General features: G+C 39.9%; 1 protein-coding gene across 5 annotated transcripts; it reads left to right on the top strand.

Moving 5' to 3' along the window:
* Positions 1-54,119: 54,119 nt before the first annotated feature.
* Positions 54,120-274,107, top strand: cadm2a (cell adhesion molecule 2a). Of its 5 annotated transcripts, XM_061054919.1 has the most exons (11): positions 54,121-54,636; positions 207,688-207,714; positions 220,161-220,310; positions 233,741-233,893; positions 238,224-238,361; positions 250,075-250,236; positions 250,907-250,997; positions 251,117-251,295; positions 255,073-255,186; positions 268,648-268,770; positions 269,894-274,107. In XM_061054919.1, exons 1-11 carry the CDS (start codon positions 54,576-54,578, stop codon positions 270,010-270,012), a joined length of 1,317 nt encoding a protein of 438 aa, XP_060910902.1. In that variant the 5' UTR covers positions 54,121-54,575; the 3' UTR covers positions 270,013-274,107. The 5 variants fall into 5 exon arrangements, with proteins under 5 accessions (XP_060910904.1, XP_060910902.1, XP_060910905.1 ...); XM_061054921.1 differs by lacking the exon at positions 255,073-255,186 and having other exon boundaries at positions 54,120-54,636; XM_061054922.1 differs by lacking the exons at positions 268,648-268,770; positions 269,894-274,107 and adding an exon at positions 258,285-258,631.
* Positions 274,108-288,358: the final 14,251 nt, after the last annotated feature.

Below are 288,358 nucleotides of genomic sequence, written 5' to 3'. Positions count from 1 at the left end.
TGGACTATGCTCTATCCATAGAATAAGATCGCGGATACAAGCGGACGCCCCCCTATAGAGGTTTTCCGGGCACGTGCCATTAGCTGTTAGAAGGATCTTAATACCTATCTACTGGGCAATAGGGTAACTAGTTTTCAACCATCCAAAAGCAACAGGTCCACTGTTTCATGAAGCTCTCACTACCGTGTGAAAGCCTTTCCAAAATCTACTCTCATTCACTCTGTTCTTAGCGTTATCAGTCACTGTCCTCTTCCATCTCTTAGCTTCAGCCACTGCATCAAACAGTAACGAGACAGCCTAACTGGTTGATTTGTAGCTGAATGCTGCTCTGACAAGATGACCGTGTCCAGTGCAGTAATCTTGAGACCGGGGTACAGGATTGTACTTTTAGACCAACCTCTTGAAACTACTGTTTTAATGTGGAAAAGTTACATATTGTTGCTCTCATATGTTTCACAAATCTTGTCCCACTAGCAGATTTCCCAGTGAAAGCTGTTTAATCAACGTCGTCAAATAGTTGATAAAAAAAATGTTGGTTCAAAGGTGGCCAAAGACATTTTTTTAAATGTCTTTTCAACTGAAAAATGCTCACTGGTATTTGTGAAGCTATTAGACCAGATCGCAAGAATCTGCTCTTAGCAATTACATACCCTTTGCTGTCAATATCATAGAAAATTGAAAGCACTATACTAAAAATAGTAGAATAAAGCAGGAACAGTTCTGTGTAATTCTGTGTGGGATTTAGAAACACCGGCCACACTAATTAAGTCAGTGGTGTTTGTAGATATCTGGTGTCTGTATTGTCTCTCTCCAAGGTGCTGAAACATTCATATCCAGTCTCTCTGCCTGTTCCTCCATCAGAGTATTAACAGTATAAATATTCAGTGTTTCTCTCTGTCCGTCACTCTCTCTATGGTGCCAAAACAATCAAGCCCACTCTGTTTTGGCTCTCACACCAAGCTACACAAACATTCGCTGCTACTCCTCTGCAGTTCTGGTAACACATACTGTATAATACATGTAAGTTACCTGCAGTGATCATAGAAAACATCCCAGATATAATCAACAGCCTGGTGGCACCTTTTTAACCACAGAGAACACCAGCCACATGCCTTCTAAAGGTCATGTCTATTCTCGTATTAGTCAATTAAGATCCACTGCATGCTGAGAGGCTCAAGATAGATTGATGTTAAATGAGAAAACATGGGTTCTACAGCAAACTCATGAGCACGGTACTTAGTATTTTTATTCAATTGCATTCTTGTTGGTATCTGGAGTCATTAACACGGCACCGAAGATTATGGGTCTCCTCTGCCCTCACTGCACGACACCTTCAGAACAAGCTGTCTCCCCAGAGCCAGCTTCATCATGAAGGATGTAACTCACCCTTCCAACTACCTTCTTACTCTGCTGCCACCTAGAAGACGTTTTAGGGCCCTTAAGACCTGGACATCAAGGTTTAAAAAAAACAGTTTCTTCCCCAGAGCCATCACTGAATTGAACTCGACAGCAACACTGCCATAAACACCAACAGCCCCCACTTCCCACTTCCCACTTCCCACTCCCCCCTCCCACTTCCCCAACATCACTGAACACTGACAGGACTTGCATTTGACACTGAGTATGGTGCTTTGTGTGTGCCCTAACATTTATGTATAATATCATAATATTTATGGTGCATTAACATTTAATGTAAAATAATATTCAGCCTCTAACTGTCCAACAGTTTTTATAGTACAATAACAACGTATGAATAGCCATGTTGCATAATATTTAATGTACACAATGCAACAATGCTACTTTTGCAACATTGCTGGTTACATTTCATGTGCAATATGACCTAATATCTCGCAGACAAAACTTTTTTTATGCATATAATAATCATTATTATACAGATGGTAAATAACACTGTTAGACTTCACTGAATGCACTAGATTTTTTTTCTACTTCTGTTTCCAACTTATTGAAGCACAGCACATTGTGTTGTACTAAGTGCAATGACAATATTCTATATATTTTATTTTGAGTCTGACATGTTGCAATGTTTAATCTCTAGAGCAGCCATTGCCAAACTTAAAAAATGTTGGGTCTAAATGTTAAAATCTGAATACATTCTGGTGCCGAACAGTTTATCAAAGAAGTCTGCTTAAATCCAGTTACTAAGTCTCAGTATTTCCTTACATATTTTTATTTAGTTAATAAAACAAACAACATATATATATATATATATATTTATGAAGTGTATTTTTTTTTATAAATAAACATAACAGAAATCTTTATAAGTGTCAAAAAAAAAAAAGTTTTAAAGGTTTTTTGTGGACGACAGTTAATGCTGTGATAGAAATTTGCCTTTGACCTTTAAAAGTTCAATGATGTTTTCAGTGTTTGAGATTTAATATATTCACACATATTACTATAGTATAAAGACTTGGACCAAATTATTCAGCAAAAATGAGATGGATTTTTCCTATCATTTTCATTGATTTCATTTCCTAAATTAAGGTCAGGCAATAGATGTAGAATATAATTGATTAGAACAATAATACCCAAGTAAAGGTGTTAAAGCCTGACAACCAAGAAACTGAATTTTAACACAGCTTTAACACCACAGATTTAGCACTGACCATTCCACTTCTTCAATTTTGACACTTCTATAAATGACACTTTGCCATGATGTGCACACAATCTTAACTGATGATTTGACTGTGTGTGTTTGTGGACTTGTCGTGTTGGCAAAGTGATCTAAGATGCATACCAACAATGATGTCACCAATCAATATTCAACCAACATAAAGGTGTTACTGTATATGAACCTACAGTACATCGAGCGATATCTATGTAGCATTCAATAAGCTACGTCCAGAAATGTGTGCAGTACAATGTTGGACCATTCTCTGAAGACAGTTAGGTTCAATCATGGTTTGAAAAACTGGTCAAGATGACTTATTGGTGCCAAGGATATTTTAAGTTTCAAGTTTGGGAATTCTTGCACAAAGTTCTGCCTCTGGGATTTTCTATTGAATCCAGTTAGCTTCTGAACGATGCCTTGATCTGTGCATTCCACCTATCATAGCAAAACAGACATGGTGAGGTGTTTTTTGAAAGGTCACAAAATATGTTACATCAGAGTCCAAGTATTGTCATTGTTGTTTGATGGAGAATTTGGATTATTCTGCATACTGTATGTTTAAACCAATTGACTTACTTTAAATTTTTAGCATTAACACAATCTGTCTCTTTTCACTACGAAATGAACGTTTTGCTTACATTGTGATGAGGCTGCAGCAGAAAAAATGAATTCTCCCCCCCTTTGGTTTGTTCAAAAATTCTATTATCCAAGCTTTTGAGTGATTGCTGATAACTCTTATCAAAGTTGTTTGATGTTGACACATCTGATTAGAAATGTATCATGATTTTTCACAGTTTGTTTTTAGCTAGCATGGTCATATTAGTTGCAAGCTGATCAGAATGTTAGTCATCCTGGAAAGAGACAAGTGGAAGTAAAAAAACATTCTTCACCTGCATGACGGAAACTTTTTGATGTTCCAGCTAACTGTAGTTAAATGGGACTATTGTTGTCTTTAATGTCCTATTTTTTTTCTATTTTGCAATGGGCAGCGTCTTTTTTTCTGGCCATAGCAATCTCTTACACATAAATGAGTTAGGTAAAAACTCTTATAGGTATTGAAGATAACATTACCAGTTCCTGTAGAGTCAAAAAGTCTTCATAAGAAAGAGTTTTGATATATTATTGTAGCTTTACCTAAATTTTATGTAAAAAAAAAAAAAAAAAAGATTCCTTTTACTGAAGCAGTGCGAGACGTTATCAGTTCTTGTAAATCTGGGGTCATGGCCTACATATAGCACCTCTGTAAATACCTAAATGTTCATTCAATATACATATATTTATAATCTGGTGAAATCTGGCAAAGTCAATTAAAACAATAGTTCCCTCTTTACAAAGCTTAACAAGCCTTTCATGATTAATATACAACTGTATTTTACAACACTGTCAAGATGACTGACTGCTGAACCAGAGACACAGCAATTAAATGTGTCTGCTATCAGGGGACTGGAACACGTTCCTCTAACCTTTTATTATATCGCTTCTGTCAAAGTACATACATTAACATGAATGCCTCTGATGTAATTAACTTTTCTATTAGCACACTGGCCTCAGAGGCAGCCAATGCCACATTTTAAAAAGGAGTTGTTCATTCAGAGCGTGCGGTTTCAGATGACTCATTAATGATCCGGCCCTAATTAAAATGTAAAAAAGACTTTATAGGCATGCTGATCTTTCTAAAATTCTAATGCCTTTTTCACTGGTGCATTAGCCTTCCCCGGTTTTTGAGTTAAAGAGATGTAGCGGCTAGTTATAAGATAGTACGGCAAAATCAGGACAAATAAACAAGCTGCAGCTGAATTAATGCAACACTTCCCAGATATAGTGCTTGAAAATGTGCAGAGTTCCTGTGAATTTCTCCAAAGTCAGCACTCAAATATGAAGTTTCACCTAATTAATATGAATTAAAGTCAATAATTAAAGGCGGAGAGATGAGCCCATGTAAACACTTTGAGGCGGAACTTTCTGAAATGATTTTCAATGTTTTTAGATTTGTGTCATTAATTTTAATTAAGCATTGGTTTGCTTTGTGGGTTACTCACCAAACTAGGATAACATCCCCTCCAGACATATTGGTGTCAAGAAGACTGTGAAGCGCTTTTTAAACAATTTACTTTTGTTCTGTTTCTTTTTCCTGTCAGATGTTAAAACTGTCTGAGGTGAAATATAACAGAAATTCAGGTTGCAATTTTTTTTTATGAAGGAGTTGGTGGTGTCCTAAGGCTAAACCATTTCTGCAGAGAAATACTGGTTTAGATTAATGTTTGGGGTTACCCTTGTGGATGTGACATGAATATTTTTACCGTTATTTAACCAGGAAATAAACTCATAGAGATTAAAAATCTCTTTTACAAGAGTGTCCTGGTTAAGACAGGCAGCAGCACAATTAACATAGTTTCACATAAACAATGAGCAGCCAAACATACTAATACCAAAATACATCATTAGACATTAAAAGACACTAATAACAAATCTGACCAGCAAATGTTTACATGTGGTTTACATTTTGAGCCAAGTGGAGAAACAGAGGACATGCCTGAACACAAGTCAACACTTTGAGGGCTTACAAGTCGTTATGTAAATAAGGATGTGGAGTAGACACCCTGAGAACATAAAAACCCACACATATACAAAAGTGCAAGCACTGTTTCCCCTCCTGATATTCCCACATCTCAGCAGGAGAATCTCGGACTGGTTTTAGTGGCTGCAAACCTTTTAAGAGAGGTTGATCTATCCACATATCATCTTTAGGTGTCTGGCGAGATGCCTATTTATGGAGCGGGTCATCAGACATGACGTCAGCATCTTTCAGCTCCCCCACACCAAATAAAACCTCAACACAACCATTAGACAGGCCAAGCTGCATTCTTACAGTTTAGTCCAGGGTCAGCTTTAATTGCATCACTGAATGTCAAATGAAAAATCTATATTTTATTATTTCTTCTGCAATTTCTAAAGGGCATGGAGTATTAAATGAATTTGGGGGGGGGGGGATATTTTTGGAAATAACCCACTTTGATACTGCTTTGTACGGTGTTGTGTCCTTAAAAGAAAACATGAATGAAAAAGTTAAGGTGATGCAGAAAGTCAGAACAATGGTTTATTGTGTACACTGGTATTTTGTATCTGTGACTCTTATCAACACAGCTTTAAAAGTTTAATTTACCAAGGTTGATTTGTTGTTCATTTGGTGCCTGCTTTGACCAAGTGTTGATAAAGTGATGGGAAGTACCATCGGGAGTATGTATATTGTGTTTTATTTTAAAATTGACCGGATGCTCTGTGCTCTGGGAGAATTTGCCTTGCACCGAGAGCATAAAAACACAATACAAGTGACAAAAGATGTAGAAACCATATACAGGATAGCACATAAAAACGAAACCATTAAAAAAAAAAATGTTCAAATACATCATTTAAGCATCACTTGATGAGGGATTTCAATAGCAGGTTAAATAAAGTGCAGAGTACCAAGTTGATACTGTTTGATCAGAGCTTATTAAGCAGCTGAATACTGTGTGATCCAAAGGATGTAATGTCTCTTTGAGTTCTCATCCTGGGCATTCTGTACCTGCACCCTGAGGCCAAGAGATCATACTCAGACCAAAGGACAGGGGGGTGCAGAAGGTCTGCTGTAATACTGTTGGCTAAATTCAGGGTGTACTGGTCTGTAAGGATCTGTCTGTTATTTTCCTCGTATTCTACTCACATGAACTCAGTCATAAGCCTCTATCTCACTGATTGCCACTCAATAACACCACGACAAGAGGCTATATTTATTTCTATTTCATTCCTTCTTCTAAATAAAATCCATTTCTCTCACTATTGATACGATCATGTCTGCCACAGTCCAGGCTTTGGCACCATCTATCTTCCTTTGTCAATTTCTTCCTGATCACTGTCTTCCTCCTCTTTCTTTCCTCAAACTCCGTACGGTGTTGGTAATCCTGCCATTGTTGTTGCGATCATGTTTGTATTCCCAACATAATTGGATGAAGTGCCGCTGTCTAGACGGGATTGGCACATCAATTGTTTGCCATCAGTCTCCTTTACAGATGTCTCTACTGTTCCAGATGACTTTTTGTCTATTAAAAGAAGGAGGACAAAAAGCGAGTGGCTTTGGAGGAAGGGATGAATTCAATTCAAATTTAAAGCCATTCAATATATCTAAAAAAAGGAGGACTGGTGTTCTTGTTGGTGCATGTCAGTGTATTATGTTTGCATTCAACCAATTTCTGTTACGCATGTAGAAGTGCTCTAACTTGGGGACCCAGATGACATAACGGTTGGGTTGTGCACCATGTATGGAGGCTTTGGTCCTTTAGGCAGGCGGGTGTTAACAAGAGGCTTGATTGTCAAATGAATCTAGAGTTAAGATGATTTGGTCCCAGTATTTCTTTAGCTAACTGGACAAAAAGCAGTGATCACAGAGCAGAGGTGGATAGACTGCTTCATGCTGTAAACTCGGGGCCACTCTAAGCCACTGGGTGGTGCATTACTGATAAACAGCTCATTAGCTGCTGTATTGGTGACCCATTGTAAAAATGATCCAACAGATCCAGCAATTAAATAAATAATTCAGGATCAATATAAAACTGAGGTTGAGTGAAGTTCTGTTTATGATACTGTAAACAATGAACAGAGAAAAATACTAAAACCGTTCAAAAACCGACGTATCCATGCAGCACGGGTCGTTTCATCCCCTGAGCTGCACGATAGATGTGGAAGTAGGATGAGGGTTGTTGTTCAGTTAGCAGGATGGATCGCAAATGGTTGCCATGGGTGGGTCTTTTTCTTTCCGCTTTTTGGTGGATTTGCAAACCATCTATGTGCCTACTGCCACCTTCTGTTTGGACTGTGTACTCTGGTACGGGAGAATGTTACTAATGTGAACGCAAACCAATAGGGGAGAGGGGAGGGGGGAGCAATCGTGCTCGGGCATGGTATGAAAAAAAATCATCCCTAATGTGAAACCACCCTAAGAAAGGGAACAAGTAGCTTGGTTAGTTCCTTCTACACATTTCAAGGCTTTATACTGAATACTTCTGTTTGCTCCATTTAAAAATATACATTCCAGGCTTCTGTTAATATAATTGTTTTACTTGTTGCTGCAGTGGACCTGCTGTACTGAGAGGATCATTAAATTGTCATCTAATCTTTTTGAACCTGGAATAAGAACTCGGTTAAGGAATAGGTTAGACTTGAGGATTTATTAAATGGCATTTGAAATGTCATCTCGCAGCACATGAAGGGCTCTTCATCTTTAGTAATTAGATGAATATTTAACAAGGACATTATCTGTTCCCTGGCAGCAAAATCAGCCTAAAAAGATGAGCTCACAGTGTTTATCACGGACACAATGAGGCATTATGGGTATTGTTTCTCGCTCACTGGAAAGGTGACACTGCTTCTCTCTCTGTCACTTACACACTATTGATGGCACAATGTGGACATTTTGCTTTCCATTGTAACGGGATACAAACAACAGACAGAGTGATACATTTTAAATGCCATCTCTTCTTCTTCAGTACTTCTCATGTCTTTCTTTAGCAGGCGGCTTTAATGTCTTCAGATATATTTGGTCACCTGACCGTGTGAGTCTTAGTGCCATGGTAACATAAGGCATACTTTGATCACACCTGTGTGTAATATAATATAGTGTATGTTTAACACTGCACTCTGGCTTACAGGTTTGTAAGGTCTACTTAGTTAATACTTAATTGGATAGGACTACAACAGGCATTAAATAAATGTGGCCTTTCATGGAGCTCAGTGTTTCCCCTACCATTATATTAGGGGGGCGGCCCGCCCCCCTAATATAATGGTGGAACAAGGTCAAGTAAAAAAGATTTACTTTTGGGCTTTTTGTGCCTTTATTGTAGAGATATGATAGTGGATAGTCAGAAATCAGGGAAAGAAGTCATTTAAGGATACCTTTCCGATAGAAAAGGACAGCTGTCATTAAAAGTAACCCATGAACACCAAGATTCCTTCAAGTGTTTGTGTCGGCATGTCCGCATGTCAGCATGTCGGCCCCCCCCAACGCTGTAAACCTAGGGGAAACACTGGTTATGGTTTATAAGTGTCGGAGAAGTGTTGATTCCACTCTGTAAGCGGGGAAGCTATAGCTGTTTGTAGTGCTGCAAGAAACTACAACATCATACTGTATTAGATGACGTTAATAGCATTTTATCTTTTATTGCAGATATGCACCGATATAACTAGATTTATTCACCAATCAAAAAGCATTTCATTTCAATTTCATTGAATAACACGAACAGTTCTCTTTCACCAGCAGAGGGTGCTATATGGATAACAACAAGTAAACAAATAAATGGTCAAGCAAAGTCATAGGTCAGTAAGCTCTGGTTATTTAATTTCAGGATTCAAGATTCCTTGTGAATGTTTAGACCATTCTTGTTTAATTCTTATTGTTCACAAATTAGAAAGTGAGTCTGCTAGTTAAAGGCAATTTGATATAAATACTGTAAGAACAATGTTTTGTGTCTTTAAAGACATGAGCAAGTTACTGATTCTGTTTGGCTGATTAGACTATGATGACAAAGATAATGCTAAGTTTTACTTCAGGTGCGCAGGATGTTTCTACCTTGTGGGAGTGTTACAGCCTGCAGCAAATGACACAAAGGCTACGTTAACGCTGCAGGCCAAAGTGAACCAGATGTGTGGGTTTTTTCTAATTTGTGACTGAGGTCAGATTTTTTTTTTTTTTTTTTTTTTGTCACTCTAACACTGGTTTCAGTGGCATGGTGGTAGGACAAGCAAGAGCAGGGGCTTTTACTACAAACTGAGTTCAACATACCCAGCCTGTCACGATCATGGACAAGTCAAACTCAGAGCAAAATATGATATTGGAAAAATATGAAGAAGTTAAACACATAATAGTCATAATCACTTAAATCAACACATCTGCAGTGACAAGAACTACTGACAAAAATAAATCAATTATTGAATGTGCAAATTAAGGCTTATAATATAACTTAATCATGATTGTGCACTACAGATTTGAATATTGTTTCTGCCATTTCTTCCCTTGGATTAATCATTTACTAATGTCTGAAAGTTTTGGACGTAATATTTCAGCTGCAGCCTCGACATACGATGCGGTATGAAAATGTTGTTGAAAGCCATTTGTATGCTTAATTTGACATCTTATACATACAAAAAAATATTTATTTGTGATGTTTTATTGCATTGCATAATTATTTTAAAGGAACTGTCAATGCATGTGACTCTTCTCAAATAGGCAAAATAGCTGATGGTGTCAAAGCCGACAAGTCCTGAGCATTACTCATTCATCAGCTACACGTTTAATAACCAGAACTATTAACACCACATTCCATTAAGGAACAAATGAGTATGAGATATATGAGAATAACTTCATCAGAGTTTCTTTTCAAAGAAAATGAGCAGTGAATTATTTCTATTATGTGATGTTCTATCCCTGAGGCTCGCTCTTGCTGAGTCCAAGAGCGAGAATGAATGGTTGTTGTGAGCGTGGGTCAGTCACAACGTATTTCATGCCCCCGCGATGAGACACTGGCAGGAGGGTACAGTCATTTAGGTCCATGTGGCAGCTGCATTGGACGGCTATCATCTTTGCTTATTCACACATGGGATATGCAAAAAACACACACACACACACACACACACACACACACACACACACACACACACACACACACACACACACACACACTTATACACAGCAGGATAAGAAACATCCATGCATGTTTTTCATTCAGATCCCTCTCCTTTGAATGCTCCATCTGACACCATAAGGAGGGCTGTTTCAGTCATTGGCAGACAGCTCAGAAAATAGCCTCTTATTTTAGGAGTGGGGAGGTTATTTGTGTATACCCATGGAGGTGAATGAGCATTTAAGTTTGAGTTAATAAGCACAGCAGTATGTGTATTTTCATTTGAACCTTCCCCCTGAAAACACGTGTCGTTACAGGGAGCAGTGGAAACAGTATGAAAAGTGGGCAAAAACAAACCCTGCCACACCAACTAGGCATCTATGCTAATTAGCTTGATTGTGTTTAGCTCTCCTTCTTCCTGCTTTGTTTTCCTCTTTTTTTCCACTTCTAGTCAGCATGCCATGGCTCACACGACTCCTGGTTTCATGTCTCAAAGCGTTGAGTAAAGACAGTAAAAAAAAAAAAAGAAGCCTCCTGCTGTTAATTTCTTAGCGTGTGCATAACCCCCAGTCTCTGCCTCAGTCCCAAACCATTGCCCCTGGAATTGGCATTAATTGCTTGAGAGGGGAAAGTAATTATCTCAGGTAATTATTACTCTGGGTAGAGTGAGAAACCAGACAAGCCTTCTTCGTTGGTTCCCTGTGGAGAGGAGTTAAGAGAATTCTGCCTTTAACGTGATATAATTGTAGGGGCTGGGCCCTCAAAGCTATAAGCTCTCACGGCTCAAGGGTTTATAGCACACACACTCGCACACTTGCGCCCATTAGGACACACACACACACGCACCCAGCAACACTATCCACTTCACAGTCATACATTTAGCACTAAGACTTTTAGGCACTAGCAGATGTGAAATAAAGCAGTATAGAGAACACTGATGTCATCTTACTAGGAGTGAGCCAAAATATAGATAAAGCAATATATCGACATCTTCCTGACTCATGATAGAATTATGGATTCCCTCATTTCAAATATCCCATTCCAGTTTTTTTTTTTTAAATACCACACCCTCAATACGTTTCACTGACAATTTCACTCCCTAATTCATCACTTAATGACTCCTCACGGTGGCGCTAATGACATGAATGAATGTTGACATCAGTAAAAAAAGATAAGAAGGTAGTTGTATAATGTTGGACAGCAGTGAGATAGAAGTTAAGAGATGGAGCATGATAAGAAGTTGGGGTGCAACGTGTTACAAATCTCATGTTTTGGATCAGATTGCCAAGAAAGAACATTTTTATAACATAACTTTTCTAGTCGTCACTTTGCCATGACTAACAATGCATTTTAATAGTGCAATGAATCATCATGCAGTTCCACGCATCTCAATAATGTATTACAATAATTAGAACTAAAATACAAGCAGTCAGAGAAACTTGAAGTCCTCGTTGTTTAGAAAGTGCTTTAAAAAGAATGTTTTTACAGTACGACGGTCAGTAATAAGAAAAAAGTTGCATCATTTCAGAACCAGTATTTATTACCCCCTTACTAAGGACATTAACATAACAAACACTAAACACAAATCCTTCTGTGGATAACAAGTTTGCTGTCATGTACAGAAACATTTATTTCTCTCGCATGAACTCTTACAATGTTACAATTTACAGTATGAACATGTAACATATGCACACTGTTTGTTTAGTGTATGTTTGTGTGTTTGAGGTGTGTGAATTTGACTTAAACAACAGATGGAGAGTGACCATTTAGGGACTGTATGTTCAGGATTTGGATCAAACATGGCACCTTTTAATGATGTCTGTGTAACAGCAGGCTGTGGGATAACATTACTAATGATACATTTCTGATTGTTGTCACCTGTGACCACCTGTGGATGACGCATTTTTGATACACAGACGCTGTGAGAGTGAGAGGAGGAAGGTTGCAGCACTGTTTGATTCAAATATTAACATTTTACAACAGTTTTCTGTGAGAGTCATCACAACAAAACATGCATCAAAATCAAATAAAATGGTCTCTCTGTATTTCTGCAGTGGACCTCCGTGGTGACAACATGCATTTTACACCATTATAATAAATTTGACATCCATCCACAGATCACATGTGGCTCAAACTGTGGGGGATGATCGGAACAGATCACAGATCATCTGTAATAAGCAGTGAAACTGACACCAGATTGCAGTGCATAAAATCATTCATCCTGCACCTAACCTTTTTTTATGGGCATTTTGTAGTCCTCAGTTAATCAGACATCGAGATGTTTCATTATTTGATTATCTTGCAATGTATTAATTATCCCAGAATCGATGTTTTATGATAACATCATCATATTGGGCCATGCACATAAAAACAGCACAGGATGTAATTCACAATTACCACTCTGAATATCAGAATAATGAATCATGGGTAATTACACAGTTTTCTTTGAATGTTCTCTAAAGACTCTTGAGTGCATAATGCAACATAAATTCTGCAAGATAAAGTCCTTAGCTGTCAGAAACAAACAACACTTGAAGGTAGCCATGACACCTGAAAAAAGAAAACAAGGTTGTGTAATGATGCCTAGACAAACTCACACTACCTGCTGCGCAACAAACATGCCAGTCAAACAGCAGGTGGTCAGTGCCTGGCTTAGCCCTCACATCTACAGACACACATGAAGACACACACAGACACACACACACACAGACACACACACACAGACACACACACACACACACAGACACACGCACACAAGGCTGCAAGCAAGCACTCCAGACAGACAGAAATAAATGTACAAGTACAGAAGAAGGTCCAGGAATCCTTGATGTCCGTCCCATAGACTCCTGAACAGCTACTGAACACACACGTTATATCAAGTACTTAAGCAAGGCATGTCATACAGGAGATATGGACATAAGCAACTAATAAATGTTTTTATTTATTTAAACTGGAAAATCTTTGAGAACATAGCCCTCATTTACAATGACGTCGAGCAGGATAAACTGAAAAAAATTAACATACATATACATATACAGTATATGTACACATACACATATAAGTATATGCATATACTGTATACATACACATCATAGATAAACAAGATCAGTTCAAACCGACAAACAGATAATAAGAAGTATTAAAATCTAAATCAATTAAAACCGACAAACAGATGTAGGGAGGTTAATAATTAAAGATCTAAAAGTGTAAAAAATGATATAAATAGTAAAATAAATAATAATCATTTGAGCTTGATTGATTTAAAAAAAAAAAAAACACTTCATAGGACTATCAAGGTAGCTATCTGTCAAGAAAGAAAGACTATTTAAAAGTCTGATTGCAGAGGAGATGAACATTTTAACATTTTGGTTAGACTTACAATCCAAAATGTATCATAAACGTAACACTGATAGCAAATAAGGAAAAATGAAATGTAAGGATTCGCACTGTGTATGAATCTGAAGCCATAAAATCAAGCTGTTTAAAAAAAGTTATCTCTCACAATAGTTTATGTGCATTCCAATCTGTTCGTTGACCTTGAATGTGATTAAAAATTGCCTCTTAAATGCACTCGTCGTTCACACTTAAAACCTCTTCCAAGAGGTAAGGGAGAGTGTTCTCTGATTTGTTAATCATCCAACGAGTTCGCTGCATCTCTGTGGTTGAAAATATGTTGATCAGCGAAGCGCGGTTCCACTGGAAAGAAAACCAGCGGACTATTTGACCTCTGAGGGAGTTCTCTGCTCGAGCATGTGAAGATTGAATGAAGACATCAGTGTACCTGGCGCTAAAAATAAACCTCAGAGTGCATCACTGCCCGTGCATGATGAAATGAGTGAATATTTAAATCAGGTACACAACTCATCTTTCTGCCATGTTAGTAGCGTGTAAGCATCAGAAAGCTGATATATAAATGGCCAGGCTTTTGAATTTGAAAAATGGTTTTATAGAATCATTTCAGGAATGCTTTCAATATTTGACTTGAAAGTCAGAATCGTCTTCTCAGTTCATTTAAATGTCACAAAAAAACGTATTTGTGAGGCCGTGTTTATCACAGTGTAAACCACTGAAGTCAATCACTGCACACCATGCTCGCTGTCAGAAACACTCAAGTAATGCAAGTGAAAAAGAAATATTGATTTTAAAAGTAACACTTACCTGCTGGGGCCTGCAGTGTTTGTGCCTCTTGCGGAGCATTTATGATTTCTAAAGCTTTTGTGACAGATTGCAGTATGGATGAATTACAAAATCACAGCAGCATCAGTTGATTACTCGCTAAAGAAACCACTTAAGACTGCATTCAAGGTCTCTTTAAAAAGTGACATAAAACTATACTGTTGAGGCTCTTACCTTAAAAGTAAATGTTTTATGTGACACCACAGCATCATCCTTTACAAATTAGCAGTTATAAAACATTTCTGTAAATTGGAGTCCTAACTTAAAGGGCAAACTATACTCACTGGAGGGATGAGTTTTGACCAGATTGATAAATGGAGGGTTGCTTTAGAGAATGGATTGCAAACCTCCAGCAGCTGCAGAACATATTGTGCAATAGAAGAGGGATGCTGGATCATATTCTGGTGATGGCAGGAAATTGCTACCTTTGTATCATGTGGAGTAGAGTCTGGCATTGACCATTCTGAAAAAATAGATTGGAAGTTTGTAGGAGCAGTATATTTGTTCAAGTCAGTTGGTGCAGGTATGAAAAAATGTCTGACACATTTTGTTTAAAGAATTTTTTTTTTTTATATATATATAAATCATTTGACATTTTAAAAGAAACATTTAAGTGGTCAGTTCCTTTCAAAACAGGATGTTTTAGAGCAGTGTTGCCAATGATTTTTCAGCCTGATTGTCTGCCTTTATGAGAGAAAATTAGCAAAGAAATTTGAGGGCAAATTTTGCCAGCAGCTTAATAAAATGTGTATTCAAACCATGAACACTTTTGTGTAGTTCTAAGACCACATAAAGGCACATGGTGTTTTTGCTTTGATTCCAATGCCAAACAGAAAACGATGGTGGCATTTAAAAAGCCCTTTACCCTTACTCCAGAGTAGGTTCTCTCCAGTGGGGGGCAGCAGCTAAGTCCATAGGGACTTGGGAGAGGTTCCAGCTCACATCCCGAGCTGCCCTTTAGCAAGGCACTGAACCCCAGGGCGCGCTCGTGTGCAGTCCCTCACTCTGACAATTCTCCATTCATGCATGTACTAAGGTTCTTGTGTGTAATCCTGGCCTATGTGTGTCAGCATGTTTGAAAACAAGGTGTAAAAACTCAGTATACCCTCAGGTATTAATAAAGAATATCTTCCTAACACTATTAAAATGTAGTGTTGATCCCAGCATTAATGTTATTTTGTTGGTCTAACACAAGAGCTTAACACGCGGCAACCCCAGGTGTTGAAAAATAAAGCCAATGGGGAAAAAACTGCAGTTCCTCTATTGTCCACTTGAGGCTTGGGCCAATAACCAAGGAAAGCCCATTAGAGGCCACATTAAAGTTTACATTTTTACAGCAGATATAAACATGTTTACAGTCATCTCTTTTTTAAATTACTCATCCATTTTTTTTAAATTAAGGATAAGAGTTGTGCATAATTAAGCAAGTTAAGGGGCGTGACTGATTTGACTGGCATGTTGTAGCTGTTTGCCAGGAGGCTAGGCTTCACTTTAGCTAAATCCCACTATTGACCTTGAACTGTTTGCTGTATTTGTGATATTTAATAGTTTGGAATAGCTAGATGACAAGCTAGATGGCAGTGTTTCAGACTGATTACAGTCCACCTCTTTGCTTGTTTCTGGATTAGTGAGAAGGTAGTTGGAGTCAGCTTTTACACTCTCAATTGGCTTCATAATGCCTCTTCAGAAACCAATGAATGATGTCACTGAGACAATGTCCATGTTTTATACAGTCCTTGGTGCTAACATGTGTTTTTCAACCATGAAAAGGAACCAAATCACACTCAAATAGATCGTCTCATTTTCAACTTTGTTATTATAAAACCCTCATGATCACAAAGACAGTGTCCCCAGAACTGTTTTGTCCAGACAACCCTTTTATCCCGTAATAATGAATAAAATTACAACTTTAACTTTTTGTTTCTTTAGGAATCGATAATTATATTGTTTTATCTGTCCTGTTCTGTTAACATTTGCATATAGAACAAAGATGCTTTATTTTATCTGACAGCAGCTGTGCTTTTTGATCGCTTTGCATTCATCCTCTTTTTACCATCTGTCAGTGAGAATATTTAGTGCTGACTAAATATAACCTGTCAGTTGTTTTATCTGAGGTTTGTTGATGCTGAAACCTTTTCAGCACCAACAAGCTTGGATAGAGAATTATACGATTAGATTATTATCAGTGAGAAAGTATCGCTAATGAAAAGGCTCAATTTGTATTTGCCTACCAGATCCTAGTGCCGTAGTACTTGAAATCAGTCTTTGCCTCGAGATCGGTCTCTAGAACGCTTTTTGAAGGCATTTTTACTTTGTCTTGGCTTGGTCTCAGACTGGGCGGACTACTGATTTAAAATCAAGTTCGGTCAAGACCCCCCACTGAATTTTTATTTTTCCACGTTATTACTGTGATAAGAAGAAAAATGCACCCTTTGTAAAAGAACAAATCACTGTTTGATTTTTATCCCCCGGTTACGGCACAACCTTCCCGGTGTTACAGTCTAAGTGAGGGACACACCTGCTGCACACAAGATGATGATTATATTTCTGGTCTTGGGTATGTCTTGGTCTCGGTCACTGTGGTATTGACTCCAGCACGACCAGAATCTGTACTATAATACTCTTGCCCTTGCACCCCTTTTATTTTCCCACTTTATTCCGTCCCTTTTCTTTGTTGGTCATCCTTATTATACAGACAGAAAAGATAAATCAACAGCAGTATACATTATTATATGTGTTCAAAAACTATTACACAGTAAGGTAGTGTGATGCTCTGTTATTTACTTGTTTATTTGAACTATTTAGATTTCAGAAAGTGAGGCTGTGCTCTATCATGACGCATTTGAGAGAAAACTCAAGGAAAGAACATTTATTTAGTCTTAAATTCATTGATCAGAGCAATGGCTACAAACCTACATTTAAATTGAGGTGATTAATTCCTTTATTTAGAGAAACAGAAAGAGCAATTTGTTAAATTCATGCCTGCGGATGAGTAAGGTAAAAAACAAACCAATCTTTACTCTGGGCTGACAAGTGTTTCATTCAGCCTGCTTCTATATATGCACTACGCTAATGTAAAAAAAGCTCTTTTGTATGAATTCAACAGGAAGTCTCAGAGCAATACCTGGTCACTTATTCTTGAGAGGAGATACAAGCGGAAACCTTGAAATTTAGATATTTGTGCGTGCAACAAACATCTGCTCATCAATTTTTTTTCCCACGTGTGCTTTGATCCACCAGTATGTGCCAAATCGTACGGTGAATGTCTACACCACTTTCAAATGACTCTTCACGGAAGAATAAAAAGGCTGTATTTTAATATCTTCTACTCTTCCCGGATTCTCCATAACTCCACCTTTAGCTGCAGTGCATCAAATTCCAATCAGGTATCGGCATCTGCTTAGAATTCACTAAACAACCCTTCATATTTACACGGAGGGGGAAAAAAAATTAAGCTTTCCAGGATATTGCTCATTTTCTCCTTCTGCTGTTTGGGATAAGAGCTATGATTTATTCATTTCCAACCATTTTGAGCTTGAGATGGTATTCAGGGCCAGTTTTCCCTTTTAATCAATGTTGAGATAAGCAAGAGTTGCATTTTGTTATTTATAACACCAGTGCTGCCTGACTCTATCTAACGCACTGAGTGTGTGTGTGAGCATTTAGATATGATTGTTTTCTTCTTCAGATAGAAACAAAGACAAATGAAGAGGCAACATATTTGCGTTTTTTTCTTCGTATCTTTCTATGGATCTCAGGACTTGTTTACACGTGCATCAGCATGCATGCTCATGTGCACGCCTTTTATTATGTGTGTAAAATTTTGATGTATATCTGATATTGGCTGAGGCGCTGAAATTAATTTATATCCAGAACAGAATGTAGATGAGACATTGTAATGCATGCCTGAGGTTGTGAAGTAGATGGTGATTAAACTAATTTAAAAATAGCACCGCGCCTGTGAGCAGGAACCAATGCTCAAACACACACACACACACACACACACACACACACACACACACACACACACACACACACACACACACACACACACTTATTGATGTGTATAAATAAACCAACATGGTCTTTTACCTAGTTGGCATGATGTTACCTAACTCCCCACTGTGTATGGCATTCTTCTCATCATTCAACAGATATGGTGACTTATTATAGTTACAACTCTCGACCTCAGCGAAGAGTTTTATTTTGACATGCCCATTAAATCCTTCAAGTGTGTGTCGAAGTGCGTGATGTGCTTTTTACTCGGGCTTCTGGGCTCTGTTTTTCTGAGTGGATCTCTGTGACAGATGCTCCTAAATGTCCCCCAGCCCGCCTCCATTGGCCCTGATTGTATTATTCCACAACGAATATGGTGGAAGAATTAGGGGTTTATCTGCGTTCTCTGTTTGGGAAGCATGACTTGGGGTGGGAGTCACGTTGCGTAAAAAAAGGGATGGGAATTGGGAGCGTGGAGTTATTTTAGCAGTTGTGAATAGAATGTTAGATAAGAGCATTTGCAACAGGCTGGGGATGGTTTGTGTATCTGTGTGTTTGGAGGGGGATCATTGCATTACTAACTGATTATTTCTTGATTTGTCCTACATTCAGCTAAACCTGGACACATATTGAACAGCTGTCACAAAAACACTTTTTGGGTCTTCTAATACCAACACCACCAGATTGAAATCAAATTAAAATGACAGTGCATGTTAAACTAAATTTCCCCTCTGGGATTAATAAAGTATAAAGTATGTCCTAAAATACCTCTGATGCTGCTTAGAATAGAACAGCAGTATGTCCACCTTCCTAATCCAATACTGTTTTTTATAAACCTTTGAAAAAATATTTGTATTTTCTTATATTATTTTGTATAAAAAAGGATTATTTCCCCAGAAATAATTTGTTCTCTGCTGATACAAAACACAAACCTTCAAAGCAAGCAATGTTACCACGGAGCTATTGTTGCCAATGGTAACTGGACTTTGGTTACATCCTGTTAGCAAGGAGAGAGTGAGGATAGAATGTTCCATTGATTACATCTACTTTGAATAAAGCAGTGTCATGTTAAAAATCTGTTTCTCAAACGCTTAAGGGGACAGAGAGGGTCAGAAGGGATGTAAGCATAGCAGAACGCTAACATGAATGTACCTTGTTTGTCATCGTTCTGCTTGTTTTGTTGTATACATAGGGTTGGGTTCTAACCTGGAACCGGTTTTACATTTCTGAGATCTGTGAGGCACATTCATTCCCATTACTCCCTTCTGTTCCTTCCAGCAACAGTTATTGTTCAGGATAAACCTTCAGTGAGAATTTTGCAGTCCATAAAAGAAGCCTAGACGGGCTGTGCCGATGTAAGATTGCGTCATTTGCGAAACAGTATGTCAACAAAGTTGTGAGAAGAGGTCCGAATCATGTGATCAGAAGGTTGTTAAGCTATGCTAAAAAAAGATTATGATGTAGCAAAGTGCAACGCTTGCAACAAAGACATTTCATGCAAGGAAGGAAGCACACTCAGTATGATGAAGCATTTAATACAACACAGGGTGAATTTGAGGGAATGCATCATATTTGATGTGTTTAGGTCTCTAATCCACAATAACAGTAGGGGAAGCTAGCATTAGCAGCTGCAGCAACGTCTCGTCACATTGAGGTATGGCAGTAGTTCAGTCTTGGGCTGGGCACTGGAGGGTTGCTGGTTCAAATGGTGGTAGGGACCAAAGAATGAAAGTTGATCTGGAGAAGTGCCAGATCAACTTCCCGAGTACTGCAGAGGTGCCCTTGAGAACGGCACGGGACCCCCAACTGCTCTGGCATGCTCCCAGTGTAGCAGCCCCCTCTGACATCTATACATTACTGCATGCTCCTCCTCCCCTCTTCAACCCGCTGGTCTGTATTCACAGAAGTTACATAGTCCAATACAGCAGGTGGCAGTATGCACGGACTCGGTCTGCGAATCCACCAAAATGCAGCAAGAAGGAGAAGCAACAATGTCCATCCTTCTAACTGTGGATGTTTTTGTTATTTCTGAGACACCAACAACGACCATCTTCCTACTTCCACATCTGCCGTGCAGCTCAAAGGAAAAAAAGGGGCCCTTGCTGCGTGGATATGACGGTTTTTGAAGCAGCACGAGTACTCGAGTACACATGAGTAATGCTCGGGACCACCTCTTCAAGCAGGCTCAGGCACAGTACCCAAATATGGTATGTTTGTGTTCACACTGATCAAATGAACCCGACTTTGGGGTCAAGTGTAGTCAGATCTGGGCCAGGGTCTCTAATGTATAACCACCCATAGAGAATATGGGTGGAAAAGTAGCAAATTGCTGATATCGTACAAGTCTTGCTCTGGTGTGAGCTTGCTATCAGTCGCCTCAATTCTAAGAATTCAGCTATCAGGATCTTTATGGGAAAAAGGGTATCTGAACATCAGACATTATTTTCTTACAGGACGCAACATGTTAATTTAATCAGCACCTTGGGATTTGCATATGCTCAGTAGCCCATGGGGAGTTCCCTTCTGTGTCCTCAATAAATACCGAAGGGAGAATGTTGTTCTCTAGACCTGAAGAAGACGCACACTTATCATGAACAAAACGAAGGGAATGTGGTTCTCCAGCTTGCCTCTCTTTATACTTTACATTACAATAAACAACAAAAAGGACTTTTCCATCCCAGGACACATGACATGGTGGATAATTAAACTGATATTCTCTGATCAAACAAAGCTGGACTAATGCAACACACTCGCGCACGCGCACGCGCGCACACACACACACACACACACACACACACACACACACACACACACACACACACACACTAAGCCGTGCATTTCATCATGAATGCAAGGCTTCAGAATTTAATAAGCTGGGAAAATGGAATATGATCAAACTGCAAACACAGTGTTAGCTGATGATTATCTACAGTTTCCATATGTCAATATACATGAAGTTGTGGGTATTTTGGACGGGTAAAAGATAAAAAAAAAAACAGATCAAATTAAGATGGACTAATAATTTTATCTTTACATTTTGAAACATTTTCTCTTTTTCTCGTGTCTCTTTCCTTGAAAATGATTTTTCAGTCAGACTTTAAACCTTTCTTGAGTTAAACATTTTATTGTTACCATGTCTTGTATTTTTTTTTTCTGTTTTTAACATCATTTGCATGTGATGCTTCCTCGTATGATCCTCTTGAAATTTTCAACACCCAACAGTTGGTCTTTGCTCCTTTTTGGATGCGATAATCACTTTCCCCGTGGATAAGAAATCTTGATTTTTATCAGTAACAGGCCGAGTAAACCCACGTGGGTACCACCAGAGCTATTCAGGACCGTCTAGTGACTAAAAATGTGTAATTGAGTAGAGACAATCCAGTCTGGGCTGAATTAAATTTGAGCACAATGCCCTCTGCTTTGGCATCATTACAAACGTTTCACACTGAATAATGGAGCCGAGTGCAGTGCTAATTCAGGATGAGTGTCGGACCAACAATACTCATCCTAAGAGAAAATTTCCATGTTATCATTAATTATGAAACAAGAGCCCTCGGGTAGGATGAGGGGGTAAAAAGTCTGGGATCTGAGGGACGATGGCATATTGCACTCAGACAATTGAAAGCCAGCCTTGATTTTCTAACACTGTAAATGAAACTCAGACGCTTTGTATCCTGCTACTTACCGCTGACTCAATTTCTAGGACAATGTACCTCCACATAGCATCCACATCATGCTACACAAAGAGCTCAGAAAAGTGAAGACTGGTATTGATAAGTACATCACAAAATGCCATGTATGGTTGAATGGAAAACAGGAGAATACATCACTTTTATTGACTGTCATATTTGTATCACTAATGTGATCACAGATCTAACACCCACACTTTGTGTAATTAAAATCTGAAAAGTGCTATTAATAGATAGTGCAGGCAGAAAGTGCATTGTTAGGTTGAGCAGAGGAGTCAAGACGCAATGATGAGCCACAAGTGTGTGAGTGTGTGTGTGTGTGTGTGTGTGTGTGTGTGTGTGTGTGTGTGTGTGTACACACTAGGTATGAGTGTTTGGAGGTGTGATAGGTGTAATTTATTTGAAATAACTGATAAGTTATAAATAATTTCATGGAGAAATAAATATGATTTTAGTGACATAAAACAGCGAATTCTTGTAAAAAATGTCAGAAAACAATTGTAGAAGTTAATTTAAGTTTAATAATTTGTAAAAGATATCAGTGTTAAAACAGATTCAGTCTGAAGAATTTAAAACACTTTAAAAATTAGTTTTTTGTTAAAAACCTTTGAAATATACAGATATGTCTGCCAAGATTTATGAATCTGTCATCTACCTGTAATGTCTATCAAGAGATAATGCATGTGATTGATTAGTGATGCCTGCCGAGGCCGGAAGGGGGAGCTCTCAGCCGCGATGCCTCATTCTGCACGACGCTGACAGAGGAAGCATCGTGTCTTGAGTCCATTTATTCATTTTACCCTTTTTCAGGGCACAACAGAGGCATGTTTATCTGCGAACTGTACATTTGTTTAGTGTCGGATCTTTGAATCAACACTGAGCATGGATAATTCCCTTTTTCACACATGCATTACATTTCTGACAACTTCCCAAATTGCCAAAGTAGGCTGCATGTGTGAACACAGACTGATGAATGCGACCGAGTGGGCGTGCTAATGGCTTCACGTTGACATTGAGCATAATTTCACTGCTTTGTACGTTTAACTGCTCCCTTCAGGTGCCTTTATTCTGTTTCGCGCTGTTGTGTTTGTGGGGATATTAAATCAGAAACAGTCACCATTTCTGAATACTCATCCTTCTCCTTCCTCACTCCATACCCAGCTGCCCCTTTCACTATAACCACATTTATTTTGTTATTTAACCTTCATTCAACCAGATTGGTCCCATTGAGATGAATATGCCATGACTCTTTTCCAAGGGTTCTGCGGTGTGTAGCTCGTCAGTACTGTGTCTTTGTAGGACAGCAGTCTTCTGAATGAAATGACTAGTGACTAGTAATAATGTTAATAATACTGAAGCCGTGGCTGGAGTGGATATATCTCTTTGTAACATTTATTATTTTCTTATTAAGTGACATGTGTAACCCAGAAAGCTCGGTTACACATGTAACGCTAACTGAGCGGGACTATTGTAACCTGGAGCAGCTAATGGGGAGTCGAGTACACAGTTCTGAAAGTCAATTTTAAAAAAATAACTCCAACTCTGAGCCAAATAGGTATGACATCCTTTGCTGAGGAGCATTGGGCCAAGGTTTTAGCAATCTCTGCGCTGCTTGTTTTGCTGAATGTGCTGTCAGAATCCACAGGCTACGATTGAATAGAGCCTAATGATCTTCAGCAGTCCCACTTCATTTTGACTCATGTTTTGGTTTGAAGAGATACATGGAAATTATGGCACTGTTTACTTGTACAAATTTAGTAAACCTCTCTTCTGCTCTCCTATCAATTTACAGCAAGCCAGCTTAGCTCAGGCTACCTCGAGCATGGCCAGGAAAGTAGCACACAATGGAGTCAATCCTGCACAGAGAGACAGCTGTGAACGGCTGCACGCACACACAAACACACACACGCACACAAACACGCACACACATACACACACAGCACACTCAATATATAAGGCAGTGGCGGTGCTGTAAATTACAAAATGCAATTCATTCTGCTCCATTCACACACACCAACATGCACACACACACACACACACACACACACACAGTCACACACCCCTACAGTATTTTTTAAACCTATAGGTACAATATTGGCAAACATTTATTTTATGGGCACGTTGGTAATTATTGTGCCTCACCATTCCCTCCTTAATCTTAATCCCCACCTTATCATTCAGGTAAATCTAATTAAAACTTCCACCATTACCCTTAAGATGCCTTGAAAACAATCTGTGCAAGTGATTACTTTTTTTGAATGTATTTTCCTGTTTCACTCTAATCAAGTCTATTTAAGCAAGCCACAATATTTGATGCAAATTATGTGGATAAATGAAACACATATTGTAACTTGTATTTACAGCTTAGCTTTAGGGTAGTGTACGAGGGTAATAATAAATGAGTTGTCATTAAGTTCGAGATCCTTCTAAGAAAGCAGCGTTTTTATTCAAATGAGTATAGTTATTATTCAAGCACTGTGGTGTGGGGAAAACGAATGTCTGTTTGTTGCTACCCGGTGCTGAATGAAAGATTCTGGGCTGTGTGCTCTTGACTTAAAATCCATGTCATGTTTTAGTGCTGCTGGCGACATTAAAAAGAGCTCCATTACTTTAATATAAGCCTGTCTACAGCTCAACCATCTTATTCAGCAGGACTTTTTTTTTTTTTACCAGAGGGAAATGCATTGCCCAAGGGTTAATATCTAACTGTTATCAAAATAATAAATCAATCAAACTATATTTGTATACCACCTTTCAGAAAAATTCCACTTCAAAGTCCTTTACTAAGGAGCGGAAAAGTGAGTGACAGAAAGGTAGTTTGTAAAAAATCATATCAGCCGTTTTCACATATAAACTCCTGAAAATATTTAAATAATTTCAGGAGGATTGCACTCGATATTGAATGAACATTTCTAATGTCCTTACCTTTATATCACACTTAATTGTCTCAACATAAATGCTCTCTGTTTGATTACAGCAGTATCTAAAAACAAACAAAATGACTATCCATTTTTTGAGCTTCCTGCATAGCCTTCAATTATTGAAATAAACTAAACAAGAAGTCCAGGCAAAGACTTACTTTTTCAGTGCACTATTCATTGTTTACAGTCTGACTAGAAACTTCTGACGTGGTAATTTAGTTTGAGTAGAGAGAGGGCATCTTCAATGAGATTTCTTTTTACAGAGATTGATAAAATGTTCAAATGGAGTCAGAGGATAGCTAACTGCCTCTGTAATTACTTTACGGCAGGTATTGTAATTGTACCTCAATTGTTCTCCACATGGACTGTTTTACTTACCTGCAACCAAAGTTCGCTGAAAAGCCATTGGACAATACTACCTGATCTTTCAACAAAATGACCCACTCCCATCCCCAAAGATTCTGCATTCATATGCACTGGTTGAGAGATTGCACATCGCACCCCTCCAACATTTTGACTTTACCTGGAGAATGAAGCCTACTTTAAAGGCAGGGCAACTCATCTTGCAATTGTAAAAAACTAATGTACGTCATGGTTCTAAATGACAACAGTATAGTCACTATAAAAGATTGTGTTTGTTTATTCATTGTCATTTATAAAATCAGTCCATCATCTAAAAGGGTCCAGAAGTGTGCAGACTAAGGAAGGCTGATGAGTGGATGGAGGATAAAGAAAGAGCAGATTTTGCTCAGCTTCTGAAACAGGCAGTGTTACATTAGGGGGCGGAGGTCTGTCTCGGCTAGAATCTCCAGAGAACAGGGTGTAGAAGTCACTGGAGGACTGATTGTGTTACCTCGCTGCCTGTTCCTCGTAATTTCATTGTGGTGTGTCTTTGGTAGCGCCTCTAACAGGCTGGGACGGCGGCCAGATGTGTGAAGTGATGAGCAGCCAGCCAAACTCCTCCCTCCATTTATTGTGCCATTCTCCTTTCATTTTACACATATATTGTCCAAAAAGCTAAGAAGGTGGAGCCCAGGTATTTGTTTGTTTGGGTATTAAAGTATCCTGGATTAACCTCAGCATTGAACCCTCTGAGCAGATATTTAAACCTCTTTATAACCAACTCCACACTTACATGATCATTTGTTTGGTTTGCTATCAAGCACCCTCCGTTTTTTTTGGGACATAGTTTATGTAAAGAAACATTTGCAGTACTTGCAGTAACTAAATTAAAAAGTAAACTATTGTTCATTCAAGCCACACAGTGGATGTCTCATACAGACTTTTCCGCTGACAGATTGCTTGACCTGTGGGTGGCTCGCTCCAAGTGGGCTGGAAGACTCTGTTTATTGTTCTACCCTCTGCATTAGGGAGCTTCGATTAATGGGTATCAAGATCACCTGCGAGCTGCTTAGTTCCATAAAACCTCAGTCAGACTGTGGCTTGGATTATATGCAAATAAAGCCGCTGGCGCAAGAGATGGATGCTGTGAGCCTTCCCATTTCACATCAGGAAGAAAATACTAATGAAGTAGAATACATCTAATATTGACATCTTAATGTGCCATATACATGCATTTGTATCTAAATTTACAGGGCTTTAGTTGCACATAATAGTAAGGGAATTGGCATTTTATTCAGATTTGCTGCAGTTAATGACATGCTGTTTTTTTAGGTTAGATGCTAACCCACAGAAACCCACTATAAAGACTGATGCACCGTTAGAACAAATTGACATTCGATTGCTGACAGAATGGGCAAGCATGAGTCACAAAATTGGTATAATTTTCCCACTTGATTTTACACATGTCTGAAAGGTAAGGATGAGCTCTTGTTTATTTCAGTGACTATATGATAGCTAGTTACAGTTAGCAACTAGTGATGTAGATAGTGCTTTGAGCTCTTAAAAACCTTCTTGTACATTCTGCTCTCTTTATCTTTAGAGATACCTCAGAAAGAGTCAAGACTTATTACAATCATATCATTTAATGTCCCAAAGCTGACCACTCTGTGCAGCAGACAGAATATATTCCTAGACGTGGTGGAAAAAAATCGATTTATGTAAAAATTGGGTTAATCAGTGACTGCTTGCTTAGTGCTATGGCTAGCTCTTTAATTCAGTAGAATGCAAAATGGAGCAGCAATAAATTCATCCAGTCTCACAGATAACTATTAATTAATTATTAATTAACCGTTTATTTGAATCAGGGACAGTGTACAAAAAAAAACATTAGTCTCAGAAGATAAGAGATGCTTTGTACCAGATTTAGCTAGCTAGCTAATTTCCATCTGTTGTCCCTGTGCAGGTGATGGCAACAGCAAAACACAAATCAACCACACACACACACACACACACACACACACACACACACACACACACACACACACACACACACACACACACAAAGACATAGAACAATTTACAGATATTAAAACATTATGTACAAGACAAGTTTCCCTGAGAGATCTAAAAGGTTGTCGAGATGACACATTAATGCTGACAAGACTGGTTCCTTAAAATCCATTTTTTGACTTCCCGGGTGAAAGTGCAGAAGTTAGTGCAAAGTTTAAGACTAGTTGGAAGACTATTCCATTCTTTAACGGCTTTAAAAGAAAAAACAGATTGTGCTAAAGCGGAGCCACGTTTAGGAATACTGCAATCTCCGTTAGAGGCAGACCTTGAAGATCTGCTTATCAGCTCAGAGCGAAGTTTCACAAAGCTTTTCAATGGTGGGGGAGCAGTATCATGGATTATTTTGTACACTAAGCGGACATCGGTATAAAAAATGTAATTGTCAAAGCTCAGAATTTTATATTTATCAAGAATATCACAGTGATGATACTGTTGTGTTTTCCTGTCCAGAGTTTTAAGGGCTTGTTTATGAAGTGACCTCATGGGTTTTAAGACAGTCTTGTTTGCGTGAGACCAACATGATATACAGTAATGAAAGTAAGAAAAAATCATAGCATTCAAATACATTTTAGACGCTTCGACTGTAAGTGAGTTTCTGATATGTCTAAAGTTGGCTATGTTATATTTAACTTTATGGCACATCTTTTTAATATAACTTTTAAAAGTAAGGTTGTGATCTAGTGTAACACCCAAGTATTTAAACTCATCAACCTTTTTTATCATTTGCCCACCTACAATAATATTTGGAAAAACCATATTTTTGTGTTTATTCACAAAATACATGGAGTGGAGTATATCTTGAAGTATGCACCAATTCAAAAATAGACTTTGAATCATGAATCCAGAAATCGAATTTGAAACGCAAATAGATTCTTCATCAAATCGTGACCCCAAGAATCAAAATCGAATCGAATTGAGAGACAGAATTAGTAACATGCATTGACTAAACTTGAATGCTACAGATCAAAGTTTGCTGTGTCTTAATGTTGTGACTATATCAGTTGGGTTCATACAGTTTGTGTTAGCAGGAGTTGATTGCCATTCTTTGTCCTTTTCAGTCATGTTTGTTGTTTTTTTTGCTAACGTCAATTTTCAAAAAACATTGTTACAAATGAAGTCGTTTTTGCCAACACTACAGTTCAGATAAGGCTGCATGTAAAACTCCGAGCAAAACCAATTTATTCCAGAACTGCTTTCCCTCCATGCCCGCGCAATTCCCATCATAATAACTGTAAATGTTTATGAGGCACTTTCAGCATATGTGTGTCTGACCGTGTGTGTCTGCTCCCAGATGACCACTAAACTAAACATAGAGCTGCAAAAGTCAAAAGATTTACAGCTGAGGCATGGGCTTTCAGGAGACATGAGTCACACAGGAACATTAAATATTGCAGCATCTCTACCACGCGCGTGCCTCAGTCTCGGTTTGGAAGAGTTCCTCTTCCTTTACCCTTAATGGGCTTTTTGGCTTCTTCCGAGCATCTTGTCATTAGCAAGTGACCACAGCAACCACAATGTTGTTCTGATCTGTTCTGCTCAGAGACAGAGGATCTAAGCGGCATGTAGTGGAGAATGGATGATGAAGACTTAAAAGGATGGGAAGATAGAAAAGAGAGGGGGTGATGGATGAGAGAGGCGTGATTTAGGAGGGTTGGGAACAGGTGATCGCTGAGAGCCAACGAGTGAAATGGGGCGCAGAGGGTAAGAATAGGTGAGGGGAGATGAATGGGTGTCATATAGGAGGATATTGATAATAAACGGCATAAGATGAAAGTGTGCTAGTGGGGAAATGTGGATAACAAAGTGTGCTGAAGGCATATAAGGAAAGATCAAACCTCCTTCCAAAGGACAACAGTGATATATGAATACACCATTATATTATTAGACCCTCTTCATCGCTCTCCTCTGTCTCTGTCTCCTCTCCTTTGTCTCAATACTCATTTTAGAATATTTTATCTCCCGTTCCTTTTTCTTCTTTCCTATACCTGTTCTCTATCAGTCTACTTCCATCAGTCTAACAGTACATTGCAGAACAGTGTATTATTGCCTTTATCTGTGTAACAGTAACTGCCTGTCCAGAGATAACAGGTATCAATTACATCTCAGTTCAGTGTGCCATTAAGCACTGAAGCAGACATTAGGTTACAAAACACACTTCCCCAGTCTTTGCACTTTTCAACTTGACGTCTAAAAGTCCTCTTCAATCCGCTCCGACACCTTTTTGTCCTCTTTTGAATCTCATCCCTTTGTTTCTTTCATCCAGCCATGGGGTAAGGTTGGTCCTGTCTATTTTTGGATCCAATGCTCCAGAGCTTGACCATGCACCAAAGAGACAACACGTATACTGGGCGGTTTCCTGTTACTAGAAACAGACACTCCCTGGGATGTTACCAAGCAGAATCCATCTGGTATCTAATATTAAAATACACATGGCCACACACAAAAAAACATTTATATTTTTAGCTGAATCGGACACATTGTTTTTTTTCAACATTCTAGTTGCAGCATTTTTAGAAGTCTTTCACTAGGAAAAAATTACTGCAGGGAGCACGTCTATGTCTTTTTTCTAAACCAATCTCTACAAATAACAAGGCAAAGATTTTGTTTTAAAAGTGAAAGCAATGGTTCCTTATTCCTTATTCATTTTTTGTTGTGTTTATTTTATAGTATGTGCTGGGACAGTAGTATCTAAACTAAACTAAAATGTCCCTGTACTAAAGGAATAGTGCTGGAAGTCTTTGCTGGTGATCTAACAATGATTAAGCTTTAATTTGATTTCCAGATCCTTACCATTATTTATCCTTCATAACTACTATCTTCTCCTTAACCTAACCACATGACAGTTAGCATACGAGTACCATTGCCTTTGGTATACAAAACCTTATCAATTCTATGGGTTTTTGCAAAATCATGCAACATCTGGATTTCTGGCCAATCAATTGGTTCTTCCACAAATACAACTATCACTACAGTAATTGCACTAATTCCTCCTACCCCTTTCTTTCGGAGTAATTTGATTAGCTGAAAACGGTCTACCATAGCCTCTGCATCCCAAAAGAAAAATCACTTTAAGCCAAAAACATAATTAGTTTTGTATAATAGCTGCAGTGGCAGCGGAATCACAGATGAGCTCTTTACTTAAAGACACATAGTCTCTAGAGATTTAGTCGTAGCAAATGCCAAATTCTCCATCTTGCTCACTGTCGATGGTTTTGAAACTCAATTTCATTCACAGCTGAGTTCCAAAATGTCATCAGTGAGCTGATGTGCATGCTGTTGGATACCATGCTATAAGAAACTCATGATATGATTTTACAGGGCACAGGCTACTAGAAATGTAATTTTTCCCACTTCCTCAAACTCAAAAAAATCCCATACTCCAAAACGTCCTAATCCTCTAACTGTAGGTACTTGATCTCAAACAAACAACTCGTAACAAATAAGACAACACAGGCTTAGCTGCTTGACAACAGGTTAACAGTAATCAACAGAAAAGCAGTGACAGAGCTGAGCTGTGATGTCATTGGGTCATCATTTTCTTGTTTGTTTTTGTTAATTTAAAAACAATTTGGGGGGGCTTTTTATGCCTTCATTTAGAGAGAGGACAGTAGATAGAGTCAGAAATCAGGGACAGAGCGAGTGGGGAATGAGCCACAACTCAGATTTGAAACCCTGGCCGCCCGCTTGGAGGACTACAGCCTCCTTATATGGGTGGGCTCACTAACCACTATAGGCTACCGGCGCCACAGCATTTTCTTCCTTTTAATCAAATAAAACCTTTTTTTTTTCTTGAGCATGACATCAAAATAATAACAAAGCTTCACTGCGGCACTGCACAGTAGGAAATTCTTTGAAACAGACTTCATTTAAAACCGCTGTTAAAACCTGTTTGTGTCAATATGTTATTAACAAAATATATCCTGTTTTAAATGGACTATCAGAACTGTTTATCAAACGGTAGTTGACTTTTCTGTAGTCAAGACATCACACTGAAAGTCAATCAGCACTAAATGGTGTCTCATCCACATGCAGTATGCCGTGATATAAATGGGACCAATATTTCTAGAAATAGAGGTAAGTGAGCATAACAAGACATCATCTTTTTGTAAAATAAGAAAGCGTGTTTTTTTGAATCAGAGGCAAATGATACATTTCCCTGAGTAAAAAATAAGAGTAGAGGTAAGGCAAACTCTAATTTGATGCTGATTTCCAATGACCCATGGCTTCATTTCCCTTCTCCTGCTGGGTCAAACATGGATCACCTCACTAAGAACAACTCTCCAACAGAAGGCTAATGACCAAGCAATACTAAAGAAGGAGAGCAGGTGTGTGTTATTTATTAAATAACAAAGCATGTGGGTTACTCAAGAAAGGACAATTAAAATATTTGAGGCAGTAACCAAAATGACCCTGTGACATAAAACGATGCACGCCATTTCATACTGAGTTACATAACCTCGAAAATGATAATTTAATTACTTTCTTTTTTGACCTCTTATGGGAGTGTTATGGTTTCTTTTCATCTAAGCAGTGGATTTTGTGGTTTATAGTTAAATCTTTTTTAAAGCTTTTTTGTGTGCACTGCGGCAAAGCTATCAGAAAAAAAGGAGCTCTTTTTTTTTTTCATTCTCAATCTGCGTTAAAACAGCAGCTGGTGAAAAACTCACTAAACAAATTTTGCTGTTTTCCCCTCTCTGTGCCAGTGTGTGTGTGTGTGTGTGTGTGTGTGTGTGTGTGTGTGTGTGTGTGTGTGTGTGTGTGTGTGTGAGAGAGAGAGAGTGTGTGTGTGTGTTAATAGTTCAGCCAGGGCCTGTAAACTCAGTGAGCCTGGTGATCAGAAAGTTTGTCTGCACCCAGGAACCCTTCAAGCCCATCATCATCTGGCCCTCTGTCATAAACCTCAGGTTTTATTGTATATGTGGGTCCAGACATTCTCACTTACACCTCAGCCTTTACAGAAAGTAATAGAAGACATTTGATGTGACAGTAAAGTTGAAGGAACCGGAAACGAGAAAACTTGTATGTCAAAGGTTGCAGCTTAAGAACTGCAGTAATGGTGTATTTTCCCAGCATGTCCATGGAGTTTCTGTATCTGATTCCCTTGTAATCAGCGGTCATAGTGTATGATAATGCACCGTTGTAACAAAAAATGGATCGAAGGATCTGGAAGAATTAAAAAGAAAAAACAATGTGTTTTGCAAAACCAAGCACCAGTAACCATCTGCTTGTTCTTTTAAAAATTGATAGGAGGATTTAAAAACATAAAATTACAACCAAAAAAAATGTTTCTAATCAACTAAGAACAAATATGTATTTTTGGTTTTTAACCACATGCATCTCCTTTTTAATGTTTAGAGGAGAAGAAAATTGATGTGTGGTAGACTGTGTTTTCTTTTTTGTGTGTGCCACATGAGGACATCATAAAGTACGCTGCAGATAGAAATAAATGAATGCACCCTTTAGTTAGCATTGCCAGCACTGGTTGGAGGCAGAAAAAAGAGCTACAGAGAATGAGCCACTGCATGGAGGCTCCATATTTGTTCTGCTCATGAATTCGGTGCAAAATGCAAAGTGCATCGGCAATCACAGATAATGGTGTGTTGTTTTTGGACACAGTCTTTGTGTGCAAAAGAACCAGCACTTGTACCCGATACTAGTTGGATTAGATCAAATGATAAACAGATAACTGTCAGCTTCCTACGATTCTCATGCCTGGTCGTGTCTCTGGATTTTTTTTTATTGCCCTTTGGAAAGACATGTGTTTAGGTTGGTTGGAACATATGCGTCAAAATCCAGGATGTCATAGAAAAAAATGTTTTTTTTTTTTTTTTTAAAGCTGTTTTTAAAGACATTTGACATTATTCTCATTTTTCTTGGGACAATATCAGAACCAACCCAATAATACAAATGAGCACACTCTTTACTTTTGTTTAGACTTTTAACAGAAAGCCTCCTTGTGGATTAATACAATTTGTAGTAATAGTTTGATTCAGAAAAAATCTGTAGTATGGCAAACACAACACGGTATAAGCTGACCAAAACCATGCTTGTTTAAATATCATAACTAGATTCTTTGGTTGCTTAAACATAGCTGCTTATACAATTGTGTACATGGTTCCTGTGCAGAGACTCACTGTAAAAAATAGCAGTGCATGACTAAAAATACAGCGAGCATTTAAAGTTAAAGATTAGGACACAATTGAGGAAAATAGGCTGTACTTTTGGCTATAGACTCATAGTGCACGGATGTGTGGGCACACATAATAACAACTTTACAGTCAGCAAAGCAGCATCAACACACACACAAAAAGAGCCTAAACAGCTGATACTGTATACTCTGTTTATATTGTTGCATTACATTTTTCAAACACTTTAAACAACGATGAATGAAATCACAATGAATGAGTTCGAAGTTCTTAAAAATGAATTCATGTATTTTATCATCACAACAACTTTAAATGATCCAAGTGGAGCCTAAGGCAAGTAGTTGCCATGTTTAAACATTGGTAAGCACTGTCATAACGGCCCTGCAGCACCCCAAAAAAGTTCAAAGCTGTTGCTATTTTGATGAATGCAGCTCAGGAATTTGTATTTTCTGTGCTGGGTTTGTTGTGTTTAAGTTCTTGTGCCACATGGGACCCAGAGAAGCGAGGCTATCTATTGTGTAATGACCTGACATCTAAACTTTGTTGCAATGTGATGTGGCTGTATTGAGTGGTTAATGTGTCAAACCTGACCAGGTGATTACTTTGGATGACGGCTGATCTGTCTTAGACGTTAATGATTGGAAGGAGGGGCTGCAGCGCTTCAAACTCAGATTGACTTCAGCTCACTTGAATATCAAAATATATTGAACCATAAGGAAAGGAAGGTAAACAAGGAAATGGGTGATAAAAAAAACTGTTGAATGCATGAATCACAGAACTTTATGAACATGAAGTGTAGTTGGATAAAATAGCAGAATTTAGCAGAATTTAGGTTGTCTATCTGTATTTTTTCCCCTGGGAGTTTGCAACAGATTCTAACATGCATGTAATCACACCATGGTTAGATTGACTTTCATTTATGCCAAACGGTCACCCTACTTGTCCTTGCACAAGACAAGAACCGATAACCGTGGCTCACTAAGCATTTAAGTCTTCACATGGACAGATCTAGTCTTGAGAGTCCATTTTCCGCAACACAATATTATAATAATGTAGTGGGTCCTTGATGGTGAGAAGAAAGGGATGAGAACAACTTTAATATTCTAAAGTTTTCAAGTGGACATCTCCAATCATACATGTCTCAATCATTAGATGTAATTACACCTGAAGACGGTTAAACGTCATACTTAAGGGTCATCGTCCAACCCCCTCATATACCTGCCTAGAGGTACTGAATCCACATTAATCCACACTAGTCTGTCATCAGCTCAACACCCATCATCAGTATTACACATGCAGACATGAGCACACTTCTTTGTTAAGCGCACTCAAAGACTAAAGTGAAGTCTGCAATTGACCTCAACTTTGCATGTTATTTCTAAACCGAACAACCTTAAGATTCCATTTTGGATGAGTTTAGAGTGAAGGTTAGGAGAAGAAAGAAGTGACTTTAGGATTGACAACATAACGACTAAAGTGTGAATGTCTTTGTTTTATTTTTGTCCTTTTTTGTAGTGGCTGCGTTACCTGATGGCGCTGGATGAGTGGTCCTTTAGCTCTTGTTTCTAAAGCAACTTTGGACACTTTGGTATAAAAAAACAGATAGTGCTAGAGCCATGGCCAGCATTACAATTTGTTCCCAGTGTTTGAAGACGCACAATGACTATTAAAATGTTTTGCTTCTCTGTCCAATGGAACAGCAAAGCAAGAGTACTGAATACCAAACTCTGGCCTTGACGGATTTATGTGATCACAAAAGTATGAATCTTCTCCCTGTTTTATCTTTTGTAGGTTTTAAATTTTGGCCTTTCATATTAATATAGAAACACAAATATTCCTTATATCATATGCAAACTATGGTTATCTTTTGGTCTGAGATGGTTTATCAGCTCCAGCTTTCCCAAGCTGTCTCTTTGTTTTGTCAAAAGACTAGAAAAGCTTGGAAGTGGTTGAAAACACAACATTAGCTTTTGTCTCACAGTAGCTAATGAGTTATCAAAAATGTTGTTTAGTTTATATTTACTGCTTGATGTGTCCGCCTGGAATTAACTTTCCATTCTCTATTCAGATGCCGATTTATGGAAAAGCTGTAAATAAAAATGATTTGTCAGATTGCAGATTACAGTTTTAAGATGTGAAAAAACCCGCAACACAGCAGGAGCTAACATTATAAAAGAATATGACAGGAACCGGACATCAGAAAAATGACTGCCATGTTAATGTAGTAAGATGTTTTTATATCTTTAAAATGATTGGGCTTAAAACAAAGTGCATATCGTTCAAAATGTTAATAATGTGCAATGATACGCATATACATTTGGAATGAACTGGTTCATACTTTACTCATGTTACGTCCATAAATGTTTGTGTAATGCTTCAGTCATATACTGAATACTAGGCGAGGCCTTCTTACTGTAACAGACAGCAGAGGTTCAGTTATGACTCACACTTGCATAATGGTGCAGAGGCAGGATGTACTGAAAGGGCAAGGAAAATCCAGTGGACCATCTTTTTATGAATGAATGATTCAAGAGTCCAGTGGGCGATCCTGTATCACCATGAACTGTCATGTCACTGCAAAATAATAATAATAATAATAATAATAATAATAATAATAATAATAACAATAATAGGACCAGTAATATGTAATAGATAAATTAAATGTATTCTTTATTTTTTGTCTTGTTTTATATGATTAACTTTTGGGGTTATTTCATAAAGCAAACTTATAAAGATACAAATCAATGTTAAATAATTATATATATATGATATGAAGCTCTAGCGTAAGTTCAGTAAGGAAGACTATATAACTGCCTTCACGATCGGGTCTTTCTCATTCATCTTTCTTTTTTTGCGCGCTTACTCTCATTTCCGCTGTCATTCTTGAGCTGTCATCTTCTGGGGGCTGTCATTGGTTAATCAGCTGTCTCGTCAGCGGTACTCATCTAACCAATGGCATGGTGTTCCGCCCTTATTTTCAACCTATCGTCGTACTGCTCCCCTTTTAAATATGATTCTTTCTCTCCCTTAGTCCCTTCATGCTGATGTTTCGTGCGCCCCTCCACCTCCCCGACACCGCCATCTCGCAGAATCATCATCCATCATTTCTCATCCCATCTGGTCTCATCAAGTCATCAGCTTCACCACAACCAGTGTCTGGACTCTATGGGGGGGGATCTATTCTGACGTTGCTAAGAATTGTCAATCTACACATCGCCCACCCCATAGAGTCCAAGCGTCAAAATGATTTCTGTCAAGGAACACTTCCATATTTCATTGTAATAAATAATTGTCTTTATTCAATAGTCTCTCCTGATTGAAATAGTGTTAAAATCAAAGTTATTGGTATAAAATCCCAGCAAAGATCTGCTTTTTTTCCCCGGCGAAGCAGCCTTGAATAACCTGAATCCTGTCTTTGAGCTCTTATAGATCTCACTGAGTGTTTCAAAGCTAAGATAGTGCACTTAGCATGAGTTTGATCCTTTTGGAGCAGGTCAGGCGCTGTCTCTTTCCCACTTTCTTTTTTCCTGATCACAGACAATAAGAAAATGGTTCTCTGCCGAGGAGAGGCTTTTCCGGGATGTTTCGGGTCTGTGACACCTTCAGACACCTTAAAATCGCAGGTATCACTCTTATAAAGTGTGATGAGCTTGCTGTCAGTTTTCCCCCCAAGGAGCTAACTTTGGAACAATACCTGTGATTTAGGCTGGCCATCACTCTCTCTCACTTTCTTCTGCACGCTCTGTCTGTCTTTTTCTCTTTCACGCTCAACACAAACACACACACACACACACACACACACACACACTCACGCACACTCACACACACACTCACACACACACACACACACACACACATACATGCTGGAGCTGTTGCCCGTGGGGATATTTTTCTTTTGGCTGGGGGATCAGAAGGATGTGGAGCTGTGAATGCTTCAGCCCGGCTCTCCTCTTGTGTGCGCTCTCGCTCACACTGTGTTGGGAATTAATGACTTCTCTGTGGCCCATCAACAGCAGCGAACACGTGGGGAGAAAACAGAAGAGATGGAGTAGGGGGGGAGGGGGCAACAAGGGGAGTAGAAAATAACAGATAACCACGCAGGACCTATGCTTGGCCGTGCATAGTCTACTGCAGCACGCAGAGGAGGGAGAGGAGGATACTAAAAGGCGACTAGAGAGCAGTAGGAATGAAGGAAAAAAGAACAATAAGTTGGTGCTGAGTCAGATACGTGATATTGCAGGAAAGAGGTAATTTCATTTTGGCTTCCCACCGGAGACCCAAGAGAGGAGAGTAAGTTTTAACACTTCCTGCCCTTCACCTCCTCACATTCAAGTTGAGACATATTCCCACTCATTTCATTTTCTCCTCAGTTACACACACCTAGAGTTCATGTCAACACATGTATCCAGAGAAGAAGAAAAAAGGAAGCGCTTCTAAAGGGAATAAAAGACTTTAAGAAAAGGGGGATCAGGGGAGGAAAAGGTTGGGATTGAGAATTTTACTTTATTGATTCATCCATTGATAACAAAATAATCCAATGTCCTTAAACCTTATCGAGCAATAATGATGTTATATGCACAATCAAAATGATCTGCTAAAATTAATGGAATTGCATTGACAGGCTTATGAAGAAGAATGTGATGAACGTTTTTTTGCCCACAGCCCCAGTGAAGCCACTAACCCACTCGCTAATGCAAGTTCCTGCAAGGCAAAGCACGTCTATTTATAAAGCACCTTTCAACAACACAGCAATTCCTTAAGTGCTTTACATAAGACATTAAAGGCATTATGAGAGAAACACGAGGGAAAGTATAAAAGACGAGAAGAAGCATTTGAATAGGATTTAAACATGAGTTCTAAGAAGTTGAGGGACGAAAGAGATGACATTGTTTTAAGGTGATGTAGTCCAGAGGATCTCGAAGTCTTAGCAAAAAGATTTATGGGAGCTTTATGGGAGAAATCCAATTTTCTTGGGTCTTATATAGTGCAAACTCTCCTTGAGCTACCCTAATGTATAAATGGAACATCTCCAAATGAAGCAAGACATACAGATATGGTGGCTGTGGTTATGGGTGATGGGTTTTTTTTTTTTACAGGGGCATTCTGAGTTTAGAGTTTGGATGTATCTTGTCCTGTAGTAGTCTTTCTTCCCTCCTCCCCATGTCTTTGTGGCTCAAATTCCCAATTTAATATGGTGAGCTGACGGCACAGTGACTGAAAAAGGTGCTGACAGTGTGATGGGTCTCAGCAGGCAAGCCTGAGCACGGAGCCATCCCCTGAGTTCCCCTGCCTGCCTCTGCATTTTTGTCTCATTCAGGACTCTCTAGGCCTTCACTAGCCAGCCCACCTCTTCCAATGTTCAATCAACGATAACTGTCACTGCTGTCCCTTGTTCCAGCAGCTTATAAATTAGCTTTGGCTTCTTACTTACATCTTCTTTTGAGCTAAAATGCATCTGTGCATGAGTCAATCCCCTCATATTTAAGTGATATACTGTAAGATATTGTTCCTTATACATATTACTCAGCTTTCCATATGCTCTTTAACATCAACAAAAACAACAAATGTGTGCATGAAACTATGGCATACATGGTTTCAGAGAATACCCCTTTTTGGAAAATGTATCAAAATCTTCACAAGAGGTAAAGTACATCCAACAAGAGCACTAAATGCACATGTTTATTTTATTTATAAATAAGGACAATGATCAATAAAATGTTGTTAATGGGCCAGTATTTGCCAGCCGGCTCATTTTTTAACTGTCCTCTGTCCAGATGTTGAAAACCAATTAAGTGGACTTCTATGAAATGAAAGTAGGATTGATGGAAATTCTTGTATTTCTTGGCATAAAATAAACCTCATAAGCCAATAAATCAAGTGCTTTGAATATTAATTTTGTGCTGCAAGGAGAGAGATTTAAAGACGTGTTCAGATGCCGATTTTGCTGCAGAACAGAGCAAAAGTTTTCTGCTGCAAAAACTTGAACTAGAACACATTTGACAAAGGTCCAGAGGGACCAAAACTTAGTGATTTTTTCTAATAAATTGGTGATGCGGTAGTAGTAGTGTTGTGATTTTTTTCTCTGTTTCCAATATGACTGCTGCAAAAACTATAAATAAATCTCGGCAACGGGTTCACATGGGTCAGATGAGTGGTCTGCAGAGTCACAAAGGGTGGTGATCGGAAGGGGGGAGGGTTGTTAGGGTTAGCAGGACGAGATATCCTTAACTTAAATTGTCACAAATGAAATGAACTCAACATCATTGCCTGTGTGCGTGTTTATGTCAGAAGTAACTATTCTGTCACTGAAAGTCATCATTGTCTCTACCCTCCTTATTAACATGTAAAGTCCATTCTAAACACTTATAATATGGTCAATTAATAAGTGGCTTACTGAGGTTGAGTCCCTCCCCCTCCCCCACCTCAAACCAGTCTGTCCACTTTGATAAACAAAGAGCTCACGAGTGTGATGCTTCTATTAAAAAAATATTGACTCTATGGTGGTGAGGAGTGGCTGGTATGACTTGGAGTGTGTAAGCATGTATTTTCAGGATGTCAAAGTGGAAACATGGAAATCTTGAAGAAATACAGTTTTAAGTGTTGGGACGATTTTAATATGAGTGTGCTGTGAGAAATTGTATTTGTCCAGAAAACAAACTCTTACTAATGAACACAACTAAAAAATTCCCTTGAAGGATTCCAAAGTTTTTTTAAACATTCAAGGCTGATCGGCTGTATCAGAAGACAAGGACATGTGCACATTTGAAAGCATAATGAGAGAATTACAAACAAAATAACAAGAACAACAATACATCAAAGGCAGCAGTCGCATTAACTATGAGGCAGAACAAAGGAAAGCAAAGAGAAAAGGATTTAGAATATAAAGAATGTGTGTGTGGGTTGATAATGTTTCAGCAGGAATAATATGTTGAATGCATTACAATAGGTGCCATCTGGAAACCTCTCTGACCTCTGTTTTAGATGTATAATAAGAAGGTTTTACTTGTGTTGCTATCTTATTTTCAGCTCTCGGTGTTGAAGTGAAAGATCAAAGCTAGTAGGGTTGTTAAAAAAAACTGTCACTGACATTTTCTCACAATGTTTAATACTATGCTAAAACATGAAAAATTATACCTTTTTTAAAAATATATCAGCATTATAAGAATGGTCTGATGGTCCTTTTTAGGAAAATAACACAACCTGCAACTAATATAGTACATTCACTCATAAGATACTATACCATGTTAAACCTGTAAATCACAGGATCCAAACAATATGTGAATAGGGTGCATCAGCCATATATTGACTGAAAATAATAATTAGAGGTGGAGAAAATGTATTTATGTAAAAATCACAATTCTTACCTTCTGAGGTTTTAAATAGATTCATAGCTTCCAAGTTTTGATTTTTTTGGGCTATCAGTCACTCCCTGCTAAGTGTAAAGGCTAGCTCTTTAACTCAGTGGAAAGCCAAATAGACCAGCAAGAAATTCAGCCAGTCTCACAGATGACTGGAGTAGATCCTGAAGTATACTGATTCAAAAATAGACTTTGGATCCATTGATCCATGAATCCATGAATCCAGAATCGTTTTGAATCGAAAATAGATTCTGAATCAAATCGCGACCCAAAGAGAGACACCCAAAGATTCCCAGCCATTGAATAATACTTTGCATTTCAATCCGTGCAGAATCAGGATTCATTATTAATTCTCCAAGGTTTGTTAAGGAACAAATATTGATAGCACATTTTTTTTCACTCAAGAATAATAGTAAAGGATCAATTGTACAAGTATAGTTACAGTTAAAAGAGATCTACAGAAGGATCTATTACCCAGCTGTTTTACTGTATCTGAGAAGGAAGTGCTGATATTTTAAGTACAGTAGCCTGCAGAGAAAGAACATTTGACCTTAACAAAACTGACCAAAACAGCCTTGACTTCATACGCACCTCAGTGTAAGTGGAGTTGTAGAACTGTATAAAATGTTATCAGAAAAGTCCAAACTGAGCAACACTTTTCAGCTGAACTGACTTCTGACTCAAATAAAACATGTTGTAGATCCTCTGGGACACGAGTATTTTTTTTGTTGAAAATCCTTTGCTTCTTTTTGAGAGTTTAGCCCACAGACTTTAACCTCTTCTGTTTCTGTTCTCTGGATTCACAATCCTGAGTTGGATTGATTGCAGAATTGACTCGAGCTTGCCTTAAGTACTGGAATAACACCAGACTGCTGACTTTAGCTTGCTTAGTAAGAATTTATGGCCCCAGAACTCATGGCCGCCGAGGCCAACTTGCTTAGCTTAGCAAAGCTTAAGATTTCCATCTGTACCTTTCTCTACCTGCAGTGAGAATAAGTAGAAGAGAGGATTCTTCACTAGACTTGACTCACTGATCAATGATGTATTTTGAACAGACTGAAATGAGGAGCAATATGTAGCTCTGACATGTAGCGTTTAAAATGGCTACTGCAGTCCAAATTCAAACATTACAGAGAGCTGCCCCCTCCTCCATACGATTCTCACGCAAGTAGCCATGTTGCGGACACTGATGTTCAACCAGCTCCGCATCGGTCAAGAAACATATCTGCACTACCTGTCTCCAAATATCTTCTAGTTTTACCTGGCCGTGGAGCTTATCAGAAAAATGCAGAGGCTTAGGTCAGGTAGAATCAGTTATATCTGAACCAGTTCATTTCCCCCTCTTCCATCGTTGCAACACATGTTGGTTTGCTGTTTGCCTGACAAACAGAGGGGCGTCCAAAACAGAATAGTGGGGATGCCTAAAACTGCCTCCCTTCTCTGGTCAATACAAGAACAAACCATTCCGCATTCCTTAATGTCTGATGATATAGTAAGGTCAGTTTACAACTCAACTTGTTCCTGTGTAATAAATGTATAAAAAACTCCTCAGAAAGATCTCCCAATACTCCGTTATAGCTAAAGGTAAAATGTAATATAAATGAAAACCAATGCTCCGGCAATCTGCATGCTGTCAATGGCTTCTTGGCAGTCTGACCAGGTGACAACGGAGTCACGCATTAAAAATAATGATATACTGTAGATAAGATCAACATGAAAGCTGAGTGTTTGGTGTGTGTTTTGTGGTAATAATGAAGAATCTGTATTAAATTGATGCTATCTCATAACCAGTTGAATAATCCTACTAGGTTAATGGATGGTTCCTTATTGTGGAAAAGACAGACGGAACATCCTGACAAAAAGTGCACACAGGGGTGTTTAATTTAAATGGGATTATGTCCTGAATTTAATTAAACAGTTCATTCTGCTATTAATTATCTGTATAAACATGCACCAATACATTGAAAAACCGGAATAATAAAAGTTTCTGAACACTCAATAAGCAGCAATGAATTATTTAGTGTACTCGATAATGCTCCAAAACCACAATCTTCTGTAGTAATAATCAACCGAAAAAGCAGCCTAGCATCAAGGTTGTACTTGATTCTGAACTGCTGAGAGTCTGGAATTTATCTAAGCAATCACTTCACTGTCATCAAACAGTGTTATTAATGTTGCTTTTGTTGAAGACGGTGAGCTCCACAGCACAGCAGGGCATAGATCAGCAGTGTGTTCACTCTAATGGGGTGAAGACGCCCACGCAGAAAAACACAGGCATCTTTAAAGGAACACTCATGCTGTCTGTTTTAACGCTTTCTGGTCTGAAGAAAGGTCACTGGATCGGTTTTGGGTAGACCTGGCTCCTTCAGCAGTCTGTGTAGGCGGCAGGATTGGTGTGGACCAATTGGCTGGAGTTCACACGTATGTAGTGAGACTGGTTCCCTTTTAAATCCACAACAAGAGATGGCTGAATTAAAAATAGTGGCTAGCAATGACAGGTATTTTGGCATAACCAGGTGTATCGCGTGGTATAAACAAACCAGGGAGGAAGAATAACTGTGAGGAAATCTGGCAGCCTTTAGAAGTCTAAATCCTGATTGATCCAGAGATGAATGAACCATAATTCTGTCACAGCAAATGATCGCTGTCCAACTGATGACAGCTATGCCCTTGAATCTAGAACAAAATGGGATAAAAGGCCATATAAATATAGACAATGAGCTGCTTTTTTCACATAACGCCAACCAATCAGATATCTTCATGACATACAATAGTGCATTTCAAACTGTGTCTTAAAGTTAGTTTTTAGAATTCTGACTGTGTCCACTGCAATGTCATTGTCTTTTCAATTTAAACTCTATACAGGAGATCCCTACAATTTAAAGTATTAGCTTTGTATAAAACGTGCGGCAAGTGTTAATGTTCCATACTTTATCTCGGTCTATATGTTAAGAATGCTCACATGTTCATGATCTATTTTATAACTCAGCCCCCCATTCTTCAGCTAACTGTCAATCTCCCAGGACCAAGCCCGTCTCTTATCAGAGACAGAAACCGAGCTATTTCTAGACATGTGGATGTCCATGTGAGTACTCTACAGTTGATGGACAATCTGAAACATATGCTTTATCTGAAGACTGCACCATATTGAGTTGCTATTGCTAATTCAACAAATTTCCTAAACATCATTAGTCTTGCTACAGCTGCTGTATTGAGGTCCTAATAGGCCTTCACACACACACACACACACACACACACACACACACACACACACACACACACACACACACACACACACACACACACACACACACACACACACACACATTTAACCCCAGGCCTCTGAATTACAAACATCAATTGTATTTTTAAAAAATCAGTTCCTGTAGATTTTGTTAAACCAAAATCGAAAAAAAACGTACATTTAAGAATTGAATTGCCATATTCTGCACGCTGCAAATAAAATAGTCATGACCATGACCCAGAGTGTGTCAGCACAGCTAGTCGTCGGCTGATTCTATTGCACACATCCTTGTCATTTTTCTCTTTTATGTGTTATGTGTGTAGGACATTCTTATCTGAGTACTCCAATGGCATATAAAACGAATATGTGCATGTCCAAGTGACTAATATGTTCTTGTGAGAACAAAACACCATGACCAAGCTCATGAGAACTCACACAAATGATCAGAAACCTACATACTGAACAGGAATATAAACAACATCTTATACACAATAAGATCGAGAGTAGGATCAATCTCAGAACTTCAAATTAGCATGTAAACACACTCACCATCTGCTCTATATTGGCTTGAGAAGACGAGACAAAGCAGCCAACAAACCCGTGTTTTATTACTCATTGATGCGTCAAATATCAACTGAAATTAATCAATGTCTGTATTTTTGTAGGTGCCATTTAAAAATGGTGGATAGATTTCAAAAGTGCTGACGAGAACAACTTTAAATGGGTTGATGTCCCTACAGCACCAACCCACACCTACACACGCACAATAGGACATTACTGTTTTAAAGAACCTGCCCTATGTTATTGCAACTGTTGCTGCTATATGTGTATGTTGTTGCTGATGCTAACTCTTATCAGGAGCCAGTGGTGTCATGCATTGCAAGTTAAAAATCCCTCTCACCCTGCCTTCACCTTCATGTTTTTTTACAAGAGTATTGCTGCTGCCAGCCAGAGCTTATTGCTTTTCAGTGGCTAAATATTGTCATTTATTGCAAGCTTAGATGCATTACTCACAGCCCGCACCAATGAGCGTTGCCAGGTTACTAAGTGTAAGTGATCACAGATGAGGTTGCATCAGATTAAATGAGGTCGGGACAGAAAGTTGCCGTCTTTGCTTTGTTGCTAAGAGCAGTCTCTTGGCCGTGTTTGTGAAATGCAGACAGATATAGCAGCATTAAATGTTCCCCATCAACACTGAACTGCAAGAGTGCATGTTCATTGTATCCATCTTTCAATATCAAAAAGCTCAAATTGTGGTCAAAATGCTAGCTTAGCCTTGAGTAGAGGGCCAATACAGAGAGAGAAATGTGTTTTCAAAGTCTGGACATTGTTTCGTAAAACTTATTGTGAGGCTGCAAAAAGTTGGTAAAGATGGTTAAAGTCAGTCTCTGAGGAAGTTTTTTTTTTTGATGGATTTTGAGATGTGAACACACAGTTCAAGTAAGCAAAACATCCAGTTGTTTTTTCACATTGAACTTGGCAATAAATGAAATAGTATTGGAAGCTTGTCTGTGTTGTACTACATGGTTGTTTGGACAAAGTATTCCCCGTCAAGGGATGCAGTCGAATAAGCATAAGAGGAGCGAGACATCTGGATCGGTTGGAGCCAAGTTTTCTCATCGCCTCTAGCGGTAATAAAAACACACACGCACATCTGTGTGTGTACCTGTGTGAGCTACAAATTGAATTGCTCTTCACATAGAACTTCCTTTTTTGCAAAGGTGACATTTGGGAGAAAACGGTAATTTAGACTTGACTGTACATTTAGCCAAGAATTGAACAGATGTATACTGAGCTTTTCCCCCACAAGCTGAAAAAAGAAATCAATCTATGAGATGAAGAAGGACTAGATGAGCAGCCCAATTAGCCATTTTCCTACACTTACCTCTGTCGCAGTGAGATCAAATGAATTAAAACAGAGAAAATGGTAGAAAAGTGCTGAAAGTGAGGTGCAGAAAATGGTATCTGCTAATTAGCTACATACACCCTTTGGCTTAAAAACTGTGTGAGCGTTTCCTTGCAAATATGCAGTCATTTGTGACCCAGTTTGACTTTTTTTCTTACACTGAAGACACATCAGAACATTAGTTTGTTCTTCATCTTTGTTTTCCTGTGTTGGAATAAAAAGAAAGAACTTGAGTTAACCCTGAAGTCAATTCTTGTGTAAGATTTCTCCAAAATACAGTAAAGTCAAGTAAGAGTTACACATTAGAATACAGATATAATTGGAATATAAACTGTACAGTGTTAAATGGTTGAATGCAAAGGAACAGTGCCTTATAAAGTAACAGTGGATGAGTTGACATAAGAGCTTCAGCAAAGCAGAATATTACTACATCATTTAAAAACACTTTTTTTAATTAAATTAAATTTAGATGGGGGGGGTTACCTTTATTGGATAAAGCAGTGGTTTGTAAAGGAAACCAGTGAGAGAGAGTGGGGAATTCAGAAAAGAGCCACAGTGTCGGACTTGAACCCGGGCCACCCGCTTGGAGGACTACAGCCTCCGTTCATGGGGAGCCATCTGTGCCCCTACATGACTTAATTTCCTTAGGTAGAGAACTGCAAATCGCTTTGACAATCTCAAAGACACTCATAAGACACCTAGTTAGCCACTAACGTTGCTCTTGTAAAAAGGTCAAAGGTCAATGTATTAGTCTTAATGATTGAAAATGCTGAGCATAGTATTCAGAACAAGCAGCAAAGCCTAAACTGGTTGTCTGAGCTGGTTTGTGACATGATGATTGGGCCTCAGTTTGTGCTACATTTTTGCCAATGCAGGGCTCAGCAAACCGGTCTGTATCTTGAACCAGTTACTGATCCGGATGGGCTCGGTATTGATAGGTAATAACTCACAAGACACGATATGGCCCAGTATTTGGACGGTAACATTGCACATGATAGCAACTGTAACATAGAGCACATTAACAAGATTTACTGCACATGGCAATGTACATAACATAGAGCAGGTGAAAAAGTAATATTGCACATGATGGTGTCCATAATATACCCTCAGTGCTTAAAAGCAACATTGCACATGTCCCACTTTTGGAAAGTAATGTTGCACATGATAAGATAAGCAGTAAAGGGCTGTTATTCCTGCTGCAGTAGGAAGGATTTACTGTACACATTTTGATAGAAACAGATAGAAAATACTTCTGTAGTGCACCTCTGTGGTCTCTGGCTGAAAGCACATTTTTGCTTTGTTACAGATTTACCTTTTCAAATCAAGTGAATCCATATGAAGGTTTTCAATAAGACATTGATTATTTTTGTCAGATAAAACTAATTCCAATTAATTTTCCTTTACAGACAAACAATCTGTATGTCTGTTTGTCCATGCGACAGGTTTTTTTATGTGAAGAAGCTGATAAATTCTCACTTTCTGCCTTTTATTATCCCCTTCCTCCTTCCTAAATGTCAGCGCCGCCTGATCACTGTGCCGTCGTTCCACCCCTGAACACTCAAACGGAATTGAGGGGAGCCAAGAGGAACCAGAACAATTTGGCCTGAAAGCACACCCCCTCTGCTCAACATCGCTAAGCGACCACCGTGAACTCAATTTCGTGAGCCTTCCCTTACCTACAGGCTGGAACTGGTGAGTGAGGAAAAGTGTGTGTGCGTGAGTGTGTGTGTGTGTGTAAGTGTGTTTGTGTGAGCTGAAGGCCAACCTTTTGCACTGAATCATCCCAAAATCTGTGCAAGTTCTGCTCTGCTGGGTGACAGTCCCCACTTGGTCTCTGTGTATGCTCATGTGTGTGCGGCGCTCACATGTGTGTGAGCGTTCACATGGCATTTGTGTGGTTCTGCATGAGTGAGAAGTCTTTGGCCCAACTAGTTACCTCAGCTGTGGACAGTCACACTCCTATTACAAACAAATGACAAATGATGCAGCATATAACTCTGTGTGTGCACGAGAGAGAGAGAGAGTGTGTGTTTTGTGTGTTCTATGACGTAAAAACATGAGCCTCAAAGAGCTGAATGACTCATACTATTCTAAATACATTTGCACATATTGTAATATCATAATATTCTCTGAGTCTTAAAAAATATTAAAATTGTGAACAGTGTGAAGGCAGTTTCCATATAAATCCATAAAGTGATTGAATTTGGTTCAAGAACCCAAATAGCTGGCATGTCTGTTCATTTTTAAATGAGACGCAGTAATCCCTCACCTGTCTACTGTGTGAATCTTCTCTTTTGTCCATAGTGAATGCTTTAATGGGCCATTTCTATTATATACATACACTACATGTATGTCATACCACATTCAGAATGTCCCCTATAGCTGCCTTGATAGATACAAATTCTGCTACCATCACAGAGTTTGGTTGGAAAATTGAAGCATCAGGAGCCTCTTTTTAGCACTTGATCTTAGCTTTCCTCCCACTGATTTTGGCATCACCAGCACTGCTTAGCTGAATATGGCAATCAAACACGGAAATGTAACTTAAATGGACTGGCTAATAATTTTTCTCCCGCTGCCAGGGAACAGTTGGTGTATTCAGCTCGGGCTACTTCCCTCAAGACCAGTGCTGGATCTGATTGAATGAAATGTTGTATTGTGTCCAAGCTCATAGATAGACTTACAGGCAGGCTGAAAGATGAGACCTAAAAAAAAAGACAGACAGACAGAGGCAGAAGCAAATAGAAAGATACAGGCTAGACTTCGCTGCAGCTTTGTCTAATGGTCATGACAGACTTTGTCACTCATAATGTGTAAACCAATAAAACTCAGTCTTGCTGCATTTTTCCTCTCAGGAAAACACCGTTGGTACAAAAGGTCTCAGAGGTTTAGGATGATCAGTAGTGATAAGATGAAAAAAAAAAAAAACAAAGCTCGATAATATATTTTTTCTGTACTTGTTGAACACTTTGACTAACTGAATAATTTGTGTCAGGTTCACATTTGTTATCACCTGCAATGAGGATTCATACTACCTCTGTCACTGACAAATATACAAAGATTGGGTTAAAAAAAATCAATCCTGCAGGTTCAGGTGTTGTCTCTGAAATGACTGTGGCACACAAGCTATGTTGCACAACCAGCGAGACATAATGTGACATTTCACAGGCAACAAAACATGCAGGAAGAGGATTCTGACCTTTTGAATTTCCAATTTCCAATTGATAACCGCACACACACACAAACACACACACACACACACACACATACACACGAACAGACTCTCTCAAACAAACACACACACACACACACACACACACACACACACATACACACGAACAGACTCTCCCAAACAAACACACACACACACACACGATTTATGATCCACAAGTTACATTATTCTGAGCCTACAAGAGAAAAAAAAAAAAAACACAAAGTGCTGATAATTGTGGTACCTTGGTTAGCATGGTGCCTCTGTAATTCACATCTGTTATGAAGTAACATACCACTTTTAGTTAAAGAAAAAAAATAGCCAAGGAGCACAGGTTGAGACAATACTGCTGTGGACACAGGGTCAAGTATCCACAATAGTTGACTTAAGAATACAAAACCATGGTATGATCTTTGAAAGCAATCAGCCAAATAGCACACAGCTTTGGAGCCACCAACACTAACTGGTCTGTTTCTGAATATGCCCGGATATGAACTTGACCTTAGTTACTAAGCAACACAAGCAACACATTCTTTATTTCCTGTCCCAGTGCCTGAAATCTAACACAAATCAGAAAGTGACATTCACAAAAACTTGAACCCTACCAGTACATGCTCGTCCATTTTTTTTAAAAGTCCATTTGTGAGAACAAATGTTATTCAGAAGGTGCGTCTGCATTCTTCTACACTTGTGAATGGAAGTGGAATGCTGCCATCTGCATTTACAAAAGAGCAGTCCCCACCGACTTTGTATTCAGAGTTTGGTCTAGGAGCACTTTTCCAGTGAGTGGTACTGAAACAATCGGTGTGCCACTCTAATCTCGGCTCTGCTGCTGAGCGTTGGATCTGGTTGTATTTGGCAGACGGTCTCCCCTTGTGGTGTGGCATCCTGCAATGGCTCTGGTCTCAGTGGCACTGCATGGTCGCCAAAATTCTGAGGGAAAGGTCATTTATACTGCGGGCAGAGTGGGTGGAAAACACTCAGGTGTCTGCAGGAGAAACTGCCTGTATAATCCTGAAGTTATACATCCATTCAGGGCTGTTTCTTCTCTCAAAGCTTCCCATCTGTGCAGGAGCACAACTTAGCAATGTGCTTCCTCCTTCTCTGTCTGGACTGGATCTAACAAATTTTCCGGTTTTGGCATGCAGAGCGAGTGACTACATGGTATGTGTGTTGACAGGCATTCTGCACTGTGGATAACTTAGCTAAAAACAAGTTATCACACATAATGTGATGCGCTTCGGCAGTCCTCAAAAAGCTGTGATTTAAAATTCCTTTCCTCATTTCCTCATACTTGTGAGCTGTTCCAGATTACTGTTAACTCGTCTACCCGACAACAACTTCCAAAAAGTGCATAGTCATAAGCAGGAGACAGGAAAATGAAAAATTGATAGCAGGAGAAGACTGCTGAGAAAAAAAGGGGGGCTCTATGGTCTACAAAAATCCTGGCAACAGCACCCACACCGTTCCCCATTTCACACCACAAACTTCTAAATTCTATGTTATTAAAAGATGTTAAGAGGAGTGTGGAGCTATCAAATGTGTAATCAAAACATTTTCTTTGCTAAAGTTCATCTCCATATTCACCAGATCTTCAATTTGCTGTTGGCGTTCTTGATTAAAATTCCATCCTGGATTTTTTTTAGTCATCTATATACAGTATGCACCAATTTAAATGGTTGGCATTTCAAGATCATGCATTCTACAAAATTTAATATGCACTCTAGAATGTTTGCTAAATGTCTTCCCAAATACCAAAAATATACATCATTTTGATTTTATGGAGCAAATATGAACTCGTGTGACAGGCCTGTGTATCTCTCTTTTTGGCTGTCATTTCTGTTTTATCTTTTCATTATTTATTCATCAATCTTACATTTCCTTTTGTTTGAAGGGCTTTTTTTAAAGAACTGACAAAGCAGAGGTAATTCAATCGGGCACACACACACACACACACAGAAGAATGAAAGAAATTTTCAATATAAAAGCTGAGGTGATTTATGTCGTGCCCCGCCTTGTTCCATCCAAGCCAAAGTGCTCGGCCCTCAGCCTGGCAACATGTGTCAGCCCACATTAGGTGGACCAGTGAACAATGGTCTCAGCCAGGAGCAGGTGGTGCTTACTTCAAACTCTGAGAGGAGGCTTTGCATTAGTGTGTGTGTGTGTGTGTGTGTGTGTGTGTGTGTGTGTGTGTGTGTGTGTGTGTGTGTGTGTTTGTGTTTGACAGAGAGAGAGAGAGAAAGAGACCCGTCTATCTGCCATCTGGAGCGCTGGGACAATCCCAGGTGAGGCGGAAACTTGAATGTGCTGTTTTCTATCAGTTCACTGACCGGCCTCTCTCCTGGATCCAAAACGCTTTTCAGAGAAGAGCCACAGTGGTTCCTCGCTACGCCTCTAGTGATGGCACACACCAATTTTGAGAGTGTGAAATGAGCCATTACAAGGTGTGCAGTCCCCCTCTTTCACCACATCCCCCTTACCTTTTAAAGTGGACTGACCCAAACTGAGATTGGTAGGCCAGATCAAGTCAAGTTTATTTATAGTGTAGCCTCAAATACAAACAGGATCAACTATTTTGGGTGACACATGGGACCCTGTTATGTGGTGTGTGTGTGTGTGTTTACACTCATTTACATTGTGTTTATATGAGAGAACAGATCACGTGCCATAGCAGGACAGATTTGAATGACTTCCGAAAAAAACAAACCATGTCATCATGATCTTTAAACTAACTAGAGAAGTATGACGCAATATTTTTCGACTTAAGTACTTTCAGTCTATTTTTCTTTGCGTTTGTCTGCTGGGGACGTTCCCAGCTGAACACCTTTTATTGTGTGATTGACACAGTGTGTTGTTATTAGCATAGGCTCATAACATAAAATAAGCAAAGCTAATTTAATAAATAATGCATGGGTTGTTTTGTTTTGAAGCCCTGGGTGTAATGAAGGTAAAGATGCACTCTAATGCAGAGACCTCATGCCTTACATGAAAACAAACTGTGGTACAGCTTGGGATCACCAAATATATATTTGTACATGAAACATTTCATGGATCTACAACTTAATGTGCTTTTCACTAGTTCTACTCTCCAAAGTGATTCCTTAGAGATTATAGTCCAAAGCATTTTTTCCAATGACTTACAGTATGCAATCCTTTTATTTCTTCTTTTTCAATTTTAGACTTGCTCATAATCATCTTTAATGTTTGTGTTGCATAACAAAGCATCCTTCCTGTCCTTTCTCTGGAATCTCAAACATGATTTAAAGGCCTATTCAGGGACAGGCATTGGAAATTAGCATTAGCTCTAGATGCTGTGGTGCTGTGCTTTGGGACATTGTTGTTCAGTTCTCCATGTATACGACATCTGTCTCTGCCAAATAAACCACAGAAAAAAAAAGAAAATCTAGATGTTGATCAAACTATGTTCATATGAAATTATCTTTTGATATCTGATTGATAGCCAGTGTGATTATTATTATATACTCAGCTCTGTTCCTCAGCCCATCCTGTGTGTCACTTCTTGAACACTCAGAGCTGCTACATCCAGAAACACCGCCCAATAACCGAGACAAACATTGAATACCTCAGCCATAGACTGCACACCTCTCTGCCTGTACACTTCTGTCTCTTCGACCCAAGTAAACCCGCTCTTTGTCTATTTCAGTCCTAGCAGCTTTTCCTGAACCAACTGTATAGGCCCTTCCCTCCTATTGTCCCCTTGCTCCCATACACACGCCTTGTCCCCCATCTCATCCCACCTCACCTCTCCGCCCCTCTGATTGTCCCTCTGCAGGACAATCTTCAAAGCTCTGTCAGTTGTCAACTTTAATACTTCACAGCCCTCTAACCTGGATCGTCACAAGCAACAGAGCGAAAAGAGACATGAAACCTTTAAGTTCATAGCTCACACCCAGAAGCACGTGTGCATGCTCTTTCTCTGTTTTGAATTCTGAGCGCATCAACACGTCCACTGCAAAAAATGATCATCAGGGTACCTCTTGTTTTACCCTGATCTGGCTTACATTGATAGAGAATGTTAAGGAAAGGGCCAACTCCTGGAGGCTATGCTTCTCACGCTGTATTTATATGCACTAAAATTAAAAGAAATCACAGTCAAATTGAATAATTTCACATTTTTAGCAGATGATTCAGATCTATGTCAGTGATCTTCTTCTCTGGTTGCTGCTTGAGAAGCCTCTGCACTGCTTGCTGAGAATTCCGCTTTAACAATGAACTCTGCTTTTAAGAAATGAGTGTAAATAATTATGTTTACTTTAATTTACAGAATAGATATTTTCACATTTCCTCTCATCTTCCCACCTCTCCACGGTTTGTTATTTTGCAGTTTGTAAATGTGTTTATTAAAGAGTTATACCTTTATTTATATTACATTTGGTTTCATTTGTTTTGCAAAAATGGCATGAAGCAAAATTCAAAAGCAAGTTCTTTATTTCTAAACTACAAAAAGTTAAAGTAATACAAATGTCAATGCTATATGATTATCCCTCTTTTCCTAGAAAAGGTTGAAGCACTTGAAATAAATGATAGAAATAAATAATGTATTTTCTATTTTTAAATTTGGCTTTTAGGGGAAACATTTAAGTATTTTTTACAGTCACTAAAAGTAAAAATCATGATGATTTTGATATTTCTTGCAGTGTGTCTCACACGCTGACCCCCCCCTCCTCGCCTCTTTTCCCCCCATTTCGCTTAGACTCGCGTCCCCGTGATTGGCTCACCTTCTGTGTCCGTCAAAGCTGCGTGGGCGGGACTCAAACAGTCCACTCGTGTTCGCTGCTCTGTGGATTGTGCGCCACAGCAGACCGGGACCAGGGCAGACAGTAGCAGTAACGGCAGCAGCAGCATATTGTGTGATACCGGAGGACTACTCTACCCACTCCCTGAGGTGTACTGCAGTTGTTTGCAGACTCAAAAAAAAAAAAAAACAGAACAGCGCAGTGCACCTTTGCGCCGGTGCATCTCTGAAATCACCCAGACTATTGTTTGGCTCAAGGAGCGATATTATTTCCGCGTTTTAAAGCTGCAAAGTCGGACCGTGAAGTCGGTTGTGTTATCCCCCCTTTTCCAAGAGACGCAAAAAAAGACGCTCGCACTCCCAAGTCCACCTGGATAGCTGAGGAAGCGGTCCGGTCCGGCTCGAGGTCCAGAGGGGAGAGACGGAGAGGAGAAGTTAGCGCAGAAGGGAAAGAGGAAGAAAGAGCGAGAGGAGGCAGGATGAATCTCAAGAGCAATTTGATTTTCACCCTCTACACTATTTACGGGATTCTACTGAAAGGTGAGCCCGGGACGACTTGTGCTTTACGCGTGTTTGTGTTGGTGCTTTGTATATGTGTTTGTGTATACAGGCCAACAGCAGGTTCAGGTCCACGCGGGTCCTGGCTGGAGGATGCGGAGCTCTCTCTCTCTCTCTCTCTCTCTCCCCCCCCCCCCCCCTCTCTCTCTCATTCTTTCTTCCTTTTTGAGTCTCCCATTCTCATGTAGATGTGCGTCTGTGCCTGCGCGTGTGTGTACGTGCGCTGAATCTACGTGCGCATGCAAACGTGCGTGATACCATGAGGCGAGAGAGAGAGGGTTTTGTCCTGTTATACTCGGGACCTCTTGGATGTGAATGTCCAGGAATGAAGGGAACCCTATTTTTTTTATAATTGCATGGTCAGGACACGAGCTTAAGCCACGCAGGCTGGCGTGCCCCCCCTGTGTCTATACATCCCCAATTTGAGTCCCATGCACGAGGAGGTAGTGAGAAAAAAAAGAGACCGCTAGGAAGACACACCTCAACGTCAAATAACCAACCCCGCGGTTGTTTTTGACTCGCAGCACTTGGATGAGTCACAGAGAGACTGGCAGCGTTTACGCACTGAGCTGATTGATGCTTTTTTGAGTAAGACAGAACACCGAATCACACAGGCACAAAAATGTATATTTTTTATTTTTTCTTGTGTAACATATCTCTCCTCTGTTGAGGTGTGGCGCCTGTAAATCGCACAGTCTGCCCAGGTGTGCCAGCTTAGGGCGTCAAAAAGGCTATGGACATGAATAAGTTGTAACAGATGTACAGGCCTGATTTGAATCAAAGAAAGGATCATTTCATTGAAAAGTTCCTGCTGATACATTCAGATCTGTCCTCCTCTCAGGTAGAGCTTCACTTTACAAATATCTTCAGCTTGATGATTCTTGTGCCTGGGCTCTGGAGTTTGCAAAATGAAACTGAATTCGGTGACAGCTGATCAAGTCTGAATGCAAAAATCCTTTTATGGAAGATCACACAGCAGAAAGCGAAGGTGCGTTCAGGTCCACGTAGAGGACCTGACTGTAAACAGGAGATTAAGGTGACATTGGGGGTCAAGGTCACAGTGGATTGTGTGTGCCTCTTAATAGGAAGCTTCAGAGTGTTTTTATAGTGATGCATTAGTGTAGAGATAGAATAGTTACATGATAAAGTACTAGCTTTTCTAATATAAAAGCATCTTGTGCATTGCTGTAGAATATTCTTATAATGGGAATGACTTCCTCGAGCAGACACTTTGCAGCCTTGTTCTAAAGTTGAATGCATTCATTTCTCTTCCAGAATCGCTGCACGAATCTGATAGAAAGTGGCATGAGCACAACCCAGTGGTATTTTTTTGGTTGTATTCCATTCTCTGTGAACTGAACACAGTGTATAAAACATTAGGAAGTAATGGATAGCATCCAAGTCCCGTAATGGATCCAAGAAAAATGTAGCACAATACAGATTTATGTTAAAAGTTGTGAAGGGGGGGGGGCACATCCTCTTGAGCTGCCTCCACAACCATGCTGTGTCACAATAGCAGGAGGGTGATGGATTCACTCTGAAACAACTGTCTGCCTAACAGCAGGGCCACATATGCCACGCTGAGCATCAGTTTTGCGATATGAAGTCCAATTCCTCCCACCCTTGAATCACATCAAGCAACGCACTGCAAATTTATCCACATGAAAACTTGGCTTTGACAGCCATTTTCCACACGAGAATGCACGATGAGAAATCCCAGATGAGGGACCCGCTGCACTTGAATCTCTCCAGCATTCATTTTTTTTTCTATCAGAGATGTGTGTGTGTGCGTGCATGTGTGTTAGAGAGCAGCCATTTCTTAATAAGCAGACACGATTAAGGCTATTCTTATCATAATGAATTGCTATGTAATGAGGTATCTCAGGGTATCTGATATATCCTATATAGCAAGCACTGCAGCATTTATTGACGTTCCAGAGCCTGCCTCTTCCTCTGTATCCTCCTAAGGGCGGCACACTCATTATATGAGGGCGTGTGCGTGTGTGCGTATGTGTGTTTGCATATATCCCTGCAAATGTGTGACCTGTTTGTAGAGCTTATGTTTGAAGAGGCCTCAGCAAAGACATAACAGCAGAGCACACTTCGGGGCTCATTTGATGTGTGGTTTCCTTCTACACACACACACACACACACACACACACACACACACACACACACACACCATACGCACACATCAGTCTCTTCCTCTCTCTCCCTCGCACTGAAGAGGATAATGCTAGGCTGCTTGATTTGAACAGTCATCTCTCGGTGCAAGACCTATTATTGTATAGGTTCCACACAGCAGGCAGGTCAGCCTCCTCCTGAATGAAGTCTACCTCGCTGAAGCCATATCCTCGCGCTCTGTAAATGACAGCTGTTTCAGCCCCTCTGGCCCGCCGCCAGCTGGCATCAAGACATCCAGAGACACTGAATCTCTGTCACCAACTAGACCTGCCTTGCGCTATATAGTGTGAATGTGAAGTGTTGTGATGGAGGTTGTTGTTTACCAAACAGGCCGAGTTGTTAACATATTATCCGGTGTGTCTCATGTGCTCGTGCCGGAGCCGGAGAAAACAGCCTGTTATGCAAATGTCCCCTCTTACGTAAGAGCTCGGGGCTGAGCGGTAGGCGAGGAGGGGAGATGCAGGCAGAGAGAGAGAGAGACAGAGAGAGAGAGAGAGAGAGAGAGGGAGATGTTCTAGAAAAGAGGAGTTGATGTAAGAGTAAATGTGGGTGGAGAGGTGTGGAGGAGGAATGTGCAATCTCCTTAGCTAAAGTGTGCGCAATGTGCCCATGCCTGTTTATCTCCGCTGCTCTCGCTGTGTCCTCTGTGTCCTGTCACTCTGCCCGCCCGCTAGTCCGCCTGTTTTGAACTCTGATCTTGCTTGCCTAAATACAAACCCCTGCTGAGGGATGTGTTTATCCCCGCAGTGAGTCTAAGCCCTCTGGAGGCTGACCCTCCATCCCTCTGTACTTCCGTCCATTCCTCCCTCGCTTCATCCTCCCATCCTGGTGTGGAAGCTTTGTAGCACAGCAGCGTGGGAAAGCTTCTGATAACAAGCAGCCTTGTGTGTGTGTGTGTGTGTGTGTGTGTGTGTTTGTGTGTGTGTTTGTGTGTGTGTGTGTGTGTGTGTGTGTGTGTGTGTGTGTGTGTTGTAAAAGTGTGTGTGGTGTTTGTAGAGACACTGATTACACAGGAGAAAACAAGATGTTCTCTCTCTTTCCTGGTCCTCTGCTCTCTGCCTCCTGCTTCTGTGTGAGAGAGAGAGTGTTCTATTGACATTACCATGCTTTGACAGGTAGAACATGTGAGGATCTACGTACCGCAAACCAATGCCATGCTGAGACTCTTTAGTAAAGCACGAGCACTGGCTCAATGTGCATCATACACACACACACACACACACACACACACACACACAAACACACATGGTTCTCCACTGTGGATTCATTGCTGCACTGCCAGGGGATTTCCCATGATCAAAGCCAGTCTTTTGTTAGTCCAGGTGTTAAAAAAAGTTTGAACAGAGAGGAGGAGGAGGCTTTAAGTACATGGCAAGTATTCGGAGCTTACAAGCTCTTTATGGGCAGAACTGCTCCAGGAACGGTTACTGTACGGTGAACCTACCACCTGCTTCCAAATCCTGTATCGAATCAGTTAACTGCCAAACATGTAGCTTGGAAATGTGAAATAAAGCAAGACACGCTTAATACAAATGCTCATATGGTGGGCTTATACATACAGATACATTTAGACAGAAGGAGGCAGAAGGTCAGTCCATGCTGAGCTTAGTACACGTGTAATCACAGATGGCAGTGAATCACAGCAAAAAAACTTAACCAAGCAAGGGTTAAAAAGTTTTAAGCTTCATGCAAATGTCTTCCTTTGTTTCCCAGTGAGCCTGTGGAAATCTCCTACGAGTGTGTAAAATAAGATTTATTCAATGACACAACACAGCCGGCAATGCCAGTCAGATAAGACAGCGTTTTGTCATAAAATCTTTTTTCATAATGTCGGATTAGAAGGGTTAAAAATAATTTGTTCTCCATTTCTTGAAATCCATATTTATTTTTGATCTTCTTCATTTTGTTCCCGTGTGTCATACAGAGAGAGGGTGAGCTTGAAGAATGGAGGGTTAAAAAGATTTATGAATAGAAGGGCTCATCATTCGCTGTGGTATTTAATTTAACCTCCGTTACTGAGAAGGAATCATTTGATCTAGAATTTTCCCAAGCATACCAACATTTTTTTAGATTAAGTGTGGGTGGGTTTCCAAGTGTAAGTGTTCAATTTGTGGTTGAACTAGTGTTGTAGTCAAGACCACACCGACCGAGACCAAGACGTACCCGAGACCAGAGTGCCCCAAGACTGAGACAAGACCAAGACATTTAGGGATGGAGAACGAGTCAAGACCAAGACAGGGTGAGACAGAGACAAGACTGGGACCATAAATATCAATGAAACATCATCATGTGTGTAGAAGGCGTGTCACTCACTTAGACTGTAACACCAGGAAGGTTGCGGTCATAACCGGGGGATAAAAATCAAATTATGAATGTATTGAAGTTATTAGTTGTTTTTTTGTTTTTTTAGAAAGGGGCGTTTTCCTTATAATCGAAGTAATTACATGGAAAAATAATATCAGTGGTGGTCTTGAATGGTCTTGAGACAAAAATGCTTTTGATTCTCAGACCAGACCGAGACCCTCAAAAAGTGGTCCTGACACCAAAACCGGTTTTGAGTATTACAACACTAGGTTGAACTATAATGTGCACTAGCTAGGTAGTAGTTATCAGTGATTGATTCAAGTTGTGTATTTAATTTCATCATCATTTTTTGTGGATATAAAAATGTCAGAACAACTTTAAGGGTCCAGGAAGGACTTGTCTTTGTAATTTACATGTTACTATGGCTTCTTTCTTGTACCCCCTTAGGCCTTTCATTCTGTGAAGATAAGCCCAGACATTAGATTCGTCCAGATTATGTATTTTTAAGAAGAGAAAGGCACAAATGTGACTTCAGTTCACTTAACTAGATCTCTCTCTCTCTCTCTCTCTCCTGTAGCTTCTCTGCAGTTCAGCGTCGTCTCGTCAAGTAATAGGTAGCTTGCAAATCCATGCCCTCAAAATTGCTTCCCTAAAATTGAAAACAGAAATCAATTGAACAATTTGTCAAGCACCAGTATTCTAATTTTAAAGGCCCTCTATTTCATTCTCATTATGGGAAGCTTAGAAATCATCTCCCAAATCTGAGCCTGTGTTTAAATTCCAGGAAGTGCAAAAACATTCAGACAAGGCAAGGTAGGTTTTTTTTTTTTTGGAGAGCACATTTCATACACTGATCCAATTCCGCCATACAGAGTAATAAAACATAATAAAAGACACTGATTTCAAATTCAAAAGCACATGAGAAAAAGATTCACAATGTACTTAAATTCATTTGTTATGTATTTGGATAAATAATACATTATGTTTATATTTAGAAATAATGCCCATATTTGATATAGTCAAGTGGAACTACTTTCTGTTAATGATGCAAGTGTCAGTGTACCATAATGATTAGTGATGTGTTTCTTAGCAGAGTGATACCTTTGTGATGGAATCCACACTTGAACAGTAAAAGACATTAAAACTATATCTCAGTCAGTGGGTCGTGGCTTCTAATCCAACCTTGGCCATTTGCTGCATGTCATCCCCCACTCTCTTTTCCCAAAACTTCCTTCCTTGTCTCTGTTCTTCAGCTGTCCACTCTAATAAAGTCCAAAAGTCCCAAAAAATATCTAAAAAAAAAAAACCAAAAACAAAACGGTATCTTGTGGTTCAACTCATCATTTATTGCTCTGTATGTAAGACAAGGAACACAACATCATTAAAAAGACAAAAGTGGATAGTTAAAATTAAAACAGCGCTTAAAGATAGATTTGCCGTTATAAGATGGGAGAGAAGGCACTGGAAAAAAATAGCTTTCAGTGTGGGCTTAACAGTGGTCAGAGTCTGAGCTGGTTTTACATCGGCTGAAAGATTATTCCAGGTCTGAGCTGTATGATAAAATTCTGCTTCATCCTGTTTTGTTCTTACTCTTGGGACTGCCAGTAAACCAGCCCCAGTTGTCCTCGGGGTCCCAGACTTCTCATATGTCACAAGCATGTCAGAGAGGTTTTTTGAGACAGGCCGCAGAGAGACTTCTGCACAAGCAGTTGGAGGAGAGGTTCATGCTGCCTGTATTTCAGAACACAATGACACGAAGACTGTGTCCTATGAGAATATGGTCTTACTGTAAAATACCCATTTCATACATATTTTGCAGGTTTTCCAGCACAAACACGTCCCCGGAGCTTTGAAGCAGCCATTCAAGTTGGCTTTACAGATCCTGGCAAGAAATCTCCTGAAAATAAAATAAATACTAAGTAATTGGCTGTATGATGATGATGATGATGACGCACCATCAAATAACTGCACATTTTAAGCCAACACTTAAAAAAAAAAAAAAGCATCCCTAATTATGTTATCAGGCTTAAATTCAAGAACATGTCACATTTATAAGATAGCAGTTTAATTCAGATCAATAGCGCATTATTTGAGCTTAAGTGATAGGTATTATCTAATAGAATCATATGCTAGTGAGGATGTGTGCTAATAGCTTCCTGGTTCCAAGTACAGAGCATGAGTCAACCTCGTTTCTAATCCACAGATAAAACGCTTTGGTACAGAATCAATGCAGAATAAATGTAGGGTTTTTTTTTATTTTTATTTTGGCATCCACGCTGTGTTTCATATCCCTTCTGTGGATGGTAATTTAAAGCCAGCCCAACTTGAGAAAAGGGAGAGATCAAATGCAGCCTCACATGTAGAACACTGAGAATCAGAGCCCACAGGTGGATTTGGCTGCTACAACAGTCGAAGCAGACAGCGAGTTAGCACCCTAAATAAACCTCCCAGTAGGGAGCTCAGTTAAGATATCAGCTGATGGCGCTTTATTCAGAGTTGATTCAGAGTGATTTTTATTGAAAAGTAAGCATACAGATTAATGTTTGAATTACCAAATGATTCATCTACACAAAGTACAAAGAGAGCTTGGAAACGTCTATGCGTTCCAACGTCAAGTTCCAGTCTTCATGACCTCCACTGGCTCCCCAGCCCCCAGCGTATCAACTTCAAGCTCCTCATCCTCACCTACGAAGCCCTTCACAACCTGGCTCCCCCCTACCTGTCTGAGCTCCTCCACCGGCATACTCCCACCCGCACTCTCAGGTCTGCGGATGCAAACCTCCTGGAGAAAAATGGAGAAAGCCCTGTCCCCCCCCCCCCCCCCTGCAGGACAAGCTATCGGGTCCTGGGGGGACAGGGCTTTCTCCATTGCTGCTCCCACCCTCTGGAACTCACTCCCAAAAAACATCCGAGACTCCCCCACACTCACCTCCTTCAAGAACTCCCTCAAAACTCACCTCTTCATCACTGCCAACAACCACTAACTCCCACACTCCCCCCCCCCCCCCCCCCTTACATTACTTCTTCGTTGTACTGTCCTCGTCGTTTTTGTTTCATTGTTTTATGTTTTTGTCAAAGCGTCTTTGAGTTTTCAGAAAAGCGCTTTATAAAACCAATGTATTATTATTATTATTAAGTTATAGAACAACAGGAAAGCCAACTGAATGATTCAAAAATACTTTGTGTTCACTAAAAGGTCTGTAACATCACAAATGCAGATTCTTATCGGTGCTTGCTGTACGATAGTTGACTTCCACTTCCCTCTGAAGTGACCGTTAGAGCGTACGGTCGGTTTTGAATAGCTCTGTATGCTTAATAGTTGCTTTAAATCGACGAAATGTCACCAAGAACTACTTCAAAATAATGTAAAAGAATCGTGTCCTGGCTTTGGCAGTTGCTTTCGACTTGGAAATTGTTCCCTCAAGAAGTCAGATTGGTTTGTCATCCGCCATTGTTGTTTACAAAGCTGATATCAGATGTCCCGCCCTGTCTTGGTTCTGGATGGTCGGTAAGGAAGAAGTGACATTGATCAGAACAGCGTAGTTCCAAAAGTTGAACTATTTTCAACTGAGGACACAGCAAATGGGCGCTGCCAGTGCAAAATTGGCATCAATGGACACAGGCCCTAAAACTGTTACATACTAGCTGTAACGCTTCAGTTTTCTGCAGCCTGTACCTGTTGCATGAAAGAAATATCACACTGAAGGTTGTTCTATTATACTGAATATTTGCACAGCTGTGATTATATTTTGAACTCAGCCTGTTTTTATCCATCACACAATTACAGCCGTGTTGATTTTCAGTATAAAAGCACACCCTCTTGTGTGTATTCTCATGATGTCTAGATTCATAATAGTAGCATTTATCAGTAGGAGATTTGTTATTATCTGACCACTGGCTGGATTATCAGGGTTAAAAACAGCACATACCCAGAGAAACATAGACAGTGTTGAGTGCTGGTCGGTGTGTACGTCTGTATGCATATGTGATGTCTGCATTAGCATTGAATTCCAAAGGATTAGCGAGGGGCTAATCTGAAGCTCCAGTCTTTGACAAGCCATGTGTCACTAATCTCAAACACTCTGGAACAAAGAGACACAAACACAATCACCTTTTGGATTAAAACCCTCCATGCAGAGGGTGCTGTAATCTTTCACTCAAAGAAGGAAAATGTGGAAGAAGAACTTTTAAGAAGATAAATTAGAGGGGAAACACGATATAATGACATTATTTTCTGCCCACAGCATGCACGTTTGCAAATGGGCACACAAATAGGCCGTGGGTTGCTTTGACATGCACTTCCAGTTGAACCGAACATGCTTTTCAAGTTCATGTATCGCCCCCCTCTTAACAACTCTTAGTCAAAGATAATGTTCTTTTTATGTCATGTGCCCTTTCATCTGACAGCTCCTTTTCATACAGCTCCCTCTGGGCCGGCTTCTGGAGACTCTGAAGTACATGTTACAGTAATCATTTTCTTCAACAGAGATAAAGATATGGACAGCCGTGACTCCGCCGTCTCCCCACAGCTCTCCTGCTCAGACTCTGATATTGTTCGGGGACTCTGTGTCTGTGTTCTTGACAGAAATGAATTCAGCCAAAGCAAAGTCAGCCCATATTGTGTACAGAAACATTCGCACGCACCATGGCCATATTGTATGTGTACACCAAAAACAATACACACTCCTGCAAACACACACACACACACACACACACACACACACACACACACAAACATGCAAACTTATGCACAGAAAGCCCCAGAGGGCTAAAGACACAGCAGTGAGAAAACATCAGACTGTTTGCTTGTTTTAGTGACTGCATTTTCAGGATTCAAATGAAGCTGAAAATAAAGGCATTGTTTGACTCTTTTTGACTGTCCCCATTAGGAAAGTGCAATTTCAATAATTTTTATACTCGAGAACTCTCAATAACCTATGAACGAGTAATTGAACCCTCAAAAATTATACGTGACTTCACTTGTCCTGGACACGAGAACAAGGAGTGCTTGATTTCTCAATAATTATCCCCATCCCTAGCACACACAGGCACAATTAATTTTCAGACAAATTAGGGTTGACAGGAAGAATTATATACAAGAAAAATGATGAAAAATGTAATCCAACTATAGAGGAAAAGAACAATAGGAAAGTAAAGAAAAATGTTTCTCTTCAGTTCTCTTCTCACTCTGCAGGAACTATCATTGTCTTTATAGCTAAAGGTCCATTAAAGGCAGAGGCCATTCACTTCACAAACAGGAAATGAACCACAGAAAATCCCACAGATTGATTCACATTTTTCAGAGTCACCACTACTATTCCATAAAGTGATCCCTCATAAAAAGTTGCAACCCATCTTTAATGACAGTGCTCATTTCCTTCTGATGTCTGTGAGACATTTGGAAAACAAATGGAAACTCAGACTCGTTCATTTCTCGTTTGCCATAATATTGTTTTTAATCAGCTTCAAAATGCAGCTGCAGCTAATGATATGGTTCTTTAATATCGTGCAAAACATTGATTTATTAGGCTACTTAATTGCTTTACTTGTACTTGTACAATAGCAATATGAGTTTTGTCATGATTCTAATTGAAAAGCGGGATTTTCTATTTCCACAAATACACATCTGTACACTTGTTTTAGCTTTGTGGTCTCAAAGGAAGCCTAGAAGTAGCTAAAGCTAATTGAAATATAATTCCCCGGAGACACTTGTTCGTGTTAATTGACTTTCTGTGTGTGTATCTGTGTGTGTACGTGCGCTCTTAAGTGTGTATGTTTTTGTATTTATAGTATGCCAGAAGTCACTTTCTGGTCCCTTGTCGAATCATCGCTCAAGCCCCCCCCCCCCCCCAAACGTCTTAATTTGTTGTTTGAAAGTTATTAGTCTGTTTTAACATATTCCCCATTTGTATACACGTCTAATGTAGTCAAATGATTCAGTTAGAGTGATGGAACTGAGCTGGTTCTTTCCATTGTGGATGTTCCTTCTCGTAAATCAAAGCAGGTTTTTTGTCCTCTGTTTTCTTTCAGTTCTTATAGCTCAGGCGAGTGGTAAAGTGCTGAACAATGGGACCTACACTGGTGTGTGTCTGTGTGTACAGGTTTCTGTCTGTGTTCTCATGTGAAACTAGAGAGGTCACATATAAAAGCCTGCAATTACCTGATTACTTTTGAGAACTGCAGTAGTGTATTGTATTTCGTCCTTATTGAAAAGGTTTCACACTCATACCAGTATTGACACACACAGGGACCCGCACATACGCACAGGCTTTAAAACACTTACAATAAAATCTTTTCATACTGTGTGTTAATATACAGACATTTAAGTACATTCGGTCGTCAGAATAAATCATGATTCATAGAGTTGTTCCAAAAACAGTGGTGTGCACAGCTCAATCATAGTTGTGACTGCTTTAACTACTGTTCTACAGCCGCTGTAAAGAGCAGTCCACTGCAGGTGCAGAGTGGAGGGTTAGTCATAGCTAGCAAATTGTTTGCAGTAAATGCTTTCCAATTGCACAGCTTAAGGATGTTTTTTTTTTTTTTTTTTTTTTTTTAAGTAAAAGATGATTAGAACCTGTCATAGCCCAAAACAAAGCTGTTTGAAGTAAAAAAAAAAAAAATCTATGTTCCTCTGACACTTTCTAGAGCAGTGGTTTAAAACCAGAATATGCCTGCCACTTGTTCTTACCAAAAGACCTTTGAATACATTTCCCAGTAATGTTTTTTGACAACCTCAGACCAGACAGCCCACCCCCCCCCTTCTCAGGCGCCAACCCTAGGGGGGCCTGGGCCCCAGGATGGGAACCAATGCTTGAGTCTATAGAACACAGGTTCTCTGGGCTACAGCTAACATTATAGGTTATGATTTGTTTATGAGCTAAGCTGAACAACATTTATACATCCAATCCTTACTGTGTAATTATTTTAGCCTACAGCTGTTGAAAAATCATTCTTTGTTTATATTCTATTCATCCCATTGGCATTGAAAGGTTACTTTGTACTGGTCTATGCTCAAGTGTAATGTCTGAGTCAGTGTCTACAAGGAAAATAAATGTAATCTTAACATCTCTGCACTGACATGATAGTTGTGATGCCCTTCAGTCCTTTAAATGTTGCTGTTTCTCAATGGCTCTGCTCTCACACCGCTGCTTATATCTTTCTGTTATTATTTCCATCGATCCTGTCTCTCGGAGTATTCCAAAATCCTGACATTGGTCCTAGGCTTGGAGTGTGGCCGCTACCTGTGTCGAGATCGCTGCAGGCCTGTTGTAGAGAGGAGGGAAGATGGAGTCAAGTGAGACAATTTATAACAGTTAAAAACCAAATGAACTGAGACCCTTGGCTTGGTTGAGCGAGCGGCAGCATACATAATGCGCCTTAGGGATTCCTTCTCCACACTCATTGTGCTGCTCAGTGTGTGTATGTTGTGCGAGTCCAGGCTAGCGAACACATAGCACACAGAAACACACAGCCCCCTCCACCATCTGTCTCTGTTTGCCACATTGCAAATCCATTAAATGCTACACAACATTATTCCCCCCATCCTAAGTGGCACACACCCCTGAGCTTTCTCCCACTATCCCACTCAGTGGAACGACGACAATTTGCTACCACATGCACGTCTTTGTTAAAGATGCTGTGGCATGTTTCCAGCTGGATTTAATACACATTTTCATGCTCCATTTGCATTTTTTGTGAGTTGGTGTTTAGCATCGAGATTTTACAAGCCTGTTTGCTTGTTCCTGCAGCTTCATGCACTTGTGTGATAAGATATTTTCCACTGGCCACTGGACTTTAATAATCCTGTTGCCTCAGAAATAATATTTGTGTTTTGGCAGACTGATTTGACACATGCACTTGCACACTGCATGAAGGTTTGGCTGAGTAGTTTTATGGCAAACTCATCTCCAGTTCTAATCAAAAAAGCTTCCCCGGCCCTGAACCTCCTGCTGGGGAAACAAAGAAGTTATTATGTTTTTAAATGGTCTCCAATTACGAGTAATTCCACTGCCTATCTTAAAGCTATTTGCTTTTCTCTCACTTTGCTCCAGTTGGAGGAAAACACATTTTGCTTTGCAAAAACAACCAATGAGAGAAGGTAGACATGCAGCCGCTTTTCTTGTTGGACGGCAGAAAGAGTCTGTCTTTCTTCGCACTCCCTCTCTGGCTGTCTTCATCTCTTATCATTAGAAAACAGGAAACACAGTTTACTCAATTCCTCCTTTATCTTCCTCATTAGTGTTTGTCTCACAGTGCACTCAATTACTCAGTCCATCACTCTCCTATACCCACAAGTCAAAAGCTTCCACAGGCTGAAGTGAGTCAAAAGCTTTGAGTAGTTAGAATCCACTAAGACTCATTAGTGAGTAGATTGTGATGCCAAAATTGTGCATTTATGTGTTCAACATTAAGCTTTCGTGCACTTAATACAGCTAGTCAGAGGCGTCCTACTGTGGCATTTAATAACTTTTAAATGTCAGTCTATGGCCCACGTGGGAAGTGAACCTAACACAGCTGGATTAGCTTGGATGGAGTGGATTTCAAATGTAACCTTGGCTGTGTTTTCTGGCGTTAGCAGCACTAATTTCTTTCTTGACTGTATGGCATTTGAGTAATAACAGCGTTTTACACGGGAGGGGGGGGGGGGATTTGTCTTCATAATTGTTTTAGAAAATTGTTAGTGCTCCTGGTAGCATTCTTTCAACTGCTCATATCATCTGACCATTTCACATCCACGTAGGAGGAGTATAGGCTCTTGTATTTCCAAAGAGAAAACCTACACGAAATGTGGAACACGAGGTCAATCAATTCATTTGAATCATAAGACATGGGTGCCTCGAAGCATTTATTTTGCATTCCTTTAAAACATATTTATACAGAAGAATCATATCACTCTGATTATGAGATTTGTTCCCCCCCCCCCCCCCCCCCCCCCTTCTTGTTTCCATACCACACATTGCAAATTTATGCTATGGCTACATTCCCACACTAGCTTGCCAACATGCTGATGGTGCTGTAGGCCTATGTGAATCCAGTTCAAACGGACCAGCTAATGCTAATCTCTGCTAATCCTCTAAGACGCACCCTCAGAGCAACATTATCATGCTACTCTGTCGCTGAGATGGATAGTGGAGCAGAGAGGCGACAGCACAATGGTGAATGGAGATATCAGCATAGCAAATATTAAATCATAACAGCTGACACGCACAAATCCTCACACCAGTGGTCACCTTCCAATGCCCGCTCCTGCAAGCACACACACACACACACACACACACACAGAAACACACGCAAAGCTGCAGACATGAGCTATTACTGGCGAGATAGTCCCAAAATCTCCAGGCACGGCAGTAATAATGAGACCGTGTTAACCACAGTTGCACTGAGCTGGTAAATGGCATCCTACTCTCCAGGACTGAGCACTGATCCTAAGCCCTCTTCTTAATGCACTGGTCACCATAATCCTGACCTTACTAAAAGTGAGCCTCAAAACCAAAAAAATAAAAATGGAGCAATATCTTTTAACTGTGGTGAATCCTCCATTCAGCTGGTCCCAGTCGAGCCTGTTGGAGGGGAGGTGACCTTCATGTGACATAATCCTGGAGCCACCTTTTACCCCCATAGGCATTATAATCACAGAGCTGACACTAGTTCAGAGGCACATTTTTTACTTTTTTGATGAATCTGATAACATTAAGAAAATGAAATTGTGAGTACAAGTACAGAGCGAATCCAAGATCTGCAAAATTGGCTGCATCAGAGATTTTCTGTCGGATATGTACGTCGATGTTGCAAGGCAATGCTATATCAGGACTTAATTTCACTTTGCACATAACAGCAATGAAAGAAAAAGAACTTGACTGTGATATGAAATAATAAATTATTTTCTGATAATTTGCAAAGCTGCATGCAGATTTACACATGGCAGCCGTTTTTGCTATCTGCAATCTTTAATAAAAGCTGTAGTTTGAATCTTGACATCAAGGCCCATGCTAGCCTTTATATCCTCTTATGTGCGTCATAATGTAGTTGTTCTTTTCATTAAAAAAAAAAAACAGTCATAAATGATATATATTTTTCTTGAATTGATGAATTGCAGCTCACCCTGTCCTCTCATATAACTACACGGTTCTGTCACGCTGTTTCACTCCATGGTAGAATTTGCTGATTCCAGCGAGTGTTTCTCGTCACACTTGGGGTTCATTATGTCTAAAAAAAGATATAGCTGCATATATAAAGTAAGTCTGCCACTTCAATAGACAGAAATGTGACATATAAATTGCTGGTTTTTCACTTTGAATTAAGCTAAATGCTGAACTCGCTGACAATATGGTGCATTATGACTGTGCACCGAAAGTGAATAAAGCAAGCAAAGGCCGGAGATGACTGCTGAATGCTCTTGTGAAACATCTAAGTAGAAATGTATTTGCTTATCTGTATTTTAATAGGTCTTTTAAGCTATACCAAAAAAGGTAGGTATGTATGAACTGCTTGCAATGCTTGCATCCTTGTTCCAGCTTGATTTCAAAATGAATAGCATGATCCCTGAAGTCTACAGCGGGTACTTGTCGTATAAAGGAGATCCTCTTTGATAGGAGAGATAACAGAAGAGAACGAAAGGAAGGTGGAATGAATAGGTAGAATGAATTTTAAAAAAAGGCTCAGATGGAAAAAAAAAGAGCAGAAAATGAAGCAGGGGAAGGTGATGGCTTGTTTTTCAGATGTTATGCGTGAGTGTTTGTTGTGCCTGTGGCTCGGCTGGGATCCTGATTGACATGTCACCGGCCACTGCTGTGCCAGTGCTCTATGAAAGCCCTGCTGTGATAAGATGAAATGAGACAGAGATCAGGGTTACAGCGAAGCATTGTGTTTGTGTGTCATAAATGGGTTGAGGGTGTAGGGGGGGGGGGGGGGGGGGGGATGAAATAATTAGATATGTGGGGGTAACAGGGTGGATGGATGTGGGGGGAGAGGAGAGGAATTCCTACACCACATCTGCTCCTCTGTCGCAGACAGGAATTAGGAGCAGGGGCAGATTAACCTGGCACGTTTTAAGGGGGGAAAAAAAGATAATTTTGCACCATATATTGGTGAAATGCAGCCATGTACGAGATATGCAGGAAATGAGCCTTAACACAGCGTCAGTCTTGTGCTCAACCACCTAAACTAACACACTCTAAAAACATAATAAGACAAAAGCACATTTCAACATATAGGCACAGAGATACAACAGTAGCAAGGAAAGGTGGTATTATATAAGGGCCATGTGTTCCTGGTGAAGCATGTGAATTGAGTTTACAAGTACACACATGGCGGCCGTTTTTTCCTTTGACATCAGACCCAGGGTTGGAGTCAGTTGTTGTATTGCTTTTATCAAGGTTTCTAGTGGAATAAATGAAGATTATCTCACTTATCATTGTCATGTTAAGATTGACTTCTGAGGGCAATCTAACTATATTTCCATTTAGGACATGATAACCCCATTAGCTACCACCAGGAAACAGCTAACTTTAGCATTCACCTCTCTTATCACCAGAAGTGTCAAAGGGCTAATACCAGAGTTTTGTAGTGTTTAATCTAAAATAGGAAAGGTGTGAACTCATAGCAAACACTAAGTAAGACCGTAAGAAGTTACAAGCTATCATTAGCCAGGAAGCCGTTGAATGCTAACATTAGCAGTTGTCTAAGAGCTGTTAGCGGGCTATCAAACCCGATGATTCAATTTGACATACGACCTTATTTTCCTTCCAACTTCACTTGGCAATCTCTTTAAAGACGCAGTACAATATAACGGCATTTCACTCTTCCGCCCTGGTGTGACCTAAAAGGAGAATAGCTGCCACAACTTATAGTTGAAAGTTGATCTGTATTCTCATTTGAGTTTAACATAGTCATAAAACTGTTGTCTTCTAGAATTGGAATAACAATTTATTCTCTGATAGGACTTGATCTATCCATTTTCTCACTCATTAAGTCTGCATTAAGGCGACCTTATAACGTTACTGCACGTCTAATACAGCAGGCACAAACATTGACAGCCCAACGGATGCGGGCCAGACCCACGACAAACAAAAGTCTTTCATCTTACCGTTTGAAGATTTACTGAACTCTCTTGATCATAATAATCCAACAACAATTTCCCCCCACAATTCAATCCAGTAAAAGATTTAGGAATCCAAAGACATAACGTCCATAACGATACACAAAACTGCTAAAAAAAAACGATTTCACTGATGTTATGATGACACTTCATAACAGCCAATGAGAGCCTTTGTTGAAAGGAGGTGCTGCCCCCTGTCCTGACAGCCAATTACATGCGAGTGTGCCGATGTCTGACATTTGTAGTCAATGAAATCATCGTAACATGCATATGCTGCTTCTATCAATACTTCTGGGTGATTTCTTCACACACACACTAAGGAGATTGACTAAAGGGTTTTCCGTATTGCATTAAAAATATGAATAAGGTGATATTTATACCAAGATAGATTATGAGCCATTAATTATAAAGAGAAAACAGACAAATCTATGTAAAATTACAAATTCAACTCCCCCATATTGCTGGAATGGCTAGTGGACTGAGGCTCTGACCAACAAGTGGTCGAGTATTCAAGTATATGGGGTCACCTCCAGTGAATTTTATTAATTATTGCAATAAAAATGTTTGATTCATATGGTTTTGATTTGCAATACTTTCTCTTAAGCTCGCTCCTTCCTTTACTCCACTTTTTCTGTGTGCTATCTGAATGTTTTATTTCTCTCTTACCCTCAACACCTCACTCTCCAGCGTCACCCGGGGCTTTCATCTTGGCAGGGTGCTTCCTTTATGAGAATACTGCAATTGGCAGACAAGTGCCCTTGTCAGACACCATTCATTGCACTTGCATAGATATGAAAAGTGTTTTAACAAGCTCTGCTGCGTTTAGCAGTGCAGCAGAAACTGCATACCAATGGGCGATGCAGATCCTGTGACCAAATTAAAGACTTAGAGAAGTTTGGAGACAGTTATGTTGATGTCCTTGTCAGACATAAAAGTTTCACAGCAGCGGCCCCAAGGTGGTGAAAAGTTTGCTTTAGCTGATATCCATGGAGAATTTGGACTTAAAAAAGCAGCAATGAAGTTATTGAACCAGATACTGTATCATATTTTCTGAATTTGATTTGCGTGCATTAAATCTGGTAAGATATATATCCACTTAATCTCAGCGGTTTTAACAATAACTTCCATTTGGTATTCAGATACAAAGGCACTACTGTATAATCAGGTGTATCACTGTTTATGCTGATTTAATTTCTCCTTTGGAACTTTGTTCTGGAAGTAGTCCAGATAAAGAGAGAAAGTCAAAGTAGCCACGTATCCATCAGATGAACAGCTGTTAGATGTAGATGTCTGCTTAGCAACAAGGAAAAATATATTATCAAAATTAAGAGTGCTGGGATGTCATTTTTAAATGGCTTACTGGCAAATACTTAGGTTTTAGATGGTGCTGTGGTTGTTGGTCTTATGACAAATAAGTGTAAAACCTTTCATGATTAAAAGAGCACATGAAATATTGCAAATGTCTAACAACATTTTGTTCAAAACAAATACAAAATGTGGGAGAATCCGTTGATCCACCCATTCATTATTAATACTACGTATCATTTGGGGTTATAGGTGGGGGTTACAGTCAAGGTGAGCTGACTTCGGACAAAGGGCAGGGTGAACCCTGGACAGGTCAATCACAGGGCTGACATAAAGTCAAACCTTAACCTTCACATTTATTTCCACAGGCCGTTCAGAGTTGCCAAGTAGCCTTAATTGCATTTCATTAGACTGTGCTAGGAAGTCAAATACACCAGAGAAAACTCATGGGAATACATCATTTTCCTCACAAGAATGCCAGCTGCCTGGCAGTGGTTCACATCCAGAAACTTCTCATTGTAAAGGGACAATGTGAACCTCTGAATCATCGAGCAGCTCCTGTAACAAGTGTACATGATCATGTACATTCTGTTCCAGATTCCAAGTATATTTCACATTGAATATAACAAAACTGAGAAAAAGAGAATACTTTTGATGCTCTAGGACATCAGTCCACAGATCTCAGGGGGGCGCCAGCCAGGCATTGTCTGCTCTGAGGTTATCAAAAGAAGATGTGCACGTATTAAGTCAAATCATGATGTTCTTATGGTAACACGTGTGTTAAGGCCTCTTCTGTGGGGATTTAATTGATAAGACATGTGAAATGTTTGTACATTTTTGACACTAATGTACCCCTTTTTGTGTGGGTCCAAGGGGCTCTCAAGTTTTCTTCCATACAATAAGGAGTGACTCCAAGGAAGTAGTTAACGTTGTATTTTTCTTCTCAGTAAGTTGATTGATCGGTGTTTAACCAATAACAAAGGCCTATTTACATACATGTGAAAAAAAAAAGATTATAAATATGTGTTGGGCATGTACTACTTTCCCATTCATATCATCATTGCATACTGACAATTATTATCTCATTACGCCTTGACAAAAGTATCAATCAAATAATCTTTAATTGTATAGCACCAATTCATGATTTTTTTTATTTTTATCTCAAGACACTTTACAAAATAGCAGGTAAAGGACTTTACTCTTTGTTGTTATGTTATTTACAAAGACCCAAAATTAATCCATCAAGGGCACAGCACTAAGTAATGTTTAGCAAAGTTATAGTGGCAAAGAAAAAACTGTCTTTTAACACCTCAAACAGCACCACACTCAGATTGATGAGTCAGCAATGGATCATTGTTGAGCAGTCCATACTGCAACACTTCCCCCAGTCTGGTCCATATTCAGTAGGCTTTGGTGAGAAACAAATGGCACTTGTTGAGTGTTAAAGGTCTGTCATATCATTATGTTGCTCCAGTTCTTCTCTGGCTCTCTGCATTGGTCAAGTGTATGAGAGGCATTTTCAAAACTCCATCTTTAAAGTCTGTTGATCTTCTGCAGTCAGCTACAGCAGAGAGACTAAACGGCTCTAAAGGCGCTGATGACATCATAACTGATTGTTCAACAGCCGCCGAACAATGATCTAAGCCACAAGGATAGTGTCTCTGAAAATATATAAAGTGCCTGCTTTATAGACCATGACATATAATTTCCTCTCTTCACAGCGATTCTTACAGTGCTCTGTTTCCATCAGAATGCAGCCAGGCTGTGCTGATGAAACTGTTACACTAGCAGACTTCGTTTTTTTTTGTTTCATTCTCTCAGTCCTTTCCACTCTCTCTCTCTCACTGTCGGTCTCTGGATGAACTGAGACTCCAGCTTTTTATCAGTACTAAAGCAATTCAGCTGCGTAAAGGTTATGCGCATCCAAATGACAGTTAATATGCAGCGTCTGTCAGAGGGCTTGGATCATTTCTGACCTAAGCATGTCTGCGTCTTGTCCTGTTTAATGTTAAGTGCATAGCATAGAGAATTCCTCTAATGGAGTAAAGATATTGGTGCTAGTGGAAGATGTGGATGTGACTTATCCTCCCCTTGTGAATTGTCGTTTGAAGGGGTTAATGGATTTGATTTGGAGGAGGATTTCCTGAGAGGCATGTTAAACATGACCTGGAGCTGTTTCCTATTCTGAGGGCTGCCTATTGTGGAGTGCAGAAGATGCAACATGAAATGTGACTGGCTGGTAAGGAGCAGATGAGGTTAAATCTAATTGGTTGAGAATAAGCAGTTGGAACATCAAAAGGCAGCTGACATAGTGGAAAATCCATTTATACAGTCTTTGTGATTGAACTTTTGCTAACCTCCATTTGTTTCATAATGAAAATCTGTCCATACATAAATAATCACTTAAGCTGTATGATTTAAAAAAAAAAAAATCACTTTACGTAATTATCCCACAAATAGAATTTAGACGACTGAGGAATGTTTATCCAGTCATTGAATGTTTAAACCATGGCACAGCAGTGTTTTTTTTTTGTTTTAATAAAATACTAATGAACATAAAAAATTAAGTGCTTCTCACGCACATGAAGAAAAATCATAAATGGGCTTGGGGTTGAATCTGTGGAAGAGGTTACAGGTTGCTAACAGATACTACAAAGTTCATTCAGATTTTACTTAAATAAGCGTATAAAAGAACTGGCACTATAATGTTTAAAAGTACAGAAATTTGTATGCATGGAATCATATGAAAATTATAGTGTTTACCGGACTACAAATGAGACAAGAACTAGCTAGCTAACTAGCAGGCTGTTCCTTAATTCTGAAGTACTTACTATGGTTTAAGTACATTTTTTCTGTTTCTTTCTTTTATATTTACAACACTCATCAAGGAAAATCCAACTTCCAACAAAAGTTTTCTCCAAGACTGTTTGTTGTTTTTACTTCCTTTTTTTCTTCAGTGGCATGTTCTGTAGTTTTAGGCTTTTAGGCTTATGGTTATAAGCCTAAATGAGGACTACAATTTAATTGTTTAGGTATGTTTACCAAAAGTCTTCAATTTTGGGTTGTTGAAGGAAATGTGAAATAACTTTGAAGACCACTTAATGGCCAAAAAACACATACAGTATTACAGGTATGGCCGCTGAACAGGAGACAAAGTGACTCAGACCTTAACAGCCATGCTAATCCAAATGTTAAGAATGCTTGGTCAGGCAGGTTCTGTGGTTTTCTTTTCTCTCTGCTGCTGTTAATTACATTTGCAGAATGTCCGAGGAAGAATAAAAAAGCGTGAGTCCGACAAAAAAAGGTCCTTCTATATTCCACCTCCAGTTGTTTTAGGTCGGAAACAATGCCATCAATTTAACACGGTGGCCCTCAGTGAGCAAGAGTGCCTCATTGGAATCAGTGCCACAGGTGTTGGACACATTTAACATAATGAGAATGCATAAAACTTTCAGGGCAGACAATGATGTTCATATTGAAAGCTACTGAGCTGCTGCAAAGACACACACTTCTCACTTTCTCTCTCTACGTTTGTGTGTGTATGTCTGTCTTTTGCTCTGTCTCCAGGATAGGAAACACGACTTGTTTACAGTTTTTGTACCGACAACTTAATGAAATCACATTTCCCATCAGTCAGTGGGCTAATTGAGGCTAGCTCTTCCATTAGCTGTCTGCTCACATCTTCTTTGTAGGGAGCCAGACCGATCAATGCTCTGCCAGAGTTGGATATTTGGGTGCGTACTCACGCACCGCCTTTCACACATCCATTTATACCCTGCTCTAAATATATGACTTACAGGTGCAATAATTTTGCATCATTTTCTCTGTGCCGTTTCTGAAAATAATGCTCTCATTTCAGACATTCCCTTTTTTTCTGAGCATTTCTTGTTTTACATGCATTTAAAGTGGAAAATACTTTCATTGCTGCTGGATCAGACTGAAAATAATGATGATACAATCATGTATAATACTTTCACTACTCTGGATGTATGTATTAGTGAAATAGGGAGAATAGAGCTGCTCTCCCTCCATCTTTTGTGGTTTAAGACAGAATCTGGCTGTTCCCACAGTCTTGGCAAATCCTGCCTTCCCAAATCCTTTACTCAGTAATTCTGTTGTCCTGCCAACGGTGAGTGAAAGAGCAGAAGTGTATTATGGACCAGTCATGCATGAGTAACGAGGGGCCCCTCTGAATCTGTGTGTTCGTTTTTTTTCTAGTTTTTTTTGCCCAATAGAAACCTAGTTATAATGCATTTGCCCTAAGTGGCCCTCTGCTAGTTCTGCACATACACACTCGCATAAGAAAAAAAAAGCACACACCTCAGCATTCATTAGAAACTTGCTTCTGCAGCTCGCTGTAATGAATACTCCCACATTTTCCTCACCTACCCCCTTGCGCCTTTCCAAACATAATCCATCTGTGGCAGCGCGGCATTAACAGTAAAACTCATTGAGTGTGATTTCATATGGGAACAGGTTGCCGTGAGCGACTTTCACTGTGGACAAACGGAGCCGAGCCAAGACAAACCTGACTCTGTTGGTGGAAATCAAAGCGTGATGATTTTCCGCACGCAGACGAGAGATCATTTTGCTGTTGGACGAGGAGACAGTTCGGATTCAGTGTTGTGAGGATTATGGTGATACATTAGTCCAATCTGTGTTGATCTAGCAAAGCAGGAGATGAACAGCCCGTATGTCAGATTGTCATTTGGATTGGTTTGGGGTTTTTTATCACGTCTGCTTTGGTCCAGTGTGTGTTGGCAGAGCTTTCAAAAGCTGTACCGTATTTGCTTTTCAATATATCGCTCCTGTCAGTGCAGAAAACTGACATCGACAGAAACATGCACTGCAAATACTTGATTCAGCCATAGAGATATGTATGTCGGAATCAATGTCTCTGTTTGTTTAATGGCATTTTCAAATGCTCTCTGCAGGAGCCAGGAATGGTAACTATTTTTGCAGGTGAGAAACCCACTAAAAGCTGCAGGTATATTTAAAAAACAGGACTGTCTTTTACAATTACACTTCGATCTTTTATCAGATCATTAGTTTTAGGAAACGTGTCAAGCCAAAGCTGCAGGATGTGCATTTGAAACTTTTAATCATGTTGCAGACTTAAAAATGACCCTAACACCCTAAAAATGTTGTGCTGCATGGGAAGTAACTCCCACTGTAAGAGTCGCTCTGTGACAGTACCTGCAATACTTCCAGTATTGCCTAAAATAGGCTATTTTGTGCAGCAAAGAACATTGCACTGCTATCAGAGAGTGAAATCTTAGTAAAAGCTAGTCATTTATAAGCAACCAGTTGCTCCCTGTCGCACATTTAAAAACAACATTTTCAGAAATGTAAAGCAAGAAATAGAAAAAAAATCATTGCACATCCTTTTCATAAGACAGGTGCGTAGGAGAGCAATGTGTCCATTAAAAACTTAAAGGTACACTCCCACAAAGTGGCTGCAGGTCCGCAACCAGTCATCGATTGCAGGCTTGTTGCCGCTTTCTTTTTAAAATGTCCTGCCCATTTTAACAAAGTGTTTGCCTGATGAAGGTCTCATAAATGTTTCTTTGTAAGTTAGACAGTGTGCAGGAGTTTTCCTTTGAAGTAAAGATAGTTAAAAAAAAAAAAGCTGATAATAAAAAATGTACTTTCATGTTACAGACAGGGTTTCTCTAACACGCTGTGGCAGAAACAGGATGTCAGGAGAACACTAATATTAGCTCAGGTTGTTTCCAAGTGCTTAGCTTGTTTTCAGGTTAGGATTTGGTGTACTGAGCCAGGCCATATATCAGTTTTAGACATCATACCCATAGAGGATTACTTATATAGCCTACAGTTGTTTAAAAATGATATGCATATGTTTTCTATAGCTGTAGTTGCAAAGGTGGGACTTTGATTCTGCCAGAATTAAAAAGGACAATTGGAATCAGTATCAGTAGCCTTTTTAGATTCCAATTCTGTAACAGCGCTTTAACATTAAGTAGCTGGGCCTTCATTACATCTCTGTACTTTCATATTGATTCTGCCATGTCTTAATATTGGTGTCCTAGTCTGTGGATTCAAGTTGCGTGAATGCCCCTCTTTGACATTAACATTAAAGGCAAGACATCACAGTGGCATACATATCCCAACTTAAACTGGCATGACTGGGGCTAATGAGAATAAATGATCAGAGCATAGCATTTTCATTATTCTACTGCAACATCATAAAGGCCTTTGTCCCATCTTTTCCTTTGCTTCTCTCTTCTTCTTGCCAGCAATAGCATGTTGCTTTGACATCACAAGTGATTACTTTGACAGAAATAGAGGCTGTGCATCTAGACACATGCAAACTATGGTTGCTTCAAAGATGACCTGGCTTTAGTTTAGTTTGCTTTGCTGACTGCTGCTTACAGTATCCTGTCATGGTAAGTGCATACCTAAAAGAAGACGAATACAGTTCCATGATAGCAAATCAGTCAACACACACAGAGAAACACACACACACACGCACGCACTATCTGCTACTGGTGTATTCCTGATCTCAGTCACATGCAGATCAGATCGCTCTCTTATACAAACACAGTCCCACACCTTTAACCAAGGTCATGTGTTACTCATTCTACATGCTGAGGTGTATTTGCTGATGATGCTTCCAACTCCACCCCGCCCCCACACACACACACACACACACACACACACCCATCTTGTCGCCTTGCTGTTCTCATGGTTTGTTTGGTGCGGGGGTGTTGCGCACATGTAAGTGTTCAGACATGCTGTCATTTTCCCTTCGCTACAGGCACAGTTGTGGTTGGAGGTTGGCATTGTTTGGCTTTTCTTTTAGTCACATTCTATTTTTGTTGTGCCTCAAATGCAGCATGACTTCTAGCCTAGGGCACTGTATATAGTGCAGAGTAACAAGAATGCCAGCGCATGGGATTTGTCTTGTGTCTTTGTTTATGTTTATGTTTGTCTGTGTCTCCAATCAGCGGAAAAGCCACTGGTTGACGAGACGTGTAAAGAAATGATTCAGAAGAGGCAGAAATCTACTGTGTGCATATTTTCTGCTCTTTATGTTTGTGTGACTTTTGAGTTTGTGCACGACTGTGTGCGAATGTCTCTGGATGATGTGGAAACTGCCAGTGAATGGTTAAATAATGACCATTAGTGACAGAAACAGAAGCTTAGTGGCTCTAGATTTTGCTTCTTTTTTTTTCACAGCACGCAGCCACACCAGAGCCAAAAGGGCTGTACGGGGTCAGTTTTGGCCCCCTGACAGACTGTCGAGGCGAGCGCTGTCTGTCATTGGTCCAGGCCTATTAAACGATCAGAGAGTACGATCCCCCCTGACGCCGCTCTGGCTGAGAGGCCACAACTCCCTGCTGGAGGCGGGCCCAGTGGTTTGTGTTTGTGTGCATGCACGCATGAAAAATGTATGCATGGGCATGTTTGACTTCATTTACAGTCGCCCGTCTTGCGTGGAGACCTTAATGCATTTTGATACTTCAGTGGATGAAACGATACAAAGCACCAACATGCATGCATTCTAAATGTTGGTTAGAGAGAAGCAGGCAGAGCAGTGTGTGTGTGAGCTCAGCCTACAGGATGTTGTGCTGTATCTAGTGAAGTCTATGAGCTTCTTTTATCCCTACTGAGACTTTGTTTGATGCGGACATGGCTGTGCCCACTTGTTGACATGCTGTGAGACTGAGAAGAAATGATTTCAGACCCTCAAATGCTCCTTTTAGTCACTGGCCATTATTTGACCATATGTTCTGCTGTATCAGAACAGCAGCTATGAAAAAATACTGTATATCCACAGTCACAGTGAAACATAAAGGCACACACACACACACACACACACACACACACACACAGAGAGACTGCTGCTGGTGAGTATTTGTTATGAGATAGGGAAGAGGATTCTTCGTAAATTCTTAGCCGACATGCATTTATAAATGTTATGTACAATTGTCTGTGTTACAATTTGTTCATTTGTGGGAGGTTTTCTCGAGTTGTTTAACTCAGTAGCTTGAGATTACAACAAAATAAATAAATTGAGAGCTTGAGAAAACAACCAAGCGCTACTCGTTATCACAAGAAAACTTAAACAAAATGTACGGATGCACGTCTGCGTACGGCTTCTGTAGGATTAGCAGTTGCTTCTTTAGAATTAGCCAAGTGTTTCTATGAGATGCTGAATGTGATTTCCGGAGATCACACCAGAAAACCAGGAAGACTTTGCATCCAGATTTGCATCAAGCAAAAGCGTTGTCACACCTTTAAAAGTTTTTTTTCCTTTTTTGGAAGGATCAGGATCTTTTGATAAAAAAAAACACCTCATTCAGTCCTCAGCCTATTTATCAGTGTTTTTTTTCTGTTTTAAGCTTTGTCACACATGACTTACGTGATGTTTTTACTCTATTGTGGCTACCCTGCTGGATTTGTTATTCCAAACTGCAGTTTCTATGATGTGTGTCATGGTGCAGGAAACCAATAGATGCCAAAAGTCAGTAATTTTCCTTTTATTTATTCATCAAAACCTCTCCCAACTCCTCTTTCTCTCCTCCTTTTCTGCCTTTGTTTCGTTTTGTTTGCACCCACTCCGTGTCTTTGTGGTTGGAAAGCATGAGTTGCATATGGCAGGCTGACAGACAGCTCCAGATTTCATTTAAAAAAAAAAAAAAAAACATCCACAACAACACTGCATAATGCCATCTCCAGGCCCATTGTGTGGCTTTGTAGCATTGTCTGTGTGTTTGTATTCATGCAGCTCCCTCTTTTTCTCTGCATTGATTAAGTTTTTTCTAATAATGTGTTTACTTACTTTTCAAAAGTAAAGCTGGATTTTAATTATACTCAACATTCGCACATTTTGAATACATCTTCTTCTACATTTTCTCATTTTGAATACAGTTTCATACAACATCATTTACAGTAACATACAACAACGTAGATCTACATTTAGACAATCAGCTTTCTCCATCCAAAAACTACCACCTGAAATAAAATAAATCTCAGATTTAAAATCTTTTACTAAAAGGTGAAATGTTGGCTGAAAGTAAACCAGAGCTGTAACCACTTTTAAATTGCTTCTTAAATCTGTAATTTAAATTGGTTGATAGATTTTTGTTTTGTCATATTGTTGTTAGAGTCCGACTGATATGGGATTTTTTGGGGCCGATACTAATATCGATATTAGGAAGAGAATAAATCTGATTCCGATATGTATCTGCCAATATCCTTCTAATATCTATCTTCGATCTGTAGATATAGATAGATTAAGATAGTTACATATTTTTCCTTCATCCCTCAAGTGTAGTTTTGTCAAAGATATATAATGAAGAAAAGATGGCCACTCAACTGGAAAGTAACTGCGCATGTACGCGGATCACCGCTTGACACTCTAGAGAGTGATAATGCTTGTTGTAATCCATTTAGCAGCCCTCTGCTGGTAACAGCCTGAAAGAGATAGGCTAGTGTCGTATAATGATACTCAAAGAAACGCTATTTGACTGGAGAATAAATCTCGTAACATCGGCTGATATTATCGGCTAGCCAATGAATTGGTCAGGCTCTAATTGTTGTATATGTATTTGAATGTATCCTCATAAAGTGTTATGTGGTTTTATGTGATCGAATGTCGTACATTTTCACTTTAAAGCCTAACTAGGGACAGTAGTTGGAAATTAGCAACAGCTTTAAACTCTCTGTGCAGCACATAAGATTCATGTTTTTTTATTGAAACTATCTTACACTGCATTGTCCCAATTGGATAAATTAATTCAAATTCAAAAACAGTTTCTTCTACATCATGTGCCCCAACTGGTCTAGTGAGTCCTCCACTTATTATATGGTTGGGGATCCCTGACAGCCTCTGTCCTCATGTTTGGCACCTTGCAGAGTGTATGTCTGTGTGAATGAAAGGCGAAATGTATACCACTTAAAAAATGCAAGCCTTTATAAAATTATCTATATTACAATATATAAAAAGGAGTATTAAACAAAACGTTGGAATACCGTCACAGTGTTTTTCATTGTGTTTACAAAAAGATAATGTACCAAACTTCAAGCACCTAAACTCATTGAAATGTTCAAATGAGAATCCCTGTTCAATCAGAGTCAAATCCCTATCGAAGTGTGTGTTAATGTGTGTTGCCACATTTATCGTGCATGCCCATGCTTTAGAGTGTCATTAATCAAGTGGAGTATTATTGTTTTCAGCATCTCGCCCAAGTCTACACATTACCATTTTAATGACATTACTCTCCTATTAATCTGCTTACTGCACCGGCACTGGTGCAACTTATAAAACTATCAAAGAAGTACTTTGATAAAAAAAAAGAAAAAAAAGGAGAAGAAGAAAAAACAAGGCCATAAAGAGAGAGGGAGCAGTAATTAAAAAGCCACTCTAATGAAAGAAAACTCATAAACAAGAAATAGGAGTGAAAGAATGGAAAAAGTGCACATGCTGCAGTCTGCAGAATTAGACGTGCGACAAATAAATGGATGCTCCATCCGGCACAGAAACCCTGAGTGTGTGGCAAAACAAAGTCATACCCACCGCCTCCAGCCATCCCCTCTATAATTGTAATTTAGTGCCTTCCCCAGAGCCTATTAAGATAACTAAATTAAAGCAGCCATCAAGATTTTGCCGTCCAGATTTAGGGGCTCAGGAAACTGTTTCCAAAATGTTTTTAATGTCTGTTTGAAAGTTAAACCTCTGCAACATTTCCTCGGCTCCCCACCAAGCATTTAAGGATGAAAGTGGAGCCGAAGTCCCTCATCACAGGATGTTCTCTGAGATGTTTCTTTTTCCAAATGATGAGCTGATTAACCTTGGTCACCGGGTCTAATGAATCTGCGAAATCCATTTACATGGGGCGTAGGAGGATGACTTTACGGGGCCTCCCCAATGACGAAGCTCAAGTAAGGCCAACGGGCTGCACCTCTTAAATCTCAGCACTTCACCTCCATTTACTAAACATGAATCACTGTTTCTGCATGTTAAAATTGAAATATCAACCATCAATCTCACAAATTATAAAATAATTTTTTACATGTATTTTTCATCTTAAAATGCCACAATGAAATGCAGAAGCACAAGGCTTTAGTCCGGCTTACTACTAAGGGTGTGAGCAGGTGTTACATGAGAGTACTGCTAAAAGACTGCCTCAGGGTAAACGCTGCTCACCCACTTTCAAACAAAGGGTGTGTGTGAATGTGTATGTGTCTGTGATCATGTGTGTATGGAATACAAAGGTAGCCGCCTGGGTGTTTCCCTGTTTGTAACTCCCAGTTTAAAGGAGACTCCTGTTAAAGTTTGGTTGTTTCTCATGGATCAGAAGCATGATTTAGGGAGAAAAAAACAACAACTTAGCATGACCTTTTAGGTATTATGCTTAATATGTGAATAGAGAGACTGACAGTCAATCTTTGTTAATAACTTGTGACCAAATAGTAGCTGATACATACGATGTGGAAAAATATACCATTTACTTGACATGTATTGAGATGACATAAATCTTGTTCCACACCGGATTTAACTTCATTAATTTCATATCCAATACATTTCCCATTGTTATTCTGCTTCTTATTTTAAATATACGATAGCAGTGTGCAGATTATTGTCTTTTATGTGGAAAGAATATGCTCATTAACATAATATTTGTTATAGACATTGCATTGTCTTCTATATCGGGGGCCTTTTATAACTGTAACACATTGCACCATATATAGGACTAATATTAATACTGATGTCCAGTACCTCGGTTGTAATTTTGCTCTTATGTGTTTTTGATATTTTTTTACTTATTGTCACTTCTCTGCTCTTCGTTTCTTCCTTTAGAGACTCTGTGCTGCTGTCTCTCTAAGCTCTGGGCCCAGTTGCTTGTAGTGATGCAGGGATTAAAGCTAAAGCCTGCTGTTTTGCTCTTTGTAAATTGTTCTGGAGTACGGATGTTCTGGCTCTTGATCCAGGATGAATTATTGAGCAGAGAAATGGCCAATCCAAAGCCAATCCAACTGTATTCATATCCACCAAAACCTCCACATAATAAACCCTCTTAAGTTACTTGTGTTTCAAATTATGTTTAGGTAAGGTTCTATACAACTTCTCTGACAAATGTTACAGGCTAACATCCTGGCATTTAAAGATTTCACATACATTGTATTACCTTGGGTGGAATACATTTTATTGTTGTTCTTACAAAGTTTGCATTACTCTGCTTTTCTTAAGATCTTTCATATTCTCTCTTCCTGCAGTGTTTTTAAAATTCTTGAAGACATTTTCCTAGTTATACTAGGAGACAGGCATGATGTCTTTCAATGTCAATCCCAGTAACATCTGCTAGACCATGAAGCTCACTGTTCTTTCTTTACCATGTGGGGAAAAAAGGAGCTGCTCTTCATCAAATTCTTATCCAGTGTAAACAACTTTCTCAATTTCGCTTTTTCATTGTGGAGTCCTTTGATTCCTTTTGATAATCCCCAAACCCAGAATAGCAAAGTCGAGATCGACGTAACTGGATAGAACCGTACAGACAATATGCAGAAAAGCCTCAGAGCTTCTGTAACCAGATGTCCCGACCATTTACATCCAGAAGTAGAGAAAAAAACCAAAGCTTGGTTATTTTATTCATCTATGTATTTACATATGGATCCCCATTTATTGTGACAGTGGTAACATCTATCCTTCCTCAGGTCCATACAAAAAAACAAAAACAAAAAATTCCTCGTCATTGACCTGTATTTTTGTAGAAAATAACTTCAGCCCCCTGGTCCCCTCAATGATGATTTATTTAGGAGAGAAAATACATATTACATCCTTACCAATACCACCAACATTACATTTATATTACTATTCAATTATCTTTATTGGTTTTTCAAACAATCAAAGAAAATAAACACATCTTACAATATCCAAAACAGTCAACCCCCCCCCCCCCCCCCCCAAGAAAAACAAAAAGAAAACATTACACATTATCATAATAATATGTAATTATAAACAGTTATATGTGGCAGATCCATGACCTGGTCCTGCTTGAAGTTGTGCAAGCATTGTAACAAGTTGAATTCCACTTTAAGAGTATCAAGCTTCAAGCCAGAATATATTGGTAACCATCTCTTTGAGTTTTCACCCGGTGTTTTCAATATAAATGCAGAGCAAAATGTCAAATGCAAAATGTCATCAAGCAAACTTTGTGCAAATATGGTTCTAAAGGTGATAAGAACAAAACATTCCCGACATTGTCATTAGCTCTATCTTTCTGCTGATCAGTCTGATTCAGTCTGTCTGAGTCAAGTCAGGTCAAATCTCTGTCAATGTTGTCTTGATCACTGAATAGAATTTCCCCTTTAAGAAAAGCATAATGGAGTGAGAGATTGTGTCAGGAAATGGAAAAGAAACAGAAAGGATGTGAGAGTGAAATATAGGGAAAGATTGTGGGAATGCCTGACACAGGTTCAAATAATGGCAGGGGAGAAAATATCATACCATAGGAGAGATGTCAGGCTTTTGTGAAAAATGTCTGGCTGCCGTTTTGTGTTTCTGGATAAACGGATAAACAGATAGAAGCTGTAGAACCTGCTGTTGTGACTTCTGAATGGGAACAGTCATAGATGATGTGGGCAACCAGCCTGACAGTAAATTACATATGCACATTTGGTCATCACTTGCCTTTCCTAGTGTCACTTTTCATACATGCATTGATGCTGTGACTGGAAGAGGATTCCTGAAAGTCGCTTCCTGGCAGCCTCAAATTTCGCTGTCCAAGAAAAGGTCTTATTGGCTTATCGTGCGCTGAGAAGACCCATTCACGTAATCCTTAAGCAGCTGGAATCCAGAACATCCTTCCCAGTCAGCCATTGTTCTGTCCAGGAAAACGGATAGTGTGTCTCCATGTGTGTGTTTTTGTGTTTGCCTGAGAGTATGACACATACTTAGAAACATCACTGCTTTCATGTGTCTTTGTTTGACGCACTGTCAGTGCTAAAAATCTGTATTTGTGTGTTTCTACATATCCCTACCAATCGAAATACATCTTTATTTAGATGTTGGCTAGAGGAAAAGAAGCTTTACATCGTTTTTTTCGTCATTCTATTGTTAAAAAAAAGATATCCAAATGAAGACTGAGCCTATTGTTGTCAGTAATCCAACTATTTCCATTTCAAAAAGCAGAGCTAAGTGGCTGTGATGGACACAAAAGCGGCCCATTACCACTGTCATTGAGTTTCTTTTTAGATCACAGGACTGTGTTCTCCATGGGACGTCCATGTAGTCAAGGGCCAAACTTCACGTGCTACACCATGAAGTTGTGCTCTCTTAATTGGGAATTAGTGCAGTGCTTCAGAACTGACCAGCATTGTTGCAGTCACGGTGAAAACGTGTGTGCTGCAGTGTAGATGTGTTTTCTCTTTTCGAGTGGGTGGGGGCATGAGGGGGTCGTTCCCCTAGCAACCTGACAAGGGTCAGCATGTCACTCTTGTGTTTCTCTGACTGAGTGTGCAGCCGTATGCAAATGAGGCCCGTGGCAGCCTCAAACCTTAGCATCAGACCGAATTTGCACAATACCAACTTTTGCAGCTGAGAGAGGAGGATATGAGAGAGAGAATGAGAGAGAGGGAGAAAGAGAGAAAACAGAGAATAAGAAACATGCCATTCAGGTTTGAAAGAGAATCAGAAACAAAAAGAAAAAAAAAAGAATCTTGATGAAAATGTATAATTTGCCTTTTTTTTCCCTGTAATTGCGTTGTCAGATAAACAGTTGTTCAAACAAAAGAGACGGTTCTAAAAAATGTGCTCATGTTGCTACATGCTAACTACGCCCTTGACTGACATGATGTGCAAACAATTAGCAGAACACTTGATGTTTTCTGTGTCAGCAACTCGTGCGAAATTATTGTCGAAAGAGAAAAATAACATCGCAAAGTATTTGTTTCACGTGTGTTATTGCGTGTACACACAGATTTGATTCCAATCAGCTTTTCCACAAAGCGAGCCATTCTCAAGAGATCAAAGAGCCTCCCTCTAACTAGCTCGCTCGTGGATCAGGTGTTGAGATTCCAGCATGCACCTCTCTCTCCTTATCTGTAGATTGCACCCTCTCTGTCTCTGTGGCTCCATCAATTTTCCCTGTTTACGTTGTTCTATAGCAGCAGCAGCGGTGGCACCCTGTTTTTGTCTCCTCGGCTGTGTGGGGAATAATGGACAGTCAGCTGAAAGCAGGAAAAAAACAATAATGGGAGATAAACAAAGTTTGTTTTCTACTGGTGCTCATTAGTTCTTCTTTATTTCTTCATGCATGAGTTGCTATTCAGAGTTAAAGACAAAAATAGGAATTTTCCAAAAACATTATTTTGTAGAAATTATATTTTATCATAGCACAGTGCCGCATATACTAGTTAAAAAAAAAGTCTCATGCAGGATAAGGAGCTATAGATACAGAAATGGCAGAAATTCAATTATCTCAAAATCTATCTGGCTTTTACAAGGTTTGTCCTAATTCTACATTTTCAACATATATGTTTCTCCCGTGTATGTGTAGCTGTAGCGTGTGTATGTGTGTGTGTGTGTGTGTGTGTGTGTGTGTGTGTGTGTGTGTGTGTGTGTGTGTCAGCCATCTCTGGGAAGCCTATTAGGCACAGATAAATGTCTGATGCTCCCTGGGGTTCACTTTTAGTTCTCACAGTCTAGTTTTTCACAGTGATTGGATATCGACAGAGGCATCATGCTCTGGGCCATAAGTAGATCATTCACACATTCATGTGCACATATGAACACACATGCACACACACAAACAAACACCCACACACTGTAAATAGACTGCAAAGATATCTTAAGGATCATCGGGTGTCAGGGCGAGCTAGAAAAGAAGGGATAAGGTCAGACTGATACAAATTCCAACATCCTTAAAATCTGGAGGAAATGTATATATTAATATTTATTTTTCTCCAACTTTGCTGTCCCTACTTTCCCTCTATTCCCTTTCCTCCTTCACTTGCACATTCACTCTCGTGTATTTATTTTTAAAATGTTTCTAACTGCAGGAGCCAGTGATTGCAGTGATTGTCCATATGCAACAGTTATCATTTTTAAGGCCCTTTTTTTTGTCCCCTGCTGCCAAAAGCTGCTCCCCTGAAGGTGCTGCAGGGAGGAACCTGCGACAATCTTTCTCCTTGCACCACCCTCCCTTTTTCACACACACACACACACACACACACACACACACACACACACACACACACACACACACACACACACACACACACGCCTAACCACCCACCTCCCACTTCATTGTCGCCCTGCTGCTTCTTCTCCTTCTCCTCAGCTGTGCCATCTCATATCTTTTCTGCTCTCCTCCCTATCTCTGTACTATCTTTTTTTATTTTCATGTTGAGCTAGTGCCTGCTGCGAAAGCTTATGCAACATTCCCTGCTACAGGCACACGCACACACACACACACACACACACACACACACACACACACACACACACACAAACTGAAACACACACACACACTAATGCATGCCCACATTTAGGAGGTTGTGAGGAGAGAGGGATGCAACTACTTTTTTTACCTTGCGCGAACCATAATTGTGTTTTGAACCAACATCAGAGCAGCCAAACAGAGTTTATTGAGCAGTTGTTCTGTGTGATGCATCTGGCAGTCTGATGTTTACATTTTTTTTTTTTTTTTATTGTTCTGTGGCGTCACTCGACACCAAGCCAGATATTTGATTAGCTGGAAACAAACGATCAGCTTGTTCAGGAAGTCGGGTAATTTCTCCTGAGAACATTTTTTATGTACTTTGCTTCCATATGGCTCCGTCTATTTTTACACTCTACCTTGACTGTCTGTAACCTCACTGTAAGTAAGATTTTTTTGCTGGAAAGAAATCAAACACTTGAACAGACAACAGAATAAGTTAATCTCCACTGGTGTAGAGCAAGGTATACGCAGGTATACCCACTTATTTTTCGGTCTCCATAGGGTATACCCACTTCTAGATCTCCTCTGATCCACACCAATAATTTATTGACCTTCAGTAGGATGTTGCAATTTGGATGGTGAAGGGATGGCCTTCTCTACTATGTCTCTAATTGGCTAACACACGCACTAACTAAATATGCAAGAGGAGTCTTATGTCACTGTTAATAACAGAGGTTGTTTATCCTCCACTGGACGGGACACTTAAAAAAAATCATTTGGGGAAAAAACAAGTATACCCACTTCTTCAGGCACCACTTCACCACTGGAAATATCTTTTATTCTTTGCATAAACTTGAAACTAGCCTACTTCCTGCAGGGCTTAGCATGGTTTTATTAATGTTGTAAATTACAGATGTTATGGGGAGACAGTGTCGGCTCCCTGTTGTTTTCATCAGTTAAATCTCCCGTGAGGAACATTCAGTTTGTGTTGGTTTTGGTGCCCCCTGTGGACAAAGCTGTAGATCTTTTTTCTTTATAGGTTTTGCCGTACAGTATCAGTAAGGTTTTTCTTTCCCACAAAATATCTTATCCTCATTCATTCAAGGCAAATGTAAACATTTAATGGAAAATGAATATTGTATGTAAAGGCTGTTCTGGCAGCATGCCCGATGTCACCATTTCCAAGCGTGGAAAATAACAATATAGAAATAATGAAACTTGTCACTGATTGTCTTAGTTGCATTTGTAGGTAATAAAGAGGCATCAGTATTAATTTCAGTCTGCCTCATAGTCAGAGAAAAATCAAAATAGGAGCTTTAAAACTACTGTATCATTTAGTGTTTTTAATCTACTGTGCCCGTTCAATACTTGGATTTTTTTCTCAAATTTTCCTTGTCTTGTAAATGTGATTTCTGTTTTTATTTTTGGGTTGCTCAGATTTCCCTCACGGAACCTCAAAGCCTCCCCATTGATTTCTCTTAAAACCTCTGTTTTTCACCGTCATACACAGAACTGGATGCTTGTTGTCTGAAATATACTCTGTCTCTTATTTCTCTTCCTTTCTCCCTCTATTGCTGTCGTTTTTTGTGCAAATAAACCCACGTTTTGAAACATTTAGCAGCGCTTCGGTGATTTAACAGAAGCTTTTCTTTAATTTGTCTTGTTCTATATTTGGAGGGGTTCTATAATTAGATCAGTAATTATGTCCAGTGAGCTTGTCTGCCTGTGGCTCTATATTATGTCAGCTTCAGTATATCTTTTTTTGGTGCACTCAAGTACTTGCTGTATTTAGGTTCTGTTGCAAACTTCAATTTGTGTTTTGTTTTTTTAAATCTAAGAAACGGTTATCTTGCTGTGTTTAAACTGAGCCGTTGTCCTGACAACAGGTTAACATTGTCATCGTGCTGTCTTCTATGTTTAGTAAAGCACACAGCAGTATTACTGTACACAGCTACTGTTCTACTAAGGGGAGATTTACTGCCAATTCTGAAGCTTAACTTTAAGATCACACAGACCATCAGGAAGCACTGAGATCCTGACTTTCTGTCAGGATCTCGACTAAGGCTGAGGCATTCATGCAAATGCAGTTCAAAGAACAACTTTGTACTGTACGCGTGTGTTTGTGTGTGCACCTTACGTGGGTGCATGTGTTACCGAGCATCCTTTAATCCCATATGGCTTGCCACATATTGTGACAGTGGCTGTCCCCACCCAGAGCTTTGATTTTGTTGGAGAAAAGATAATTATTTCACCTTTCACTTGGAATTCATTATCAGAGCGAGAGAGAGACAGGTAAATGACAGGTAATTGCTTTTCAGAGTCAACACCATTCTTCCTCCAATATACCACAGCAAGCGGAGGAGAAGGGGGGGGGGAATAAAAAGAGAAAGCGGGTGAAAGAAGTGCGACAGAGACAGAGTGGGAGGAATGAGAAGGAAGGGCTAATTTCCATAATGAAAAGGTAATAATTTGTGGTGTTAGAGTTAGTTTCAGTCTAGTGTCTGTGGCGTGTCAGCTCCTCGCTCGAGGTCATTGTGCGCTACCAGGCATGCATACTAATTCATTAACAAAACCGTGCCCTCGTGCATGGCCTGCCCCCTTCTCGAGAATGTCAGTTTCACCTTCCCTTCTTTGCCTCTCATCTTTCCAATCCCATCACCCCCCCACACTCCCTTTCCTCTCCTCCTTTTCTTTCTCCTCCATTTTTTCTTTTTTTTCTATTCTATAACTCAATCTGGGGGGTTTCATATGGAATATACAAATGAATTGTGGAAACCCACAAAGGCTACCTTCTTACGCACACACATGCGTACACACACAAACACAATCCCCTCCACCCGGCCACATGAATGATTTAGAAGCATGCACATTGACTATCTGCCACCTGCCTTGGGCTCTGCTTAGGCCCACCTAGCGGCTGCTGGCTCTGCATGTTAAAACGCTCTGGATAGGGACTTGCATGTTAACATGGACCGGGACACTAGGGTTGCTGACAGAGTGACAAGGCGCTGACACCGTGCACCTTTACTGCCAGTAAAAAAGGACTTAGATTAGATAGCGAGGGAGCTGTGCTTTGAAGTCTCTTCGTTGCTTGTTTTAAGCCAATTAAGGTGACTGAATAATCTTTTTTGTTTTTGTTAACATGGTCAGGTAATACGATGAAAAACCTTTTTTATTTCTTAGGAAAAAAGAGTTAAAGAAGCACTCATGATATACTTACGTGATATAACAGACACATATATATCTGTAGACTAATAAATTTAATTCAAACTCATGATTAATGTCTGTAAGCAGCTTGTACATAACAGATCACAGCTTACTGAAAACCATAAACAATTTATAAGAGCCCAAATATGGATCTCAAATGAATACAGATTTGTGAATGACGAACAAATGAAGACCAGACAATCAAAAGACCAGTCTTCATAAATAAAGCAAAAGTCTTAATGGATGGATGGATGGATGGATGGTTAAAAAAATAGATGGTTATAAAATAAATATATTAATGAGATAATGAATACTACAACAGTTATTCTAAATAAAAATAATGTGATGCAATGGATGCATTATTGAGCTAGTGGACACTTTAGCACAGCCTCCATTAGGTAAAAAAAACCACATTATTTTACATCTTGATGCTACAACTTTTGCCGAATAAAATGAAAATATCAAGTGGAAACTGAAAATAACAGCGACTCAGTGCAGAGCGATTGATTTCCTTTATGCAACATTTTTTTTTGTGTGTGTGTGCAACCGTGGCGATGGCGGCTGCTGTTGCTATGTGACTAATGGAAACATGTTTGAAGTGCACTTCCCTTTTGCTTGCTAAAAGTTTTGACTGTTCACTTTTTTTTTTTCTTTTTCCGAGAGCTGTGATCACATGCTAAGCTCTTGGACCTGTTGGGAACGAGCAGCAGCAGCAGCAGCAGCAGCACATTGGTTTGTTTCTGTAGTAAACAGTGAGTTGAAGCTTCTTTGTACTGGGTCGCACACAGCAACAGTGAATCAGGGAACAAGCATGGAACGTTAACAAGGCTGGAAGTCGGTGCCGTGCTGTACATAGTGTGCTGTCAAGAAGACGCAGGAAGCATCAAGTGTTTTAGAATATAATGACAGGCATAATGAAGCTGGCCTTGGCTTCTCTGCGCAGAAGTGCTTCAATAAGTTCCTTAAGAGTAGGTGCTTCATTAAAGTATCCTGTACATGTTTTGTCTGAGAAACAACTAAGAGAAGAGAAAATAATCAAATTAGAAGGCGCTGTCACATATCGTAAAAAACAATAGATTGTGAGGAAAATGTCTCTTTTTCTTCAAGTATGCAGAAAATATACACTCTGACCTGCATATATATTATTTAAACCTCCGCGTAAATAGGCTTTTTGTCTTTGTTTTCACACCCAGCCTGTGCGTCTTCATTGTTTGAAGCTCGTGTCTGAGCTCAGGCAGCAAAGAGAAGGTAATTGAAATTCATTGTATGTGTACGGTCACTTTCTCTCCATTAATTTTTGTTTCCAACTCGCTTGCTTTTCTAAATAGACTTAATTCTTTTTCCATATGAAAAAAAAAAACCCCTGTGCTTGAAGAATATTAATGTCTAACCCAGGGTGAATACATCACAGGTTTAGAGAAGGACATGCTCCTGAAATTTAATTGCTGTTTTTAATAATGAGGCTGATATAAATTTTTAAATATTGATGCATGTGTGGCAGCGTTGGACATCGTCTGTGATAAATGTGTATTTGGCAGTACAGCCTGCTTTTTTTTTTTAATGAATAAGCTAACCACATAACGAGGCAACTTGTCTTAGTGAAGAGGGGGAAAAATGGCTTCACTGTAAATATCATGCGTGGAAAACAAAAGCAGTGCCAATTGTTCGATTTAGAGACTAGCAGTTTGCAGGTAGAAAAACTAATCTTGGCTTTGAAAGAAAAGGGAACCTACTCCAGTGTTTAATGTGTTGCTGTCTGATTTATGCATGTATGTGTTCTCTAGGTGAGATTCTGGTCTGTGCATGGCTGTGTAACAGGATTAACCCAGCTGGGTTGCATATCTCTTCCCACTATCTCCCACTGGCAATGCAGTGTGTGTCAAGCTGAGGAGGCTGTCAGTGGGTGGGCGACATATTCTCCACAACTAGAGGGGGATTTTATAGAGTCTGGCAACCGCTACAAATAGGACACAGGCAGGCAAGCAGCTCCCCTTCCTCTCCCTATACACCTCCCTGCGCCGTCTGGGCTTGTCACTACTAAAAGGGGAACAAAGGCGAGAGCAGCATAGGGATTTGATTGTTCTTGTTTGGAGGGGAAATGTGTTGTTGGTATGACGCTAACATTTATAAAAAAAAAATAACAGCTTGTTCTGTTACATCTTGAACATGGCTGTACGCTAAAGGTGTGCAGGAAACCGGTTGGCTCATCAAAACTTACGCTTGTGCTATGTTTCTTTCCCTCTGGATATTCAAGCTCCTGAATATTCTTAGTTGCTAATGTGAGTGGGAAATATCCTGCATTAGTGATTGCCTGCGTCGCGTCCCTGCTAGCAGACAGGCATGATTGCTAATTCAGGCAACTGCATCAACACTTTGTCCCTGTCAACTGAATCTGACATGTAATGGTGTTTGACAACACAGTGAGGAAACAGCTGACAGGACCATAACATAATATGATGGACAGCATATATCTCATATACATAAACCGGGAGTAAACAACACATGAATGGCCAACTGAGTCCATTCTCATTTTGCTTCAATGTGGTTAGTAATACTCACTGACGATGAAACATTTATGGGGATATATTGGTGAGTCTTTAAGCTAAAGACTGTATTATTATTAGTAACCTCCACCAATCTGTGCACACCTTTAATGTAAATACTGCAAACATTCTCCACCTCATTTAAATTAACCCGTGTTAAATAATTCAATGTTTTTATTTTCATGTTTATCTCATTTTTGCACTACTCACCACTGCACTATACTCTTATTAAGCCTTGTACATATTGTACATAGTTTCTGCTCATTTTTAGTTCATTGTTTAAATTTAATGTTGTACCTTTTTTTTTTACATTGAGAGCACAGTTCAACAACATCAAATTCATTGCGTGTGTGTGTGTGTGTGTGTGTGTGTGTGTGTGTGTGTGTGTGAGAGAGCATAACTGGCCATTAAAGCTGATACATCTAAAACTTTACGTCATTTATTAAAGCTCCTGTAAGGAGTTTTGAACTGGTTATGAAGCCGCCTGTAATAAAAAGCGATGCCTCTATTTGAGCCACAACAGCAGATGAGATCAGGAAGAAGATGAACTGTTTTTTTTTTTTAACCACAGCATGACTTCACATTTATTGATGTTGGATTGTTAAAAGATAACAGGGCATGATTTTATTTAATTATGATCTTTGGACTGACACAAACTGAATGTCCGCCACAGGAGCTTTACCACAAAAAACATATTTTAGCTTCTTAAAGGAGAAGCTATCTTTAAAGGGATCTGGTAAGACTGGGAAGGACCAAGAGTTCAAAAGAGTGACCAATGCTTTCAACATCAGCCATGCTGCTAAACAAACTAAGCTAGCAATGTCACTTTTCATCTTTTAGCAGTTTTATGCAGTTAGTATTTGTTATTGTATTGTAAATGTGGATCTTGAGAATCTATTTATTCATTCATTTGTTAATGCTCTACTTGATATAGGTCTTTATATAAGTATATGGCTGCCTGTCTTATGTGCTGTGCTTGTGTTTGAATGGTTTTTATGTTGTACTGAGCTATATGTTTCTACTGCACTTTAGCCCAAGGCCCATCGGGGACAAGAGTAGATTAGAGTGTATCTAATCATATCGATATAGCAGTTGCTATTTTTCGCTTTTTGTCAGACCAAGTAGTACTTGAGTAATGGCAATAAGGAACAGATAAATGGCAATAATTACAACTGTGTTGCAGCTCTGCAGTACATAAACAATGCACGGCAAACTATTGGCTGCAGAAACACAACAGAGCTGCGAACACACCCGCCTGTTGAAGTGTCCACGTGCACAAACTCATGCAGAAGCTTCAAGTGCTCGCTGATTGGGCTCATTAGCACTCATAATCCTGGTGGCTGTCATCAAGCAAAGGACTAATTGTTTTGTTTTTTACTTTCTCGGCTGTTGATAAGGAAGATTCGATGAGGCAGGAAACTTAATAGTGCCTCTTTCACAATCACTTACTTCACAATTAACACAGGCATGCACTCACCATCAAAGAGGAACATGTGAAAAAAAAAGCCGTGGCACGCAGGGGCAGTGTGCTGTTTACTTTGTTTGACTGAAGTGGGCAGCCCTCTTTTTTTTTGTTTTTTTTTACATAACTCGCTCACTAGAGAGAGTGACAGAGTAGGGGAGAGAGAGAGAGGGAATGACTTCCAATGTTTTCTTGTCAGGCACCGAGGCATGGATAAATATTCTACTTGTAACATTAAGTGGAAGAGACAGAGGTTGTCTGAACGTACCGCTTCTCCTCTCTTCTTTTTTTCACTCTTTTCCTCAGTCTGGATCAAGATCCTCTGTAGTTTGCAGAAGTGATGTTCAGAGTCTGCAGGGAAAAAGCTATTTCCCTTTGTTTTGGCAATAACTGTCTGCTCACAAACTAGCAGCGCAGAATGAGGATGCATAGCAGATATGCCATAATTGGACTGGATGTCCCTGTGTTTTTTCTTCCTTTCCACTTTTAAATGGACATTTAATGCAGTTTGCTCTTGCTTACCTTTGCAATAATTTGCTCTTTTACTGTCTCTTACTTCTTTTTCCAGCGTTGGTCATTATTAAACCTAGTGTGTCTTGTGTGTGAGCCTATTAGCTCTGCACACTCATGCTAGAATATTCAGTCGCAGCAATTCTTGCTCTGCTGGTTGTCAGCTTCCAGTGTTGGTGACAGTTTCATTGCCCATTTCACAAATTCCATGTTGTGAAGCAAACACGCAGGCATTGATAATTCATTTGACAATTCAAAACTCAGCGCATATACCCATGCTGATGTCGATGTGGCGCGTTCGGCTGCAGCTACAAATTACAGGCTGTAAGCAGTGTGGAAGCGGAGCGAGAGAGTCGTGTTGGACATGGGGATTTGAAAGCCAGCGTGTTGTCTCCAGTGGTGGATGTGTTCAAAGCTCAGTGGCTTCAGGCTTTATCTCTCCACAGGGAACTCTGGGGAAAAACATCAGACACACACTACTAAATATCCTTGAGTAAAAAAAAGTAATTGCACAGTAAAATAAACACAATCCACTCTGCTATACTACATTCTACATATATTAATGATTACTTTTTAGATCAACATACACAGAGGGTATTTGATGTCACATAAAAATGTATTGCATTAACACAGCACAAAAAAGTTTTTCAAAGTAAAATGTCTTTAAAAAGGATCTTTTATGTCAATTTCTGCAAATCATTAAGAGCTGTGTGCAAATATATTACCAACATACAGTAGGAGTGGGAACTGCAGGGTAACAAGGATACGATACGATACAATGCCATGCCATGCCAATATGACATCATTCTGTGATACAGACAGATACAACAAAAACAAGGATAATCCAGATGAAACGATTACTGTGCTGCACGACGTGCAAAAGGATTTTGTCCTGTGAGGAAAATGCCTCAAAGTGTTTTTTTTATATTTTGGCCATAAGAGTTCATCACTACTTCCTCGAAAACGTGGTTGATTTATTTTTCCAAGTGTTCATAATGTTAGATAAATGCATGTGCTGCAGATGTTATACAATGACTCATCATGTTTTGAAAATCTGTATCTCAGTATCAATATCAATCAAAATAACCGTGATCATGATTTTTGCCATAATCGAGCAGGCCCGAAGAATAAATCAGGCCCCTAAAATATATTATATATTTTGTATATATATTAGCTATATTTTGTATATTTTGGAGCAACTGTAACGATCAAATTTCCCTCTGGGATTAATAAAGAGTTTCTGATTCTGAAAAAGATGAAGTGCAGGATTACTGTATTGGTTCTCTACAATTTGGTGTCAGTTTCACCTATCATGCTTCATTTTAAACTCCTTTTCACCGCTCTCTGACACTGTCCTGCTGTCTTTTTCTTCTTTTATCTTGCTGCCAAATAATTCGGTCATGAAGTAGTAATGCAGTCAATCATATTGGCAGGGAAATCTGTTAAGGGGAAAAATAAATGTAAACATTGATATTCGGCATCAGTGATTGGATATTTGTATCACACAAGTCAGTACAACAATATATTGTCATATCTGTATTTTGTCCAGCCCCTATAAGCAACACTGACCTGCAGCTAAACTGTGATTAGTGTGATTGTGATCGTCTCGAGTATTAGCTGTGCCAGTTGGTGTACAGACAGACAGACAGACAGACAGACGGACTGCTGTGCAGGGCAGCAGCCTGGTGTGCGTGGCTCCGTGCGGACAGCAGACACTCTGCCTCCCCCGGGTCACTGATGAGGGACAGAGGATGCTGCAGGGGGCCAGCTGACACCTGGGGTACTCTGGGAGAGTCTGCACCTCATCTGCCCTCTTTGTTTCACTTTCTAACGTCCTCTTTAGGCATGTTATAAATGGCAGTTCGGCACATTTTGATATCTATAGCTTTCACTTTTGAGATTTTAAATGCAAAGTTGTCCAAGGTTATATTTGCAAATTATGGGAAATACTATAAAAATCAGGTACGAATATCCACAGGAAATGTTTTTTGACAAGCTCAAGGAAGTAAGGGCGGCTATGCAATGTAACATACAAAAGTACACAGAAACCTTTCCCAGCCAACAGAACCATACAGGCGTCTATCTCCTATATTGTGTTTGACAAATGGGGTCTTCTGTTTGTGATCATCTTATTTCTGTAGTGTGATATCGTCCCTGAGACCCGAAAGCATCCTGGGATTATTCACGTTGGATCTTTTTAGCTACAGCTATATGTTTCACGTCTTCAAACAGGCCCTGGAGTGAAAAACCATTCTGTCTGTATTAATAGTAATCGCAGCCGGCTTGAACCTGCGCGATGCCGTTGGCGTGTCATCGCAAGCAACAGCACCCTTTTTTTTTTTTTATCAGGTGTGTTTCTACACCCCGATGCTACCTCGGGCCTACCTTCTCGTGCTAAGCGGGGATGAAACATTGATGCTTCAGAGGAGGTGCAGCCTTGATTGGAGCAGATGTGACATGTATGTCGGATGACCTACTTCTGTCCCTATTATGAATTAAAATTGTATGACGAAGACTGGGGCGGCTAATGAATGATACATGGAAAGGGGGGCGGCGGGGGGGGGGGGGCAAGTGGGTGGAGAGGAAAACAAAGGTTACATGGATATAAATGTGTACTTATTTTCGGTTTGTATGCTGTTAGTATGTGGGGAATGAACATGTTGCAGTTCATGCACCATTAAGAATAAAAAGTAAAAGAAGACACAAACCTAGAGAATAAGCGATACACAAACAGGCACACTGACCCGCACGCCACCTACCAAGCCTGAGTGCTAATGGCTCTTTAATTGGTTGAGTGTTAGCAGGGAGGGAGCTGTAGACAGATGTTCTCTGGGCCTGCTCTCTGTAGGAGGGGAGAGTGGGGCTCTTAATGGTCTGTGCATATAGAACCAGGACTTGGACCCGGGGGTGGAGACGCTGCCTGCTGATCTGGCCCCTTTAGCTACTTAGCTTTTGAATTTGTTAGCGTGGGAAGAAAAGCTGACTGAAGGAAGATTAATTTCCACATTTTGTACCCGACCTTATTGTGCCACATCAGCAAATTGCTTGTGGTTACACTGCTCATATAGACAAACAAAGGCTATGAGTAGGATGCTTTTATTTATTTTTTTGTGACTTCTTCCAAGAAAAGTTTTATGTCCATCTCGGCTATTTTTTGTCTTTCCTTCCTCTCCTTCATCCCCCCCCCCCCCCCCCCCCCCCCCTCCTCCCATCTCCCTGGCTCCCTCCGGCTCAGTGAGGCACAACTGTGTGTCGTGAGAGATCATATCCTCTTGACCTTGCTCCAGGAGTTCTGATATATTTCATCTCCCATCGATTTTCCTTCCTATGTCATATTTTTTATCGCCCACTCCCTCCTCTTCCATCGCCATCTTTCTTCCTATCCACAAAATCATTTTCATCTCTCATCCCATACAAACAAACTAACAGAATTTCCATTAGTCCAGGAACAAAAAAAAAAAAAAAAAGAGCTAGAAAAATAAGAAAGAAAAGGGATGGGACAAGATTGCATTTTCCATCAGGGTGAACTCTGAGAAAATGTCCACTAATAAATAGAAAAATACAGGTATGCTGGCAAAGTACAGATGAGAAAAAACTGTGGGAAAGAAAATCAATATACTCAGATGCACAGACATGTGGGCAAACATACAATAAGGTGTGAGTTTTTTGAATGTGTCCTACTTTCAAAGCAGCCATTCACCTCAGCACAATAACAGCAGCACTTCACTTTAAGGTGTCTCTGAACACCTGGGTGTGAGGAGAGAAAAGACAAAAAACTACTTCTTTAACCCATAGGCTTTTTAACCTTGATGCCCCTTGCTAATGTGTTTTGACTAGCACAGTCTGTCCCATTAGCATCCATGCTGTCGGAGGCCACAAGGGCCGTCACCGTATGCTGTAGCGGTCAGGGTTCAGGGTTACCGCTACGCCGTCTGAATAGGCATCGTGTTTACTGTCCATGGAGGTGACTCGGGCTCACGACCTGTTAACCTGCTGCAATCTGGGTCCTTCTCCCCCTCGGAATGGCTCTTTGGCATTTTGCTCATCTGACATTAGCTGTCAGTCAAACTCTTTCAACATGCCTCATTGTGTGCTACATGCCTTGTTAGGGATGAGTTCAAAGGATAAAATCTGTGATGAAAGATGGCAAAACAAGAGTCATCTCACAGAGGGAATACCAAGGCCAGGTGTTTCCCTGTCAACTCAGCTCAGCAGTATCCCTTCATGTCATCACAGACTGACACACACAAAGGTAGACTTATCAACACGTGTATCCATCCAGATGATCAATTATGAAGCACTTAACCCAAGCATACACAAATCAAGATAAGGTATGATCTGGGTTTAGCTAAAATTGTGTGTCTTGGTTCAGTTAAAGTTGTGTTATCAATACAAATAATATTAAGAGTGTCTAGACCTGGTCTTTTTCTGACGGGTCTTGAGATCGTGAAGTTTGCGCTGTACACGTTTGTTTCTTAAATATTTTAAGAGCCACAGAACATTTCTGTCAATTTCCCAAGTGGAGCTGAATCTGCCATGTAGACTTGCTTGAAATAATCTTAAACCGTCACAGGGGTGTGTCCAGAGAGTGATATAGGTTCCTCTGAAATCTGATTGGCTGACCCCATGTGTCATCTTGTAATTCTAAAGTTTGATTGGCTCTCTGCCCAGTCAGAGACAGGACCTAAATTTTAATCACCTTATTGTTTCAATCGAGTTCTTGAGTCTCGCATTAGTACTAGTACTCTATACTCTGACTTTTAGTGATAGATGTTCCTTTTGTGGACTTTTTTGCCTCCCAGTTGTGTCATTTCTTATGACTTATAGCAATGGCAATAAAGATATAATCTCTCTATAATAAAAAACAACAACAAAGAACTGTTTCTTTGAGTTGTACAAGTCTACATTTGCCGTTAAAGTAGATATTATTTGTAGAGACAGAACAGTTAAATATTGATATCCAGATGTATGTGTGTGCGCATACATACTTCAAGCTCATACATACTTCATACATACAGTCGGCACAAGCGCCTGAACAGCCGTACATCTCAGGACCATTCTGATGTGAAGATATGAAGTGAAAACACTTCAAGTACTCTGGGTGACAGACTGGCAATTTGTGTCCTGAACTGAAGACTTCAGTTAATGCAAGTCTTACATCTTTTCTCCAAAAACCTGATCACCCTTTCCGGGTCTTTTCCACTCTCTGCGAGCTGAGTGAGTTGTGTGTAAATGTCAGCTGTGGAGCCGGCCGTCCGCGAGAGGCCAACCATGAGCACACAGGGAATAGATTGTCATGGCCTGCACTCTACAATCCTCTCCTTCTCCACAGGGACAGGTAGACTCAGGTTTTTGCCAGTCAACCATGAAAAGACACAGAGGTCAAGTTCCCCCCCCCATGTCCTCCACTCTGTCTGATGAGATGGACAGGGTGAGGTAAGGCCACAGAGCAGGCGGAGAGAAAGTGATCCATAAAAAGGAAATTCCTATCATGACTTCTAGAACAAAGTGGTGAAAACATGGCGAGGGCTAGGTGTTGACATTCTGTAAAGACTCAATAAAACAGTCTTAAGTGGTGGAGGCTAATATACTTTTTATTCACTCATTGCTTTTGAGAACAGATTTTAAAAAAAGAAAACATGTCGTTCTCGACCAAAATACACGTCAATTTAATAGATTTTTATTAATAATATGGAGAAGGTCATCACCATCATTATTGTGAATTATTAGCCTTATTGGTATTCACAGTTTTCATAATAATGGCTCAGGAAGGTCAGTGCTCAAAGGACGCCTCATAAAACATGGTTGAACTTCAAATAAACGCCTGTTCTCTTTTTTAAAGATTTGTTTTTGGACCTCTGGTTGTCTGTTTCAATATGTCATCCCTGTGATTGACTGGCCAGGGTGTACCCCGCCTCTCTCCCAAACACAGCTTGGATCCAGCCCCCCCCCCCCCCCCCCTCCCACGACCCTGAATGGGAAAAGCGGTGAAGATAATGGATGGATGGATGGATTTTTTTGGGACTTTTTATGCCTTTATTTGAGAGACAGGACAGTGGATAGAGTTGTAAATCAGGGAGAGGAGAGTGGGGAATGACTTGCTGGAAAGGAGCCACAGGTTGAACCCAAACCCATTCCCTTTGAGGACTACAGCCTTCTGCACAAACTAGCTGCTAGGCCACAGGAGCCCCAACTTCCTGTTGTCTATTGTCTAATTAAAAGCAATATATAAATAACTAAAGCCCTGTTTGAACAGAGGAGCTGCATATATCCTTTTGGCTGGCACAAATGTCCGATCTTCAATGAGGGAGCGTCTGACAAATTGCATCCCTATGGAAAGGTTGAGTTAACGTATGGTTTATTCCCATTTAATAGTAAACGAAACATAAACAAATGACTTCTTCTGTGGTGTGATAGTTGTTTTATTCCAATTTTCTTTTACATATGCCTGAAAAAAACGATAAAATCCTAATTATGTGGCACCTTACACAACTGTTGTGAGGAGAAAAGCATTTTTCCTATATACTGTCAAATTAATTTCAGCTGACAGCTGCTGGATATCTTAAGAATCTACGATTATATCTTGTTGACAAAACACGTATGCAAATAATTAACTTCTCTTTTTCTTCTATTTTCTAGTGTGAGAGCACGTAGGCTTTCTTCAATACTGTTTTAATGAAGGAACATAATTATATTGCAGAAGCAGTGTCTACAGGTCAAGTTGTCAGCCTGTTGGCAACGTCCTGTGACATGTACAGCACACCTGTAGAGCTCTGCATTTTCCTCGAACTGGCTAATGAACACACATTGCTGTCTTTCTGCACAGACATTATAGTGAGGCATGTCCCGCACTATACGGAAATACAATTTCAAACGTTAATTGAGAGCTCGCCTTATTTGACTGCAGGTGTGGCACAAATGCAGAAATACTCTTTATATTTCACCCGATTTATATTTCTAACCTCTTGTCTCTTTTCTTGTGGGATATTGAGGGATTGTTTTGGAGTTTCAGTCTGATGTCTCTCACCTCCACTCCCTGTCACTGGGATCTATAGCCTGCCGTCAAAACATTACCACTCCCATTTCTTAAAAGAAAAGAATATTCTCTTCTTTTGTGTCCTTGTTTAAACTGGAAATCGTGACTGTCTGATTTGCGACTGGCTTAGTGCAGGATGGATCATCAGCACACAGATGAGTTCCTTCACTCAGCTTTAAAACCGTAGCGTTTAAATCAATTAGCAGCACCTTCTTTTTCTCAGCAGTGTGCAAATAAACCATTCAAGAACTTGAAATGCATTGAACACTGTGAGATCATTAAAAGTATGAAGGAAGGAAAGAAGAAGCCTACAAAAAAGATGGCAAAAAGTCAGTTATTTAAACGTTTGATTATCACTACCTTGTTATTAGAAATATACGTCTTAACCTCATTAAATATAATTTCTGCTAGTCCAGTATATGATCAACAGGAGCTGACGTGATCTGCTGTCCATTTTGCTCATCTTTATATCTGTGTCTTGCTACAAATGCCAATTAGGGGAGAAGGCTGGAAAGTGTCAGTGCTGCAACCTTTCTCTTTTTAGCAGATTAGACAGTCGTCCAGTGTGTGCATATGTGCTGTGTCTGTCCCCGCGACACAGTGACGGTACACATGCACACACAGTAAGAGAGGCAGACGGAGCGGAAAGGGAAACAAAGATGATGAGGCTGCTTCTGTTTGGGTCCAAGCATTTACTTAAATGGCTACTGCTCGAAAATGTGACACTGAAACGACCTCACTGTCTCCTCTGATTATCGACCAGAACAAACAAAAACACCAGAACCAGAAAGAGAGAATACAATAAGAGGGCAACAGAAATTGCATTATTGTTCTAAAGAACAACGAGACGGACGATTACGTAAGCGACTAGTTTTCATTTTTGCTCAACGGAAACATAATTGAAAAACAGTTTCTGTCTCCAATAACAAATATATCTGGCAGTGTGTCAGTTCATTTGATTACATAAGCACGTCCATGTGTGCATGCAAACACATACCAGAGTGTGTGGATGGTTAAATGTGGAGAATAATTAGTGCTAATGGAAGATGGAGCAAAGTTATTGCATAACCCTGTTGTGGATCATGCTGCCAAATCAATAGGGAGTCTGTTCTTGCTGCGTACTTTGTGACATCCTCCCCAGAATTGTTGACCCACTTGGATGAAACAACAGTGAACCCACGGTTTTCTTTTTTTATTTCAAAACTATTTCTTTATTTTACTTATCAATCAATCAATCAATCAATCATTATGTGTTAATAAGTGTTATCTCGAGACGCTTTACAAAAGAGCATATGGGATAATATTCAGGATTTCTCATCTGTATTCCTCGCGCTCCTGATGTCCACACTTACTTGCTGCTGAGGTGGAGGTCGGAGCGGGCCGTGCATGAGTGAGGACTGCGATGGTTGTGGGGACAACACAGACCGATGGTAGTGGCTGGGCGTCAGGCGGTGGTTGGGACGACACAGTCCGATGGTAGTGGCTGGGCGTCAGAGACGTCGGGTGGTAGTAGTAGTACCGGATCACCTCGCTGATGGTTGGAGAGAAATGCAATGCATGGAAGCTAGTTGTTTGCAAAACTGAAAAACCACAATTCACAAAAGCTCATGAAACGTGTACGCTTCAATAATACATTGAGAATTGTTGCATTCCTACTGGAAACCCAATACATAAGAGCCCTTTATTTAATTAAATGTATTTTAGAGTTATAAGTTCAAATCCAAATAAACAATGCTCTCATTGAAGTTTTTTTTAAGTGTCATGATATTTGCTTCCAATTTAGCATGGCCATGTTTGTATGTTTATTTTTCAAAATGACACGTTTAATTCAATGGAAGAAAGGGTACCACAGTGACTCAACTGTTTACACCTAGCGTTATCGCAGTCCTTGGACAAAGGATGATACATTTTCAACAGTTTCTCTTGATCATTGCCAGATGGAGCTAAGTTATGTAATAGTTAAGCTCTAGTTAACATAACATAAAGAGGCTCCAGCTAACATTTAACCTGTATGGTAACTGCTACTTTTAGATAACTTCTATGTATGGCAAATCATTTTGTAATTTAGTGTTCAGGGAACATGTGAAGGGGGTAATTCATATAAAGGGAGTAATTCTTGGCTGTCTGGGCTTTTTATTCCTCCTCTGATTCTGACTCAGAAATCTCCACTTGAAGTCAAACATATTGTCTAATTGTCATATGAGCTTTTTTGTTACATGCTGATCCAGTCGGTGTGACAATCAGATGTAATCAGCCACGCCTACAACCCTTAAGGAATGGTTAAAATATGTTTTATCTGTAGCTATGTTTTATATCTATTAACCTTTTTACCCTCATATGGGTTCTTAATGACACTCTGATGTAATGTACACATTTTTGCTTTTCAAGGCAAAATTGACAGATTCTTTAATTGGAGGAATTACTAGCCTGTTTTGCGCAGTTCCTTTCTTTGACTCTAACCTCCCTCTCTGTTTCTCTTCTTTTCTCTTTCTCTTATAGGTGAGTTCCAGGACCCTGTGCCGTATGTCATGGTAGCGAGGAGCTCTTGGTTGGCCGTCACAGTACGCACTCACCTCAACATTCACGCTCGCCTCCACTTCTCACACTCACTCGGAAGATTTATTTTGATTCTTAAGGGCATCTGCACTTAACTTCCATGAGTAACGGCTGATTAAAGTTGTGGGCGCTACAATAGATAATCATTAGCCATATGCACTGTGTTACTGGCATTGCTCAAGATTTACAGCGCTGTCCGTGGTGCTGAAAACAAATCTATCGCTGCCAATACATTTGTGTAACAGGTCCATTGTGTGCACGCGAATCTGTGGGAGCATGTGTCAGTGTGTACCCGTCCATCTTTGTAGTGTGTGTGTCTGTGTGTGTGTGTGTGTGTGTGTGTGTGTGTGTGTGTGTTGGCATGTGTGTGTAGCTCCATTATCTTTGCGTCTGAACAGTTTTCCCGTCCCATGCATCATCCACCCCCGTCTGTCTCCATGTCAGGCCTGATAACAGCTCCTATTGCCCACAGAGATGACTAATCAATAACACACAACCATGGGAACAACAGATTTCTGTCCGCACACACATACACACACCCCACACACACACACACACACACACACACACACACACACACACACACACACACACACCCACACACACACACAAGGCGGAAATATTGGCTCACTCTCCGCAAACATTGCATTGACTGCTGTAGGCTGACAAAGAATCTGTTGTTTTCTTATTTGAGGATATCTGGAAGGATCACACTTCCCCAGCAGCCCCCACCACTACTGTAACGCCCTCTGCTGCACCACACCTTCATATAAAAAATCTTATTATGCACGCCACTCAACGTTTTGCCAATAACGCCACAATCAGGCATGCTTTATCAGCCTGACCGTATCCATTGGTTGCGCTGAGGATGCTTCTCTTTACAAAGGGCCGTTAGTTTCTTTCTTCTTGCATCACGCCCACCGTTTGTGCTGATGCCTTCTTATCTATTCATGCTCCACTTTAATACTCTCCTTGTACGAGGCCTGTCAACTTCTGTGCGAGCTAAATCAGCGCCTCAGTTGAGTGGGACTGCTTACTGATTTCACTTGATTTGATGCCCCTCGCCTTCAATCAGTATCTCACTGAGCCTCTGTGGAATAACACAAGAAAGATGACAATAAATGCCAATAGAAGAGACGGACAAAGCTCTTTCCCTTCTCCCCCCCCCCTTTTTTTTTCTTTTTCCGGTCTCTTTTCTTTCACCTCTCACTGAGGTGTAATTCCCATAGACAGGCTGGCCTGTATAAAAGCTTGTCTGCTGTCCTGATTCCCCCCCTGAGGTGCAATTCTGACCCAATAACTCCTCCATTCCTCTCTCATGCTTCATTCACTCCTCTCTCTGCTTCCTTCCCTCCCTCTTATCCTCCTCTCGCTCTCTCTGTGTCACTCGCTCGCTCTCCCTCCGGTGGCCAGAATGCTGTAATTGAGTTTTTTATTCAAGTCAATTAAAAGTGCTGGCCTAGCTAGAGACAAAACAAGTCTGCACAGTGGCTTTTTTTTTTCCTCCCCGGGCTGCCTCGTTATTTATTCAATGCACTCTTTATATCACTCAGTGGCTAAGAAAGCGCGGGGTGTGTACTTTCATTTCATATGTGTCATTAAACTGTTTTGACATTGTTTACAATGTAATTTATCTTTTTCTATGACGCCTCCCCTTCCCCCCAAAAGAAATCCTATTTAAATGGTAATTCAAACTTCCATTAAGTTGGGGACTTTGTGAATGCCATACAGAAGTTGCTCTTTTCCTCCCCTTCCTGCCTCAGCAGCCATCTGAGGCATGATTGTTTACTCCCAAATAGCCAAATATTCATCAAACTGAAACAGCGGCTGTGCTGTCTTCAGTTGATAATGCTTTCCTACTCCCATTTAGCATCACATTCTGTTAGCCACCGAAGTGATGAACGGTGGAAGTTCATAGAGATCATCCGATATGATAAAGCGTCATCACCAGCTTTGGTCTCCTGATGCATAATAACTTCGTAATCAGAGGGAAGTTTCATCAAGGTTTGAATAAGCAGGTCCACTTCAGAGCTTTGGGTCCGAATTCAAATGCAGATGTTGACACAAAACTGTGCCACACATTACCGCATAAATGTTTTTTTTTTTTCCTCTTCCTGGTTTATGGAATTGCAATTCAGCTTGTGCAATGCAGAGATAGTGGAAGTGAAGGTGATGCTTTTCATATGCAAATGTGAAATTAAACTTGAGATTTTCTGCATTCATTAACAAAAAGCTGGGAGATTTATAGAAGCCGTGAAGCTAATTTCCTCTAAATGCCTTAATCAGCAAACCATTTGGAAGGCAAAACTCTGGAATGAAATTTGGCCTCTTCTCATACACACATGCAGCCACACACACACACACACACACACGCACGCACACAGATAGTATATTCCTGTCAAGGAGAAGTAGGTTGCAGGGTTAAAGCAGAGAGCTGATATATTCCTATCTGTTTTCCAGGTCAATTGTCTGTCAGTTTCTTATTCCGGAGCATTTCTGTGCTACATACGCTCCCCCACTGAGAAACTTAATTCACTGTACTGTCTTTTCAAGCCATTTGAATTTGCAAATTATTCATTAGATCATTCATTATTGTACTCGTGGCAGCTCATTATATCATGTTGAATTTTGAGGAGACGTCCTGTTAAAAGCTTGGAGCCTTCGTATTATCATGGAAAACACACGCTTTCAAAAGTCTCAAGACTATGATGAAATACTGAAGCCCCCTCCAGGATTCAAGTCTTTCTGCATTATAATCCTCCAGTCATTGACCTTTTATCAATGTACCAGCATGTTCTATATATCTCTTTCCAAAGCAAAAGACCTTGAGTTATATGATGGTGATACAGAAGGGCTAGCAGGTGTTGCAGACATGTTAGAGAGACGGGGACGTCAAACAGTGCCCCCATGCTTTTACAAGCACACTTATGATTAATTCCTAAATGACATGATAGCAAAATTAAAGCTTCTGCATGTGTCATATTAAGTATTCAAACTATGCAGACATTTGGGATTTTGCAAACCACTGACTTTGGCTTGTGGGAAAGTAAAAAAAAATCCAAACAGTAATGGATGATTTAGAGCAGGAAACACTGCCCCCATAACCTTGATTGGTTAATAATTACAGCTACTACCTTGGGTCTTTTGCTAACAGGCTTCTTTTTTTTTTAGCCTTTTATTATTGACATAGAATTAGCATGGCAGCAGTGGGAATGCCATGCATAACTGAGTGAAGATAACTGATGTTGCTTGTGGACTGCGGGGGAGGATATTCAATCAATGCCTGTATCAATACCCGTGTAATGATTCAGCTGTAAGAGATGGGATCGCAAAATGAATGTTCCCAGTTGTGAGATCATTTTTCAGCTTTCAAAATGTTTTCCCAGCACATAAATTGTTAGCCTTTCTTCTTATGTATGCTTCATGTGTTGGCAAGATTGAAAACCACTGCATCAGATTATTTGACTATTTTAAGCAAAGAGACGTTGTTTCTGGGCAGTGGGGCGCCTTGGTGGATTTCTATATTTTTTTAATGATCAGACCCTCATAAAAATCTCCTTGAATTTGAAATAAGGCAAGGTGCTTCTGCCCTGATGAAACGATAGGCACTCACTGAAGAAACTCCACATCCCAATTATGCCCTAGTGATACATTTTGGCATTTTTGGCCCTGAGCCTGTGATCCTGAGACAAGGTGGTCATAGTGTGACGTTATGTGTGTGAGTGACAGGCGCAGCGTTTTTCTGACATTCATTCTGCTGCTTGTTTTGGTAGCAGTCAGAGCTGAATACGTGGAGAGTGTCCTCACTGTCGGTGAGCCATTTTTCAGAAGCCCCAGTAAAAAAAAAACAACTTGATGTTGTCTGTTGAATGTGACCGCTCACCCTACTTGAGCTGCATGTGCATAGTGCATAGTCATATTTCAACTTTTACTTTAATAAATTGATAAACATATTGTTTATTTTAGCTATAAATTGAGATAGTTTTTCTTCCAATAAAAAGGTTGGCTATATCTCGGAAATAAACAACAAAACACAAAGCAGTACATATATGGAAATTACATCCATCCTCTTGCTTCAGACTGGGTGTTTGCTGCCTGGTTTGAAAAGATCCAAGGCCCAGCACCAGGCCAAGGCCCTGTTGTTTGGGACCCCTGGTGTGGACTGATAGGCAGCCAAAGCTAGAACATAACCAGGGTTGTCAAGTGTGAGTCTCCCTTCACTGGAGTTTCGTCCAATCAGTCCCATGACACCACAGTGAGGCTACACATCGAGCTCCCAGAGCATCCAAGAGCCACCCCTATCCGTGCTAGCTCTCACTGCCCATCAAACCCAAACACAGAACTTACCCTATTACATGGCCATCACAGGCCAGCATTGCAACCTTCAACAGGCCCACACTCCATATATGCAAGATCCAGGTAGTGACAACACTGATACTAACTACCCTATCGCATGGCCCCTTATGGCCCCCACATCCTAAATGCAATAATTTCTGGTGTCAACAATATGCATGAATAAAGAGAAGACAAGAGAAAATGGAGAAACACATAGAAAAATGTGTAGAGAGATCTCAGAAAATAAACGAGAAACCCTCTTCTGTTGTGTCATAAACATTGACACTATTAATATTTAGTTCAGGTAGCTGGGTCCTGTCCATGTGTGGCTTTTTGTTCCTATTGTAATTATATGTATGATGGAACATCATTGTTTTCAACTTCTAAATGAGGTTTCTGATTGGAAGCTTGAAACAGGTTATGGCACAAAAGACTGTCACATTACATCCTGTTTACTGGTAAATACCACTGCACTTGTTTTAATTGCTTTGGAAGAGAACACCGGCATAATAACGGGAATGTAAATGGAGTCATTCTTGCATCCGAAGAACAAAAACAACAAATATTTGAAACACTGTAGGGGTGAATAACTTGGATTATTAGAAATACACATTTCTGATGAGCTCTCCTAACCTTCCAGACCAAAAGTACAAAAAGGAAAAATAAATAAAGATGATAGAGGCATGAGCTTTTAGAGCATGAAGGCGTTCAGTGAACAAATGGTTTGCTGATGTTTGCATATAAAACCTCTTATTCAAAGTTTGGTGCATGTCTGACCTGCTTCTTAGAAACTTGACACGCTGATAACTGGTAACTTTCCTCTAAATAGAGAGCACAGGTAATGCTTTGAGAGATGGCATTTAAAAGGCCAAGCGGCAAGCCTGCGGCTGTCAAATCTTTGTATTATTATTTTATCTTTTAAGCTGTTTATCTGCTCTGAATTAACACTGAAGTGAAGCACTATCAGTAGTTGACATTTTCGAGTTCCTACTGTAGCTGCATCACCCTTATCAGACGTTTGACTCATGACCATTTACTGAGTGATGACTTTAAGGCTTCCAATGTGATGCAAGTGCTGTTGTTAAAACCACCCTGTGTGAGTTTTGTATCATAACTCAATTCACCGTCTGTCTTTCCCTCCGGACTGTACAAGAGTTCAGTCTTCCTCCTTCACCCACCTTTCTTCTCAAAAAGCTCTGTTTCCATGGTTACCAAAGACTTTAAGAAGCAGGTAAAAGTTGAATATACACTCTTGAGTGTCTCCACTATTTGGACTCACCAGTTTGGAGTGCCAGGCTTAAAATCCTTAACTGGATTGTCCTTTGTTGAAATGATCTTAAGGGTGCACACAGGGGGACGTTTCAAATGTTTTTTTTTTTCCAGAACACAGTCAGGTCAGCTTTTTACTGCGGTTCTCCTTTGCACTGTCTACTGCTTTTTATTCAGCCCGCTTGTTTTGTGTAATACTTAAAAGGTTTCTTCGACAAGCACTGCAGCAATACATCAGATTAGTGTGGCCACTTTGTGTTTACAGGGCATTCACAAGCTGGCAGAGCAACAACAAGTACAAACTATAGACACCATTTGCAGTTGAATAGGCTGTCTATTATTGTTGCTGCATCAAAAGGCATAACGTCTCTGTGGGTTTATTATGCATATTATACCATATGATATACTGCTATAGGAAAAGGAGAACATAGACCTTGCAGTGGAACAATACCAATTTTAGGTAAATGGATAAAAAAATATATATATATATATATTTTTTGGCATTTCACTGCCAGGCCAGGCCATGCTAGGCCATGCCCTGCCAGACCATGTCATGCCATGCCATACAGATACAATTACAAGCACTTTAATTTGCATGTAGAGTGATTGGTGTTAGACCTGCTGAATACCTTTAGCTGTCTTCACAGTGGTACGTACAAATATTAACCGTGAAACAACAAAAAACATGTAACCTCCCACAGTTGTTGTTCTTACCAGATGTGAGGCTCTGTGCCTGAACCTCTGTCAGATTATCAACTCTTCACACATGCTAGCCACTGAGGATCCTTAATAGGCTCCTTTCTTGGGTTGTGATTGAGTTTGTTTCTGAACTATTAGATTTGCGCTTGATTCATTGGTGTTCAGCCAGAAACGTCTTGTTATTGGCAAGCATCGTGTGGTTTGACAGGACAGCAGTGTGATATTGGAATAGCTCTCCTTCAAGCAACCACATGAAATATGATTTGCTACATCACAGAGCAGCGGCTGATATGATGTTTTGACAGATTGTTGGGAGGTTTTATACAACAGTTGGTTAATCCCAAGGGGTGACCAAGGAGCATACCACCTGCAAGTATTGAGTGCAACGCTTTTTTATTGTCCTTACTTCTTCTGTGTCACTTAATACTTTAGTGTTGTTTATTCCACTTAAGTTAGTCATCTGTGTGTTGTAATTTATACTCTTAATTGACAAAGTATCTTTTTGAATCTTTAGACATATAATTAGGTCGAATATGATCCTCCTTTTCACCAAGTTTAAATAAGTCTCAGAGCTACCACTAAAACATGTCTGTGAAGTTTCTTGTTAACAAAAAATCCACTCTGATCCTGTATTTGATTATGCCTATAAACCCCTCTATTTCAGCCCTGCTCAGAAGAGGCTGTTTCTGTGTCTGTAGCTTTAAATGCAAATGAGCTGTGTTCGACCATGCTCCTTTCTGGAAGGGCTTAGGTGTCTAGGGCACCATACCCAATTGCTTACAGTGAGAACACAGACTCAGAGGGCTAAAAAAAAACCCACCTTGCTGTGTGAGTGTCACCCACCTGGGGGAGGGGCCACTGCCCTTTGTGATGTCACAAAGTGAAAATCGTCAAACGGCCTGTTGAGCACACATTTTCTGAAAAGCGGAGCATGCAAAAGACAGAGAGGATGGACTTTTCTCATGATTGAGGGGTTTATAGACAGGCTATGGCGGACACATGTTGGTGTTAGAAAACCATTGTGAAGTGTATTTTGCATAATATGTGACATTTAATAGCATGGAATTTGTCTTGATATTTTCAATTCGATTCGATTCGATTGATTTTTACTGATTATTCTCTTTCATCTCAAATTCAAGTTATTTTTAAGTTAATATACAAATCTAATGTTTATCCTTTCTTGGGGTCACTTCAAAATTAACATTGACATTATTTGTTTTGTCTCTTTTTACGACGAAGACTTGAATTTCTCAATAGTCAAGGGTGGATGTATTTATAAAGTAGTCTAAACTTAATCCTGTTTATGGGCAGGTTTTACAACAACTGTGGACTTATGGACTCTCAGTTAATAGCATAAACAACAGGAGAGTCAAGCCGAGATACAAGCAAGGCATTTACAATCGGATTATAAGCAAGGAGAAGCACATCTTGAAATAAATAATTCACTGCAGCATCCCCATAAAATCCTCTCATGCCCTTCACAAACACGCCGACACACACTCCCAATCTCGCAGATCCATGCACACTGAGTCTTGGCAGAGTACAAGGTTGTGCTGATACAGGCCAGATACCTTTGTCAACTCACCTCAACAGGATGTAATGATATTGATGACAACAAGTTATCATGCAGGACATGTATCACAGCAGGAAATGTCTTAGGTGAAACATGTCCCCTCTTTGCTCATCAATTCTTTAGCAACCTGCTGTCACCTCGCTCTTCGGGGTGAAGCAGTGTATCTACTATACCCTTGCTCTTGTTGTATTTGTAGTACCCGTCTCACACTCATCATAGTAAAGTGACTGCAAGCCAAAAAAGGAAAAGTGAAAATTGTTCCCACCTGTGCCACTCTGGATGTTATCGAAAAGGCCTTGCACAAAAGAATCAGATGACAAACGAAAAACAAACATATGTTACGTATAGACCAGCTAACAGCAACTGCGTCAAATTTTAGTCCTATTTAGCCATCCTGTTTTTGTAGTTAAAAAGCCGAGATGTCTTATTTGTACTTTTATATTTTGAAAAATGGGGGAAAAAGTTTTTATAAGAGATATAAAAATGCTCTTTCAGAAGGAGCATGTCTGTGTTCATGTCTGATTAAAATGTTGTACATACCAGTGGTGTAAGTGTATTGCAAACAAAATGAGTAGTCTTAGGTGGTCATATTGACAACCCACTTACATTTTGTATAATGTAAGCTACTGCTGCTGAACTGCTAGCTAGCTGGCTAGCTGATTTTAGCAGTGCTTATTCCTCCAGTCTTTTTGGTTTTTTTTGTTCTACAGGCCAAGGGACAAGACAAAACATGTGTTCATGCTTGCAACTTAGATAAGAGCGCAACTTTTAGCAGGTGAGCTAGTGTGGGTTGTTCAAAGTTACTCTTGTGTTGTGTAGCAGCATGCTTTTGTGTGGCTCTGTGCTACATGTGATAGAATGACATGGTGCTTTTCACAAGATTAAACTCACTGTAATAAAATGTGGTTTCTTTTGAGAAGAACAAAGGACAAAGTGTACAGTTCCAGCTATTACTGATGCTGTAAATAATTTAAATGAATAAGAACTAATTTTTGATACTTGCACATCAACAAAGGAGGAACAAGTTATTCGACTGTCTTTTATTGAGATGCCGTTAACATCATACGTACAGTACATAAAAACATCACCTTGAATTAAACTTTGCTTACTGTTACTAAATAAATCAGAGGGCTTAAATGTCTTAGTGTAAGGTTTACTCTCGGTAATGTGATCTTTAGTTTGATGTCCTGGGTGAGGAAAAATGCACACTAATGCAAGGTATACTGTAAATACACACAACATGCACTGTAATGTAAATGTGAGCAGGGTTGCCGGATCACCTCTGAATGCAGATGGCTGTTATTCAGGCTGGACATGTGACCTCTAGATGTAAATTCAGTGTGCACAGTGTGTTTATGTGTCTTCCTTGGGGAGTTAAAACACTTACACACATGTAACTTTTCTGAGTCTTTGCTTTGATCATTTGACTTGTCTTTAGTGTTTCACTTGAGCCCTACAGCCCTAAAGGATTTACAAAAAAAACAACCTCCAACAGACATGTACCTCAGAGAACACCTTCAAAACAATTCAACAATTCAGAAACTAGGATTTATTGACAAAGAAACAAAGAAAGGACACTGAAGAATTGTATGCACGTCATGGAAGGGCAGGGCATTTCAAAAACAGCAGCGAGGAAAAGGATCTAAGCCTTCACACTCAAGGCCGCAAAAAGTTTTTATTTAATCACATTAAAACGTTTTATTTAATCATAGATTGGCACTATCACCTGAATGAGACCAGTGGGTTATGTGGCCATGTGAGGGCTAATTTTCTTCCACTTACAATTCAAAAAACAGGACAATAAATCATGGCTACGAAAACCTAATATCAATCAACGAACACTAAATCTCTGAAGATTGAAATGCAGCAATTATCAAAGCTCCTGTTCCAGTAGTCCACAAAAGTTCTGACAAAACATACAGGTGGTTCTTTTTGTTAACCAAAAGGAGCTCAATGTAAAGACAAACTATCTGCTAAGTAAACAGTAGAAATTAGGGAAGACAGAGATTCAATCTGGCTGAGTGCCAACAGCTTATATATATAGTCATCTGAGAAGCCGGATCAGGGGAGCTGAATCTTCTTAAAGACGTGACTCTGCCCACCAGCCTCCTGCAGACGGGGGGGCGGGCACAGAGGGTCGTCACACCTTCATGCATGGTAAAGAGGTCTCTGTGCAGCTGTAAAGGTTGATTCACTCACAGCAAAAGCCAACCTGCTGTCGTGTTGTCTGGTGCACCGTAGGAAACAGCCCACAAAGATTGTGTTTTTCTCTCATTTCAGCTGAAAAGTAAACACAGGCTGCACCTGCTATATGTTTTTTTATTGACAGTGCTGCGTCCCCACCTGCTCCTTTTGCTTTGCTTTACTTCACAAGAAAAATGACATCTTAAAAAGAGTATTATAAAAATGTGTGTTGAAGCAAAGAACGCAATGGAATTTTTCGGTTATCTGTGTAGGAAATCAGCATTCAGATCGCAGTTTGAATATGTTGTTTGCCTCCTGCAGCGCTCTGTGGTAGGACATGTAGTTCATGTTGCTCGGTTTCAACTTAGTACAACTCATGTATTCTTTTATTTATACAACCTAATTGTATCATTAGCGGTATTGCTATCTGACAGGTTAAAAAATTACAAAATATTCCTCTCTTCCTCCCTCGCTGTGTGTGTGCGTCTGCGCCCCCCTGCCGAGCCTCGGAGAGTCTCGCTGTTCAGCTGAACCTACTAGTGAATTAGCAGCTCCACAGCCTGGCAGGTGCCTCATTAGAAATATATTAGAGGTGTTATCAGTAACCAAACACACCCTGTGTAAAAAGTCTACGGCTGCGTGTGGTGTGTGTGTGTGAAAGAAAAAAAGCGAGAGTGTCAGTGTTTTTAATGTGTGTGTTGCATGTGTGAGGTGCTGTAATTGGAGCGGAGTTAATTCAGCGCAGCAGAAAGTGAATGCGTTGATTTTTCAAATTTATTTTTGGTATGAAGTGCCTCTCAGGCAGATGTGTGCATGTGTGTGTGTGTGCGTGTATTCTGTGTGTTTGTGTGTGCTGAGGTTTTTGCAAGTGTCCTAAAACTTTCCTGAGTCGCCCAGTGACACATGGTGTTTTTCTCGTGTGTATCATTACAGCTCAAAATACTGAGATGAAAGGAAAATAGTACTGATATGTCTTTGAGGGATCTTTCTTCATTGTCTGAAGTGTTTTTGTTATGTTTCATTTCCTGAACACTTCAGCAGGAACAGTAAGTTACTAGAAGTATCTTGTGATCCTGCAGTACTGTACATTTGGTCTCACAATATGTTGATATAGCAGCCTCCGGATTTTCAGATCGCAGTGGGCAGTTGGGGGGTAACACAGTTTATTGAAGGATTATCTGCACTGTGTTTGTGTGTGGTAATGCATGGGCAGCAAGAATCCGAATTGCTTCTAGATGAGCTCATTCTCCGGCCATCCAGGATATATTTAGAGAGGTCAGAGGAGAAAATACTCTTTTACAGACTTTACCCTGCTGCTGCTGCTGCTGCAATAAAAAGTCAAACGTAGAGATGATTAATCTCTTCTGGAGCTCTTCTGAAGAAGGGGAACTGACCACTTCAGTTTCATATGTGCATTTTCAAGAATAACTTTGCCCTCCAGACTCACCATTTCCTCACAGATCAGATGAAGTTTTGGTTCCCTCAAAGACACAGGGTATCATTTGCTAATTCTAGATACCTCCGAGTCTGTCTGTAAGCAGGTGAAATATTTTGTTTAGTTGTTTCGAAATTGGGGCGGGAATTGCAAGGTAACAAACGATACGATACAATACACAATAAGTACACCTTAATGACAGTATCATGACACAGCGATTCTGCAAAAATGTCTTTATTCTAAGACAATCATATTACGATAATTCAAGATACCCAATTAACTTGCGGATACAAAGTGACGGCTGAATGTATTTATTCTTAGCAGTTAGTAGCAGGTGTGAAGTTCGACTCTTATCCTTCTTCATCCTTTCACTGCTGTCTAACATTATCCTGCTGTCTTCTACGTTTATCCCACTGTCCACTTCTTCCCAGGCAAATTAAAGGCAGGGTTGGTAGTTTTCCTCCAGATACACTTTTTAAGATTTTGGTTGAAATTGTCTTCAATTTCAGTAATTAGTAATTAATAATTCATGAGCTCTGAGAAAAGGAACGAATGAAATCTGTCATCTGTAGCAGTTGTAAGCATGGAAAAAAAACTTTGACCAATGTCTGCCATGTGGTACTAATTTGATGAACCAATCACGCCTCCCTGTCTCCCTGCTCGTTCTCTACCTCTTGCATGCACGAGCCCACACTTAAAGCGCGCTACAGATGACGGCAGTTGTGTTTGTTGTTTCATGTATTATGATGAAGTTAAGTGTTTACTTACCGCTGAATGAGACATGAGACGACGTAGTTTCTACACAACGCGAGCGATGAGCTGAGGTCTGGAGCAATGACACTCGTGCATGTAAGTGAGGGGCGTGGCTTTTGAGGGAGCACAGAGGGGAGGGGTTGGGCGTAGACCACAGAGCACTACTTTCAAAATCATACTAGTTTTCTAAAATTGAAACCCTGCGTTGAACTTCTGTTCACATAACCCTCCTTCATGTAAGAGCCAGGAGATCTGAAGTGGTGACACACATCTGTTATGTAAGTAATAATGTAATGTTAATGTAATCAATATTAGGCACCAGGGATTTGATGATTATATCACGAGGATGATGATATATTGGTGTATCAATGTGTTGCCCCACCCTACTCCTAAACAAAGTGAACAACACAAATGAGAACTTAAATTCTTTAGAAAGGCCATTTCAAAGAAGCATGCAGTAGTAAATGTTGTTTGGATAGTTTTGCCTTAATTCAACCCAATTCTCATTGGGTTTATTAGGTCCCCTCTGCTCAGCATGGTATCATAATTCCTTCCTGTTTATGTGTAACTTCCTGTTTTTCTTTGCACAGCACAAGACAATAATAAGATACAATTCCCAAAGGCATTTGTTGAAAACCTCTAACTCAAACCGCACACCCGAAGCCAATAAATAAATCCAGCCCAGATGGAGAGCAGAAATGTATAAATATGTTTACTATTTAAACATTTTTTTCCTTTTACCCTATTTTTATTTTTTTTTCCAATATACCCTCCAGCCTGGTATAAAACGCTGGGTTGAAGTATAAATAAAGCATTTTAGGGAAACTAACAGAAATAAAGAAGACAGCAAAGAAAACGTTATGCACATCTATTTTCCAAAGTGTTCTTGTACAGCTCGTACTGTGGCTTCTCAGTGTAAATGTACTGTATAGGTTGAATAAGGATATTTACATATTTACATTATTAGCAGAACATTTGTTGTAAGTTGAAAAGAAATAAGTAAAACATTTGCTTTGATATCCATGTTTTTTATTTTGACTTGAAACACGTTTTCAGGGATTTTGCAGTGTTTGTGTGTCTTTCATGTTGAGGAGTAGAGAAACTGTCAGTGAAGTAAAAAGTGTGGGAAATTACAGAGTTTAGTCTTGGGCTGCTGACGGAGTTAATTGGTGAAGAGCCGAGGATTTTCAGTCTGATTCCACAGACAGTGAGATCTAAATCCTCCAAGACATCAGACACACTGCAGCATCGAAATTTAAATTCCAGAATTGCAGAAGGTAAACTTAAAAAATTAAACATCTTCATTTTTTGGTTCTATTTAAATATATTGTGAAAACATAGGTTATTGTAACATGCTGCTTCTTTGAACTCAAGCTTACGCAAACGGATATTATGATTAGAAACAAAATGAGAACAGACAAATAAACGTAAACATTGTATATTTCAACTTTACTAGTTTACTAACTTTTATAACTTTGTACTTGATCATTGAATAATTACCAATGGCCAAAAACATTTTAAAGATATAATATGCAACAGTAATATACTGTTATATATATATATATATATATATATGTTGTTGAGGAATAACTTTCTGAAAAGAGTGAAGTCAAACTCCTTCTGTGTTTGTTCTGAGCTCTGTGTTAACCCTGACTGGATGGTGCTTCTTTCAGCTTGTTGATGTGTCACTCAAACATTTTCATTCATTTCTATGCTAGCTGCTCAACAGTAAATTCCACTTTTGGCAGAGTTGATAATACCTTAACAATAAGTCTGAAATGTATTCTGAACTAGTCCCCAAACAAACCACTTTATTAGACAGCCGTCTATTTAGAACTTTATTGCCTCTGATTTTGTTTCCTCACACAGTGGTTTGACTGTAGATATTGCTACAATAACTTTGAATGCAGATTTTCAGATATTACCAGTCTAGACTCAGGTCCTTCACTTCAAAAAAAAGTAGTTCTTGCTTTAAATGTAGCTTTAAAAAAGATGCATAAAAGTGCCTTTTAATGAATGGTATAATTACCTCAGGTCACTTCTGTGGACCTTCAGTTTGCATTGCTGAATAGAGACGCAGGAGAACACAATATTTGTTTACAAGAAGAGACGGGACTCAGTCTGTGATTTTTCTATGTGAAGAAAGCTTTTAAAATCAGATTCTAACTCTGACCCCGAGCAAATTGCTGGTAAATCATGGGTAGATGATGAATACACCGAGACCCAATTCAGTGGACACGAACGGCGTCATTGGCCTCCAAAAAGCCCTCCGAAAAAGTTTAATTCTTCTTACAAGTTGTGTTGCAGGATGCTGCATCCCTTGGACCTTATCTCTTTAGCACTTTTTTTTCCTTTTCACTGTATGTGTAACAGCTACACGTGGGAGGACAAGGGTGAGAAAAAATGACTTGGCAGAGCCTGCCAGTAATTTCACAACTTCATTGTCATCTGTTATGATGGATTTGAAGTAGTCGGTGTTGAAGCAGGCTGACAGTAGAGGACTGACAGTTCTCCCCTTCAGTCATAAGCTGTCATGAGGTTTACATACACTTGACTGGACCAGTTTCTGTTCTGTCATTGGTCTTTACAGCTTCTTTTTTTTTGGGGGGGGGGTTATTTGGCTAAGGTAAACAAGACCACGCTAAATGTGTGAGCAATTGTTGTTCATTTATAGACATCCAAGTGTTCTGAAGATTCAACAAAAGAGTCACAATTAACAGGTGCAATCTCCTGGTGATAATATATGAGCTGTTAAAATAACAATGAAAAAAAAGAGAAAGAATTTGGCAGCAGTTTGTCTTTCTTCGTCTCATTTATCACACACAAACACACACTTTTCTCTTCCTCTGCCTCTAGGCGTTGGGCCATAATCATCTAGGGGATTTACAAGCAGTCACAAGGCTGCTCTGAGGTTGTGCTCAGACGAAAACATGACTTCAGATATTTTGGTCTCCCATGTACGTACGAGACAGTGAGCGTGTTTGACAGCAGCAATGTACTCGGTTGTCTGAGTTCTCTGTCCTGTCCAAAAATTTCTTCGTCAAGAGCTCACAGAAACAAGGGGGAGACACTGCGCTCTGAGGTTGTATAATTAGTGACAGAGGTAGCATCACAGGGAACACACACAAGGCAAGTGATTTAGAGCTGTAGAGCAAATATATGCATTTTGTTTTTAGCATCATTTTGTGCATTGAATATGCTACACAGCATTCATGTGTTATTTACTTTGATTGGAGAAGGGTCTTGAATTGTTATCATAGAAATGATAGCTGATGGAGTAAGACCAGGCTGTCCGACAATCAATCACAAATTAATTTGAATAAAAACAAAAAGCTTTCCAAGAACACTTTAGAGGTCAGGTAAAGCCACCAGATACGCAGAGACAGTGGGACAGCGGGAAAGAGATAGACTGAGACAAACCATTGACTGACCAAAGGACAACAATACAAAGTGAGCTCCCCCTGCTGACTGGCTGCACTATAGGCCATAATCCCTGCCTCCTCCATGTTAACAGATGGCACATGGGTCATACTAGAAAATCCAAAAATCATGTCAATTAGTTATTTTTCGAACATTATTTATGTCCAAGTTTATCTTGCTGAGAGATTTTGTTTTAATGAGTTATTTGATGCTACAAAACTTTTTTCTTAATTGGATTTGATAGCGGAATAGAAACTGGAAATTGTGGCAAAAGGCCAAGGGCGGATTCGAACATGGGGCCTCAGTGATCCGTCCCTTTCTATGTGTAAGTGAGATGTGTTGTTTGGTTGAAGAAGGAACGGGATGTCTATCTTTGGCTCAACCAGACGACCTCTACAGCTCTGTCTGTGGTTCTAGGTGACATCACCTGGCCCAAAAATATCAGCGTCCGTAGCCAGAGCTACTTTGGCATCACTTTTGTCTAGGAGGAGGTGGAGACACATTGTCCTTCTTTATATACAGGGAGACACACAGCAAAAAAAAAAACAAAGAACAACAACAAATGCTAACAAATTTAAATTCATTGACCTTTAAGCTAGTGCATTGTGTCGTTCCAGTAGCACAGAATATCACTCGTAGGCCGCTGTGCCTGCAACAGCCTCGCATGTGAAATGCACATGTGGAAAAACATTAGCGCTCTTAAACACACATTTCCCACCCACGCACACTCGCAGACATTCACTCACTTTCACCCTGTCAGCACTCGCTCCAGATGCAACTTGATGGGCAAAGCATCCATTAACACATTAGTGTGGGTATAATCCATGTCAGTGCAGCTGCACACCTCAGCCCTGTACATACACACACACACACACACACACACACACACACATACAGACACCACGCTTAGCTTTTGGAGCAGCAGGTAGACCAGAGCTTGTTGCACAGCAGCAGGACCAGCAGTGGCCAAGTGTTTGTTCACGATGATGTAAAGTCAATTGACAGAGGCATTAATGTGTTTACTGAGGAAAAGTCACTATTTTCCACCTGCTAAAGATCACTTTGCTCATTGAGGTGAGTTTGGCTGTCTAATGTTAGGTTTTTGTCAATGACCCGGAATAATGTGTGAGCTCCTGCCTGGCAAAAAAAAAAAGCTATTCCAAGGTTTCTTAAGGTTCCCTTTTTGTGCCTCATTAGTTTTGCTATCGTCTGATTGGAGGAGATGAGCCTCTACTTTGCTTTAGACTTCAGTCCAGGGCTCATTACCCCTCTGCTTTTACTCTATGTCCATGCTTACCTTTTTGTCCTACCTCTTTTTTTGTCTCCTACACACTCACACACACACACACATACAAATGGAACCAGCCTTTTCAAGAAATGACATTTATGGATCTATTAGGCTTGTCATCTATACACTGCACAATCTGCTAGCTGCAAATACAAAGAATGCTTAAAAAAGAAACAGAAAGAGCCTCCTTCGTAATTTCGAGCTGTCAGTGATGGCTGACACTGAATCTCTCAACATTTCAGATGAGCCAGGATCTCATCCGCCCACTTGTGCTCTCGCTTACATCATTTGAAACACAAATACAGAAATATACATATGAGCAGCCTTCTCTTCCCTAATAAACACTCTCCATCCCCTCTATAATCTCCACCAGTCACTCAGAGTCACTTCTGATCCTCCTTCACTGTTTACTCTCCATTATGAATGTGTGATTATGAGTGCTTCACACGCAGTGATTTGAAATGTTTGCCTTGTGTTTCAGTTGTACAATCTCTATGTTTGTAAGAAAAAAATGAGGTAATTCTTTGTATGAAATGATCTTGGATTTGATTGTTGTATTATAAACTGTTTCCTTTAATGTTCTCTTCTCTCTGCGTCTCTCTAGGTGAGTCAATACCTGTGCTGAAACCTTCTCCTCTGAGGTGCTATGGATTTTGTGAGTTATGAAACCACACATAGTTAATTTTTCCATTACTGCAAAGTCCACTTTGAACTTGTTTTGGCAGCTTTTCAACCACACTTTTTTTTTGAAGCAGCGGGTTTATCCTTCTCATAGCTCAAAGTTTTTCTTTTTTAAATCCAACTCATTCCAATCCATGCCAGGGAGTTTAAAGGTCCCACAGTTCTGGCAGGTTTTCTTACCATGAGCCATCACGGATCCATTTTCAGTAGAAGTGGGAGAGTCCATTTCACTCCTTTGAACACGGGTTAACCAGGGGAGATCACCAAGCAATATTTGACAGCACACAGTTTGACATCTCGGCCGCAAATAAACCCCAGTAAGCCCTGAGAGGCTCCTCCTGCATTTCTCCTACTGCCAATGTTATCTGGCCAGGAGCGAGAAAAAATCTCAGTGCACTATTTTCTTCCTCTTTCTTGTGTTTCCAATAACCCATTGGCCTGCTCAAGAGCTAAACTTCTACTCTCAGCTCTTGACATGGAGGTGTAAACCATAGACTTTCAGATCCAGCTGCACATGTGACCGATGTTCTGGGTTTTGTAATTACTACAACCTGCAGCTATTTTTTTTTTTTGACTATAATTATTGATTCATTTGATACAGTGTTACCCAAAAGTTGGCACAAGCTAGTATGCTAGCGTTTGAGCATTGCTGGCCTTTCCAGTTGTTCATGCCATCAAGTTTAGCTCTAAGAAGTTGAGAAAAACATCAACAGATTATGTCCGACGACATTTTTTGTTTCTAAAGATTTTACATCCAAACGTTTGTCAGGATTCTGGCTATCCGAAGAAAGAAGTAAAACGTCTGCAACATAACTTTCTTTGCGGTGCGGACTACTAATGTAGGCCTTTAAAGCCTGTGATCCCTTGCTGATGGTAGCACTTGAGTGGCAAACAGTAGGTTTCCTTCAGGCGTTGCTTTACGACTTTAGAACGCGCTCTACTCCAAGACACATCATCCAAGACTGCAATCTATTTTCTGCCATTAGCACTTCCTCTTCTTTAGCTCTATTCAGTTTTAGCTGGAGGCGGCGTGTCAAAACTCATTAAACTTTGAATCAGGACAATGATGTAATCAGACACACAAACTCATGGAGTCAGGAACATTTGTGAAGAGTGCAGTCAGATAACCTCAGCACACAGATGTCACTTCAGCTTGTTTGTTACACTTAATTAGATCTTGGTACTCTGATGTGTAAGAAAAACCACTGGAAAATATGTTTTAATAAAGTAAACAATTTTAATAGTTACTATCTTAATTAATTATGAGTCATTGGCTTGTTTTGCTTGTGAGGTGGTGGCTGGTTCATATGAGAATCCCAGTTTAACCTTCTCTCATTTCCTGTCTGTTGCTTTGACGGTTTTTGTGAAGAAGGTATTTAACTTGCAAAACTGCATCTGGCTTTGTGAACGTAAACATTCTTAATTAATGAGGTGCTAAACCACATCAATTCCTACCTATTAAGTCGGAACACAGAAGGAATCATTTACATCCTGTAGTAAATAAAGCAATATATCTTAAAATGTTTCCTCTTTTTAGGGGATCTGTCAGCTCGGCTCTCTCCTGGCTTCATTTGTCATCGTTAGGTAGAGTTTTTGCATCAAACAAATATATTTCCACTTTTGTATCTGGCCTACTGGTACTTTTGTGACATTTTTAATGAGTTTATCCTGCATGCAGATCACACTACACCTGCTTCTCTGGTTGGACTCCTGGTCGCACTTCTCTGAACTCAACCCGTTTAATGGCGTCTATCCTTAGACTAATTACAAAGGAATCCCCCAAAAAATAATCGTTAGATTTGTATAGGTGGCTCTTGACTGCTTGAGCTTTGTACCTAAACATTCAATTACTTCATTTAAGTTTGTCAATTCCCTTTCAAAAATTGTGTCCAATCTAATTGCACATGGCCAGGTAGCTTCATCACTGTGCTGTCTAAAATAAATAGTCCAAAACAATAACATCATGACAATAAGCATTAACACAAGCACCTACTACTACTAACTCTTCATCCAAACCAAGATGAATGTAATCTGACCCGTTTTCCTACAAATGACCTAGACAGTGAAGACATTTTCACTGAAACATTACAATCCCTTAATAGGATTTTTCTTCTCCTCATCCTTCACATCTCTTCTCTCAAACAAATGCTTTACTCACAGGCAGTGCCTTTAACTCATTATATCTTAATCTCTAGGCCTATCATCAGCACTTGCACTATTTCACTTATTACTGTCCATGTTTATAACTTGGTGGCATCAAAACAAATCTGTTCCTTTGTTTTATCTTTGTTCACTTTGCAACGGCTTCATTGGGGAGTTTTACTCTCAACATCACACTCTTATTAGTTTGCTTTGGTCAGTAGGACACAATAAGGCCCTGGCTGTTGTCCGACATTATTGAGGTGTGAAGAAAGCAAATCTCCAACGCAGCCTGCTGTCCTCTTTGTCCACCAGCACTGACTCTCTGGCCCTATGAGCTCACAGTACCTCTTGTTTATTCACTTTCTGTGGATATTTTCTGCATCACGAGAAGCTCTAAGCTGTTATTACACCCCGATAACTTGAATATGTATATGTTATTATCCTTATTATAAACTGAATTTAATATTTTAAAAGCTGTATTGTGTCGACTGATGAGTCATCTATCTGATTTGGTGTTTTTTAAGCATGCTAATGTTAAGTAACATCCGACTCTACATCAACAAAGTGTTTTCTTGATTTAATCAAAATCACTCAAATTTAGAAGGTGAATAATTGAAGTCAAAAAAGGAATTTCTTTCTCAAGAAAGTACAAGTAAAAGCATAACTTAACCCCTCAGAGTGTGAGATAAGGTCTCAAACGTCCTCTTGACATGAAGACAATCTTATTCTGACCCTTCTCTTTGTGTTAATTCACCCACTGATTCCTCTACACACTCAAATGTAAAGACATACTCACATATACATCATATACTATATGTATGCCACTCCTGTTGCACTTTGTTTCAGCCTTCTCACCATCCTTCCCTTTCCTACCCAGAACCCAATGTCTTAAAGGCACTTGACTGAACTCAAGTCACCCCCCTCCAAAAACCCCATTCTACCCGTCAGTCCTCCACCAGGACAAAAACAAATCAGAACCTTCCAGTACACACACACACACACACACACACACACACACACACACACACACACACACACACACACACACACACACACACACACACACACACACACACACACACAAGCACACACTCATATGAACACTCATGCACAGACTCCCTCCCAGCTGTCTCTGGTAAAACATTAAGCATCCAGACTTTTGATCATTGCAGAGTCAGCCTGACTACAGAAATAGTAACAAATTAACCCTCAGCAGAAGTGAAACTGTGGTCCCATCTCGGCATGCTTTGATTGGATCACACAACAGGCAAACCCATCCTCCACACACACAAGGAAAAAGAAAGGCTGGGCTGAAGTGAACCCATGCCGAAGCTATACAAATGCATCTGGTCTGCATTAGCACTGCTACTCATCTGGGATTCATGTCTGCCCCTGCGATGGAGACCACCCTTCTTTATTTATGGACTACTGGTTTGGCTCGTCATAAAAGAACAAAGAAGAGAAGACTGAACGAGGGGAAAATAAGGAATTATTGTCAGCAATGCAATAAAAGAACACGTTGGAGTTTAAATTGTCATGACAAATATTTTGTATTTAAGGAAATACAATGAGCTTTTATGAGGTGCTATTTACAGCCTATTGTTCTTGCTCAATGGTCGTATGATTTGATTTTAATGCTTGACTTGAGTAAGCTCGTGTTTATCCATATGTGTGTGGGGGGCACGTCTTTAACACTGTACGCCGTCTTTCTCCTCTGACGATGAATTCTGACCAATGACAGAGCAGCTTTTATAGTGTTGACTCTGCTTGTTGAACTCAAAGATAACCTAGGCTAACCTAATCTACACAAACCAGTGACTATAAAAGTGCAAAGTCAACAGCAAAATAAAAGTCAACCAACAACTCAACAACAAACTCATAATTTTTTTTTCTTTTTTATGACCACAAAATATAATCACTCAAACAAAAGAAAACACTTGGAAGCTGTCAAATCTCATCAGCTTCTGCGGCAGATCCCCTTCCCTCCTTTTCATTCTTTATTGCGGGTTGTGTCACATTTCGGGGGGGGGGGGGGGGGTGTAAACAACCTCCTAACTGGCTCAGGAGGACTAGACCAGGCTCCGTTTGCAGCCCCCCCCCCCCCCCCCCAGGAGCTGTCACATCCCTTTAGACGCCACATTAGATCAGCAACACAAACACACACATGCAGGCAAACACTTCACAAACCCAGCACAACCCTCAGGTTATTGGAAAAAGCTAAGCCAATGGAGCAGTTGGAGGATCTACCAAAAAGCACAGAGGAACACATCAAATAGAGCCAAATCTGTGACGGGATAGGCAAACACCAAGGCGCCAGTTGCACTGTAAAAAAAATAATCAGCCTTAAAATAGACGTGGTTATTTGGCCTTTACTGTGTCAGAACTGTTGGGAAAAAGCAATAAATTCATGTCATCTGCGGTCCAAACTTGAAAGTGACTCAAATTAACTGCGTTTTTAATTAAATGTAAATTTGACGTAATAGTTGAGTAAGCTCATATGTCAATGTGCAAATTAAAATCAGCTCATTAAGTGTAGTGGGCTGCACTGAATCAGTATGTTAATCAGGAGGAATTGTGATACTTTCACACGATTTATGAACACAAATGGTGCAGTCTAATTCTTCTCTGCTCAGATGCAAGCGTGTGCACACAACCTGAATGCCTTTTTTTTTTTTTTTTTTTGGCTTGGATAGGTATCGGTCGCTGATGTTACCGTGTTCTCTGCGAGGTGTGATTGGATAGGGAGGCTGTGCAGGTTGAAATCAAAAGGATACGGACCTTAAGAGATGAGAAATTTAATGGCATACAGGCATACAGAGAGAAGATGAGAAACTGTATGTGAATGTGGCTCTATTTCTGTTACTGTATATATGAGGTTAACCTCAAGCAACATTACAGAGCCAGCAACGACAGGGCTCAGAAAGCCACTGAGCAGCGTTTGCAGCCAACACAAATGTGGACCTTATTGCTTTCTGGGAGCATCACAGGGCACTGGTTTGAGTCATGATACGTGGCAGGCCAGCAGAGCAATAAGAGCAGCTGTCCTGTTTCTGAAAGGTCACAGATTTGAGACATATACACTGTCGCTCCCTACCCACTCACCAAGCCATGCACCCTACCAGTTCCAATTCAATTCAGGTCACCTTAGCTTTACTCAGTGGTTTCACAAACCTGTAACAACTAAGCATCCCAGCAACATTTATCTATAGCATTTTACATTGGCTAACATGTGCAAACTGTTGGCATAAATCTGAGACATTTTCATCACAAGACATGGGCTGCAATTTCAAAAAACAATTGCAAAACTCACAATTAGCCCCCCCTACAGGCCTGGAGTAGTTTCGCTATAATGACTGGATGTGAAACATTTTTCTGCAGTATTTGTTCTCCTGATTTGTAAGGTTTTGACTCTGCATACTACATGTACAGGTATTTGCATCACGTCTGCTCTTTATGTGTTTGTTAAGCAGCATGTTTCCATTGCTGCATTTGTTTTGATCTTTTGCACGTGTCTTTAAATTTGCCTACTTTCTGGATTTACTGCTTGTTTCTCTTCAGTTATTTTTTGACTGTTTCACCATGTTGTCACTCGTCAGCCACCGTACATTCACTTTACATTTTCGTCATAAAGAAAGCACATGAAAACAATGTCATGAATCTCTAAGGGTTGATGTACAAACTGATGACATTTGACTGCAATCCTTTCAATCACACACTGACACAGACACTTTGCATCTCTATTCGCTTTTATTTTACAGACTACACCTTTCTCCATTGATGCAATTATCTTTTTTAAAGCATTAGGTCGATTTTATCAAACTTAAACTTGACACAAATAATGTAGACATGAAAACATACAAGAGAAAATAAAACAGCACGGCGAACTTTCTGCTTTTTTACCCTAATGCAGAATTTCTGGTGAGATATGGTTAGATAAGAATTTAATCAAACACAAGAGCTGTGCTGAAGTATAGAATTATCTGCAAGATTAGTTCTATTTCTTACAGTGAATTTCAGCATATTTTAAAGCAAAGCACAAGGCAGTGTGGTTTAAGCTTCTATTTTCATTCTGCTGGGTTTTATGAAAAAAGAGCTTGGCTTCATATTTTTGGAATATGAAATATTTCAGATTTATTATCTTTGGATATAAAATCATCATGAACTAGGGGTCTGGAGACTATTTCTCCACTTGTTTATTTTTCCACATAGGTCCTCATATGTGTCCCAGATGAATTGCTAGAGATAAAAGTGGAGCCTTTTTTTGGTGGATGTGAAAGTGGAGTCGGACTGAGGAGGAGGGAACTGTGGTTTGTGGGGGTCTTGGGTCTTGGCTTTTGTTGCAGTTAAATATAGGCTTTAGAAACACCACAAGACGGGAACCCAGCCTCTCTGTGAGATTATTACGGGGGCCCACTGGTTCAAAAACACATTAATGAGAAACACATATTAACACAAGTGCACATTCACACGCAGACACGAATTTTGTAGAATATTTTCCTTTTTTTCGTGGTCACACACGAATAGACCCTTTAAAACTCTTTGAAAATGTATCTAACGATAAAATAAAGAGTATTGGCCGAGTGTTGTTGCTTTAAAGGCGTAGATCCAGTAACATCTGGCTTCACTCGATGTTTTGATGTGGTTTCACAGTCTTAATTCAGAGTCTGTCCCTTCTATGAGCCCCCTGATGCTCTGATGTCCCGTAAAACTCACACTCAGCCACTCAAATTCGGTTTTAATTACCTCCTCTGCCACACATTTACCCGCCATGTGAATCTTCGCTTGGACTTTTAAAAAAATATATCTGTGAAGTGTTTTCTGCCATTAATATCACCCCACTAGCAGAGCTGTTTCCCTGTTTCTTTTGTACAGACCTGAGATCAAACACAGCGCTGATATGAGTTTGACCTGGAGGGGGTAGGGACTCTCTTGGGAGGATTTACAGCGGACCGAGTTTGAGCCAATAAACACTCCATTCAAACGGGGCGATGACACTGAACGGACTGATACTTGTGTGTGCGATACTTGTGTGTGTATTTGTGTAGTCGGGGCCCTCTGCTGCATGAGCTCCATCTCGCTGGGTCCAAAGTATCCTCTGACAGTTCAAGATCAGAGAACCCCAGAAATTGGCACTTGTGAGCACCGTTTAGCGGGCTTTGATGTAAAGTAATGGGCGAGGTTACGGAAAGTGTTACGGCTGGGATAAATGATCGAAAAAAGTCAAACAATTGTCCTCAACTATAACAGCTAAAGGGTGCAGGAGCTGGTACATGGGTTTCTCTATTGATTTTTATCTTTGTGTGGTACCGTGCATCATTGGGTGGGGGGGGGGTTGTGTTACTGTCCTTTGGCCCATCAGAGACCACATCGGCCCCCGTTGAGAAAAGAGGTTTGGGATTGAGGCGAAAAAGGTTGATTGCATTAGTGACTTCTATCAGGATTCATTCGAGGACGGGTTTAGAAACAAAGTGATGGTTTTTGAACTCTGAAGGTGACCTTGACATTTGAGTGTCCGAGTAATCTTATCCATCGGGATGAGTGTGTGCCTGTGTGTGTGTGTGCGTTGGCTACAGTACATTCACAAGAATAAAAGAAAGCTCCAAAAGAACTACTTCTTTTTGGGTTTTTTTCTCTCTTTCTCCATGATCTCACTTTCATAAATTAATTATGTGCTAAAGCAAATGGTGTGACAGATTTTGGGAATTAAAATAAACAACTTTTTTTCAAAGATAAAATCCGGCAGACAGATGATAAAAATATCCAGACGGAGGGAGAAGTTTAAGGACGCAAGAAGGGGAGAGCTAGATAAAAAAAATAAAAAAAACTAGGGCAGGAGTTGAGAAAATATTCACTCATACACGCATAGAGACACACATGAATGCACACACACGCGCAAATGCATGCATGCAAACCCCTCGGGGCGCACACACAACAAGCTTTTTTTTTTTTTTGCTCGGCACTTACTGTGAAGTAGAGCGTAGGTAGCCATGACGATAGCATACATCATCATGGGAGAGATTTGAAGGAAAATAGAAAAAAAAACAACCATGAATTCTACAGTTATTTACCTCAGAGGCTGCTGGGAGAGTCAGACCTTGATTTAATTCATTAAATGTCTAGTGGTTTATTCCAGACATTTCTTTGATTTTGTCATATCTTAAGTAGACATATCTCTATTTTCTGATTGGCTGATGTTTTAATTTTTGTACTGTCACAGGATATAACATTTCCACAGTTAGAATATAACCTCTACTGGTGAGATTTAAAGAAGAGGTTCACAATTTTCCAACTCCAGCTTTTAATGATATTTAGGTACCCATTTAAAGGGTGAGACCATAGACGTCATAAAAACATGGATTACATGATGCCCCTACCCCTAAATGTGAAGACAAAACACTAGGAGTGCCCCCCTAGTGGCTGGTAGCAGTATAGGTCATATACTCTGTCTCCTCCATATTATCAGATGGTACACGGGTCAAACCAGAAGTAGTAGTAATCTCTCATGATGCTGATTTGTGTCAAAGTGATTATTCAAACAAGAAAAGTTTAATTTAGCTATAGGTGCTTCAAAAAAGGGCAAAATTTCCCCGTTGTGGGATAAATAAAGGATTATCTTATCTTAAAATGCTATGATTGACAGCTCTGTTGACAAATGCAGCTCCTGTAGAGGTGGAACAGCGAGATCAACTTACCTAATATAATAGAATGTTTTATGCTGTGGACAACCTGAGAGATCTTTGGCTTTTAATCAGGAAGCGAAATGCATGTTTTGGTGTCAACATGATCACCAGTGCACATGTCCATCTAGTCTTTAGGAGGTTATATTGGCTTCACTCTTGAACTGAAGGAGGTAGCGGCGTGTTGTTCATCTTTTTATCAGTCAATGGTTGAAAAGCCTTCAAAAAAACTGCCTTTTACTGCGGCCAAAATCCAAGAAATGTCCCTCTTTTGTTTCTGTTTGTACTGTACAGCGCACAGGTGAACCTCTCCATGTTTGCAAACCTGCTCCGAAAGGTCAACCAGAACAAGACCAAAAGTTCAAATATCTATCTTCGCCTTTCCCTCCTTCCGAATGAAATATTTATTTCATCTTTGCAAAGTCAGCTACAATGTTTGCTGGCCTTTGACAATTCCCCCAACATCCACTTTCTGGGTGTTCAGTTTCAGGTGTGAGAGCGAGAGAGCATATTTTCCATACATCCCCCTTCTTTTGTATCCTGGGTTATGAAGGAGACATATTGTGTGAAGGAGAGAAGGAGAAACAGAAAGTCAGGCTTGTCGGGGGAATAGAGACCTAAATGGCAATATACAGTGAAATGTATTTCAGTCTCTGCTCGTTGCGTCACTGTCTTCCCCAGAAGGCATAGGAAGGTGGGGACGGGCTGGATGGCGACCTTCGGCTTTGTCCTTCACAAAACAATGGCTCTAATAATCTCACTTACCCCCTGAGGTCGATGGTAATGACTACACTCTGTAACGCCGGCACAAGCTCCCATATTTCCCCTATAACGCTCAGATGTTTGGATGAGACTTCAGATTATAGAAAACTACTTAAACAAAAATAAAGTTGCCAATTTAGCTGCATTGTTCTCACCTCCATTATGTCTACCTTCCTCTCCTCCAACATTCTCTGGATGTGTGTGTGATGGATGGGCTGCTCTATCATATGAGTAATACTAATATAGGCCTGTCTGCATGCACCGACTCTAGCCTTTGCAAATTGAATTTGTCAGAGGCCCTTTTTTTTCCCACCTCTCTCTCTCTCTCTCTCTGTGTCTAAGGGCGTGTGACTAATCTGGCGAGTTTTTACATCATGTAAAAACATTTTTCGCTATTCTGCCTCTGTCAGAGCGTGTGGGTTTATGTGTTCGGACCTTTTTTGAACAAACCCATTCTGTATTCAAATGACCTTCTATCGACCCAGATCATGTCAGCTTTATCTGGAGAGAAAAGACTGAGCGCTGAGCCTCTTTCTTATTCACTCCTCATTCTTTAACTTTGTCGAGTCCGCCGCTCCGGTCCTCTTTATTTTTCTCATTTTCAAACCCCTTCTTTTTTGCCCCCATCATACCTAGTTCCAAAATCGTCTGTGGTTTTACTACACTGCTGCAGAGCACTTACCCCTTCCAAGTAGCAATTTAAAAAAAAATAGGCCCTTATTCTTTCTACCCGTTCCCTCCCTTACAGTGTGTGTGTGTGTGTGTGTGTGTGTGTGTGTGTGTGTGTGTCTCCCATACTAAATTAGCCTCCGTCCACTGCTAGCGGGGAGATAAAAGATGGACAAAAACAAGCCACCCCTCTCTCTCCCTCCTTCTCCCGTCTGTTTTTCTGTTCCTCGACTGTCTCTCCTGCTGTCTTCCCCACTGAGCTATAATCTGATAGATCTTGAAAACACAAATTTGTTAATTTTGACCGTGTTTTGCCCCCACCTGTGTGTGTGTGAGCATGTGTGTGTGTGCAGGTTGCACTGACACGTGTCTGCATGCTTTGGCCAGCATGCGACGTGTGATCACGCATACACCTGGTTGCATTTACACTTTGTTTGTCCCGCTCAGCCGTCAATGTGCTGCTGAGGTGAAAGCTGGGTGTGATGGCTGTCCAGCTGGCTGTTGCCTGTCTGTGTGTTTTGGATGGTAACACATTAACACTTGGAGAACAACATTGACGTCAAAGGGTCCTCTCTCCTGCCTGCTATTGTGGAGGGCTGCGTAGCTAAAAATGGCTATATCTCACCTGTTAGAAGCTCAATTTTTACAGCCTTTGGACTTTTTTATGGCTCATTTAAACAGATTGTAGAAGTCTTGTTTATTGGTATCTACAATATCAGCCCCTCTCAATCACCCTGTCTCTTTCTGTTTGTATTCGCTGGACCAATTAAACTACCCTCCCTCACCTCTACCCCATCACCTACTTCACATTCACCTAAATCCCATCAACACATTCTTTCCAGCCGTTCTTTCTCTTCGATCTGTTTTCTCACCCCTTCTTCCTTTGCAACCCCCTCCATTAGTTTTTCCTTCTCTCTTCATTCTCTCCGTCTCTGTACAACCTTCCCGTCACTCATTTCGCTTGAGCCTATGATTAGCGACCATTAAGGTTTCAGCTGTTCCTCTGAGAAAAATTGAGTCATTCTGACACCTTCAGAAGAGAAATGAGGAAGGAGCCTGCCATGATGGACGGGAGATGAAAACTAGAGATTACCATTTTTACCTTCACAAAATTAAATTTGGCCAATACCAAATACCTGTCCAATCCTAAAAAAATCTAATAATATTGGCAGAAAAACACCAGTTGTAGACATGTTGTCAGCTTTGACTCACATAATCTCTGCTAGCGGCATAGCAGTACACTGTTTTTTTATATGGCATAGGCCCCTCATGTGATATTATAGACCAACCAAAATAATGTAACTATGACGGGCTTTTTGATTTGTCAGAAGTGGAGCTTCTGTCGAAGTGGAGCTTCTGTCGAAACCTATTGACTGGCTGCATTGTAGCTCATAAGCTCCGCCTCCTACTTGTTAACAGATGGGACATGTGTCAATCAAGAAAATCAAAAAGACACTTTGTATTCAATTTCTCAAACAACGTTTCTGTCTTTAAATCTAGTTTTTTTTATACACATTAAGTTTGGTTGATGCTATTCAGAGAGGTAAAGAGCCATTATTGACAGCATAACCGTGATTGTCTGCTTCAGACAAAAGAACCAAAAGCATCTCAATCTGTCAGCGCCCATGATGAGGGTATTTTGGCTTCATTCTTATACATTGGGAGGAGATGGAGAAATGACTGCCATCTTTATACAATCACTTTTGATAACAACTATTAGGGCTATGTTCTATGGGGGCTATGATTCCAGACGATACCAACTTATGTTAGTTAAAGTAGTTCTGATTTGTGGAGACAGAAAAGGTAAATCATGCTGTGTATTTGTGTGTGTGCACACATACCTACTGTAATGCCTCCCCTGCATAAGTCAGTGACCCAGTTGGGCCACCCCAGTCAAAAAAGTCTAGACACACCCCTGTCACACAAGTTAATTTACTTGAAAGCAGCTTTTTTTTTTGGATGCTAATTCATTTTGCTATCAGATTTGACTGATATACACGCTCATAGGCTACATGACACTACAATTAGTGTTAAAACAGCGATGACAATATGTATGTATCGGAAGAACAGCATAACAACTTTGAAAATACATGGGATCAAGGAGTATTGATCCCATTTATTTTTTAGTATTAAAAAAAACATTCCTCTATAGACATAATGTGGTATTGCTGTATGTAATGTAACTGACTGAAGTAACTGGATGATGTACATCTGCAACACTTGTAAAAAAAAAAAAAACTTAAAGCTGGTCACAATAAAAAAAAAAAAAATATCACATCTTTATTTTTGTAGTGTCAATATCAAGTGTAACATGTGATGCACGATGCACAAAGATCACAGAAGATGATTATGATGAATTGGATGATTAAGAAAAGGATCAACACAGAGTGGCATTTTGAGGATTTATGACGACGCAAGTTGCTTGTGATATTGCTCATCTTGGTTGTGGGCCAGGCAAAATAAGACTGAGGTATACACTCGGATAGTGATACTCTTTTCTGTGTGCGTGTGCGTGTGCGTGTGCGTGTGTGTGTGTTTTTTTGTTGGGGGGTAGAGTCCCTCCTCACACTATACGCATCTGAGTGTGCATGTTGTAACACGTAATTCATGTCTGTCAAACGCTTGGCTGCTCTTTCATTCTCTTCTTTTCTCTGTCTTTTTGTTTTCTTGCACAGTTGCAACTTTCCTCAATGCATGAAATCTAAGAAAATCTGATTTGTTAATCATCTGTAATGCACTACAGCTGTACTATACGTCAGGTTACATATCCTGATGAATCAGTATGAGTGTGCATGAGAGAGCACGAGAGAGAGAGAGAGAGAGAGAGAGGGGGGAAAGAGATCTATCAAAATGACACTTAAAGGCTTGTCGAGTCGTGTGCTGCTCAGCCAAAGTGGAGTAGAAGTCCCTGAGCTCATGCCTGGTACTCGCACATCTATTTTAATTCTGCTGCTCACTGTCAGTCTTGCCTGACTAACATGTGATCAATATAGGCAGACGTCCATGTAATTATGATGGATTGGATTTCTCTGGGCATGAAAACCAGTGACGTGGGGGTACGGGGACGACTGTGACATGCTTAGCGGGGATTGTTTCTCATTAGACAGTGTTCCAGAATGACTTGTTGCCGTCGTATCTGAGGTTCAACATGTTCTCACAAAGTTGGCTCGTTAATGCTGGACCAATGTGGACAAAAACACCAGTCCGTCTACCAATCGCATGCAGGGACAAAAACAGTGACCTGAAAGTGACGAGGCAAATCATTAAATTCAGGAAGATTCTCTGTCTACTCTCGGCTACGCTTCCACTTTAAAAATCCTAAAGCGTTTTCATTCTGTAAATGATTTAGTGTTTTGTTTGTGAGTTTCAAACCCTTTGAAAAGGATGCTTCTTTTCTTTTTCTTCTTAGCTTTGAGAACAAAACAGATTTGCCGTCAAGGTAACAAGGCAATCAGCATTCACCGAGTCTTCTCTTGACGTTGTCATTCCCCGTCTTTTGCGTCTTCACACATCCCCAGCTGTGTGTGTATGTGTGTGTGTGTGTGTGTGTGTGTGTGTGTGTGTGTGTGTGTGTGTGTGTGTGTGTGTGTATACTGTATGTGTGTATTGTGCAATTGTGCCATTCACTTTTGTTACTGTAGCGGAGCACTAATCCGATTCAATTCTCTGTCCCATGCATTCTTATGGCTTATTTATACATGGAATTACAGCCTTTATTGAGATGTAGATGCTGGAAAAGGTGTTCATTGTTCCACTAATGGGTTGAGGGATTGATGGATGCAGATGGAAGACCTGGATAATGGTGTAATGCTATGGTTACTAAGAGCTATTTCCAATTAGATAAAGGGAGGAAAATGAGGAAATAAGTAGGTCAAGTGCTTCTTTTCAACATGCTAATACATCCACATATACCTGTGATTTCAGAGAAACCTTAAACCTTGATTATTACAGAAGATTGAAATTGATGTTGTTTTGCTTTCAAAACGCGGAAGAGTTTTGCAATCTTTTTTTTTCTTTCAACTTTATGCTAGAAAAGCTTTAAAAAAAACATGGTTACAGTTTTCTATAATCATCGACTCTATTTAGAGAGCACCTTTCTGTCTTATTACAGCCAGCCTTACTGTAATAATGAAAGTCATTACATATTTTTTCATACATGTCCGCAGCCTGCAGAGGCCTGCAGATTACTAAAACTCATGCTAGAGAAGATGTGGATCAAATAAAAAAAAAAAACAGGTGCGAGTATATTCGACTGTTGTGTAGGTGTTGGTGCCCTGACAGGATGTGTTCTGAAAAACCTCTTGGCTGGATGTGTTTTAGAATGCAGCACCAACAGGGAGCTGGAGCTGAAGTCATAGAAGCAAACAGAAAAGGTTACTGTTCAGCCCTTAAAGCTGTAATGTTAAAGTCGTTTTGAAGGTGCTCTTAAGGTTTCTATTGTGGGCTCAGTCTGTTTAGAGAGAGGCTGTTCTTCAGTCTAAGTGACACCATATGATAACATGTGATCCCCCTTAATGGTTAAGACTGAAGGAGCAACAAGAAGCTGTATAGGTCAGAAAAGAGATCAGGAGTAGAGGCTAACCCAGAATATCCGATCAGATATGTGTGCATTGCGTGTCCGCTCTGCTCAGGTACGGCTGCCTGCACCCTCATCCTTTAAAACCCCTAGGCTGCATTCTCAGTGCGCATGCATGGAGCAGCATATCCAGACAGTTGGAGTGCCGAGACAAAGGAGTTCCTGCGGTAATTATAGATTTCACTCTCTCACAGCACGCGATAATACGATGTATGTGGTATAAACCTGTTATAAAACCCTTATAAACACATGAACAAACGCTTGTTGTTCTGAACCGTCAAAAGATAGACGGAATGTTTTATTCTGAAAATAAACCGGGTGTTTTAATGTTGTTTTGGTGTCTGACTTCCTGTCCTGCTCGATCTGCTCTGTGGTAAATTTATGTGTCGTGCTTCGGCATCCGGCAAAAATAGAAGCCTTGCGTATCTGCTGCAGAGAGCTCCGTACTGCAGGAGCCGAGACAGAGCTGATACGCAGCGCAGCCAGTGGAAGCACACACATTGAATAAAGTAAAAAAAGAAACAGATCCAAAATCAACCAAATCAGCTGCCGTTGGGTGTAGAGACAGACCGAACAAGCATCTGGTGGAATTTAGGGGTAACGTTGGCCAACAAGGGTAAATGTGCTGCAAAGGTCCAAAAGAGTTCCATAACCACATCATTTAGAAAGGAACTTCAGAAATGATGCCAATCCAAAAAAACACATACAAGGGTCCAAAAAATTAAAATTATGGGAATGAGTTGTAACTGCGTTTAATGTGTTGGAAAGAGATAAATGATGCAAAGCCCAAAACAGAAAAACTTGTTAAACAGTGCAACAAAAAGCGTTACATGTGTAGCACAATGCTGGTGCAACATGTTTCCACTAGTTAGCTTTTCCTAAATGAGGGCATCTTAATAAGTGCCTTTGAAACTATAATATTCCATGATAAAAATGTAATACATATTCAATAATAGAAGCCAACATTATACGGTCTTAAGTGAGACAGCAGCAAGAATGACGGATACCAACATACATAATAAGGAGTTACAGTGGTCTCCAAGAGTAATGTATTCGTTTAATAGCTTTCTCCATATTACAAGGCAATAATAAATGCAATGAATCAGCTGTATGGCAATAACCAATAAAATGAGGCCCTGGCTAGAACCAGAACTGAATATTTGATCACACTTAGACCCCGAATGTATAATTATGATGAATTCATAAACCTCTATAGGAGTGTGGAAGCATATTCTGAGCTGTGTGGGGGATTTTTTTTTTCTGCAGCAGTGCACCTCCACAAAGCCAGTCTGTTTTCTGGTTGTGTGGGGTTTGATGATACAACAAAAATGAAAAAAACTGCAACATTTCCTGTGCTGACAAGCAAACATCAGTGAATAACTCAAGCAAAGCATTTGCCAATCAACACACAGTAGCGCCAGTAAAAACATGCAGATTATTTTCCTCTGTTTGAGTGGACTCCAGCAGGAATTTCTGATGCTGTGTTGGCACTGTGTGCATTTATCAAGTGAATAACAACCAAGTCACACTTGTTTAGTTTTAGAAGGATGCAAATCAAATCTCATATGTCAGTCACAAGCGCCCAGTGGAAGCAATGTTCAGCTCGCAGAGCTATTTAACAGCCGGTGTTAATTTGCACCGCGGTGTGTGAACTATTTGTCAGTATTTGCCCAAAATCACTTTAATTGGCCTGTTGGATTAAAATATGTTTTTGTTATAAAATAATTATGAGACTTTGAGACATTTCCTTTCTCTGAAATTGTTCCATTCTGACTTCAAAAATGTCATTCTGTCCTCTCTGTGCAGTGCTTCTGCTGTGCCTCGTTTTAGAGATTACATAATAATGTGAAATCTAATATATAACTGCACTAAGAGGATTATTGATATGCATTGTATCAATTAATTCAAGAAATATTGATATTTTTTATTTATTTTGTATTTTCTTTATCATAGAAATGTTTCACATGACATCTCAGCCTCTCATGCACTACATTTTGGACAGAGTTAAGTTAACTTTTACCTTGATAATCAAGTTTGAAACCAACACTAATTGTTTGTACATCAATTATAATTGGCAGCCAAACAATGACTCTGGACTTTTGAGATGGAACGAAAGTCGTGTATGTCTTGACTGAAGACTAAACATGAGCTTGATGTTCTGCTTGACCATGAACAGTTTATTTAAAACCCTGGAGGGACTTTTTAAAGTGGTCTAAATAAAGGACTTGTAGTAAAATAAGTTAAAATAAAAAGTTTTCCTTCACTTTGTATATTGGTCATTCTTGTAAACTGGGGAACAAAGAAGTGTCCTTTAAAATGAAAAATCAAATCTGTTTCTTTGAATTAATTTGAATTGAGCCAAATCTAAATTCACCACTTAGAATATTGACTGTCACTGCAGCGCTGTTGTTTATGTGAGAACAAAACATTTTTTTTTTTTTTAATAATGCAAAGTCATACAAATAAATCTCAACCAAAGTTTCTTCATACATCATTTCTTTATGTCTTGGCAAATGCATGCAAAAAGACGCCGCATGCCGACTCTACCCATCATTTTTTGCTCTCTGTAATGGAATCCTCATCCTATCAGAATTCATAGAAGAAGGAAGTGGAAGGCTAAAGTAAAGATCTTGCCACAGATCGACATCGTTATTTCAATTTGTCCTCACATTAAGCGAAGATAGACTTCTACAAACTTCTTTTCCATGTGGATGAACAGTTCCTGTATATCATAATATTAAAATGTTTTAGTGTCCAGTTGCTGAATGTAAGACAATCGAAAACATGTTCTATCCTTTGTATATTTGACTAAAGTTTGATCTGTGAAAGCAGTTTATGTACCTATATTCTGTCGTGTCACTACATGTTTTATTAGCCTTATATGTAAGATTTCCATTTCTCTGCTAAGCTATTGTTGTTTCTTAAGGACAGGGACTAATACAGGAGAAAAGGCAGATGGTAAAATAGGTTATGAAAAGCTGGTAGAGGAATTCAGATCCCCATTATGAAGATGAGAAGGTGAAGAAGGCGATGCTTCACCCGTGCTGCCAGACAGTGAAGGTTCACCTTAGCACCCCACTAAGAGGGTGTTGGGCACGGCGAGAGAGGCTCGCTGTTCCCCTGTCTGCTTCTGTCACCGCCTCCCTATGGGAGTCTGCCATGTGTCAGCAACCTTAATTACTACACCTCATCTCCTCAAAGATTAATGACGCCTCCGTCCTCCCAGTATTTATCATTGTATCTGCTCATTTACATTCTGCTGCACGTCTACTGTATGTGTGTGTGTGTGTGCGCTGCGGCCACAGTGGTAACTTCTCTGTTATTTCTTTCTGTGGATTTGTTATTCCCACTTCAGATTTCTGGTGTGTGTTTCAAAGATGAAGTGAAATGCCTGGAAAATGGAGCATGCTGTTAATCTCATTTGTTTTCTTAATTACCTGCAGCGTGGAAGGTTCCTGTTTGCCTCGATGTTAAAGCCCTGCCTGCTGAGGCTTTGTTTCAGGGCTTTTGTTTGTATGACTCCATGTTTTATTATTAGACTTACTATTTCATACAGCTTCATGTGTCAAATATGTCTTTCTGTTTTTAGCTTTAGCTCCCTATTGTGTGACATTTTATTTTTTGGTTGAAGCTGTTTCGGTTCAAGTTGTTCTGATATTGATACCAGTATCAGTTTTCAGCCTAAATGGGCTATTGGGAATCTGGAAGTGGAAATCAGCTATTGGATATGCCAGTTATTTCACTAATCCAATCAAACAATCACACCCATCAACAGGTTTCAGATGAATTACCTTGTGACCATAACAAACAACAACAGTGAGATGTTAGCAGGCAGTTTAATTTAGGTCATTGTTTTACCACCAATATTATTTATATTTTACTTATCACATACAGGTGAAATGATTTGTCAAACTCCATTCGATCTGAAGAGTCCCCTCCACTTATTGCTCTTCATCTTTATGTGGCCAAAACTGTGCTCGGTGAGCTTGAGAGCTTGTCTCCTTGTAAAGCTGCAGACTGCTTTTCTCCACATTCAGACGCCAAACAATATCACTGTCAGCTTTTGTCAATTAGACTCTTGAAACAGAGCAGATAGTGCGAACAAATGATGTGCACATTTTTGGATCTATTTGCGGCCACTATCCAGTCTTTTTGAATCGGGCCCACTGGTGTAGCAGGAGCGGCATTTTTCAACTGAGCTGTCAATCATGATGTGATCAAATACATATTTTAGAATAAACTTCTCACAAACATAAATCAACATGATAAGTACTAGCTTTACAGACAGAAACCACGTTTTGATGAAACATTTTGAACATGTTAACAGGGAGATGGGCTCTATGATCTACACTGCAGGAAGTCAACAGGGGGCATTTTCACTTTTGGAGGGCTCTCATGTCGCCACTCTTTTTATACCCTCTGTGATCTCTGTCATCATTTGTGTGTTGCCTCATTTTTCTGCCCCTCTGATCCACACACCGTGACCCCTCAGCCAGTTCATTCTTCTGCTTCAGATTACAGTAAACTGAAGGACACTGACCGTGTAATTGTCCGTTTTAATAGGGATCAAGAGTCAAGGCCTCCTTCAATGAGCTCAGTTTGTACACCTTTCTGAATGTGTGGCGTCTCAGAGAATCCATTCTGACTCTATCCCCTCTGGGTGCATATTCATTTAAGTCATTGTTCAGATGTGAATTGCTGCGGAAATTAGCCCTGATTATCATGCACAAGTGCAATTTTACCCTTGAGTCCCCTTCTCTCTTCGAGGCGCCAAGTGCTCATTTTTCGGAATAATGCCACAAATATAAACAAAATGGGAAAATAGCCGGGCAAGATGCTTCCAGCCAAATCACAGTTATTAATATCAATTTATCTCAACCTCTCCTCTTTCCTGCAGTTTCCGCATAATCAAGTTGTCATCAGTCAGAAATAAAGCGATAGGAGAGATGTGGGGAAGAGGGGTAGGAAGCGAAAGTGAAAATGAGAGACAGACATAGTTGAAAAAAAAATCTACTTCTCTTCAATTTGCTTGGCACACAGCAACTGAGAATGATCGTGCATGAGTTTAGTGTTTAGTAGGAAGCACTCATTAAGACTGTCTAAGGATAAGTTTAAAGGATGTTTGTACATAATGATTGCAGGAGCACAGACAGTTTAAAGACACATTGAGATTGTCAAAGCTTGAAATCCAGTTTTTGAGAGAACGTTTAAATGTCCCTGCTGTCAAAGATAGCAGTTGTGCACCGTCCTTTCTAATTATTCCTATTATCGCTGATTATCTAAAGCACTAACTGAGAAGGATCAGTGTGTTAATTGATTGAAGACTCTTTAATTTACATGATAATGTGGCGGGGGGGAGAAAAAAAAAAGATACCGGTACAACCCAGAGTGACAGATGACGGATGATGATAGGCAACTTAATTTCCGGGGTAATTAATGTAAGCGGCAGCATTTTGTGGGATTTTGTGGGTTAGATTTTATAAGTCTCTAACCAACCAAGATTGAACCCTGGATTAAACTCCAGTCGATTAATTTGTGTTTAGGTTCATATTTACATTTTTTGAGGGGTTTGTTCAGGCTCCTCTGAACAGTCTACGTGAACTGCAGTGACAACCATGTGAGTGTGAACAGTGTGTTAATGCTTGTACTGTGTCGGTCATTAGCAGTCTCTTGCTCATTTCACAAAGCTTACTGTAATCTGAAGCCTCTGGGTTTGTGTTTTAAAAACTCCCGAGAAATGCTGAAAAAGCCATCAGTCTGAGTGTGCCGCAGTACAACAGGAGGAAGAGTGGCTAACGTTCAACAGACAACCTTCCCAAAGACATGATGACAACATTTCCTTGAAAATAAACCTCAAACGCCAAAGAACTGTATTTTAAAGGAGCACATATGTACATTAGTTTCAACTCTTATTAGTTCTTTTAACTGGAGTGTGTACAGGTAATGGATGTAAAGATTAGGATGAATACTGTGCGGCAGGTTGGAAGCCATTCACTCCATAGAAGTGTTATTGGCCAGATGTAAAATCCTCATCAATTCTCCACATCACACTACACCTTCTGCATGTCTGTGCACATGTTTTTCCGAGTATTTTAATGGCAGTGAAGTTCTTAACAAGTATAAAAAACTGAATTTAGGAACACTGTATCTGGCACATTGTAAATATATTTTCACACACCAAACTCTAAAAAGATTAAAGCTGTATCAGAAGTGGTATGAAACCTTCCAGGTGAAATACTAGAGGATGAGTTTTGGCAAAGTGGTCAGAGGAAAAAAGAAAGACAAAGCAAAGCAGCCTATTGTTTTATAGCAGTAGGAAAAATTGGACATTGCAACAAAGCCAATATTCTATTATATTTGGGCAAAAGAAGGAGCTGCTTTACTTTTTTTATTCTCAGATGGTGGACTGCTGAGACACATTTGAGTGTACAGATATTGAAGAAGCGAGTGACCCTTGCACCTCTACTTCTCTATACTTCCCTATCAAAGATACAAATGGACAGTTTTGACACTTATTAACACTTGTGTCAAACACCATGTCAAACTAATGTAATGTACTCATGACTAAATCAGATATTGGATCTTATCTCCGCTTCCTGCATTAGTAAGCTGCAGATTACGGGTCTGAAACTGACACATGCTATAACAATTAACCTTGAGTCTAGTGTACTCATGACAGCACGAGTTAAACTGTTAGTTTAACTGTGAATGGTGTATGGTATTGATGTTATGTGAAAGGGACATTTAAGAACAAAACAACATGTTTCAAGAAACTTTACACCAGAAAGACGAAAAACCACGACGTAAGTAAGACACATAGTATTTTAGTCTTGTGCTTTCAATTGTTATGGTTCCCAATTATTCCAGATTCACACGAGATATTTCCAACTAACCTTGGAACGAGAAAGGACTGAGGAGGCAGTATTAATCACAAGACAAGCTCACCAACACTCTCCAGTCCCATCCCCCTTCCACACACACACACACACACACACACACACACACACACACACACACACACACACACACACACACACACACACACACACACACACACACACACACGCATCCTTATTTAACAGGAGGCTCCGGCCACATACATGGTTCTCCCAGCCAGACAGAACCAATCATTCTCAGTGAGGCAATGAGATCCTTGATGAGCTGCATCAATAGTAATCATGGAATTTGCCACGACGCTGATGGATTTTTATGCCTTTTTGCCCTCATTACAGGCCAGTGCGATAGCTCAGCTGAACTCATATTTACCTAAAGCGAAACTCAGAAATAGTTACATTAGTATATTTACTGATATATTTATATAATGGTATACCATTTAACCATAGCTACTAAATGGTATATTTGCTCAAATAATATATTTTTATCTCCATTTTCCCAGTCTGTGTTATTATAAATCTTACATTTTGGCCAGGCAGCTCGCTGAATAACTCACCAAATCCATTTTTATGAACTTGGAAATTATTCCAATTAAGTCAGTGAAGTTTCAAGTTCAGCGTAATGTGAATTACTTAAAACACTGTGTTTGCTTATTATTTCACTAACTGGACTCTTGAACTTTACAATAATAATTTAGTTCTTCTTTCTTAGTTATTTATTCATTACTTTTTTCCCATGTATCGTGCATTGTTGTTTGTGTGTCCTTACTTTTCAAACATATTAATTTCCCCTCAGCTCCAAATGAAGAGTTAAATTAATTTGAACTGAGTGGGCAGTTTCACAGTCAACAGGCCCTTTCTTCCCTCTGAAGCTCTTTTGGCAAAAATAAAATGAAGTCAGTATTTTCAACACTCCTACAGTGCCTACGTTGGACTGGAATTACAGTGCATGCTGTTGCAGTTTGCCATCTTTTAGAAGCACAGTTTGATTTGTCATTTATATACAGTAGGTTATAAAACAAACTTTCCCTATAAGATAAATGCTGAAGAGTTTCATTGGGCCAAAGGAAGCCATTCGGATGAACATCTTAACCTTAAAAAAATACAACCCAGCAGTTAATTTTATTTCTTACTGACACCGTGAAAGAAGATTTTTTTTCTAACTTTATTTCCTCCCTCCATTGAATGTCAACGAAACCTTGCCAGCCACCCTATTAAGTTGTAAAGGAAGAAAGGTCGTTTTTTTCTTTTGAAGCATGACAGTCTTTATATGAATAAAGAAAAGCTACCAAATTAATTTCCAGACACCTTTAACACAATAAGCTCAAAAAAAAGAAAGAATATACAGCTGATAAAAAAGAAGTCACTCGGAGGCAACCTTCTGGGTAAAACATAAATGCGTTACAGTTTTACCCAGCAAGAGAATGTATTTCAAAGCTGTTATAGTATTTTCATTGTCTGTCTTTATCATTGCTCAATTAATTGGCTCTTTATTATTACAGGATTATTACAGGAATTAGACGCATGATAAAGATTGATGTGGCGAGGGAGAATGTGCAGGAAGGAGGACTCTACCAGTTCACAGCAGAGTGCAGAGGATGTCTGGAGGTTAAGCTTAAACTGTTGGGTAAACAAACACAACCCTGCAGCACAAAAGGTCCGTGTGAGTGTTGCTGCGAGTGTGCGGTATCAAGGGTATTGTAACCTTTGTTATCGCAGCGTGCAAATAAGAGCATTAGATTGCAAACATTACCCTAATTGGTCATTTGGTTGCTTTTTTTTTCTCAGGTTATGGGCACAGATTAAATAGAATCTGCTTCAAGCCACTTGGGACCATGCTTAGCTCATCCTGCACTGAGTGAGAGTGCATGTGCCTTCACACATGGAGCTTACTCTTCTGTAAACACGTGTGATTAATTATAAGTCTCATATTTGATTTTAGAATCCCTCACACACTTTATGGGATTAACCAACCAGTGCCATTTCTGTAACTCCCCCCTGCTTTACATGATAATGTCTGTCTCTTTGTGCACAGGTCATGGGATTGTAAATAAAGATGGACAGTGTGTCTACACCTCCTCCTGTTATACAAAGTGAAGACAAAATAGCTTATTGTGAATATAGCGCTTATCTTTTATGAAATTTAAACGGATGAGTAATCACCCCGTACAGTGTGTGCCGATCGAGTAATGAGCTAATCAGACAAGTTAACTTCAGCTGTAAAAAAAATATTTTTTGAATGGCGTTTGTATACGATTTTATACTTCCGCATCAGCTGAATTTTATTACACAGGAGGTTACTGCTTGTTGCTGACATATTATTCTGGTGACGTAATTTGGAGCCAGAGTTGCGCAGCATCAGTCACAGTTTTTAACAACTCCTCCGCTAACCAAAACACACATGTCACTTATTGATAAAACGGCAAAGATCCTTCAGGTTGGCTAAGTCCAGAGCAGAACAGATTTTTGTGTCGGACAAACTCTCATGGTTATTAAAAGACAAACAACTTTTTTTTTAAGCCGTTACTCCTCCTTTACGCGAATCCAGTGCGGCAGAAGCAGCATTTCTCCTCAGATCATGTTTATAACCCTCCCCACCTCCATCCCCCCCTCTTTATTTTGCATCAAATAACAGATTAAAACTAATCCTCTCAGAGAAAATTTACACTTGGACACAAATCAGCCCATTAAACATGGAGGAGGTGATCTTATGACCTATACTGCAGCCAGTCACTAGGGGGAGCTCTAAGTGCTTTAGCTTCACATTCGGGCAGCTGTCGTGTCGTCCATCTTTTTATTAAGCACAAAGTATATACAAAGAGTGCCAGGCTCTGCTTGTCATGCACAAACACCCACATACACCATGATTGCCTTAGTGGAGTCATTAGTGATAAACATGAGGTAATCATTACGAGTGGACATATATTAGACTCTAATTAAAAGCTGGTCCTGCCGAAAGAGCACATCATGTCACACTTCTCTCAATATGTCAGATACGTGACTGTTCTGCTCTCATTTTTAGACTCCTGCGTCCCTGCTTCACATTTGTCAAATACTTACTATGGTGTTTGGAAAGCTCTGTATAGATAGGCCAGACATATTTCTAAAGTGCTGAAACAATATGTGTCCACTGGGAGTCAAATTCGAACTTAAAAAGCATTTTCTCTACTGCCTTTAGATATGGATCCTGCCTTTTTGGTTGGCGTATATCTAGAAGCAGTGTATTAAGGAAGAAAGTTTTTTTTTGTCAGTCTGCAGACAGATAAAGGTGTAACAGCATGAAATGGGAAAGTGAAAAACAGTTAGACAGACATAAGAAATTGACAGATGGAAGAAAAAAAAAAAGGTTTCAAAAAAATAAGAAAGTGAGTTAAGAGGGAGAGGGGGAAGAGAGTTCATCAGGCAGTTGTTATAGACTTTCTTGCTGTTGTTTCCAAGGGAACAGCGATGCTGCGTGTGGAGGTTGCTGTAACCCCTGAATTCTCAGGCATTACTTTTGGATATGGGCTGAAATTGGCTGGGATCTAACAGGATAACATCTAATCTCTTCAATTAGATCCACCATGGGGGCTTCCCACTGTGTGTGACTCTGTGTTCGTACCCTTACATGCGTATGTGTGTGTTTGTATAATGTGTGTGATTGCAACAATCTGTTCTCACGCAAAGTGGGAAAAAGAACACTTTTGTCACAGGCAAAGGACGTAGATCAAAGCTATATGTAGCATCCACTATTTGCAATGCCTTACAAAGTGCTATGCCGGATTCATGTTTTTTTTCCCCTTCCATGTGTGAGCTCTTCACACGAATGACTCTCTCACTCTCCATCCAACATGTAAGCTTTCTATGTCCTTTTTCTCACACTCTTCGACAGCCATCTAAGTACATACTCAATACTCTTTACATTAGCATACATAATTTACAATTATCTATGCTCAGCACTCCTCAAAGTGCTTCACTTCAACCGATTTTCAGTCTTATTCTCCTCTATCCTCTTTCCCATCTGTCCTTGGGGCACAAGGTGTGCTCCTCTCATCTCACATGTGGCATAATTCGTCCTTCTCGCTCTCAGACTCCCACTGTCTCCCACTCTCTCTGCTATCTACACAGTTTTCTTGCACCACCTGTGATGTGTGTTAAGCAAATCCCTCTTAACTTTGGTATTGCAGCTGCAGTGTAGGAACTGAACTAAACATGAATGTGTATAAACATATAACGCACAAGTGACTTAAAAAGTCATTTTTGATCTATATTTTGATATTATATTTTCAAGTTTGTATACTTGTTGTCAGACTGACAGTAATTGCTCTGTTAGTGCGGTCTACCTGAATATATCACGGAAATTGATTTAAAAGTAAATGTTTTTGCTTTGCTCAAACTGTTATCTGAGGAATCATGATCAACAGTTTACAGATCAGTTATGTCACATGATTGCCTGTAAAGTATAAAGTATATGCGTCTTCAGCTTTGACCTTTTAGAAGAATACGACCCGGTGTCCGTCTGCCTGTCAAACATGATATGCTGTGATTTGACTGACTTTATGAGACTTGACAGAATGACAGAATTAAGCAGTGTGACATTAAAATTTGTGAGTAACTGATCGGATGGGGGTTAAGTTATCTAAAAATGTAACTCCCTGTGGACAAGAGATCTATACATTTCACACTCAAACAGCTATGCACCACTGTTTTTACCATTTCAATGATGTCCTAATAGAGAAGCTAGAATGAATAGGAACATAGAAAATAGTAATGTCTTAGAATTCAGCATTGCTGGAATGAAACTGGTTTTCTTTTCTTTTTTGCCTTAGTTAAAACTTTGTAGCCTATATCATATATAGCTACAGAAACACTTCAGCACATTAAAACTAGCCATTAAGGCTAACTGTGCTTCAATATTACTTACTGGTAAAACTTTGAGGTTGCTTACCAGTCCTGTAAAAAAAACATGAGAGTATCAGTTCAGTTCAGACCTTTGTTGTTCCTGGAAGGGAAATTTGATTTACAACAGTAAACAAAAACACAACAGATAAGAAGACATAGGCCAGTGCAAAACAACCTGATGGAATACTTTCACTGTTTGTTAAAAATGACAGTGGAATGGTATAGTTGCTATATAAAAAAGTGCTATAGTGATGGTTGAAAGTGCAGTCTTGATTTAAACGTTAATAAGAGCATTAATTGCACTAGGAATAAAAGAAAGTTTTAGTGTGTTGCTCTTGGCCCTGGGCAGCCTGTACCTCCGACCTGAGGGGAGAAGAACAAATTCCTCCCAGAGAGGATAGTCAGAGCTGGCCAAGATTGACTTGACTTTACAATTTGTCTTCTCCAGATATCTGGCAAGGAAAGCTGCTGAGTGCCAATTATTTTACTGGCTGTACTGTTTGAACAATACGAGATAGATGGATGATTTTTGTTGTGCACTGAAAGGTTACCATACCAGGAGATAAATCAAAAGGTTTAAATGGACTGAATTATTGTTTTATTGAGCAAGCTTCTACAGCAAAAAATAAAACTTTGAACAGAGGAGAAGAATGCAAGATGAAAAAGGGGGATGATAAATAGAGTTGTCTAACAAGGTTAGAATTATAGGAAGAAGAACAATAAGAGAAACAAAGAGAATGTGTCTACTTTACTAGCCATGATTTGCATATCTTGCCTTCAAACAGGGCTCTCCTAATACTGTGCTCTATGGGAAATTGGGTGATCCGAACGGAGCATCCAACAGCATCCGGAGCTGCTGTTGGATGTCACATAGAGGCGCGGGAGGATTTTACTCGATTTAGGGTTTTTTGTAAAGCGGTAGCGAAGGCAGAGGGCCCATGTTGTTATCATTCATCTAGCGTTTGTCTTAGATCCATGTCTTTGCATTGTTTGGGTAATCTGTCGCTTTTACCCATGAACCAAAGGTAAACAGTGCGTTCTGGCTGAGAATCACTTGTTCTGATTGTTAAACCTATACACTTTTACCTGCAGAGTATTTGGTCTGCTGCTCCTTGGCTGCTTCTTTGCTGGCCATTCTTGGATTGTGCCTTCCCCAAAACGGAAGTGTCTCCCTACAGGTATTGTGTTTATCTGGGAACAACATTTCCTTTTTCCACAGAGTGTTTCCCCCCGTCTGCTTCTCAGAGGCATTTAGAAGTATGTTTTGTTGTGCTGGTTGTTGTTAGTGTTGTGATGTCAGGAAGGCTCTTATCCGACCGTGAATGGGATCACGACCCAATGTCACAGCCTTTTGCTAAGCTGATTCCAGGGGAGGGGGTGTAAACGTCTTTCTGGCCATGTTAAGGGAATGAGTGCCAAGAAGTTGCAAGTGCTTTGGTGAAACAGAGCAATGGTTAGGCCTGTCTAGTTAAATAAATAGAAGCACATACTTCTATTATCAAACATCGGGTTTTCATGTTTTCTAAGGGTCCTTTTTTTCTGTCATTATCATTTATGATATCATGCTGCTTCAAGAAACACTCACTGAACACCGACAATCATAAGATGTTGCATGAGGTCACCATAACAGTCAAATAATCACTCATACAGTATAATCGGATGATTTTCTCCCATATACATATGCAGTAGCTGCCGTAGACTCAGCATAAACTTACACAAATACACACACAATAAATAGACGCTTGAAGAATGAATGACACCGATTACCTTAGCAGTCGTATCTGTTCTTTGTGAAGGACATCACCCAACAAAAGGCGCTAAAGATTTGTTTGCAACATGAGGGTCCCATACATCAATTCAACATTTTCGATGAGAAGCGCTCTTATTCAGTGGACAGAGTGTCATTTGAAGCGCTATCTGAGGCTTGTTATCAGCGCTGAAACACCCGTGAGCAGATGCATTTGTGAATAATACTCTCAACCCCCGTTAGATGTCCTTTCTCTTTGTCTCAGAAGTTGCTCTATTCATTATTTTCCCACCAAGCGGAGTCCATATGAAATCACTTCAAAGAAAACATTTTGATTCATACAGTATATTTTATATTCATTGCAGCATTTGTGAGGTTATGAAAAGGCACTCCATTTGTGTGTCATTGGAGTGATTTACTTTTGTTGAAAATGCACAACGCAGTGGTTGTGCACCTAATATCAAACAAACCACTTTCATTAAAGTGTTATACACTTAAATCTGAATGGGATTCTATTGAAATCTTCTTTTTACCTGCAGGGAGACAGGTGTGCTACATTGTGGGAAAACGCTAAAGTGTTCCATCAAGCAAAGAACTCAAATAACTTTTCCTTTTCAACACATCATCCATTTTTAATGAGCTTGAGAGACCACGGCAGTATGCCTCTTTAATAATGAACAGATTTTTATTACATTTGGTTTTTTTTACCTCACTTTTAGTTACTTAAAAGAGAAAATTTCCTGAGAAATGTTGTAATATAAATGTCTAAAGCTACGGACGAAGAAGGGCCAACATATTTGTAATTTATCACATTTTGATCTCATATCTGATTCAGCAGAATCTGATACATGACTGGAGCATGTCAATTAGTGGGTTGGAGGAATTCTTCTTTGAGAAATCCCAAATTGGAATGATGATGGGAAAATGAATTTAAGCAGCCAGACACGGAAGAAATTTGTCGGCAGCTGTCGGGGATGGTTAAATGCAGACTCAGTTATTTATATATAAATAGAGGAAAAAAAAACAGCCCATGGAGGAAAATCCTAGATAATGAGCAAACCGAAGTCACATGCTGCAGAGATTTATTTGAAAAATAAATGGCCAGCATTACAAAATGACAGACTGAGCTGTCTGTATTAGCAAATCAGATAGTTTATCTTGTAAAGCCAGTCATTAGTTTTTAAAGCAAGCTGGATCTACTAACGTTCGGGAGAAATCCACCAGTGTATAGGCACATTAGTGTGTTTTAGTCTGCACTCACAAAACTATATACAGAAGAGCTGTCACTAACTTATATATTTAGTTCACCTACTTTAATTCATTCTGTATATCTTAACCAAATCGACAAGTTGGTCTCCATTTATGACATCCATCTAACTTTATACTTTGTGTTTGCTGCTGCCGTCGCCATGGTTATGTTTGTTGTGTTTCCTGCTTTAGTCAGCTTGCCAATTCTTATTGGCTAGTGTTCTGTTCCACTTGTCAATTCACAGAGTCCGTGCTCGGCCATCCTCTGTGTTCTCTCCACGCTACAGAATTTCTGATCGAAAATATTGAACATGTGTAATATTTACGAGTTGAAATCGGGGCTGCCCCAATCATCTGCCGAGCAGATCGGAGAGGTTAAGATCACTCTAAGCACACCTCAAACCACAGGAGAATCTGGCAAGAAATTTTTTTGAACGATCAGATAATCTTGTTGACTTGGGTCAGAAGGGGATATCAGGCCCCAAATTGGCCCTATTATCTTGTAGTGTGCACCCTGCAGGAACAGCAGAGAAAATACCAAAAAGTCTAAACACGAGAAACTAAGGCTGGAAGTGGAACGCTTGACTCTGAGACACAGACTAAATACTCAAGTGAGGGAAAGACAATGAAAGACATCTGGAGACAATCAGGGCAGGGCAGACGATGAAACATGCAGAAAACACATGAGGACAGGAAGTGGAGCATCTGAAACAAGAGGAGAGGTAATCAAGACAAAATAAAACAGGAAATAACCAGAGGATATGCCATTATTCTGGACTGCCTCACTGGGGCTTGATTTTAAAAGTGTAATGTGAAATATGTTTTCAAAATGATATTCATATTCAGGAAAAATGTCATGGTTTATATTCTCAGTCTCTGGTTCTTCTTCCCTCCTCGGAATTGTCCCTCTTTCCTGTAATGCAGAGCGACCTTTAAGTGTGGGCTAATCTCAGTTTGCCTGTCTGCCAGCTGGGCCTTAATCCACTGACTCTCTTTATTCTCTATTCAATCTCTTTATTCAACACTTAGAAACCCAGACTAATCTTTATCCAACAAATGTTACACACCGTGCCTGCTCTCTGACTCTCGTTCACTTTCCTCTCCGAAGACACAGGCACACATGCAAACATTTACCTCTTTTTACTCCCTCCAAATTGTTTTTTTTTTTCCTTACTGTGATTTACTCAAATTCTGCAGCCTAATATATTAGAGAAGAACCGGAGACATGATTACTGTCTTAAGGGATACAGTTATGAAGGGTCCTTGATGTATGTGTTTATTGAATAAAATAAGAAATGCCTTCTTTCTCAGGCATGCAAACATCTTTGTAATTATAAAGATAAGAAATAAACATCCACTTTGTTCAGTGGCATCAACGCGATGCAACACACTGATGCTTACACATTGGGAGAGTGAGGATGACGTCAGGGAAACTGTGTGTGTGTGTATTTGCGCGTTTGTGTGTGTGTGTGTGTGTGTGTGTGTGTGTGTGTGTGTGTGTGCGTGCGTGCTTGCATGCATGCGAGTGTGAAAACACCATTCATTAGGTGAAAGTGTTGAGGCAGTTCCAGGCATAGTAAGGAGGTCCCCTCTTTGATCGGTAGAAATTACTCAACCGAGGAAGTCCCGACGGGGTGCCGGATAGCATAGCACTTATGTTGTGCCCCCTCATGTATGGAGGCTGCAGTCCACTACGCAGTGGCCGTGGCTTTGAATCTGACCCCGGCTATTTGCTGCGTGTCATCCCCCTCTCTCCCCCCTCAGTGTTTTCTGTCTCTCTTTGGGAAAAAAAAAAATTGGAAAATAGACAAATATCTCATTTAAATATGTATTTTCATTATATTTTTGTTTTTCTAAACAAGAAATAGTCCTTGCTTGGTTTGTGTTGAATTGTAGTCCTCTATTGGTAATATAGGTGAGTGTGTGTGTGTGTGTGTGTGTGTGTGTGTGTGTGTGTGTGTGTGTGTGTGTGTGTGTGAGAGAGTGTTTGGAGAGCAGGTGGGTGAGTAGAGTCCTCTGTGGGTGTCGGGCTGTGAAACAGCTGTCCGAGACGATGACTCTGACGAAGATGGATGCAATGGCTACATAAGGAACTGTCCACTAGCTGGGGTACATCCTGCCCTAGAGCAAGACAAAAAAAAAAAAAAAAACATACACACATATACACACACCCATTATGCCCCTCTCTCTTTTTCCCTCTGTCCTATAAACAGTGTGGCACTCTGTGCATTCACCAAACTGCAAGTGCATCTCAGCAGGTAGCTCTGCAGCTGCACTGTGTCGCTGTAGTGCTGAACTGGCAGCTAGAAAGAATGGCTGCTCTGAGATTAGCTTAATCTGAAAATCCTAATGCCATGCTTGTCTGCGCCAGCTGACACAGGACCAGACCCTCGTTGACATAAACACTGTGTTTACCCAAGCGCGCACACATACACACATATACAGTACACTCAGCTAGCCTCACAGCACATGCTGTATTTCCTGACAGATAACATATTCACTGGCTTTGTCTTCTTTCTTAACTTCAGTGTCACCCAGCGGTCATTACTCAGACAGTTAGTTACACTTAACACAGACACACACACACACACACACACACACACACACACACACACACACACACACACACACACACACACACACACACACACACATGCACACTTGCAAATCACACAGATTTACCAATGGCAAAGCAAATAGCAAAAGATGTTTGTTATTTTGTTGCCGTTATGAAGAGTGAAAGAATGAGGACTTGTGGGCGTATCTTAACTGTCTCCAACATTTCAGCTTCAGGGTTATTTTATTTGATTTAGTTTTATTTATTTTTTATGTTGTTTAGAAGGGATGTTTGAATGTTGCTCGACAGGTAGACGTATCAAAGGAGGCAGCAAATGGAGACAGAGTGAGCCAAAGTGAGTCTGAGGCCAGGAGAACTCAAACACTCACACACACACACACTCACACACAAACACAGAAAGTGAAAGGAGCTGTCGCTTGTCACTGCCAGTCACTTAGTCTCAGAGGCGTAGACGGCCACCTTGTACAGGCTGAGTTTATATACAGAGAGGAGACAAGGACAGGGTGGCAAGGCATGGCAAAGGTGGAAGGGGCCGGGTGACAGTGGGTTTGGAAAAAACCTTTGTATCAGAATAAACTGGAAAAAAACAATCTTGGAACATTTGTCTGCTCGAAAAAGAAATGGGGTTCATCAGTCCATAGAATCGACTTCTTGGAAGCCTGGGCTTTTCCTAATGCTGTTCTTCTAAGATTGATATCGTATCCTCCCTGTGTTTCATAATGGGTGCATGTCTACTAATGTGGTTCACACTCTTTGTAGATACCTGTAATGTCCTCTGATGGAAACACGTTCACCTTTAACACCATTAAGCCATTCAGGGTTTAATCTCAAACAACCATTTTTCAAGTCATAACTTATTTGATGGACTGCCAGTATTTTTTTATGATGCAAATGGTGCGTAAAGTCAACAAACAAAGGTCTGAAAAATTGCGGTCGTTGGGCAGGGTGAGTCTGGATTGGTGCTACCAATTGTTGCTAGGATGTTTCCAAGGGGTTGCCAGGGTGTTCTGGTTGGTTGCCACTCTGATCCATGTGGGCACTATTGTGTTTCGTTTCTACAAGTTCCTATAGTGATTACAGGTTGTCAGAGACTAAAACAAGTATTGTTATGTTGCCAAATTACAAGTTTATGCAATGTGAAAACTCTTTAGTGAACTTTAACTTTACTTTTTGACAACAGCAAAGCCGTCTTCCCTCTGAGTTAGAAGATGACTTCATATGCTGCTTCTGTGGGCCTCGTGTTGCGGTTGCCATTAAGCTGCCATTAGGGTCCATTAGTGTAGATAATACCAAAGCTCACCACTGCTTTCTGTGTCATGAGCTCAGTCATTGTTGTCTGATTGAGACATGCACATCATTATTACTTTGGAACTCCGGTTCATGTTTAGAAAAGGAGCCTACCTGACTTAGTGGTGTGCAATGATGCAAAGCTGAGTATCATTTCACATTGACTGAGAGAGGTTGTTGATGATATATATTAATAGATGTGCATTATTAATGTGTTCCATCTTTAAAGGTACTAAAAATCAACCACTGTCAGACATACATACTTTATTTTTAATATGTATCCACGGTTTCCCACTCTAAATGTTGTTTTTGTGTTGCTTAAATAAAATAACTTAACAAAATAACTCTTTTTTTGTTTTGTATCTGTTGTGCGGCCATATTGTTTTTATGTTTTGTGTTGTTAGATCTCGACTGCTTGAGAACCTGTTAGCACCCCGGTATTGTTGTTACCATCCTCCTCCTCTCTTGCATTCACCAGCTGATGTGAGGCAAGGCCGCCTTGTAGTGCCTGCTGTCTATTTACTTCCATTCAGGGGATTCACTTGAGAGGCCACAGCTCAAATAAATTCACTCAACAGCCCCTGCTCAGTGGGGACCTCTCTCTCTCTCTCTCTCTCTCTCTCCCTTCCCCTGCTCCTTCGCTTGTTCATTCTCTCTCTCTCTCTCTCTCTCTCTCTCTCTCTCTCTCCGCCTCTACCTCCCTCTGACTCTGACTCCATTCTTTCTCTGCATCCCTTTTTCTTTCTCATTTATTTTCTTTACCTGTCTTTCTGTCTCCCTGACTTAATGCCATTGTGTCCGTGGCTCTGCAGCCGTTCTGTTCTCCTCCTTCCAACTGATGTAGCGACACTTTGGTGTAACAGCAGAGCAATCATCTAGCACCATGGGAAAAAGTGCTGCTGGAGGTTCTGCTTAAAACAGGTGTTACTTAAAACAATGTCATTTGTTGCGGACTGGTTGAGCTGTGTGAGGTTGTGTGTGTGCAGCAGTGGAGATGTGAGGCAGGTTTGCATAAGTTACCTTCAGCAGAATATTTTTTTTTTCCTTCAAAGCTTTTGACCATTGATTATTCAGTACATTTTCAAAAGCAGGATGCTTTCCTCCTGTGTTTTTTTTTTTTTTTCTCTCCAAAAGGCCCAAGAGTGCAAAAGCAAACATAGCCATACCAAATGTGCACATAGGCTCACAAATATACACACATGTGCACACACAGACACCTGATCTTGTGTTTCTCCTTCCCAGAAGGAGCATGAATAAAACAGGAGTGCAGAGACTTAGCGAGCAGCAGTGAGAGACAGGGGGTGTGCTGGCAGATCTCTCTGCAGCAGCGGCAGTGTGTTCGTGCCACAATCCCCGTGTCTGGACTTACAGGATTACAGTAGCTTGGACGCCGCCTGCACTGAGAATACACACCCTTTCAGCTAACCTGTCTGTGCAAACGCACAGAAGTGTTGGCAGCCATGTGCACACACACCTGCTACACAACAAACTATCCAAGTCTCATAAAGCACTCCCACAGAGCGCAAATGAAAAAGTACTTATAAGAAGAAATGATGTGTTATGTGCACTAGCTATGGTCATTACTTTAAGATGATGAAATAGACAATGTGATGAGGCTATTTAAAGGAAGAGTCAGTAGCCCCTCCTCCTGGGCTCATAGCCCCACAGAAGTGCACGCCCACTTCAGGACGTGGTGTGCATGTTTACTGCTCGGACCTACACTGCAAGCTACCGCACGCAAGCACAAGCTAACCGCTGGTGATCGACACCTGCAGGCCAACTCCACGTTCACACAGGTTTTGGAACGAGCTGCATTTCGCTTCAGTATGATTATATTTTCTCTTCTTTGCAGCTACGTTCAAGTCTGTCAAATTGGCCGATTTGAATCACGTCCAGTCGCTGAATTGTATCCACTCCTAAACTCACTTGCGTGCTGTCATTGGCTGGGAGAAAAACACCAGCTCCCCGCCAACAAACGTCCCGCGTCAACCGAAACAAAGCAAAACATGAAAATCCAGGCAGAGGACCGGGTCTCTGCAGGCACAGTCAGCACCACACATGTATGGATGCCCTTAAGTGATGATTTAGCTGCATTACTTTTGTATTAGTCTGTATTTTTTATTTTATAGGAAAAAGCTACTGACTCAATCTTTAAATCATTTGATATGCTGTATGTCAAAATCAAGTAGCCACATTACCTTCTTATCATTTTTTTTGTTTTTACTTTTGAGTTAATTTAATAATAATTTATTCAAAATACATGTTCAAGAGAAAGATCATAGATTTTCCTGCAAATAGCTTCAGATTATCTAGCGGTAGATATATCTGAAACTCAATGCCCTGCCATTCCATCTTCAAAATATTGACATCAGTAGTAGACTGAAACCCTGTTTCTGTGTGTCTGTGTGTGTGTGTGTTTGTCTGTGTCTGTGTGTGCGTGCGTGCGTATCTCCCTTCTCGCTCTCTTTGCTGCTCTCCAAATCAATACCTCCTAATCTCCTGGGTTTCTTTGCCCTGCTAGTGAAGCAGTTATGAATTCTGAAGACTCAGCTGACTGAACCTCTGACCCCGAAAATCGCCCACAGAATAGAAATGAATTAAGGCGGTCACTGTGTTATTTCAGTCTCTGTAAACAAATGGAGCGTGGAACGTCCAAAAACAAACAAACTGTAAAGTCCTTCAGTGCTTTTGGCATATTTGATTCTCTTGAAAGTTCTCAGTCTGGTAGTACCTTCCAAATAAGTAATGCTCACTATTTGGAAGGAAAGTGGAAGCTATTCTGAGGGGATGACTGATGGGAAAAGTTCAACATAAATTGACTTTGTAGAGAATTTAAGGTAGTTTAAGTTTTTATTTTATTTTAAGTAAATACTTGGTATATGCCAAAACCACACTTAATTATTTATGATTTCTTTTTTTTCTGCACAGAAAATGTTCCCAAAATAAGATATCGTAGCCTTTTAAAAACATGTTCTATTTGTAGGTTCTAACTGCAAGTGCATTTACCTTATTGAATCTTGTACCCTGCTCTGTCTAGACTGTTCACTGGTACTCTCTTGAGCCTATGTCCGCTGTTTGGGTGTGTACGTGAGTGGAAACATATTTGTCTTTACTCACGAGTGTGTGCGTGCAGCTTGGCTCTCTAGTTTGCCAGATAAGAGGAGCGGTGGGAAGCCTATGAAAGCTTAATGTGCAGCTTCATATTTAAAAGGAAGTGCATTAGGGGCTCTGTGCCCCCATCAGTCCTCTCACAGCATCTCTCTCCTGCACTGCAGCCCTGCTCAAATCCCTCTCAGAAGCAGCGACCCCGGCTCACTCCACCTCTGTCGCAGCCATGGAATGCAGTCACGAATGAATGAGTGCGCATTTAGTCGGAAATTTCCTCTCAATGGCTCGGTTCAAGTTAGCAAATGCAGCACAAGTGAGCCAATCTGCTGCTGACAGTGAACAGAGGGGCTGGCAGGAAATCGTGTGTTTTTTTTTTTTGTTTGATGTCATTTGGTATGACTTCAGCAGGAATGGACTGAAAGATAGCAATCACAGAAGCTCATCAAATTAAGATGAATAAATGTCAAGGTTCATTTCAGTGGATATTTTCAACTGATAAACACAGTTATCAGCCCAATACTGAGTTAAGGGATTGAATAAGCGTGTGCAGTTATTTTGCTTGAAGTGACTGAGTGCAAAATGGCAGCTACTGCGGTCACACATGGCATTCATACTCAGAGGGATTCATTCTCAAATGTGCTGTAAATGAAGCAGAAATGACAGTAAAAAAAAATTAGAAAAATCTCAGTCATGTCAGTCATATCCAGTTAAAATATGCTTATTATATTGTAGCATAGTTAACCTAAGGTACTGGAGCGATTCAGACCAAAGCAGCAAAAACCCTGACTGTAGTGAATCTACCATGAGTTCAATTTATATAATAATAATTGTGACTTTTTTTTTTTTTTTTTTAAAGCTACAGTGAAACACTTTCATTGGCTAAACCTGTGCACAAAACAGCACCTTCTACTATTAAGCTGATTTTGTCCATTGACTGTATATAACATGGACATAGTTTCAATGTCGGCATTATGGAGCCAAACAATGTCAGTAGTCATAATGAAAACGCTGACTCCAACCAGCTTCAGGCTAACTAACTAACTTTGGTAGGCAGGCAAAGAGGTGGAGTTGAGGTGGGTTGTAACATTGCCATCTCGTTGTGTAGCTGGTCTTACAGGTAGAATATTCCAAATGATGAAAACAACAATGAACATATCTGACAGTTTAAAGTTAGTGACGGGATTTAGCTAGAGTAAGCCTCCTGGCAAAGAGCTACATGACATCTGCCTGTCAGTCACATCAGCCAGGTCCCTTAATATGTCTGATTTTGCACAACCGGTCGTAAAATAATCAAAAACAGATGAGTTATAAATAATTCATCCCATTCAATGAGCTATAGAGACCAAAACCTGTAAACATGTTTATCTCTTCTGTAAAAACAGGCCCTTTAATATGGCCTCTAAAGGGGAGTCTTTATGGTTTTTTGGAGCCAGCCTCAAGTGGACACTCGAGAAATTGCAGTTTTTTTTGCACTTCTACATTGGTTTTATTTTTTAACAGCAGAGGTTGCCACTTAGGAAATACTTCCTTAGACAGGAACCTTATGCATGGGAGATTTAGATAAAGGCTGTTTCGGCAGCTTCGCTTCGTTTGACACAGACCCAGTGGCAGTGCTAACAGGCATTAAAAATACAGATGTAGTTATTTTCAATCTTGTAATTAATGGTCTTGTTTTCATTGTTAGGTCGCAGAGGCAGCCATCATTTGTTTCAGTCCGTTTCACAGCCTGCTTAAAAAAAACGTCCCACCGGAGCCTAAAGAGGATAATTGTGTTATTTCTTCCTCCTGAGTTCACACCGTCTCATCTTCAAGTCAAGCAAACCGCTCTGAAATCTCAGCTGGATTGCATCTTTAAACAAAACATAGTTGAAAATGACTCTCATTACTCTCCAGATCTTGGTTTCATTGCCCTCACTGTAGCTTTGACTAGGTCTCAGAGTTTTCTTTTACCAGGATTGACAAAGCAATATGTAAGCTGATTGTGCAGGAATAGCAGGAGGCCATAGTTTTTTCAGCAAAATGGTAGAGTTGGCATTAAAACCTCAGTTTTTTGTTGTTTCTGTTAAAAATGTACAACACTGTCAAAAGGTACATTAAAGGTGCTCTATGGAGCTTTGGTATTGAAATTTGAAAGTTGGAGAAGTGAAACAATTCTATGCTATATTTTCCAAAGTAAATATACAAACTTTACTCGAAAAAAAAAGGTCCCTGGAACACTGTTTGGAGCTAAAAAGCTACCAGGAGAGTTATGGTTTCACTGTTGCGGGCCCACTACATAACTTCTCGCGTAGCATTTTATCTTCAAACAGTGTTACAGGGACCAAATTTTCCTCAGAGGACAGTTTGTATATCAAGTTATGAACATAATCTGTACACTTTTACATTTCTCTACCAAAAATACATAGTGCACCTTTAAAGTATTGCAGATGTTGCTGAGTTCATGCAAATAATAAGGGTATCAAGTGTTGATTAGCAAAATAACTTACTTAATTAATTAAAAGGCTTTAATTTCCTCTAATGGGTTTTTTTTTATGATAAAGCACACAACTGTAAATAATTCTTATTTACATTATTGTAAAAGGCAAAGAAAACGATAAGCCATCTACCTGATAATGTCTCTTTTTTACAGTGGAGTACCATTCATGGCAACAGTCTCTGTAACTTTCCTGTTATGCAGGATGAAAAAATAGCCGTGTGTCATGTGGTGATCCATTTTCTCTGTTGGTCTGCTGTTCTTTTGGGTATTGTTGTTGTTTTGATAAAAGCCCAGTCAGAGTAACAGCAGGAATCCAAATCCTGTTTGATGTGACTGTGTTCCCTGTCGTTAGACCCTTTTTGTACACACACTGTCCGCCTGGTGGTGTGAGTGCCGGATTACTCCCAGTGTTTGTTCCAGTGGATAGTGCGGGCGAGAAAGGTTGCACTCGTTTGTATTTGTAGGTTTCCTGTACAGCCTGGTGTCAGGTTTGTCTTGTTCTCTTAGAGCAACTGCAGAGTTCAGAAAGGTCAGTTTGTTGTTCCACCTCTCCTCTCTTTTTGATGTGATATAAAGGCATGCTGAGACCATACGTGATACGATGGAATAACCTCATATCAGAGAATGAATGGAGTAAACCTGTCTATTTAGCTCAGTGTTGTCAGACGAGAACTGACTTCTACATCTATTTCTGTAAAAAGCCCTGAAATGCATGATGCAGGACAGAAGTGCGAGCCCCTCGGGTTGAGACTCAGTAGTTTGCACAACCCATGGATCCACATACACGGCTTTTAGCATCATGCACAGAGACAGATGCTTGGATTAAACTCGAGGAACTTGAACTCAGAGAAGCAGTACCACCTCTTGTATCCCTTTTCCTGGAAACATCTTAACCTCGGCAGTTTGTAAACCGCTTAGTCACGTTTATTATCTGAAGGATATGAAGTAGCTGACAACCTTACAAAGGTCAAGTCTTAGAAAAAGTAGACGTGATATCTGTAAATTGTGCGCTGCAACATTTAACTTCAGAACAGGATGCCATTAGAGCTCATTTTGCACTATTTAGGACAAACAACAGTGAATATATCCCTCGTAGATTGGTCGGCTGTCTTGTCTTTATCTGAGAATAGTTCATGTTTGGTTGGAATGTGCAGTGTTACTTCTTGAAACTTCAAAGTCCTTTTAGAGGTTTGTGCTCTGCCTTCCGATGTTGTGTTTATAGTAGGAACACAACAGAGAAGCAGCCTTACTGAAGAGAATGCCAGTGGGGAAAACACACTCGCAAAATCCAGCAGAGAAGAATCGAGACGCTGCTTTGATTTGTGGAATAAAACTGAAAAGAGTTTCAGTGAAGGCTGCATTAATGTTAAAGCATGTATTTTCTCTTTGCTTCAGCCGGGGGATTACATGAACCACTCCGAGGATACATGGGCAGATCTGTCATATTTTGGAGGATCTTAACAATGCAGATCCAAATCTGACTCCTTTTTTTTTTTTTTTTAACTTTACTTCGATTTTTTTGTGTCCACCTCTGCCATCTATGCTCTCCTTTTGAGAGCACACTACAGCTCGAGCATTTGAGTCTATTGGAGTGAAAAAACAATGATGGAAAAAAAATCATTATTTTTCAAGCTGATTGATTCACATGTAGTTCAGGAGTCATAGTCACACAGCTTGTCGTACTTCATGTCATCATTATAATTCAGGATTATTAGTAACTTGTAGTTTTGAGTTAGAACCTCCAGTCTGTGAACTAACTCTCTATTTAAAAATATAGCAGTGGGGCAGGGGAAACAATCTGACTGACATATTCTAGTTTCCATATATGCCATACTGTATTTTTTCATTCTGTTATAAAAGCTGCATTTGAAAAAATACTTTTAGATGTACCTCTACTTTCATATCCGTGGACATGATGCTTAATAATTGCCTCCTGCTTCGCACTCCTTTTCTCCATCTCTGCCCTTTTCCCCCGTTTATCTCATATTAAGGTGAAGGAAGAACTAATTGCATTTTTAAGAGTGATTTAAACAAATGCTTCCATTGTGTTAATTATTAGCTTAATTAGTTTTTAATGTGTTATTTTAGGCCTAGCTTGTCTCTCCAAAACCTTTTTTTTTTCTAATGGTGATTAAGACCAAGAATGTGGATCCCACCCTCCACCCCTCCTCTCTCTCTCTCTCTCTCTCTCTCTCTCTCTCTCTCTCTCACTCTGCGCCTCTCACGCACTCATCACTTCCCTCGTCCTGCATCATAGTCTCCCAATTACTCCAACTCAGTGTGGTTCAATGCTGAACAAAGGCTAATTTGAGGCATGTCACTAGCTAATTTGTGACATGTGGGTAGCTCTTTGAAACGATATCACACATAGGCTGTTGGTTGTCATGAATGAATCAAGCTGGGAGGAAACAGCTCTCCACTATGATCTCATTAGAAGCCTTTGTTCCACTTCACTTGTGGCTGCACGGTGGAGCCGGACTCCCTGTTTATCAGGTCTCGAAAGGAGGAGAGGCTGCTAAGATACTATTTACTCCCTGTGATTCTGTTGGCCGTTGATATGTGTCCTTGTTCTAGGCATGTACATTCCCTTAAATGGTCAAGACAGTTTTGTTTCACACAAAAATCTGGATGAATAAAATATAAAAGCATCGGAGTGGATGTTGCAGAAACCTTTAAATGGCTTATTTTGATACCACAACAGAAAGACATATAAAAGGTTATATAAGCAGAAGAATTCCTCCACAGATTTGAAAAATTGAATCATTTCATCATCAAGACATGAAAAAAATGCATAACTTTGTGATTTCCAACATTTTTAATGCTGTACTTTGTCATGTGAACTTTGTGAATGTTTTAGCATTTTGCTTTAAGCCAAACTCAACACTTTTTCTAGCTGTTTCAAATTAAAGCATTTATTCAGCATCCACAATCCTTTGCCTGCATGGGAGGCTTTTGTTTTTGAAACAACTGCAGGAAGCATGAGATTCTGCAGCAGCACAAAGGTACACAGAAGTATGTTTTTTTTGCAACTTTCTTTAGCTAAAGTAAAAAAGTCACGACTGAGATGAGCCTATTTTGTTGCAATTATATTCATGAAGTGTAACTTGCAAAGTTCCCCCATGCAGAATCAGTTTCCCACAGCTCTAATACTGACTCCACTCTGAAACACCGCTGCTTACATACAGGTGGTTGAATCAACAGGTGGACCTTCACTGTTTAAAGTCAACTCACTGTATGTATACTCTATTCCCACCATGACCCTCATGTCATAACAAAGGGCAAACATGCTCCATTTAAACATCACAGGTTGAATTCTTGATTATTAAATCACTTTAATGCCTCTTCAACAAGTATGAAAACCACAGTGTTCCTCTCAAGCACTCTGCACTTTACAAACTTTTCTAATCAGCGCCGAGCTACGAACCTGCTTTGTAATTTTTGCCCACATATTATCGTCAGCGTGTGGCGCGTCGGTGGCTTATAAATGTCTTTAGCCAGACGAGACAGGTTTTGTTCTTCCCTCTCGCTCAGCTCAATAGGCTTTGTAATTAGCCTGAGTGTGTCTGGGCAGGAGAAGAGCACAGAGCCTTTGATACTGAGACGTGACCATGAAAAGTATTTCCTTATTTTGCTCTTTACACTTAATGATGTCATCGCCCCGGGATGGGCCAGGGGTCCTACAACAGCTTTATCTGAGGGGCATTGCCCTGATCATCCAATAATATAGTTTATTGTTTTATGTGATTTCCCCATAAGGCTTGTATCTAAAGGAAAGAAAGGTATAGGTATATATAAAGGTATATTAAATATCATTGTCTGGACATTCTCTGTTCATTTCCAGCTCTCAGTTCAGGATGGGATATGGGGAAAAAGACGATTTAGAGAGTTTGTAATGTTTTTCAATAGCTTTTTAAAAATGAAAATATGACTAATTGTTATCATGCGTTGTTACTAATGACAATCTTTCATTCTAAGGAAGAAGAAAACCGTTACTTTTTATTTATTTATTTTTCATAAATGTTAAACATTTTTGTAAAATAATTTATTGCCTTGTTTAAACCTGAAATAATACACATGATCTTGGATCATAAATGGTGAAAATGGATTCCTGTAGGCTGGCTTTTAGAACAAATAAAGATCACAATTTGAATTTATTTCCCTTCGCTGCTCTTTTGAATAAATGCCTAAAAGGGGGCAGATATTTATGACTTCCTGGTAGCAAAGTCACAAACTGAGTGAACTCTGTTCACGTCAAGATTTCTCTTTAAAAAACCGGCTGGTGAGCTTGTTTTGTTATTCATTTATTCGCCAGAAGGAGACTGTTTGAATCTGAGATCAGTTCAAATTTTAAGATGGCTAAATGAATGCTACCATTATAGCTGATATAAACTAATAAAGTCACGGTGTCTTAGGGTTATCTTGTATGTAAGTGTAATAAATCAATCCCTTTTTTTATTTTTTACTTCATGCTCACAAACAAAACTGAACACAAGTCCTTTTACACCAGAAAACAAAGGTATTGGATGGACTTTCAGGTGTAAGAAAAAAAAAAAAAATTCTGAGGGAAGTAAATCCTCACTGTGTAGCGTTAATGGTGGGTTACCTATGTGGTTTAAATTGTGGACTATAGTCCATCAATTTAACAATTTAAGATTAACAGAAACAGTCCAAATCATTCTTCAAAAGCTGAGGTTAACCCGACTCTTTCAGTCGCTCCTGCTCCGTATGTATCTCATATACTGCTTTCAATCCTTTCTGGACCGTTTTAGAGCAGTCTGTTTAGTTACGGATGGGTTTTTCTCCTTAAGCCCAACAGCAGAGCTCTGATTGCTTTTTCGGCCTTTATTCTCACAATGAAAATAAATGTGATCTATCACATTTGATTTGCTGCCTCTTGTATTGTTTTGATAAACTTTGTGTCTGTATCCGTCTCTGCCAGATGTTAATCAGCCACTTTCTCACAGCCTCCGGGCTGGTGCTCATGTGCTGCTGTAACTATAGCAACAAATGTGCTGATTTCACACAACAGGTTAAAGTCGTCTCCATTGTCAGAAAGGGGTCATTTACTGTAAATGCTGCCAATTACTAAAAATCTCTGCGTCTGACTGACCCTAAACGCCTCAGCATATGATTCCCAGCTCGCACTAAGTGCAGCTCTACATTTGTGCTCACACAATCAACTGATATTCAGCCACACTGGATTTTATTTTATAGATAGGCCATGTGAGGATAGCACAGTAGTGCTAAACACTATTGGAAGCTTGTGTTTTCCTCTGTTTGGAATGGGTTGTCTAAGCTTACGCACACATCAGCAGCCTTGTCTTTCATATCCGATGCTCCCATGTGACTTAAAAGCCTTTCCTGTTCAACTGATTGCGATTTTGTTTGCTTTGACCTCACTGTGATTCATGCACACACACACACACAAACACACCCACTCACACACCAACACATACACACACATACTGTAGAGCCCCCGGCATCCCAGCGGTAGTCTTTTCTTCCTTTGGATCTCCCGTGCTGTAACCCTGTGACCGCCGCTCTCCAGCTACTGTATTGTGCGCTTCCTCTCTGTTGTGAGTGAGTCACTGCAGGTGTCCCAGGCAGGGTAAATAAAACATCCTCCACCAGTGGTGAAATATTGAACAGACAAGGCACTGAGATGCTTGTCCTGTCTGACGTGGAGTGGGGGTAGGGGGTGTAGAGAGGCCGGAGGGGGGCAGAGGATGCAGAAAATGGAAAAGAAAAAGCACTATGGTTAAGGTGAAACAGTGACTATACGGGTGAAAGCACATTGCCACAGAGAATCCAGATGGAAGAAATGGTACTAAAAGACAAGAATGATGGGGAGGAAATGGAAACTGATAATGGACTGCAGGCAGGGCAGCTCCATCTTCCTGTTTCTTTTCCCTTTCTAGCCTTCTCTCTTTGTTCCTACATAAACTGTGCACACACAAAAACAGAGGTGAATGCTGGCCACGGTGACTTTACAGCTGGAGATGTATGAGCCTATTGGTCTCTTCTTTGTTCCTTCATTAAGCTCTTGCTGAGTCACTTTGCAGAAGCTGCACACAGCCTCACACTATCTCAAGACCCATTGTCACATCAACTCTACCACATGCCTGCTGGGAGGCTGCAGCAGCAGCAAAACACAGAACTCCTCTCTTTCCCTCTTCCACATATGCACAAGCAAAGAATAAGAAGCTGGTTTACATGCTGTTAACACTGGGACAATAAAGCTGCTTGCTTGTTTTATCACATATTTCATGTCCATAAAAAAACATGGTTGTTGTGATCCAAGGTACACTACAAGTTTTGCCAGATTTCTTAAAAATCCTAATGGCCTGCTTTGGTTTCTTCTGAACAGTGTTGCACTTTTCTGGGCTTGGTTACAAATGACAAAAAAAGAACTAGAAAAGCTGAAAAAAAAAAAAGGAAGCCTTGTTTTCTGTGATTTTCTGTGAATTTCAAATATGGTGATCGCAAGCGGCCAAGTGCATAAAAGTGCAGTTCCTCGAGTGTCCACTTGAGGCTGACTCCAAGACTCCTGGAAGTCACATACATACCCAATTCAAAAATGCCCATTTTTACAGCATAAATTAACATGATTACAGCCTATACAAAAAAAATACTTTTTTGTGATAAGTTACTGACATGTACATGTTTTTATCACTCACCCATTTTTACTTTATGAAGGATACATATTATGCATATTCTAGGCACCTGTCTGACCTGATTGACGGGCAGGTGGATGTAACGGTTTGTCATGATGCTTAAAACCCGCCTGAGCTCCAGCTCTTTAGCTGTGGTTAGGTTGACTGAAGGTTAGGGTGAGACAGCATTTTCCAGCATGGCGACCATCACTGGCGGCTTCCAAAGTCCCCAGCAATCGCCATATTTGGCCTGATAAAACCTTTTAAGCAACCAAATCGGTGACGTCACTGAAACTTCATCAATACTTTATACCCTACAGTGTTTTTTTCTTGACACCGTTGCCAGGTGCTTGCTAGTTGGAGGATTCATGTTTCATATCTGTGAATAATTTACCGTCTAGATTCAGCATTTATGTCAAGTGTCAACATGTTCATACTTTCACTGCTATTTCAAACTTTTTAAAACCAGCAAAACTACTGCATCATAGAATTGCACCGTTAGCTACATCAACAGCTGCAAGCCTGAAATGGAAATAAACCTGCTCCATGCTCACCAACACAAACAAAGTCAAAAGATGTTATTTACTTCATGAAAGAGAGAAAATGTGATGTGGGGAGATCCCCTGCTGGGCCTAGATATGTAATTTTGCCAACCCCTTCCTGTATAGTACGACAGCGGCGCAGACACTAATTACTACTTTTCAGCTATGAATCACAAAGCACCTATAACAAACCTTAAATCAAACGCCTCCATTATTTTGATTGGCATTTGTGTGGCGTAAATGAATATGTTAAAACATTTCCTCACTCCGCGTTTGAGGCACTTTTAAGTTGTCAGTCAGGATTCTGTGCAGAAACAATGGGTCAGAAAGGGGGAAAAAAGAACGAATAATAGTGGCCTTCATGTGTATGTGTGTGCATGTGTGTTTCTTGTGTGAAGGGAGGATGTCTGTTCACTTCTCTCCTCAGGAGAAAGTGCACCTGAAGACGGTGTACCTGCTGAGATAAACACTGGTCAGACAGTGGGAAAATGGACACTGCAGTGTAGCTGCTTTCAGCCTACAGGTGGACCCTGGATTCTTCTAGATTCCAGATCAAAGTGAAATAAGCAGGCCATTACATATTATAAAACATATAAATGTTTACTTGTTGTTTCTTTCCATTAACCACTGTTACAGCTTTGAATGGTTCCAATTTTCGAAATAAAAGACAAGAAAATAAACCATTTGGTTGTAAATAAACAATCTTTATCTCAGCATTATATCCATTTACATATGACAACATTGCATATGTATTAAACATTTTAAAGTTTCTCTATGATCGACATTCTGTTTCATTGAGTTACATTTTGTTGTTTTTTGTTTACATGTACTTCATTGTCCACTTAAAAACTCCACATTACAAAAAAACAAGAACACAATTTTGTGTTTTTAGATACCAAAAAATAAAATACAACTCATGTTAAGTAAAAGTTGATAAAGGCGGTCTAGAAAGAGGGGTGATGGGCGCTGGTGGCCCAGTGGTAAGTGTGCACGCCCCATGTGCTCTTGTCCTTTTAGCGGGCGACCCCGGTTCAACTCCGACCTGTGGCTTCTTTCCTGCAATATCATTCCTCACTCTCTTCGTCCAACATTTCCAACTCTGTTCACTGTCCTGTCTCTTTAATAAAGGCACTAAAAGCAAAAAGCAAATTTAATCTTAAAAAAAAAGAAAAAGAAAGAGGGATGAAATCAGAAGTAAAGGAGAACACATTTTGAGCGGCATTCAAACATTCTTACAGTGGGAAATCGATAATGAGAAATCTTTTCAAAGTAAAACAATGTGACTTGATGGCCGGTTAAATTGATTTTTTGCAGTTTTTCCTCACACAGTCCAATAACAAAGTATAAAGCAGTCAGGCCTCACTGAACCTGCAGCCTGTGGCAAAAACTGCTGTGTTGTACTTTTCTTCTCGTGCTTTGATTTAGTGTTGGCTGGGTGGGATGATGAGCAGCACATAAAAGATGAAATGTCCTATAATAATACATGTGCCCAAAGCACCAGGCAGTACATGTTAACATGTATTACATTCACTGTGTATTCCATGGATGACTTTGAAAGTTACAGTGTGCACTCTTTTAGGGCGGGCAGTAATTACATGAACTCTTAATGTGATTAGATGGCCGCTGTATAGCAGCTACTACTGTCAGCAGTGGCTGTAATTGGAGGTAATGATGCTAGATTTGATGCTGCCAGACAGAAGGACATGAATCAGAGGATTAATGGACTCTTTTAAGCCACTACCCATTAGGAGTAGTTAAGGGAGGTGAATCAAGGGATCCATGCACGGGGCTGCACAAAAGGAAATCACTGTCAAAGTTGAAACCGATTCTGTCATCTTTGAGATCTTTAAAACTGCTGCGTGTAGTTGTCAGTTCGTCAGTCCGCACAGACTTCCTTTTGAGAAAACTGGGATGAATTATGCACCGTTTGACTTAGCACATTCTAAATGTAGAACAACAAATCCTCAATTTAATTGATTCTCTTTAGCTGTGCTCACATTTTTTGGCAGATTTCTACCCAGAAAGTCGCTGCAAGTATGAATGACAAATCCAGCAGGCAGGCCATCTGTAACACCACACTCCAAGTCCAAAAATGAAAAAAAGTGCTCATGAAATCTTTGTTGGTGCACATTTTGATTACCCATGAAGCAGCCCACACACTGCCAGAGCCGTTTATCCAGACGTGAGAGATGATTATTTATCATAAAAACAAAGTACAACAATGACTTTCCATGCTCTTAATACAAACTTTAGATTGGTTGATGGTATAGGTATCTATCTAGGTATCGATCTTCTTATTCTTGTTAATGTTTTTATCATGGTTTAAGAAAACTGTAGCAATAGAGAGGTCCAAGTTGATGATATTCCCTCTTATCTCTGACTCAGACCAATCTCTGACTCAGTCCAGCCTTACATGTTGTTGGCAACATGTTCTCGAGAGTTGTGACTTGTGAGTATGACTGTGGTTGACTGCCTGAAGTCACTCAGTGATTCAGATCAATACAAAGCACGTCATTAGATTATTACTTCTTCTTCTCTGCTCATTCCTTCATGGTCATTTCCAAACTGAGCACACTGGACAAGTGTGCAGAAATATAACTAATATGCTAATATTGACCTTACCTCAAACATTTTTATTTTCTCACCTGCTAAACAACAGAACTCGGAAAGCAATGAGCCTTGGATAGTGTTTGCCTGTGGAAGCACAGCCTGTTTATTGCCAGTGATAAGTTCTACTTGTAGTTTAGACATCGGTTCAATTGCTTGTGCGAAATCAAAATAACCTAACAACAAACAAAACGGAGAAATTGCATGGCTTCTTATGTACACACAGATCTTTGCAAACACACACACACACACAAACACGCACGCGCGCACAGTAAAGCATCTGCTGGTTATATTGTATTTGCCTTTAAGTGACTAACAGCTGTCCCCGGGTTGATTTCTAATTAGAAACTATTGATTACACTCAATACCAAACCTCCACTTTAGGCCTGAGCAGCACAACACAGCAGATGTTTCCCAACAACAATATGAGCTTCATTATTTAATGACGCCATATTTTCGTTTACTTTTAGTACCCTATTACAAAAACAACAAGTCCCTCCACCATTAATGAGCTGCAGGCGCCACCACTACATGAGAACAATATTGCAGTTTCAAACCAACAGGTTTTGTAACTTTATAAAAAAAAATTAAAGTCTAGTTTTAATTGTTTGTTTTGAACAGAAAAAGTTGCACATGAGGCACAAAATATGCTTTATGATAAAGTGAAATTAGTTGTAGTTGCTTTTAGTGCTGCAATAAGAAGTGAAGTAATTAATAAGACAATTGACTCGTTAATTTTTGCAATTGATATTTTTGTGTATTATGTAAAAAATAATACACAAAAAAAAGTCAGGTCACCGGTTAGCCTAGCGGTTAGTTTGTGTACATCCTCGATTCACCTGTGACTCCTTTCTAGCATCGTCATCCCCACTCTCTCCCTCTCCCTCTCCCTCTCCCTCTCCCTCTATCTGTCTTCTATCTTCTATCTCTATCTCTCTGTTTTGGGAAAGCAGACATTTAAAAAAAACAATTTTTAAGTTTGTTTCATAATAAGATTTTGCTTTGTATCAAGTTTGTCATATTTCATAAACTAATAAGGCAAAAAATTATTCACAAACAAAGCCAAAGTTGTTTGTAAGCTAGCTTTCTTAGTGTATCATGTTCTTCAGGAAAAAAAAAAAAAAGATTTTGTCTAATCTGTACATGATGAGTCCAAAAAGATCGTTTTTTTTCTTTTTACAGGCGTGTATGATCTGGTGTAGGTTCTGACCTCCTGCTGCGTGAGCTTGTTCTTGAAGTTGAATGATGATTCACAAGTTTTGATATTAAACCTGCGTCAGGTTCAAAGTCATGTTTCAGCAGAGGGTGCTTCAGTCACGTCCCTGCCCCTGAGCTGTGCCCTGCAGAGGGTCCATGATGAGAGCTGGGTTTTTCTTTTTTTTTCACCTTTGGGCCAACAGAGAGTCAGACATCCACACAGACTTGTATGAGCACACAGTCAGGAGGTGTTCCAATCAAAAGTTTTGTGTGCAGTGGCCCTTTTGAGCTTATGTCGTTGTCGAGGTAATGTCCGGCTGTCTTTGATTGGTCCGGCCTTGTCGATAGTCAATAGGTCCTCTTTCCTGTCAGCTGGTCCTGACAACGGGTGTATTGACTGACTCTTCCTGCCACCTGCACCTGCTTCACACTTCCACAAATGTACCACCTCTAACTTCAGTGGTGGGAGTGAGCCCTGCTGGTCTAAAAGCTAGCGAGGAACATTGTGATCAATCCTAAAAATAAGTTGCGAACACACCTTTCAGTCGCCCCTTGAGACACGAGGAAATGACATTATCTGTTAAAAGGGACTATTTCTCCCCAGAGGAAATAGAGTGAAAGGTTGTTGATGGCAATCCTTCAGAGTAATCAGCACAGCTAGAATGACATGGGGTTTTTTTTTTCATTGTTGTTAACAATTTGTATCCATAAAGATTTGTTTGTTAATTGGCATCACCTGCAGTGAAGCTGCCAGCAAAACCCATCTTTTCAATAAACCCATTTGTTTCCATTTATTCTTTAATGATAGTAGCATAATCATTCATTCTCTTCAATGATTGTGTGTGAGCATGTGTGCGTGTGTCCGTGCATGCGGTGTGCCCGTGCGTGTGTTTGTGACATCACACACAGCAACCCCTCACTAAACCCTCTTATCCGTCCTCTGGAGGCACAGCTTAGTGTAAACAAAGGGAGAGCGAGTGAAGAAAGGGAGAGGCGGAGTGGATTATCTCCCCTCTCCTCTTGAATCCGGGGGAGATCAGCGAGTCATTTACACAACATCATTCATTTAAGATGTAATATTCCCCCCCAAAAAAAACTAATGGACTTAAACGCAGCAGCTGTTGGCAGCTTATTACACACTCCACTCAGTTAAAGAGGCCAATCATGGCTTGGGGTCTCACTGCCATTTGGTGTCCCTGTGCTTTCCTGTTTTTAATTCTAAAAGTCATACAATTTCATTACTCTTGGCAGGTTGTGTGTATTATATTCCAGGCTAATTCTCTTTCTTTTTCTCATTTTATCTTTCATATCCTCTCCCGGCTGACTTGACCCTTACCTGACCGCTGTTGTCTCATCAACAGGTAAGCTCACAATTTCCTCAACCTCTAAAAAAAAAAAAACATCTCTCTTATCTGTTCTTGCGTCCCACTCCCCTTGAACACCCTTCATTTGTCCCTCACTTGATCAAAGCGTTTTTCCCCTCCTGACAGGTAATACTACTAATATTACATTCAGTCCTCAGAAGTGAAAATTGAGGCGAAAATGATTTCCCCCCCCTATTCAGTGACTGGATCCGTCTTTTTTTACAACATTTTCTCTGTACTGAGAAAAAGGGTCAGTCAATCTTTGCAGCCCTGCCTTCTTTGACAATAAGGATTACTAAACGGTTGTAGATTGCATCTCACAGGTATCTGCCTGTTCCCCAATAAAATGGAACAAACTGCTCCTATTTTTTGGACTAATTCTCTCTAAAAGGAAAAATCATTGTTGTCACTAATTCCTCATTTCCTATCAACTGGATTGTTTCTGGGACATGATGTCATCTAATGCGTTCTCCAGAGCCAAGCTGCATATTACTAAATGTCATAATACTGACATCGAACATAGACGAAATTTTATTCCAGTGGCAGAGATGCCAAACTTCTGCATTGCCTGTTGAACAGGCAAGTCTGTATAGCAAATGATATTAGGACTACTTGACTTTTCCCCAGAGCATCGTGTGTGTTTGTGTTGGCAGGGAGTGTCTCTGACACAACCTAATTTAAATAACAAACAGGAAAGCTCACTGAAGGTGAAATTAAGAAACGAGATGAGATAGAACTCTGTTAATTTTTATTAGACGAACTTAAATCACTCTGATGTATTATCTATTAAAGTAAATCCCTCGAGATGTACCTTGTTGTTTTTGAGGAGCAAATTCTAAAAGACAGAAACAAAACAGAACCAACATGACATTTTTTTTAAGCATGCCTACATTGTTGTATTCTCTATGAAGAAATAATGATGAAAACACTCCCTTTAATCCCATAGTACTGAATATACATAAACACAAAGCTGTTTGCTCGTTATATCTCCCCAATATTCATTTGTTAAGCTATGAGTGCCAATAGGTTACCTCCACAGGAATGAAACTGAGCAAAGATACAAAGCCCTGTTAATGCAGGGTAGAAAATAAGCGACTAAAATCAGGACACTTCCAAGCAAAAATCGTCATTCTGTAAGTGCTGCAACTTTTCTAGAGAAAAGAAAAGCTCCCAGTAGGGCTAACCCGAGCATCTGTTTAACATCCGAGGAATCTCAGGTGGAGACGGCGCCTTGGTTTGTTAGGAGTAAAAAGGTTAGTAGAAAGCTTTCAGGGGTCAGGCCACTGATGGTGGCTGCAGTAAATATCTGTAATGGCTGATAATAAACAGAGAACATATAAGGTCCCTGCTATTGTCAGCAGAAATCCTGGTGCTTCATCACTCTAACTGCATCCCAAATGGACAATGTCTGCCACTGTCTCTAAGCACCCAGGGCAAGAACAGCCACCAGCCCTTTATCTCTTTAACTACCCGGAGGCCCGGAGAAATACACCTTTTGGTAGCTCGTAAGATCTTACCAGGCACCACAATAAAATCCAGCCACTGAAAAAGTCCAATATTAGTCCTGTGTTGCCAGTTTAACTGGCTTGCTTTAGTGTTGGATGGGACCAGAGTTTAAAAAGGTAAGCTGTAAATTTTTGTTCTCCTCTTGAGACCTTATCCACCTGCACTTATCCCACCAATTCAAGCCTTTATTCTATATCCTTAACCTTGTTTTCATTTATCAGAGTATACCCCCTATATGACTTGCAATATAATTAAACTCAGCATAAATAATGCGCGTAATACAGAAATATTAATAATGTGTGTTGACCTAAGATAAGAACAACCTGAACAGTGTTCACTCTGAGAGACTGTGCAGTATTTTGTTGATTTAAGTTCACACCCAGATGCATGCACAGTGCACACACACTCAGAATGCACTGACACACAGGCACTGTATCAGAGAACCATTTGCCGTACTGCAAAGAATAGGTCCACAGTCGGTTATGTTTATATCCACTGTCTTCTCGTATATGGTTTGTACTGCGCCAAGGCAGCACTAAAATCCCACTCGTTGCACACGCTGCCAAATGGTAATGTTCTTTGTGCTCGACTTCTCTGCGTCCCAGTGTCCCATGGAGGATAATGACCAGACCATCTACAGTAGCAGTCAGCTGAAAGAGAATCCCACATACCAAAATATGCAGGAGAGATGTTTGAGCTTTAAAGGCTTCATGTAGCGATATTCTGCCACCGTCGCAAACACGTCATCACTAAAGGTGTGCTAGAGAAAAATATACATATAGACATAACATAAGTGAACTGAACAGTATTTGGTTAAGTTTAAACTGCAAAAGCCATGAAGGAAACTGGAAAGATTCTTATTAGTGAAAGATGTGTGCGTTGTTATGCTGAAAGAAAGATAAATAATTGTTTCTTCAGGACGATGATTTTGCTGTTGGAATCTTACATTTATTAAAACGGAATAAATCATGAAGACTTGGTGAAAGATAACAGTGGTTAGACTTAGAAGATAAAGAAACAGATGGAAAAAACGGACAGTTGTGTTAGATTTGTTGAAATATAAAGTGTGTTCATGCATAACAACAAGCTCTGCTCTCAGACTGCAGAAGTGGAGCCCAAACTGTGAACTTAACAAGGAGTCAACAGAAATGGCACGAACATGACTTTATATTTCTGAGGTTAGATTTTTTTTTAAATTCAACATTTTGGGAAGAGGGGCAAAGCCAGGCGTCCAGTTCACTGGAGTAATAGTGTTGGAGCATTTGTACAGGCACAGTTTTGAATACAATTTAGCAAAGTGCAGCAAAAGATAAGCAGTTTAAAAAAGATTACTGTTACAATACAATGTTGATGATTAACCGGACATGTTGTTTCATGCATCCATTGACCACTCAATCTTACACGACAACATGACAAAAGCCAGATGTTTGTTAGATGTTTCAGGTTACCTCTACATCAGCAATTGCACTTTTAGAGGATAGCATATTGGATGTACATAGCATGGTTAGCTCACACTGTTTAATTCAGCCTCTAAACCATCAGCTGCCAGCTTCAGGTCCCTCATTACCCATCAGCCCATTTGCCAGCTGCCTCATCATTACCCATCTCCCCTGGCGCCCTCTGTCACTCAAAATGCCTGGGAAGAAGCTGGAAAGCAGATTATTGTGTGGTATGCAGGCATGTCTGTCTGTTAGCGTTAATGTGTGTTTGTGTTTGTGTTTGTGTTGGGGCATGTGTGTGTCTCAGAGAGAGAGAAAAGAAGACACAGCAAGAGGACAGGTATAAGAGGAGTGGCAGTGTCTGGTTGAATGGTGTGCATTCAGTATCATAGTTGAATGATCCTGTCCATGGGCTGGTTTTCTGAATAAACACTGTGGACTCTGACCAATGCGAAGTGCTGCATTATTCACACAAGGACACCAATGTATTCAAGCACAATCTGTATTACAGTTATTTTCTTGTAGGCCACAATGTTGTAAGTAAGGGTGAAGTGGATTATGATTTCATATATTTTCACCCGTTTCTTGTCCAAGCCAAGTTTGCACCAGTCGCTGCATCTGTCATGGAATCTGAGTGAGCAAAGATGACCACAATTTCCAGGAAAAGAAAAAAAAAAATCTTCTGAACTCAAACATACTAAGAAAATGTTTGTGTTGCATTCAGGGGTACAACGATTGGTTGGTAACCACCTTAAAATTAAATATGATGATTTGTCTACCCCTTTTTTTCAGTTCCATAAAGGTAAAGAATGATTTGTGATCAATTTGCATCAGATGGAAAGTAATCAGACCCAATCGTTCTATGTTTTAATGGAATCGGATTGTAGCCTGTTTATCGAGATTCCAATCAGATAGACAGCTTGACACTCTTGGTGGCATTGCTTCAAATTGCACCTCAAATTGCAGCTTCTAAACCAGTTTGATTGTGTTTCTAAGGTCTCCATGCTTTGTATTACTTCTATCTTGGAACTGTGTTAGCTGTGTCTGTCCGAGGCTGCTGCTCTCCCTATGGTTTTGTATTGTTTAAATTGGCAGAATCCTAAATTCCACCCAACAAGAGTGATTTGGCACAACATTTGCGCGTGTATTTTGGCTTAGTTTTGTTTGTGCAAGATTTTTAGCAAATGCACTGTAATCCCAGTGTATCAGCATGCATAATGACACTTTGCTTTAGTGCAGTAATTTTGTGGAATTAGTTGCTGCTGATGAACCAGGCTTCAGTTATGAGTCCGTGCTCTGAAAGAAAAAGATACCTGCAAACATTTTAGGTATAGCTATATCTTAGCATTATCTATTAGCCTCTTTGGCATTCTTTGTATTGTCCTGTATGTTAATCTTGATATTTGTGCTGGAAATAAATAAGGCCTTTCCATTACCATCAGAATTCTGACATTTCCGCGATTGCATTAGCTTATAATGTGAATATGTTTGCATACAAAAAGCAGTTTAAATTTAGTTTAATTATGTGTGAGAGAAAGTTTGCATACAAAAAACAGAAAAGCAAATGTTCGTTTTCAGGAATTTTCATTACAGACGCATGCAAAGCAAAAGCACAACAAGCGTCCAGTACATTTACTCCACAGATCTTTCATAACCAGATGTTTCTGCCAATTGGCTCTGTCTGTAAGTAGCCGGTGTACCGATTTGAAATTCAGTGGGAGGTGTAACTTGAATTTCTCAGGTCTAATGTGTCGGGCCAGGATGGAGAGCGTGTGTGTGGGCAGCTGAGTGTTTACATCATTCGAAAATGTCAAAACGGATGATGATACTGAAGTAGAGGCAAATGAACAGATGATGAGAAGTGTAGGGGGTGAAAGAAGGAAAGAGGGGAGAGAAAGAGAGAGAAAGTTTTCTCAATGCCAGATGGAAGAGCAGTTGGCATCTCTCTCATTACTGTGGGGATGGATTTTCCTCCACACACACATACACACACACACACACACACACACACACACACACACACATGCAGAGCTACCTCCTGTCACTCCACACCACCTGCCCAGCACCTGGTCATCAAAGCAAGACCAAGGAGGGCTCTCATCTTGAGTGGAGAAAGAAAGAATTAAACGAATAGAGAAAGAAGAAGAAGAAGAAGAGAACACATGCTCTATGCTTTCACCGACGGTGATGCCTGATTCTTTCCCTCATTAATCTTCAATCTACCTGAATCAGCTGTCTATCATCTCCTGCACTATTACATCTTCTTACACTCTGCTGTGTGTCTGTGTGTGTGTGTGTGTGTGTGTGTGTGTGTGTGTGTGTGTGTGTGTGTGTGTGTGTGTGTGTGTGTTAGTCTGTGGGCAGACATGTGAATCCGTGTCACGCCCTCGCCATCAAGGCAAGCAAAGGGGCCTGTCGTGCCTGCGATAAATTAAATGTGACACAGATGGGTGGAGCAGCCTCCCCCTTTGATCCAAACCGTGCAACAGAAGGACAGACCCTGACCAACACATGTCAGACAAAACTGTTGGGCATCGCCAAAGACAGCTTTATGGTCCCATCGGAAGTGGGCCAGGGGTGCAGTCAGTCAGCTACCTCAGATGTTGATAAATAAAGCCAACACCGATGTGTAAAAATCTGTGGTTCATCAAGTGTCCACTTGAGGCTCGCTCCCAAAAAAAAAAATAGGAAATACCTCTTAGAGCCTATATGAAAGTGACCATTTTTAAAGCAGAAATAAAGGTGTTTACAGTCTGGTTTAAAAAAAATGGATTTGTTCTCTGTTGCTCATTTCTTTATGTGTTGGTACAGAGGTGATTTATTTTTATTACTCAACTGTTTTGATGATATTGAAGATTGCAGTTAAGGCATAATGAGGGGCGTGGCTAATTTGACTGACAGGTTGGCGCTTAGTCTCTATTTGATTAAGCTTCGCTTTAGCTAAATCACATTTCTGATCTTAAAGTGTTGGCTTTGTTTGAGAATCATTTGGAATGTGTTCGCTGGATGACGAGCTAGATGTGCATGTTTCAATAACAAAGATATTCATTCAACCTCCACTCCAACACGCTCCACTTGCTTTTTGATTGGTCAGAAGATGATTGGAGTAAGTTTTTCCAATATGGTGCCTTCAGAAACCAAAGGGTGACGTCATTGACACTGTGTTGTTTTATACAGTCCACGGGGGGGGGGGGGGGGGGGGGGGGCAATCCATATGGTCCTAAAGAGAAATGGGCCCATTGGCAGAAAACCAGCTGAAATTAATGGATTTAAAGTGCCACAAATTCTATGCTGTGATGAAATGTGTGATGGTACTACAATGCAGAATTGTTTTGGTAGCCCTCTAAGCTTTGAATAAATCATCTCTGCGTCTGAGAGCTTCTGTCTCTCAGCCTGTCAGGATGGATCTCCTCTGCAGCTGTAGCTGGAAGGTGACAGTCTGAGTCAGAGCCGAACACTGTGCTCCAATCAGAATGCACTCGGCCTCATTGTCTGCCAGATATGTCACTCAAGCAAGGGCAGACAGCAGCATTACATCGCTAAGCCTTAACAATTATCTGATGTACAACAACAGAGTGAACTTGACTTTTATATGTTTCAACGTTGCAGCAGTAGACTTTTATACTATTTCTACTTTCCAAAAGTGCATTGCCTGACTACCACTACCAAAACATGAAATATATAAGATGCAACATTTAAAACATCACTATAACAGATATAAAATATATCCTCTCTTCGTTGTGAATTTATCGTTGAGTAATGACTTTCTTAAAAAGGTCAGAACTATGTTCCCTGGACGGAGCTTCAGCTTGTTGATGTTGCAGAAACTCAAACATGTTTCATTCTTTTTTTTTTGGTTTTTCTTTGCATGAACCCTTTCTTCTCCAACCTTTTGTCCTGGTACCACTTGGAAGGAGAACAGAGGCGGCTCAGAGGGGCTGTATGTAGAGGCATAATGGCGGAGGGTTGTTGCAGAGTACAATTGCAGGAGAACCAACAAACTTTCTAAACTGAAGAAAAAGCTTTGTTAAGTTAAAAAAAAAAAAAACTTTCGCATGCATTTGGTCTGAACACTGAGGGGTAGGGGAGGAGGTGAGGTGGTGCGCTAAGGGAGTTTTGTTTTGGCCTGAGAGACTTTTTCTGAAGTCCGATATCAACTGGATCAAAAGTCACATATCAGGAATGAGAACATTCAGTAAAGGCCCTTTAAAAGTTCTACATTTGTGTATAGGCTGTCCTTTTTTCTTTGTTTAATTTTTTCATCCAGTTTGTATTGTAAGTAAGGATTATAACTGAAGGTTATCCCACAAGAAGAATCTTAAGATCTTATAAAACAGTTTTCTAATAAAAGTTGACAACGGTCAATTCACTATATGCAAACAGTACGCCATCATGGCTTTGACACTTTTATCTGATGTTCACTTTTTCTTTCAGGGAAAGCAAAAATAAATCTTGTTCCTGAAACAGAAAATAGACATGGTATTATGTGGATGGCATTATAATGCATTACAAATAGTGTGAACCCCTCACAATAGAATACAATTGACAAAGGTACTTTAGGCTCTATTATAATGCAATTCATTCAATAATGCAGGGGTTTTTCATGATATTGTATCCAGGTTCTTTACACAGAAGTGCCACCAGTGGGGGGTTATGGGGGAAAAGTCTTCAGGGGGTATCACTAGCTAAAGGTCTTTAGGACTGCAGAGGTGAAATTTCACTAAACAGGTTGCATTAATGTAAAGGACGCTTTTGTCACAGGGCTCTGAATGTGTTCCACCTGCTGTTATGTTGATGTTAGCCATGCATTGTCATTTAAATCTATATTGACAATTCCAGCCGTGTTTTATAGTAATTAACGCTTGTATGTATTAATTAGAAACCTTTTTTGCAAACTTTTCTTCCAGGCAAAAATTATCTTTGTTTTCTAAATGGGTCTGTTGATGTTAAAATGGCTGTTTTGATTGTAAAATAATACACATATCTATAAATGCATGTTTCCTAATGGCCTACTCAGGGCTATTTTTAATGCTCTAAACTTGAAATATAATAGTTACCCTGAGATATAACACCATGGCTGATTCTAAATTGGGTGGAGGGTGAAGGAAAATCATTTTGCTCGCACCCTAATGTCTTTGGATATAATAGCCTATTAGATTCCTGCTTTATAGCACGGGTACTGCAGTACTTACACCAAACTGTCTCCAACCAGCAGAGGTTACTCGGGCTTGGAAACCTAATGAGAACAATGACCTTGTGTTCCATTTGGACGGGTGAATAGTCTGTCTTTCTCTCCCCCAACCCTCCGCCACCAACCCCTCTCTCTGCGGACATCCATCTTTAAGATTCTCCTCCTTTCTTCATCCTTCATTCTCTTTTCCTCTTTTTTTATTTCCCCCCCCTCAATGTTTAGTCATCCTTTCCATCCTCTGTCTCTCTCTTTGTCTCCCTCTCTCCTCTCTCTGTGTATTCCACCGGGTTCTGCACAGGCATCCTAAATACAATTACAGTCCACAGTTGAATGGAGGGGAAGGGTCCTTGGGGATCGCTAGAAACAGGAAATGGTCAGGAGGGTTGGACTGAGGAGGGAACGGCAAATCCCTAATTCAATTGGCTGAACCTTGGCAACAAGCCCCCGGCGACTCTTACTGTGGAATCAGTGGAATCAAACAATGTAGCTCAAACCACAAGAGGGATTTTCATCCACACCGGCAAACACACACACACACGCACACAAACACACACACACACAAATTGACACAAATGCATCTCATTTTCTCTTGCCTAGCATTGGGTTTTTCTGTTTTTCATTTTCTTCCTTCGCTCTTCTTTGATAGGCACAGTGCCTATCACACCGTACAGTGCTTAATATTAGCCACTATTAGCCATAGCCTGCATTAATGAGTCAAATGAAGATTCTCACAGTCTCCATATCTATTCATGTTGTTCTATGCTGTTAAGATAACAGACAAGTCGAGCAATATCAGCTCCATGTGTCAGCGACCATGACCTCTAACCCACAGTTTATGGGTTACAATTGATTACTGAGGAGTTGCACTCTGCCAGTGAACACTAAACACACTCACACACAAACATACATTTAGGCAGGAGTGTGTGTAGAAGGAGAATAGGAAAATCAATGTGCACTGACAACAAATCTTTTAATCCGCACTGTGGGTGTCCATCGGCAACCCAGAGAAAAGGCCAGTCAGCGTTTGTATAAGCATTAAAAATGAATGTCTGGTGGCATGAATAAAGAGGGGCTCTAAGAAAATCTGTTGCATCACATTATAAATAATTTCAGACATCCTCAAAATTGAAAGCAGACAGTTTTTCCTTCAATATTTCTCCCTCCCTTTCAGTAATTTAAAAAATACAGTGCTTTGAGAGAAGAACCGCCAATGCCTCAAATCTGACTGTGCTAACACATGGCAACATGATGCAATAACCAACCAACCCAACCTGTCATTTATGCCATATAATGTTGATTTAGCCGTGAACTGGGGATGATAAAGTAAAGTCAGGCAATAGAGAAGTTTTGTCTTTCAATATATCACAGATACGCTACCAGAGGTTCTTTTTTTAACCACTGTCCCACTTTACAAACTCAACAAAGCTTTGAAAGACGGATGTTCAACATGAGTCTGGTTCTGCTCGACGTTTCTACCTCTTAAAGGAAGTTTCTGTTTGCTGCTATCACTTTTCTAAATGTTGCTTAGTGCTGGGCTCATGATGAATTAAGGTCGGGTCTTTATAAATAATATGTCAAATAGTATAGTCTAGACCTGCTCTATGTAAAGTGCCTTGAGATAACATGTATTATGTACTGGCACTAAACAACTAAAGATTGATTGATTGATTCATTCATTGATCAGTGTTTCCCCTAGGTTTACAGCGTTGGGGGGGTGTGGACAAGCCGACATGCCGACACGGCGACACAAACACTTGAAGGAATCTTGGTGTTCATGCGTTACTTTTAATGACAGATGTCCTTTTCTATCGGAAAGGTATCCTTAAATCCTTAAATCGGGGGGGGGGGGGGGGTGTTGGGGAAACACTATTGATTCATTCATTCATTCATTGAATTTAACTAAAGGCGCTGTCATATTGTGCTGATCTTGGTTACCATTATGGGCAAAGTAGTGATGGGAATTCCAGTACTTGATAAGAGCAGCTGTGGAGTGGCGAGGGTTCGATTCCCAGCTGGGCAACATGTCCGATATGTCCTTGGGCAAGACACTTAACCCTGAATTGCTCCCGCTGAATCGTTAGCAGAGTATGAATGGGATTAGATACTTCTGATGGATGATACTACATAGCGTACACTACCATCAGTCTGTGACTGGGTGTGAATGTGTAGGTGTGACATGCAGTGTAAAAAGTGCTTTGAGTAGTCGGAAGACTAGAAAAGTGCTATATAAGCTCAAGTCCATTTACCATTTGGCTCTTATGAAATCAGCAATATTTAAATGGTAAATGGACTTGAGCTTGTATAGCGCTTTTCTAGTCTTTTGAATACTCAAAGCGCTTTTACACTGCAGGTCACACCAACCCATTCACAGACATCCACACAGTGATGCCACAGGCTGCTATGCAAAACGGCCATCAGTATAAACTAATTCCATTTCCACATTTCCACGCCGATAAAGCAGCGGGAGCAACTTGGGGTTAAATCTCTTACCCGAGGACACATCATACATGTTGCTGCAGGAGCTGGTGATCGAACCCCCGACTTTCCTGTTGATAGAGGACAGACTCTACCACTGAGCCGCCCCAGCAATGTTCTGACCTATGATTGATTTGTGTTTATGAATTTCACTTACATTTTTAATTGTAATCATACTTACATGTATAATTCCCTAAATACACAGTTTTACAGAATGTTTGGTATAAAACGTTAACGTTATACCACCGAGCACTTGGTGTTTTATGTGGCCGAGTAGTGTGGAGAAGAGATCCTCCCTCTATCCTTTGTCAGTAAATAACAAAAAAAAAAGGAAACCAGCTCTCAAACGGCAGCCAGCTCCCACAGTTCATTCAAAACACCAGGCACATAGAGTGAACCTGTTGCGAGCGACACATCACCAAGGCAGTATGTCTGACGTCTCTCCTGATCCTGTCACATGCTTAAGTGTTCTTTTAAAAAATCACACTTATCCCTCACTGTGTGAAATGTAAGCAAAGGCACCCGCTGTATGTGTGCTGTAATAACAGCTACCCCATGGCAGTGTCTACAGGCTGCACATGTTACAGTGTTGAAATAATAGGTCTTCTTCCTAATGGTCTACTTTGCTTCTGTAGGTCATACAGTACAGTGTATAAAGGCATCATTATTATTTTTTATTCTGTTTCATTACCAGTGAAAAACTCCTCAAAGAAATGCCACCATGTTTCAACGTATGTTAGTGAAGACAGTTATTTTAGATTCAAACACATGGTGAGCTCCTGTTTCCTCTTGACTGACTTACTCCCAATAAAGTAAGGTGGGGAGATTTTAAGTGTAGAAGTTGCCCTGTGATCAGTCCTACAGTTTTAATAAAGGTCTATGAAAATAGCTTGGAAATATTTATTCATTTATTGCATCCTCTCCCTTTCTTCTCCACCCTCTCCTTCTCTCCCTGCATCTTCTGCCACTCTCTCTCTTCCTCCTGCTCTCCCTAAAGCCTCTATTCTCAGCAGTGGTTGCCTCTGTTGCTCTAATGCCTGTGTGAATAGCAGTATTAGGTCCCATCCCTGCACTGATAATTTGAACAAAGTGGGGGATCGATGAAGAGGGCACACACACCCACACGCACGACAATATAAACAAACACATTTCCACACAATCGCACTCTGGTGCATTCCCGTACACACAGAGGACCGGAGGAGTCGAATCAATATGACTCCGAGGCAGGATTTTCCTCTGCATTTACAATGCATACTCAAGATGTGCCTGCACAAAATGTGTGGTGCAACGGATACAATAAAAACTGTTAGTTCCACTGGTTTCACAATCATAAATTAAAAGATGCACCGATTGCAGGGGTGTGTCTAGACATTATTATCCTCTGTATGTGAGGCCTGAACTACCAACTAAGCTAAATCAGCTCCCTTCCTAACAGCTACTGTTAAACGTCAATATCGCCCTTTTTGAGCAACAGCCAGCAACACGATTTTCGATGCAGTGAAATAACTACACACATAGAAACATTTCATGGAAACTGCTCCTCTAATCTGAAAAAGTAAATCGTTGAAGAAGATATTCATGCATCAATACAACACAAAATGTATCCCCAAGACAGCTTGCACTGCTCAATATAACTTGATTCCAAATTTTCACATGCTCCGTGCGCGACGCAGTCCGTCAGCGCCGCGCACTACGCCGCCGTTCGCTTGCCACTTTAGTCAATCCTCCATTTCATTCTGCGTTTCAAATTTCCTGCGAGTCGAGTCCCGATGGAGCCTGCTGCAAGCACGCGTCAAGCTGGACGGAATACAACGACCCAGACAGGAAGTCAGACAAAGAAAAGCACGGCGCGTCCGGTCAATTTCAAATTAAAACACAACATAAGGACTCACAATGGTATGAACCGCCATGCTGCTCCTGGCTGTTAAGGCGGGGTCAGTCCTTCCAGACGAAGCAAAACCGTGGCGCTGACCGACTGCGGCGCGCACACAGTATGTGGCAAAAGACCTATAAGCTTATCTACAAACAGCTCAGACACAACCTTAAGGACTCCAACAACCTGGAGTCGTACTTGTATGAGTCGGACTCTAGTAATAGGCCACGCCTCTGAACAGGTAGATAGCCAATTATAATGTACGATTATGTTATAGCACCAGATGAAGCTTATTTGATTTGAGGAAGGCCCAAAGCCACCCATAGTTGCCCCTTGTTTTTTTTTCTGATGGTTTAAATATGTCAACCTTTTAAGTGTCACTGCACACCATACATATGGCTAATCTTTTCACTAAATCAGTCTTTGGTTTAGGACAATGTCTCTCCAGGTACTAAAACCTGTCTACATGTGTGTACATGCGTGTACATTTGGCATGCATGTGTGTCTGTGTATTCCATAAAAATAAATGCTTTGCTTTTTGCGGAGTATCTCCCTGTGGAGAAAAGAGCAGCCAGCTGAGACTAACAGGCGGCTCTAAGTGAAAGAGTGCTGATGTAGGAGCTTACTACATCCCATTAAAACAGGAAATAGATTTGATCTCCAGTTGTCCTTCTTCCGGCACAACAGCACACTGACGTCATAGCAGAAAGCCAGTGTTTGCCTCTCTCAGGTAGCCTTTTCGTCTTTGTGAAGAAGATTTGATGACGTCTGTTCTCCCATAAAAAGGGGGGTACCACAAGGTCTGCAGCAATTATACTCCGCTGATTAAAAATTCTTCCTGTAATGATGATTTTTCTTTTTTTTTTATTGTTGCTCCAAAATAAGATGTTTTTTTTTCTCCGTCATGAAAAATATTTTTTGAGTCATACAAGTGGAATTCAAATGGCACAAGTAAGCTGAAGAGGCAAACAAGGGAACATGACATATTCTGAAAAAAAAAAAAAAAGGAGAGAAGAGGGCTTGACTTTACTGTAGGTCTAACCTGGTTTTTTTTAAGAACACAACATGGACTTTGTAAACTTTCTATTGTGTAAATCCAGACAGAATATTTACTATAAGTAGCATTTAATGTTAAAGTCTTTATATGCGGATATCAGCAGATATCGCCCTTGAGCACCAGCATGAAACCATTGTGTTAGCATGCTAATGCTAGCGATCTTTATTATGCTCGTATCTTCACACTGCATGTAAATTTACCCGAAGTGGCCGTGATCTAGAAACGCTTATGTGACATTCAATTAAGCAGTGAGTACAGTATGTTATTCTTCTTTTCTCTAGTCCCTCAATTAGACAACTTTTATAACCGAGGGGGTGAGCCGGCCGGCCGTCCGGGCGATGTAAACAAAGTGAAGATAGGATTCGGAAAACTCGGAAAGCATCACAGACAGTGGGACTCGGGTGTTACACCCATTGTAGACAGTCATTACTCACAGAGTTATTTTCAGAGGATATACTTGATTTCTATTACATTTAAGTGTGAAAAATCGCATATTAAGCCTTTAAATTATTTTTAGATGTATTTTGAGGAAACAATATAAAAAGGTAGTTGACAGTCTTCTACCCTTCCGTGAGAGTACAGGCTTTAAGTTAAGAAGATTGAGACTGTAACAAAGACATGACCTTTGTGTAATTGATTTCTTTGAAGTTGTATTCTTAGAGGGGAAATATTACCTTATCAGTTTCTGCTTTAATCAAATTGCAGACTGCAGGCAGAATGTAACTGAATTCAATAACAGATTGCTAATAGCATTGAGGGTCCTCTTATATTACGTATTGAATTCTCATTTGTCAGATGTTTTGCCAGTAATTCTGATGTTGGGTACCGGCAGTTTGGATGATAGGAATAATTTAAGTGACTTACATACTGTTTGTCTCCAAGTTGTATCAATAGGTGTTACGTCACAGTGTCCTACAATTAGTGGTGTAGTGCAGGGTATATGAAGGTACACAGAGTATTACCCACTTATTTTTCAGTCTCCATAGGGTATACCCACTTCTGAATCCCCTCTGATCCACATTATTCAGTATGCAGCTACTTTTTTTTACTAGGATGGCGCAGGGATCGCCTGCCCAACTCTGTCTCTAATTGACTAGTACTCATTGTCACTTCTTCAGGCACCACTACACCACTGATTTCAATCATCCGAGGCAGATCTTACAATCTACCTTAAAGACCCTCGTGTCAAATGGAACTAAATCTTTTTTGGACTTTTCACACTATTAAATAAAACGGTGCTGAAGAAAATCTACAATAACATAACTTAGTAACAAACTGCAAAGTACTCGCTCATATGAACAAGAATAGACATTTGCCACAATAAAAAACAACCATTGTTGACATTTTTAAGCCCAGCTTCTTTATTTCCTTGAAAACTGCAACACAGTGAATCATTCTTACTTCATGTCTGCTTAACGTTTAGCACATTATGCTTAACACATTATGACACAACACATGGAAAAGTGTGATTTACTATTCCTTTATTTATAAATGTGTAAATGACCAACAAAAAGGGAAGTAACGTGAGCTCATTAGTTTGTGTATTGACATACATGCACACCTGTCTTCATCAGATACATCACTTATAATTGAAACAAACTTATATTATGATGAGCTGTAAATTGAATTTTTCTCATCTTAGCTCACAATCACTGTTTATTACATATCATCACCGGCATCAGAAGTTGTCAGAGCTAATCTGCATTATCTACATGTCTACACCCTCCGCACCTTTGTGTTCTAACACATGCTTAGACGCGTTAGTAGCATCATATTAGCATGTGTCCAATGAAATCAAACAATGATTACGACTTCTGCACCTGCTGCTGTAAAGAGGTTTAAAGGAGAGATTTAAAGCTGTACTGAAGACGTCGTAAGAGAACAAATATTCTGTGCTTCCATCTTTTGTGTTATTTGGCAGCATTTTCTTTGAGGCTGATTACTTGCCTTGAGCAGAAAAAAGGCATTACTGTCTGATAATGTCAGGGAAAACAGAGAAGCCTTAAGGTCCCCTGAGTCAGAGAAACGCCTGAAAATAGAGTAATCATTGTTATTGGCATGAAATGATGGGAACTTAAAAAAGTAATATAAAACAGGAACAAAGTAAATGGAAGATGAACAAACTGGAGTAAGATTGTATTTCTTGTGTTAACAGAGAAATCACAAAATGCAAAATCATGATCATACCAGTCAAGACATTGGATTACTATAAAAATAGCCTAGATATAGTACGCATATCTATATATCTTTAAGTTATACAACAGATGTATGATTTGTTCAGAGCTTGACATCTATTTTTTTGAATATGTATTTGTTGATTCATTAAAAAAACACTGTCAAACCTTATAACTAATTACTTACAGTAACTGTCATAACGTAAGATTTTAAAAAGACCATATAAGTAGGATATGACACATGCAGAAACTTTTCAGGCCAAAGTAAACCAGGGAATCTGAGAAGCTAGAGAAATAAAATATCGGACAGCGTGATTCAAGTGGGGGGCCGAAAAACATATTTCTTGGCGACATTCATTTTATTTTTACGATGAAAGACAGGGATTGCCTTGGAGGCATTGTTGGAGCTGAAGACATTACTTCAAGAGCCCAGAATGAAGGTAGCTGCAATATTAGATGAATGACAAATAACAAGAGCCAGGCAGTCCGTGTCCCCATTGTGTGAGTGTGACAGTGCAGTCTACAGGATTTGTGGAAGTTTGGTTTAGAGTCACTCTTATATCCTCGTATAGACTGGATTGTTTGTGCCTGTGGAAAAAGTGCAGCTCAGTCCTCCTAAAGTTTAACTTGAGATGAAGGCCAGATGTCTGTTGGTGAGTCCAAGCATTAACCTAAGTGTCAGACAATGGAAGATTTAGTGGTGTTGCATAAGCAAGTTGGAAAAGTTTCTTTTTAAGGGGAAATGAGGAAGTCTATTTTGCACTTCTTTTGTGGTTTCACATTTTGTGGTTGTGAAGAAATGGTGTGCTTTGGGGTAGTATTTAATTACGCCTGTTTCTGTAAATCTATTACTGTTTTTTTAAGGTTTATATTTTGGCTTCTTCTGCTTTTGTTTAGAAACAGGACAGTGGATAGAGTCCGAAATCAGGGAGAGAGAGAGTGGGGGAATGAAATGTGAGAAAGCTACAATCGGATTCGAACCCGGGCTGCTCACTCGGAGGACCACAGCCTCTGTACATCGGGCGCGCGCACCAGCTACGCCATTGGCGCCCCTCAAGATACATTTTTATCTAACATATTGATTTTTCAAGTAGTAGTAAGGGTTTTAACCAGAAAATGAAACTGTATTAATCAAGGTCAACGCATATGTGAGTTGAGGGTTTAAAAATATTTGGTTGTGAGGAGAGCAAGCCAGGTCCATAGACTGAACGTTTTTCAAATATCCCGTTGTAATTACTGTATATTTTCCCTTTCCAGCACATCTTTGAAGTTCCCAGAAGACAGGAGCGACACTGTAAAGAGCCCTTATCTTTTTTCTTTTCTTTTTCAAGATAAGTGATTTTCAGAGGTCATCTTGTCTGCCGTCTCCGATGTACCGGCCAGCTTGGCCACAACAAAACAGTTTATTTGTCTTTACGTAATTGAAGGCTTCCAGAGATTTCCAGATACCAAACCCGTACTGCTGGCAATCAGTCATACCTGCTGCCAGTGTCATATAACACTCCCATGGGGAAAAAACAAACAAAAAAGTAATTGTTCAAAGTAGGGTTGGCAACGTTTCCGCACTGAAATGTTGCCAATGTTTTTGTGTATTTTAGACAGTGTGCAGGTGTTTGCTTCCACTTTATGATGGATTCATTCCTCTTGTACCTGTCTCAGGAAAGTGTAGTTTTGTCTAAAGCTGGTTGTGTTTAATACTACCGATCACTAGATAACAGACATTGTATCATTTTGAAACATGTGGTATCAAAAAGTATTATGAAAAACTTTATTTCAAAACCTAATCGGGGGTCATGAAGGGGCCAAAATCTGATTATTCATTTTGTTTGCATTTAGCCATTATTCATCATAAGGTGGATATTGGATTGATCACATTTTGAGTTTCCGTTTCTCACTGCAGATTTCCAAAGTGCTCCCCTTTATTAAAGTTACAGAACTGGTCTTTTTTAATACTGTCACAGAGTTTGTGGATGCTGTGTAACTTATTTTTTTTTCCCATTTAGGGTGTACATCTTCACGGGTTACTCTTCCTGAAGTGTAACTTAAATGATCATTTGCAAACTGTGTCAGAGGTTTGACAGTCTCACACTCGACTGGGAGCTATGAATGTGTCCCTCGATGACGGCAGCGCCTTGGCTATAGCCGCCTTGATCCCATAAGTGCAGATTTGCCAGAGCTGACAGGTGTGATTGAACCAACAATGGATACTTGCCTCATAGGATGAAAACACATTCATTCATTAAATCTCTCCGGATGGCTCCTCTTGAGCTTTATATATGCAGTGGCCTTTTCCTTGAGTTACCAGCTGACAATCACTGGTTAGCACCCATCTATGAGAGCATGGCTATGTGTCAGCAAACTGACATTTGAATGGCCTCCTCACTCACTGTGTGGTGTTCAGGTGTCAACACCTTTGTCTGGCCCTGACAGCAAGTCAGCTCTGATGGATATGACATTGCAGCTCCTTGACATTATTGCTCCCATTGAGAGGTTCGTAAGAGTCCACACCTACAGGATACAGGATGTCTCTGTCTCTGCATTTCAAATACACACACACACACACACACACACATGAAGTGAGTGTAAAGGCATGAAGCCAAATGGTGTAATCCCTCAATGATCCGTCAAGTGTTTAAGCAGCCATTGTGTCCTGACCATTAACTGAGCAGGGAAAGCATCTTTGAGATGGTAATGTTGCTGCTCTCATTTAGCACATAGCCAAGACGAAATGCCAACTGCTAATCAGCCATGTGTGTAACGCAGAGAGAGAGAGAGAGAGAGAGACAGAGAGAGAGAGGGAGAGAGAGAGAGGGGACGATACGATTGAGGCTCTTCAGAAACCCTCATACGCAATCTCCCTCATTATTTGCGTGGATAACCTTTCATAATCCAGCTCCAACCAATTATTGGGTTATTGTTGGGAATCTTCTGGAATTCAGAGTAAGCTCCATATTTATGTACATAACAACAATAGTAGTCTTTAAGGAATAAGTGCCACCCAAAAGTGTAACTACAAAGAGAGTTGGTATGAATTAAGTATCTAAATATAATATACAGTTTAACATGATGCTTGTCTTTTCTAACCCTCTAATAATAATACCAATGACTTTATTTATATAGACCCTTAAAAAAAAAAGGGTTTACAAAGTGCTTTGACAAACAGGAAGATGTTATGTACAACATACATAAGAAGAGATCGAAAGAACCTACACAAAAACAAAATAACCGGAACATCTTAGGAAACCAACAGCAAGAGAACCCATACAACAAAATACCAACACATTTATTTATCCTACCTCATCTCCAGTCAACTCCACTGTATATCTTTGTATCACCAACATTCCCTTACAAGGTTAACCCATTGCAAGGGGCCGGGAGTAGCTCAGTCTGTAAGGAATTGGGTGGGAAACCGGAGGGCCGTCGGTTCAAGTCCTGGTGCTGACCAAATCCGGTAATTGGTCTGGTAGCGGGAGAGGTGCTAGATCACTTCCTAAGAACTGCCAAGGCACCCCCCCCCCCCCACACCCCAACCCAGGAGCACCCGCCGTGGGCAGCCCCATCCCTACATTTGTTCATGTCCGTAGGATCCTGTTTGTGCATGTGTGTGTTTATTTCAGCCTATCAGTGTGGAGCATGTCTCAATATTAATGTGTAAAAAAATCTAATTTCCCCTTTCGGGGTCAATAAAGTATATCTTCTTATAAGATAAATATATTATAAAAGTACAATTTTTAAGCTCAAAGAGTGTGTACAACGCCTTTGTTGCCATGGCAGCTGTTTGTGTGTAGGACGTTCGGCCTTTAATTGTTTAATGAGGTAATTTACTGTTATATTCTTCTGTTAATGACTGAAAATCATCTCCATGTTATAAATACTGGACCTCCTTATGAACAAGTTATATTCCTCCAAAGCCACAAAGATTATCCACAACATCTGACCCTGAACGCAGCACCTGCTCTCGATGTTTTGTCAGGGACAGGGGGAATTGAAGGAAAACGGAAAGTCAAACACAGCCAACACCAGCATGTCCACACAAATGTGCTGCACGGTGCACTGGGATGTTTGGATGCATTGTGTGGTGCGCTGTGATGTTGGGGGCGGACATTTAACAGATGGTGTTAGCTACCTCCCCAGATAGTAATGTTCAATTATCTGTGTCCAATTTACACCTTTGTAATGGGCCAGAGAAGACAGGCAGCGAGGAAAGTGAGAGAGAGAGATGGATTAAATGAAAGCTATGACGGACAGGAAACACAGCAGGAGAGGGGGGTAACAATGACAGGAATATAACCTTTTTTTATAATAGGAAACTGGATTGTGCATTTTTCTCCAAAAGCTTAATCACTGTGAGGCACCGCTGTGTCCACTTCCTCCCACCCCCCTCCGTCCCTGTACTTACGCTGCTCCCATGGGCTCGCTCCTGTGGATAGCTCTAATAGGAGCATGTTGAGGTCAACTTTAATTTGATGTGGGGAAAAAGCAAACAAGTCCCCATTTTATTTATTTATTTATTTAGTTCAACTGTAACACTCGGAAGGAATTAGTTCCAGTTCAATTTGCTCAAAATGACCCAGATGAGTTCAAATTTGTCTTTGGTAATTGAACACAGTTTTTCCTTTTGTTCTTCTGTAAATATAAGCCGAGGCATGAAATGGAATTTATTCACGTCTGCCTGCATCCCTGCCTTGGGTGAAGGGTAATGGGTGACTCAGTGTCTGTTTATATACTTTTCTTTGTTTAGTCAGCCTAAAAATACATTGAGTTTTTAGTTTCTGTCGCAAGAGCATTTTTAAATGTGCTATAAATCTATATCTATGATGTTTCTTCATAAAAAAAAAAAACATTTAAAACTAGCAGTGAAGGGCTTAACTTAAAGCTCCTGTGAGGGTTGTTTTGACATTTATGAAACAGACTGAAATGAATAGTGATGCCTTTTTATGATCTATAAATGCAAGACAATTACCATTAGGACTGGCTTTTTGTAGACATTTTGTATGCCTGCTGTTACAGGGTAGGTGTCAGACAAAGGGATTAACAGCACACTGCCAAAAAAAAAAAAAAGCCCGTCTTTACATTTTCCACAGCAAAGATTTGGGGTTAGTGATACATTTTACTGATAAAAATATAGCAGGACAACTTACAAAAAGTACTACTTATACATGTACTAGATCAACAAAGACCACTAAGAAGGGGTTTCAAACGTCAACAAAAACTCACTTAAATGACTTAGGTGAACAGTGACATTTTAGTAAACAGCTGCTAATATACAATAAAAAATAGTGCAAGTATCAACATTTGCAGCAGAATTACACATTGTATGCTCTAAATGTAGTTGTATAGGCTGTTCTTGGGGGGGGGGGGAAGTACATTTTACCTTGCAATAATAGATTAATAGGTGGGTAAAAATAAAACCTCTTTTGAGAGGTTATACGAGAAGGAAAATCGATAAGGACAATTGCTGGGATTGTTTTAAGTTACCATGAACCTTTGTGTATGGAGAGGATAAACTGAGCTGCAGGAGACCTCAGAACAGAGGATCCTTGCAGGAGGTCTGGCTGACCTGGTTAGCCTGAGCTGCTTTCAGTCTCATGGGAAACCTGTGTGTTGCATTCACTGCTCCCCTCACTACAGCAGGACGCTTCATTAGAAAACTCTCCGGCGCTTCCCTCTCTCTCAGGTGTGTTTTTGTCTTTGTGTATTTTGGTTATGTATTTTATTTATGTGTGAATCCAGATTACCCACACACACACACACACACACACACACACACACACACTTGCTTTGACTTTTTTTTGTGAGTTGGGAAACACTATGAATAATGCAGGCTATTGAAGTGGAATGAATGCTCTGACACACACACACACACACACACACACACACACACACACACACACACACACACACAAGGTTTTTCTTCCTCTGCTCTCCTGCCTTCCTCAACTTTTCTACTTGCTCTCATCCGCCCCACCGGCCTGTGCAGGGATGGATCAGCATGTGGTGAATTGTTGATTGTTTTCTTGAAGAGAAAACGCTAAAGAAACCATTAAAGTACGGAGCTGTGGTTGTAGGTAGGACTAAAGAGAGGTGCTATAGTCATGGATATAAAAGGCCTATTAGTCCACATGTATCTAGAGACCTTTCTTCCTTCCTTTATCCTCCAGTGAGCCCACTGAGACAGGCTGCGGTCCTGATGCCCCGGAGTTTGCCCATTTACTATCATTACAAAAGACCTCTTGCACTGCAGTACTTCATGCACACACATGCACAAACTGCCGTGTAAATGTGCAACTTTTCTATTGCAGAAGTCTCAAAATCCTCACACACGTGCACAGGCATGCAAGATTCATCAAGTGTGGACAGCCCCACAGGCCCCAAGCTTTCAGTCCCTCCTCTCAGAAGTCTATTCTCTTCTCAGTCTGCTCTAAAGTCGCACAAACACAATGCCCCAAATAGAATAGGATATAAAGGTGATGGTTTGAAAATACCAGGTAACAGCCGGGCTATGACTGAAGCAGTAACAATCACAGGGAGCTCGCCCCGTTTGATGCCAAGCAGTCCCTGGAGGGGGACGCTCACCGGTCAGCTCCCTACAGAGACCCGGCGAACACTTTGCCAATTTACCATCATTCTAAGCCCTTTGTAATGCAACACAGCACAAACATGCCTTTGTTCGCTGACCTTTGAATAATTCAGCGCGAGCAAAATGCTATGACACATTTTTGATCAAAGTCTCACTATCAAGGGGAGGAGGCATTTTTTCAGACGCTCTGTGTTTCCTCTCCAGCGAGGATAAAAAGCTTTCCCTCCTCGACACGATCTCTGACTAAAAGCCAGGATAACGCCACAAAATAGAAAATCTCTCTGAAATATAAGACAATTCATATGTTTGAATGTAAGCAGTCACCTGCAGCTGAATAAAGTATCACAATCATATTGCTGCTAATCATGTAGGTATGTGACCTCTGCACGGGGTGTGGAAAAAAAATGACACTTGTATTATCTAGAAGTTTTCCTCGGAATTGTGATCTCCCTTCACCGGGTGACGAATGGCTGAAGATTACAGGTCGATGCCCGGGCGTACACATCCACTTCAAAGCTTTGTCTGCAGGAAGCCATTTGTTACCCTGAAGGCATCTATCACAATATAACTTCACCTTCTAAACTATTCATTTGGAGAAGCAGTGGAAACAAAAAGCAACCATTGAGTTATAGGCTGTACCTGGACTGTCCATCATCCCACAGCAGTACCTGTTTGACACTCTGCAGTGTGTGTGTGTGTGTGTGTGTGTGTGTGTGTGTGTGTGTGTGTGTGTGTGTGTGTGTGTGTGTGTGTGTGTGTGTGTGTGTGTGTGTGTGTGTGTGTGTGTGTGTGTAGTCCATGTATTTGGGTGTGTCCATCATCCAACAGCAATTCCTGTTTGACTTTTCTTGTTGGGGAGATTCATGATTTCGATATCCCTCGGGTGTTTTGTTGAAATTGAAATGTGCTTCCCAAGCCCTGAGGAATCTCTTAAAGGCTTTAAATGGCAAAATTGTATAGGCTTTGTGTGTGTGTGCGCACGCATGTGCTTGCTTGTATTTGCTTTTAGCGGTCAAAGGGCAGTTTTTATGACATGACCATAATCAAACCCCCCCCCCCCCCCCCCCCCCGCCAACTCCTTTTTCACCGTCATCTGCACTATGATGAATCATAATCCTGCATACTATATCACCCACAGTAACAGGATAGGAGAGAAGCGAAGATTTCTGTGACTGGGGCGCTGCCATAGTTACAGTCCAGAGGGTGTCTGAGATCTGTTTGATGCTCCTGTCTTGTCAGATTTTTAGACTAGAACACACTCATCGGGAATTCATCGGCTGCCAAATGTAAAGAACTTAATTAATAAACTGAGAAGTTTGGACTCTTATGCAAAAATAAACAGAATTCTGAATGGTCCTATGGGTCCTAATTCATGTTGACTCCACTTTTTAGTTATTCTGTGTGGGAAGAGTTTGGTTGTTTGTCAGACTTTTGCTTTCAACACCAGACTAACCCATATGTGTGTTTCTAGAGACCAATGCTAGCTAATTGGTGATTAGGCCAGTGCAAGAATTCGATACCATGACTTTTTAACCCCCCAATGAATCAGCTTTTTCATTCTTCCCCCACAATGGTCTACAAAGCAATCATGTTTCATGGCAAAAGGACAGTGTGCAGCTGAGAGTTACATAAATTCCTGAAAGAAGTGTTTTCCAATCACATATCTCGGCAAACAGAGAACATGACTCAGTTAAGCAGGCGCTAACATTGGCTTAGCTTGTTTGCATGTGCATTGTGTTAAATTAGGATTCCTTCATCATACTGAGGGAGGCCATTCAAAAGACAACACTTCTATATAGACTAATTCTACAGCTGTTGTATGACAGCTATTTGCTCTTTTAGTTTTGGAGGTATACTGAATTATTTTCACTGCCTAAGTCTAGGTATGGTTTTCCAAAGGAAAAGGTGGCTGCATCTTTAATTATACTTCAGGCACGTATACTACAGATATACCTGTCAGCATTGGTGTCAAACTCTACGGGCGGAACAAGTCCAACCTATTTTTTAAATCATTCATTTAGACTACCTCACTTTTACCACTTCACAAACTCAGCACATCTGTCTTCCCAGCCTGCAACTTTTTCAGAGTGCTTTCAGTCAAATCCAATCCACTCTTCATTGGTAGGATGCTTAAATCAACAACCACGTTTGTACTGCTACCCTGTAATCATTACACTTTCTCATTGGGAGAATGCCTAAATTCCATGTTATGTTTTCACTGCTACCATGCCCATTCCAATCAGTCAGTAGCCTGTGTGTGGGGTTGGTCAGAGAGCAGTAACACACAGAGCAAAGAGTTTTGTTGGGTCACATACTGTCACCACAGGCTTGACATTTAACTAAATGTTATTGTTAAATGGAGGAAGACTCCCAGACCCCCCTTCCAGTTGTCTCACCCACTTTTTTATGCTTCTGACACCTGTGCCAGTAGACAGATGTAGCTTAAGTAGTTATACAGCCAAGCTTAAATTATAAGCGTAGACATGTTAATGATATAAAAGAGTTACATTCTTTTTGCAATAATCTGTAACCTTAATTAATCCTGATTAACCCGTTAATGCCAACAGCCCTACTTTCTAAATCTGAAGGGTGGGCAAGTGGCCTGCTTTGTGGTTAGAAATAAATCTATATTCAAGTGTGGCAGATGTAATGTATTATTATATGTATATTTACATTTTAGGGAAAGCTTAAAGACAGAAGGAGACTTTGCTTGTATTCGTCTTAATTACGGTCTAAAATAGCTTAAGATACCAAATCACATGTTTCTGACAATCCAATCCAATCCAATCCAACTTTATTTGTTAAGCACTTTAAAACAACCACAGTTGACCAGAGTGCTGTACAGAAAATAAATAAAATACGTAACAGCTCACGAGATAAAAGAAAACTACATGTGAAATACAGAATCAATTTAAAAGACATTAAACATAAGTAAAATGAAATAAATAAATAAAAACAAAAAAATCAAATAAATAAATAAGTCGGCGTCTTTACTGTGTGTCAAAGGCCAGGGAAAAGAGATGGGTGTTAAGATGAGATTTAAAAACAGGCAGAGAAGAGGCCTGTTTAACGTGCTGAGGTATATCGTTCAATAGTTTTGGAGCCGCAACATTACATAAAGTCCAGCACAAATCATAGCTCCCTCCTTTTTAAAGACTAAGAGCTACAATGATTATACATTATTGACTGGCATCACAGGTATATTACAGCTGATGGTTTGGAATGTTTTTTGAAGCCCTATTTTGGGTGTATGCTATTTACCTCTTTTTTTTTGCCCTCAGTGCTGTCATGTCTTTGATGTTTAATACCTCAGATGTGATCTATGCAGATAAAATCCGATATTTCCAAGCCCACCTTTGGTCTATTAGAGTCCCAGTTAATTAACATGATATATGAAGCTATACTCTAACCATGAGGATAAAACCAGAGCAGGATTTTCAGATAAGGGTCTGCTGCGGGGGAACGTGACAAAAGGGCAGTGTGGGTGTGCAGTGCACTCTGAGAATAAAACCTGTGAGGTATACATTTGTGCATGTTCTTTATGCAGCTCTATATACAAACAAGCAAAGGTTATGAACAGATGATCTTGATTTGTGACCTGAAAGGGAACACAGGAAAGCAAAGAAGAGAGACATAAGGCAACAAGTGAAGAGCTACTGCATGTGTGAGTGCCCTCGCGTCCCATCCCTCCTCTTGTATAACATAGCATATGGTGCTGTACTGACATGGATATAACCCTGCTTTAGTCAGGGGGGGGTACTTGATTGCCGGAGGGCACGAAGCAGATGTGTTAGTGCAGAAATATTTCATGACTTTTGGCTATTTATGTCTGACTCTTTGTAAGTTGTTTCTTTACTTTCCTATGTGTTTATATTTATTCAATACACATTACCAACTAAAGATAGGATCACCACATCAACATCCGATATCATACTCATTTTCACCTGTCTTGTTGTCAGTCTGTGAAACCTATAGAGGAGCTTTGCATGATTTGCAGCTCAAAATACTCGAAATGGTTCGTTCCACTCCGTACAGTACGTGCCCACTTTGTTCTGATTGGCCAGCTCTCTGGAAGCCTTCCGGTTGGGCAGAATGCTGCAGCGCTGCCAGGGGAGGACTGCTCTCATGTGCTGGCAGAACAGCCAATGTAAACGGCTCCACCAGTCCACGAGAGGCTTGAAGCCGTCTTGTGAAAGTCTCAGTTTCTTACCGGGGGAACTCTCGTGTGTTTAGCGGGACAAGACTTAGCCTGGGATTACTCCAACATATGTTTACTTCAGGATCTAAAGCTTTGCCCACTTTTAGTGTGGCCATCCAGCATTGTAACATTATAGATGAGTTTTAAAATGGAGATCAGACTTAGTCAACTTTAACTTGTTACACTTCCCTAAATCCTGTTCCTGTTATCACTTCAGAAAATGTTGCATAAAATGACAAAAATTGCATGAATGCCAACTTTGCAACAAGACTCAAAGAGTTAGCACTCCATGAGGTGTGATGCCCTCGACATGTTCACTGTTTTAAGCTGCAGGCCTTTGACGATGAACCCCACAAGTCATTATATTTGTGTAATGCCATCAGAGGAAGCCCACATTGTCACCAACACAACACAATACAGAAGAAGAAAGAGATCGTCCTTCATAGTTTTAAACCTCATTTTCTCAAACATTACCAGAGCTGATCCCATATTCTCCTGATTCCATGAAGTATTCTGAAGTTCTGGACCTCTTTCGAAGTAAAGCAACCACTCAGAGTCTCTATTATGTAACAATTTTAAGTGCATCTATCTTTGGAAGCTGGCACAGTGTAAACAGTGTTTCACTTCTTTCAGATACTTATATAGAATCTAGTTTTCACTACAAGAGTTGATAACTGTATTATACATAAAGCCAAAAAGAGGCTCGGGGTCCAGATTGCCTTGTGTCATTCACACAAGCTGTGCTTATGGTGACTCACCAGATTGAGTTATTCTCAGAATGAAACAGAAAATAAAACTGGAAGGCATTTGCAATAACAACTACAAACTGTGTCATGCCATGTTTAGTAAGAATGAGGCAAAATGTTATTGATTGTGTGTACAGTGCGTGTCATGGACACGTGTGCCTCTTTAAATGTGCACGTGTGTCTTCTGTGTGTGTTTTATCGGTGTGACTTTGCGGTGGACAGGGTATGTTTCTGTAATCGAGTTAAGACAGGGGAAATCAAATATGGCTGATTCAATGACAAAATAAACAGATGTGTGTGTCTCTGTGTAATGAGAGAAAACAAGGACGAGGTAGACAGATCTAATAAAGCAGGCGGTATGGTTGCAATAAGCTGAGTTATGTAGGCTTGATTTCATCCATTAACACTGTTAACCACACTCATTGTCATTACCTTTGTCAAGATGAATTAAAAGCCTTAAGAGAAAGCTGTGTGAACTCAAACAACATTAAAATACATCTACAGCTTAATCAAACAAGACTTAAATACATGTGTTTGCATTCATGCAGAGTTCTTTTTTATGCCAATAATCCTCTTGAAATCAAAATTCACACAAATGTCTGCAGAGCTCGCTCTTTGTCTGTGTCTATTTTGCCTTGATTTTATTTTATTTTTTTGACGCTCTTGTGCATGCTCTCTTGGATTGATGGCTCCATGTACGGCCAAGTCATAAGGTGACAAAGAGTGTGTAAAGGTTTTACAGCAATCTGCTCACCGGTGGCGTGTTGGTTGCATTCCAAGGGCCTGGAGTACATCAAACATACGGCAAAACAGCTGCTGCCGTACGAAAGATAAGCTAAACTCTCCATCATGCTATGTGACAGCAGTGAGAGCCGCGCTACACACATCCATCTCCATAGGCTTTTCAGTGGATGTCAGATTCTGAATAAATCTGGCACTGTGAAAAAGGTAGCCCGAGGGGGGGAAGGGAAAAAAGAAGAGGAGCTGTGCGGGTAAGGAAAGGGTTAATAAGGATGCAGAATGAATTTTAAAAAAAGGCGGATGAGACACCTGAATGAGGAGAACTTGAAGGGAGGATAAGAGGGAAGGGGGAAAAAAAGAGGAAAACAGGAAGGATGTTGCAATTGTACACGTCTTCCCAGGAGACTTATAGCCTAAGGGAATACCATGATCACTGCTATGTGTGTGTGCGTGTGTGTTTGTGTCACGGTAGGTGGTGTCTGTATGAACTATCACACAGTTTATTTATGATGGCTCCCCGCTGAAAGTCACAGAGAGAAAGAACAAGCTTCTTACAACTCTGAGCTCGTCACTTCACCACCACCATTCACTCACTCACATTTCATTCTCTCAGATACACTGTGTTTGCATACGCACAGTTCTCCTTGGACCAATAGCCCCAGTCGTCAGGCTAAGGTTATGAAAGAAGATGCTTCATGTTTGGATTACAGCAATTTCTGTACTTGAAATTTGAAACAAAACATTTACAAATTATTTAAAAAGTAAGGTATCACCGGGTATGTGTCATAATCTGTTGGAAATATATATCTTGATTTGTACATGTATAGACATGATGCTATTTAGCTGAACCTGAGTTCTCCGATGTCACTTGATTGCTGCTATATTTATGTGTAAAATGTAGCACATTCTTCCTTTAAGGTAAAATCTTCTCAACTCACTGCACTGTGAAAGATTCTCGATATTACTTTAACTCTTATATAAACAAAAATGAAAGTAAGGGTACAGTAAGTGTTCTTAACTAGAGTGATAGAATTATTTTTAAGATTTATAATATCTATACTAGAGAAAAGAACAACAAGAGTTACACAGCCAACATCATCATAATCCCCCCCACCACACACACACACACACACACACACATATCGGTTGCACATTAGTCCAATATTTCTGTTTGAAACACCAATGCGATATATAATGATTCAACATGGTCAGCACTAGTCACTACTTTTTATTTTCATCTTTTAGTGAAACCTTAGAGACCAAAAAATGTGTAAAATGCATTCCAGTTTATGCCATATATTCCACTTTAAAAAAACACATTGCTTGCTCACAGGAGATCATTTTTGACCTTATATTGCTTATTTTCAAATATGTTCTTTTTTTAAATTTTAAAATCTACCAGGTTTGACACAATGGAAGAAAAGGAGAAATCAAATAGGAGCGAATTAGGTCAAGCTAGCCCTTTTATAAGGGAGAAATAGGCCAATTGGATCCCATTCAGGCTCCTGTTTTTTTGGGTTCTTTACTGTATTCAGTTCAATCAGGAGTTCTGAGAGCATGTGAGAGGTGGCCATTGTGTCATGGATTGGGAATACTCTGCTCATGGCACGGTAAAATGGGGGAATGAGAGAGTGGTATGAAAAGCGTTTTATTCAATTTATGCTTGCCAGGACTTAGAAAACTGTTGTGTTGGTTGCCTGGTAACTGTAATACAGAAATACAAGTGCAGAGGGAGAGAGTATAGTGAATATGTCTCCCACCATTTTTCTCTTTTCTTTCTTTTTCTCTTTATCTCTGTAGCTGCATATGAATCCTGCTGTTGAAATATAGACTGTTTTTTTCCATCTTTCGTCTCCAGGTTCCTCCTTTTATTTTATTTTTTTCACACTGGCTGGGAAAGATCACAGAGCCACAGTTGTGACAGGAAACTGGTACCTTGACAAGTGGGATGAAAGGCAGGAATATACTGTAGGGTGAGGTCAGACTTAGCTGGGGGAATCTTTCACAAAGCCATCAGTCTCATGTAGAAAGAAGCGTCGGTGGAGACGTGACACTCGCTGCCCTGATCCTCTGTCGGTCCATCTCCCTCCTGACCAGTTACACGGCAGCACGGCGCAAAGTTTTCACCTGCTGTATGTGTGACAGTGACGAATAGTGTTGCTTTGTGTTCATGAGAATCGTACTTTTTACTGTTCCTGCTTTTTGTTCCTCATTCAGCGCATACGGTGTGGTCGAAAATTAAGTCGTAAATTCACAAAAACATGCAAGAAAATAATCAGTTTCCTTTCTTCCCTTTCACACTTCCACACTGTATATATCTTGCACCTTTGAACAAGCTGTGAATTGTGGTAACAAAACATAATCGTCTCTATCAGCCGGTGAAAATTGGCTATCAGGATTTGATGACACTCGGATATAAAATAAACAAATCTGTTTGTGAGAGCTGGAAGTTTGGCTGGACTCATCAGCAGCTGGCGTGCATCTCGCAGCAGCACTCGCAATGAATCTGTTATCATATTCTACATTCCTTGTGTACAGGGTGGGAGTGAATTATTAATCCATAATCGAAAAGATAGCACAATAATCTTTATAAGTTGCAGACGCGGCACCTGCGGTTACATTCTCTTTGTTCTTTCCCTCTCGTTCATTTTTCAGGCTTTGTCTCTGGAGCTGTTCAGGTTTTCAGGCTCACTGGAGGCATTCCAATAGATCCATCAATTTGGCAAAGCAGTATGTGTGAAGCATAAGAGTCATTCCCTGGGGATACACGTGCAAACACATAGACACACATGCTTGATAATAGAGAATCTATGTTGTTTATGCAGCTCTGTGCTGATTTTAACCGGCAGGATGTCTCAGAGGTGATGCTCTTGTTGTTTGCTTCTCTGTATTGTGTCTCCCTTTGTTTTCATACCTGGATACATACAGTAAGGCCTGTATAGATTTCACAGAGCTGTGCACTGAACCTTCACATATCATGGTATACACTCTGACAGACAACAGTCCTGTCTGTGCTCCTCCTCGCTGATTACAGTGCTGTCAGTCATAGGCTAATATGATGCTTGCATGCATTCATGCGCGTACTCATGACAGCAGTCTGTCCTAAACATACACAACCTAAAGACACTGACGACAACAACAACAAAGCTGAATATGTACGACCTAAAAACAAAGTTTAATAATCTTAAGCTGTTTTTAAAATCTTTAATTTCCACTAGAAGTCAAAAAATAGCACACTATTCCAACAAGTAATCAATATTTTTTTTTGCAGAATCATATTATAAGTAACCTTATGATATGTTACTTTGAGAGAATGTCTGGACCTTTCTCTTTGGAATAGTTAGAGAAACAGAAACCCTGAGCAGAACCAGACTCATTGTGGACAGCCATCTGTCAAAAGCAAATGTGCAAAGAAGTTAAATCAAGGTGAGCCAGAGAAAAAAGAAAATGTACAGTATGAAGACAAAACAATCAGACAGGTGGACGGACAGACAAAGTATGGGAGATGGAGACAGACAGACAGACAGGCAGACAGGGAAACATACAGACAGACAGACAGACAGAAAGACAGACAGTAATAAGGGCAATCAGACAGAAATGAAGGGATTTCAGACACACATACAGAGTAAGGGACGCAGAGGGAGGGAGACATTCAAAAAGTCAATGTCAGGGAGAAACAGAATGACAGTGAAAAAGACATGGAGGATGAAAGAGAGACAGACATAGACAGACAGAATAAAGGACACTGAGGGGGGATACAGCCAGTCAGAGTTTGAGACAGACAGACATGGTGACAGTCAGGGATTAAGAAAGACTGTCAAACACACAGACAGACAGAGAGACAAACAGACAGACAGACAGACAGACAGACACAGTAAAAACAGATATTACAGACTTCTAGAAGCATTACCTATAATAATATTAGATACGACTTATAATAGCAATAACAAATAATGATGATGATCATATATAATAATAATAGTTGTAGCTGTTTCCTGCTCAATAACTTGATCTGTACAGTAGGCCCATGTCCTGATGGATCTTGTAGGCTCGTTAGAAAGCAACATGCCTCCTCACATCATCCAGATGATGTGACGCGGCTAATTAAAAGGTGCCACGTTGTAAAGTCTCAATCTGCTGATGAGCTAAATCAGGACATTCTCTTTCAGGCCCGAACGTACGCTGCCAGGTTTCAGCACTCGTGATTGACGTCCAAGATAAAGACCCTGCCGTTTCTGCATTGACGCAGATCCGGGCATACGGTTGTCTTCCTATAGTTATCTAATCTGTTGCTCTGTCTTTTGTCTTTGTTCTTTTCTCTCTCTTTTTTTTCTGGCTTCTGCCTCTCTTGCTGTCCATCCCACCCCTCTTGTCTTCTTGTGGACTCCAGTGATGGCGTCAAAAGGCAAAGCACGAGGTGAGTCATGGCTGCTGTGCCTTTAGCTCAGCCTGACAAAAGCTAACATCTGAAACAACAGATTTTTTATTAGAAGAAAAAAAAAAACTGATGTTTCAGTTTGTTTGCTTTTATTCTCTTAGTTTTGTTTTGTTGTGCTTGGCTTAGTTCTAAATAGTCCTTGTTGTGCAGTAGTTTTTTAAAGGTTTTGTCATGCGGCAATTTCCAACGTCATCCCGTCATTTCAGATATTCTTTTTTTGATTTGATAGATTTTTCAGTGTGTTTTAGCAAACACATTATGCTTTGTTTGTCAATACAGACAATATGGTTTGCTTGCAATCAGAATGTCTTTGTGTTATCAAATGAGAATGCTGCAGCATAAAGCTCATCTTAGTGCCATTTTTATTTTTTTATTTTTTTTGCTAGTGAATTATTCCAGGTCATAAACACTGAAGAGGACGGTCCGAGGTCGTAAGATTAATAATGAAGGATTTGATTGTGTTATATTGCCCTTTACCACTGCCAGACTCTGCAAAGGTGGCAGTAAATTACAATGATAGAAATCTTCCCCGTCATTCTCTGTCTGCAGGATGGAAGAGAGGACAGATTTGAGATCAGAGAGAGTTTTGAAAGAAGAGGCAGAGTGCTTTTCTGAGAGGAGATAACATGATTTTCTTTCAGCCACGTGCGTGCTGCTCAAAATCAAGAATCTTGTCAACAACGACTGTAATCTCATTCTGTTTACCATCTCTTATTGCAATAGCACAGATTTTCAATATGCAGGCACATCCTGAACAGATGTGATAAGTCAAAAAAGGTTGGACATAAGATTGAAGACAACATTTGCATTTACACATATTGAATTCTGTTATTGTTAAAATGCAACATTGGTCTAACGGTAGCTTTAAAGTCTTTATTAGTTTTTGTTATAAAAGGTATTTCCTTAAACCTACTATTAAGATCTTCTATTGGATATAAAACAGCCTTCATTTAATACTGATGTCTCTATGAGTGTGTTTACATGGACTTGATTATCGCAGTTTTGACCAGGGTTTTTAGGTATCCTGTTTTTGTGTGTAATCATTATATCCCAATTTTGAGAAACCCCCATTTCACTACCTGGAGAACTCCGAAAGGTAGCCAGATACTATGGAATGTATACGCCTTACGTCGGTTTGTGACAGCTGCTGATCACCTGCCCAGGTGCAGCCTCAGCCAAGTGACGCATCAGCAAAACAAAGATGGAGGAAGCAAAAAGTGCGTTTTACCTCTGTAGCTGTGAAGAAACTGAGTTTAGTCCTTCTGATATGAAATAATTAATTACAATTGGAAGTTACGATGGGAGAAGGCATCAAAATACCGGGCTATAGGACGCCGGTTTCCCAACACATTACCAACAGTTTCCCGTTGCTGGTAATGAGGTGGATATGCCACAGCTGCAACGCTATGTTGGCATTGATTAGTGCTAAGCCCGCAATAAGCTAAAGTTTGATTTTTCTCCCATTTCAAAATTGGCATGGTTTGTGTAAAATGTAATAAGATGCAGCTATCAGAAACCTTGGTACTAGTATTATATATACAGGAATATGAATAACCGGGTTTGTCTGAGCACATGTAAACGCCATATCCTGAATATTGTGATCAAAACCAAGATAAGACTCCTAACCTGAATACTCAAGTCCATGTAGACACACTCTGTGACAAGCAAGATAATCCATGGCCTTAGATAATTACCAATATCTAGATTTGTTCTTTGAAATACATTAGAATTCCAATTTTAGCATGCACACCAAAATAGCCATATGTAACATATTTATTTTTAGAAAAATTCAACAAAAACTCAAAGAGAAAACATGCACAGCTTTGTCAGGCCCATAACGAGAGAACCTAAAAGCTGCTTTTATCAACTGGCAGAAAGGACCGACATGAAAATGTACTTCCCTCTGTTTTACATGCAGACTAAATATTTCACCATTAATCCCAGACGTAAATCAAAAACTCTTTATGACGGACTTGATTGCATTAGGTCGGCTTATCCAGACAAAGAAGAACAAATCTAATCAATTGATGAAAATGGTGAAAAGGCTCTTTTCATGTCCTTTCTGTTTCCAGAAAATCTATAGTTTCTCTGAACAAGCTGATGCAGTGAAGTCAAGGAATATGCACCTCACCCTCTTCCATTTTCATTTCTTTCTTCTTTTGTTTGTATGTTCAAGAGCACTTTTAAATCTGGGCTATCCTTTCTTTAAGGGCCCTGGATTTTAAAATTAGACTCTTTCTCAGTGTTTTTTGTCATCATTGTCTGCCTGGCAGAAAATGCAGTGGTCTGCTCTGAGAAAACTGCTGCTTGGACATTAAGCAGCACACCAACCATAGTGTATTCCAAGCGCTTGAAGCCAATTTCATCATTTTCAAAGCTGCTTGTTTTGGAGTGATTGGGTATAATGCTCATGTCAAAACGTTCCTACCTCTTTAAATACTTGAAATCCCTTTCTGCCTCCTTCTCTTTCTTATTCTAGTCCTCCTCAGCAGGAGTCATAGCATCAACATCACATGTTTCTCCTCTCTGCACCTCATGATGTTTTTCCGACTGAGTCTGAATGTGATATTTCAATTAAAATGCCACGCCGCACAGCCAACATCCATCCAGCTGCTTTTGTTTGATAGTTAGATCTCCACTCATCCACTCTTGACCCCCTCCTCTCTTGAAAGGCAGCCACAACCTGACTATCATCCTTTTCTATCTCCCTGTGACAGTATAGAAAATCCATCCCAACATTAATGGCTGGCGCAGAGGATGTGTAGATCAGAGTCAAGCACATGTCTCCCCTTGCCTCTTAGCGTTATAATGAGGCAGTTGGTAGGAAAACATAACAAGCCAGATAAGATTCATGCTGATCAGTGGGCAGATAAAGGTTCGGTTCACCTCAAAGCATCGGCTAACCAGCGTGTGTGCGAATAAAAGAGGTAAAAACATGTATGTGACTGATGTACTGAGTGTCTGTAAGGGCTCTTTTTGTTTCGGGGGAAACAACAGCAAAAGGTGAATTTCCTGTCTACTGTTTTTTTTTTTTTTACACTGATGGATGATTCAATGTGTGAGCTATTTTTAGATAATGTCACAACATTATGCCGTCATATGTGGAATGCAAATCAGCATCAAAAAGAGACAAGGACTGCAAATTAGTCTTGGCTTGTAGTCCTATATACGTCCATTGCACTTAATTAGATGTAACAATGCCTACATATATCGTCCCTGACAAATAAACTGAAAATAATTAAATAAAATAATTAAAAGACCTCATTAAACACAAGATACGGTACCTGAACAACATGTTTGTATATGCAGAACACACGGTATGAAGTCACCTGTAACCTGTGCCCTTTGAACTAATATGAATTTCCAGTTTTTATCCATAATGGATTTTTTTTCTGATGCATGATGCAGATGAGCATTTTGTAAAGGAGCAATACTTAACTCTGACACCAAGTGTTTAAAATGAGTACTGCAGTCTAAATTCAAAACATAGAGGAGAGCTTTCTCCCCCCGCCCCCTCTTTCCTAGAGTTGATAGCATGTGGGTTGCCATGTTGCGGACACTGAAGCTTCAGTGTTTAACCAGCTCTTCATCGGTCTTGAAACTTTTCTGCACTCTAATCTATCTCCTTTTTTTCTAAATTTATCGTATTCTTTACCACGTTTCTGGCCGTGGAGTTTATTAGAAAAATTGGAATCAGTTATATCTGAACCAGTTCACATGCCCGCTTCCATCGCAGTAACACCTGTTGGTTTGTTTTGATTACTGGTCTTATATCACTCGGTGATTTTTTTAACTACTGTTCCCATAATGCTTGGGGGGAGGTTCCAAAAGAAGTGTAAGCTTTCACTGAGATAGTAGGGACTTTACTTTTTTATGATAATAATACTTCACATTTTGGAAAATGAGTACCATGTACAGCAACAGTTCCCACTATGCCTCAAGGAAGGTAAATAAGAAGTTTAAGATTGTGAAGGACACATAGGGAATTTATCTATTAATGTATTTATTTAGCAAATATTGTTCACTTTTTTGCAAAGAGCACGTTATAAAACAAACAAACTTCTCATAAAAATGGAAGAAAGAGATATCTAGATTCCTAAAAAGATGTCCTAAAATGCTCACACGCTGAGTTGGACCAGTATTAGTGTTTCTTTGAGATGAGATCTTCAGTGTCAGTCCTGCCACTGTGGGATCCTGATTGGGAGTTGTGGTAGAAGATCCTTGAAGAAGAGCAAGTCTGACACTGAAGCCAAATGTTAAGAGCTGTTTTTAAAACCAGCTCTTTTTTTCTTTTTGCTTAGTGAATCTTTCCGCTGCTCCCTGGGGCGTGAGGCATTTCCCCAGCTCACTCTTGACTGAGAAGTATACGACAACACATCACCACAGATTAGAAAAATCACACTGTGGCATGTTGGTTCGGGGAGTGAGGGAGTTTTTGGTGGCAGCTGTGATTAGTCTGATTTCTCCAATGGATGACACCCTTGCCTGGGATCATCCTGCCCTTGCCCTGTATGAAAGCATTAGAAATGAACTGCAGATGAAAGCAGCAGGATAAAAAGGAGAAATTAAGCACGTTTCTGCTTGAGAAAATGTTGGAATTTGAATAGCATCAACTTTGAATTCCCTGACCTTGTGCTTTTTATGACATTTAATTTACAAAACCTACTAAGCCAGCCAGCGTGACTGACTTCTAATATTGCTTTGCTATTGCTTGGCCTTATATTGAAAGAGGGAATAGAGTGGAATATTTTGGGGCTGCTGGATATGTAGCCAAAGCTTTGCCTTCTGTGTCCTTGTAGAGCTGAAACTGGAACAGACGACACTCAGATTTTACTAATTCTAAAAAGGGTTAACTGAAAATGACATTAAGTGCATATCGCAATGCTCATTCTCAGGGAGTGCGCTATCCACAATCAACACCTGCACGGAAAAAAAACACACAGAGAAGAACACAGAGAAATGCACTTAGCTTAATTTTGATGCAAAAATCAGGGCAGCATTATTTAAACGTTTGTTTCTCAGATGCCTGCTCAGAAAATCAATGAGAAAAGGAAATGTCTTTGACTGTACACGCTTTTTTTTCTGTGCTTGCTCAAGTTGTGTTTTCTCACCCTTATTTCTTTCTTTCACTTATGTGTCAAAATATGTACTCCTATTTGTACAAAACTCAGCCCTTCTCTCGGCTCCTTCTGCTTGCTTTTTGCCAGCTGGAAGAAAGAGATGTATGATGTATTTATGAAGCCAGCTTTACCTCTAACATAAAAACCGTGAGCTGCCTGCCCTTGGCTCAGAAAGGAAAACGAGATGGCTGAACATTCTGGACCAAGCGTGTCTGATCTTGGGCAGCTTACACACAGAGACCAGGCAGAGGTTTACATCTTTGCCCTTTAGACTGATGTGGCTGAATCAAGGGCAGGAATACTGGGCAAACGATATCACTGTCTGGGTCCCCAATTTGAAGTCAGTGTGTGGGTCTTTAGAAATTATGTTATATAGGAGTTGCTCTTTCGTTAGAAAAAAGTTCATCTGTTACTGCGCTGCTTTTCCTCGGCTACAAAACTGAGAAGGAGAAACTGCTGTGTGCTCTGGCATGTTTGTGTCTTGTAACACTTTGTACATGAAAGACGGTGCTATCAGAGGAGAAGCTCTTCCCGGTTGTTTTTTCACTACTTTGACAAGGTTCACACCTCCAGATGCGGCAAGAGAAAAAGAAAAAAAACAGACTTCCGCTTTTCCCTCTGAGGGTCTCATGATTTGTCCTCCCTCTGTCACTCCACGCCACGCTTAAACAACACCTCGTAGACGGAGGTGATGGTGTGTTGATCCGACTCCAAGGGTCAAGTTGGGCGTCAAGTTTGGGATGGCAGCACCAACAGCTGCCCAGTCTAATTACTGTATGTAAATGACAACAGCACTGCCATAGCAAGCCTCTCTGGTGCTGGGTAATTAATTTCATATCTGCAGATCAGAAATGTCTGTCCTGAGGTGCTTGTACACCAGAGCTGAATACAAAGGTAGCTCCACCCTCTGCAGGGGTTGTATTCAATTTGCTCACAGCGGGAATCTTATCACTGTCAAAAGGGGAAGTTTAGATTGGAAATGTGCACGCACACACACACACACACACACACACACACACACACACACACACACACACACACATAAATTAACATTGAGTTCACCCAGAGAAACAAACAGAATGAAGCAGAAATGTAGAAATCTCCATCACTGTGCTATTTGTATTATAATAATGTGATTTATATATTTCATTCTAACTCATGGAGTTTGGCTTTGAAAAGGTCACTGAATAAATATTAAAGCAAGCATTATTAACTATTCTGCCAGCAGAGTATCAATAAATTAAATATATAACACATGCAAGTCTACATACATGTGTAAATGCCTGTTTGTGTCTGTCGGTTTCAAAATGCAATTTGGATTAAAGAAATGTTATCCAAAAAGAAAAGAAAGACAAAAATCTTCTAAATGTAGAAATGTGAAATTTTTAGGTTTAAAAACAGAAAAGAAGGAAAATGGTACAGATTGACCCAAATAACACATTTAAGTTCAAAAAGTGCCCCTACAAAGCTTGTTAGATTTGTATCTTTCCCCAGGACATGGTAAATCAACTTTAAGTATATTCCCTTATTTTACAGTCGGTAACATGAATAAAATATTCTCCCTATTCCAACCACAATAACTCCAAAATGCATGCCATTTTTTTCTTTAGTACAAAATACTCTGACGTGCAGAAGACATATCTGTCATGATCTGGGGAAAAAACAGAAAGTAATTTGTGTGAAAATTGTAACAGTGGGAGGGAGCGTCTCAAAGAGAGCAGGCAGCAATGATGCACTCGTCTTATTTGGTAGCTTCTGCTCCAAAACGCTGCTAACACAACATTTTGTGATCCATATGATCTGCTAAAATTGGTTGTTACCCAGAAGAATATAAGCATCCCTGCCTGAGAGTAACAGTAGCTCTGACTATTTTCATTGGCAGTTTTAACCTTGCGCGTGTGTTCTTAAAACGGTACATTTGTTTTGCCCAAGGACCCTCTGCCAGAGTCCATTGTGGGCATCTTGATGAGTTGTGATTGAGATGATCGAACTCTTGACCTTGTGCGGTCTCTCCCTGCTGCTTGACACTCACTAAGAATCACTCAGTATGAGGAGCTTGTGTGTCTAACTGTGTATCCACCTGGGTAACCTAGCAGACACTAACTGGTCATGGCAAAACTGTCACTTCCTATGTAATCTTCTACACCTCCTCATGAGCTCCTGAGTGTGCTGTATTCTGTGTCAGGGTCTTTGAGGGTGCCAGTGCTTAGGATAGTTTTTTACTGACACTTGTATAAACTCAACAGCAAGTATTTACATGGACTTTTTACATTGTCCAAAAAATACAAGTTGAATAAACGATAATGATAATGAATTATCATTTTGCTATCACTTCAAATTTACTAACTGGAGTATTAAATGGCGGCGCTGGTTTATTCAATTCAAGCAAAAATGTCTAATTACCACAATTATTTGGTTCTGCCTTTTTTTGAGAATCTGTCTATGTGAAGAACATAACTTCTCATATTTTCCTTCATAGCCTTGTTTTTATCCCAACCCACTGCTCTGGGAATTTTAAGCTTTTGTGGTCACCAAACTACTTCATCAGTTAAAGAGCTAAAGTACTGAAAATGTAGCACTGCTGCTAGCGGTGCTACTTTTACTGTAGCACTGCTACTGCTAAACAAAGGAGGTCAGCCTAATTTATTTGTGAGACATAATGAAGGCTAACTATAGTATCATGTCAATTTGTCACATCAGTCTGTGTTCATTCTTTACCATTTTTTTGTTTGTTTTAATATTGAAATCATCTACTTGCCTAAGTTAAATAATAATAGACTTTATTTGGCATGGACATCACAGACACATTGGACGAACCAGAGGTATTGTTCAAGTGTTTTAGCAAGCATGCTAGTTCTCAACACCTGTCCACAGGAGGCTTTTGAAAGGAAAACGGCTATGAACAGGGACGGTAGAGTATTAGTTGGTAGAGTCGTCGCCTCTCAACCGGAAGGTCGAGGGCTCAATCCCCAGCTGAGCAACATGTCGGTGTGTCCTTCGGTGGCGGTGTATGAATGGATTACTCTCTGATGTACGTCGCTTTGGATAAAAGCATCTGCTAAGTGAATTGTAAATTGTAAATTGAAAACAATTAAGATAGGGAGAAAAGCAATAAAACAGAGAAAAAAGCACAAACCTACTAGCAATGGTACATAGTTACCAACATTACACTGTCTTTTAGGTTAGCTGTTTCAGCACACTCTTCCTTTGGTGATTCCATAACTCATAGAAATTATTGCAGTGTGAAAACAAGTCTATAAATTTAATGAATGGTAATGAAATCCCCAGTCTGCATTCATAAAGAATGCCCACCTGGCTTAAAAGGTGAATCGGCTAATCAGAGTTGTGGCCTCCCTCTATCTGTTTTTGTAATCTTGTATTCCTGACCATACATCACAGCTCTTGAGCTCAGTAGAGCTCCAGTCCTGGTGTAAAGGTCAGTAGCTCCAGGCTGTCCGTCTGTCTGCCTGCATCTCCCTCTTTTTCTCCGCTCCTTGAATGCCTAAATAAGAAAGGTTAGTAGACTCAGCTGCTCTTTCTTGAAAGGTCATGTCGGAGAGCAGACACAGAGCATCCAGGATGGTCTTATCTGCGTTATTTGTGTGGTAGTTAGCTCTGGCAACTGGTACTGTGTGTTTGAAGGTGTTATTTTGAATATCTCTACTGTCCACTCCGGCACGTATTTTTCTTTATATTTCATGTAATAGTTAGGGTTTTTTTTTTTTTCCTTTAATTGGATGCAGCACATTGTGTGTTCACAGGCACAAGTCCAAATAATTGTAGGGAACCTTTGCAGCCAGCTTGATTATTAGCTGATGCATACACTGGTGGAGGGAGGCTGTGGAGTGGTCCCATTAAAACTTAAGATTCAGCTCATCTAGGGAGACAGCTGTGCAGAGAGGAGAGTATGAGAATGAGCTCTGGTTTAGTGTCTCTAGAGGAAATAATGATTTGCTATTTGTTTAGACGCAGCTGTAAACCACATTGCACCATCCCGAATGAATCAAGTCCCTATAGAATAAGCCATTTACGGTGACATATATATTATCCAATTCAGGCTAAATCAAGCAAAGCTAATTTCATTATGTCATTACATCGTAATGGCATGCAGATGAGGATGTTGTTGACCTGGCTTAGCCTTGGCTTGTCAGTCAAAGTAGAGGGCAATTAAAGTGACCCGGCTCTCCATGAGATATAGAGCACAATTGAGCGCCATAGAGGAGGTAGGATCAAGATAAATTCAAAAGAGTGAGAAGCACAGAGAGAATATGAAAATGAGAGACAAAGAGAGTAGAAATGCCACCCTTCAGGGATCAACCCGAGGAGGAAATATGACGGAAGGAGAGAGGGGGTGGGGGATTGAGTGGATTGGATGTGAACTGGAAAAGCTGGAGCAAGAAAGTAGGAGTTGAAGTGAGGGAAGGAACCTAAATATAGACATGGAAATCAGAAGAGAACAGCTGCCTCCTTCCCTCAAGAGATACATTAAAATCAGGTCTGGGTGGCCAGAGGGGAGAACCTACTCTACCGGCCAATTAGGCGCACAGAGCTCTGCACTGTTCTAATAGAACCATCATTGTGGCCCCTTCGGCCCTATCAGTCCCTCTGGACTTGTAGCAGCAGCCACTGACGCAGGGTTCAGGAAGCGGGATCCCCGGACTATTGTAACTCTGTGTAGGCACTAATTCCGCTGGAGAGAGGAGAAAAGAAAGGCAAAATGAAGCTTCGATATCGTTAAGCGTCTGTGTACTGTTTAGTAAACTTTAAAACAAATTCATGAAAAGTCCCCCCCAGATGTGCTTTGTGAGAAACTTTTAACAGTGAAATTGTTGATTTTAAAGACATTCTGACACAACTCCTGAATTTTATTAATATATTAATATAAACAGATCTAGAAATAAATAGAAATTCCTTCAGGAGAATATTTTCCACACGTCTCTCACTTTGTGTATGCTTAAGACCGTTGGCGAGACACAGATTTCAAAGAAAAGCTGCTTCATTCAGTGATTTATTACCAGTGCAAAAAAAATGGGTCAGTTTGATTTTGAGAGTAGGGGAACCTCTTCAGATAATTGTCTCCTTTTTCAAAACTCAGTAACAGAAGAGAAGAATGCTATTCTAAAACGAGAATACGACCTAAAACAAAAAAAAAAGGTGAAACTGCTTAACGGAAGCTGTGAGTAACATTACATTTCTTGTGAGCACTGCAGCTGCTTGCTGTGTTGGAGTGGCACAGAAGAACAGAGTTCAGATGATCCAAGTCGATTTGTACCATCATTTACAGTAATATTGGAGGAAACAGTACTGGAGAGAATCTGTCTGGATCTGGATCAGTGTTTGTATCGGCCTTGCCTGATTTGCTGCACAGCACCCATTCATTTCTTAAATCTTAAACATTGTAGAACTATAAGAAACATTTCTCAAAATACATATGTACTAAATTTTTTATCTTCTTCATATCTGTCCTGGTTTCATGTGCTATAACTTAAATGGGGTCGCATTGTCTTATGTTCATGTATCATAGCCCTGAGTGAAAATCAGGATGTGTTATGCATTGTAGAAGCACCCATGGGACACGTTGCCCATCACAAATGTCATGTTTTCACATTCGTCAGAGGCATATCATTTGGAGAACAAACTAGCAGATTATGTTGCCAGGGATGAGTTTAGTACTGACAACAAGTGAGCATTTCCCTCGAGAGTGACACATCTTACTGCAGTAATGAACTGAAATTATACTCTCATATCGTCACTCTGTGCAGAACTTCACTCACAAAAAAAATCATCGCCACTGTTTCGGCTTGGCAGTTAACCATTAACTTCTCTTTGTGGCCGCCCACAAAAAGTGAAATGTATCACAGTGTGGTTGCGTGTCACCCGACTGCGCGAGCAGGAAAAATGAGAAAATGTAAGTGATTTAAAGAGAGGAAGTGATAAAGCAAGGGAGGGCGGGAACAGGAGAACGGTAAATCGTTGGCAGATCATGCCTCATGCAAAACTCTCATGAATAAAACATATTCCAGGCCTCCCGTTGCTGGGATCCATTTTTTCTTCCGTTTCCCTCCTCTTTCCCTCTCTATCTCTCGCGCGCATGATTAACCTCGGGAGGCCTTAATCAACACTGGAAATGACCCGTGCTCCTTGACTTACCTCTCTGCACCTCTCCTTCCCCTCCTTCACCTCATCCTCTCTCCTCTCAACACGTCCTTCACCGCGGCGCTGTGAGTGATGTGGCTTGCCTCACCTGCTCACCCTGCAGACAAGCTGCTGTTTGAGCGTTTGTTTATCTTACCTGTGCAGTCATTAACTGGGGGAAGGAAAACACCAAATTGCCTACTGAATATGATCAAACGCATTAACGTGAAGGTGTCAAATGAATCACACAGAATTTATGGACTCCTTATTTCTAAATATTCCTTCTTTTCTTTATTTGCTTTCTCTTTTTTTTCCCCCTTCAGTTTATGATCCTGTCCTGAGGGGGGTGGTGGTGGTTTAAGATGAGAGAGTTAGCTGTGGATGAATAATCTTTCTTACCTAAGCCTTTATTTACACAGTCTTTAAAACCTTTCCTCTGGGGATGAGGACAGAGATAGATTTATGGTTATTATTTTTTACTTGCTTACAGCCTCTCTCACACGCATTAAAGCAAACACACATAAAACCATAACAGTTAGAGCTGTCCAGGGTACTGAAAACAGGCAGGCAGCTACTGAGGAGCTGTCCGTGGTGCTGAAAACTAGCTCTGCTGGACAACACGGAATAATATAACTGTTTTTTTTCCTGTTTCTCTCAGCGGATGAAGGCATGACACATACATTCATCCACACATGCACAGTCCATTGGGGATGAATGTGTTTTAATTGGTCTTCCCTTTGTCGCTGAGGTTCAGAGAACTGTCGGCTAAGTCCCCCCTGTGTGGTCTTTGTTGGGGAATAATTTAGCATGGAGTTATGGCTATACATCCTTCCTGAACATTAGTTTTTAATTGAGATGTTACATTTGTGCAGAGATGAAAATGTGATATTTTTGTGGTGAAGTTTAAATTATGGTCTATATGTCACATACGTTATAACCAGCCGGCAGAAAATATCATTTCTGTAGCCCGCCTTCATAGGTATTGTTTTAAACCATCCTTTTTTTTACTGGATTTTAAAATTAATAAAGTGAATTTAATTAACAAATCAAGCAATCCAAAAGCTGCCATCTGTCTCCCTCGCTTTCTCTGCTATCCTTCTCTCTCTTCCCCACCTCCCGATACAGCCTCATCTCCTCTAACATGTATTTCCTGTGTGTGTCACGTTGCAGGTATCAGCGGTCAGTACCCCCTGGTTCAGAATATGACGGTGACAGAGGGTGGGACGGCGAACATGACCTGCCGTGTAGAGTACAATGACAACACCTCCCTCCAGTGGTCAAACCCAGCACAGCAGACCCTCTTTTTTGGGGACAAGAAAGGTAAGACTGACAGACTGACAGACAGACAGACTGACTGACAGACAGCAGAAGCCACACAACAGATGCAGTCTTACAAAGTATTCCCTGTTTAAGGTTTGCAGTGGGCTTGACGAAATGCACAAAACACACAAAGATGTTTTTATTTTTGTATATTTTAGTTTGGAGAGCAACCTGAAAGCTCCCTCCTTACTCCCCTGTGTTTGTCACTTGAATAAGCTGCTGTCTTTGTGATGTCAGCGCACCTGTCCCACTTTCTGTGTGTGTGTGTGTGTGTTTTTACAGCAAGTGCATTCACAGTACACAGAGGATGATACACACTTTTAAGGCTTTTCTCCTTGGATGAATAGTATATGGCTCCTATTGTTAATTACTATGTACCTCACCCCTAAACACACACACACACACACTACTAATACACAATCCCAAAGCCCTCTACTCTGGTCAGACTTATGGAGAGTTCTTATTGCCATTCCACTCTCAAGTTGTTTTGCCAGAAACAAGCTATCCAATGGTGAGCATCACCTGCTAAGAACAATCTAGAGACTTTAATGTTTCTGTGAGCAGCCCGTATAACCCTAGGGTCGGAATTGTTTATGTTGTGTTTTATATCTTGAGAGTAGAAACAGCTTCAAAAATCAGCCTACATTTCAGGAGGAGTATGCTACTCTGTTTGTATGAAGTAAATTTCGTTTTTTGTTGTAGTTGATCTCTCAAAGCGGTCGGCGCAAACCTTGAATATGTTTTACTGCATCCCCTAGACATGGAGCGGTGGATTTGATTAGATTTGTTATACTTCATTGTTAGAAGCTGGTGTTTCATATCCTCATACTTTGAATGTCACCCCTCCACCTCCTGCCGTGCACATAACCTTGCTGTGGTACTTAGCTAACTGCTTCCAGCTCATACAGTACAGTAATTTCAGCTGTTAGAAAACACACCTGATTATATGAGCCTTGGGTAGTACAGCATAATCGCACCCAATGTAAAGTTTGTACCTACAAATCAGAGAAGCACTTTTCACAGTAATTGGCAACAGACTGCACCTTGCTTTGCACCTAATTACCTTTTCATTGGTGAAAATGTTTATTATGGTAGGTTTACAAATCAAAATGAGGGAAATGCATAGTAATGTAGCACACCGGCACATTGTAGTAACAGAAACAGTGAAAATGGCATCAATGGTAAGTGTTGAATATAGTATGGTTAAAGAAATACACACACAAAACAAGACCCTAACAGGGCATCGATACTGACTCCACTTGGAATTCTTTTTGAAATTGAATCCTGCAGAGATAACCAGTGGGATACATTTCTCTCGGCAATATGCCTTTAAGAATGAAGATTTTTAAAACAGGACTTTCAACTATCATCGCCCTCAAGCCCCACTATCTGAAAGAAACTAGCCTGAGACTAATGTGATCTGCAGAAAAGACTGTAAGCTCTGCATAATAAACAGTTTATAAGCCTGAGACCTGTAAGAACCCACAGTGAAATGTTTCCCATAAACCGGATGCAAACCTCTGTTATCTTTGCACACATTCACAGACACAGTAATGCACACTCATAAAGAAACCCACAACAATTACAAGCACACAAATTGTGGATACTGCATAAGGACACCAAGTTTTAATGGCTAATAAGTACAAAGCGTTTATTCCTGACCTTTCACACCCTCTTCAGTGAAGTCCCCCATAAAGAGGATTCATGGGTGTTATTTTGTTGCTTCCCGCCTGCTGAAATGATTGCACCCTGTGCATCTCTCAGCTGTATTAGTCGAGTGTAATAGAGGATGAATCACGCCCTCTTGTAAGTGTCTGGATTAAGCACATATGGGATTTACACAGACTTCTTCCAAACACAGTGTGTGTGTATGTGTTTGTGTGTTCATGCGTGAACGTGTGTGTGCGTGTGTGTTTGCATGTATTTTTGCATACACACATTTTTGAAGGCATGAATGTGCCAAGCGTCTCAATATGCAACCATTCACATTTTCACTTACCTACCCCCTTTTTCCTGGAAGAGAGGCAGTAAAAAGCTGCATTGAACATCAAATTCAGCAGTTGATGTTCTCTGCAGGTTATTCCATATCACACCAGGGGTCGGACTTGGGGGTCTATTTCATGGCATTTTCACTGCAGAGCACCAAGATTGGAAATGAAAAAGCAGCCAAGGACTCTTTTATTATCAGAAAAAGCAAAGGGATACTACTGCGGCCTCAGTATTGCAGTGCTGTTTTCGGTAGGTTTGTGTCTGTGTGTGTGTGTGTGTGTGTGTGTGTGTGTGTGTGTGTGTGTGTGTGTGTGTGTGTGTGTGTGTGTGTGTGTGTGTGTGTGTGTGTGTGTGTGTGTGTGTGTGTGTGTGTGTGTGTGTGTGTGTGTGTGTGTGCATTGGGAGTTGTCTTGCTGAACGTGGCAGAGTCAGACGCACATGCAGATGGGAGCACTGAGATGGTGAGTGTTTCCAAAGTGCCACTGGCAGTGAGAGAAAGGAGAGATGTCTCAGCTGCAAACGCCTTTGAGCACAGTAGGTTTCAGATTAATTTTCCTTGCTGCCTGTTGGGGAGAAGAAGATGGGGATTAGGGCAAACAAACCCCAAACTAACCAACTTTTTTGCACTGTTGCAATCACTTGAAAAGCATAATATTTTTTTTATTGCATCATAGAAGAACTTTTTCTTTCAAATCTAACTTTTTTTTCAGTTCGCAGGTTGAGTCGGCAAGGGAAGAAAACGTTTTAGCTGATTAAAAAGTATGTTAATGTAGGGAATAATTGGTTAATTTAATTTATAGATTCCACTCTAATAAGAAACATATATATATATATATATATATATATATATATATATATACTTACAGAGCAGATTTATAATGCAGAATTCCATCTGTGAAGGCAGCTATATCTGTCTGTCTGTCTGTCAATCCAACAGATTGTTTTCGGTGCACCTGTCCCTGCATGGCTATGTATCGTATCTCAAAGAGAGTTTCACTTGAATCCTCTATTAAAGTCAGCCACAGAGCATTAGCATAAACATATTGGTTTCTCAAAGACAAATGCAGCGGCTGACTCCATTAAAGCCCCCTGAATGGTGCCGGTTCTGCGGCTGTTGTTGTTTAATGTCGGATCTGAGGCTCACCTCGAAGACGTTTAGTCGGATGAAAGAGACTCCTCTTGTCTTCCGTCCTCTCAAAGGCGCTCCAATGGCTTTGAAGAGTTGTCTGAATTTCGAATAAGTTTTTGTCCCCAAATGTAGCCAATTTCGTCCTTTCCATCACTTTCACTGAGGGAGTTAAGCTGTGATTCGACAGTGAGAGAGAGAGAGAGATGAGCACTGGGCAAGAGGGATTCTCCCTTTTATACGATTCAAAAGAGGCTAATATCGTCTTACAAATTGCTCTTTTGGTTTCGTGTAATTCAAGACTTGATAGTAATGTTATTTCCTGAATGGAGAAAATTTGCAATGAGGCATAATGACAATTTCTTCGTTATTCTCGTACTAGAAAGAACCCATGTGTAATTACTTTCCTGGTGAGATTTCCAGCCCTATTAAGTGGAATCATCATGTGTGAGCACTGGCTAAAGTATGACATTTAGATCATTTATTCAACATGGTTACTGTAATTTGCCAACCTCTTTTCATCCCATTTCTTTTACAACACCCACACCTGTATTTCCATCTCTAAAGTCCTTACTTGATCCCTTGTGCTTGCCTGGAATTATCTGTCCGCCTTGCCTTGGAGTTTGCCAGGATTGTATTTACCTTCAAAGGATCATGAAGAATTTTACAGCACACATTTGGTAGACCTGAATACATTCAAGCTTGATTATACATTTGGAATGGAAGCTAAAGATGCTGTTATATGAAATTGGCAAAGGTGTTAGATATGACTTAACCAGCAGTATGACATCAGCTCATTTTTTAATAGCAAGGCAAATCTCATCTGGGTGCTCGGCAGGATAAAACAGCTAATGTTTTCTTCATGGTAGTGAAATACTTTTCTTTTAGAGGTCATATTTTAATAAGCAGGGTTTATTTTGGCATTATTATTGTTATTATTATTATAATTATTATTAAGTTGTGAATAATTACTTCTGTTTCATCAACATTTACAACATTAAATAATTGTTTTGACCCTGTAATTGTACCTTTTGTTTTCATTTGCTAATATAATTTTTCTTTTGATTTGATATTTTTAGTATGTGCTTACAGCTTTTTCATTAAATTCTTCAATCTCCAAATGTAATCTTTAACTAATATTTATCCTACAAGACTCTGAATAATGTGCATAATCATAATCATTTGAAACAAGGTTTTTCCACCAATAACAAGCTGTTACGCTGATGACACTTCTTTCTATACTCCTGATTTTAAAAATCTGACATTGAAATTATTCAAAAGCAATGAATATAATTGAAGTTATGCCCTTTTTTCACATCTTCTGATAAGACGCATGATAGACAGTTTGGATGTTGGAAGATATATTGAAGTTTTGAGGCCATTTTTATGTATCTGTTATCTGGGCTGCATGGTGGTGCAGTGGTAAGCGCTGTTGCCTCACAGCAAGAAGGTTCCTGGTTAGGCTCTCGTCGAGCAGCCGCTGTTTTTGGTAAGTCTCCACATTCATGCGTGGGTTCTCTCCAGGTCCAGTCCACCAACAGTCCAAAGTAAGGTTAATTGGATATCAGCCTAAAATATAGATTACCTAGATTCTAGGTGTGAGTGTGAGCATGAATGTTTGTCTGTTTCTGTGTGTCAGCTCTGTGATTGAAACACAACCAGTCCACGGTGTTCCTGCCTCTTGTCCAATGAAAGCTGGGATCGGCTCCAGCCCTGTTCCTGTCCTGTTCACAACCCCGAATGGGACAAGTCGTATAGGTAATGGTTGGATGGAGGTTGGTATTGGGTTATAGTCATGGTAAACCAATAAATAGAGCATTTGCAGAATTCTGGAATTCAAGCTCTAATATGTTGATGTTGTTTGCTAAATTGCCAATGTGCATACTGTACCTGTGAACATCTCTGCCTATGCTGTACCATCTGCAGATTGATTGAATGTGTTTAAACATTAAGATTAGTGTTCTGGGTGAACAGCTGAGGGCCAACTGCTCATTTTTTAGGCCTCTGAGCTGCTGAATATGAATCTATTCGGGTCCTCAGATGTCAAATATTCAGCTGTCGGAATCAATTTGCTGGCTGTGTAAGTGTGTGTGTGTGTGTGTGTGTGTGTGTGTGTGTGTGTGTGTGTGTGTGTGTGTGCGTGCCTGTGTGTGTGTGCCTGCGCACGTTTGTAAGTGCACATATACGTGTGTGCATGAGGAATGTCAAGCATTCCAACTCCCCAGTATACAACTATGAAAGCTTTGATGCATTCAGAATATCTGTGCCTGAGCAATTTAGGGGATAGGCTTTTAAAAGTTTTCCAAAGTAAATAACAAAATAAGAAATGCCTGACAGACTTTTTATTTAACAGATAACAGAACTTTCTCTCCAAACTTAATCTTAGCAAGAAAGTTGAACTTTTGAGACAGCTGTCTTTTTTTTTTTTTTTTTTTTGTATTTCCTGGAAGAGTGCCTCTATGAAACATCCTTTCATATCGGTCTGAAGATTGGTACGGTGTTCTCTCTGATAGAAAAAACTTGACTGTAAATCTCCAAAGATCCCTAACAAGTCCCCTCTCTCTGAGACAAGGACCATAAAACATGAAGAGAAGAAAAAAGCGGAAAAAGGAGACGGGAAAAGTAGGCCTTGGTGGGATAAAGGAGAGGAATTAAGGAGGCATTTTATGAGCGCTTTTAGATGCGGTTATCACCTCTGAAAGACACAGGCAAACTTTTCTTTGACCTTGAGAATTCTTCTTTCCTGTCAGGTCCGATAGTTAAAGACATGTCTGTTTTCGTTGGCATGTGTTGCCTCTGGATCAGAGCAAACAATGTCAGGCAAAATCCTGCTTTGTTTCTTTATGTGGTGCAGCTGCAAACAAGTTTCTGTGTTAGAAAGAAACTTCAGTGTCTAATGAAGCAATAGATCTAGTTATTACTGCCATTATTAGCAGGGCCACTTATCATATGTGAGGTGTAGAGAGAAATACCCGAGGCAAAGGGGAATAATTAGCTCTCACTTAGTGGCAGCCTTATTCTTTTCTTTTTCTGGGAGGACGTTTTGAAGGAGAGAATTTTTTTTTTTAGGGAGTGAAGATGAAGAATTGTGAGTTTTTTTCGTCTTCAGATTATCATAAAACAAGAAATATTCAGATATTCAGCCCCTTTAAACTTTGTACACTTTCTTTTCAAAAAGCTTTCAAAGTCGTTTTGAAGGATACCCTAGAAAAACATGAGACTCCTTATAGACCCCGGCACCTGTTCTTCTCCTCCTGAGCTGGAGGGGGGGGGGGGGGGGGGTAAAAGTATCCCTATGCAAAATACAATAGGGTGTGGAGGCGAGAGCTGTCTCCTCGCTGACCTGCTTCTCACAAGGACTTAATGAAGTAGGGCCGACGGAGGTGTCCCACTGAACTCGGCATGGCAGCTAGAAACCGATGAAAGGAAATCGTTTCTGTCACAAGGAAAAATCTCCACAACCCAATTACTGTATGGAGTGTGGCACATTTTACATTTTAAAAGGCCACTGTTGCCTCGGATAGGTAGAACAGGTAATGGAGGTTGAGGGATGGCGGAGATACAGAATATACATTTAGCTGTTCAGTAAACATTGCATTCTGTTGCTCTCTCTCTATCGGTCTCCAACACTCACACACACACACACACACACACACACACACACACACACAATCACAAACACAAAGACACATAATCACACACGAAGACACACACACAAGCACGCAGACAAACTGGAGTCCCCTGATGGGTTGTTGACAAGAAAAAGAGAACAGTCACATCCGGACACAGGCAGCTGAATGTATATTCTGAAATTTGCACTTTTCTCATTATAAAACTGTGTCACCTGAATGAGCAAACACCTGCCAAGGTTCTGTACTCATACACACTGTCTCCAGGTAGATGAAGGGACAGGGAGGAGGAGAGGCTGGGGGATGGGAGAGTAAAGGCCAGGAGGGGGAAATAGAAAAAGGAAATAAAGGATCGAATTGACAGGTGCAAACATGATATGGGCTGAAAGAGAATGCATTTAGAGTCAAGGCTGTTTGCTTATTCATGCACTCTGTATGCCTTTACAATAAATGTATTCTCAGTGTTCAAATATGATTACCTCTTATACACACACGTGTGTTTTCTTACCTACTTCTTTCAATGTAAAGGAGAGTAGCTGTAGTTTTGAGTAAGAGTTATGAAATCCAACGATCATGGACTCCATATTGGTAATGCTGACTGCAACAAACTTTTAGTCAATCTAGAAACAGTCAAAGAGGTGGAGCTGAGGAGCGTCTTAAGCCTCCCGGCAAACAGCAACAACGCAGCAGAAATGATAGACAAAAACACGCTCAACTCCCTTTCAACGTAAAACAACTGAATCCCGAAAAATGTTAAACAAGAAAAACGATTAGGACAGCTCTCCAAAATTATAAATAAAAAAATTGCCTGTTTCACGCTGAAGAAGGGCGCTATGCTCGAAACGTTAGTGTGGCAATTAGATATACAAACAGCAACAATGTGCCAGACTGTCAGTCCGTTCAGAACTGCCCCGATTAATGCAGATTGATACATAACCACCCTCAGGAGTAGTCTTTTCCAAACAGGTTAGCTATAAAGAACATAAATATCCCTTTCAATAACTATGAATAAAGAAATAAGATAGAGAACAAAATGTTTTTTTTTGTGTGTCTGATGAAAACAATTTTAATACAGGCTTTATTGGGGAATGGGGTTTCATGGCTACTTGAGCCCGCCTCAAGTGGACACTTGGGGAACTGCAGTCTCTTTTGCATTCCCACATTAATTTAGTTTTTCAACACTGAATTAAAATGGAAAAAAAAAATATCATCATGCCAAGAGGAAAAAAGTGAGTGAAAAAAATATGTTGAGAGGAAAGAAAAAGTGAAAGAAAGCCGAGTGATGGAAATTGCCATGTATGGTTAGTTTTTATTAACCTGCTATTAACTTAACAGTTCCAAGGATATGATTAAATGTTATATCAGATTGAATGAAGTATGACTGAATGTCTTTTCTTAGTATAAAAATGGAAATAAGACACATTTGACCTTCTCTCTCTGAGCACTGTCTCTCTTAGTCTAAGAACTCATTTTCAAAGACGCACATTTCCTCTCATCCTTTGAAATAAAAATCCCCAACATTTCCTGCTTTTTTTCCCCTAGTACTGAGTTTACAGTTTTGGAACAAAGAGTCTCTGTGTCCGATTACGCTCGGTTATCTGAGTGGTCATGTATGCAATCGGGGAAACGTGTCCTCTGAGCCCGCAGTCATCAGTACCTGTAATGAGACGAGGAATCTTTCTAAATATTAAGCCACATCTGCTTTAACAAACTTAGATTGTCAGTCTGCTGGTATCTCTATGCTAGTTCTGCATGAGATGAAGTCAGTAAACACACAAGTGTACAGTAAGCTCTGTGTATTTACAAAGCAGACATAAAAATTAGTATAAAGAGGTGATTTTTAAAGTAATTTAAAAAAACATAACGCTGAGGACAGCTTTGATTTCTGTCTCTCTTTCTACACGTCTGACGAGATGCAGAATTAGGCTAAGTGTGAAAAAATGAAGGTTTTACATTTATTGTGGCATGAAAATGTACCTCTCTTTGATGTTGTCAACAACGCCGTGCTGCAGGACTTGATTCAGGACTGTTGGCACTAATGGTCTCTAATGGATGATAGCAGCTGCAGCAAAGGTTACATTCCTCTTCTCTGTTGCCTCTGTGGACGTCCAACCTTTTTCACTGAGCCGAGAATGAGACACACAAGTTAAAAGATGAAAAAGCTTAGAAAAAAGACGAAAGATTTGGTACTTAATGCTTGAAAAATGTGCCAGATGGGCTCCTTACAGGCTATGATGTGCTTGTGTTCACACCTTTACTATTGAGCACTGAGGGTCTTAAGGCTCTCCAACATCACGCAGCTTAAACTTCCATACTTGCTAAATGTCTCAAATGTGTTAATTGAAAAAGATCTCTTTTTTTGTTATAAATAATTCATGTTTATTGAAATTCACATGTCCAACTTAAACGAAGTGAGACAAATTACCTATAAAAAAATAAAGTATCCCGACCAGTTATATCATGATTTCATGGTTTTTATACGACACCTTTCATGTTTTTAAATCCAGCCCTCCAGGGGGATCAGGATGATCCTGCTTTCTGGCATCTAGACCTAAACTCTCCTGATCCCCGCCTGTAACCACCGAAAGAATGCAGAATAACACTTTAAGCATGATTGGATTACTAGATTATAATCGAAAAGATCTTCACAGACAAAAATAATCTAAATCCATTGAAGTCCTGCAAGTCTGCTGTGTCATGCAGGTGATTTGTTGACAGGATGTTTTCATATCACTGGTTATTTATGCAAATTATTTCAGCCCAGTCATGAGACACTCATTATAAATGCAAAAATATCACAGCATTTTAAGTTTCTTTTATTCTTTACCCCGCTTTAGTTGTCCAAAAAGTCTGAATATATGATTTACCTTTTAAAGAACTTTAATTTCCACTGTAAGAGAACCTGCAACACTACATTTATTTTCTGACATTTGTCTTCTCCTACTCCCCTGCCCAAAGCAAATAGGTCACCAGTAGAAAAGAGAGATGTTTTAAACTTGTACACATGTGCTGGTTATTGGAGCTGCCTGAGTCGACAGACTGAGGTCTGTGGAGGTAGGAGGACGGTGAAAAACTGAGAGACTGACAGGAAGAAAGACAGGACGATATGCAGAGGCAAATAGAACCGATTCTTTGCCTCCAATCAAAGCAAATAAATCTATTCTTTGTCTCGCTTCATTCTTTGATGAGACAATGTGTACAGATTTGTGTGTACACGCACTGCAAGAACTATCTCTGCAGGACAGGTCCAACCATCAACTGAACTGGCAGTGCGTGAATCTAATTCGGTGGTCTTGCTTTTCACCCAGGGACAGGAATGTTCTGTCACTGGAGCTCAGTCTAAAGATATGTCATGTGCGCATATCAACGTGTCACGCCTGCTCACGCTCCGTACACAGCATGTGGAGATAACCGGTGTTTCTAGGGATGGGGAAGGCACAGAACAAATGCAATAATACATGAGAGAGCGAGAGAGAGAGAGAGAGAGAGAGAGAGAGAGAGAGAGAGAGAGAGCGGCTGTCGTTTAGCCAATACCGATTACAACCGTGCTACACATGACTGTAGGTGTTAAGGCTGAAAAGCTGCAAAGCAAAGCTATTCTTCCTCTGGCACACGCGGTGACATGAGATAGTGGGAGCACTTGCTGATATTTCTGTACGTTTGTCAGCTATGTGATATCATTACAGCAATGCATGAACAGAAGGTGTGAACATAATGCAGCTCATGTGCCTAACACCTCCTTTCACAGTAACCTAAAGGGCTAGACATTTACCAGTCACTGACACATTATAGCAGAAAGCGGGTAAAACACAGAGGATAATGCAGCAGTGAATTCATCATATAGGAGTTTGGAAAAAAGGAAAATGAGAACATGTGTGTTAGGGGATTGTGGAATTGGTAGATTCATGTTTCCTCAGTTACGACTTTTTTTTTAAATATATATTTAACAATTTAAACATAAACACTCAGACATGAAATCTGAGAGCAGACGTGACACACCCTTTTTCAGTTACAACAATATCCATTGAATCTCTCTCAGACATAATTCTTAACTTATCTTATCAAATTACTCTAAAGTGGAACTGTAACGACTGTGGTTGGATTTCACCACTCAAGCACCCCTGGGTGGGGTTTACAGGGCACCTCGGGGCTGTGTCCGAACACGGACGTAGCAAAAACTGTGAGGCTAAACTACAGCCTTCCTGTGTCTTGGCATGCCCTCCGCCGGCCTTTGACACTTCTGATGGGTGGCATTGTGCCGCTCTTGATGAAAAAACATCCAGCAGCTCGGCTTTGTTCGATGGCTTGTCAGGAGATCAAATGAGATCAGTTCCTCACTTAGTAGAGGGAGTTGTACCTTCATTGAAATTGAACAGACATTAGAAAAGAATGCCTTCTGTGTATGTAGAGATGCTGATTTAAGGACAATTTGGAGTGGGCTCCTAATTTCTTAAGAGACCACTTTAAAAGTATTCCCCCATTGGTTTCAGTGATCTCTTGATTTTTTTCAGGAGCTGTATGTGGGTAAAGACATGAGCAATCGATCGGAGATGACTGATTAAGATCACCTCGATTGTTTTTAACAAAACAATTAGACATGAATAAAATAAAATAAACACCTTTCTATCATCTATAAAATGTTAAAACAGGTAACAGATTTCAACTCTTTAAAAGCCTCAAAAGTTTTAATACTTGAAAACTTGAATTAATGATTCTTTTCATTTCATCACATATTAACATCATTAGAGAAAATGAAGCTTTTTGACTGCAAATGTTATTCAATTGTTGTCTTATTTGTAAAGATTGTGCACTAAGTATGGCTTACTAGACGCATTGGGCGGATGTCTAAAAATAGACATACCATATAATTCTAGTGAACAGGGGTATGATCAAATATGGTGCCTTAATTTTTCATGCCGTAATTTCACTCATTTCACAAAGTCCTCCCCAAATAACACATATTTCATCACTTAGCACGACTATTCAACCATAAAATGTGTGTGTTTCGTCAACTTATCATGGTTAGTTTTGATGTTGCCACCGTAATTATGGAAGGGGACCGAGCCGCAAGAGCATCTTTTTCCGATGCCGGAGAAATAGGAAATTGGAAATCAATGCAATCAAATGCGGTCAAATGTAATGATGGCACGTACAGTGACGTAGAGGGATCTTCACTGATTGGCTGTGTAAAACCATAGGCTTTTAGACCTCACTGAGAGGCACGGGGAAGCAGGAGTTGTGGGTGTTTTGAAGTTACCAAATATAGTTCCTCGCCCTATAAAGGGTATTTTCTGCAAACATATACACAAAAAAAATGAATAGGCTAATTGTCTGTTTCCATCATTTATGTCCATATTACAGAAGCACATTTAAGATTTGTCATACTTAACTTTTGATTTTTTTTTTTTATTTAGAGTTAGAATATCTTTTCTTAAAGTTTCAGAAAAACTAGAATGAATTCTTGGGTGGGGAAGATGAATCATTAAAAAAAGGAAAAAGACTTTAGGATGTTAAAACACAGTTTCAGTATGAAGCATACCTCAGGTAGAGTTTCTCAGTGTTCAGCCGGTCACTCTTTAAAGTGCTCTACAAACAGACTGTCTAATGGCCTTCACTCGTCAGATCTCTGCAGAGAGGTTACAAAAGCAGGCTGCTCTTCTTTATATATATGATTTCTTACTAATAAGGTTAGAGTATTCTTTCATGTGGCCTTGAAAGAAAATATAAACACCTGCACACCTATAATGATGCTTTTTTTCCACTCCATACACAAAGACACACACACACACACACGCACACACACGAGCGGGCACTGCACTTTGAACAAGGTGTGCTCTGAGTCATTTTGATGGAGAGTGAAAGCAAAGTTTCCTTGGCTGTTCTTATTTAATAAGGTTTGGAAAGGCTGTATGAAATTCTTGAGCAGCAAAGGCCACCCAAACTGACAGAAATATATTTGCATATCAACAATCTGCATCGTCTTCTTGAAATTTACAAAAATAACCCCTTAGACATGACAGGTGTGAATCCAGCCAATCCCAAGGTCCCAATCTGAGATGTGATTGCCTGTCTGCACTGTATCACTGATATGAAGTACAGTCCACTTTAAAGACAATGAAGTATCTTTTAACAAGCCTTGCATTTTCAGCAGATCTATTTCAAAACCTCACATCTTGCCAAATTCTCATTAGGCATCTCACTCAAATCCTCTTATTGCTGTATTGATTTCCATTCCCGTTATGTCTTTTGGAAGATTACATTTTCATATAAGTTAAATGTCTGCAAGGTTTTCACCAGAGGAGTCTGCATGAGTGCGGTTACTGAAGAGGTGAACTAATGGATTCACTCAACAGAAAGTTCTGTTTTACAGCCAAACTTTGGGACAATTCATGATCGATGTAGTTTTTTATTTAAATCTATTAGTACATACATCATTCACCTGAGAGAGAGAGAGAGTGGAGAATGACCTGCAGGAACCACAGGCCGGATTTGAGCCCGGGACGTCCGCTTGAGTCACTACAGTATAGCACATGGGGCATTCGAACTAGCCACTAGGCCACTGGCAACCCAAGTGATGTATTTCTAAATAATAAACTGTATCAAATCAAATGACTGCATGCATGATGTCATGACGTGTGTTGACGCTCTAACTCTCTGTTTATCTTTCTCTCTGTCTCTTTGTGCAGCTTTAAGAGACAACAGGATCGAGCTGGTGCGTGCGTCGTGGTCGGAGCTGACCATCAGTATCAGTGATGTCACGCTGTCTGATGAAGGCATGTACACGTGTTCCCTCTTCACCATGCCGGTGAGAACAGCCAAAGCCTACCTGACAGTTCTGGGTAAGTACAGAGTACTACAGTACACTCTGAGAATAAACGTAATGTCCATTGAAAGGAATATTTTGTCTTTCCTTAACCAGGATTACTATATATCCTATCTATCATATCCTATCCCATCCTATCCTTTCTATCCTATCCTATCGTGTGGTATCTTATCGTATCATATCCCATCCCATCCTATCCTATTGTGTTGTATCGTATCAAAGATTAAACACGCTAAATTTCCTATCAGACTTGCATATGTCCATAAAGGTTTTGTAAGTCTTTTTTGCTTTAAGTTAGGGAGAACATGTTGTAAAGCGAGCAAATATCTGTGTCCATCTTTGTTCCAAGGTTCAGAAAACAATCATTTAACATGGTGAGATATGACTTCTTTTTTTTTAAGCTGATTCTATGGAATCACTAATAACAAAGGCTCACACCGTTAAGTGTGCTTATTCTATAACTACGTGTGTTCAAATGATAGGTTATTGGAGTTTTTTCTTTTCAGACAATTAAAAATAAACAAATTGCCTGTGTTTCTATATCAGTATAGAATAAAAACATCCTGTTGTGCCTTCTGGTAATATGTGTGTTATGATCACCTCCCCCCCCCCACACACACACACAAACATTGTCTCATTTCCTGCCACTAGGCTTATTATCCCGCCAATTACCTTTTACTAATGTTAATGGATGTGCTAGTGCACTCCAGGACCATTAACTAGCTTTCTGCGTTAACAAGCATTCAGTGAATTAGAGACATTAAAAGCTATTGCTCAATAAGGATATGTAGAAAATTATTTTGCAATATTGAACAATAGTTAATGGAGCTTGCCAGGAAAGAGAGAGGGAGATTTAATCAACATGCGGCGTGGCCTGGGAATGGCCTGTTTATCTGCCACAGATCCAGAACAATGTGTGCTGGGAATGAGAACAAGGATGACAAGTGGTCAGACAAAATAGTCAACTGTTAAATAAATGAGCCACACATTCAACACATCTCCAAATATTCATGTGAATAAATACAAACACAAGCTTACTTATTAAAACGATCTATTTTTAGGAATTTACAAATGTGGTTTCGGTAAATGTTCTTGTCTAACTATTAGGGTAACATTCTGGGGTACTTCATTCGGATATATGTAGACACAGTGTTGGTTTAAAGTAAGAGCTAATGACAGTATGCTGACTTGCTTAGGATAACTTGGTGTTTTTAGAAGGTTTAATGTAAGCTAAGTGTACCATTTTATTAATGATAACCACTATGTTTGCCAATCAGCTCTGTACAAAAACAAAGTTTGTTTTCTAAGTTCACTGCTCTACTCTACTCTAGTTACATACGACAACAAATGTTTATTTGAATAATTTTTCTAACTAAAATAGTAGTGTCTCCTTGATTTTCATCGATCTAAGACAGGTGACATCAAGCAATGGCAATCCATTCAGGAAACACCTCTACAAAATCCGACTTTAAGGAACTCTAAGTGTAACTTTTTAACAATCCCTTTCTTTAATTTAGTTTGAGTAGTCTGCCCTACAAAGGCAAAAGACCTTAACTTCAATTTTTTCGAAAATCAGTTATTGTCATTTTTGGAATTTTATTTAAGCGTAATTGTGCCATGATCACTAGATTTCATGTATCTGTTATCATTATTATCTTATACTGATTTTATATAGTGATCAGCAACCAAGTGCGCTATCAAATGGAAGTTAATGCCTTTGGCCTTGGAATGACCTCTTATTATTGTTCAGGCAATGCAAAGGCAGAGTACTTTAACTTCCAAATAAGGGTCAAAGGTCATGTTTGAGCTCAAGATTTGTATGTAGATGAATAACCTCATTGAAGAGACCAAGAACTGCAACTCATTTGGCTGGACAACAAGTCATTGTTCTCAGTTCTTCACTCTGGTGAGTAAAGGTCTTTTGCCTTTATATGGCAGTAGTGGGTTTTTTTTGTTTTTTTTCACAAAGAAGTGGACAAATAATTGTTTCAATACTTGAGTTAATGCACTTGAATCTGATGTATGAATGTGTGGATTATGATATGACACATGATATAAGTTGCTGAGACATTTTTCTTAAAACCACAAATTGTGACAGACAAAATGTCAGGGGATTTCTTTGTCCAATAGGGATCAGGAATACCTGTGAAAACCATAAGTTAATCCTTCAAATACATACTGTAGTGTGGACCACAGTTGTGGGTCTTCAGCTGTGAGATGGTAATGAGTCCCTAACAGTGCCATCACAAGAGCCATGTGAGCACTGAAAGCATTCAGTTAAGTGAATTAAAGGGCAAATAAGGTTCCATAGAATGACTGACTTTGATTTTTGCTCAAAATAACTTGTAAAAAACAAAAATGGGATCAAATTCATATTGAATAAATGTGTATATTAGCAGAAAGGGGTTTGATCACACTGACAAAAGGAATTATCTGTGAAATCCATTATTCTTCTTTTTCCACCATGCATCAGAAAAATCGAGCTCTCATTTCTTTTTCATGTCTTGAAAACGCTTTTGGTTACGCCAGTCGTGCATACACACATCAACACACCACAGCACAGACAAATCCATGACGCACAGCTGAGCAGTGAAACACACACCACACACACAATCCTCTACGCTCGTCCACGTGCACACACACACACACACACACACACACACACACACAAACGCAGAGAAAGATTAAAGCTCTGCAGCCTCCAGCCACCCAAACGGAACGTGACTGAATAAGATGAACATTGTATTTGATCTGCTCTCGTTCAGTCTGGAAGAAAAATCATCTAACACTTCTCTGAGTCAAGCCACACTTACTCATTCACACAGCAACACATGCACAGTACTTCAACATAGTGACACTTGCTCTTTACTAGCTTCAAAATCACACATTTAACAGGGAAAAATGCACATTAAAAAAAAAAAAATCAAGTTATGATATCTATTGTTGGGATTGTGTTTGCTGTTAGTTCCCTCTTAAGGACGGTACACAGGAAAAGGAAAAGACCTTAAAGCCTTGTAATAAACCTTGCGGGAGGTGGTGAGACAGACAAGGCCAGAGTCAGTCAATGGCATTGACTGACAGACCTTTCAGTCACTCAGCCTTAGGCAGACTTATTGCTCATCGACATTAGAAGGCCAGACTCCACACATTTAACACACTGATTACAGGAAAGGCCAGTAATGAACATTTTCAGTACAGCCTCGTGGCCTCGTCTGTTAACCCACATCTACACACACACACACACACACACACACACACACACACACACACAAAACGTTCTGCATGTTTTAATTTTGTAGTGTTTACAGATGCCAAGAAGTGTTTTTTTTATATTCTAATCAATTTTTTCTACAATTCTGCAATTTATTTAGCAGAGACGCGTTTGTCCAAGGCAAGGTACATCAAAAACAACACATTTGTATGATTTTTTTTTTCCCACAGAAAGCTGCTCACCATGGCAAACCTCAGAAAAAAACAATTCTTTGAGCTGTTTTTTCGCTACCAATACCTGTATTTGTAGCAATACAGGAACCAATGCAAATACAGATACCTGTCTGTATCGGTAACTGGTACCAATGTGGATACCAAAACCTGTATCGATATCATAACAGGTACAAATGCCAATAGAGGTATTGTATCAGTACAGGTTCAAAACCAATACCTCTACCAGTAACAAAACAGTTACCAATGCAGAAACCGATTGCTGTTTCATTATCGGCATTTTATGCTGCGTGAAATGCAGTATTTGTTATCGACAAGTCAGTAAATGTACCCCTCAGATACCATAACCGATAAACCCAAAAGAAATCAAGTGGTTTGAGGTAACAACAGTATGGTGCAATGAGAGAGCGTAAAGTAGGTCAGGGCTAGCAAAATGTCAGCCATCATTGTATTCTACCAGTATTATGTAGATTAGAATGCACTTATATCAGAGGGGTGCTCGGTATTGACCGTCATAAGGCCTAGGTATCAGATTGTTGTCTAGAAGGAACAGTTCAATTTAAAAGAGTTCAGGCGAATCAGCTTGTGAAGAAATGTTTCTTTGTAATTTTGGTGAACTGAACCTTAAAGGAAGGAATGGCCCAGTGGTTAGAGAGACAGCAAGAATCCTCCCTGATGTGTTCTAGAGAAGGACACTGCTCAGGGCTGCTGCTGTGTATTCCTTCTCTCGCTCGCTCGCTCTCTCTCTCTCTCTCTCTCTCTCTCTCGCTCTAATCTCCCTGCAGGAGGGCGAGCTGGAGGAGAATTTACAATAAGGCATGATAATATTATTGTTGCATAATGTCATACCGCTGTGCCTGAATTGATTCCATCCCTGTGGTTTCTTTTTTCGTTCCATCCTTCAGGTGTGCCAGAGAAGCCAGAGATCGACGGCCTGACGAAGCCCGCCATGGAGGGAGACCACATCACTCTGACCTGCATGACTCAGGGCAGCAAGCCCGCTGCCGACCTGCGCTGGTTCAGGAACGAGAAAGAGATCAAAGGTACACAGCGCATGTTTACTCAATCTACATCTGTTTTACTGCAACGGCTGCACAGACTGAGAAAGGAAGGGTAGTGCTGTTATTTCATACAGACATTATGGGTTACTGGATAATGGGGCCAAAACTGAAAACATATATCAGTGGAAAATCGTGAGAAGATTGGACAAAACAAACCTTTTTTTAAACTATTCACTATAAGGGGAGAAAGTCTTCTTCTTGGATGTGTTAACAGTGTATTTTTTGTACAGAACAAGTTGTTTCTAATAGAGCGGACTCAGCACGTGTCCTCTGGCATGAGACCGGTACATTAACCTCCCTTGTTATCAGAGGGCTGTTCTAAATCACACTGGCTGGACTACACACCTCATTTCCAACCTGCTCCTGCTCTGTTCTACTTGATGAACCATCCGTTTTGTAACTGTTTGAACAGGAGAGCCGCAGAGAGAAAGAGAGAGAGAGGGAGGGAGAGAGAGGCTGTGCGAATACTGGGGGGAAAAAGTGAGCGAGGGACTTGAAATGAGGAAATTAGGTTTTTGAGAAACAGAGAAAATTAAATGCTTCTGTATCAGATGAAATGTAGAAATCAGGGCCACTGACTGTCACAGATCAATAACGCAGTTGCAGAACTTTATTAATAGTTTTGTGTTATTTCACAGCAGATTAAAGGCCGAGAACAAAACACAAATCAAATGTTCTTCTAATTTCAGTGACTGCAAATAGAGACAAGATAGATACAATAAGATTGAGAACCACAGGTTTACAACTTGAAGAAAATAAGAAGCACATGTAAAACTCTTACAGATCGGTTTTTAGAATATTAAGCAGGCAGTTGTTGCACAAATGTGCAATTAAATATCCTAGAATTCAAAGTAAAAGGCACAATTTGGATGCAAAGCACACAGACACTTCACAATGCTCATTTCCCTGCACATACAAAGGATTAATAAAGCACAAAAATCATTTCTGCCAAAGCATGCATGATTTTTGCTTATTAACTTATGCATATTAATGCTGTCTCTTTCGGCTGTCAGCTTCTTTTTCTCGACTTCTCTGTTATCACTCACAGCATTAACGAGGTCCATCTTCATGGACACATTTATTCTTCTTCTCCAATTAGTGTAAAATGTGTTTAATGATTTTTTTTTAATGTTCAAATTCTACAATAGTCATTCCAACACAATTAAAACGCTTACAAAATCAACTGGTTCCAGTCCTGAACCAACATGATTAAGTGCCAAATATTAGCGGTTAACATGTCCCTCTTAACCCGGATGCTCTTTGTACCAATCTCACTCTTCTGATTGGACAATATTACACGTAATGAATTGGAATTTTGATGATACAACATGACAAGGTTACGATGATACAATGAGTAGTATATGCTAAAGGATTGAGAGACTCTCAGAGATTTGATCGAGGAGCAGAGATTTTGGGAAGATTAAATAAAAGAAAGGTAACGAAAAATACTAGAGGGAGCAATAAGTAATTACAACGCTAACTAAATAAGTGTTTGTCAGAAGGGGTGATACACCGATACATGTCCTTGAGTTGTCGAGTTCAGTTTCGATGAGAGTAAAAGGGCAAAGAAAATATTAACTAGAACAAATGAAATAAAAATTTCAAAGTAATAATAATAGTAAAGATTGTGACAGTAACAATAAAGATAACAACTATGATAATTATAACAGTAACAACTATGATATAACAACATGACCATTACGCGTTAGTAGGAGAGGAGGAAAGGAGGAAGGGGAAAAAAACAACCAAAAATGGTAACGTTGATTACTTTCACCACAAACAACAATCTTTGCATTTGCTCATGTATTACATGCTCAGTTTACTTAGCAATCCCCAAGATGAATGCTAACGTGTTTTTGTTTTTTTTATCTAGCTAACCATCATGTTCTTTTGTAGTGCATGATACTATTGTTTCGCTTTTCTTTACGCTTCCTCTTGAAGCTCTTCAGAGGAACATGAACCGTATAGAAAGAGAATATTCACTAATTAGTGCAGAGAGGTGTTTTTTTTGTCCTCCTTTCAGGCTTAAAGTGTCTCTACTGGTGATTATTTCTTCTCCCCATGGCCCACTACAGAGAAAAGCTCTCCCAGGACAAAAATGTTCTTTTAATTTACCACAGAGCGTTAACAGGTAGAGCAATCTAGACCTCAGGGAAAAATATGCTTTCTCACTCAGGTCAGAGCCTATAATTCTCTCGTCAATATGGCACCCAACTGTCTACAATTTGTGCCTTGTGTAATTTCAAATCAGCATGTTATTCGATGTGGAAAGTGGTTGCACTTCTGCACGTAGAAATGAATTCCCCTTCCTCTTGTAACTCAAAGAGGGCCGTTTTAAATGGAATGATTGACAAAGGAAAAGAACATAAGCATTGTGTGGTCATTCTTGTCTCTTTTATAAAGCCTGGTCACATTGTCCCAGAACAGAAAGCAGATCCTTGAGATTTTGTACAAATGTCAGATTAAAAAGATTCTTGTCAGATCTGCTTTTTGGACTCCACAATCATTTCGATCAACGGTGATGTTTTGGCCCTTGTTAAATTAACAAGCGAGGGGAAAAAACCCTCTGTGTCTGCTGTGCCACTCTAATTCTACCCGAGCTCAGACAGCTCAGACTGCTATCTGGCATCAGGGTTTCCCAGGGTCCAGATAAGCAAGTCAGATAAGTCCCAATCGATGCTGGTATCCCCCCCCCCCCTCACAGTTTTTAAGCAGATATCACGGGACGTTTGCATTTAATTAACTGCAGTGTGGAGATGATATTGGATGTCAATCAGGTTTATTCACACTTCCTTTAGAAGAACATCCTTTTATGTGATAGAGACGTGAAGACAGGTTTTTCTTTAACACCACAAAAGGTTACATCTAATCAAACAAAATCTAAGAACTTTTTTAGATCTCTCTCTGTCATTTATACATGCTGAAACTCACGTGGGTTTCCAAACATTGCTTGCTTGTTTAACACCTGTATATCCTGAAAAGTAGGTGTCTGTTTTTAATTAGCAGTTTAAGTAAAAAGAGAAAGTCAAATCTTGAGATTCTGATGAAACTTTTGCACATTTATTTTTCTTACTGATGTTGTTATGCCACTAATTGTTTGGCTTTCTCGCAGTAATAAAAAGGTGTGCAATATAAACTAGACACAGGCAGTGTGACTTGTCATATGTGATACTTTTTTGAGAGGTTATTTGTGTGTAATTGAACTGTGAAAAGAAAAAGGAGGATAAAGTGGGGAAAAAAACTCCCTGGAGGTCTGACTTTATGTCCATATTTAAAACAAACTAAATATAAATATAAATATAAATAAACATGAAGGGCAACACATGTTTATACTAATGTATTCACGTGAGTGTAGCTGTGCAGGAGTGCACTTGGAGTGTTCATCATCCTGACAGGATCAGGGTGTGTTCAATGTAAAAAAAAAAAAAAAAAAAGCCATGTGATTGTGGGCGACCATGCTGGGAATAAATGACAATTGTGACATATTGGTTTGGGATCTGGGGGAATAGAGAAGATTATATTACCGGCAGAGCCACTGGAGCAGTCCATCACCCGTTCGCATGCAGTTAACGGACAACCTATGCTAAGTGTGTGCGAGTGTGTATTTGTGTGTGAGCAAAGCAGACAGATGGAGCAGACAGCCTGCATGTAAGGACATACGCTTTTGTGTCTGTGTGTGTGTGTGTGTGTGTGTGTGTGTGTGTGTGTGTGTGTGTGTGTGTGTGTGTGTGTGTGTGTGTGACGCGGAATCCAATATTCATATTTCTCAGTCTCTTTGTCCCTCAGATCCCCTCAGTCCCCACCCAGTAATGATATATTTCTATCTCAGTTACACACCGTAACCCAGGGAGACCTTTGCCAATATCACCACATGTAGCACTTGTTTACACACCACTGAACCAGGGGGAGCTGTGTGCGGACCGAGCAAAGGCAGAGATGAAATGAATATTTATTTCGAATGAGGGGTGGGGATGTTCGCTATCGGGCTGGTATTATCATACTCTCTGACCTAAACTGCGGAGGTTATTGCTTCATCATGTTACGCGATAACTCTATTCCAAGGGGGCTTAAGGGGGAAAAACACAGAGATTTGATTCAAATTCACTGGCAGTCGCAGCCCCTATTCTGTTGTCAAACTTGTTAGTCAAGGACAGGGAACTATTACTGCAGATCTTCCTGCCACTGTTCTAGGTAGGTCGCTGTCTGCTGACTTTTCCGCGCGCTATCACTCAAGTCTGCCGGTTCCAAGAGTGACTGAACAACCTTTCGAAATAGTGTCGCCTATTTCTTCATTTGTGGGTAATTGTCCTTGACGACTGTGAGTGAGAACAGAATAAGGCGTCCGTCATTATTCCGAGGTTTTCTCTGGAAAGTGCTTTTGAGGTAAAGTGAATATAGTGAATAGCTCCTGGAGCTCATATTGAACAGCTGAAAGGGACGAGACTGCGACTGGCATTGTGAAAGTAAAATAAGAATTGACTTCGGGAATTCCAAGAAGTTTTTCTTGCTACAAGAAAGTACATTTCCAGCCGTGTTAGACGGCCCTGAATGCTACTTCAGAAGTCTGTGTTGGGACTACATTTATATGATCAAGCTCCCAGGAGTGCAGTGGATCAATGGCCATTAAAAATGTAATTTCAAGATGGCTCCTGCAAGTCACATTGCCATGAATAAAAGATGCCTCAGTCACACACACAAAATGCATATAAGCCCTCTCTATTCTGTGGGTATGTGAAGCCCACTTCTACTCAAGCACACGTTTTGTACAAGCTCATGCCCAACATGAGATGTGTCGAATCTGTAAGATTTGTATTATCTGTTAGATTATCTTTTTTTTTCTTGTAGCACCTTCGTCTTTCTATTTTGGGAATCTACTCACATCTATTCAAACCTTAAAAAAAAAAAGCAGAAAATTCATGATGTTTCATACACTGCCTTTTTTTCTTTAAACCTGTTTCACTTTGATTAAATATGCCTAAGTCGCAGTGAACTTCACTTAGCCTCTGTCTCTGGCATTATATGAGTTTTTGATCAGGTTAACAGACTTTGACTTGTGGCGAAAGTAGAGGAGATCAGATTGCTACACCCACTGTCTACAGCCATTTACAGCAACAGCGTAGAGGTGGAGCAGCTGTCTGGTTTTAAAAGCCAAGGCCAGAGCTCTTCTTTTGAGGTCAGGTTAAGAAAAAAAAAAAGGTCTTTATGGACTCACTGCGGACACCTCTTAGATGTGAAAGCTGGGGGAGTTTCATGTGAGAAAAAGACATTATGCAGCGACTGCCGGGCACTGATAGAAACTCTCCGATCATTTAACAATGCTCCCTGGTAGCACACTGGTGAGACAGGTGAGAGGATGCTTACAGGCTGCCAACAGATCCCAACAGCTCCCTGGACTGTGGACTCTGAACAGTTGCCAGACTAAGTGAGAAGATGGTTGAGGACTATATATCATCTCTGCACCTCAGTGGAGCTGGAGCTGGCTGTGTATCAGTGCTCTTGTTCTAACTTATTGTCATGCAGCTGATTGGACGGGCAATCAATGGAGCCAAACAAGTAAACTCTCTCAAGCGTTCAATTTTTTATTTTAACAGCGCCAAATCACAACAAAGAGTATCTCATGACACTTGACATAGAGTCAATGTCTAGAGCTTACTCTTTGCAATATTTTGTACGGAAACTCAACATTTATCAACCAAGTAAGTATTGGGCGGGCGGAAACCTTAAGCAGAAATAGACTCAGTGGGCCTCAGAAGAGGTTGGTGGTTGGGGCCCAGTGGTAGACAGTCATCTGCCCCTTCTATGTGATAATATATTTAGATTACCGTCACCCTCACCCACAGTGGATTTTCCATTGTTCTTGCCTGAGAAAATTGTTTTAGATCTCATATGGGACACAGTTCCGGTTATGTTGAGTCATCCCTCAGACCTTCACTGCCAGGATTAATCAGCTCTGTCGCTTCCCCCACCCATACAGTTCTCGCCAGTCTTCCTCCTCTGTCCCTTCATCGTCCTTTCTTTTTCTGTTGTCCCTTTTTCTTTTGAAATGGCATGAAAGGGTCACATTCTTACATTTTTACGCCTGTCATTTTTCCCTTGCTTATCCTCCAAGGCTCACTGTTGGCTCTCACCAGTGATGCAACGCTCCAAGCATCCACCCACAGTTTAATGTGCTGGTCACAGCCAAAGACTACCATGCTGTTTTATAAAAGAGAGGTATTGCAGGTGGTTGGATGGAGCCATTTTACCTATTACTAAAAAAAACAGTTTAAAATGCACATCATGTTTGAGACATATCAAATGTATTGAATTAAAACCTATTTTCTGTGTACACCAGTTGATTATTTCTGAGTGTATTTTTTTGCATAACTGTCCGTTTTTAAATGTTTGGGCATTTTAATTAAATAAGCTCTTTGACCAGATGTGAGCTAGTAATAGAAAAGTACAATAGTTGAACATCCAATAGGAGTAAAGACCAACATTTGCAATGCAGAAATAATCTAGTCCTGCTCTTTTAATTTTTTAGCTGACTACCACTCAAATTAAATCATTCCAAAAAAAAGCTGCACTGTTTACCCTAACAAAATCTAATAAGTAATTTTCATTAAAGAACCCAATTTCCTTTGCATGGTGGATATCAAGAAAAGTCTGGCGTATGAATGAAAGAATATACTTAAAGCTCATTTCAATTAGTGTTTGCTGTAATACACATTCTGGCCAAGCAAGCACTCCACTAGGCAGTATTCAGAATATGACTAAATGCAGCCATGTTTTCTAAGTGAGTTTCCAATCCTACCAACTAACAAACTAAACTTATAAAGAAATTATACTGGCCTAACTCTTTTCCCTCACTAAGAAAGATTAAGCTTACGAGCCCTTTTTTTCAGCTTTTTAGAGTCAAACACAGGAGCAGAAATAGTTGAGATCAGGCTTAGAAGATGGATGACAGGGTATTTGTTTCTGTCTTCGGGCATTCTATTATTAGACTTAGAAAGAGCTGTGTAAGAGAGCCAAGAGAAAATGTGAGAGGGCAGTTTTGGACAAAACACTGGGGTTGCTGCGAGCTGCTGTATTCATAATAACAAGCTCATGATCCCCCAGAAGATTTATCTTAAGTTTGCTTGCCAGCTGAAATGAAAATAAATGAAAGAGAATCTAAACTTGGATATGTTATTTCTGCTGTATGTACCAAACTAATGGAATGATTCCCCAACATAGGCTGGATCCTGGATCAGGGTTTTGCCAGAAACATCAATCTCAGCTCAACAATGAAAGCAACCAGAAGTTGCCAGTTGCAGCTTACAATCACTCAGTAGCAGATATATAAGACATAAGGTTCCCCATCATTTTGATCGATCCCTAAAATAAGGAAGTGTTTGTGTGTAATGAGCCCAGCTAGATGAGTATCTTAATTGACAAGCCTGAGTTTAATGGCAGCTCGATTTCAGCTGCTACTTTAAGCTGCACTTAAATTGTGATAAGATATTTATAGACCAATTATATCTTCTCACACCCACACTTTTGCACGCATGTAGGTGCAGAAGCCATCAGAGCGGATGCAGACTGACTCACTTTAAGGACGAGGTATAACTTTCAGTAAAACAAGTGTTATTATGTTCTTAAAGTAGATCATAGGACAGTTTGGACAAAGTGTTGAAGTTAATGGACTTAAACTATGAGCAAGCATACAAGTGTCTGTAGTACTTTTATCCTGCATCACACAGAGGCAATCAGAATCAATCCAGTCTAACAGGACGTGGAAGTATAAAATGACTTTCTCAATCTACTTTGTTTCACTGCAGAGCATATTAACAATCAAGAACCTCTTAGAAATATTATGAATTTACCAAGGGAAGAAATCTTGTGAGCCAACATACAATAACAAATGAAGGAGCTTAAGTACAGGCAGAACATTGAGTTAGCTGTCATTGCTGAGTGCATTTCACATTGATTGAAGTACTTTGATTCGAGTCTTGAACACCCAACACACAAGAGCACTCAAACGCTCACAGTTGGGGGATGATTCATTCAGTTTTTTGGTTCAAGAAGTTGCAATATTTGAAAAACTGGAAATGATGTTCCTCTTTTCAAAGCTTTTTTAAAATATTTGTTAATTGCTAAGTGCATATAGCACAAAAACCAATGCTATACACAATAACGTTCATAGGCTAAGCTTATTAGCATTGACTTTCCCTAGATGGACTTGTAACACACATAAAGCTCAACAAGAAATGTGCAAGGGACTATACGAAACATAAACTTAACCAGTGGTTCTCAACAGGTGGTTCGGGACCTAAAATTGGGTTGTAAATGTGTGTCTGGAAGAAAAATGCTGTGAAAGAGTCTATGAAGTGCTTTTTTAAACGAGTTTGTTTCATTCAGTTTCTTTGTTTTCGCTCACTCTTTGTACCGTCTGAGGTCCAAATTGAACAATTTTGTCTTTAAATAAATCAGGTTGATTGAAAAATATTTTTAGAAAATGTGTTTGCGACATATTGACCTAGAAGAGAAGCAGGTGAAGAATGTTTGAAATAAAATTTAAAAAAGTTAAAAAAATCCATCCTCAAGTCAAGAAACGGCTGATTCAGACCCCGCTGGTGTCATTCAAGACTTCAGTTTAACACCTTCATAATCTTATGGACATGTGACGGCCCTCTGCACCTGAGTGTTTGTGGGTCCTGAGGCTCGACCAGTTGAGAACCACTGAACTAAACAACAGTTAATGATGTAGGATCAGTGTAGTAAACATTACTAGAAGACAGTAATGACAAAGACAGGAGACAATCAGTGATACCAGTTTCATCTCAAAGTATCAGATGGACTGAATCTATGTAATGTATTCTATTAATATGTGTACTCATTAGCCCCCTAAAACATCTCAACATCAAAAATATTAAACTGAGAATAGAGGAAACAGGTACAAGGAGAGAGAGGGGTGCCATGCAGAAGGAGAGAGACAAGTTAAACTGATGCAGGAAGAAGCGGTCTATGAGGACGTGGAATAACTAATAAAAAATTGGGGGAGAACATTTGCAACTCCTAAAGCATGTCATGATATTAGATATTCAATATCCTCTCCAGCCCTCTGCTCCTTTTTTCCCTTCCCTTTGTCCCCTGCAATTTCTTTCTTGTGTAGAAAACCCAGCCATTTTCCCTCTCTCCTGTTGTCAGGATGGATGTTGCCAACGCTGCAGACCTGTCAGTCATTCATCTCTAGGGGAGGCGGGCTCATTGCAGCGGTTTGGGGGAAGTCACTGAGCGGAATAGTTGATTGGCAGGATGGAGAGGGAGAGGAGACAGTGGGGTGGAATACTTGGAAAGTGGAGCAGATGAGCGCAGAGCAGAGGAGGATATGGAGCGTAAACAGTCTCTTTAGGAGGAACAAACAAAGGCCGCCTGCATGAGAGAGCGAGAGAGAGAGAGAGAGAGAGAGAGAGAGAGGCTGTGCATGGACTGATGTTTTCCTGAATATTCAGTTGAGAAAATAAAAAGGGACACGATTGTACAGAACAGGACAGTGGTTGCTTGCGTAATGTAAGCAGACAAACTTACCCCAAAAGACGTGTTGAACAGATGTGAAAGAACAAGAAAGAAGCGTGCTTGATGATAGACAGATATAAGCAGTTACATTATGAAACAGCATACAGTTAAAAGCAGTCGTGCAGAGAGAGGATGGGCAGTTTCTATTTCATAATGCATAATTTGCAGCTACTAAATATGGGAGAACATTCATGTCAAATGCGTAGGCTAGGTTTTCTTTTCATAAGTTGGCAGATATTATCAAAATCTCATCTGCTCTCTTAACACAGTTCCTGAATAATTCAGTGTGATTTTTTTTTTGCTCAGGAGGACGAAGAAGGTATCTCAAGTTTTCTGTGACTTTTATGATTAGCAGGCGGCTTAAAACAAGCAGGCGTGAGTTGAACTGTAAGAATAAGCTGTTCTAAGATATGCAAAGAGTACCACTTGTTCTGCCATTCTGCTTGTAGTTGAAACTGGTCATTAGCACAGTTCAAAGACCAGGAACAGTGTGTCCAGCTCTTGTGACTCAGTTTCAAAGAGCTAGAGGAAATTAGTCTTGAGGAAGTCAACTTTCTGGCCTTTTAGTTAGAAACCAGTGGCCCTGCCCACTCAGGAAGCTGTTTTTAGATGCATTGTAATGGATTGTCATTGCAAGAGACTTTCCAAACTGAAGACAAGACTCTATATATCCTAACAAAACAAACATAAAAACCAGGTCAAACTTTGGGAAGCAGATCTTTACTTGAAATGGATTGCAGAATCTTGTTTTTAGGTGATTCTTAGCCCGTGTCTGCTGCTGTCTTTGCCTTAGAGAACCCTGCAAGTGAACAGGATGGGAGGAGAGGGGGTGATTGATTGTGTGGAGAAAAGAGGGGAGAGGGGGGTGAAGGAGGTGTGTCCTAGGGCCGTGACACACCAAGCAGACGGCAAATTTCGCTTCAACATGTCGAATCGGCCAAAAAAAGACAGATGAGGGCTGACGGGTAGCGAAAACTAGGGCGACGACCGCTCACCGATGGTCCAACTAGGACAGACGATCTCTTTGGTGTGTCAGGGACTTTAGGGGGCATTGTTTTGATCTGAGCCTTTAAAGTAATGAACCTCAAGCGACTGGATATTTTGGGGGCGGGGTGTAATTGGTCAATGTTTAAAATCTGACTCAAAGAAATCCACTATATACCATTTTGGGCATCGGAGGCCAATACTGATACTGATATTGTATCAGAACAGATTTTATTAGCAGGGTATGTTTATCCTCTATGTGTCAGTAATTTCAGGTTTGATGACTTGCTACAAACCCATACTATTTTTGTGGTTAAAGCTTGGTGTCCTGAGGGCTGGCCATGAAACTGAAATCAAGCACACTTTGCAAGTGATGCAAAAAGCAGAATGATGTGATCAAGGAGTGGGCCAGATTTCAGGACATCATGAAGATAATTTGCAGAAGCAGAGTCGTCCGATACGTTGGCACTGATCAGGATGTCGATGTGAAAAGAGAGGTGGTTCAGCTGTTTTCTTGGTAATACAAGGCAGGTGTTGCAGGGAGAGCTCTGAGAACAGGTTGTACAGATGGAGAGAACTGTGCATAATCATACTTTGCAACAAGGCTGATTGAAGTTGTTGCCAAACGTTGGTTTTTTGTCCCAATGAGGCTGGAAATTGCTATCAGTTAGAAGAGCTGAAAGTGAAATGCAATAAAGGTGAGATCAGCAGAGGCGGGAGATGTGGCCAGAAGTAGTTAAAATGATCTGTGGTGTAAATATACACATTACATTAAAAGGCTATATAGTGCAGACAGGTGTGTTTTCGTAGAAATGCCAAAGGAGCGTCCAGGGAGATGCATGATGGGAGCCCATTTGATCATTAATTTGTTTCTCTTTTAACAAACCCTTTTTCAGTCCAGGAGTCATGCAAGGACGATTGTTTGTTAATTGTCTCCAAAATGTCCAAGACCTTATAATGAAGATTTTACCAGTGTAAAGATACAGTGAAATTTCCATTCCAGTGCTTTATGCATTGCATTATAACCCTTGTCTATACGGGTGCAATACCCTGGCTGAGTCTGGCTGTCGCTGTAAAGCAGGGCTTACCTGAAATGTTACACATTGGTGTATAGCCAGCCCACCTTGCAAGATGAATGTGCCTTATCCGTGACAGTATGCAACTCTCTCCAAAGGTGCCAAAGAGGTGAATGCAAGTGGGAAGACATTCACGGTACGGAGCTCTCTGCAGCTGCACGTGGACAGAAATGATGATGGAGTGGCCTACACCTGCAAAGTGGACCATGTGGCGCTCACACAGACACCGCAGCAGGCCACTGAAGTACTGGAGGTCCACTGTGAGTGTCACACACACACACAAAGAAATGCACACTCTCAGACATATACACGTGGATTTTACACGTGGACATGAGGGGGGAGGATGTATACATGTAGAAAATTCCTTTATCAGCTTTTTAAAGTATGGCTTCAGAATCAACGTATCAGCTTAATAAGACCTTTATTTTATTCTAGTGTCTCCATTACTGCATATTTTACAGTTTTTTTAATACACTAAGACTTGATCTCTCTGACGTACAGTATGAAAATACAGTATGTGCTAAAAAAGCTCAAACGGATGTATTTAAGCATGAAGCTAAAGGAGTCTAGCAAAAACTCCTCGACTAGGTGCTGAAACTGATCAGTTTGTTTTAAGGTTTTTCATGACCATGACTTGTCAACAAACCATTTAAAAACTGTTTTTTGTGTGTAATTTGATGTCTAGTGTATGTATTCCTATCCAGAAGGCAGGTCAAATTAACTCTTTATGAGTCAAGGAAGTGTTCCTTTCTTTACATTTTCTAAATCTAAAATATAAATAGGTCAAGGAAAATTCAATATGATGAACATATTCATGTCTTGTGCCTATTGAACAATTGGATTGTGAATACTGGCTCAAGATCCTCACGGGATTCTACTCATGTAAACGTATTCAGTATGAAGTACTCCATGTCCTTTTATCTGTCCTAGATGCTCCTCGTGTGGAGATCGTCAACTCTCTCGCTGTCCCTCAGGAGGGTCAGTACTTAAAGCTGGAGTGTGTCTCCAAAGGAAACCCTTCGTAAGTCACTCTAATTCTCTATCAGTACATGTCAGCCTTTTTTTTAATTTTTTTTTTTTTATAATGCTTCAGACAGAAACATGTTGTATAACTTGTTTCCCGTTCAATTGTCCTGCCAGGCCGGATCCTGTGAAGTGGACCAAGGACGGGGCTGAACTTCCTGACCTGGACAGGATGATTGTAGAGGGGAGGGAGCTCACCTTTACTTCACTCAACAAGACAGACAATGGCACCTACCGCTGTGAAGCCGGCAACCACCTAGGGACCAGCAGTGCTGAATATGTACTCTACGTCTATGGTGAGTTCAGAGGACAGGCTGATGTAAAGGTAATCATGTGTCTAAAGATAAGGGCAGCACGCTGAGTGAAAATATATACTGTACATCTTCTAGGCTTGATTTTGAATTACTCAGAAAGAGGTTGTATCGCCGAAAGTCACAGTATACAACTCAAATTAAATGTGCTACCATGAAAAAACAAAAAAGCTACTGGCTGGATATTTCAACACAGACCAGTATGTTAATCTGAATTTAGGCCCCGCCTCTGCCCGGGCAGTAATACTATTAGAGATTAAGTTAATGGGTTGACACCTGGATTGGCCAATCATATGGAGGGGGGCCAATGCAAGCCCATGCCAAACCCTGGACAAGCCCCTGAATGGAGGACCTGTAGCAGGAAAACTAAGCTGTAATACGATGTCTCAAATAATGCTACACAAATACACAGAGTTTTATTCTTCATTCCTCAGCCCAAACAAGGATTACAATGCCTCCAGATCTGCATAGTGCATCAATGCTTAGAGTGATTAGTGGTAGCGTCTATCACAGAGAGAGTAAGAGCCTCAGGTGACACAAATGCCACCAACGCCTTTCCTTAAATAAACCTGCGTCCCAGTTCCTACACACATGAACACAAACACACACACACACAAGCCACACTGCAGAGAAGAAATGTGTGAGGGAGGCAGAATTTAGTGCTGCGTTGTCAGGAGTATCACCAGGAAGGATAAGTAATTCCTAGCAACGCCAGAGGAGGTGGAGCATAAAGGGACTCAGTGTGAGAGAAAACAGATAGTGTCTCCAATGTCATTTGTCTTTTGGCATTAAGTAATAGAGCTTTAAAAAATGAGCAGTGACACATCTCCTTCCCCCTCTATTCTAGGAACTAAGTTAGCATGTGATGAGGGATGAAAAGGAAGGTAGTTTTTTTTTGGCCGGAGAGACCATACGACTGAAGGCAAAGGAAAATTCCCCTAAGTGGATCAATAGAATATGACATTATTATTACTACATGCACCTGAGGGGTCCTGTTTTAAAAAGCGGATGAAAAACATTCGAGAATAAAGCTCTCCGGTGCCGATGGCTTTGGTTTGGCAGAGCTGGAGTGATTTCTAGTACGTTCTTGACTGTCCTTGGTGGGTCTACAGCAATAACCAGATGTGGAGCTGATGAAGGATGCGACCAAGGTTACTATCAATAGTTCATGAAGTGCTTTCTGCTTGTCAAAGTCAAGGCCAGCACATGAAAAACTCTAGAGTGAAGGACACGAGGAAATCAAAATGCTACGAATGCTATCGGAGGAAATGCATTTCCCATTAGTGGAATGAAAGCCTACAGGAAGTAATATTTGATTATTTAATGAGATATGGGTGCCTTGCTCACATCTAGACACTCCAGAGTAAGAATTAAAGTGTACTCCCTCATTTTGCTTTAAGAGTCCTTCGGGAAAAAAACACACATGTGGCAGACATCCAATATCATACAAATAGAGTCTGAAAAAAGTAACTGGAATTAAAAAAAACATTTTACTCCAAAAGATTTATCAGAGCAAAACTTTGAGAGTTCCATTACACATTTCTCAGATAATGCACTTGCTTTTAGTTTTACCTGGTCTAAACTGTAGAGCACGTTGTATCTTGTTTTTGAAAAGGTTTACATAAATAGAGCTATTTTTATTGTTTTTATCACTTCGCTTAACTTTCCCCGATGCTGCCGTGTGAGCACCAAAAATTCCTTCAAATGCCAGCTGAATGTTCCCACAAGAATAACCAATGATCTAAATGAGGGTGATGTTATTAAACAGACAAATTCTTTGCCACAAAATGGCAATTGGGTATTTGAGGGTCAAAGCACATCATCCAGATTCATTACTTGTTCTTTTGAAATGGCACTCAGTCTGTTCCCACCCTTCATTAGTGATTAGCACACCTTTTACCTTTATACAATTGCGGCCGTAAAATACCTTTTAAATGGCTCTCCACAGACAGCGAGACATTTTCCCCTCTCCTCTTTCCTGAAGACGTGTACTTAGCTGCTTAGTAATTCACGCTGAGGCTGAAATGTCACCAAGACGACGGGCCCTGAGAAGGAGTACCACGGCCAATTAAAAGCCTCTAGCTCACTGTAAAAACCAGCGTGAGTGAACATTACAGCGGAGGTGGTTGTGTAACCTCATTAACTTTGTCACACAATGTTTCATTCCCATTTTTCTGTGCCTCTAACATGTGACAGTCAGAAACGTAGCCTTTCAGAAGTTTAAGACAGACCTAGCTAACATGAATAATTAGAACACATAATTTGTCCTAATTCTTTTTTTTTGATCCAACTTTTTTTTCACAATTTTTTGGGGGGTTGAAAGGTTCCTATTGTGCAAGAACTCTTTGCAGACCAGTATTAACTGAGGTTAACCATCTTCTCTTACTACAGTAATGATTCTCACATTCAGAAGCAGAACATCGTAAATCATAATGTTAAGGGAAATACAGAGCAATAAGACTCTTGTTTCAATGTAAGGAAGTCCACTTTTTCACTCTTAAAATTTAACACATAAAAGAACAAATTTACTTTGCTCAAGATATAGCTGCTGGCTACTCTCACCCATGTGAAAAATAGTCAACATCTAATTCTTTATTTTCCTTAATGAAATTATTATTGAAATTGAGCTCTATTGTTCTTAGGAATCAATGCTTAAGGGTTTCATACAGAAGATGTGTTACAAATTTAGCTCAGTAAAAATTGTGTCTCTTCCCATGATTCCTCTGAAAAATGACCCAAAGACAATCAGTTAAGTCAGTCATATGCGAGACCATAACTACGCAGCTACACAATTAAAAATGATGAACACCAATTAGAGGTGATGATTTCAAAGTAAATTAATTCAAACATTTACTTTACAATTAAAAAAAACTGAATATGTATGAGTTAGGAGTGTTGTCCAGCATTTTCAGGGCTCAGCCTCCTTAGCCCAAATATTCCCTCACCATCAGCTGTTTCTTTTTTTCTTCAAGATTTATTTGTGGTCTTCTTGCCTTTATTGGATAGGACAGCAGACAGAGTAGGAAACCAGGGTGGGAGAGTGGGGGATGAAATGCAGGAAAGGAGCCACAGGCCAATTTTTGTCACAGTGTTCACAGTTGAAAATAGTTCAGACTTTTGAAACACTGCCGCACCCGTCAATGTCACCTCTCATTCACCAACAAATCAAAATCATTAAAGGTGCGTGACATCCGATAACAGCTTTGTCAACAACAATGGCGGTGGAGAAACTCATCTGGAAGTTCTTTTTCAGGGTACAATTTCCAGGTCTGGACAGGATTCCATTACCTTGTTTTATGTTTTCTTGGGGATATTTCCCTTAAAGGTAAATATTAAGAACATGGAGATATTTTAAACAAACCTAATGGACACTACTGAGGGACGCAGAAGTCAACTTTTGTACCCTAGCAACAATAAGTGCCGGTGAGAAGCACTCTGAAACTGAGGTTGTGGGTGCTGCCAGCACAAAAAGCACCATTAGTGGACAAAGGTCCTTATCCTCTAAATTATAATTATTGCACTAGTGACCCAGAAAAAGGTTTGGCAGTGCTTGAATTAATGCATATTACACAATATGCATTATTTTGCATTAACAGCAATTCATAATTTCATTGTAGAACACCATTGACAATTTTGTGTTAATGGTTTCATCCATGTCATAATATTCCTTTTTTTCTTTTAACATCACTTTATTATGTTTTGACCATTGTGTTGTTGTATTTTTTTGTGTATATGTGTCTGTTTGTCTGTCCCTTCCACCAGACGTCCCCACAACCCTACCTCCATCCACCACTCCCCACTTACATCCCATCCCTCCAGAACCTACCGCTCTATTAGGCACCCACGACTCAGATCCCACAGTCACTGGCAACAGAGGTACAGTACCAACCCACACATCTCCACAGCCCCCTCAGCAGGCTACTGTATATCCCCTCTTACTTCCCTCTGTCTTCCCTCTGTCCTATTACTTCCCTCTCAGCTATTTTACTGGCTCAAGCTTCAGGATTCTTGTCTCCTGTAGTCACATACTGAGACACTTGAATAATATCTCAATACAAAGTTCTTCCTCTGACAAAATTCTAAATTTTTTCTGATACTTTCCTTGATCTAGCTTTTAATTTCTTTCTACTCTTTCAGGACTCTAAATATAAACTGTTTTCACTTTCCAATGGACTATGCCATTATATTTCCATGAAGGACGTAACTCAGATTTCCAGAGCCTCTAAGACAATCTTGGTTATTTTATTCAAAACGAGCCTTGCTGTTCAAATACTCTGTCCACTGTACCCTTGGCATTTCAAAGACTTCAGTACTTCTGTGCCTTGAAACCTCAAAGAAGCAAATGTCATGTCCAACTGAAAATGTCTGGCCACTGGAGACGTACCATCATGACTCCTAATGCTGCATGAAATCTTAGAGAATTCTGACTTGAAAAGCTCCTTTTAGAGGGTTAACATAGCATTTTTGGTGTTCTTAGAGGACCTATTTCTGAGGAGTATGACTACCGTTGATATAATCCTTTATAGCATTATGATATTAAATATGAATACTGTGTCATCTACAGTTTGATAAAAGAAAAGTTATGGAGGCATAAAATGCTTAGATTTCCACACATTTCCACAGAGGCTTACAGCATGAGAAGAACTACAGCCAAAAATGTTAGATTTTATAATCAGTCACATTTGGGCATCCAAGGCTAATGCCAGCCACTCAACGCTATTTGTCTGGGTATTACCTGCCTAACAGTAATGTTAATTTTCCCTGCAAAAAACTGACATTTTGACATGCCATTCCTCAGGGTTGGTATTTTAACATTTGGGCCATTCCTTCAGGTACTTGTACCCTGAAGGTCACTGGTGCCTGTCATGGCAGCAACCCAAGAACCAACTGTTTGTCCCAAGAAAGATGTTCTCAAAAGGGTAGAGGTACTGCTGACTTTAATGAGGGTATTGCTGGGTGATAGAATGAACACTCTGAGGAATTTGTGAATCCTGCCAACACAGTAGAGGCAGAAGACTTAAATGAAAGGGAAGCCTTGCCCTTACTTCTGTTGTAGATCATTTTTGGTGTCACCTCACCAGATACCAGGCCAATTTCCAGACTTTGGCCACACCAGGACTTTACAGGCAATCATAAGTTCCCAACCCAAGTCCCTACTGACTGAGCCACTGTTGCCCCAATGTGCTATTTCCAACTTTTTATGAGGTTATTGATAAGATACCCAGTAGAACTTGCGCCAGTGTCCTGAACAGAAGACTCTACAAAACTTAAATTAACCAAGAGGACCAATGCAGCTTTTATTGTTTTCTTACCTTAAAAAGGAAGGGTTCTTAGAAGAACAAACATCCAGCCATGCATGGACATTTTTGTGTTTGAAAAGTCTAAGAGCAGTCAGCGTCTAATTCTGTTTGGGTGGTACCATGAGTGGGTATGTCATTGTTTTTAGTAATCCAGTCTTTTATAGTTGAATTGAAAGTTGTCACTGTTGTCTTTACTATTTTTAGCACACTATCAATGTCAACTTGTTTGTGCAAATGTTTGTCACCAGTTATTTTTGAATAATTGCAGTGTCAGGTTTGGTAACCAATTCTATAGATCTGCTGTAAAGTAAAGTAAAACATTGCATTCCATTTACTGATCTGATTTCCTCAAACTATCCTCAATGGTCACCATTTTCATCTCTTTAATTGGCAGATTTGATCATCATTTGTGGAGTCTATGTTGCATCAAAAGGAATGCATTTAGCTTCTTAGAGGAATCCTTCCTAAGACAAGTGTTCCAAGATGTCCAACTGAGCTGGCTCCGTATTTAAAGAAGCCTGCTGAGTTGGTTTAGGAATCTGACCAAGATGCCTACTGGTAGCCTCTCTATGGAGGCTCTTTGGCACATCAACACGCTAGAGGGATGCCATACCCCACTTGACTTTTTAGAGCCATAGGATCATTAAGAATGAAACAACTTGGAGAAAGGATCTTTTAGCTTCACTTTGACCCAGATAAGCGAAAGTAAAACAGATAGATTTAATGCATTTCACCTGAAAAGGGGGCCCACCTAGCCTACATGTATCCAAAGGATATCTGTAAAATGTACTTTTTTAAAGCCTTGAAGAGGGATGCAAACGTTCCACACAAAGACTTGATTAGTTAGCAAAAAAAAAGTTAAAATCGATTTAGCCAAAACTACCATTCTTTAGTTGGGTTGCAGTTTCTCTAGTGATACCGCTTTTTGGCATGCTGACACTTAAACAATATTGCCGACATAACTCAATGTCTGCTACAGTAAAGAGATATGTCAATCAAAGTTTTTGAGTGGCATGCCAATTTAAAACTATTGTGCTGTGATATGCTGTATATGCAAAAGAGTTTTTCTCACTCATATATCATTGTTAGTTTCTCAAAGTTGTAATACATACATAAATTAAACCTTTTCAAGACAACAGTTTCTTGTATATGTTTTACTCAAGTTAGACTCATTTAAAACTGTCCAGTCACAAAAAAAAAAACTAGACAAAAAGTGTTTTTAATATGAAAGATTCAAGTCTCTTTATTCTCTTCTCTTTATCCTAAAATCTTTGAATAATCCCCTCCAGTTTTCAGAAGATTTTTTCCTTTTTTCCATTTGTGTCTATTCAGTCGGTATACACAGCTTACCCTCTGTCTCTGCTTTTTATTTCCTCTCTCCATTCCCCTCAGCTTCATGCTGCTTCACAATCCCATTCATTCAGAATAATGTCCTCTCATCACAGCTACTTTCTCGAAATTACCATCTTTTAAGTCCTTCAGGAGTCTTGACTCTCCTTCTACCTCTCCTCTGCTGCCGTCAAAGCTTTTGTTTCAATTTCCCGTCACCCGCTCGTTCTCTTCTCCCCTCACATCCCTCTGAAGACCCTGTTAGATAACGGGCTTCCACACGTTGTTGGATATTCCTCATCAGTGTGTCTCAATTCTTCTCTGATGTCTGTTTGTGTAGTGTAGAGACACAAGAGGAGCGAGGCCTCTCGGTGTATCTTCATGGAATCTAAATATCAGACTCCTTCACTGCGTCCCCAGTCACAGGATACTACACTATCTGCTTTCATGTGTCTGCTTGATTTATTACCAGGTCTTTTCACAGACTGTGGATGAAAGCAAACAACTGTGGAGCTGAACCAGCCCTATGATGTTTCGCCTTTTTAATAAAGTCGTCTTCAAGTACAGTATTATACAACGTTAATAATGCCAAATAATTATTATAGAGCAATAATTTTAGAGAATGCTTTTATACATCTGTGTGGAAATTAATGCGTTGATGCCATTAAAAGAACTCTTTTTAATACATTTTGGATATGACAAAAATTAAGAAATCAAATGCCTTAATTGTTATTATTTTCAACATCGGTGCACCAAGTCATTTAAGCAAATAGTAAATCAAGAAATCACATGTTTGTATATAAGTGGCATTTGATATCAATTATTTGTTAGTTTATTCTGTGATACGATATGAAACGATGCAATATGATGGGTCTACTTTGACTTTTAGAGTAAGTTGTATGGTATAATTTGAGGCGACACTTGCGAGCTAGTTCAGGCAGTCAACCGGAGCTGCACTGATTTCACACTTGACATGCCTCATTCTCATCAATCACCTGACAACACCTCCTTCCAATTAGCTGTCTATTTAAGCAGCAAGATTCCCGGGCTCATGCTGTGCTCTTTCATTGCCAACCCTGACCTGTACCAGTACTGCCACTACTACTCATGCTCAGGCCACCACCACCCCAGCATCCATCTGTAAGCTCCAACTGGAGGGTTCCAGATATCATCCCATCACCATCACCCCATCACACCAAACACAAACTATGTTCTGCTGCAGTAAATATTTTATACGATACAAACGTGAGTTGTCTGACTAAAATAACCTTACAATTAGTTTGGGAAGAAACCCATGTATATCATTACAACATAATCTTTATTTCTCATTGTAAAATGGTTAATTATGACTCCAGCCATATTAAGCCCCATACTGGACATCAGAAATGTTTAGTGCACTACTGGTAATCTTAAAACAGCTGTAAAAAAGAAAAAAAACAAAAAAAAAAAACGACAGCACATAGAGAAACAGCATTTGCATGACCGGTGTAAATTGGCCACAGAGTTGGAAAAAAAACCCAGCACCCATCTTTCTCTATGCACATAGCAATAAGCTGCTCTCATCTCTTACTTTATGTTGTCTTTTGCTGACACAGTGACAGAAAGTATTAGCAGCCGATACAATAATGTTCCATTTAATGGGAGCTTTTACTCGAGGCAGAGTTATTACTGACTGAATATTTCATATTGTAGAGTCAGCGAATGTTTGAGGGAATGTAAATTTCAAAGTAACCCATGCCTTTAATTCTAACTGTTGTTGACCTTTGGAGTGTAGCTGGTGCAAAGGTGTGCAAAATAAAAATCTGAATCCTTTATTTTTTTATTCATAGTGTGGAATGATGAGACTAATGCATACCTGCAGTCTGTGATTCACTTTATTAATGAAGTGCTGGCAGGTATGCAGAACACCCACACTGCCTCAATAGCCCAGCCAGCCTTAATGGCTATAATAACTCTTTCACTAAGTATCAGAGGTCCATGCAATGTCATAAGACCCCCCTTTCCCAAACACACACACACGAGCCCCCCACTAAACCACCGCCACTGAGTTCTCTCAAATTTGCCAAATGCTTCTTTCATGGCTTGCAAATTAGCTTTGACCTTGCAAGGCTGAAAGGTTGAATACAGCACACAGGTTTTCTTTGGCGTTTAAAATATTTACTATTCTCATAATCAGCATTCGTGTGGCCAACCCAAGCCTCTGGCCTGATAGTGCCGCAGAAAAACGAGCCCACTGCTGAGAGGACGGCAATTATTCATGCCTCGAGTCTCAGCTTGTGGTGAAGACGGAAAACCTTAAAATAATACCCATCTCGCGTCTTGCAGAATAAAATTTCTCTTCACTTTTGTCCGTGAGTTGTTCCCCAGAGATGAGCAGAATAATATGTGAAAAAGAAAATGCACCAACAACCTTGCGACTTGTATCCACAGTGTACATCACATCTGGGAAGATAATGCTAAATTGCCCTTAAATAAGGCGGATGCTTCCTGAGGTTTTGACCCTCAGTGGGGACCAGTAGAGGTTGCCATGGTAATCCACAGCCGTCATGGTTTTTATGGTCAGGACTCTAAAGCGAAACACAACGAATCTTTACTCTCCTCTTGAAGGTGATAGCAGTGTCGGAGGAGACTTCAGGAGCAGAGGGAAGGGATTGGTCAGGGTTCAAGAGTTGGGATTAGTCTGAGCCTTCCCCCTATTCCAGTGAGTTTTGGCCAAAAGGCTGCACATACCTTTAAATAAGACCAGTCTTGCCCTTTATGGCTTATAAGAATTGAGTCATCTGATCTACTATGAATCTACCAGTCTTAAATAACTAAAACAGTAATAACATTGCCAGAGGGTTTCCTTCTGAGGGTCTGAAATCATATTTCTGCTGTAAAAAAAAACCATGTAAATTGATTTTGGGTTTTCCTCTGAATTAGATAGAATTAGAACACATTGGAACATGAATAATCCATCATTTAAGTAAAGATTATCGTAGGATACACATTTGCCAGGGTTAGGGTCTGACAGAGGTGCGAGTTGAAAAAGAAACGGTTTAAAATAATAAAATAGTGCTTAGATATGTCGCTTAGTCCTTTTATATGTTTTAAATGTGAAGCGCATTATGAATAAAATGTATTATTATGTTCCTTTTTGTAGTATTTGTGATTCAAATGCTAATTTACACGCTTAAATGACAAACCATTTCAAACAGTTGAACCAATACTTAGAGAAATGTAACATGCATTACAGTGTGTATTTGTTTGTCTCTCTGTTTAAAGTCTGCAGGCAAATCACCACATGAAATTGAGAGAAAATTAAAACTATACTACTTAGGTTTTTTTTTTTTTTTTTAAATGAATATTTTTTTCAGCATTTCTTTAATTAATACGACAGTTCAGGAGAGAAAGACAACATGGGGAGGGGAGAGTGGGGATGACATGCAACAAAGCCCTTAAACTTACATTCACCTGTTCAAGCTGCTTTAGAGCGAGGACGAACCTTTTGTGAAAACTCAATAATGAAGGGGATGATTTTCATTCCTCGGAGGGACTCGTAACTGCTTTATTCCATTGCTATCGATCTTGTTTCCAAGTGAGGGGCACAGGTTAGGCTGCAGAAAAGACATATTTTCTCGAGGGCAAGTGTCCAGGGCACCTGATTGGTTTCTGTGTTTAAGTTTGGGTTGAAGCATCCCTGCGGGGGGGGGGGGGGGGGCACAGTATTGAACAGAACTGACCATCTTCTCCTCATTTTCTTTCCCACTCTCCAACATAACGCTGAGGAGCATGGGAGGAATTAAAACATAATGCAAAGGTCTTTCCACTTATTGCGAGGCAATTATTATTGATGACCTGTCACATTAGCTCGCTTTGGCGAAGAATTATTGTGACAATTTAGAATAAAGTGTAGAACAGGAAAAAAAGAGAAATCATTAGATCCTGGGGCTAGTGTTATGAATTACGTGTAATAGCCCTTCTATTCATTAAATCTCAATGGCAGGGGACACTTTCAGCAATCTTGAAGAGGCATACACACACACACACACGCACACACACACACAAACGATCACTGTTGAGGCAGTCTAATTTTCATTTGTTGACATTGAGTTCCATTCGGTCCTTTATTCATTTTTCTCGGCTTGTCTCCTTTGGGGGATTGTAAGGCTTGTTAGAGCAACTTGCTTCCATTGAGATCATTCATTTCTGTGTGGGCCTCTGTTTCTGCTCCCATAATGCAACTCTGCAAGTACATTTCATGAAAGAAAAAGCAGCAGCAACATAGAGGCTGCAGTAGCCAAACGTTTGACATCAGTGTAATCCACCTTTGTTGTATTATATTGCTGTTTTGAAGACATTATGGATTTGGCAGAGCATTGAGCAGCTTTGATAGATCGATTCATACAAGCTACTTAATGAATTTGTGATTGATTGATTTCCTTTGTTTATAACTTCATGCTGTTACCCTGCTGACCACAATTTCTTTTAACCTCACGAAGAGAGAAAAAGCTTGTTGAATATGCAAAATAGTGTCCAAGTCCATGTGTGGTCTTTACTGAATGATTAGCAGAAGTAATTTGTTTTCAGAATCTCATTAATCTATTCTGACCCAGCAAGCAATAATGTGCAAGGACATCCACACACACACAAAAACGCACACACATGTGCATGTTTCTCAGTCACTTCTCCACTTTTCTGTCTTTCTTTCAAACTCTTTCACATGCATGGGTGCATGCATTTGAAAGTGCGCACAAATGTGTGTGCAGGTCCTCGGCTGCAGCCTCCAGGGACTCTTTCATCTTGGCAGTAGTGTGAGCATTAGATGCAGATTGGTTGAATTTCCAGTCTAAGCCAAAAAAGTTGGACATAATTGAGTCATTGAACGAGTAAAGTCTGCGGGCACTTTTCACCACTTTATCTTCTTTACTTTCTCTCTGTTTGCAGTCGATCTCTGCTTTATGTCTCTAACTTTCACTGCAGCAGAATAATTGCAGAGTAATGTGTCCCCTTATGTTTCTCATTTAAGGATGATATGTGCAGGGTTTTTTCAAATACTAGGGAAACAACTACCTGCAAGGTGAATGCTTTATCTTTTATTTGGTTTCTTATTTTCCGTAACAGGTTGTACCAGGTTGTATCTTGTGTCTAAAAAATATATATATAAGAACCGTACTAGGGCTTCCAATTTTCCTTTTAACACAAACTTATATTATCTGTTTCAGCCATTGATGTGCTCACACTCCTACACACAAAGAGTCCATGACCCACAGCACAGACACAAGGACACTGCAGCTCTGTAAGCCAATGCTTAAGCCAGCAGCTGCCTTATTGATCCGAGCAACTGAAACCATTGCATCACAGAGCTATATCTAAGATAGAGGAAGGGGAAAGTCTAATCCAAGAGAATAAAAAGATGCATGTAGGGAATGAATTTTAAGATGTATAAATCTAATACCAAGGGGAAGAAGGAGAAAGGGAGATGAGTAAATCTATGGAAAGGCTGTTTGAGTTGCATGCTGATATGATGAAGTGAAGGAAACTGCAAATGATTCTTTTTAAGATTGTTTATCGAGAAGATGACTTAGAATACAGTGCAGAAAATGTTAAAGGCCAGGCCTGTAAGATGTTGTGTTTTCTTAAATGAAAAACTATTTTCTGTTTGTTATCTGTGGATTGAGCAAACAATTTGAAACACTCGCTCAGGAAGGTGTAAACTATCTTAGAACTGCATATATATCCTGCCAGCTGTGTGCAATGACTGTAAATACATAGTTTTGCCCTAACTTGAGATCCTTTAGCAATAAATAGGCAGATCATAATACAGAAGATATTGGATTAGAAATGTGTTTTATGCCATCAGTTTAGAGTCATGCAGTTCTGACTAGCCAAAAAATATATTTTTATTTCCCATGGAGGAAGAAGAGTGAAGCCTTTTTCAATATTTGCTTACTGCAGCTTAAAACAATCTGGAAAATGTGCATTAGTTATGAGTTTCAACAGACTCTTGGTGGAGCAGATGTCAGAGCTGCAAGTTATAAATTCTCATACTATAAGAGCAACTTTCTTTATATTGAATTAATTTCCCATCAGAAACATCTTTTCCTTTTTTCTTTGTAGTTCCACTAATCTTTAATTTACCAAACCAGCTATTTCAACACCCGTGGTCTTCAGACTGCTCTGGCACTCCAGTTAGCTACCCCTCTTAGATATTTAATAGAGTTCTCTTTCACTTTTTTTATGCAGAGGTGATGAAACCAGAGTTCAGTGTTAATGTACAATTTTGCCAACGTTACATTCGGATCAGGCCGCTTTAAAGCGGAGGTGATGACCCGATTGAAGCCGGGGGCAGACTTTTCTTGTCGGCTCATCATTTGCCTCCAGCTTAGCCCTTGATGGAATATTTGAGCTTTCACTTGGACTATTATACAGCTCCTCTTCAAATCTGCTTTTTATTCTTTTAGAACCAATGAGCGACTACAGATGGTTAAGTTTAGTCACATTTTCATCTTGAAGACTGAAGTGTTCTCAAAGCTTTACTTACAAAAAACAGGTGCTTTTATTTTGAAGGTTATTCGGATTCTCATTCTTTTGAGAAATGGGACATAATGAGTCATGTCATTTAATCTGAACAGATAATAGGACTTTTATATATTTTTTCATTTCCAGCCTGAACACATCCTTCTGAGATGTCCCTTTAACATGTCCTTTCCACGTTAGTCCATATGGGACCAGCTTCAGTGAAACAGATCAGATGAGGAGTTAGTGGGCCAGTTCAAGAGCAACACTTTTACTTCAGTCCAGCGAAGGAGAGGCTCACAGAAACCCTGAACCCCTTTAATTTATTAAAGAAGCCCAACTCACAAGGCCAGGCGACAAGAAGAGTGTTATAAATATTAAAAGAGGAGTTTGCTCTGCCACGCTCTCATATTAAATCACACAGAGAAGAATGTATGTGCCCTTATTAAAAGATAATCTGTTTTGGACCTATAAAAATGTATTACCCTCTTCTCTAGATCCCTCTCCTCCTTGTCGTCTTTACCCCCCCTGTCTCGCTCCAACTGAAATTTCACCTTTTTTTTCCTGTCCATCAATCTCCATGTTTTCATTTCCTTTGTCAGTGTTTCTTCTGACGCCCCTGCTGTATTTTTCTCCCTCCGTGAGCAGCAGCGAACTAGAACAGAATACAAAAGAACACAGAAGATGAACCATGTTTTTAAAGTGCCCCCATGAAAAGTATTCACATGCCGCTAGTGACTTCATGAGTTAGTGGAAGCCACTTCTGAATGTCTGATCTTGGTTATTAAAACCTCACCGACAGTATTTTAGAAGACTTAAATGAGTGCTACTGATCTGATTTAGCATTGCAATTGTATCACGTAACAGACTCATGACGATGGAGAGATTGAAACAATCAAAAAAAGATTTAGTGACAGTGTCTTTACTTAATTTTATACTTTATTTCAGACCCATAGATCCATCTTTATAATCCACACATTAATGTTCCTTGTCAAAATCTGGCCTAAATTACCCACAATGCAGCTCAACCACCAACATGGCTGTCAGATGCTAGGAGCAGCGAATGTAGCCTCAAGTTGCTAGCCTCTTTATTATTTTTTATTTTTTTACCGACGCTGACTAAAGGGGCTTCCTGCTCGACAATTTATCAGACTTTGTAGCTCTAGGTACCTTTTTTTCCACTTTCTCACATATAACCCTCTTCAAACGTAAAATCAATCAAGTTTCCAGTAAAATGTTTAGCTAGCTCAGTAATACTTGTTGTTAGCCTATGAGTAGCTAAAACATTGTTTTGTAGAGTCATGTAAAAAAAAAAAAAAAACAAGCATTAGAAGTCCTTAGAAAATCCTCAACTTACCCAGATGGATATGTTTAGTATTTGGCAAAGAATTGCTACTTTGTGAAATCACCATGCAAAGCTGTGACAAAACTTTAGCAGTTAATGTATCAGCCTCAGGTTAGCTTCCAACAAACCTAAGAAATAAATACATTTGAACCAAAGCTGGCTTGTGGCATCCTGGGCCAAGGATCAGATTTTATAACCTTCCGCAATGCTACAAATTATTTTTCATCAACTTTCTTTAGCACAAATTACCCTCCAACAGTAAAGCAGCTTTTCATTTCCCTACAGAAGTCAGATTTTGGGGTATCTATTTCTGAGGAAGTGATGCCATAGCAGCAGACATTTTCTGAGCGTGTGAAAGAGGTCTGAGTTGTAGCCCAACGTTTTCAACATGACACCAGCATATTGCACAGCCAAAGCGTGTCATACTCTATGGACAGACATGCGACTCTCTGGTCATGGCTTGTTTGTGCCTGCACTGGGCTGTAGCAGCCAGACTGAAGCGCAGTAGTAGCCGGACAGAGAGTGTGTATGATGGTAGAAAACACTCCCTGTCCTGACAGATAGAGGTGAAGAGACACAGCCATGTGTGTAACTAAACGCCCGAGTCCTCGCCCTGCTGGGCTGTGCCGAGGGAACATTCCTCTACTCTCTGCTCCACTGACCAAGCAGAACTGCAGCACAGTAAAACCATGCTCAAACGTCTCCGTGTACGAGCATGTGTGTCTGTATGAGTGTGTGTCTGTCCACCGGGAGGCAGTGGAGTGTGGCGGTCCGGTCACTCAGACCATGGAGAGTTATGGAGCGAGAGCAGGCCAGCTGTTCAATTTGGCCACATGGGCGGACGCAGAAAGAAAAAGAAGAAAGCTGAAGAGAAACAGAGTCGAAATACGATGTGTGCTGCATGTCTAAACCTGCCTTTTATCAATGCTAACCCTGCTCTGACTTTGCCATATTTGAAGTATCATGAGGCCACTTTAGATTTAAAGTAAAAATCAGGGTTTCTACTACAGACAGTATAACTAGAAGGACCACATGACAGCTCCCCAAAAGTGAAGCCAATACAGCTTGATTGCCCCCTAGTGACCGGCTGCAGTATAGGTCATAAGCTCCGTCTCCTCCATGTTCCCAGATGTAACATCGGCCAAACTATGAAATCAAAATACAGGTCTAATACATTTATTAGATTGTCCTTAATGGTTCTAATGAGTTACTTGATGGTATAAAAATAGGTTATAACTTCATGATTTACAGCTATATAAACAAATGCATTGTTCTGTACAGGAATAACATAGTAGAGCAGAAACAGCAACAGGTGCCAATTTCAAAGTTTCTAAACTTTCAATAACAATGATTGCCTGCTTTGGGTGAAAACAAGACGTTCTGCTTTAGAGTCTGTGGAGGCAGGTCTTCAATACTACAGCTAAACCAGCATATCTCTAATGTCCAGACTCTGGCTCCAAATGGTAACACCAGCCCAGCAATGTAGGCTTCACTTCACTTCAGTACAACAAGGAGAAGAGGCGATGCGTTGTCCATCTTTTATATACAGTCATTGGCTAACACACAAAGAATTTATCTAGGTATTTCTGGTGTATGGTAGTAAACATAGAAGTAGATTGAAAAGTAAGGAAAAAATGCAAACTGTTTTCCTACTGCCATTTTTTAATAGAATAGATAAAACAATCAATCTTTACAATAGTAAAATTTCTAATAATTGCAAAAAAATATGTACAGTTTATCTATGCAAGTGTTTAATAAGTGGTATTATTTGTACAGGATTATGGTGTGTGAAATTTTAAGACATGGTTCAATGAGCACTGATAGAAAATCCTGATGATGAATGCTATTGTCATGTAAAGAGTCAAATGTGTAGGCTTAATGTTAGACACACATATACTTACACACACAGGCAGGGTTGTGTATGACACTTGGAGGAGGATAATGACATGAGCGCTAATTTCTCAGGTGTCAGGGGCTGATATGAATAATAGACACTATTCTGTTACCCATCTACCGCTGCACTTTTTTCTATCCATCCCATTGGGCTCGGTTTGTGTCAGGTCTCCACTCTTACCTTGAATAGCCTGCAAGCCAGACTTTATGAAAAGGAGAAATATGGGTGAATAAAGGATATAAGCTATTGTTGAAGTCAGAGGAAACCTTTGATGGGTCTTTGCATGAAGCGTGAACGGCCTCATTATGCAGATTCTTCACTCTTTCATGACTCCCCTATCACTCTGACTGCTAGGAACAGCCAGGAAACCTGTAGCATCTCTCTTACACGCAATTTGTTTTTCTTTTCCTGACAACAATGATTCCTACCAAAAAAAAAACAACATAGATCTGTTCTTTTTATTTTCTATAAGATTTTTTTTTTTACTGTGCACTTCTCTACCTCTGTCTCCCTGGTTTGCATGTTAGGGACTCCTGGAGCACCACAGGGGTGATCCTGAATTATTCACCCCCCCCCCCCCCCCCCACTTTCATTCTCTTTATACCTCATTTTGCAGGCCCTATGTGTGTCTGCCTTTGGCCACTCTTTGTGTCAATGTGATGTCCTTTTCTCTTTCTCTCTCTCTCTCTCTGCATTTTATTATTCTCAGAGAGCGAGACAGCTCTGCTCTAACTGCACGATGTGAAAAGAGGGAGGAATGACAGCAGCTCATTAGAGCAGGAACGAGCTGGAAATAATCTGCTTTTTCCTCCGTGCTCTCTTTTGTGTTTATTTTTTGTCCATTCTTTTGCTGTCCCTCTGCCCTCTGCCCTCGCTCCCTCACCTCACCAAACGGCACTTTCATCTGCTCTCTTTGTCCCCCCCCCCCCCTCTCTCTCTCACTCTCTCTCTGTCTGTCTCTCTTTCCACAGATCCAAATGCTGTGGGGCAGCACGGTACTGACCATGCCTTGATCGGAGGAGTGGTGGCTGTAGTGGTCTTTGTCACCTTGTGTTTAATCATCGTCTTGGGAAGATACCTGGCCAGGCATAAAGGTAAAACCACAGAGGACCAGACCTGAGTCTTTCAAGGCTTTTGGAACTAGTGGAGCATGACCTTCTTGTGCAGTTAGACCTAACAGCTCCTCCATAATTCCCAAGTTACAAAAGTACAACATACCTGCAGTGGAGGAAAAAAATATAGGCTCAAGTCCTGCATATATGGTATACAAACAAAATGTGGAAAAGACTAAAAGGGTTTATTTTCTTTTTTAAATGTAAGAATTCAGTATTGTATTTTGAAATCAATATTTGATTTAGAGAGAAAGCCTTGATGTGTGAAACTGTATGTAGGAAACAAACATGAGCTTCCTATGTACAATGTGGAGATATCCAAAAACTTAATAAAAGATTAAATGGGTTTCTACAATTGTCATATTGATTAGTTTCTGCCATGGACATGCTTATGGTAGCTACAGAATTTGCCTGAAAAAAATCACCATATCATACATTTGTTTTTGTATCATGCATACGATACAAAAAGAAAATGCCAGTAGCTTGTGTACGAAATCTTTCAATATGCTTATTTGCCAGATGGCTAACACATCTCAGGCTAGAAAAGTTTCAGCTAACTGAGTAAATGGCTGCTTTAACCTCCTGTTTACTATTCCACATGTTATTGCAGAGAAACTGTCCTACAACATTAATAGTATGGCTTACATGCAGCAGGATGCCATGTTTGTGCAACCGTCTTTTTAAATATGTCATGCCTCGGTATCGGTAATACGAGGCGGGAGAGAGAAAGAGGAGAGGGACCAAAGAAACGAGAAACGTCGAAAAGTATCTCCTGGGGTTCAAAGTTAATAGTCGTTTTCCGACACGAATGCGAGTAAAATGAGTTAAAATTCAGGGCTGCATTGCATTATTTGTAAGTGCAACTCAAAGCCTTGTCTGACACTGTTGAGAACAATAAATCTGTTTGTTGAGAGTTTTACACATCTACTCTCTGCTGTATTTACATATCCCGCAGCATCCTCGCTCCTCATCACTCTATATATGAATTATGCAGCATTACTGATGTTGTCTTCAGATGCGTTTTACGCCTCAGGCAATGAACACCATGCAGTGCTGCTCCGTATTTGTTTTCCTTGATGCAAGTTTTTTTTTCTTGCTTCCTCAGGAACATACTTGACAAACGAGGCCAAAGGAGCGGACGATGCACCCGACGCCGACACAGCCATCATCAACGCCGAGGGCAACCACGCACACGCAGAGGAAAAGAAAGAATACTTCATTTAGACTGCAGGGGGAGTGCTGCCCAGCTCTCTCCTCCCCTTCTTTCAATCTCTGTATCTATTTTTTCTCTCTCCGTCTCCCCCTGTTTTTTCTCTACACCTCGCGACACTGCCCCCGCTGGTCAACGAGGGATCTGCAGGCAGTCCACAGATGGAGAGGGTCCCCGAGTGTTTTTCCTGTTTTTACCTCTTTTTTTTTTTTGGTTTTTGTTTAGCCCATTTCTATCGTTTACATCTTTATTTCTTTTGTGTTTTCTTGGCAGCCGGTGATCACAGGCAGCTTGAAATCCCCCCCCCCCCCCTCCTCATATTTTTTCCTTCATCTTCGACGTGAATGCCTGGAAGTCTGTAAATCTACCCTGTCTGCTTCTTACATGAGACCCTCTTTCCGACACCCAGACACGTACAAGACCCCCCTTTGTTCACACACGACCACAAACACATATCATATCTCACATCAACACGGTGCCTAAAAAACACAGACGCCATTGAACTCCTGTCAATGCCTTCATGTATGGTTGCAATGTAAATGCTTCTTCTAAGATGGTTAACCGAACCATCGTCTCATCGCTTAGCTCACGGCTTTTGATTACGTCTTTTTTTATTTGAATGAGAATCTTTGCTGTTTACGCCTTATACATGTCTATCACACTGAATACGGTACTTTTAGATGCTTCACTTCCCCCCGGCCCCTCTCTAAATAGACTTGTAATTAATGACCCTTGTAAGATAAGGAGAAGGTTTTGTGTAACACTGTAGCAAGGTTTGTCAGATAAGTGTATAATATGATTTTTTTTTTTCTTCCTTTTAGGGTAGAGGTAATTAAGGGTTGTGTGGTATTGTTTAGAGCAGAGATCACACACACACACACATATACACACACAGATGCTTAGATCCATCAAATAAACTCAATCAAGTATAAAAACCATTTGCTAAACCTGCTGTCATGATGTACTTTTGTCTGTATATTCCTGCACTGTCCAGGCTGCAGTTTAGCAAAACACCACCACCTTCAGCGAACACTAGGTTGTGATTCACATCAAGGGTTCAGGTGTACAGGAAGAGTCGCTCTCCTCGCTCTAAAAGTTGTACAAATTGTATTGAAATGAGTTTAGCTTTTCACTTTGGATCATTTTGCTTTTGTTTATATCACATTGGGATCATTTTAAGGCTTAAGGACCCGACAACATGTACAGTAAGGAGTAAAAACGGGATACAAAAGGTACTCAGTATGTATTGGGAAATTTGCTGTTAAATTAATTTTAATTATTTCAATAATGTACGTTTGATTGAAACCTCTTGTATGTTTGAGGTCCAGGCAGCTTTCTACAGCAGTTTATGACCACATTTCTGTTCATTCCCTGGCCTATACATTTGCATCCAATCATAATATTACTTAATGGAAACAGTGATACAAATCAGTTTGACCTTAAATCACATTTTCTGTTGTTATTTCCACCTCCAATTCAACCAGACACTTGTAGTTTATTTGAACTGTTGATGCGGCCAACATGTGGTTAAGTCCCATCTTGGAATCTACATACAGTAACTGCTCATTGTTTTTCTCCATTTTTCCAATCTCCATGAACTGGACTCTGATTTCCATTTCATGGGGTTCTTAGCAAATCCAAAACAAACAAGGGAAATAAGGTGTTAGTTCTGGGTCATAGATCTGCAGGGGTCTCCTTTCCCAAAAAAAAACTTCAAACTGATGACAAAAAAAAAGAGAAGCACAAACATGTCAGATTGAGTATCTGTGCTCCTTTGCCAACAACCAGATCGCCTTGAGAAGGTTCTTTTTATTCACACTGGTAGTGGAGGAGACGACAAGGACAAGACGACAAGTCTTTTATTCACTTCTAGATAAAAGAAAAATAGAGAGCATCTCCATGAAAATGTAAGCTAAATCATGTTTTTATATAAAAAAGAAATGTTTCTAATATTTTTGGTTTTAATGGTTCTAAGCTCCCTGCTGTATTTTGTGTCTGCTAAAATGTGGTTGATTGTGACAATTTGCTGTTCAATTCTGGATCTCTTCGAATTTGTATATTAGCCAATTTCTATTTAGTTGTTGTTTTTTTAAATCATTTTTCATTACATCATTCTTATTAGGAAACTTTTAAACCAATGTATTTTGTTTTGGCACAAGGCATGTATATAATGAGTGAAAACTAAACTTTGGTAATACACATTAGCATGTTTTGTTTGGTTCTTTTTCATGTTTAATTTATTGGAATTGAAGAACTCTTAAGAGAGAACCACAAAGGAAGTCTATTTGGAACTTATTTGGGAGGAATATTGTGTTTTTGGCGTGCTGTTTGGTGCTACAGATCAGAAGGATTTCGGTTGTAGAATATTTATATATCTAAGAAAAAAAAGAGACAAATCATAAAAGAAAATGAAGAATCTCGTGTCACCTAATTCTTAAAATACAAATTGGAAATAAAACACATTTAAACAAGTAATGAAATGAAATATGAATACACACTAAAGAACACAAAACACATCCACATTTAGAATTTCTGTTTCTTTTCATGTTTCCCCCGCCGTTCGTCCTTTATCATTTTGCTGGAATGTGTTTGATTTCCTCTCCGGTGAACGAGCGATGAACACTGTGGCCTCTGGAACTAAAGACTTAAGTCAAGGCACTAATCTGTTAAGAGGGAGCAAATTATTACCAAGGGCAATAAAATAGTGGGCCCAGCTGTCTCCAATTCGACGGCCAATTTACAACATTATGCAAATAAGGTCAGCGAGTAAGGTCTCTCTCTGCGTCGTAACTCAATGACTGCCTGAGTGAGTTTGGGAATCATAAAATCGATCACGTCACTTTGGACCTGTCACCTCTGATGTAGACTTTAGGTTGTTGTGTATCACATTTCACATAGGAAGTTATTTGCTTTAAAATTCAGACGCTTTGCCACAGTTTCCATTTTTGACCATTCTAGTGCGCTTCAATCATTAGGGCACTATTAACTGGTTTAATTCTCACCGCAAACCTTCAGTAGATGGCTCTGGTCTTTTGAAACCTTCTGTATCACACGTGTGTATAGATGCATAAATGAAAATGTTGTAATGTCTTTTTACTTTTCTATCTAGTTCTTTTCATTGTGTCTTAACTCAGCGAAGGTGTCTATTTTGTTTGTTTGTTTGTATGTATCCATCTTAGGAAAAAAAAAGGCAATTGGTCCAATCCCATTGTTGATTCTGAAGTCAGAAAAGTGGGCTGTTTTCTGTTTGGCATCAGATGAACACTCATTAATAACCAGGTCGCGCTGATGAGTCGGGGTTCATGTTAGAAATGAAACAGGTGCCATTTACTGAATTATGCACTCTGATTAATTTGATGGATATTCCTTATTAAATGGTGAATCGTTTTTTTTTTTTTATCTTTCTTAAAACCACATGTAAATATCTGTTCTGACATAACAGTAATGAGCTAATTTGCTGCAAATGGCTTTGTATGATTGTTAGAAGAAACCTGAACCTTTTTTTTTTTTTTTTTTAATTATTATTTCTTGTTCTAACAGCCTAGCTCATGCACTATTTGACAATGATAGTCTGTGGCTCTGTGACAGCTTGGGGTCAGTTATTATCAGTCGTTCTTGTACGTTTTGTTTTTCGATGGTTGAAACTAAGCTTTAAACTTGTTGCCTCTTTGCTCACCAACACGCATCTATTTGGTTGATTTCCATAACATCACGGGCCTCTAATTTCATCACGGTTGAAAAACAGTACATTAGCCCTGACGTGGATGGAGTATCAAGAGTCTACTTTTTTTTTAGTCTGATGTCTTTTCAGTCGGAACAAACCCACTTTAAAGGTGCAGCTGAAGTTAAACAAAGACAGATGAGGCAGTGATTTTAGCAAGTTACTACGCTCAGATTTGTTAATTATTTCGAAATGATGTTGGCACGAAAAGGCCCTTTACAAAATCCACCCAAATAGCAATGTATTTTTAGGTTTTATACTAAAGGAAGAGCGATGCAATAATTTCAGAACAGTGGTCTGGAGATCAACGTTAATCACAGTGTCATCTTGAGAAATCATCCTTTGTTATCTGAAGCTAATCCAGCTGTAATCATCACAAAACAACAACGACAAAACATTTTTTCTCCCCTTTTTACTTTCAATGTCTATCAGAATACACAGCCTATCGAGTCGAGCAAATAATTTAACCTCAAAACTTCCAAAAAGCCTCATTTACTTTGCTAAGAGTAAGAGATAGACGTCAGATGAACTTCTCCAGTGAAGTAACTTCAACAACAAAAACACAAATGCATGCCTTGACTCACTCTAAATGAATAAATTCTGTTCTGAGGTCATTTTTTGTCTTCATGAAGTTGTTATCTCAGTAAATTTGTTTTCTCTAGATAGTGAGATAAGCTCATCCACCATTAAGAGAAAACAAGCTTTATTGTCTTGATATACCATCATAAACTTGGGAAATTGAAAAAAACAGCATTCAAAAAATGTTAAAATTATGGCCATTCTCAGCTTCCATACTTTATCTTTTTTCAAACACTGGTCGTTTTATTTTTTATTTTTATTTTTACTTTATTTCGCATATCAAATTCAACTTTTAATGAACTGCTTATCGTTTGCGTTAACCAAATCTGCAGACATCAGCAGCAGAAATCATACGTATCACAGCAACAGGCTAAGTTATCCCATATCCATTCTTATAAAATGAGTTATCTGAAAGGGAAAATTCTGATTTTAAAAAAGGCATATCAGAACGTATGGGAATAAATATTTTGAAGCTTTTCATTTGTGCCTTGTGACTCTGCAGCTCCCGTTTGCTCCTTTCCTCCTCCATACAGTCGGCTTCTTTTTGAAAGGGGTTAAGAGGATTAGATTGGTGATTATAGAAGATTTTCCAAACTGCTACAGCTACAACCTTATTCACCACAGCGCACTGTACAATATAGAAAGTTTGGCATACAGAAGCGTATGCGTTTGGCCCCAAACTCATGTTGATGGCCTCCATTTTCAGGAAATTAGGCCCAGATCAACTAGAAATATCTTCTTTGTTTAACAGTGATTATTTACTTTTTTTTTTACATGTACTGGCTTTCGTTCCCCACTGCAGTGATGATAGCATGACATGGCTCGGTTCAGTCCTATCAGGCCTCCTCTGACCCCACCCCACCCCACCCCCCACCCCACATGTCTCTGCTGTACAGTGTGGCTTCAGTTTACTTCTTTGTTCCTCTGCAATATTGACACTAGAATCAAACAGCCCAATCTCCACATTGTCCCGACGATGACAGCTACATGTGACCCAATCACCCTTAGTGCTGATATTTCTTTCTTGATATCTTTTGTTTTGCATCTCAGGAATATGTTTCATCTAGAGATTTTTTTTTTTTGTGTGATTTTTTTTGTTTGTTTTCTGTCTTGAAGCGGGGACATGTGAGCACCTCTCACTCTGCTTTGTCCCTGAATGCTGACACCATGTATTTTGTTGAGTTTCAGATTATCACAATGTTAATAAAAAATATTCAGTGATTCTTCAGTAATTCTGTCATCTTGCTGTCTTTGATATATATCAGAATTGCTACTGACTGAAATACTGCAATTTAGAAATATGCTGCAAATAACCAACAGTTTCAAGAGTGATAGAAGTTGTGTTTATACACGCTGTTATAATTTAAGCTTATGGTGTGTGAGCAGTTCAGTGTTTTTGACCATTATGTCACCATTGTAGCAACCATTGAAGATGGACGACGCGTCTCCATCTCCTCCCTTGTACAAAAATGAAGCCAAAGTACCACCATGTGAAGGGTCCTGTCATAATGAGCTGGTGACGACATTCAGAGCCAAGATATGTGCAGAAGGGATCTGATTGGTTTAGACGCAGAATTTACTTACAGCCTCTTTGGTTAAACAAAATACATGTTTAACTAACAGATAAAACAGAGAAGATCCTTTAAGTAAGTACAGTCCTCAACATTAAAGATTCTGGTGTCAGTTTGCGCACACACACATTCACAGTTATGGAAATCTCAGTGACTCTTGTGTGAGTTTCTGTATCCTACCCCTCTCACAATTCCTCCTGTACTCTGCTATTCTGGTATAAGGAACGCTGCTGCAGCTGCGTTCGTCAACATGATGTTACATCTGCTCATTTTAGCATGAAATTACTCATTAAAACTAAACGTCTACACTTGGACATAGATACGCATGATAAGAATTAACTATGGCGACAGAGACCGTGTGTGAGAAAAAATGAATATGATTTGTGTTTTAATTTTATAGTTTGACCTATGACCTATCTGTTAACATGGAGGAGGCGGAGCTTATGACCTACACTGCAGCCATTCAGCAGGGGGGAGCTCCAAATATTTTGGCTTCACTTTCGGGGAGCGGTTGTGCCGTCCATCTTTTTTCTTTTTTTACAGTCTATGGTAGCAACAAACATCTTCATGTATCAGACTTAAAATGGAGGGATCACCCACCAAACACGAAATATCCACAGTAAAGTAAAGATTCAAAGCTAGTCACACGCTAGTTCAGCTTCTGATGTACTTTTGTAAAATAAGGAGTTTCAAATCGAGCTGTACTGGGAGCTTGATTCCACATATTTAGCACCGTCACTGAGGTGTTGTTCTCCCATTGTCTTTGGGATTTCTTAGTTTTGATTTAAGAGGTCCGTTCTCATGTACAGTATGAAATTTAAACTGTTGAATAAATAGTTGCCAAAACATCTGTACAAGTCTGATTCAGTCTTTTTTTCTCTCCTTACAATCATGGCTCTCCTTCTGGAGGCCTGTCAGGGTATCTGAGCTGAGAGATGAGCACTGATGATACACTATTAATACTCCTGCCTTGGAAAAAGCTGAATGTATTCACTCAACGATCTATGCACACACACAAACCTGATGAAAAAACTCTTGTAGACACATGTTCATGAGTTTCTTCTGTCAGCTGTCGGGGCTTTTTTTTTTTTTTTTGAGTGAACTGACAGTCTACAAAAAGCTTTAATACTCCTCAAAATAAGTAGAAAGGAGTCTCTGTGAATGGGAAAAGAAATGGAGAAGAATGAGAAAAAAAAAGTGATTTATTTTGAAGATTACAGTCCATGTCTTTGTGGAGAAAAATACACTAAGAGAGACAAAACTATGGTTTCTTTGCAAGGTCACTTCATGAATGAAAGCCCACTAATATCCACAGTGACCTACTCAAACCAATGACAACGTTAAGGTTAATATATGCCAAAATAATAGAGCTCTATAATGAGTGTAGTTTCTACAAGTTTGCTTACAGCTTTATATTTCTGAAATGTTTCCCTTAAACTGACACTCTTGAGCATGCGTCGTGTTATAGTCCAATAAGTGCGGAAGATCTGTATGTATCCTCTTGTTAAAGCCTTAAGTACTTCAGATTTAGGGTATTGGCTCAGGATGTAGAGGTGGTAAAGTGAAAATCCTTTAAATCTTGACCATTTCTGCCTCAGCAGCATCAGGAGAGTAAAAACTTTGCATAAATGTACAGAAAGACGGAGCGCATAAAGAGGGATGTAAGAGCCTTAACAGGGAAGAGAGTCAGAAAAGTGCGGCTGTGACTGAGCCTGACGGACGGGCGGGAGAGGTATCCGCCTGTTTTCCGTTAGTCAGAGGATGATGACTGAGGGGGGGAATTAAGAAATGGCAATGAAATGTCATGTTAGAGTGAAGAAAGCAACTGCAATAAGCCCACCTGTCAGGAGTAAAAGCTGCCAGAGCAGAGTTGTGTTTCTGCAGCTCAGGTGTGACGCTTTACCTGATCCAAAGTGAGGGTCAGTGAAAGACTCAATTACAACTCAATCAATCAGAGTGAGTCGAGGAAAAACCTTGAAAAATAAAGCTTCTCATGCCAAATTTTTTTAATAAAATGATGTTTTCTCTCATCTTTCTTTATTCTCAAGCAGACTTTGCAGCCTTAAATGTGTCCAGCTTAATTATTCCCTGGAGCAATTGAACACAAATTTGCTAAGAGTTTTTTCTTTTTTAACTTTTTGTTAAAATACTCCAGTTTGTGTTAGAAGTGACGGGGGGAAAAAACAGGACAGGACAGATGGGAGAGACAGGTGTGATGAAAGGCAACAATGGATTTGAAGCCTTATAATGAATGAAAATAATTCATCATAGTCCACTGATCTGTCACAAAACACAAACCAGCTATGCTTCTTTTTTTTTTTTTCAACGCCTCAATTCAACACCCTGTCAACATTCTACTTCACGGCCAATCGCACACCAAATGTAATGTTAAAGTGAAATTTCACAGATATATTACACAGTAGATGTTTTCACATATGCACTCCTAAAAAAAACTATGCAGAGGTAGCAGACGAAGCAACAGAGTCCGCCAGACGACACTATGATGAGAATATTTGCCTTTATATCAATGCAACATGTAGTCTAATAGAATACCACTATAAATAAAAGAACGGAGAACAGCACACTGATGAACAGAAAATGTAATGCAGCCGTTTAATTACATGCACGGGGATCGTAGCTAGCATACAGTCTATGCACCATGCAGCAGTAATACAGTATATAAACATCACCACCCTCTCTTACTCTCTGCATTATATCCTGCTACGTTCTTACATCAGCTCTCTCGGAATTGCTGCAAAAGAATACCAGGGCACTGGCAGGAGAAACTGCGGCTGAAGTCAGAGTGAAAAATGTGGCTGTTTGCATTCACACATACAGCTCCTCCTGCGAATATCAGGAGTTTTTCAGAAGTTTTCTGCAACTGTGAAAGCGTATATTTTCTTATCATGAACGCATCATCAATTAAGTACTTCAAACTTATTATCCAGGAGCCTTACAGCTAGAGTCTGAATGAAAATACAAGCTACAAGCTGGAATAAATAACTTAATTTGTCAATACAGTTCTCTGTGAATAGTGGACAATGTTGTTTCTCTGAAAGCTTTCATCCAAAGGCATATTGTTCTGTATTCTCTTCAGGAAAGGCACAAAAATGATGATTTGTTTTGTTTGCAACACTCATGAATGACCTCCGGTTTGTCTGCCTACAAATTGATTTGCTAACAAGACAGATTTCGCAGATGTTCACAAAGCCCCGTGGCAAATAAGGACACAGAAGTATTGTATTCAATTGAGGAAAAATATACTTCCTTTAACTTGCCAGTTTGTGCTACCTGTTTAAGATTTGCTGCTTGTCGCCAAGAATGAAATGACAAGGGAATAAAGCAGCGTGGAAAGCAAAGAGGGGGAATATTGATTGATGCATTCATTTAGGTTTGTCAGTGCAAGAGTGTTTCAGAATGAAGAATAGTCCACCTCTTGGCCACGGAGCAAGTGAAAGTGTCTGGAAATTTGGCTTGAGATGGGGAAAAGAAACAGATTAACTCAAAGTTTAGAGTCAAAATAGGCTTCCCAAGAGTCATGGTGAAAATAAATGGTCAGAACATATACATGTTGCTGTTTAGACTCTTTCTCAAGACTGAGTGTGCTATCGCCAATCCTAGGATATATATCACAACAAAAGTTGTCATAACAGTTTAAAACAGAGAGCAGGACGAGAACATAATCTTTTATATTATTTCCAGAAACCCTACATTAATCCACCAATCAGCAACCACTTACAGGTTAACAGTGGTAAGAAAAAAAATGTTCCTTTTATCAGGAAGAAGGTCATACTCATGGTGGACAGTCGTCTGCCTTGACCAGTTGGGTTGAGAAAGTGTTATTGAGGGAAAAAATGAACGAGACTGAAAGCAACTTTAATAAGAACAGATATTAAAGACTTATAAGAGCGTCTCATAAGAGAATCATCTGTTTCAATTGGTCAATGATTGGTGAGTTACAACAATTTGTTTTCGTTGCCATAGTCAGCAGTGAGCATTCACATGCAATGTAAGGCATGAAGCCTCAGATCTCTGAATGAGATACTAAATGAATCTCCATTGAATCAATAAAGTGCAGAATCTTTAAGGAGCCTGATTCTGTCCACCGTCGCTCAACGCCTACAGCCCAAAAAAAGTCGGCCTATCAACAAGAAAAATAAATCATGAACAGACAAAAACGGAACTCTTCAACACTCGCAGCCTTTATTGCCTTTCATTGCTCTTGCTGACCTCCTCATAGATGGCAACTCCTCTTCTGATGAAACAAGCTCACAAAATATTACAAAAAAATAGGGGGGTGTCTGTTTAAATAAAAGCTTTATATGTCGCGTTTTCAACCTACTACAGGCACATACTTGTGCTTTTTCTATAATGTAAAGCATGAATGTTTACTTTTCAGTCGATAAAGTACTCTCCTGCCTCCAGAGTTCAATTTCGGAGAGGAAGAAGAGAAACATAGAGAAGGGAGCCGCAATTAGAAGGACACAGATGGATGTGTAGGGGGGGGAAGAGAGAGCTGATACAGTATGTCTCTATTTTTGAAGGCTGCTGCACAAAGGGCTGTTTAAGATGAATGGAGCCCCCTCCACATACACACACCCACACACCCACACACCCGTGAAGTGTCACTATCTGAATGTGCCACGGTGCCGAGTCTCACACCTGCCCAGTGCTGTCAGTCTGCCAGCTGTGAGAGCCGGAGCTGTCTCGAAGGTATCATCCGCTCCATATGCAAATACTCTGCTCCTCTTCTTCTTCTTCTTCTTCTTCTTCGTCTTTATGTTCACCATCTCTGGTCGCTTCCTTTCAGGCCTTCAGTCGAAAGCGACTTCGTTCCATCCTCCTATCAATCCCAAGCTTCCCCTTAATCGCTTTCCTCCTCCATTTCACCTGCCCTCGACACGGCCCCCTTGACTCATCTTCCTCTTTCTTCTTCACCCCTCCTTCTCTGCAGCATCCTGTGTAGCGAGATTTCAGATTACTTTGCCGGGTGACTCACTTTTGGAGGGATCGTGGCAGGACAGCCGAGATGTTAGTAGCTTTTGATGTCTGGTAATTGTGCTGACCTCTTAGCCACAGACACACACCGGTGTGTGTAACCCTGTTTGCTGTGCTTCGAGATGCCATCAGGGAGAATTTGAGCAGAAAAAGAGGCTTTGATGTCTCTAAACTTTTCCTTTGAAGGAATTGTCCCTACATGAGCCCGTGAACACACAGAGATCCCCCAAGCAACACCTCTTTGACTCTTCAAAAGTCTAAAGACTGGAGGTGAGCTAACAGGTGACCTACAGTTAAGATGTTTAACAGACATGGTCACCCCAATGTCAGACCAACGTGCAGACTCATCTGAACAAAATGAAAGAACACCAAGAGATACAGGTGTCTCAAGGTTTGGAGTCTAATTCATTCAAGCCAGTATCATCCCGTAAAATAGCTTTGACGCATTTAGGGCACATCAGCAACTAATGCAAGAGATGGCAACATGAGAAAGCGAAGCCTGAACATCGTAAAATACCTGTCAGGTGTTCTTTGGGTTATTTGATAACTGTATGTGTATTATATGTGTATTTACAAAATACGTGTTTCTCCTGAATCCAAAGCTTACTCAAAAAGCAGCTTTATTTATGACCGAATTGGCTCCTTTTTCCCTGATGGTGACAGACGAGCTTTATCTGACTGCATCAGAATGGTGTGAAGCCACTGGCCATGATAGACGGGCATCCATTGAAGCAGTAAATGTATGAGGGAGAAAGCATTGTTTGTTCACATAAAAATTACTTATCGCGATAAATTTAGACTTGATGGTGATGTGCTGATCTCAAGCGCTTAAATCGCAATAACGATCCGGGTTGAATGGCCCTGCCCTATAGTCCAACCCTCAGATGAAATGTGATGAAAACAAGAAAAAGAGGAACATTAATGACTATGAGTCCACGTCTGTGAGGAAAAATGGTACAACTTTAAGTGGGTTTTTTTTTTTTCAGTTAATGTACCTTGTGTAACTGAGTAAGTTCCTCACTACACAGCACAGGGGGTTTGGACTCTTCAATAGCCAACAAATGAGATTGTAGTAGTTAAAGACAGCTTGTTGACTGGATGTAGACTGCAATAAAATGTATTTGGAGATATTTTATTTCCCCTAATGCAGGTGTGAAAAACAGTAAATTTGGCAAGATTCCATTGAGACAGATCCTGAACGTGAATAAAGGAAGTGAATTAAACAATAAATGAATAGTTAAACAAAATAACATGTTAAAATACAAGTTGAATATTGTTAATCGTAAACCAGCCGCTGAAGTGCCAGAATTTCCCACTTTGGGATCAGGACTGAGTACATTGATCTAGTCATCTATCTATTTATTTGTGTCTTTAGTTTAATTTTCTTCAATTTTGTTTCTTTTACCCGGAAAAAATGTTGAAGATCTGAGTCTTAGCAAATGACATTCTGGTGGTTATTGGTTTGTGTAACAGTTATGCCTGTACTTGCGATGCAGCCTGGAAAGCCTGATACGTCACACCACCCCAACTCTCATTTTGTTTCCGTTCTTCCTCTACAGATCTCTACATGGTTCTGCTATCACATAAAGGCAAACAACCTTTTAAAGTCTTCAGAAATAGATATTAGCAAAATTACAAGAGATTAAAGCAAACCAATAGTTCTCCAGGCTTAACACTGTGTAATATTATTATCCTGTCATTTGAGTATTTAATCACTATAATCTGAACAGCGTTTGGTCTGTTGGCACTGGGTACAAAGTTGACAAAATGTGGCAGAAGTTTGCACCGCTCATTTCATGTGGGAGCACACATCCATTAAAGCTGACCGTGTGGACATGAAACTAATAGCAGCTGTGCTGTTTCACATCTAAAGTAATAACAACACAGAGCCAAAAGATCACTGTATGTCTGTCCCAGTGCGTCTGAAGCTCATTTTATGTGCGACACCAGTTTAGCAGGAGTGCATCATGTTGCAATGTGAGCTTCACGGAGGATCACAAAGCATTAGTCGGCCTTTGGCATGGACGCTGCCGTGGTCGCGATCCTGCTAATTTATATCTGCTGCACAACTAATGGAGGATATAAAAGGCCTGAGGTTTGTCCATTCCAGACGCTGCCTTTTAGGGCTCTGCTCCAAATGATGAGGAAGCTGCAGTGTTAAATGAGAGTTTGGTGCCAGTTAGGATGTGTGTGGGCTTTTCGGTCTGAATGGCGCCACCTCATTAAAAAGCTGAAGAGTTTTGATGGTTTATCAGAACAGATAACACTCTCTTTGTATTTTTGTCTTTATTTCATGTTCAAATGTACTGTACACATAGAAACACACATACGTTGCTATTAGAGCTGACAGCTTGTGTTGAGTAATTGCTGTACAGGACAAACCGAACACATTCAATCCCCTCTTTTGTACTTTTTTATGAGACGGACAAACATGAGACATCCTCACTCACTGTATTTAAATTTGGTATGCTGCTGCTGAACAATGCCACAAATAACGTTATTATCAGTCACTCTCTATTGTTGTGGTTTGATCAAAGTAATGCTACATTCAAGTTACAGTGTGCTGTTAAAAACAAAACTTTCTACTTCAGAGGTTCATTGTTTAACCGGAGTTAGGAGCTAACTTTCACGTCCTGCATTGTCCAAAAATGACATTCTCTGTTTGTTTTCCTTCCAAATGTTCTGACAAGTATGCCTTTCTTTCTTCAAACTCTACAAAAACTTTACCTTGTGTTCAACGACGCGAGACATTTCAGCCCTGTTCTGCTCTTGAAACAATCTCTCCTTTTTTTGTTCACTGTCCCTCTGTGAATCATACAACTGACACAAATCCCTGAAATTGTGATGCATTATGGGACATTTTATACAACAACATGAACGCAGAACAATGTAAACTCAGACCATCTGTTTTTTCTTTATTCATATGATTGATTTGTGCCTAACTGAGGTTTTTATATTTTGTGCTCCTCCAACTTTTTTCTCATGTTTTCTTTACTTTTTGTAGATCAAATAGTAACGCTATTGCCTTCTCAATTTTTATTTTTTATGTGTCCCTATTTTCGAGAAATTCTTTTTTTTTTTTACAAGCAACAACACAACATATCACTGACTAACTGTGCTATCATATATTGTGTATAAATTGCTCCTCACGGGCAGACACCATCCAGCTGTAAGAATGAAAAAGTTGTATCTCTAACAGAGGTCGGGGGCAAAAGGGTCACGATGAACCAGATGTTTTTCACTGAGCTCTGACTCCACATGTTTCTCAACTCACACACACTGCCCCTCCCCCGGCTCAGCCAGAGGTAATGATCTATGTCGAGAGAAGTGTACGAATTTACACTGAGGTACCGCACAGGGGTCAGGGTCACCTTTAAACAGATGTTATGGCAGAGGCCACCGCCGTGCGTCGGGACACGGGTCAGTATTGAGCAGATGCTGCAAACCAGCGGGGATTAGCGTGTCACATCTTCTTTGAGCTGACTAAATGCTGCCATCTCTGTCAGGAGACCCCCTGCCTGGGAGGAAGATAGCAGGGGTCCAGCTTTTATGCTGTTGCTGTAGTGTTGCTGAGAAATCATTGCTAATGTTTCATATTGTGAGAAGCCACGTGGGACCCTGAAAAGAGCTTTCTGGAACTTCTGCTGTCATTTCGCTACCGACCATCTTTTATTAATCCTAAGAGAAAAAAGAACTTTAACCCAAAAACACAAGTACCAACTGAGTTTGCTGTAAGGGTAATAACAAACTCATGCACATAATCGTATGTATTAATCTGTTATTTAGAGGGGCTTGCTCTTTCCAGCAGATAATATTTTTGCAAATGTCTGCTCATTAAGCTGCGACTGAAGTACTTTCTCACTCGTACATTTCACTGCTTCAATGGAGGCATAACACTGGATGTTAAACTCCAGTGTCAAACTATAGAATCACTGTAATCTTAGTTAAATTGGACTATTGGCATCTACTTAAATTGATGTAAAGTGTCCCCAGTGAAAACAGAACAGCAGTGTGCCTCTTCAATGACATACTGCAGTCAATTAACGCGAACATTTTCCCCATTACATGTATCGCTTATCATATTCAATATAAATGAGCAGTTACTGTACAGGCTTGAATGTGGATGCTGACGGCTGATACCGTATAACCTTATCATTAAATTCCTGTCTGAAAAGATGCATTTATCTGGAAGAAAGTTATTAAGTAAAGAAACAGTAATTATAAGCTTTAAAAAATAGTGACACACTGATGACCTATTTATCTGCCAAGGCAACGTAATTGTGTCTTTCACTGAAGAATTGGTAAACCCTGCCGCGCGTCATGTTTGGAAACACCGAGACGTACTCGTTAAAAAACGACAAACATCTCCACATTTTGACTTTTCATCCATAACTTAAGACCCTGCGTGTCTGACCTTATGAAAGCCTTTCACTAATGCGTTTGCCTCCCACCATAGGAGGATGTGCCTTGAATTCCTGCTGATATTTACAAGCAAATCAGTAGTTTCTACACAGAATGATGGGGCAGATGTGCAGGTGTCCTTATCTCCTTGTTAATACCAAACACTGAATAAATCATAGGAGTTCTGTCTCCTGGGACACAGGTCTTTCATTAAATAACAATTTTGGGAAACTGCATAGATGGAGGACTTTAAAGTCATTGGTTTGTCTATTTTAGAAGTTATACAGCTTGTAGGAGTTGGGAATAACAGTAGAATGAATATGTTTTGACTTGATCGAGTTATCCCTGCATGAAAACATTGAATGCAGGGGCAGAGCAAGAGGATGGCCAGGGGAGGACAGAGCCAACCCAGAAATTCTGATTGGCCACCCCAGTTGCGACACCAAAACCCCTGACCTATGAATAGCTATTTGCCTTGTCAGAGTCAAGACTTACATTTACATCAACTATTTGGGCTGTGTGTTAACTGGCTGCTAGTAGCTTGTGGAAAATGTCCTTTTGTAAGTGTTTCACATTGTGACTTTGGACAAACGTCTTCTTTTTCAGCACTTAAAGAATCAAACTAAGAAGATTTAAATGTTGCTACTCTCTTCAAATATTTTTTTTTAGTAGATATGATTGGTCGAGATCACAAGAGTAAAAAAAAAAAAGCTATCCATCTATGTCTGCACTTAACACTTCCGGCCACCGTTGCAGAGGTCAGTGGCCAAGTTCCACCAACCCAGTCAGAAAAAGTCACCATGTTGACCCATAAACATGTTCACAAAATCATTGTAAGTTCTTGATTAATTAGTTTGTTGTTGTTTAATCATGGTTGAGCGTTGACTTTCACACACTCACAAATTCCACTGAAAACACTTGATGAGAAAGTAATGATAGTTGTCCAAATGTGGCCTTGTCCTTTCAAAGTACACTTTTAAGTCTGCGGTTGAACTGGTTGAGAATTTCACGCTGACTCCCTCCCCTTGCAGCGTGCATGGGGATGGATGTTTCTGTCTGTGGGAACTATTGCAAATGAAGAATTTCATCATCATTGGGTTCTTGCTTTTTCTTCCCATATAACCAAAAACTCAAAAGTTCACAGTGTTCACAGTTTAAAATTAAACTCATGTTAATGGTTTTGTTTTTCAATCCACTACAAGGCAGGACGTGAATCCAATCATGGCAATTTAATTGTTTTACGTCTAATTATAAAAACACAAATTCTTATTGTTCTCACTTTGCTGCGTTTTCCTGCGTTTGGTGTGCTTCTTTCATACCAACACACAGCTCTGATAGACACACACACACACACACACACACACACACTCAGTCCCTATGATATGATTTAGCTCAGCAGTGTGCTGTTTATTAAAAAATGGGCAGACTGCTGAGCTAGACACCACCCCACTGTTTCTGAATAATAAGTATTAACTCTGTGCATCCCCTCTCTGGAAACGCAGCGATGGAGACTAGTATTCCTCTGTGTGTGTGTATGTAGTGTGTAGAGCTGGTGACTCCTTGCAAACAAATGCAACTGAGTTATGACCTTATTTGGATTAACCGGAAGGCTTTGTTGTATAGCAAGAGCTTTATTAATCCATGAAACTATCATTCTGTCACTCTTCCTCCTGGAGGTGATTAATAAGTCTGTGACATAGAAGTGAAGTGAATTCCCTCTGGAAAAAATATGCACTATGCATCCTCTTTATCATTTATCTGTGCTGTATATATTTGTACAACATAATAAATCAATGCCCATTAGGGCTTCTAGTCACATGAGTCCTCCTTTGTATAAAACTATGCATGGATATCCACATCAATGCAGCCGAAAACATAAACTGGTATATCTACAGGTTTTAAAGAAGACCTCCATAATGTTTATTACAAATGCAGTTTGATATGTGATACAGTATGAAGGGTCCATTTAATGACAATTGAGGACAAAGATGGTGTGCATGTAAGATATTTAAAATGTGCAATGTTATGTGCATGTTTGACATGGTTTGGTTTCTTTAGAGGCACTACCTGACCGCCATACATTCCTTAACTCCTGATCTGCTGCACCTGCGGGCTGAGTACAAAACCCAGAGTCAAGCTCCTCCCCCTCTCTCTCAATCTGCAGCCAGGACCAGAAGCATGGCCTCAGCCACCACTTCTCCCTTCCTCAGAGTTTATGTTTAATCTTGTTAGGAATAAAGATGATTTTTTTTGCTGATCATATGTGTTTGACCCCTTTATGTTGCTTCCCCTGAGCCAGGGTCGCAAACACTCAGTAAGTTTCTTTGAAGAGTGGAGAATGAGAGCAATACTTCTCATCTAAATGGTAAAAGATGAATGGCTTTACTATCTGTCTTTTCTTCACATCAGACAGAATATGAAGCATTATTTATTGCACAAAAGTGAAGTTGCCTTTATAAATGTGTGTACAGCATTTGCGTAAAAAAAAAAAAAAAAAAAAAAAAGATATGACATGAAAAGAAAAACATTTTTAAATTAAATATTTTTCTGTTTCAATTGATTTAAATAACTCCACGCACAACGCATTTACTCTAAATCAATGCGGCACGTTTCTCCTCCTTTCAGTCATTCAAAGAAGGTGTTTATGTCCTTTATCCTCTCCCCAGCGCTGATTTTACTTCACAGCACTAAGACATGCCAGACAGCATTTTAAAATAACCCTGTTTGAGGACTAAATAGATGCTCATGCAAAATATAGAGAGCAAAGGCAAGATTGAATAAGTGAAGGAGAGACATAGAGATCGAGATGAATGAACGAGGTGAAGGACTAAGAAATTTCTTTCCCTGACGGGTTGTCAAAATCACTTTTCGCTAATGTCCCTCTTAACCCTGAATGTGTCACCACGAGTGCGCACACACACACACACACACTTCTTCAAACACATATACACAGGCAGAGCCATTCATTTTCTTGAGCCATCTGGTGGGAGCTCTTAAAGCCAGTTTAGTAGGACAGTGAGCTCAGACAGAAAGAGACAGAGAGGAGGAGCCAGGTGAAAATGGGGACAAGTGCTTTTAACTGAACAGAGA

The sequence above is a fragment of the Labrus mixtus genome, chromosome 14 (assembly GCF_963584025.1).
Source record: "Labrus mixtus chromosome 14, fLabMix1.1, whole genome shotgun sequence".
Taxonomy (NCBI): domain Eukaryota; kingdom Metazoa; phylum Chordata; class Actinopteri; order Labriformes; family Labridae; genus Labrus; species Labrus mixtus.
This window is presented reverse-complemented; position numbering and strand designations above follow the sequence as displayed.

Coding starts and splice junctions, on each gene's coding strand:
- cadm2a (XM_061054919.1), top strand. CDS start 54,576: ATGAATCTCAAGAGCAATTTGATTTTCACCCTCTACACTATTTACGGG. Junction 54,637..207,687: donor TTACGGGATTCTACTGAAAG/GTGAGCCCGGGA, acceptor TGTGGACTCCAG/TGATGGCGTCAAAAGGCAAA. Junction 255,187..268,647: donor CACAGTCACTGGCAACAGAG/GTACAGTACCAA, acceptor CTCTTTCCACAG/ATCCAAATGCTGTGGGGCAG.